This window comes from Schistocerca gregaria, chromosome 1 (genome assembly GCF_023897955.1).
Source record: "Schistocerca gregaria isolate iqSchGreg1 chromosome 1, iqSchGreg1.2, whole genome shotgun sequence".
Classification (NCBI taxonomy): Eukaryota; Metazoa; Arthropoda; class Insecta; order Orthoptera; family Acrididae; genus Schistocerca; species Schistocerca gregaria.
Window position 1 is genome coordinate 518,457,412 of NC_064920.1, and position 215,607 is coordinate 518,673,018.

At 43.0% G+C, this 215,607-nt stretch overlaps 1 protein-coding gene across 1 annotated transcript; it reads right to left on the reverse strand.

Moving 5' to 3' along the window:
* Window positions 1–82,571: 82,571 nt before the first annotated feature.
* On the reverse strand, window positions 82,572–214,894 carry LOC126354620 (putative fatty acyl-CoA reductase CG5065). The gene is made up of 9 exons (XM_050004384.1): window positions 214,704–214,894; window positions 180,001–180,251; window positions 174,251–174,499; window positions 144,627–144,775; window positions 138,792–138,904; window positions 117,578–117,770; window positions 101,468–101,695; window positions 98,370–98,633; window positions 82,572–84,754 (listed from the first exon to the last, which is right to left on the reverse strand). Exons 2-9 carry the CDS (start codon window positions 180,193–180,195, stop codon window positions 84,631–84,633), a joined length of 1,515 nt encoding a protein of 504 aa, XP_049860341.1. The 5' UTR covers window positions 180,196–180,251; window positions 214,704–214,894; the 3' UTR covers window positions 82,572–84,630.
* Between the last annotated feature and the right edge of the window lie 713 nt (window positions 214,895–215,607).

Consider the following 215,607-nt stretch of genomic DNA (forward strand, 5'->3'; position numbering starts at 1 on the left):
GAACGAATAGGACTACACCTGGGAACACATACGGTACCGTAGGCAATAGCCAACATTTTTCGATGAAGGCATTGACCGTTTTGTCTCACAGTGGGTGAAATGTATTAACATGTCCGTGACACTATCTCCCTGTTTTCGATAACATAAAAAAGCTTCCATTCTTTGCACTTTCTCGATGTCCTTCGCTAATCCTACCTGGTAAGGATCCTTTACCTTACGGTAATGCAGAGGACTGGTAAACATAGTGTAGGTAGTTTCTTTAGTGGATTTGTTCCATCTTCTAAGTATTCTGCCAATTAAACGCAGGTATTTAGTTGAACTGACAGCATTAGATTTGTATGATTTATCGTGTAACCGAAATCTGAAGAATTCCTTTTAGTGCTCGTGCGGATGACCTCACGTTTTTCATTATTTAGGGTCAATTGCCACTTTTCGCACCATGCATATATCGTGTCTAAGTTATTTTGCAATTGACTTTGATCTTCTGATGACGTTAAGAGACGGTAAATGACGGCACCATCTGTAAACAGTCTAAGAGGTTTCTGATATTGTCTTCTAAATCGTTTATATAGATTAGGAACAGCGGAGGACCTATAACGATTATTTGGGGAACGTCAAATGTTACTCTGTTTTATTCGATGACTTTCCGTCATTTACTATGTGACTTCCAGGCAGTAAATCACGAATCCATTCGGACAGATAAGACTATACGCAGTAGCCACGCTATTCGAGTGAAGTCTATTGTGAGGAACGTTGTCAAAAACATTCTGAAAATCTAGAAATACGGAGTCAATTTGAGCTTCCGTGTCGGTAGCACTCATTATTTCTGGCGAATAAAGCGCTAGTTGTGTTTCACAAGAACGATGTTTTCTGAATTCGTTCTATGCGTCAATAGACCATTTTCTCTGAGGTAATTCAAGAAGTTCGAAACACGCATTGTTCCAGAATCCTACTGCAAATCGACGTCATTGATATGAGTGACAACAGGTATACAACCTGGACCGAAGGTCTTACCTTTATTGATTGGGGATGCTTCATTACGCGGAGGATATTTCCTAAGCTACTCATTTATTGGTTCGAATTCTGGAATATTTACTTTCCGTCATTTACTATGTGACTTCCAGGCAGTAAATCACGAATCCATTCGGACAGATAAGACGATACGCAGTAGCCACGCTATTCGAGTGAAGTCTATTGTGAGGAACGTTGTCAAAAACATTCTGAAAATCTAGAAATACGGAGTCAATTTGAGCTTCCGTGTCGGTAGCACTCATTATTTCTGGCTAATAAAGCGCTAGTTGTGTTTCACAAGAACGATGTTTTCTGAATTTGTTCTATGCGTCAATAGACCATTTTCTCTGAGGTAATTCAAGAAGTTCGAAACACGCATTGTTCCAGAATCCTACTGCAAATCGACGTCATTGATATGAGTGACAACAGGTATACAACCTGGACCGAAGGTCTTACCTTTATTGGTTGGGGATGCTTCATTACGCGGAGGATATTTCCTAAGCTACTCATTTATTGGTTCGAATTCTGGAATATTTACTTTGTCTTTTTTGGCTAAGGAATTTCGGGAAAATGTGTCTAATTACTCCGCTCTAGCGACTCTGTCATCGGTGATATAACCGTTGGTATCGTCCAATGAGTATATTTAACGTTGCTCTTTATTTGATTTGATATTTAATGTGCCTTACCTCTTGTGTACTTAACACATGACCAGACTCTCTTTGAATTTTCTGCAGATTTCGAGACGTTTTCGTTGTGGAAGCTATCAAAAGAATTTTGCACTTAAGTCCGCATTAAGTTTCAAACTCTAGCAAAACATCGCCAATTTTGCTGATGAAGTCCTCTCGGGCTTCGATCCGGGTAGCTGCGTCGAAATTCCGCGACGTTTCGATGAATGTTATTCTCATCATCTTCGCCGGAAAGAATACATCCACACACATATCGCCAATCTTGCAAATTTTACGTTCTTTTGAATGTATCACGTTTTTCGTTGCTTCTGCAACAGCGTTCTGTTCTGCTATGTGTGTCAAAGAGGATTAGTATTAGCTTTCTTTAATTTATTAGGAATAAATCTCACAATTGCTGCTGATACTAATTCTCTCAACCCAAGCCACATCTGGTCTACACTTATATAGTTAGTTTGAAAGGAGTAGAGACTGACTCTTAAGAAGTCATCAAGCAAATTTTTATCTGCTTTATATTATTTTGGGTAGATTTGTATGTTACAGTACTCAGTCTCGCTACAACTGCTTTGTGGTCACTAATACCCCCGTCCGCCATGATGTTCCTATTTGCTTAAGATTATTTGTTGCTAAGAGATCAAATATTTTTTCGCAAACATTTCCCTTTCGATTGGGATTCTTAATTAATTGTTGAAAATGATTTTCGGTGAAACCACTTGTGCTTACTACGTTTTTGGACGATGTTTTAACCTTGCGACCGGCTTCAAACAAATTCAATAATGGTTCAAATGACCCTGAGCACTAAGGGACTTAACATCTGAGGTCATTAGTCCCCTAGAACTTAGAACTACTTAAACTATCTAAGGTAAGGGCATCACACATATCAATGCCCGAGGCAGGATTCGAACCTGCGACCGTAGCGGTCGCGCGGTTCCAGAACCGCTCGGCCAACATAGCGAGGATAGATTGAAGTCACCACAAACTGTAATTGTTGTATGAGTGGGCTATATTTGTTGTCTCACACTCGTCAGCAACTGAATTATCTGAGTCGCTGGAAGGGGAGGGGGGGGGGGGGAGGGAGGGAGGGAGGAGGGTTTGAGAGGTTGGTAAAAAATAACCAATTATTAATCTCTTTCAGTTTGTCAAATGTAAACTCTACCCACACTAACTCACAGGAAGTACAATCTGTCAAGTAAGCGCGTTGTCAGCATTACACGCAGTTGGTAAAAGATATCGCCTTAGTTCGTTCACAACCTCACAGAAGGAACTTTTATTCTTTATGCATTGTCCGTAAGGCATTAGTTTACTTTGAATTTTTGACTGACATACACACCAGGAGACATGAGTGTACCTTAAGCGTCGCGTTTAAGAAAAATATTTGATACTGGGCGCCAAACGCTCTTTCATCGACGAAAATGAAGATTGGATACTGCGGAAGGACAATGATGCGAAGCACCGCAGCAGGCTTTGCAGCGACTGGAGAAAGAAGGAAAGAGTGCAGGTAGTGGATTCGTCCTCACAGCCGCCTGACACTAACCCTATTGAAAATGTTTGGCGTTATATCAGAAAGAAGTTGCAACGAATGAGAGTTCTTCTCTTTGAAACACTTGGTAATGCGAATTCAGAGCATTAAGAGGTCTCTTTCACGTAAATACACGGAAATCTAGGTTGCAAGGATACCTCCTTGATGCCAACCTATTATCGACGCTGCAGGTGACTGGAGGTGTTATTAATCGTAACTGGATTTTTCTTTTGTTCATATGTGGTATATGTATATGTTTTAGTTTATTATAAAATACATTTTTCAAGCGATTAACCTGACCACGGCCTTACGTAACATATTGTATCCACTTCAATTTCGCTATACGATAAAATACTTCTAACAGCACCAAACACGGCACCAGCAACTGTATTCAATCTATCCTTTCTGAACGTTACTATACTTTCTAACACCCTAAAAATTATTCCATATTGTGTACGGACGTTTTATTGTTTTCACATAGCTTTTAATAGGTAAATTACAGATTCTTTCTGTCCACAAGCATATGTAATCGAAACCATGGACCATTGGACGTAATCACGAATTTTGCTCTATGAGTTCCTTTCGTGACAAATCTCGCAAATACACTACTGGCCATTGAAATTGCTACACCAAGAAAAAATGCAGATTGTAAACGGGTAGTCATTGGACAAATATAATATACTAGAACTGACATGTGATAACATTTTCAATCAATTTGGGTGCATAGGTCCAGAGAAATCAGTACCCAGAACAACCACCTCTGGCCGTAATAATGGCCTCGATACGCCTGGGCATTGAGTCAAACAGAGTTTGGATGGCGTGTACAGGTACAGCTGTCCATGCAGCTTCAACACGATACCACAGTTCATCAAGAGTAGTGACTGGCGTATTGTGACGAGCCAGTTGCTCGGCTACTATTGACCAGACGTTTTCAATTGGCGAGAGATCTGGAGAAAGTGCTGGCCAGAGCAGCAGTTGAACATTTTCTGTATCCAGAAAGGCCCGTACAGGAACTGCAACATGCGGTCGTGCATTATCCTACTGAAATGTGGGGTTTCGCAGGGATCGAATGAAGGGTAGAGCCACGGGTCGTAACACATCTGAAATGTAACGTCCACTGTTCAAAGTGACGTCAATGCGAACAAGAGGTGACCAAGACTTGTAACCAATGGCACCCCATACCATCACGCCGGGTGATACGCCAGTATGGCGATGATGAATACACGCTTCCAATGTGCGTTCACCGCGATGCCGCCAAACACGGATGCGACCATCATGATGCTGTAAACAGAACCTGGATTCATCCGAAAAAATGACGTTTTGCCATTCGTGCACCCTGGTTCGTCGTTGAGTACACCATCGCAGGAGCTCCTGTTTGTGATGCAGCATCAAGGGTAACCGCAGCCACGGTCTCCGAGCTGATAGTCCATGCTGCTGCAAACGTCGTCGAACTGTTCGTGCAGATGGTTGTTGTCTTGCAAACGTCCCCATCTGTTGAGTCAGGTATCGAGACGTGGCTGCACGATCCATTACAGCCATGCGGATAAGATGCCTGCCATCTCGACTGCTAGTGATACGAGGCCGTTGGGATCCAGCACGGCGTTCCGTATTACCCTCCAGAACCCACCGATTCCAAATTCTGCTAACAGTCATTCGATCTCGACCAACGCGAGCAGCAATCCGACCTTTATCGAAGTCAGAAACATGATGGTATGCATTTCTCCTCCTTACACGAGGCATCACAACAACGTTTGACCAGGCAACGCCGGTCAACTGCTGTTTGTGTATGAGGTTGTAAACTTTCCTCATGTCAGCACGTTGTAGATGTCGCCACTGGCGCCGACCTTGTGTGAATGCTCTGAAAAGCTAATCATTTGCATACCATAGCATCTTCTTCCTGTCGGTTAAATTTCGCGTCTGTAGCAGGTCATTTTCGTGGTATATCAATTTTAATGGCCGGTAGTGTATTATTATTATAAATTTTACGTACATGTAGTGGACATTATTAATCTGAGTACGTACTACACCTCCCTTGAAAATTTTACATTTACATCTACATAAATATTCTGCAAGCCATTGTATGGTGCCTGACGGAGGTTACGTTGTACGACTAAAGTAATTTCCTTTCCTGCTTCCCTGTTCTGCTCGCAAATGAAGCGATGGAAAATCGACCGTCTGTAAGCCTCAGTACGAGCTCTAATTTCTCGTATCTCGTTTCCACGGCCTTTACTTAAAATGAATGTTGGCGGAAGCAGAATTGTTCTGCAATCAACTATATATGTCGATTCTTTAAATTTTCTTGTAGTTTTATGCGAAAAGAAATTCGTTGTTCCTCTAGAGTCTCCCATTTGTGTTTACGAAGCACCCACATAATACTCGCGTAATGATCGAAACTGCTGTAACAAATCTAACAGAACGACCCTGAACTGCTTCAAAGTCTTCCTTTATTCTGAACTGGTGAGGATCCTAAACACTAGAGCTGTTCTCTATAATTCGTCACCCTAGAATTCTGTACATCGTCACCTTTATAGATGAGCAACACTTCCCTAACATTCTCCCGGTAAACGTTAGTGGAGTATTCGCCCTCCTTACATCGTCCTTAAGTACTCGTTCCATTTCAGGTCGCCCAGACGTTCAATGCAAGTGACTGCGTCAAGCTGCAATCAAATAATGCTGTATTCTGACATTACGGGATTGTTTTTCCCCCTGGTCTGCATTAATCTACATTTTGGGCAAACTGCCATAAATCACACCCAATAGAAATCCTGTATCATTCTACCGTTGCACAACGATGATATTCTCCTAGCGTCATGAGCAAACAGTTCTAGACTGCTGCTCACCCTATCCATTAAATCATTTATGTATATACAAAACAAAATCCGTCCTGCCAATTTCCGTGGGCCACTCCTGACGATATCCTTGTCTCCAATGGGCACTCGTTGTTTAGCCCAACGTACTGGATTCTATTACGAAAGAAGTCTTCGAGCCATTCACATATCCGGGAAAATATTCAGTAGGCTCAGACCTTCCGTAAATGTATGCAGTGGGTCACCGTGGCAAACGCTTTTCGGAAAACTAGGATTATGGAATCTGCCTGTTGCCCATAATCAAAGGTTCGCAAGATGTGAAAATAGGGCAAATTGTGTTTCGCACGAACGATTCTTCCTGGAACCGTGCTGATCTGCGGACAGAAGCTTTTCTGTCTCACGGAAATTTATTATATTCGAATTTAGAATATGTGCTAGAATTCTGCAGCAATTTGGTGTTAAGAGTATTTGTCTACAAACTGGCAGGTGCGTTATTTTGTCCTTCTTATAGGTAGGAATCACCTGCAACTTTTCCAGACGCTCGGGGTTTTAACCTGTGCGAGACACTCGCGGTAAATCAAAGCTAAGTAAGAGCAAATACCATAGCGTAGAGTAGTCTTTGTAAAACGGAAATGGGATTTACTCTGGGCCGGGCGACTTATTTGTTTAGAACTCTTTCAATGGTTTTTCTACACCATGGACGTCTATTACTATGTGCTCCATACGGGAGTCTGTGCGGCAGCCAACGACAGTTTGCTTGTACGGTCCTCCTTTGTGAATTATTACTAAACACGAAATATAAAACTTAAGATTGCCATTTGCTGCCTTCTGTTGCTATACTAGACCAGTACAACACGTATTAACCATTTACTAAAAGATAGTGGAATCGTCTTTTTCGTTTTTCTTCCAAAGCTTCGAGTTTATTCGCACCAGGAACGGCATTTAATTACAGTTCCGCAGTGTCGTTAGTTGACTACAGGTAGCAGTCGAACATAATAAACAAGTGCTCCAGCTCACATGGCCGGTGGCCACGTCGGCAGGCAGTCGCATCCAAGCACACACTACGTGCGGCTCACTGCCTAACACCGAGTCAGAAGCACACACACGGAAAGGCTAAAACTCAGGTTTCTGCTTGTCTCCGTGCACCAAGAGACAAGCATGTAATAGGAAAGTATGCTAGTATACTGACGTCAAGAGCTGCTCCTTAAAGACCACAAACCTTTTGTGTTACTGTCCTGCTGGTTGCAGTTGCGTTATCTCAGTCAAGGTTAAGTCATATCGGCCGCACAGTTACTGCTATTCGACACAACAATACGCGGTTAGACACGCTAGACTACAACGTCAAGAGCTGACAAGCTGGTTATCTACGAAATACGACGACAGGAAAGTGACATATTTCAGTTGCTTTAAGGAACGTTGAGAGGCACTCAGATAAGGAACACAACATGTTCTCCCAACGGAACACAATTGTACTGAAGTTGACGGTGGGATATTCGAACATTTATTGTGGTCTGTACACCCTTCGTACGTTTAAGCGCCGGACAAACTGGTTTAGGCATGCATATTCAGATATCAAGATATGTAAAGAAGCAGAATACTGCGCTGCGGCGGGCAACACCTATATAAGACAAGAAGTGTCTGGCACAGTTGTTACATCGCCTATTGCTGCTACAATGGCAGGTTATCACGATTTAAGTGGGTTTGAAGTCATCGCTCGAGCGATGAGACAGAGCGTCTCCGATCTAGCTATGAAGTGGGGATTTTCCCGCACGACCCTTTCACGAGTGTACCGTGAATATCAGGAATCCGTTAAAACATGAAATCTCCGACATCGCTGCGGCCGGAAAAAGATCCTGCAAGAACTGGACCAATGACGACTGAAGAGAATCGTCCAACGTGACAGAAGTGCAACCCTTCCGCAAATTGCTGCAGTTTCAATGCTGGGGCATCAACAAGTGTCACCGTGCGGACCATTCAACGAAATATCAGCGATATGGGCTTTCGAATCCGAAGGCCCACTTGTATACCCTTGATGACTGTACGACGCAAAGCTTTACGCCTCGCCTGGGACCATCAAAACCGACACTGAACTATTGATGAATGGAAACGTGTTGCCTGGTCGGACGAGTCTCGTTTCAAATTATATCGTGCCGATGGGCGTGTACGGGTATGGAGACAACCTCATGAATCCGTGGAACCTGCATGTCAGCAGGTAGAGACTATGTAATGGTGTGGGGCGTGTGCTGTTGGAGTAATATGGAGCCTCTGGTACGTGTAGATACGACTCTGCCAGGTGACACGTACGTAAGCATGCTGTCTGATCACCTGCATTCATTCATGTCGATTGTGCATTGCGACGGTCTTCCGCAATTCGAACAGGACAATGCAACACCCCATACGTCTAGAAGTACTACAGAGTGGCTCCAGGAACACTCTTCTTTGTTTTTACACTTACGCTGGCCACGATATTCCCCAGAATGAACATTATTTATCATATTTGGGATGCTTTGCAATGTGCTGTTCAGAAGAGATCTCCAAAACGTCGTACTGTTATAGATTTATGATATCCCTGCAGTATTCATGGTTTCAATTTCCTCCAGCAGTATTTCAGACATTAGTCGGGCGCATACCACGTCGTGTTGCGGCACCTCTGCGTGCCCGTGGGGGCCCTACACTGTATTAGCTAGGTGTACCAGTTACTTTGACTGTTCAGTGTAATATGACTTGTACGATAATGGTTACAGGTGGATGTGTTACAAATACGTATTTTTGAATTGCTAATTTGAAAAGCGCATGTTGTAATGTCCGCTAACTGTTGTGAAAGTGTATGTATATTGAATAAAACAGAAAATAAATGTACACTAAATGTGTTGTATTTCAGAAGCCATTCAGAACAGGACACATGTCAATGTAAAATTTTTGGTTACAAATGATTATTCTTTTCATGTTTCTGATTGTTGACCATACCTCATAGGACATACTATACAGAGAAGATTAGATCCTAATATCTTCATGTTCTTACACTGACACTCGCAGTATTACCTACGTAGACTTCTGCAGCTGTCTCATCAGTAGCCGAAAGCAATGTCACGTGTATACGTAATCAAATGAATTTTTCTCAGAGAAAGAAATGTAAGGAAGTCCACGATATTTTGTTCGGTATTTCACTTACTGGTTGCTAGACATGGAAGTCTTTACTCAGCTCGTGTTATTCTCGTTCTCCAGCACAAGCCAAAACGCACGCAAACTGAGTATAGTGTCATACATTAAATTACATCATCCCTTATATTTCACATGAACAACCAAGCTATACTACGGGAACATCTTACGTTAGCGTTATTGGCCGAAGTCCGTCAACTGGTCGACTGTCGATATTAGCCATCCGCTATTCGCTGCTATCTACTTCTCATTGTATCACAGTCTCCATCTAGGCTGCCCGTTGTTGATCCAGCATGTTTAGTATCATCCTCCTACTTTCCGTTATGTTGCCGTCTCGACCTGTTCCAGTCGCTTTGAATACAGCAGAGAACTTTCTTGGACTATCTAACCGTCCACTACCGTGGCTACAGGTACCGCGCAACTTAAAACATTCGTTTTCACTCGTAATTACATCTTCTCCTCGAATTTTTCCCGCGAAGCATTTGTTTGTTTTCTTGTCTTTCCTAGCAATTCGGAACACTCATCTTACCATTCGTCGCTGAGCAGCCCTCAGTTTTTGAATGGTTTCCACACTGAGGCCTACACCTGACTCCCATAAAATAAAAGTGGTGATTAACACTGACTGTAGAACATCTAGGAATGTGTGGTTGACCTGCAAAGGAGACCGCATATAGGACGCTAGTGCGATCTATTCTTGAGTACTGCTCGCGTGTTTGGGATCCGTACTACGCCAGGTTAAAGGAAGACATCGAATTAGTTCAGAGTCGGACTGCTAGATTTGTTACTGTTAGTTTCTAACAACCCGCGAGATGCTTCGGGAACTCAAATGGGAATCCCTGGACGGAAGGCGACGTACTTTTCGAGAAACACTGTTGAGAAAATTTTGAGAACCGGCATTTGAAGTTGCTGCAGGACGGTTCTGTTGCCTCCAACATACATTTCGCGTAAGGACTACGAGAATAAGATACGAGGCATATAGACATTCTTTTTTCCATCGTTCTGTTTGCGAGTGGAACAAGAAAGGAAATGACTGATAGTGGTACACGGTACCCTCCAGCACGCGCCGTATGGTGGACTGCGGAGTATCGGTGTAGATGTAGACTCTTCTGAGACACATCAGAAAGTTTATTCTTCAAAAATGGTTCAAATGGCTCTGAGCACTATGGGACTTAACATCTGAGGTCATCAGTCGTCTAGAACTTAGAACTACTTAAACCTAACTAACCTAAGGACATCACACACATCCATGCCCGGGTCAGGATTCCAACCTGCGACCGTATCAGCAGCGTGGTTCCGGACTGAAGTGCCTAGAACCGCTCGGTCACAGCGACCGGCAAACTTTATTCTGAAAATTCTATTTAGTTTATCAGTAGTGGGCGGGTTACGAGTTCGATATAATCATTGTCTTCAACTGCTCTAAATAGGAAAAGCTCATTCTCTATTACTATGAATGTAATGCAAATTTTTAACTACTTTTTTAAGCTTCTTTATTACACAGGGCGTTGGGTGTTGTAGAGGATCAAATTTTGAACGTTTTGATATCATGAATCTTCAGCCGGAAATGAGAAATAAAGCTTCTACAGCCACCACTGGGAGACTGTAGAGGATGAAATTTGAACGTTTTGATATCAGGAACCTTCAGACGGAAATGAGAAATGAATCTTCTACAAACACCACCTGGCTACTGAAAATTCACGCAAGCCACCAGGCGGGTTTCCCAATGAGCATTTGGGCTGGAATTCTTGGAGATCACACATTTTACCGGATCGTGTGAGTGGTTCATGGTATTTGAACTTTCTTGAGATTGCCTTGCCTGAGCTTTTAGGGGACGTTCCCTTGTACTAGTTTGTGGTTTCAGAACTATGGTACTCCAGCACACTTCGGTCGTCCGGCCACGGTGCATCTGACAGACAACTTCAGGCAGTGAGTAACTGGATGGATGCCCAACTATTGGATGCGCACTGTCCCGAACTCGCCCCTCTCGTTTTATTCCTCTGGGGTCTTGAAAGTTTCTTGTGTACTCGGCGACTATAGGAACAATTCCTGAGTTCACTAAGCGCAACGTGACACTGTCTGATGTCATCAGAAGGGAGCGCGGCATCTTAACTGTATCAGACAAAACATGGTCTGTCGTTGCACGCTATGTATAAAAGTAGATGGCCGTCGTATTGAACATCTACTCTACAGTAGTGAAACCACAGGTTCAGTCTATAGTATTTCACCCTCCTCTACTGTCAATGAACATTTCCCAAACTACAGTATCCTGGTATTTCATTTAGTCTACCGAATGCGTAGAAAGTTCACAGTGCTGTAGAAGCTTCATTTCAGATTTCCGGCTAATGTCTGCTTACAATAAAACATTGAAAATTTCTTTCCCTTCAATTTTCCACATTTTTAAAATGTCATTCTGTAACATTTGGTATTATTACTGATTTTCAGCACTGATATCTCCTTCTATTTCAGTTCTGAATTTCTCATATGATCATGACTTCTATAACAATCTTTCTGATTTCTATGATCTCCGGTACTTTCCACGACAATATACACGCTTCTAGAAGATTAGAGTTTTTTTTTTTTTTCTTCATCATCATCTTCTGACTAGTTTGATGCGGCAAACCACGAATTCCTCTTCTCTGCCAAAAAAATTCTATTTCCTGCAGTACTCCCCTTGTTACCACCCTTGTTTTTAATTTCAGGGAAGGTTTTTGACTTTCCTATATACTGAGTCAGTCCTTCCGACAGTCATTTCTTTATCGATTCCTTAACATTTTATCATGGTAGCCATTTCGTCTTAATGTCCCTGCACTTCCTATATGTTTCATTCATCAACGACTTCCATTTCTGTATCCCTGAATTTCCCTTGTCATTTTTGTACTTCCTTCTTTCATCGATCAACAGAAGTATTTCTTCTCTTACCCATTGTTTCATCACAGTTATCTCCTTTGTATCTATGTTTTCCTTCCCAACTTATACTATTACCTTTTTTAGAGTAGTTCATTCCTCTTCAACTGTATTGCCTATAGAGATATTCCTTAGAGCGATATCAATAGCCTTAGAGAACTTGAAGTGTATCTCATCATTCCTTGGTACTTCTGTGCCCCACTTCTTTGCCTACTGATTCTCTCTTAAATTTCAGCCTACTCCTTATCACTGCCGACCGAAGTGGCCAAGCGGTTCTAGGCGCTTCAGTCTGGCACCGCGCGAACGCTACGGTCGCAGGATCGAATCCTGCCTTGAGCTTGGATGTGTGTGATGTCCTTAGGTTAGTTAGGTTTAAGTAGTTCTAAGTTCTAGGGGACTGATGACCTCAGCAGTTAAGTCCCATAGTGCTCAGAGCCATTTGAACCATTTCTTCATCACTACCACATTGTGATCTGAGTCTATATCTGTTCACAGCATCACACACCCTGTCCTATCTTCCTGTTCATAACGAATCCTACTCCCGTTATGCTATTTTCTGCTGCTGTTGATATTACCCTATACTTACCTGAGCAGAAATAGTTCTCTTCTTTCCATTTCACTTCATTAACTATTAATATATCTAGACTGAGTCTTCCCTTTTCAGATTTTCTAGCTTTCCTACCGCGTTCACGCTTCTGACATTCCACGCTTCAACTCTTAGAACGTTATTCTTTCGTTGGTTATTAATTTTTTTTCTCATGGTCACCTCCCCTTTGGCAGGGCCCTCACGGAGATCAGAATGTGGGACTGTTTCGGAATCTTTTGCCAATGGAGAGATCTTTATGGCTTTTTGAGTTACAGGCCACATAGCCTGTGGATACAAAAATGGTTCAAATGGCTCTGAGCACTATGGGACTCAACTGCTGATCATTAGTCCCCTAGAACTTAGAACTACTTAAACCTAACTAACCTAAGGACATCATACACATCCATGCTTGAGGGAGGATTCGAACCTGCGATCGTAGCAGTCGCACGGTTCCGGACTGCGCGCCTAGAACCGCTAAACCACAGCGGCCGGTCTGTGGATACAGGTAATGTGTCTTTAATGTAGTGGTTTCCATTGCTTTCTGCGTCCTCATGCCGTTGATCATTGCTGATTCTTCCGCCTGTAGCGGCAGTTTCCCACCCCAAGGACAAGAGAGTGCCCTGAACCTCTGACTACTCCTCCGCCCACTTTGACAGGGCCGTTGGCAGAATGAGGGTGACTTTTTATGCCAGAAGTCTTCGGCCGCCCATGCTGATTATTGATCAACATTTAAGCACTGACGGGTTTTCTAACGCAGAACCGAGGACGTTTTGATAACAGTTTTTTGCATTTTGTTCGTTGCGGACGTGACATGACACCTGTATAAGATCGTTGTTTATCCCTTCACTCAGTTTATTACAGAGACCAGCCAGCCCTTTGACCTAACACTCTGAGCTACCGTGCCGGCTGTCTCTATACTGCGGAACTCCTAACTGTTAATGAAATTATAATGATTTACTACATACCTGCCGATAATATCCTGATTACAATTTCTAGAATACCCCAACTACAGAAAGAAACTCCAGTCACATCGTCGTCAGGACTCCCTCCTCGTCTTGCTGGCTAATTTTTTTTTAATCCTTACAGTTGACGTTTTCAACAGTTATCGTCACTGTCGAGACACAAATGCACCGAAAGAGCGCTGTGCATGGATATTTAAAACCTATGACCTGCTACTGCTATGAATATGTCCATCAACCAGCGCTGTATTACGAACAAGAAACCCATAAGTATAACGTATACAAAACATAATAACCATTATAGGTAAATGAATACTAATTGTGAGTGCTTACGCATCTTAAAAAATTGTAACATATGCAGCGCTGAGGATTGGTGGGCCCAGTCGCGTAATGCAGAACCCTTATTTGCTTAACAACTTTCCTACTTTCTACTGCCTTAGGCTCCTGCACTTCATACTGACAACAAGCCTGCAAATTGCACAGTATTGGCTGCAGAGCAGTGGTGCTCTGAGAAAAGGGGGGGGGGGGGGGGGGGAAGGAGGCAGATTCATGCCGACCACACACATGCGAACTGCATATCACTGGCTGTCGAGCAGGGGTGCGGGGAACCTCCCCTCGCCTCGCACTCCGTGGCCTTGGCAAGTGGCCGGATGTGCTGATGCTGATGTGATGATTCCTGGAATGGCGTTGAAAATAAGGAAGTGCTGATGCTGATATGAGATGCGCAAATGCCTCAGCTGTACTAGGACACAGCAGATAAAATAGTGTTGTGCTGAAATCAGCGTTTCGGGACAGAACATGCACCGCAACACAAGTAGCGTATCTTACAAAACTGAAGTGATATCAAATACCTTGAAACCAGAAGTGTTGTCGAGTTCTTCAAGTTTGTAAACTGGATCAAAGCTTGGTAGGTTACAAACTAAGTCTACGAATAACTGGTTGAACTTCTACTGTAACATCGCACACTATATGTTTCATAATAAGATTCGTCTTATAGAGCACGTGTACACCTAGCACAAAGCGTATAGAAAGAAAATGTACACTTCGTTGTATCTATATAATTTCTTGATTTTTGTTATTGCGTTCACTCTGCCAACGCTTGAAGATTTGTTTACGAAATGCCGCTCACTGGTATGTTACGAAATGCCGCTCACTGGTATGATCCACATGTATATTGCACATTACTTAACTGGCAAGTAGACGTAGCAAAAATACTTTCACTTGTTTTAAGATCTTAATATCAGCTTTTTTATTTTTCCCGCTGTAACATCTGAAGACGGCCGTTGTGAGCCGAAACCAGTTATGGTTGCATCACACGAAGTGGCTTTGTGGAAAGTAAATAAAACTTTGTAACCAATTTAACGCTAGTGAGCTGTTAATCCTGACAATGAAGAAAGTTACATATCTGTTAGATATTCCATTAATGCCCTTTACCCACATAAAAAGTCATTTGTTACTTAGTGTATCATCGCATACACAGCTCTTGACATACGAGGGCTCAATACGCTAAGTTACAACATAGCAGTTTACTGTCTTCTATGCTGCAGCAAAGCCTAGAAGAGAGTAAGGGGCAACAAAATGCACAACTGTTTTGTGAAGTGTTGTGGCTATTTTAAATGGACTCTTGACCTCTCTATTTACTAATTTTGTACTGTCTTACGCGACTCGGCTCTACACCATTGTCAAAGACTCCTCAAAGGTAATACTGAAAGTGTGCTAATGAAAAGCATTGGTAGAATTACATAAAAATTACATCGTGGAACGGAAGACGCAAGCATTCAGTGCTTGCTTCTTCCATTTTTACGACGTACGTTTTGACTAGTTATTTATGTGAACTGCAGTTTTGTGTGGGTGCTGGGCGATATCGTGTCGTACACCACGCTACCTCGCTTCTATAGCTTAGCCACATATTTCATAAACTTAAAAGATACGGACATATGGTGTGTAGCATTTTAAAATCATCCAGGCGATGTCAAATAGTCGAGAAAATTTCAGCAAAATGGAATTAGCAGCAACGTTATCTTGGTATATTTAAAAAACTAGCCAGGTCCGAGTAGGACTCGTGCACACGAGGGTTCCGTACAAACTTAATTGCGTGTACAGACATTTCATCCATTGCGGGATTCGCCTGTTATCGACATTGATACTGACGAAATATCGGTGTCAGGGATTCAAGGACTACGCAGAATATTTTCATTTCAAGTCTGAAGTCGGATAACATATGACAAAATAAATACTTTTTCGCGTTATATAAATACAAAATAACATTTTTGTGATGTTTTCCTTTAATTGTACTGTGTAACCTTTCTTATAGCCAAATTTCATGAATCTACGTCAAGGGGAAGTACGCTGTAGGTTTTGGTGGGTGATTTTGCGTGTATCGAAATATGGCATAAATGGCCGTTTCTTGTCGTTCCATTGGCTGAGAAGTTTTACTTTTTTACATCGGCTCGGAACTGTAGACCCTAGTATGTCATAAATTTGAGCTTGCTACGTCCACCCGTACTGGAAAGTCCGACAGACAGTCAGTCAGACAGACAGACAACAAAACGTGATCCTGTAAGGGTTCCTTAAAATACCGACTGAGGTCCAGAACCCTAGAAATGTCTTTTATATGAAAGTGTATCCCCATAACCAGCATCCAAAAGTTCCTTATTGATGGAATTTGATCATACAACTGTTAAGGATCTTGAGAATGGGATTACCAGCCGGCCGCTATGGCCGAGCGGTTCTAGGCGCTTCAGTCCGGAACCGCGCGACTGCTACGGTCGCACGTTCGAATCCTACCTCTGGCATCGATGTGTGTGATACCCTTAGGTTAGTTAGGTTTAAGTAGTTCTAAGTTATAGGGAACACTGATGACCCATAGCGCTTAGAGCTATTTGAACGATTTGTCATTACCACAGAAAGGCATTGTTTACTTGCTCAGCAGTGACCTGCTCGAGCCTAGCCGCGTCTGTTTCCCTGAAGACGGAAGTCGCAGCCATCCTCCTTCCAGACCACAGTGCTCCACTATCTCTTCCTGTAGCGCGCCTTTCACTGCGGGGAGTCCGATTTCACTAGCTACGAGCACGCGAGGTTAGCAGATCTTATATACAAGGTGGTCATAACTAAACTTCCGCTGGCTGAGAGAGCACCCCCAAGAAAAATGATCGATCGCAGGAAAACAAAACTTTGTGAAACATTTGTAAGGCCGTAAGGAAGAGAAATAACAAACAAACCAGTGGAACAAAAACATTTCATTTTTCGCATGAGAGGGTAACATTTCTTAATTGTCCGCCTGTTTAGCTGAGTGATAACGTGCTTGCCTAACATGTAGCGGGCCCGGGTTCGATTTCAGGCCGAGTTTGGGATTTTCTCCGCTCGTGGACTAGGTGTTGTGTTGTACTCATCACCACGGACACGCAAGTCGTCCAATGTGTCGTCGCCTGAAATAAGACTTCCAACTCGGCAGCCGAACTTCCCCGAACGGTGCCTCCCAGCCATCAATGCCACACGATCATTTCATTTCATTTTTGTTTGTTAACTCCCTATCATGTTTATTAAATTTTACAAATGTTGCTCAGTGTGACGGTCATCTACACCCACGACAACCTGGAACCGCACTACTGATTCCATTTTACAGTTGTTCGCAACACTTTTACGACGTTGGATCATGGAGTGTCCAGCTGTTGTGACGGTTCGTGTACTGCATGAAGAACACTGTGCGGCCAGCATTCTCAGCCATGAAAACAATAACATATTCAACAATCTGTGAGGCAATTGGCCGTCCACCTGTCCTAGGAGAAATTCCAAAATCGTCAGTTAGTTTGAATTTTCGAGTGACGTTCTACATCCCCGTTGCGTGAAGAGAATCTCTCCATATTCCTTTAATATGTCGATGCTCGAGAATAGCAACAGCACTGTTGCTGTTGTCTTCATACAACAGCTTAACGAGTAAAACCGTGCTCATTTTGTCCAGAACTCTTGTTCTTCGTCTGCAGCTGTAATGCACACCGATGCTTGTATTTCAATCTTACGTCGCTGCAACAGTATCGGTTCATCATGGCAAATCATGACACTACCACAACAAATAACGCAAATCCTGCAGCGCACAGTCTGAACATCATTCCTATGAAGTTTCGTATTCAACGGTAAATAATTTTCTGTCGACACTGGCTCAGATAGCGAAAGTTGAACTACACACTTCAAAACAAATTTTGTGTCATCCCGGTTCCCAGAACTCCTGAAGATAGACGTTGACTGTGGCTGTTGTTGCATCACAAAAAATGGTTCAAATGGCCCTGAGCAGTATGGGACTTAACATCTGAGGTCATCAGTCCCCTAGAACATAGAACTACTTAAACCTAATTAACCTAAGGACTTCACACACATCCATGCCTGAGGCAGGATTCGAACCTGCGACCGTAGCAGTTGCGCGGTTCCGGACTGAAGCGCCTACAACCGCTCGGCCACCGCGGCCGTAACTTTCTGTACGATACGTGAATGCCATCCTCCGACCGATGATGCAGTCTGTAACGTTCCCTGGCAGCACACACACTATTAATAAAATGAAATGACATTTAATTGTACTATGTACGCCGATATGAAGCAGTTCGTATGTACTGTAATTGATTAACAAAAAATGTTATTTAATTTTGTGTAAAGTATGTTGGTTATTATTGTAATATTTTCTGTAATAATATTCTCGATGTATTTACGATTGTAATATTTCTATACTCATAATGTAATTACGAAATATGCTAATATCTGCGATGAAAAAATGTAAAATATAGCCACAGATGAAAATAATGTTGTAAGATTACAAAGAGATATTCAAAATCAGCAGTAGTATAAAAAGCGCTGCATAATGTGTATTCTTTGTCGTCTTCCTCTAGAGCTGAGAGAGAGAGGAACCTGTGACGTAGCATTATATGAATGAGTAGACTTCGTTTGTCTGTATCTATCATTAGCCGCCATTAGAGGAGAAATTGGAAAGGTGTGTAATTTTTATTATTGTTATGGTCTAAATACATTATAATTTATCAAAATTGTGTATTACTAATGTAAATTAGCTTGCCCATGTCATCTATAATATTTCTTTAAATAATTTTCAGCACTTTTAGCGATTATCTTTGGTGTTGCTGGGCTGTGCCGCGACCGAACGATTTGCAGCGGCGGCACATTTAAAAAATTGTTCCGCTATAAAATTAACCAAACCCGTAAATCGGGAGCAGGTAAAATGAACAGTGAATTACGAAATATTTTTCTTTTACAGTGATCCTGAGGCTGACTGAATTTATTACTGGTTTTACATTCGTGCATTCATAGGCGGATAATTAACGTTGAAGTTGTTAATCTGTTGGTTCTTTCCATATCTAAAGCAAATAACTTAAACGTATAGTGACGTGTGTTTTGTCAATGATAATTAAACGTTCAGATCGGCTTGGCAATATTTAACCATTTTGTGCTAACAGAGACAGTCTTGTGTTCCATAGCTAATGCCGGGAAAGAATTCAGTAAATATTTTAAAAAATCCACTGCATCTAGAAAATGTGTGCCAAGGCGGAAATACGTAAAAAAATTAATTTAAATAAGTTTCAAATAAATGTTATTAATCAGTTAGTTTAAATTTATCAGCATGAGAGGGTTGCTAAGGTTCATATAATTTTAAATGTGCTTAATTCTGTCTAAATGAATTTTTATTACCACACGTAAATAAGGGGTTCTACAACAAAGTTCGTAAGCTATTTCTTCCTTCCCATTTTCTTTTTTTTTCATCAAAAGTCATATCGGCAGCATATAGGCGAGGCATTCGTCTTCATGGACGACAATTCGCGCCCCCATCGTGCACATCTTGTGAATATCTTCCTTCAGGATAACGACGTCGCTCGACTAGAATGGTCAACATGTTCACCAGACATGAACTCTTTCGAACATGCCTGGGATAAGTTGAAAAGGACTGTTTATGGACGACGTGACCCACAACCATTCTGAGGGATCTGCGCCGAATCGCCGTTGACGAGTGGGATAATCTCGACCAACGGTACCCTGATGAACTTGTGGATAGTATGCTACGAAGAATACAGGCACGCATCAATGCAAGAGGATGTGCTACTGGGTATTAGAGATAACGGTGTGTACAGTAATGTGGACCACCACCTCTGAAGGTCTCTCTATGTGGCGGTACAACATGCGATGTGTGGTTTTCATTTTCAATAAAAAGGGCGGAAATGATGTTTATGTTGATCGCTATTCAAATTTTCTGTACAGGATCCGGAACTCTCGGAACGGAGGTGACGCAAAACTTTTTTATGTGTGTATAACCACCCTTTATATTATCTAAACATCAGCGATAGACGAAGAGGCTGAAGAGTTTCTTTTGTCTTTAAAACACACTGTGCTTCAACTGATGCAGTAGGCCTACGTGCTCTTGTGAAAATATAGTGCCAAATTATTCTGAAACTGGTATCTTCACTAGGTAGTATTGACCATCCCGCTTTCCCCTCAATGGCATGTAGGCGGCAGCAATGATAATAATACAATGTAGGTTTACACAATGGTGCTTACTTTAGTTAAAAATTGTGGGCTGAGAGGGCGTGACCGATGATTTAACTATTTAGTGACGTCTTTTGAGGAGAGATAAATTGGCAGCTGCATCTATGAAGATGTAACCCTTGTCCTTGGTGAGAGGTAACGTCTGAAATTAGGTATTCTCGGCTTTGTGGCTGCTGTAATTAGTCTGATTTCGTGACTGTTTCTCAGAAGACACACAAACCTACGACTAGTCCTGCTGCACTTCTTTATATCCGTTCGATATGTCTTGCTGGTGCTATTGGGTACAGGTTGCACACGATTGAGCGGTATTCAAGGAGGATCGCATGCGTGCTCTGTAGGCAATCTCCTTTATAGATGGCATGTATTTGCCTAGTATTCAGCCAGTTAAATGCAATCTGGCATGTGTTTTTGTACGACTGAGCCTATCTCAGCGTTCCATTTCTTTTTTAATTTCTGTTTTGGTTATCAGTCTTCTGAGTTGTTTGCTGCGGCCCAGCACGAATTCCTCTCCTGTGCCAACCTCTTCATCTCAGAGTAGCACCTGCAATCTACGTCCTCGATTATTTATTGAATGTGTTCCTATCTCTGTCTTCTTCTACAGTTTTTGCCCTCTACAGCTCCTTCTAGTGCCATGGAAGTCATCCCCTGATATCTTAACATATGTCCTATCCTCCTGTCTCTTCTTCTTGTCAGTGTTTTCCACATATTCCTTTCCTTTCCGATTCTGCGTAGAACCTCCCCATTCCTTAAGTTAGCAATCCACCTGATTGTCAACATTCGTCTGTAGCACAACACCTGAAATGCTTCGGTTATCTTCTGTTTCGGTTTTTCCACAGTCCATGTTTCACTATCATACGATGCTGTGCCCCAAACGTACAAAGAAATTTCTTCCTCAAATTAAGGCGTATGTTTAATACTACTAGACTTCTCTTCGTCAGGAATGCCTTTTTTGCCAGTGCTAGTCTGCTTTTGATGTTAGCCATTCCACATCCCTACATATAGTTCACCCTGTATTTGTATGAGTTGACCAACTCTCAGTCATTAACATTGTAGACATGGGATACCGCGTTTTGTGAAATGTACAATTTTTTTTTCTGAACATTTGAAGCGAGTTTTTAATCTTTGTAAGACACAGAAATCTAATCAAGATCTGATTGAATATTTGTGTAGCTGTTTTTAGAGAGTACTTCATCAAAGATAACTGCATCGTCTGCGAAAAGTCTGAGGTTGCTACTAGTTTGTCTGCAAAATCATTAATATATAACATGAACAGCAAGGGTTCCAATACACTTACCTAGGGAACATGTGAAGTTATTTCTACATCTGTCTGTGGATCTCCATCCAAGATAACATGCTGTGTTAACACCACCAAGAAAGCCTCAATCCAGTCACCATTGCCGCTTAATAGCTCATATATTTGTACTTTGGATAATAACTGTATGTGTAGTACTGAGCTAAGAGCTTATCATAAGTCAAGACACTACGTCTACTTGACCGCCTTTATCCATAACTTTCAGTATAGGCTTCAGATAATCTATATTTTTGGAAACCATGATTATTGGCATGGAGGTCAATCCGTTCGTGGTACTTCGTTACATTTGATTTCAAGGTATGTTCTAAGATGAACGGAATTATTTCAGGTATACTGAATAGAAGAGTTGTGGTCCACTTCTGTTGCCCTTCTTGTAAATGTCTGTGAACAATGCGGCCAGCCGGTGTGGCCGTGCGGTTCTAGGCGCTTCAGTCTGGAACCGCTTGACCGCTACTGTCGCAGGTTCGAATACTGCCTCGGGCATGGATGTGTGATGTCCTTAGGTTAGTTAGGTTTAAGCAGTTCTAAGTGATGACCACAGATGTTAAGTCCCATAGTGCTCAGAGTCATTTTTTTGAACAGTTCCTTCTTCCAACTACTAGAGACATTCTTCTTCGTAGGATCTTCAGTATATTGTGGTTAAAAGAGGGGCTATGTCGCTCGCAGTTTCGGTGTAGAATCTAGAACATATTCCATAAGGCCACGAATATGTTTCAGTTTTAACGATTTCAGTTGTATCTCAATGCCACTGACGCTAAAAGCTATCTCATTCATCTTCGTAGTGGTGCAAGAATCAAACTGGGGGTATTATTGTGGAGTTTCCTTTGTAAAAGAACATTTGGAAACGGAGTTAAGCATTCCTACATTTGCTTTGTTACCCTCAATTTCAGTTCGTTTCGTCCATGAATACCTGGATACTAATCTTGATGACACTAACAGTCTTCACACACAACCAGAATTTTTTCGGGCTTTGAAACATTTTTCGATAATATTTTACAACGGTTGTCATTGAAGACTAAAAGCACTGCCCTCTTCGCTCGGAAACGCATTCAGCATGAATCAATACTTCCATGCTTCGTTTTACACCTATCATTCATACTAAAAGGTATCAGATAGAGTATATAATGGTAAGACAGAGATTTAGGAACCAGGTTTTAAAATGTAGGACACTTCCAGGGGCAGATGTGGACTCTGACCACAATATATTGGTTATGAACTGTAGATTAAAACTGAAGAAACTGCAAAAATGTGGGAATTTAAGGAGATGGGACCTGGATAAACTGAAAGAACCAGAGGTTGTACAGTGTTTCAGGGAGAGCATAAGGGAACAACTAACAGGAATGGGGGAAAGAAATACAGTAGAAGAAGAATGGGTAACTTTGAGGGATAAAATAGTGAAGGCAGCAGAGGATCAAATAGGTAAAAAAACGAGGGCTAGTAGAAACCCTTGGGTAACAGAGGAAATATTGAATTTAATTGATGAAAGGTGAAAATATAAAAATGCAGTAAATGAAGCAGGCAAAAAGGAATACAAACGTCTCAAAAATGAGATCGACAGGAAGTGCAAAATGGCTAAGCAGGGATGGCTAGAGGACAAATGTAAGGATGTAGAGGCTTATCTCACTAGCGGTAAGATAGATACAGCCTACAGGAAAATTAAAGAGTTTGGAGAAAAGAGAGCCACTTGTATGAATATCAAGAGCTCAGATGGAAACCCAGTTCTAAGCAAAGATGGGAAAGCAGAAAGGTGGAAGGAGTATATAGAGGGTCTATACAAGGGCGATGTACTTGAGGACAATATTATGGAAATGGAAGAGGATGTAGATGAAGATGAAATGGGAGATACGATACTGCGTGAAGAGTTTGACAGAGCACTGAAAGACCTGAGTCGAAACAAGGCCCCCGGAGTAGACAACATTCCATTGGAACTACTGACGGCCTTGGGAGAGCCAGTCCTGACAAAACTCTACCATCTGGTGAGCAAGACGTATGAAACAGGCCCAATACCCTCAGACTTCAAGAAGAATATAAAAATTCCAATCCCAAAAAAAGCAGGTGTTGTCAGATCTGATAATTAACGAACTATCAGTTTAATAAAGCACACCTGAATAATACTAACGCGAATTCTTTACAGACGAATGGAAAAACTAGTAGAAGCCGAACTCGGGGAAGATCAGTTCGGATTCCGTAGAAATACTGGAACACTTGAGGCAATACTGACCTTACGACTTATCTTAGAAGAAAGATTAAGGAAAGGCAAACCTACGTTTCTAGCATTTGTAGACTCAGAGAAAGCTTTTGACAATGTTGACTGGAATACTCTCTTTCAAATTCTAAAGGTGGCAGGGGTAAAATACAGGGAGCGAAAGGCTATTTACAATTTGTACAGAAACCAGATGGCAGTTATAAGAATCGAGGGACATGAAAAGGAAGCAGTAGTTGGGAAGGGAGTGAGACAGGATTGTAGCCTCTCCCCGATGTTATTCAATCTGTATGTTGAGCAAGCAGTAAAGGAAACAAAAGAAAAATTCGGAGTAGGTATTAAAATCCATGGAGAAGAAATAAAAACTTGAGGTTCGCCGATGACATTGTAATTCTGTCAGCGACAGCAAGGGACTTAGCAGAGCTGTTGAATGGAATGGACAGTGTCTTGAAAGGAGGACATAAGATGAACATCAACAAAAGCAAAACGAGGATAATGGAGTGTAGTCGAATTAAGTCGGGTGATGCTGAGGGAATTAGATTAGGAAATGAGACACTTAAAGTAGTAAAGGAGTTTTGCTATTTGGGGAACAAAATAACTAACGATGGTCGAAGTAGAGAGGATATAAAATGTAGACTGGGAACGGCAAGGAAAGCGTTTCGGAAGAAGAGAAATTTGTTAACATAGAGTATAGATTTAAGTGTCAGGAAGTCATTTCTGAAAGTATTTGTATGGAGTGTAGCCATGTATGGAAGTGAAATATGGACGATAAATAGTTTGGACAGGAAGAGAATAGAAGCTTTCGAAATGTGGTGCTACAGAAGAATGCTGAAGATTAGATGGGTAGATCACATAACTAATGAGGAAGTATTCAATAGGATTGGGGAGAAGAGACGTTTGTGGCACAACTTGACCAGAAGAAGGGATCGGTTGGTAGGACATGTTCTGAGGCATCAAGGGATCACCAATTTAGTATTGGAGGGCAGTGTGGAGGGTAAAAATCGTAGAGGGAGACCAAGAGATGAATACACTAAGCAGATTCAGAAGGATGTAGGTTGCAGTAGGTACTGGGAGATGAAGAAGCTTGCACAGGATGGAGTAGCATGGTGAGCTGCATCAAACCAGTCTCAGGACTGAAGACCACAGCAACAACATGCATAGTCTCTCCGTTTAAAAGTTTCTTTACATTGACTTTATACCACCGAGTGTCCCTTCCATCATGAAATGTTCTACTGGATGCATATCTGTCCAGTACATGGTCAATTACTGTATTAAACTTGATCTGTATTTACTGTGTATGCTCCTGATAGTTTCACGTTCCTCATGAGAAGTAACACTACTGCTTCTTTATACAGTTTACTGATTTTTGTCTTTCTACTAGTTTGTTGCATTTTGTACTTTGATAATCATTGTTGCTGCAACTCCCTCATGGTAACTTCCTCAAAAAGAGGGTGTTTATTTATTGCCATTAGATCCAACATTATTTTATCAAGATAAGGATTCCGAAGTATATGATCAAGACACTTTGTAGAGGAGGCATTTAGTAATATTTCACAAGGTGTCTTGTCAACCAAACCCCTAACTAAATTATAATTATACCAATTGATTTCTGGATGATTCAAGTCTCCTCCAATGTTTACAGTATGATTAGGAAACTTGTGAGCAACAATATGAGTTTTCTCTTAAGTTTTCTGTTACATAATTAGGTGAGTCCTGTGGTCGACGGAAGGGACCAGGTACAATTTTAGTCCATCTCTGACTTTCTTCCCAGATAACCTCACATGCATATTTTGTTGATAGAACCGTCTAGATCGATTTATTCACAAAATATTCACAATGGTGGCGGACTCATATATGAAATTTATTTCCTTTATTAATAAACCTCGGATGCAGCTTCAATTTCTATTTTGGTGAATAAGAGTTTTATGACTACTGCGATAAATACACCATCTTTGTTTACCATTCGCCTATTATTTCGATATACGCTTAAATTTTCCACAAAAATTCCACTGCTGTTAATTTCGGATTTTATCTAGCTGTCTTTGTCTAGTCTTATGTGAGCTTCATTGCTTTTTGCGAACTGACTTGAAATTTTGTTATGGCAGTGCAAGAAATACTTGTTGAATGCTGCACTACACTTCAAAGTGATAGAGATACATAATGATATTTTTCTTAGTCGCAAAGCCTCTGTAAGTAACAGTCGGAAAGTTCGACCAGTCGTTCACGTCATCTGCGGTATAAATCCGTTCCTTGGTCATGAGTGCGCTCCCTGCCGCCATTGGATAAGCAGCTGCAGCAGCAAGTCGTATACTCCTAGCTCACTCATTTGTTAGATGGTTTAATTCTTAATTTATTTGCGTGTTTTTGGTACTTGCATTGTTTAATTCATAAATTTCGGGCGTATTATACTACTTGAGAGTTGTAGCATCGCGGTTTATTACCTGAATAGTGTAAAATCGCGTAGTCGTCTGTCTTCTGTTTTGTTTTGAACGGCCAGTGTCGGTTGGTCAGTCAGTGTGCTCCCTGCCGCCGTTAGATAAGCAGCTGCAGCAGCAAGTCGTATACTCCTAGCTCACTCATTTGTTACATAGTTTAATTCTTAATTTCTTTGCGCGTTTTTGGTACTTGCATTGTTTAATTCATAAATTTTGGGTGTATTATAGTACTTGAGAGTTGTAGCATCGCGATTTTAGTACCTGAATAGTGTAAAATCGCGTAGTCTCCTTCCGCCGGCAAGCAGTGTGTCAGCAGTGCGCAAGTAGCAGCATTACTGCATTTACTAGGCACTCTTGTATTTTAATAACCGTTTAAATTTTGTGTCGAATTGTTTGTGCTCTCTGTAGATTAATTCAGACGTTCTTTGCACAACAGTTTTTAGCATGGATAGGGACTGCAACTGCTGTGTTCGGATGCAGGCTGAGTTGGCATCCCTTCGTTCCCAGCCTCAGGCAGTGTTGGCTTCGGTCACACAGCTCGAGGCTGTAGCCAATGGGCATCACTGTGGGGGTCCGGATGGTGGTTTGTCGGGGATGGCCAGCTCGTCCCACGCATCGACTGTGGCTACCCGGGATACTGCCCACATTGAGGCTGATCCCTCACCTGTGGTAGAGTGGGAGGGGCGAAAGACATTCCGGAGGGCTGAACAAAAGGCCTCTGCAGTTTGTCTGACGAACCGGTTTCAGGCTCTGTCTCTGGCTGATACTGATGATCGGCTGGAGATGTCTGCTTGTCCTGTTCCAGAGGTTGCCCCTCAGTCTGCAAGATCCGGGCAGTCGCAGAGGGTGGGCTTACTGGTAGTTGGAAGCTCCAATGTCAGGCGCGTAATGGGGCTCCTTAGGGATATGGCAGCAAGAGAGGGGAAGAAAACCAATGTGCACTCCGTGTGCATACCGGGGGGAGTCATTCCAGATGTGGAAAGGGTCCTTCCGGTTCCCATGAAGGGTACAGGGTGCACCCATCTGCAGGTGGTCGCTCATGTCGGCACCAATGATGTGTGTCGCTATGGATAGGAGGAAATCCTCTCTGGCTTCCGGCGGCTGTCTGATTTGGTGAAGACTGCCAGTTTCGCTAGCGGGATGAAAGCAAAGGTCACCATCTGCAGCATCGTCGACAGGACTGACTGCGGACCTTTGGTACAGAGCCGAGTGGAGGGTCTGAATCAGAGGCTGAGACGGTTCTGCGACCGTGTGGGCTGCAGATTCCTCGACTTGCGCCATAGGGTGTTGGGGTTTCGGGTTCCGCTGGATAGGTCAGGAGTCCACTACACGCAGCAAGCGGCTACACGGGTAACAGGGGCTGTGTGGCGTGGACTTGGCGGTTTTTTAGGTTAGATGGCCTCGGGCAAGTACAGAAAGGGCAACAGCCTCAAAGGGTGCGGGGCAAAGTCATGACATGCGGGGACCAAGCAGCAATCCGTATTGTAGTTGTAAACTGTCGAAGTTGCATTGGTAAAGTACCGGAACGTCAAGCGCTGATAGAAAGCACCGAAGCTGAAATCGTTATAGGTACAGAAAGCTGGCTGAAGCCAGAGATAAATTCAGCCGAAATTTTTACAAAGGCACAGACGGTGTTTAGAAAGGATAAATTGCATGCAACCGGTGGTGGCGTGTTTGTCACTGTTAGTAGTAGATTATTGTGTAGTGACGTAGAAGTGGATAGTTCCTGTGAAATATTATGGGTGGAGGTTACACTCAACAACCGAGCTAGGTTAATAATCGGCTCCTTTTACCGACCTCCCGACTCAGCAGCATTAGTGGCAGAACAGCTGCGAGAAAATTTGGAATACATTTCACATAAATTTTCTCAGCATATTATAGTCTTAGGTGGAGATTTCAATTTCCCAGATATAGACTGGGGTACTCAGATGTTTAGGACAGGTGGTAGGGACAGAGCATCGAGTGACATTATACTGAGTGTACTATCCGAAAATTACCTCAAGCAATTAAACAGAGAACCGACTCGTGGAGATAACATCTTGGACCTACTGACAACAAACAGATCCGAACTTTTCGACTCTGTAATTGCAGAACATGGAATCAGTGAACATAAGGCCGTTGCAGCATCCCTGAATATGGAAGTTAATAGGAATATAAAAAAGGGAGGAAGGTTTATCTGTTCAGCAAGAGTAATAGAAGGCAGGTTTCAGACTACCAAACAGATCAAAACGAAAATTTCTGTTCCGACACTGACAATGTAGAGTGTTTATGGAAAAAGTTTAAGGCAATTATAAAATGCGTTTTAGACAGGTACGTGCCGAGTAAAACTGTGAGGGACGGGAAAAACCCACCGTGGTACAACAACAAAGTTAGGAAACTACTGCGGAAGCAAAGAGAGCTTCATTCCAAGTTTAAACGCAGCCAAAACCTCTCAGACAAACAGAACCTAAACGGTGTCAAAGTTAGCGTAAGGAGGGCTATGCGTGAAGCGTTCAGTGAATTCGAAAGTAAAATTCTATGTACCGACTTGACAGAAAATCCTAGGAAGTTCTGGTCTTACGTTAAATCAGTAAGTGGCTCGAAACAGCATATCCAGACACTCCGGGATGATGATGGCTTTGAAACAGAGGATGACACGCTTAAAGCTGAAATACTAAACACCTTTTTCCAAAGCTGTTTCACAGAGGAAGACCGCACTGCAGTTCCTTCTCTAAATCCTCGCACAAACGAAAAAATGGCTGACATCGAAATAAGTGTCCAAGGAATAGAAAAGCAACTGGAATCACTCAACAGAGGAAAGTCCACTGGACCTGACGGGATACCAATTCGATTCTACACAGAGTACGCGAAAGAACTTGCCCGCCTTCTAACAGCCGTGTACCGCAAGTCTCTAGAGGAACGGTAGGTTCCAAATGATTGTAAAAGAGCACTGGTAGCCACAGTCTTCAAGAAGGGTCGTCGAGCAGATGCGCAAAACTATAGACCTATATCTCTGACGTCGATCTGTTGTAGAATTTTAGAACATGTTTTTTGCTCGAGTATCATGTCGTTTTTGGAAACCCAGAATCTACTCTCTAGGAATCAACATGGATTCCGGAAACAGCGATCGTGTGAGACCCAACTCGCTTTATTTGTTCGTGAGACCCAGAAATTATTAGATACAGGCTCCCAGGTAGATGCTATTTTCCTAGACTCCCGGAAGGCGTTCGATACAGTTCCGCACTGTCTCCTGATAAACAAAGTAAGAGCCTACGGAATATCAGACCAGCTGTGTGGCTGGATTGAAGAGTTTTTAGCAAACAGAACATAGCATGTTGTTCTCAATGGAGAGACGTCTACAGACGTTAAAGTAACCTCTGGCGTGCCACGGGGGAGTGTTATGGGACCATTTCTTTTCACAATATATATAAATGACCTAGTAGATCGTGTCGGAAGTTCCATGCGGCTTTTCGCGGATGATGCGGTAGTATACAGAGAAGTTGCAGCATTAGAAAATTGTAGCGAAATGCAGGAAGATCTGCAGCGGATAGGCACATGGTGTAGGGAGTGGCAACTGACACTTAACATAGACAAATGTAATGTATTGCGAATACATAGAAAGAAGGATCCGTAATTGTATGATTATATGATAGCGGAACAAACACTGGTAGCAGTTACTTCTGTTAAATATCTGGGTGTATGCGTGCGGAACGATTTGAAATGGAATGATCATATAAAATTAATTGTTGGTAAGGCGGGTACCAGGTTGAGCTTCATTGGGAGAGTCCTTAGAAAATGTCGTCCATCAACAAAGAAGGTGGCTTACAAAACACTCGTTCGACCTATACTTGAGTATTGCTCATCAGTGTGGGATCCGTACCAGATCGGGTTGACGGAGGAGATAGAGAAGATACAAAGAAGAGCGGCGCGTTTCGTCACAGGTTTATTTGGTAACCGTGATAGTGTTACGGAGATGTCTAGCAAACTTAAGTGGCAGACTCTGCAAGAGAGGCGCTCTGCATCTCGGTGTAGCTTGCTCGCCAGGATTCGAGAGGGTGCGTTTCTGGATGAGGTATCGAATATATTGCTTCCCCCAACTTATACCTCCCGAGGAGATCACGAATGTAAAATTAGAGAGATTAGAGCGCGCACGGAGGCTTTCAGACAGTCGTTCTTCACGCGAACCATACGCGACTGGAACAGAAAAGGGAGTTAATGACAGTGGCACGTAAAGTGCCCTCCACCACACACCGTTGGGTGGTTTGCGGAGTATGAATGTAGATGTAGATGTAGATGAAGTCATTCGAAAACTGCTGTGTGGATCTCCTCACCTATGCAAATACCTCTTTCCCCTACATGTTCTTTCAGCTTGCCAGGAAGATAGAAATCATATGGTGGAGGATCCGGCGTGGGCTCTGTCAAATTATTGGCACCATTTCACTATAGCTGGACGCGACATTGTGTTTCGTTGTACACCGTCAGAATTCCTCGGTGAGTCGTCTGTAATTTAATGCCATTTTCATGATGCACAGTGATGCACCTATTTTCCATACCGCAGCAGAGCTGTGTCTGCAGGAAACCCAGAATATCTAATCTCTTCTGACAAGTCGTAACTCCTGTTGCGCAATGGTTTTAGCATGGGACGAAGTGTGTAACTTTACTTCAGAAGTCGTTGTGTAGGAACGATTCGAACGCTGACACTTTGTTTGCGAATGCTTCAACAGTTCACCACTAGGATTTTAATACCCTCACCTGAGGTAACAAATTCCACTGCAGTGCCAACCCCTTCGTCTCAGAGTAACACTTCTAACCTACGCCCTCAATTATTTGCTGGGTGTATTCCAATCTCTGTCTTCCTCTACAACTCTCTAGTACTATGGAAATCGTTCCCTCATGTTTTAACAGATGTCGTATCATCCTGTCCCTTCTCCTTGTCAGTGTTTTCCGTATGTTCCTTTCCTCCCCGAATCTGCTTAGAACCATTCCTTACCTTACACTATGTGACCAAAATTATCCGGACACCCCCAAAAACATACGTTTCCCATATTAGGTGCAATGTGCTGCCACCTGCTGCCATGTGCGCCAAATCAGCGACCACAGTACTCATTAGATATCGCGAGAGAGCAGAACGGGACGCTCTGCCGAACTCATGGACTTCGAACGTAGTCAGGTCATTGGGTGTCCCTTCTGTCATACGTCTGTACACGAGATTTCCGCACTCCTAAACATCCACAGGTCCACTGTTTCCGATGTGATAGTGAAATGGAAGCGTGAAGGGACACGTACAGCACAAAAAAATACATGGCGACCTCGTCTGTTGACAGAGACCGCCGACAGTTGAATAGGGTCATAATGTGTAATAGGCAGACATCTATCAAGACTATTACACAGGAATTCCAATCAGCATCACGATCCACTGCAAGTACAATGATAGGCGGGAGGTGAGAAAAATTGGATTTCATGGTCGAGCAGCTGCTCATAAAACGCACATCACGCAGGTAAATGCCAAACGACGCCTTGCTTGGTGCAATGAAAATAAACATTGGACGATTTAACAGGGGAAAAACGTTGTGTGGAGTGACGAATCACGTGCACGATGTGGCAGTGCGATGGCACGGTGTGGGTATGGCGAATTCCCTGTGAATGTTATCTGCCAGCGAGTGTAGTGCCAACAACAAAATTCGGAGGCGGTGGCGTTATGGTGCGGTCGTGTTTTTCATGAAGAGGCTTGCACCTCTTGTTGTTTTACATGGCACTATCACAGCACAGGCCTACATTAATGTTTTAAGCACCTTCTTGGTTCCCACAAGAGCAATTCGGGGATGGCGATTGCATCTTTCAACACGATGGAGCATCTGTTCATAAGGCACGGCCTGTGGCGGAGTGGTTACACGACAATAACATCCCTGTAATGGACTGACCTACACAGAGCCCTGACCTGAATCCTGTAGAACACCTCTGGGGTGTTTTGGAACGCTGACTTAGTGCCAGGCCTCACCGACCGATATCGATACCTCCCCTCAGTGCAGAACTCCGTGAAGAATGGGCTGCCATTCCCCAAGAAACCCTCCACCACCTGATTGAACGTATGCCTGCGAGATGTGGAAGTTGTCATCAAAGCTATGGGTGGACCAACACCATATTGAATTCCAGCATTACCGATGGAGTGTCCCACGGACTTATAAGTCATTTTCAGCTAGGTGTCCGGATACTTTAATCACATAGTGTATCAGTCCATCTAATTTTCAACATTCGTCTGTAGGACCGCATCTCAATTGCTTCGATTCTCTCCTGTTCCGGTTTTCCCACAGTCCATGTTTCACTTATATACCATACTGTGCTACAAACGTACGTTGTCAGGAATTTCTTCCTCAAATTAAAATCCATGTTCGATATTAGTAGACTTCTGTTGGCCAGGAATGCCCTTTTTGCCAGTGCCAGTCTGCTTTTGATATTCTCCTTGCTCCGTCCGTCATTGGTTATTTTGCTGCCTAGATAGGAGAATTCCTTAATGTCATCTACTTCGTGACCATCAGTCCTGATATTAAGTTTCTCTCTGTTCTCATTTCTGTTACTTCTCATTACTATGAACGTGTCTTGATTTTTCTTTAGTTTTGGCTCCATTATCAATCGCGGCTTCAGCGTTGCATCTCTTGTGCTTTTACCTTTCCTATAGCCAAAATGATAGTCATCTAACATATCCTCAATTTTCTTCTCCATTCTTCTGCATATTATTCTTGTCAGAAACTTGAATGCATGAGCTGTTAAGCTGATTGTTTGATAATTATCGTACCTATCAAATCTTGCAGTCTTCGCAATTGTGTGGATGATATATTTCCGAAAGTCAGATGGTATGCCGTCATACTCATACATTCTGCACACGAATATGAATAGTAATTTTGTTGTCACTTCCCCGAACGATTTTAGAAATTCTTATGGAATTTTATCCACCGCTTCTGTCCTATTTGATCTTAAGTTCTCCGAAGCACCCTTAAATTCTGAGTTTAATACTGGATTGCCCATCTCTTCTAAACAGACTCCTGTTTCTCCTTCTGTCACATGAGATCCATCTTCTCCCCCATAGAAACCTTCGTCATACTCTTACCTCCTATCCGCTCTCTCTTCTGTATGTAACAGTGGACTTCCCATTCTGCTCTTAATGTTACAACCCTTGCTTTTAATTTCACGGAATGTTGTTTTGACTTTCTATAGGAAAGCATATAAGCTGAGATAGTCCTTCCGACAGTAATTTCTTTTTCGATTTCTTCACATTTTATCATGCAGCCATTTCGTCTTAGCATTCCTGCACTTCCTGTATATTTCATTAATCAGCGACTTGTATTTCTGTATTGCTCAATTTCCCTGTACATTTCTGTACTTCCTTCTTTCATCTATCAACTGAAGTATTTCTTTTCTTAATCATGGTTTCGTCGCAGTTAGATTCTTTGCACCTATGTTTTTCTTTCCAACTTCTGCGATTACCCTTTTTAGAGATGTCCATTCCTCTTCAACTGTACTGCAAATTGAGCTTTCCTTAGTCCTGTATTTATACCCTCAGAGAACTTGAAGAGTATCTCGTCATTCCTTAGTACTTCCGTAACTCACTTTTTTCTGACTAGTCTCTTAAACTTCAGCCTTCGCTTTATCACTACTATATTGTAATCTGATCTATAGCTGCTACTGGGTACGCCATACAGCCCCGTATCTGATTTCGGAATTTGTGTCTGATCGTGATATAATCTAACAGAATGCTGCCCATATCACCCGCCCTTTTGCAAGTATACCTCCTGCTCTTGTGATTCTTAGACAGAGTACTCGCCATTACTATTTGAAATTTGTTACAGAGAATTAGTCTTCCTCCTCTCTCATTTCCTGACTCAAGCCTACATTTTCCTGTAATCGTTTCTTCCACTTCTTCCGCTACAACTACATTCCAGTCCCTCCATGACTATAAGATTTTCATCTCCGTTTACATACGGTATTACCCTTTCAGTATCCTCATCTGTATCTCTTCATCTTCAACTCGCGACGTCGGCATATGTTTCTGAACTAACGTAGTGGGTTTTCTTTCGATTCTGATAACAAATCTGTCACTAAACTGTTCACAGTAACATGCTCCCTGCCCTACCTTCCTATTCATAAGGAACCTATTCCCGTTATACCATTTTCTGCTGCTGTTGATTTTACCCTATACTCATCTGACAATTCATCCTTATCTTGTTTCCATCTCCTACTTTATCTAGATTGAGCGGTTGCATTTCCCTTTTCAGATTTTCTAGATTCCCAAAGGCATTCAATCTTCTGACATTCCACACTCCGACTCGTAGAACGTTATTCTTTCCCCGGTTATTCATTCCATTTCTCATGGTCACCTCCCCCTTGGCAGTACCCTCCCGGAGATCCGAATGGAATCTGGAATCTGTTGCCGATGAAGAGATCATCAGGACACTTTTTCAGTGACAGGCCACATGTCCTGTGGATGCACATTATGTGTGTTTAAAGCAGTGGTTTCCCTTGCCTTCTGTATCCTCATGCCGTTATCATTGCTGTTTCTTTCGCCTTTAGGGGCAGTTTTCGACCCCAAGGACAGGGTAATGCCCTGAACCTCTGTCCGCTTCTCCGCCTTCTTTGGCAAGGTAGTTGGCAGAATGAGGGTGACTTCTTGAGCCCCAAGTCTTATCTAAAAATAATCATTTTGTGCACCCCAGACGCAGTCAACCGCCTGGGTAGAAGACATTGATGTATAGCGCACACCTCATCCATTTTGGGGGACTGTGCAGTTCTTAACTGTATGGCGCAAGTCGAGAAAGTCACAGACTAGCTTGTCACTCAAACTTCGCAGTGTCTCGTTCAAGCCTATCTTTCGTCTCAGAACAACAGAGGCAGGAGGTTATAATCTGTTCTGGGGACAATGGAGCAAATTGTGAGATTAGTTGCAATTCCATGATGAAGGCTGAAATTCTTAACCTTCTTTACTAGTGGCTGGAATGATCCAAGTGTGACCTCGTAGTCCAGACGGGAGGTATAATTTGTTCCGACATGCTACACAAACTGCAGTTGACTGCAAACTTTGTTTTCAGTGGCTGCCGAAATAACCCATAAGTGTTGAATGATGCCCACAGACACACACACACACACTGAATGTGCAACATGTTCTCTCCCATTTTTGCCCCCATTTCACTAGAGGAGATCCACAGTCGCTTCAAATCGCTTGACAGTAATCAGGGCGATTTACAACTCCTTACAAACTCCAACTGACTTATCACGTGCCAGAGAACACTGTGGCTGGTGCAATATTGTACAGAACAGTAAACAAATAACTTTAAACTAATCTTGTCGATTCTGTTATAAATTGTGTGTCTGATATGCTACAAGAGTTACCAGTAGCCATTTAGAAGTGAAGAGACCAACAGACAAATCGACATATCCATTACAATAGAAAAAAATGCTACGAAAGTTACTGTTTCTCTGAAACATTTTTGATGTTATGATCACTAACCTATTCCATAATAGCTTTAAATTACGTTTAGTGCATGCAAAACGATAGGAGCATTTGTGGCTAATCAATTTACTACGTATTGTTTTATATGGCTAATATACATGATCTCTCAGTAACTGTGCTCGACATAGCCACGAGACAACAATTTTACGTTAGTTGTAATGTATTGTATTGAAACATGTGTGAACTCAATAAGTACTTCGGCTTGTGTATCCACTGAGCTATAGAATGTAAATATGTAGTTGTATTCTATTGAATGGAAGCAGTAATTAATGTGTTAATGCATGTAATTTACGGATAAGAAACGCGTTTTTTTAAATGCATGTGTATAGTACATGTGGTAGATTGGTGGTAAATAACTAGTCATGGGATGCAGTTGTGAAAGAAGAAGAACACAAAGCTCAAATATTACCTGATTCCGTAAGAGACTCTGGAACAATATGGTTACGCTCAAATGTTTGTACTCGCAAAAACTTTACTTCTGCATAATTGTCAATTACTGCAAAAATTGTTATGTTTGACGCTTTAGCGTACAATGCGTTTACCGACAGTGTGCCAGCATCGCCTCCAGACAAGCGGCCTTTATTTTCGAGTGAGGAACGTAACCATATAAGCATATCAGATATACAGGGTGAATCCGTGATGTTACAATCTTTCAGGGATGGTGGAGAGGGGTGAATGTATCGATTTCGTTGAAGAGACCCTGGTCTGGAAATGACGGAGTCAAAAGCTATAAGCTAAAATCGTTCTGATACCTCTGACAACGTATTACATGAACCAGAACTCTTGTTGCTAAGGCTGCAGGGTAATCAATTTTGAAGGGTGGTAGTATGGATCAAAACAAGAAAAAATGTGTTTCGTAAATATGGGCTCTAAAATGCTTACCTGAAGAGCTATGAGCACTTGTTAATTTTTGCTACTGTGAAACACATCTCTTTCAGCAAACAAGTACCCATATTTCTTAAGGTACGCATTTTAGAGCCCATGTTCACTAGACATTTTGTTCTTATTGCAAGGATTTACGGGGTCAGTTACCTCCAGTACTGCTTCAGACCTTAGTAACGTCCGTGCCACGTCGTGTTGCGGCACTTCTGCGCGCTCGCGGGATCGCTACATCGTATTAGGCTGGTTTATCAGTTTCTTTGGCTCTTCAGTGTAGGATACCCTGCATGACTGATATTTTGAGTGGGTGGTATTGGAAGATGGACAGGGGAGGTGTAAGATGGACAGAGAGTGCGTATATGTGCAGATGGAAATGGCTGAGCAGAGAGAGAGGGAGGAGGAGATGGTTAGTGAGAGGGCAGAAGAGGAGATGCACAGTGAAAGGGAGGAGGAGGTGATCAGATAGAGTTGGGAACCGGAGGCAGGTTGAGAAGAAGGAAGAGATGGACAAAGAGAAAGGGGAGAGGAGGAGGTGGGCAGTTTGAGGTGAGAGGGTGAGGCAGAATGAGAGAGGGGGAGGAGGATATGGAGAAATAGAGGTGGGAGTGAGAGATGGTCAGAGAGAAAAGGAAAGGAGATCATGTACAGACAGAAAGGTGGAGCAAGAGATGGACAGGTAGAGATGAGACGATGAGATGGAAAGAATGGGGAGGTGGGGGAAATGGACAGGGAGAGAGAGCAGAAGGAGACAGATAGAAACTGGGGAAGAAAAGAATTGACGGTGAGAGAGGAGCAAGAAATGATCTGAGAGATAGAGGAGGAGGGAATGAACAGAGAGGAGGAGAGGACAACATGTACAGAGAGAGGGGGAGAAGGAAGAGGGGAGGAGGAGGAGATGGACAGAGAGTAGGGAGAGGGAGATTGACAGCAGAGGAGAAGGATATGGACAGAAAGGGGAGGACAAGAGGGGGGAGAAGGAGGAGATGGGCAGAACAAGGGGGAGGAGGACGAGACAGACAGAGAGTGAAGCAGGAGATGGTCAGAGAGAGTGGAGTAGGAGGTGATGGACAGAGAAAGGGAAGGAGGCGATGGACAGAGACAGGATGCAGACATGAGAGAGTCATGGGAGGAGCAAGGCGTGTAAAGAGTGAGTGGGAGGAGGAAGGGGTGGGGGAGATGGACAGGGGAAGGGGGAGGAGAAGGTGGATAGAAAGGCAGAAGGTGGATGTAGTTAGAGAGAGGGTCAGGTGGAAGATTTCCTTTAGAAAAGGAACGAGGAAGCGTCTGCAGTATATGTGCCATACACATAGACTGACAAAGCTGTGGTTAAAAACTAGTAAACATACAAATACATTTAAAAATGTTCATTTGTGCTGTATCTCGTCATGAAAGTATATACAATGCAGTGTACCTGACAATTAAGGAAATATGTCATGTAAATTAAATTTTCTTTGACTTTTATGGAGTCCGAAAAAACAGTTTATTTATTTCCGTGATTACTAGAATCACAGTTATTTGGATCTGTTTATGTGCTGTTTATTTAAGTAACGAAATAAAAATAAATGCACAAAGACGTTCTTTATCTGTGAACTAAATTTGGAGCAAATTAATGGTCCAGTGACATTAATGTGACCATCACCCATGTTCGAGGTCAACATCTGTAAGAAACCACAGCTAACCACTAGTAGTGGAGGCTATATAAATTTTGCCAGTGGGATGCGATAAACAGTACAGTCGTTGTCAAAATGCGCAACAGGAGCGATTTATCTGACGTCCAATAGCGTGTAATCGTTGGCTTTCCGTCCAGTGGTGGAGGCATTTGCTAATCGGCTAAGTCCGTAAACCGCTTGCCAGCCACTTTGACTGAAGTATACCATGCATTAGAAAACGTCGCTGTTTGAAACCAGCGCCGAGGCAACTGTGGTACACCACATACCATAGATGACAGGGGTGAACTACAGTTGCAGAGATGTGTACTGCTGAATAGTTGAGCAACTGACGCCCAAGATAATCAAGGTGCTACCAACAGTGTCTCATCGATGTTGCTATGGTACTCTGCAGGAGGCATCTGGTTCTTGCGCCCATGCTGAACTCTGTTCATCGGCGACGATGGCTGAAATGTAATGCCAATACCGCAACTGGACGTCCACTGTAGGGCGACAGATGGTACTTTCAGATGAATAACGTGTTATTCTCCATAGGACAGATGGCCGTTGGCGTGTACGGCGTAAAACGTCTGAAAGCAAACACCCTGCAATAATCGTAAGAAGGGTCCAAGACGGAGGAGAGAGCTTCACTGGGTCATCTCGTCATTCTGAAAACGCTGTGGATCAACGCAAGTATGCATCTATCTTTGGAGACCATATTCAGGCTTTTAACAGGTGGTCACATTAAAGTGAGTGGGGAGTGTACCTGTAATCATTTTTGTTCCGTTTTCACAAGTTTTTAAACTCTGGAATTTCTTAAATTACTAAGAGATATCTTGTGCGTGAGAGGGAACACTCAGTACGCCGTCAACCGCAATGTTCGATGTTTTCATTCACGTATATCTGTCCTTACAACGTACATGAATTGATGCGTATGAAACAGTACGTTAGCTCAACAGTACGCAGATGACGTCACAGTATGGAATGTGATGATTTGTGTCTAGATAGCTCTTCCAGAGGTCTAGCAGTTAAGTACTTAGTTATTAAGTACCAGAACAAATAATACATATAAACAATAAAACGATGTTTCCAGAATGAGATTTTCACTCTGCAGCGGAGTGTGCGCTGATATGAAACTTCCTGGCAGATTAAAACTGTGTGCCTGACCGAGACTCGAACTCGGGACCTTTGCCTTTCGCGGGCAAGTGCTCTACCAACTTTTTTTTTTAAATCTCATTTTGTTCGGTTGTATTGGTTTCATTTGCTCGGGGTGGACGTCGTAAGACATCCGGTTAACTTCGTTGTTGATCGATTAACTCAGTTTTTTTATTACAGAGGGAAGCTAACCCTGTGACCGAACACGCTGAGCTACCGTTCCGGCCCAATTGAGCTACCGAAGCACGACTCACGCCCTGTACTCACAGTTTTACTTCTGCCAGTACCTCGTCTCCTACCTTCCAAACTTTACAGAAGCTCTCCTGCGAACCTTGCAGAACTAGCACTCCTGAAAGAAAGGATATTGCGGAGACATGGCTTAGCCACAGCCGGGGGGATGTTTCCAGAAAGGCAAAGGTTCCGAGTTCGAGTCTCGGTCGGGCACACAGTTTTAATCTGCCAGGAAGTTTCATATCAGCGCACACTCCGCTGCCGAGTGAAAATCTCGTTCTGGAAACATCGCCCAGGCTGTGGCTAAGCCATGTCTCTTCATTATCCTTTCTTTCAGGAGTGCTAGTTCTGCAAGGTTCGCAGGAGAGCTTCTGTAAAGTTTGGAAGGTAGGAGACGGATACTGGCAGAAATAAAGTTGTGAGTACCGGGCGTGAGTCGTGCTTCGGTAGCTCAGATGGAAGAGCACTTGCCCACGAAAGGCAAAGGTCCCGAGTTCGCGTCTCGGTCGGGCACACAGTTTTAATCTGCCAGGAAGTTTCATTTGAAAATTAGTTCATTGTGTTACTTGACAACAGAGGTGCTGCAGGGGTGATTGTCGTGTAACTATTTTAAGTATTTTATTCCTCTGAGCCCTCTGAGATAGAAGTGTTACTTTGCTGTTTGTGTAGCCTTCTGAGACAGAACGAAGAAAATGGTAGGGGATCCATCCCAGAGAAGAGGTATGTCTTTCCCGATACCAGGAATGGCCAATACTCAGGGATACGACTGGAACCATCATTTGAAGAATGGATATACGGCTTAAAAATGGTTCAAATGGCTCTCAGCATTATGGGACTTAACATCTGTGACCATCAGTCCTCTAGAACTTAGAACTAATTAAACCTAAGGACATCACACACATCCATGCCCGAGGCAGGATTCGAACCTGCGACTGTAGCAGGGCTGAGCGCTTAGAACCGCTAGACCACCGCTGCCGGCATATACAGCTTATTCAGAATGATTTGCGACATGGAAAATACACTCCTGGAAATGGAAAAAAGAACACATTGACACCGGTGTGTCAGACCCACCATACTTGCTCCGGACACTGCGAGAGGGCTGTACAAGCAATGATCACACGCACGGCACAGCGGACACACCAGGAACCGTGGTGTTGGCCTTAGAATGGCGCTAGCTGCGCAGCATTTGTGCACCGCCGCCGTCAGTGTCAGCCAGTTTGCCGTGGCATACGGAGCTCCATCGCAGTCTTTAACACTGGTAGCATGCCGCGACAGCGTGGACGTGAACCGTATGTGCAGTTGACGGACTTTGAGCGAGGGCGTATAGTGGGCATGCGGGAGGCCGGATGGACGTACCGCCGAATTGCTCAACACGTGGGGCGTGAGGTCTCCACAGTACATCGATGTTGTCGCCAGTGGTCGGCGGAAGGTGCACGTGCCCGTCGACCTCGAACCGGACTGCAGCGACGCACGGATGCACGCCAAGACCGTAGGATCCTACGCAGTGCCGTAGGGGACCGCATCGTCACTTCCCAGCAAATTAGGGACACTGTTGCTCCTGGGGTATCGGCGAGGACCATTCGCAACCGTCTCCATGAAGCTGGGCTACGGTCCCGCACACCGTTAGGCCGTCTTCCGCTCACGCCCCAACATCGTGCAGCCCGCCTCCAGTGGTGTGGCGACAGGCGTGAATGGAGGGACGAATGGAGACGTGTCGTCTTCAGCGATGAGAGTCGCTTCTGCCTTGGTGCCAATGATGGTGGTATGCGTGTTTGGCGCCGTGCAGGTAAGAGCCACAATCAGGACTGCATACGACCGAGGCACACAGAGCCAACACCCGGCATCATGGTGTGGGGAGCGATCTCCTACACTGGCCGTACACCTCTGGTGATCGTCGAGGGGACACTGAATAGTGCACGGTACATCCAAACCGTCATCGAACCCATCGTTCTACCATTCCTAGACGGGCAAGGGAACTTGCTGTTCCAACAGGACAATGCACGTCCGCATGTATCCCGTGCCACCCAACGTGCTCTACAAGGTGTAAGTCAACTACCCTGGCCAGCAAGATCTCCGGATCTGTCCCCCATTGAGCATGTTTGGGACTGGATGAAGAGTTGTCTCACTCGGTCTGCACGTCCAGCACGAACGCTGGTCCAACTGAGGCGCCAGGTGGAAATGGCATGGAAGCCCTTCCACAGGACTACATCCAGCATCTCTACAATCGTCTCCATGGGAGAATAGCAGCCTGCATTGCTGCGAAAGGTGGATACACTGTACTAGTGCCGACATTGTGCATGCTCTGTTGCCTGTGTCTATGTACCTGTGGTTCTGTCAGTGTGATCATGTAATGTATCTGACCCCTAGGAATGTGTCAATAAAGTTTCCCCTTCGTGGGACAATGAATTCACGGTGTTCTTATTTCAATTTCCAGGAGTGTATTTAATGTATGTTCTTAGTTCTTCTCTGTGTTATTCAGTACACTATCAGGTTTACACACGTAAAACAGTTAGCAAATATTACAACCAAGACTAGCTGTAGCTACAAGAAAAGCTAGCCGCCGTTTGGGGCATCAACCTGATAAGGGTATCAGAGGTGCCCCTAGTACAAAATTCAAAAACTGTACGCAGAGCGCATCATAATTAATAGCTAAAGCAACGTTTATCCGTGCTCACCACATTTGGATTTATTTTTAAAGGTCTCACCAATAGCCCAAAGTACAGCAAACAATATATGAGAGAGGAAGAGAGGTGAGGAGGTCAGTTATGCTTTTGTGGAAAAATGTTCTCGAACTGGCTCTGATTACAATACGTGTTTTACAAAGTATCAACTGAAAAAATATGTGTTTTAACACATTAAAGGACTATCTCAAAAATGAGATCTACAGGAAGTGCAAAATGGCTAAGCAGTGATGGCTAGAAGACAAATGTAAGGATGTAGAGGCTTATCTCACGAGGGGTAAGATAGATACTGCCTACAGGAAAATTAAAGAGACCTTTGGAGAAAAGAGAGCCATTTGTATGAATATCAAGAGCTCAGATGGAAACCCAGTTCTAAGCAAAGAAGGGAAGGCAGAAAGGTGGAAGGAGTATATAGAGGGTCTATACAAGGGCGATGTACTTGAGGACAATATCATGGAAATGGAAGATTATGTAGATGAAGATGAAATGGGAGATGAGATACTGCGTGAAGAGTTTGACAGAGCACTGAAAGACCTGAGTCGAAACAAGGCCCCGTGTGTAGACAACATTCCTTTAGAACTACTGACAGCCTTGGGAGAGCCAGTCATGACAAAACTCTACCATCTGGTGAGCAAGATGTATGAGACAGGCGAAATACCCTCAGACTTCAAGAAAAATATAATAATTCCAATCCCAAAGAAAGCAGGTGTTGACAGATGTGAAAATTACCGAATTATCAGTCTAATAAGTCACAGCTGCAAAATACTAACGCGAATTCTTTACAGACGAATGGAAAAACAAGTAGAAGCGGACCTCGGGGAAGATCAGTTTGGATTCCGTAGAAATGTTGGAGCACTAGAGGCAATACTAACCTTACGACTTACCTTAGATGAAAGATTAAGAAAAGGCAAACCTACGTTTCTAGCATTTGTAGACTTAGAGAAAGCTTTTGACAATGTTGACTGAAATACTCTCTTTCAAATTCTGAAGGTGGCAGGGGTAAAATACAGGGAGCGAAAGGCTATTTACAATTTGTACAGAAACCAGATGGCAGTTATAAGAGTCGAGGGGCATGAAAGGAAAGCAGTGGTTGGGAAGGGAGTGAGACAGGGTTGTGGTCTATCCCCGATGTTATTCAATCTGTATATTGAGCAAGCAGTAAAGGAAACAAAAGAAAAAGTCGGAGTAGGTATTAAAATCCATGGAGAAAAAATAAAAACTTTGAGGTTCGCCGATGACACTGTAATTCTGTCAGAGACAGTAAAGGACTTGGAAGAGCAGTTGAACGGAATGGACAGTGTCTTGAAAGGAGGATATAAGATGAACATCAACAAAAGCAAAACGAGGATAATGGAATGTAGTCAAATTAAGTCGGATGATGCTGAGGGAATTAGATTAGGAAAAGAATTTCTTAAAGTAGTAAAGGAGTTTTGCTATTTGGGGAGCAAAATAACTGATGATGGTCGAAGTAGAGAGGATATAAAATGTAGACTGGCAATGGCAAGGAAAGCGTTTCGGAAGAAGAGAAATTTGTTAACATCGAGGATAGATTTAAGTCTGAGGAAGCCGTTTCTGAAATTATTTGTATGGAGTGTAGCTATGTATGGAAGTGAAACATGGACGATAAATAGTTTGGACAAGAAGAGAAGATTTCGAAATGTGGTGATACAGAAGAATGCTGAAGATTAGATGGATAGATCACATAACTAATGAGGAAGTATTGAATAGGATTGGGGAGAAGAGGAGTTTGTGGCACAACTTGAGTATAAGAAGGGCTCGGTTGGTAGGATATGTTCTGAGGCATCAAGGGATCACAAATTTAGCATTGGAGGGCAGTGTGGAGGGTAAAAATCGTAGAGGGAGACCAAGAGATGAATACACTAAGTAGGTTCAGAAGGATGTAGGTTTAGTAAGTACTGGGAGATGAAGAAGCTTGCACAGGATAGAGTAGCATGGAGAGGTGCATCAAACCAGTCTCAGGACTGAAGACCACAACAACAACAACAACAAAGGACATTATCATACATGTCACATTACAGCTGTTGTACTACCCACAAATCATGCTTGCTGTGCAGTCTAAATGTCAGTCCCTTTTCATCAGTATTTACGCCACTATTGGAGCTAGGAAGATCTAACCCTCACAGTGCTGATTCTCAGACAGCAAGTAAGATGTTTATCAAATTTGGTTGAATCCTGTACAGTGGTTTGGGAAGAGATGCTGGACATATACTCGCATCCATTTTTATGTATATAGTTGCATTTTCACCATCATTTATCTTACATATGCATTTGGCACATATATTGCACACATATCCTCCTCCGTCTTCTCTCTATTAGCCCCTTATTTTCCCTTCCCCCACCCATCTCACTGTCTAACTCCTTCTTCCCTCTCTCCTCCTACCCCTTCGTTTCCGTCTCTGTCTATCTCTTCCATCCCACTCATTCTGCCAATTTCCTCCTTCCCACTCTCTCAGGCCCTCCCCCTCTCATCTCTTTGTATACATCTCCTCTTGATTGTATGTGTCCATGTCTTCCTAACTCCATCAGTCCACCTCCTTCGCTTCCTCTCTCTGTCCATCTCTTCCTCCCTCTCTGTCTTCTCCCCCCACTCTCTTGGTCGTCCATCTCCTCCTCCCATCTAAGTCTGTCCATCTTCTTCTACCAAATACTTTGTTTGATGCAATTCTTGTAACGTAAAATTAAATAAAACTAATATACCGCTTACTTGAACATACACTTTCTCAACCATAGGTTTATCGCAATTACATATTTCTTCTATTTTATTTATTTTATTATGGAGATAACACTGTAAGGAGCCTGCTCTGCATAAAAGATCATGACAGATTTACCTTAAATATTTATCAGCTATCTGCCCTGTTTCGTAGAAAAATTCATGTTCTTACTGGACAAAACGAAATATCAGTGCTTAACGTTGTGTCAGTGTTACGGTTATCAGAACCAGGACAGCTGTAATTGTATGAGGATGAGTGAGAATACTGGCCATCGGTTTTTTAAAGGAGTCCTCTCGGAGTTCCTTTGTCAATATATAATACTTGTACCTAAGTCTGATGTCATGTTGGTGGAAAGGTTTATTAGTTTAAGATTTCGCTGCTTGATTCATGCGTGTATGTAGGCTCAAGTAAGATGCTCTTCAGGCTGCTTGATACAGAATGTCTTTCCGCTGTTAGGGGAACTGATGGCGTAGGTTACCGACACCATAGGTTAGCAACACAACTATTAATATAAGTTGCAGTCAAATGAAAACAAGACGGGTTATGCAACGAGGGTGGTGCGGATGTTGGTAATGAAGATAGGCGTGTCTATAGTGGTGACTTCTGTTGGGAACCAGGAAGGAATATTGAAAGCTTTCGTAGCTTTGCCATTAATCTGTAGTCGTTGTGGAGGTCGGGAAAAAGGAACAGCAAGGTGTAGCATGGCTTTTTACTGTAGGAATGGTAGGAAGTGAAATTCATGCCGGAGTGACTGCTGAGTGTGATGAACACGAGTGTATGATTTTGCTTGGAATAAACATTTCGAAGAAGTCTGGTGTCTCTGAAAGACATGAATCGCTCTGGACAGGTTCATTGTGTCATTAACCCTGATGTCAGAAATGATTGACAGTGGAAGACATTCAACTCGTGTCGGCTATCAGTCACGTATTTGAAGGCCTGGAAAATCTGTGTGCAGTGTATTTCCCAGACCATAACGGAGGAGCAGAAGTTTAACAGAATGTTGACATCACTGCAGCACCTTGAACAGTATCACAGTGAGGATATAACCTCCTGTCCTGTATTGTTGCGGCAAATGAAACATTGAGTCCTTTTGAGGCAGAAAGGAAGTGTCAGAGCCTGTGGATTCAGTTCTTTAATTAAATCCAAAACATTGCATTCCAGCTCCGCTAAAAACATGACCTTTCGATTTGATTGCAAGGACCCACTGCTCAATGACTTTCTGTTACACGGTGCCACAATCAACCCAGAGCATCGTGAAGGCAGTCGCATGGTCACCTCCTTCCCCAGACTTGACACCACTAGATTTCTTTCTCTGGGGTTTCATTAAAGAAAGTGTGTATGTTGCTCCCATAGCAAACAATGTAGCCAACCTGAAAAACTGCATCTAAGCTACCCTTGCACAAGTTACGCCCGAAATTGATTATTGGTGCAATTTTGGCAGTATCACAAATGGTAGTCAGGTAGAACGAAACTGACACTTGGCACTTTTATGTGAAACTTGAGCTTGTTCGCAAAAAATTACACATCTACCGATTCTGTATGTTATCTCAATGAATTTCCACAGTATTCCAAAGTTGTAAAGAAAGTCCTTTTTGACTCACCCTGTACAACGTGTACATTATACAACAAATTTAATGATTTTTATATGAATTATGTTCATGGTTGTAAAAATGACGATCGTTTTTAACTGTCTAAAGTGGCCTATATTGTTCTTCAGTTTTCAAGCTATCTCCATACGAAAATTTCATCAAAATCAGTTCGGCAGTGTAGTTGTGAAAATGAGACAGACGAAGTTACTTCCTCATTTATAATATTAGCGTGCATAAGAGTGTTTTAACAAGGGCTCTCCGTGCACGGTTTATCTAGGAACAAATAAGTAGTAATTTGTGTGGTTTCATTCTTAGAAACATAATTTGCATTGCGTTCGCTTTAGTTGTACTACTTCCACTGGCATCACATTTCGCTCAATGTAGATCTACTGAGTAATTTTACTTACATTATAACTCGGTTCACACTATATAGTAGACGGACCGTATTTATTCCTTTACTGTGGTAATAGTCATCATCTGGGCCGGCCGCGGTGGTCTCGCGGTTCTAGGTGCGCAGTCCGGAACCGTGCGTCTGCTACGGTCGCAGGTTCGAATCCTGCCTCGGGCATGGATGTGTGTGATGTCCTTAGGTTAGTTAGGTTTAAGTAGTTGTAAGTTCTAGGGGATTGATGACCACAGCAGTTGAGTCCCATAGTGCTCAGAGCCATCATCTGGAACAACCTTTTGAATGTGTGCCATGTGCTTGCCGTATTAATTAGTAATCCTGTTATAAACACCAAACTTTTTCTTTGTGCAACTATCATGCAATTGTCTTGGCTTTTCTACTGCGGACATGTCGTTTATAGGCAGGAAGTTCACAATTTCATCAGCAACTACATTCGTTTTGTGATGAGTGTACCAGTTCATTGGATATACAGCAGGATCTGTGGGTTTTTTTCTTTGATACTCCCGTCTTTTCTCCATCCACCACAATCAAGATACCAATGGGACATTACTCTCAAGCGTTTCTCCTTCTTTTTCCACATTATTTTAAGAACAATATTCATATATGAAATATATTTTTATATATTATATGACTTTGGATTGCTGGGGGACGTAATGGGATTATTTACTGGAAGATTACGTATGCTCCTAATTAGCACTGTTGCTTTTAAAATATACACTAACACACCGTACTGCATGAATACGTAAGGTAATGGACCGCATGGAAGGGAAGATGATAGAGAATTTCAGTAATGAGCATTGCCTAAAGAACACCAGTTCTTTGTACGAAGAACTTATATCTTTTGAACTCATTACAACAAATACTGGAAAGGTTTACTACAGGAAGGAAGGAAGGAAAGAAGGAAGATTAGAGTGTAGCGTCTCATCTACAGAGTCGGAGCACAAGCTCAGATTAGGGAAGGATGGGGAAGGAAATCGGACGTACCCTTTCGAAGGAACCTTCCCGTTATTTGCCTTAAGCGATTTAGGAAAAGCGCGGAAAACCTGAATCTTTATGGCAGGGTGGGGATTTGAACTCACGTCCTCCCAAATCCGAGTCCAGTATCCGAATCACTGTGCCACTTCGGTCGGTGTTTACTACATAATGTGGCACATCAACATGCACCAGGACTCACCTTAAGTATCTCACTACAGTGTAAGGTGTTGTCCCACAACTAGCTTACTAAGCATTAATTAATTTGTTGATTCATTCATTTGTTCATTCATTCAGATGCATTCCTTCAATATTAGTGTAAAGAAGAGCCTTCAGGGATATGATAAAGTCATACTATACATTAACAACCAGCGACAGTAAATTAACAACAAATTAGAATTACAGCAAACCGTCACGAAAACAGACGGGTTAAGGTTATCCCACCTTCTCGCAGCGTTGGAAGTAAGTTATAATTTCAAACGTTAGTAAAATATACGTAAAAACAATAGGACGTCTATATTTAGTCTAGAATATGCTGGAGAACTTTCCGAAGAAACTTCTTGCCAGCTGTTACCAAAGATTTTCGAGGAAAATATTTTTTTACTTCAACCTGTGAAAGTAAATCAGAAGCACTAACATATTTCTTCCGAAAAAAATATATGAGCACTATCAGAGTTTACAGATGCAAGTCATACATATTTTATCGTGAAAACGTATAAGTTATCGGAAATAAAATACCTTTAAAAAGTGTGAAACTGTTTCTGCTGAGTAATGAAAAATGTCGGCGGTGATGAATCTCTGCTACGTTGTACCTCGTAGAAACTTTCAGCGAGAAAGTAATAAAACTTAAAAATTAATTTGGGTAGTAACTAAGAAATCATTACTGTACCGTGTCACCTATGACAGACGTTACTGTACGACAGACTTCATCCGTGGTAGAGCGCTTGTAATTTGAGGTCGCCTCCACGATATCTGTTCCGACGGTTCGCCTTAATAGGACCGAGAATATTCCCTGCCTCCCGACTTTTTTTTTTTTGCACTTTTTACAGACCCTTCATCACTACAACCATCACCCAAAACTTCGATATACGCTGTACAAAATTAACCGTAGGTGCTTTCACGCATTATTTTCGTTGAAATACGGTTCGTATGTTTTTGTGAAATCCTAGTTTTATCTAAATGTACAACATGCCTAATGGCCTTACACAATAAGTACGTTGTACGCAAAAAAATCTGCTCTTGCTGGTTCATTCAAAATGTTTCGTGCATAATTCACTTTCTGAATGGAAAAGTAAAGCAGAAGACTAGAAACGGAGGTCTCTGAGCCACAATAATTAACTTTTTCACGCGTGTTTTTCTAGCCATCGGTTTCTCCCCTCTGTCGTAGCGAAGAGATTTTGTAGATTTCCATTCTCATTATTCCCCTTTCTTGGAGAATGAAAACACAAGCTCCCACCTGGAGATTCTGCCCATCATATAGCACATAATACGGCACACTGCAACTCCGCAATACCGCAAGTGTTCGTTGTCAGTTTACGATTTTCAGCAAAATTTATATTTTCCTGGTTTTTTCATTGTTGGCTAAATCAGAGAACTAACCTCGGGTGCGTTCGACACGAGTTTAGTTTGCTTTAGAACGTGTTGTCGCACATCACGCACACTGACGTGTGTAGCACCAAAGATAGGCTATTGTTCCTTCATTACACTTACTACAAAGCGCCAGTTTTTGCACTTTTCTACGGAAGAACAAATGTTTCAAATTGCTCTGAGCACTATGGGACTAAACTTCTGAGGTCATCAGTCCCGTAGAACTTAGAACTACTTAAACCTAACTAACCTGAGGACACCACTCACATCCATGGCCGAGGCAGGTTTCGAACCTGCGACCGTTCCACGGAAGAGATGTGGAAACTCGGTACCGCACGGGAACGTGCTACTCTCTTTCACTGCTAAAGCGCGTATGTGGCTACAAAGCTGTCAAGCGAACAAATCACAACGCTTCGTGCCTGAAGACGCCAAGCACTGGTTGTCAACTTGAGCTGCCTGTTTTGGTGACTGCCACTCACCCACAACGATAATTATCACAATTACTTCTAGAACACTTTACTGATGCATGTGTTTATGTAAATTAGGAGAAAGTCACAAGTCCGACAATTGTGAGGGCCGTTCTAAATAAGGTTTCTTGTGGCAACACGTGTGAAGCTAGTGAAATTCATAGCGGACTTTATGAAATTTATGGGTCAAACATAATGAGTGAACGTGGAGCAAGACTGATGTAGTACGTTGAAAAATGGGCGAACCAGTATCCAGGATAGAGAGAAAAGTGGTCGACCGATTATTGTGAATGCAGAACCTGTTCTTTAGGATAAAGAAAAGGTTAGAGAAAATTGCAGATTCATCATCTCGGAAGTTTGTGTACATTTTCCAAAGAGTTGAGCCGGTGGGTTTTTGGCGCCAGGCGATATCGATTCTTACTTCCATCTTTGATCGTTGTCCCTGTGCCTTGTTCTCTTTGCGTCTTTGTGGCAGGCTACTTATGGTGGCGCGGGTGCGCAAGTCGAGGAGAGTGGGTCTGCGCATGAGCCGAATCGGTCTGTGACGTGGCACGGTCGTATGCCGTGAGGACCAGTTGAGTTGGAGCAACGAAGAAGCATGGGCTGCTGCCGGAAATTATTAAAGTTGTATTGACACGACTGGCCAGTTGCGTCCAGGATTTGCTAGTACCTCGAGAGCTATGTGGATGGATGGTGTGTGAATTTCAAATGAAGAAGAATACATTAATCGCCTAGATTTCGTGGTGGGTTCCTCCTTCTATATATAGTGAATATTATCGTGTATTTAAGGGCTGTTGACTGTTGCAGTTGCTCGTGCTAGTGGCCGGCAAAACATTCACTGCAGTGGTGGCGAGGCGAGTTATGTTCTGTAACGGCCATGAAATTATGTTACTAAACTGGCTAGAAATAGCGCCTCGCATTTGTGAGTTTGGATTTGGTGCTTAGTGGCACGCTGAAGGTAGCCGGTTCACTTGAACGTCATGTCTTAATTTAGTTATAGATTTAGAACTTTCTGGTTTTACGAATTAGTGGTGGTTGTTGTTTCTTAATAATTTCTTGTGTGTATGGAAGGCAAGTGGCCATGACAAATATAGGTCACATTGTGCTTTATGGTCGAATAGAGGCCGCGTGTATTTTGGTCTGTGGCCATAGGCGCCGTGCTTATTGCATTAGCGACCTATTGAAGTGACATTAGTTTCCTATTGCAATTTCAAATACCTACCTGAAGGTTGATTGTCACGTTAGGTACTGCACATTTGATTTACGTGGTATTAGCCATTCAGCAAAGACAGATTATCTTGTAAGGTGGACCTCAAGTCATTGGGTGTGGACTCACACATCTTTTCACGTAGTATCTAGATATTTTTTTTCATCAAAGGAAACTAAGCTCGTTAATTCTGTACCTTGGTATATACTACAGTGTGTCTGCCGCTCATGTTTTCCTGTTTCCAGAAACGTGTATAGTAGTCAACGCGAACAAACCGCGCCCCGCGAGATTGTAACTGTGACGGAAATTTCAGGATTTGAACTCAGGGCCGTCCGGACCCCGTTAACGCGCGATTTGTCTATTCAATTCAACGAGACGCTTGTTTTAGGCAGAAGATTTCCTAATGCCCAAAGTTGAATTTATGTTCACCCTTTGGATCGTGTGTTTGTGAAATCGTAATAGATTAACGTTTGCTCGCGTCCATCACATGTTCATCAAATTGACGTTTTGCCTTAAGCTTCCATAAAGTCTAGAAAGTTCTGGACGTTGAGTGTAGTAGAATGCTAATTGTATACAGAACAATTAATAGTACCCTTCAGGTCAGATAGCATCAAATTATGAAACTTCCTGGCAGATTAAAACTGTGTGCCCAACTGAGACTCGAACCCGGGACCTTTGCCTTTCGCGAAAGGCAAAGGTCCCGAGTTCGAGTCTTGGTCGGGCACACAGTTTGAACCTGCAGGAAGTTTCATATCAGCGCACACTCCGCTGCAGAGTGAAAATCTCATTCTGGTAGCATCAAATTAATTTTACCTTTTCAGTAAGTATAAAACTGAGTGAGAAAGGCGGTAGCCGACATTTAAAACATTTGGTTAGCTATTTCACCTATTATTTTGGTTGATGTTATCGGCACATAAAGGGACCATTGTTACAAGTGTGACGGTTAATATTGTAAATGCTAATTTTGGATAGGGCCTTGATGTGCAAATGTTGTTAATTGATTATTACTGCTGATGAATTGATGTGTGTGTGTAGTCATTAAAGAAGTGTTGCAACTACAGACTGGTTGTGTTACTTGTATACAAGGTTAGAGTGTGCAACCGCCACACTTGAGTAATTGTATCCTTCTGTGCAAAGTAATTATCGACGATTTGAACTAGTGGAAATTTAATGCCAGATAGGTGCCAAGACTCTTTTCTGAAGAGCAAAAGGCTAAGCACTGCACTGTCTTTCCTTGTGTGTTACGAAAGAGAAGGCAGGCTTTCCTCTACCAGATTGACAGGAGAAGATGGGTGGAGGCGGTACGTGAACGCAGAAACAAAACGTAAGTCAATGTAGTAGCACTATGCTGGGTCGCCAGAAGAACCCACAATATTACAAACACATCCCAGCAGAAAACTTATGGCAACTGTTTTCTGGGACAGAGAAGGAATTTTGCTGGTACAGTTAATGGTGAGAAATGCCACTGAAACACGCTAACAAACTCGAGAAGGGCCATTCGAAACAAACATCATAGCATGTTGAGTTCGGGTGTGATTTTAGACAAACAGCGCCACGTACAGTAACCAGACTGTGAAAGTTACAAAGGGAGGTATTGGATCATAGTCCCTACAGCCGTGATACTGCTCCTAGCGATTATGTTTTCACGCAGATGAAGTGGCTAGATTCTAAGCCCTTTGGCGATGATGACGAGTCGAAAACCAGCATCTTATATTGGCTTCAAATGCAGGAGGCAGAACTCTACAATCCTGGAATTTCAAAACTTGCCAAATGCTACTAGAAGAGTCTTATTGTGACTGGAAACTATGAGGAAAAAAATTACATTGTGTACTTTCGCAGTGTTCTAAAACAAATTATTTACAGTAACGTCATTCACATAAAAGAAAGGTGAAAGCCCTCCTATTGGCAAAACCTTTAAATACGTGTAGTTCGTAAAATCACATGTTATAAACAATGCAGGCTGTTACTAAACAAAACTGACATGATCTCCTCACACACGTTGCTAATGATAGGGAGTAACTGGTTAAATATAAAATGCTATTACAACATTTAAGATACTTACGTCTCAGTGTAAAGAGAAATGTAATTTTACTTATTTCTTGAAGCGAGGCATTTTGTATTAGATTTAATGTTGCCACTTAGTCTCATAGTCACAAACTGAATACAAAACAATGTGTCTCTCTGAACAGGACGTGAAATATAGAATTTTTAATAATAGCGCTTCTGCGTGCTTTTTGTGATTTGTCAAACATACGTGTTCAAGGTGGCTGCTAATAGGTTTGGGAATAGAACTGTAGTTGTCTCAAAAGTTCATTTGTAAGCATTGATTTCTGATCTCACATTATTCATTTGAGGGTTCTCTACCATCGGCATAGTTTTTAGACTATAGATATGAAATCCACTAGTTTCAGCTCGTTTTGTATTATCACGTAATAGGGGAGAGAGTGTGGCAGATATGATACGCGAGTTGGGATGGAAGTCATTACAGCAAAGACGTTTTTCGTCGCGGCGAGACCTTTTTACGAAATTTCAGTCACCAACTTTCTCTGCCGAATGCGAAAATATTTTGTTGAGCCCAACCTACATAGGTAGGAATGATCATCAAAATAAAATAAGAGCTCGAACAGAAAGGTTTAGGTGTTCGTTTTTCCCGCGCGCTGTTCGGGAGTGGAATAGTAGAGAGATAGTATGATTGTGGTTCGATGAACCCTCTGCCAAGCACTTAAATGTGAATTGCAGAGTAGTCATGTAGATGTAGGAGAAATATCTGGTTGTGTTGGCCGACAGCTAAAGCCTTTGAAGAACAGCAGATATAAATTTCAGGGTGCCTTGCGTGTTTCGTTGCCTAGCGAAAATCTGCAAGATAAAGATGACTGACAGTATCCCATTAATTGTCTGTAGGTACGAGTGTCACTGCTTATCATTCAGCTTTAGCGTAGTGCAGAAAGGAGTGGCGTTCACCGTAAATAAAATCCTTGATCATTTATCTGGTGATGTGACTGTCCATACTGAAAAAAATTACCGTACTTGTCAATCAGTTGGCATGTTTAGCACCAATAGGAGACATCAAAAACTGGTCCAAGGAACACACTACCAATTTTAAGAAAGTCCTGCGTTTCGCATTATTGACAATATTACCTGCTCCCAATGATCGACCTGACAAAAACCTCTAACGCGTTTTCCTTTTCTTCCTTAACATACAACGAACGAATAGGCTTTTTTATTTTCTTCTTTATTTGATTAAAAATTCAAGTACAGAGTAAAATTTTTCTATGAGTTTGTTGTAGCGTCATACACACATACAATTAACAAAGATCATTACACAGATTTGTTTCAATCAGTTAAAATACATATGAGATAGAAATAATACATTTGTGGGCTGAAATCCCTCAAAATGTTTTGCACTGTATTAAAAGATCTGAGTTTATGTATCTCTTTTTCATAACCAAATTACTGCTGTTTTAAAATTACAAATGCATTTTACGATACTGTATACCACAACATATTGGGATGTTACATTACAAAAAGATGCTGCTATTGCATCTTCCCATGCTTAAGTTTGGAAAGTCATTTCGCTGGGCAGCCTGTAACCATGTCTAGAAGGTAGAATTGGTAGCAGATTTATTAAATGTGTAGGTAAATTTGACCAAAACTGTATTCACAACCAATGAGCATGTGTACTTCATAATGACAAAACTTTTCACAGTTGAAAGCACTCCGTGGTTGTTAGCCAGATTGTTTCAACCATGGTACTTCAGAATTTTCAAGTTTATTTGATTAATCTCGGATGTAGGTGGTTAATGAAGGTTGTTCTTAACAAATGTTTCAATTGTGGTGGTTTCTTCCAGATGCATTCCAAGAGTAAGTAGGCTAATAACAGCTAACAGTGTCAGATATGTGGCTTCCCAGACAATTTCAGTAGCAAGAAATTATGATTCATCAAAATTAAGTGGATCCTGATTACATTTACTTTGAAATATCAGTTTTGTTCTTGACCAATTAACTATTCCAGATGTTATGAGAACAATTAATAAACCAATTTGCATTTACATAATATTCAGCATTATAGTATTCAAAGTTTTCATATTTTTTTATCAAAGAAGAAATGTGTAAGTGTAGGACAGAAATACTCCATGTTGGTTGAGAGGAACTACTCCTTCTAGATGCTATTTCTGGCACTGGTAGGTTCCTAGTCTGAAATAACACGAGAGTTACTTAAACACAGTGTAAAAGTCAATAAAAATTGCTGTAGAAATTTCATTTTAATGATGTGAGTACTGAAATTCAGAATTACCTGCTGATGTTGTTTAACTTTTCCTTCAAATTTTGTGACAAGTTTCTTACTTGCTGCACTATGTACTGATTTAATTTTCAACTACATCTAATCATACTTAACAGTGACAAAGTTCAAGTAAACAAATTTACATTGAGAATGTAAAGTCAACTTATACAAAAAAGATAATCTAAGGAGCCTAAGACTTCATTAGTGGTATGTCATGATTTTATCAGTGGTACCTGTATTACATTTTATGATACATTTGTTCTTTTGTATTACTCCATGACTGTAATATTTTTAGGAGTGACAAACTATTACCCGTGTTACAGTGATACATCAGTGAGGAACCAACCAATTGTACAAAAAGTTTATTCTAGGTGTCACAAAACATGAATGGTTGCAGCACAGTGCAACAAGTAAGAAACTTGTCACAGAATTGGAGGTAAAGGTTAAAGAAAATCAACAGGTAATATTGAATTACAGAGTTCACATCGTCACCTAAGCTCACTTCATTCAGCGATGTTATCAACTACTGAACTTCTGACCCAGCTGAGCATAGGCCACAGCCCGAGGTGCTGCTTGTGGAGCAGATAGAGCTGTTAGAAGTATTTGGTAATGGTGTGTCTAAGCTTCCATTCCTGGAAACTGTTTGAATACCCTTTACTACCAGTCACCACCCAGCAAACATGGATTATTAAAGCAGCAGTTCAAATACATACCACCTTGATTCATCATACTAGCACTGGAGATATAAAAACGCGAAGTAACAAGACTTGAGTGATTTCAACCATTATGAACTAATAACAAATAATACCTTAATTTTAATACCTATCGGTAAGACAATTTGCGACAGAATTGGGGTAGTAACGTTTACAGCTTGCTGTCTGATATGTATCCAAGGTTTTTCTTATCACATTTTGATTAACAGTATGGAGAATTCAAGTGCCTGCTCAGTCTATGGGAATGTAAAACGTTTGCACCCATACCAAAGTAGACTGTTCAGAAGAGAATTTATCTGAAAAAGTCGGATCCTATTTATGTATACACGAAACTGAATCTGTAGAAAATTCCCCTCAAACACATAACATGACTGTGTGGTAAATTACACACTGCTCACAAAAATTGCAGAAAGACTTTTATAAATATGTTGATATAGCAACACCATTAACGTGTTTCACAATGATATCTCAAAGGCCAAACACTGTTATTAATACCTCTTCATTTTACAATGAATATGGACATTTCATGTTTAAAAACACGATGTTCATTGTCTTTGAAAATGATGGACATTTTATTACCTCTTTCAACACGAATGTCATACCACTGAAATTAGAAATGCAAAAAGTGGCAGTACATTGAAAACTGTATTATAGTTAACACAAAATTACCACAGCATACACTGAAATGTTCCAGGAATAACCTACCCAGATATTATGGAAACACCAAAAAACTATGATCATAATGATATCATTCTGTATGTGGAAGGTTCCAGAAAGTAACTTGGATTTGCAAGCCATGCACCAAAACACCTGAATATGATACTTGGAAGAGTATGGATGTCTTTCACCTCACTTTCTGAAGATGAACTGTACATGTGCCACTAATAATGAAAAACTATTATGAATGTGGTTGACAAATAAATAACTTATCGTATTTTTATAAGTGTTGTGTGTGTGTGTGTGATTTGCTTACGAAATGGTTTTTGTTTTTCAGAAATAATGGGTGAAAAGTTACTGGTATGGAGGCTGAAACTTGTGCCTGAACCTGCCGCATTGTGGGCTTCAGAGCCCATACCCAGACCTGGCCCCAGCCCATTGCAAGGTCTTGAACTTGTAGAAGAGCCTATACCTGGCCTATCACTGCCTGCAGAATTATGATCCAGCTCATCCAGAGGAGAGTGTAACTTTAATACACCTTTATCCATCAGAAACAGCTCCACATCCCTAGTTGACCAGATGTACTAAGTATGAAATGCCACAGAATTACCGTTTACAGTGATTTGATGTGCCCTTGAAGATAGGATTCTACATGCCCACATCAAGAATTCAGCGAGATATCAAGATCCAATGCTGTTTCTTAAACCTTGTCGATCTGTTTGGGAATCGGAGTTTTCCCCAGTTTTCTAAAATCCCTAATCCTGATATCGCACCATCATGTGGCAACTTTGCCCCCACAGACAATGATGGTGATATTCTACACTCACACATTATGAGGCATATAGGTGAGATATCAAAGCATATTCCACTTAGTGAGTGCTATAAAAAGTTAATTAAATACAAGATACAGACTCTATTTCCAGGGTTTGAAGAATAAGATTCAGGGAAGGAGCTTAGTAGGGTACTGTGATTGGACTTTCACTTGTATTTATAGACGAGTTGAGGGAAATAATCCACATATGGGTTAACTGTTTAATGGCACCATCGATTCAAATCACCTCCTTGTTCTCACCACCCCACACGGCAGGAAAGTGTAACAAACGGTAAACAGAATGAACAGATAAAAACCGGGAAGGCCACCAGTGGAGAAGGTCCCGGACCTTGGAGGGAGAGTAGGAATATTCCGTCTTGGACGCTTACACCGCAGAGGAAATGAAGTAGTCCCAAACCGATGGAATATTCTGAAGAAGTAGAAATAAGCTAGGGGAAATCGGATGAGAGGTACTGTGTCCTACCAGAGCAGGCCTTAAAAGTGAGTGTATAAGTGACATACATACCCAGCGAAAGGGTCAGTAGGCATAGAAGTTGAAAAGGGTGAACGAGCAGGCGCAGCACCTAGCAGTGTCGAGATGGTAGCAGCCACTACTGATAGTGTGATAAGGACTTCAACTACGGGAAGATGGTGACAGTCCAGCGGAAGCAATTGCAACTGTTAGATAACTAGCAATTATACATTTCAATGGAACATCAATGAAGAGACAAGGTCTCTTTCTCAAGTATTAGTTGTACTTTGTACCGGATTTCATTTGGTTTTAGGAACAAGCCGCTGCACAGTACTTGCCTCCTTGATAGTGGGAATCGCCTCAAGGGGCCTGTGATTCAGCAATTAGCAGAACAAGTTGTAGCAAAGACGGTTGTCTCCGACGATGGTTATAAAGTATGACAAGTATCCTGAGAAGACGTCTCTGGCCGAATCTGTAGGGGTTTATAGTAAGTGGCACAAAGAGCAAAGTGTAGAGGCTCTGACACCTCACTAGTCTTATGTTAATAGTCAGTTAAACTAGTTTAAGGGAGAAGTTGTACCTTACTACTTCGGCAGACGAGAGCTGCTACATTCCCTTCCTTTTCCCCCTTGTTACAAGGTATAGGTATTTATACCTGCACAGCCCACGCAGCCTTAAGCAGTGAAGGAGATTCTACTCCCTCTCATATGGGCTATAAGGGTTTGTTAAGGTAACCACAGACTTACAGTTTCGTTAGAGTTGCGACTGAGCCACAGAGGCCATAACAACGGGACCTGTGTTGGGAGGCGACAGATATGATATTAAAAAAGACAGAAATTGCATTAGAACTATTAACACAAGTTGATAATGTAATATTGTTTGAACATGGTATTTACAATGGAGCATGTCAATGCATACATGGGCATGCAAAGGCAAATAACCCATGAGTGAGATGTAAAATATCCGTCGATTGAAGTTACATTGTATTCCTGGATGTTAACAATTTATGTGGATATGCCATGCAGCAGTCTCTATGTACTGGAGGGTTTTGATGCCAATCCTATGAAGAAATTGGCAGCTTGAAGGATTTCTCATCTGTGGCAGCCAGTTCAAAGGTGGGGTACGTCCAGGAGGTAGACCTGACATATCCTCCTAGTCTGTATGATGCGCACAGTGGTTTACCTCTATGTCCAGAATATTGAGTTCCGCAAAAAAGTTCTCAGCCCAAGCCAGTGGTAACTTCGAAGGGAAGAACAAGACATGTAGTACACTATACAAACTTCCAGCAATACACAAAGCTGAGGATGAAACCAGGTAAAATCCATCACATTAAATTCGGTTAATATCTCCACTTGAAGAAATACATTGATTCAAACACTAAAAACAGGGCTGCCACAAAGTGTTCATTTGAAAAAGATTTGTATAAACTACTGAACAATGTTATTTTTTGGAAACTATGGCAAATCTTTGAAAGCACTATGACATTGTAAGGTGTCCAAATTTTAACAGACCTTACATGAACTTTATCCATAGCTACAGTATGATCAAGTATGAGATCCTCAGAAAGTAATAATTACATTATATCAACAAAAAGCAATCGCAGTTAATCTCATGTAGCCAAAAGCTAACAAAACAATATCTACCAATATATGGGCAATGGTATGAAACAAACAAGTTAAAGCGAAATGCATTTTGGAGACGAACTGAGCAGATGGTTAATGAGATCATAAAAACTCCCATTAGCAAGAGAACAGCGAGCTTCAGCACAGAAAGGGATAAGGCCAGAACAATACATTATTCCTTTTTGTTTAAATAAGGCTGGGGTAGGCCGCGACCCAGAAAGAAAAATAAAAAATGTTTATTCAGAAATAGCGCGACGGTGATTGGCTTAAGCCGTACTTGGAGACGCAGATGTGACATGGTGGGAACATCCCCATTATATAAAAGCATTTCGAGACCTAAAATTAAGGCTCGCTCCCTCTCTCTCTTTCTCTCTCCCTCTCTCTCTTTCTCTTTCTTTCTCTTTCTCTCTCTCTCTCTCTCTCTCTCTCTCTCTCTCTCTCTCATCTCACGGCGGACCACACAAGTGTGTGGAAATAGGCGAAGGTGTTGAGAGTTTTGCTTTCTGTGAAGTGAGGACGATACGCTTTATGTATCGTGGCGACAGACAGCAAACCGGTAGTTCAGTATTCCTGTGGGAATTTTTGTGGGCAAAAAATTTGTGTACATCACGCCAAGCCATAGCGAGTGTGCAATAGCCATTATTTCAAATTGAGAAAGATTCACATTCTACAGAACTCTGGAAAGTTGTGACTGAGTGAATTCAGTCAAGGCCAGAGTAGGGAATTAGCATTTCAGATCCAACAGGGAGAGAACGCCATTGCAGATGCCACTTGGTAAAGTACCATCGCACATTAGAACACAGTAAATGCTGAGTCTATATTTTGATCACTCCAACTTATGTACACTTCGACCATTGACTATCAAAAGCTAAGATACTAACCTATCCTCACATTGAGCACATGAGAGCTTTTTCATTGGTTCGAAAAATAAATTTATTCCTGCTCAACTCAGTGTATTGACCAGTTATGACAATGTAGATTTAAAAGAGCTAATGAGGATTTTAATATTCATTCTTTCCTGTAATAAAAAAAATCATTTGTGGAGATAACGATTATAATAATCGTCATTTCAATATGACCAAGAATTAAATATTTTGTTATTGATTATAAAAAGTAATTGAGCATGACTGTTGTTTATAACTTGAGCCCAGGAAGCAACAGTTGATAAATTATACGTAGAATAAAAAAGGGAACAGCTGTTTTGTGTTTCTAGAATAGACCTCCAGACTTTCACTTTTATTAATTCATTCATTCTAGGTACTTGACAACAGCATTTCTAATGATTTTTGTTACAATCCACATATGATATTAGCTACCTTACTGGGCCTGGGTCATATTTATTTAGAATGTCTGTTTGACACCCTGGGCTTGAGAAGACAGTTCAGAGGTTTTGTCCATCTACGTGGTAAGCTAAGTTTGCACACATTAGTATACTCACTGTGCAGATACAAAGGTCGACAATATTTATTTAGTCATTAAATAGAATGTCATCACCAAACCAAATTTTAAATGGGCCAATATTTTCCACAAAGAATTTGCTGCTCTGTAGATGGGAAAGTTCTCAGTACAGTTCACAAATACTGTTTATGTAGGTAGGTATGCATACAATAGATATGCCTAGATTTACCTGTACTGGGTTCATTAAGAGTTTGCCAAACTTCATTTCAGAGGCCCCAAATCACTTTATATGGATACCTAGAGCTTCATTCGTTGGGCGAAGGTTTGTGATCCACATGAAGTGTAAGGCGCAATCCTGACGAATTCGATATGTCTGGATATACTGCTCATAATTCTTATGGTAGAGAGCCTGCAAACAATAAGTGTATCGGTTTCATGAAAATCTAGGTTTAAATGGTTCAAATGGCTCTGAGCACTATGGGACTTAACTTCTGAGGTCATCAGTCCCCTAGAACTCAGAACTACTTAAACCTAACTAACCTAAGGACATTACACACATCCATGCCCGAGGCAGGATTCGAACCTGCGACCGTAGCGGTCGCGCTGTTCCAGACTGTAGTGCCTAGAACCGCTCGGCCACTCCGGCCGGCGAAAAACTAGGTGAATGGGTGACAGACTGAAGAGTTGGTTGGTCTTCATTCAAAAATGTACACACAAGGTAAAGACACAGTTGGAACCCTTCGACGGGCAAAAGATGTGCGTCATGTCATGAAGAATCGCATGGTACACCATTTCTTTGAGTATCTGTATAACTGTGATAGTGATGATGCCCCTCTGCCAGTTCCACATATGGTGCACCAAGTGAATTTTGAATCGAGAAAACATGTGATGCACACTGTGTCGCAACTGAGGATCAGTTTGTTACGTTATGACGATAAATGAGTCACTTGTGGGATTGGTACTGACACCCTGCCACACACACAGTGTATTTATTTACTGTGTGTGTGTGTGTGTGTGTGCGTAACAGCATGACCTTTTTATCATAGTTATATATACAGGGTGGTCATAAACAGTCTGAAAAACTTGTAAGGCTTCGCAGTGTAGGTTGTGCTGAGAGCTAATTGTTAAAAAATATCCAATACATTAATTACAACATTCCTACGTTAATCAGCATTGAAGCTAGCAAATCAGGCCATTCCCCACACACGTTTGAGTGGCACATCCGATACAATTAGCATTAGTTGTTTTCTAAGCATAGATTATAGCCCACGAAATTTATCAGCTTTTGGGTCTGGTTGAATCCGTACTGCTGTCCCACTTCTAATTTATGTGTCATTTTCTTGTTTAGTTTTAGGAAACAAAACTAAGAACACGTTTAGCAACAACACCGTCTCTGGGGGGGTCCTCTTGAATTTGTGCACACACCAGTTTTCTTGGCTAACAACATTGTAACAGCACTACCATTTAAGATGGGAAAACGTTAGCTTCGGTGCAATATTTCTTAGTGCAAAAGTTACAGCCAGGTGCAGGCCTGTTGACGGTAAGTTATGCTACCCGCAGTTGTGAAGTGGAATGGAGGCCACAGGGCTGTAGACCTACTGAAAAGAGTAAACCGAGCAGTGTGCATGACACAGGCAGAAGGGGCCCACTGGCTCAACTCAGGTGTTATGAGTACATTACTCGGAGTGGCGCCTTTGCATAACAGAGGCACATAGCCGCATATAAATAGGGGCCAGTTCACTAATAAGACATTCAAGTGTGACAAATCTTCTGGACAGCAGGGCATGTCACACCACCAGCTACAGCAGATGGGGCACCAGCGTTCCAGTCCAAGACAGATCGCTGGTTCGACCCTTTGAGGCCAATGCAGGATCCGCAGCCAGCCAGCCAGTGATGGGCCATGCCACAGCTCGCTGCTGCAGGCAGTTTTGTTGGCTCCCAACACACGCCGGAGGCATCTCAAGGCGAGGGCCACAGATTCGGAAGCCGGTTCACAGCCGCTTGATGTCGCCTCAATCTTAGCCATGCCAGCGAGGAAGCACACCACGGGCTGCCTTGCACCTCCCAGCAGGCGGTGCTGAGGGGGCAGGGACGGAGACCATTGAGTTGACTGCTGGTGCATCCTGACGTCATCACAACTCCGTGGCCGTACAAGGTCGACACACAGCAGGGTGTTGCACAGGTTGCTGAGGCAGCCATTCTGCGATGAGGCAGCCATTCTGCGCCATTTCGCATTCTGCGAAATGGTGTCCTCAGCATTGTGGGACCCGCTGAAGCAGACTGAGAGGACAGGGGCACTGTAGCTGGAAATAACAAATCACTTGGGAAACTGAGACGAGTTTTAATATGGCGCATTCTGACAGTTTCCATCTTCATCCAACATTTCCTCTACATTTGGTTGTAATTAACTCTGGAATGGCACAAATATTGAATATTTATGAGGAGTTATTTCTCATCACAACCTACCCTGAAACACCCTTACAATCTTTTCAGACTCTTTCTGACCACCCTGTATGTATTGTACTATGGTGCTACTGGTCACAAACTATCATATCATTAAATATTGCAATATTATCATTGGAACTGCATCAACAGAAAGAACATATATTGCAAACTAACATCGTTTTGTTAAACTATTTTTCGCCTGTTCATATAAATATATATTGGAGCGTCGAATGATTAGAGTGATTATTCAAAGAGATTTCGGGATTGCAGCCAGTCATCGTAAACTTCATTCCATGATATTTTGGTTGGACAACTGCCAGCCATCTTTAGGTGAGCTGAACGAGGACTGACGAAGGTGTTCTCCCCTCCATCTTATGTAGTGCGCTGATGGTACTGTTGCACACGTGTTGAAGTCACTGAGACAGAAGGACCACATTGCCCAGCGGCAGCGCCCTCGCTGGTGGAACTCCAAGACTCAGCTGCCGTCGGTATTGTCGCTGGCAGCAGCTATAGAAGTCTTCTGGCGTCTTCATCTCGAGCAAATTTCGGAGATGACGTGATTCCACGCGTTATTTAGTTTGTAACCACTGTCACGGTTCATTAGATTTTCCGCAATACGTATTTAAACTGATTCTTTGATAATGGAGTCCGAAAAGGTTGTTGCTGTGGCCAAAATCGAAGTTTTGTCATACTCCATTGAATGTCCGTTGGAAATACAATGTTCTGCATCTGCAGACTTACTGGGTTGAAGTAGACAAGTGCAATATTGATGTTCTGTACAACACTCTTCCACTGTACGCGTTGCCTGTCCTATATAGGCCATACCACATTGACGCGGTATTTTATAAATTTCCGCCTTCCGCAGTAACAAATCATCCATCGCCAATCCCAGCATATCCGAAATCTTAGAAGGTGGATGAAAAACCACTTTCACATGAAAATGATTAAGAATCCTTGCTATTTCGAAGCAGGTAATTCCAACGAAGAGAAGAAAAGCAAGGGACTTGGTTAGCGCGTTATCCTCTTTTTCCACATCCCGGTTCCTGGCTTTAATTGAGAAGGCCCTGTTAATTTTCCGGGTTGAGTATCCATTATCTCTGAACAGCGGCCTTAAATGTGCAAGTTCCTTAGGCAGATTCTCTCTGCATCCGACACAGTATGTGTCCTGTGCACAAGGGTTTTAAGCACACTCATGGTTTGGGATGGCTGATGGCAACTTGAGGAATGCAAGTACAAATCAGTGTGAGTGGGCTTACAATATATACAATGTCCCTCCGAGCCATCACCCTTCCATTTAACCAAAACATCCAGGAATGGAAGGAAACCATCTTCCTCTAGTTCCAAAGTAAATCGAATATTCTCATGGATTAAGACGATGAATAAACCTCATTAACTTTTCTTCTCCGTGGGACCACACTATGAAAGTATCATTGACGTATCTCCAAAAAAAACAGTTCGTTTACAAATCGCTGATTGCAGTGTTCATCCCTCAAAATCCTCCATAAAAAAGTTAGCCACCAGAGCGATTATTTCAGTTAAAGGTAGGAGTTCTACAGAAATGAAGACAGTTAAAATATTAAGGAATGTGGGGAGCCAGAAGTCGTATGTGTTTTACATTCTGTTGTGCAACTGAATGGTATGGTATCTTGACGCAAGTGTGTTAGCGGAGCGAAGGAGAACACTGTGTCACCGACCAGTAGAGGGAGTAACAAGAAGCAGCTCGCTGCATGCCAGGGTGTAAACACTGAGGTGGTAATTGGGTGTGTTATGTCAGGCTATCAACATCAGAATATTCCACCGACCTACTGGGGAGGAAGATCTAGAATCATCAGCGGCAGAAGGCTGTACTTAAGGACTGGCAAAATGCTAATCATCATGCACAGTGAGGCGTTGGAGTGACACAGAGCCTGCGTCATTCAGTGACGCTACCCGTGCAGAGTCATCACTGTCATTGCAGTCATCGTACGTTCACAGTCGTAAAGCAGGTCGCCGTCCTCCAGGGATTCCGGTCCACCATCACCAGACAGTCACCACCAGGGACGGTCACAGACAGGGCACTGACCTTTCACACTGCTGCCGCCGCTATGCCCCCAGCTGCGGTCACAACAGAGACCCACAGCGCAGGGTTCCAGCTACCTTGGTACGAGCCAGCAATGCTGTAGCACTGCTACTGAGCAGCGAATTGCAGTTACGCCATTGCAGCTACAGCGGCAGCAGCAACTGCACATGTGAGTGTCCACCGGCCACCTACTTCACCTTCAAGAATATTAAAAACCAAAGCATATCTCGCCCAGAGGGTCAACAACCAATGTATTGATAAATAAATGACGTTATTCTCTCATCAGGAGCCATCTGCGGACCCACTGCCCCTGCCAATCCCCCTCCTCACGCCCAGCAGAGCCCACGTTCAAATCTTGCGACCGGGGCAGTGTGGACTCCCGTATCTGTTCAGGAAGACTCCTTGTTGCGAATCTCAATCAGCGACGAGTACAAATTAAATGTATTAGGACTTATTCAGCAGGAGAGGCAATTACACGTACACTCCGGTACAGAAGCATTGCGACAGTATTTGTCGATGATACGAGACAGCGCCGATGAAGCGACGCCAGGTGACAAATAGCGTCACGTTACTAGCTGGACGCTGTAGCCGAATGCATAACAGGGATCAAAGTAGCTTTCTCACATCACATCTTGATGGAAATATACCAAGAATGTGGTCAGCCTCCAGGGAGGAGGTATAGAACATTCTAGAAGCTTTCGGTGATGCAGGAAGACCCTATAGGCAATCGAGATCTGCTGAGTATAACGACGCAAGCTCCGTGTCGTTCTACGGCAGAAGTGGGAACTTTTTAAGATTCGCTAGCCTCGGCGCCACAAGAACCAGGGAGACAGATTCCAGAGTAAGAGATTCAACTGACAGAAAGTAGTGCAAGGTAGTGCCAGTAGGGATTCTCAGTTATCAAACTATAAGGGCTCTTATGAATTCTACCCTGCAGTAGTAATCACTCCTCACCGAGTTCTGTATCCTGCACCTTAGCATTAGCTTGCCCCTTCTAGCTGTCGGAGTTGCAGAGGCTAGCCGTGCCTACTTCTACTCTTCGAGAAGATCGATTGAGCTAAGTCCCGTGAATTCAATTCGTGTCAATCTCACCCCGTCTAGCGACATGACAGGAGCAGAAGAAAATTTGGTACCAGGTATGGGGTTTAGCTAGGTGCTCGTCTAAAGGGACATAGACACTCAGGGTACAGGAATAGGTGCAAGGGAAAGGAGTAACGAAGAGTGAGCGGCTTTGACGGAGAGCAGTTACAGACGTGGGCCAGGAGGTCCACAGTTTGAGACGTGACAGCAGCAGCAGCCGTGGGCAGAGGCCCACTGCTCCTGAGGCAACAAGCGGCAGCAACCGTGGGTGAGAGGCTCACCATTCAGGACAGCAACAGCGGACGCGAGAAGGAGACTCGCAAAACACCAGCATGGCACCAGGACAGCCAGAGGTTCACGACAACACAGCACTCAGCATAATAAAATACGTGGTTAGTGTAAATAACTGCTCCCGCCGAAACAACCATCAAGAGTGATGCACTTCGTCTCGAGGCCACAAGTGGCCCATCGGGACCATCCGACCGCCGTCTCGTCCTCAGATGAGGATGCGGACAGGAGGGGCGCGTGGGTAGCACCCCGCTCTCCCGGTCGTTATGATGGTTTCCTTTGACCGGAGCAGCTACTATTCGGTCGTGTAGCTCCTCAATTGCTATGACGAGGCTGAGTGCACTCCGAAAAATGGCAACAGCACATGGCTGCTGGACGGTCACCCATCAACCTGCCGAAAACGCCCAACAGCGCTTAACTTCGGTGATCTGCGGGAAACGGTGTATCGACTGTGGCAAGGCCATTTCCATGAACAGGGATAGTGATCGATTATACTTGAGCTATAGTGAAGCAACTAAGTTAGTACTGCAGAAGTTTGATGGAGACCGAGAACAACTCTCAGAATGTTTAGATACTAGTGATAAAACCTATGATCTGGTAGAACCTAATTCTAAGAGACTATTCCTTAAGTATATTATAGAACAAATAACGCGATCAGCCCATGGTACGCTTATTGTAAGGGACAATACTGAAACCTGGTTGGAAGTGAAAGAGATCCTCACCGAAAACTATGCTAGCAAACGGAGGCTAGACTATTATACATGCAAAACATTTAATAGCCGCCAAAGTAAAGATGAGAGTGTGGTTTAATGGGGAGCCCGTGTAGACTCCATGCAATTCCATTTCAGGGTGGCAATGCGAAGAGTAATTACGGCCGCAGAGATTCCAGGCAGTTGTGCCTTAATCAGGAAATTGAGTAGAGCATTCTTTATACAAGGTTTATTTAGTGATAGGATAAAAACGTTAGTACTGGCGCAGGGAGAGAAAATAACGCTGTCTGAAGGAATAGATTTGGCGTCAGCTGAGGAAAGCGAAATTCAATCTGAGAAGGAAAAATACCGGCATACGAATCAGACAGGGAAGAAAGGATGTTACAACTGTGGAAAATTGGGACACGTAGCGGAAGAATGCCGGAGCCGCGTACAAGTATTTAAATTTAGTCAAACGAAAGATGATGAATCACTACCAACGAGAGCTAGGTTAACAGTAGAAAGAATAGATGCTAGCAAATTCCATGGGAACGGATCACGTGGAGAATGTCCACCGCCTGTACGGTGCTCGAAATGTAACCTGATCGGACATTTCCCTCCGTGCAATAGAGCGAAACCCGTAACTTGCTTCACATGCCATCGTACAGGGCATTACACCAGCGATTGTAACAAAATTGTTGGGCAAATATACAACAACAAACGAAGCCGGGAAACGAACCGCAAACGTAAAGGAGCAGTCCCATTACGTTGCGACAGGCATAGTACGTACAGTAGACTACATTGGAAATAATGACTACGTACAAATGATTTGCCGTGACAGAACAGAAAACAGAATAGGGCCATTAGTGTACAGCGTTGCTCACTTAAGTTTAATTAAAGAAGAAGCATTAAAACAGAAGAGAATAGTCATCAGAAAAGCCATGACGATAAGAAGTATCACTAATGAAGAAATCACAACCGAAGAACAAGTTAGCATAAGACTACAGACGGAAAAAGGTACGGAGTATTATCACAGTTTCCAAGTGGTAGGGACACAAATGGATTTGCCATTCGAAGGGTTGCTAGGAAGGGATTTCCTAGAGAAATACCGAGTAATGCTAGAAGACTACAAACGGAAAAAGGTACGGAGTATTACCACAGTTCCCAAGTGGTAGGGACATAAACGGATTTGCCATTCGAAGTGTTGTTAGGAAGGGATTTCTTAGAGCTTTCCTAGAGAAATACCGAATAGCGCTAGATTACGCACAGAGGCGCTTTAAACGACGAGGTGAATGGCTGGCGTTAAAGGAGGCCACCGAAGGGACAGTGTTATCAAAGCCAGCTCGTATAATAAACAGTGGGCGGACAAGCTACGCTGCAGTTACATCACAAGGCTAAAAGGGAACAGCTCCGTTAGCGACCAAGCAGGCCACCGACGCTGAAGGGCGCACGCCCGACGTAAACATAGCAAGGAACCGAGAGGGAATCTCACAACTAACGAGGGAATGTCACATGTTGAAAGTAAAATTAGATACGGAACGCGATAAGTACGGGATACAAAACGGCAAAATGCTAGAATAAAAAACGAAAACCGTTAATTGAAAACGAAAGTGTACTGCGTAGAGAATGAATTAGATGCTGCCAACAAGCAGATGGAAGAACTACAACGGAAGGTAAGTCATTAGTACACTCCTGGAAATGGAAAAAAGAACACATTGACACCGGTGTGTCAGACCCACCATACTTGCTCCGGACACTAGATGAAGCGTCGTCTCACGCGGTCTGCACGTCCAGCACGAACGCTGGTCCAACTGAGGCGCCAGGTGGAAATGGCATGGCAAGCCGTTCCACAGGACTACATCCAGCATCTCTACGATCGTCTCCATGGGAGAATAGCAGCCTGCATTGCTGCGAAAGGTGGATATACACTGTACTAGTGCCGACATTGTGCATGCTCTGTTGCCTGTGTCTATGTGCCTGTGGTTCTGTCAGTGTGATCATGTGATGTATCTGACCCCACGAATGTGTCAATAAAGTTTCCCCTTCGTGGGACAATGAATTCACGGTGTTCTTATTTCAATTTCCAGGAGTGTACAAACCAGTTGATGTTTTAGGATCAAAAGACAAAAGGGCAAGGAAAAAACGGAAGAACATAGGTTTACCCGAGAAAAATGGGTACTAACGGCCAGAAAAGGGCAACCGGTACCACATTCGAAATATGAGGAACGAGGCCAGCACGGGCTAACAGCTAATAAAATCACGCTCGGTGCCAAAGAAGAAAAAATCGTGAAAGTGCGAGTATCACAAATAAGTGGTAAGGAAGCAATAATTCCGAAACAGGAAGGACGGCGGGGCGTGATTATCCCCGAAGCCACAGTGATGGTCCACGAGCGAACTTGTATTACCAGTATGATAAACACTCGCGAAGAAGAGATAAACTTCGAGATGCCGGAAGTGTTTGCAGAGGAAATGCCACCTCCGAGTAGTTACAGAATTAGACAAGCATCTGCAATAACAAAAAACGTAACTAAGTCAAGGCTCAGCATGTTAAGGGAAAATATACGAACAACATATTTAAACAGTGAGGAAGAGTAGGCTCTCTAAATGATATGTGTTTCTTATAACGATGTATTTTACTTACTGGGAGATGTGTTAACTCATATGACAGTAGATACCATTAATAGCGGAAGCAAAAGGAATGGTGATATATCAAAGACCGTATAGAATACCGCAGGCACAGCAAGAAGCATTACAAAAAGAAATAAACGGAATGTTAACTGATGGATAATATCCCTTAGTACTAGTCCTTGGAATTTTCCAATACTAGTATTTTCAAAGAAGCCAGATGTCAATGGTCGGCAGAAATGGCTAATCGTAACAGATTATAGGAAATTGAACGACATTTCGTTAAATATGGTCTATCCCCTTCCCAGAATTGCCGAAATAAGGGACAGCTTGGGAATGTAAAGCGTTTTTCCACGCTAAATCTAGCGAAAGGATACTATCAAGTACTGATAGATGAGGAAGATCGAGAGAAAGTCGCCTTCAGCACGCCCACAGGCCGTTATGAATACAGTAAAATAACCATGGGACTAAAAACCGCGCCATCAACATTCCAGAGATTAAAGAATACGGTACTCAGTGGAGTACAACGCAACCGAGTTTTCATCTATCTTGATGATATAGTAGTGGTGGATGCATCGTTAGAAGAACATAATGCACACTTAGAAAAAGTGTTTGAGCAACTAAGACAAGGAAATTTGAAGTTGTAAGTCGACCAATATGAATTCCTAAGAAAGGAGGTAACTTTTCTGGGTCACGTCCTAACCGAATCTGGACTACAACAAGATCCTTCAAAGATAAAAGCCATAAAGAATTATCCGCAACCCAAAACAACAAAGCTATGGTTCAAATGGCTCTGAGCACTATGGGACTTAAAATCTATGGTCATCAGTCCCCTAGAACTTAGAACTACTTAAACCTAAGCAACCTAAGGACGTCACACACATCCATGCCCGAGGCAGGATTCGAACCTGCGACCGTAGCAGTCACGCGGCTCCGGACTGAGCGCCTAGAACCACTAGACCACCGCGGCCGGCAAAACACCAAAGCTGTTAAAATCTATCCTGGGACTCATTGAGTATTACAGACGTGTTATAAAGTGTTTTAGTAAAGTGGCAAAACCACTACCTGATTTATTAAAGAAGGGAATTCCATACGAGTGAGGATCAAGCCAAGAGGAGGAATTCCAGCAGTTAAAAGAAAAATTGATTCGGCAGCCGATTTAGAGTACCCGGATTTTGATAAAGAATTTATAATAACTATGAACGCCAGTAATCATGCTGTCAGAGCGTATCTAAGTCAAGGACAAATAGGGAAGGATATACCAATAGCTTTCATCTCACGAACGCTAAATAAAGCAGAACAGAATTACAGCACAGTAGAAAGAGAATTACTCGCAATTGTATGGGCTGTAAAGTATTTCAGGCCATATGTATTTGGTAGACAATTTAAAATCGTGAGTGACCATAAGCCTCTTGTATGGCTAGGCAGTATATCAGACCCATCACCAGATTAATGAAGTTCTGGTTAAAACTAGAAGAATATGATTACCAAATATTGTGCCATGAGGGAAAACACAATAAGTGGCAGACGCGTTATCACGAATTAGGAGTGTACGAGAAGGAAAGACAGAGAAGCACAGATTACGACCAGAGAGACGTTAGAGGACACCCAAGGCTTTGAAGAAACAGCGCAAGCTGCACCGCCACCGAGTGACACGGAGATCACTTTAAGCCATGAAGAAAAACTGGTGTATCTTAAAACAAATGCACGAGTCATCAATAGGGGGACATCAAGGAATGGGTCGAACATGTGCACGAGTGAAACAATACAGTAGTTGGCCTGGAATGAAGGCCGAGATTGAAAAATTCATACTTTCTTGCGAAAGTTGTCAGAAAAATAAAATTACACAAGCAAAGATTAAACAACCGTTGGAAATAACCCCGACGCCAGAGTTTATTTTCGAGAATTGTGCCATTGACATAGTAGAGCCGGTGACACAATCAAATTCAGGAAACCGATAAATTCTGACATTTCAAGATACCCTAACGAAGTTTGTCTTAGCAGAACCAATAGAACGGCAAGACACAGATACAGTGGCAAGCAAATTAGTGGAAAGTGTAATTTTGCATTTCGGTATACCAACATCCTTATTAAGCGGCATGAGAAGTAACTTTTTAAGTGAGACAATGAAAAGGGTATGCAAACTGTTAAAGTCTGAGAGAGTACAAACAACAAGCTGCCACCTTCAAACGAATTGGGCTCCAGAACGTACACATCGTACACTAACAGAAATGCTAAGAAATTTCATAGCTAAGAATCAGGCAGGTTGGGATACTTGGCTACCATTTGCGACATTCGCCGGCCGCGGTGGTCTAGCGGTTCCAGGCGCTCAGTCCGGAACCGCGCGACTGCTACGGTGGCAGGTTCGAATCCTGCCTCGGGTATGGATGTGTGTGATGTCCTTAGGTTAGTAAGGTTTACGTAGTTCTGAGTTCTAGGGGACTGATGACCACAGATGTTGAGTCCCATAGTGCTCAGAGCCATTTGAACCATTTTGCGACCTTCATATTCAACACGACACCACACAGTAGGACGGGAAGTACGGCCGGAGTGGCCGAGCGGTTCTAGGCGCTACAGTCTGGAACCGTGCGACCACTAGGTTGCAGGTTCGAATCCTGCCTCGGGCATGGATGTGTGTGATGTCCTTAGATTAGTTAGGTTTAAGTAGTTCTAAGTTCTTGTGGGCTAATGACCTCAGAAGTTAAGTCCCATAGTGCTCAGAGCCATTTGAACCATTTGTAGTGTATAATTACGATGACTATGCAACAGAAGTGCGGCAAAGGATGCTGTCATAGCATCAAGAGGCCAGGTTTAACACACAGCGACGCAAAGAACAAAGCAAAGAGCAGTACGATAAGACACAAAACTCAAAAGTATTCAGAAAGCACGATCAAGTACTCTTATTTGACGAAAGTGTAACACGAGGGTCAAGTAAACTCGATAGTCAATGGGGAGGAACATTCACTGTAGCAGATGTAAAAGGACCAAATGTGGTAATAAGAATGAAAGGGAAGAAGTGTGTAAAAGTACACGCCAACAGACTAAAAGAGTTCTTTTAATTACAGATGATGGCTGCACACATAATGTGGAGAGTGTTGATAATCGGAAGCATCGCAGTGGCCGGAGTAACTGGAGAAGAGATACTTACAAAGGAAGTTCGGGTGCAGAAATTCCATTCAACACCTGGTGTCTATTATGACAAGCAAGGGACTGTACACCTTTACAGCACGATATAGAGAATAGTGAGTTACTTCAACCTACAGGCATGGAACGCTAAATTTGAAAGCACGAATCACGCAGCCACCAGGGCAGTGGCAAATTGCATGACGAAATCACAAAAGGGGAAACTGAATACAGTACAATGTGAGCACGCGACCAAACCATAAGCTGGCATAGCGGGAAGATACAGGTGACAAGGAAGTTAATAGATCAATTAGCCCGACATGAATCGAACTGTACGAAAAGAGATATTTTGAACTTTATAGGTGAAACAAGTAAAGTGTTATTTGGCACATTAGACGAGGAAGACGCATCATTTTTCAAAACAAAGATAGATGTTCTAGAGGAACAACAGAAAGAATTGTTAAGGCTATCCAAAGAACAAGTTACCATAGTAAGGGCATCAATTATGGGGTTTAATCAAATCATAAATGCAATAACTAAAAACGAAGAGATTATCGAGAATGGAATACGTAAATTGAGCAAACATATGAAAGAGTTAGAGAATAGCACTGATATGAAAATACAGTTAGCGTTGATTTTGGTAACAATTACGGAACAGTTGTTGCAGTTGACAACCATGATCAGTGAATTAGAAAGGGAATACGATCTGTTTATATCGATAGTAGTAAACGCCCAGAAAGATTTGTTGGAACCACACTTGATAAGTCCCATTCAAGTAGTAAAATATTTAGGGCTAATTAAAAATGAATTAAGAGACAAAAAGTTTCCGATCGAACTCACTGAAGACCATGGGTATCAGTTATTACTCGTAATAGACCTAGATGTATTCCTAGCCGGCAATACCTAAAGTTATGTCTTAAATGTTCCACTAGTGAATAGCAATGAGTACTCTGTATATAAAATATGGTCTTTACCTGCAGTATATGATAATAGTAAGAGGTTATTTACGTATTTCACCCCGGAGAAAGAGTTTCTCATGATCGGCAAAGCAGGAGACCAACTAATACGTAAGACAATAACCGAAAAGCACCAGATATGTAAGCACAACTTTGTATTAATGTCGACTTACGACCATGAGAGGTGTGAAGCCAGACTGCTTCAACCCATTACCAAGATACTGAAATGAAACTTACGGGCAGATTAAAACTGAGTGCCGGACCCGAGACTCGAACTCGGGACCTTTGCCTTTCGCGGGCAAGTGATCTACCATCTGAGCTACCCAAGTACGACTCACACCCCGTCCTCACAGCTTTAGTTCTGTCAGTACTTCGTCTCCTGCCTTCCAAACTTCACAGACGCTCTCCTGCAAACCTTGCAGAGCTAGCACTCCTGGAAGAATGGATATTGTGGAGACATGGCTTAGCCACAGCCACAGCTAGCTCTTCAAGGTTCGCAGGAGAGCTTCTGTGAAGTTTGGAAGGTAGGAGACGAGGTACTGACAGAAGTCAAGCCGTGAGGACAGAACCTGAGTCGTGCTTGAGTAGCTCAGATGGCACAGAACTTGCTCACGAAAGGCAAAGGTCCCGAGTTCGAGTCTCGTTCCGGCACACGGTTTTAATCTGCTAGGAAGTTTCATATCAGTGCACACTCCGCTGCAGAGTGAAAAGCTCATTCAAGATAACGAAGGATTGCAATCAGAAATGTAACATATTGAACGAAAGTATCTGGACGCAGAACCCAAACGAAGGAGGTTCAACGATCCTATGTGATGACCCGCCATCCTCAGATCTTATAATCAAAGGAACTGGAAAGTTAAGTTTTAAGAGTAAATGTAAGGGCTATGGTGCACAGATAATGTTACAGTCAGAAAGAATAATTCGTACTAACACTAGTGAAAAGGATATAGTCCCACCTTTAAGTATAGATGTTGACTGTTGTATAGTAGACGAGGAGAAGCGGAAAGTACCAGACATACCAGTAATGTTACCATTAGAGCATATGGTACGTCACTTAGACGAGTTAAAAGTAGCCGGACATAAGATAGACGAGCTGCAGGATGAAATCGAGTATCAACAGCGAACCACCTTTCAAGGTTGGTCAATGAGTACGTATTCCCTGTAAGGTTATAAAGGATATGTAACACCAGTTACAATTATTATTGCCTGTTGTTTATGTATATACTGCAAGTACTGTCGAAAGTGCGGGCAACAGTTGTGCACACCGAGTGGAAGGTGTTGTGCAAATATTTGCATAGCGAACACTGTTAATAGTAGGAGCCCAAAACGGAAGGTTATAAGACATACGCACACATGCGCATCAGAACCTGAACTGGATGCAGAAGACGAATTAACCACTATTAATTTCAGAGACTCATCTAAAGCAAGGACAGAGAAGACACAGTCACCGACCTTGTTCATAATGTCAAGGGCTCCCACCCCCATTGTGGAACCCCCAAGTATGCGAACAGATAAAAGATAATGTTAATTGTAAAAAATAAAAAGAATTATGTAAATGGAAAGAGTATGAAGGAAATGGTGTGAAAAAAAAATTAATGGTAATTATTGCCTTATGTAGAAGAGATGAATGTTGTAAAATCGTATGGGTTCTACGTGTCATATCAAGGTTAATGTATTTCAATGGGTATATACACTTTAAATATGCATAAGGCTAATAAACAAAGAGTGGCGTTCCACTGGCACTAAAAGCAAGGCTTCAGAAATTTTATAACCTCTGAGGACAGAGCTCATAAAATTTTCCCTAGGGGAGGGAGGTGTTGCCAGTCTCAATCAGCGATGAGTACAAATTAAATGTATTAGGACTTATTCAGCGGGAGAGGCAGCTATTCGTACACTCTGGTACGGAAGCATTGCCACAGTATTTGTCGATGATACGGGCCAGCGCCAACGAAGCGGCGTCAGGCATCAAATATCGTTACATGACTAGCTGGACGCTGTAGCTGAAGGCATAACAGGGATCAAAGTAGCTTTCTCAGATCACATCATGATGGAAATATACCAAGAATGTGGTCAGCCTCCAGGGAGGAGGTACAGAACATTCTAGAAGCTTTCGGTGATGCATGAAGGTAGTATAAATAGGGGGTCAGGAAGACCCTATAGGGAATCGAGATCTGCTGAGGATAACGACGCAAGCTCCGTGTCGTTCTACGGCAGAAGTGGGAACTTTTTAAGATTCGCTAGCCTCGGCGCCACAAGAACCAGGGAGATAGATTCCAGAGTAAGAGATTCAACTGACAGAAAGTAGTGCAAGGTAGTGCCAGTAGGGATTCTCAGTTATCAAACTATGAGGGCTCTTACGAATTCTAAATGGTTGCGAAAACACACTTGACCTCTTAGCCACAAACAATCCAGAGCTGATAGAGAGCATCATGACTGATACAGGGATTAGTGATCACAAGGTCGTTGTAGCTAGGCTCAATACCATTTCTTCCAAATCCATCAGAAACAAACGCAAAATAATTTTATTTAAAAAAACGGATAAAGTGTCACTAGAAGCCTTCCTAAAAGACAATTTCCATTCCTTCCGAACTGACTATGCGAATGTAGACGATATGTGGCTCAAATTCAAAGATATAGTAGCAACAGCGATTGAGATATTCATACCTCATAAATTGGTAAGAGATGGAACGGATCCCACGTGGTACACAAAAAAGGTCCGAACGCTGTTGCATAGGCAACGGAAAAAGCATGCGAAGTTCAGAAGAACGCGAAATCCCGTAGATTGGCTAAAATTTACAGACGCGCGTAATTTGACACGGACTGAATGCGAGATGCCTTTAATAGGTTCCACAACGAAACACTGTCTCGAAATCTGGTAGAAAATCCGAAAAAAATTCTGGTCGTATGTAAAGTACACAAGCGGCAAGACGCAGTCAATACCTTCGCTGCGCAGTGTCGATGGTACTGTTACCGACGACTGTGCCGCTAAAGCGGAGTTATTGAACGCAGTTTTCCGAAATTCCTTCACCAAGGAAGACGAATGGAATATTCCAGAATTTGAAACACGAACAGCTGCTAGCATGAGTTTCTTAGAAGTAGGGTTAGCGAAGCAACTCAAATCGCTTGATACGGGCAAGTCTTCAGGTCCAGATTGTATACCGATTAGGTTCCTTTCAGATTACGCTGATACTATAGCTCCCTACTTAGCACTCATATACAACCGCTCGCTCATCGATAGATCTGTACCTACAAATTGGAAAATTGCGCAGGTCGCACCAGTGTTCAAGAAGGGTAGTAGGAGTAATCCATTTAACTACAGACCTACATCATTGACGTCGGTTTGCAGTAGGGTTTTGGAGCATATACTGTATTCAAACATTATGAATCACCTCGAAGGGAACGATCTATTGACACGTAATCAGCATGGCTTCAGAAAACATCGCTCTTGTGCAACGCAGCTAGCTCTTTATTCGCACGAAGTAATGGCCGCTATCGACAGGGGATCTCAAGTTGATTCCGTATTTCTAGATTTCCGTAAAGCTTTTGACACCGTTCCTCACAAGCGACTTCTAATCAAGCTGCGGAGCTATGGGGTATCGTCTCAGTTGTGCTACTGGATTCGTGATTTCCTGTCAGGAAGCTCGCAGTTCGTAGTAATAGACGGCAAATCATCGAGTAAAACTGCAGTGATATCAGGTGTTCCCCAGGAAAGCGTCCTGGGACCTCTGCTGTTCCTGATCTATATAAATGACCTGGGTGACAATCTGAGCAGTTCTCTTAGATTGTTCGCAGATGATGCTGTAATTTACCGTCTAGTAAGGTCATCTGAAGACCAGTATCAGTTGCAAAGCGATTTAGAAAAGATTGCTGTATGGTGTGTCAGGTGGCAGTTGACGCTAAATAACGAAAAGTGTGAGATGATCCACATAAGTTCCAAAAGAAATCCGTTGGAATTCGATTACTCGATAAATAGTACAATTCTCAAGGCTGTCAATTCAACTAAGTACCTGGGTGTTAAAATTACGAACAACTTCAGTTGGAAGGACCACATAGATAATATTGTCGAGAAGGCGAGCCAAAGGTTGCGTTTCATTGGCAGGACACTTAAAAGATGCAACAAGTCCACTAAAGAGACAGCTTACACTACACTCGTTCGTCCTCTGTTAGAATATTGCTGCGCGGTGTGGGATCCTTACCAGGTAGGATTGACGGAGGAGTTGGGAGTTGGGATGGAAGTCATTACAGCATAGACGTTTTTCGTCGCAGCGAGACCTTTTTACGAAATTTCAGTCACCAACTTTCTCTTCCGAATGCGAAAATATTTTGTTGAGCCCATCCTATATAGGTAGGAATGATCATCAAAATAAAATAAGAGAAATCAGAGCTCGAACAGAAAAGTTTAGGTGTTCGTTTTTCCCGCTCGCTGTTCGGGAGTGGAATAGTAGAGAGATAGTATGTTTGTGGCTCGATGAACCCTCTGCCAAGCACTTAAATGTGAATTGCAGAGTAGTCATGTAGATGTAGATGTACCCTGCAGCAGTAATCACTCCTCACTGAGTTCCATATAGTGCACCTTTGCATTAGCTTGCTCCTTCTAGCTGTCGGAGTTGCAGAAGCTGCCTGCACCTACTTCTACTCTTCGAGAAGACGGATTGTGGTAAGACCCCTGAATCCAATTCGTGTCAATCTCACTCCCTCTCAGGACACAACAAAAGGTTGTATTGACGAGTAAAGAAAATTCTTTGTGTATTTTGAGTGAAAGCAACTTATGCACGACATTTCTGGCGTGCGCGAAGTCATTCACATTGTGCTTCATTGACAGTAATGCGGTAAATGAAGCAATTGTGTACAGGTAAACACCGATGTGCTCTGTCAAAGATTAAGGGTCCACCCCTCCCCCAATGATTTATTCTAGTGACGCTAAAGCACTCAAAGAGTGTTTTTGCTGAGTCTGGCGAATGTGAAAAGGAGTGGAGTGTCAGAACATGGCTCTATAGTTTGAGTGCTTACTAGGACGAGATTTATTAGAAAGACACAATGTTGCTTGACTATGCACAAAAGAAATTAAAATTCAAAGAGAGTCCGTAGAGCTAAGGAAAGCCACTGTGTAAACAAAGTTATCTTAACTGGTGAAGGCAGTAAATATGACTATTGATATGGAGTGAGCCAGTAACTCATTAAACATTGGGCACATGAGAAATTCGGACAATTATATAAAGGTGTTAAGTGGCAGGGAAGCCAAACAGCCCACAACATGGCCACAATACCGCAAGTGTACATGGCCAACAAAATTGAAAGTTATGTAGCGGCACTACCGTCTGGGGTAGGAAAAGTCAGTTTTGGTTTACTATTTCTGATCGTGGAAGTTGCAGCCAGGTGCGGGCCTGTTTACAGTGAGTTACACTCACCAGCAATTGAGAAGTAAAATAGAGCCCACAGGGGCGTAGAACCACACACAGAGCAGTTGGCATGGTGCAAGCCACAGGCAGAAGGGGTCCACTGGCCAACCTAAGTGTTATGCGTACGTGTCGTGAAGTGGCGTGTTTAGCAAAACAGCGGCGCACAGCTGCATACAAATAGGTGTCAGTTCACTAACAAAGCATTCAAGTGTGACAGCTCTTCTGGATGGCGGAACGTGTCGCACCAACGGCTACACGCAGCACCAGATGGGGCGCCAATGTTCCAGTCCACGGTGGGTCACTGTTTTGACTCTCTAAGGCTGACGCAGGGTCCTTAGCCAGCCAGCGATGGGCCACTCCACCGCTTGCTACTGTGGGCAGTCGTCTTGACTCCCAACACACACCGGAGACATCCAGGGCGAGGGACGCAGGTTCAGCTGCCAGATATCAGGTGTACGTTGTCGCCGCATTCTTAGCCACGCTGGCAAGGGAGCAGGCCATGGGTCGCCTTGCTTGGGGCGGTGGTGAGGTGGGAGAGACGAAGGCCTCCGAGTCGGCTACCAGTGCATTCTGACGTCGGTGCAACTCCGCGGCCATACAAGGCCGACACACAGCGGGGTGATGCATGGGTCACTGAGGTAGACATTCCGCGCCAAGCTGTTTTGCAGACAGTGCAGTGGTGTCCTCAGCATTGTGGGACCCAGTGACACAATCCAAGGGGAATGTGGCACTATAGCTGGAAACAATAAATCACTTGGGAAGCTTGGACGAGTCTTAATACGGTGCCTTCTACCCCTTCCCGCTACTTTTGGTGTTGCTGTTACATTCGGTGGCAGAGGTTGCCACTACATTTGGAGTCAGAGTAGCTGACGTCGTCTGTACATACTAGCTAGTTCATAGGCGAAGTACTGATGCTAAGCTGTGTTCGCATCCGACTCTCTATCCATAATAATGTCGTATAAATGGAGATGATGTTTTAACTACTGAAGATGCCTTTGGCACAAATGTTTTATGAATCTCCATTGCATGATGTGATTTTAGGGTATATTACTTCTGATGAAGGTATATTTAGATACACCGAAACTTTGGTCAAGAATTTTAATAGATCTTTATCCTGCAACTTTTTTGGCTGTCAAGAATGAAATAATATATTACACAATCTGAGCACTTCTGTATTAATAAAAGGGAATGTGAAATATAATTCAGTTGAATATTAGGTAATAATACTGATTGTCTGCATGATTCAGGATCTTGTATGCAATGCAGAAGTGTGCTCAAAAGAAGGATACAAGGAAGTAAAACTGAAAATTAGGTTAAACTTTACGATGCATATCGTGCTTTGATGTGCGACGATCAGACAATTTACTTGATATAATCCGTGGAAATAGGCATGCCAGACAGACGAAAGAAAGGTACGACAGACGATACTTCACGGAATCACAAAGTCCAGTGAAAATAAGGGTGCCATAAAACATTGCTTGACATATTCTATATAACCCCGCTATGAACACAGATACTTCATGTTAAACTAAAAGATTGAGTGACCACTCATCAAGATGGTCGACGAAAACATTTCAGTAGGTCACACGCCATATCAAATGGCGACAGGGATCTGATTCGGGAACTCATTTCGAGGTTCCCAGAGCAGCTGACCCATTACAGCAAGAATGAAACTGCAAAAGAAGTCTGAACCCCGATATCAACCTCTGTAGAATGTATCCATTATTTAGCGAATAGTTTCCTGATAAATCAATAAGCAAGTCATACTATAAATGCGTTTCAAACAGATTATAATTTGCGTTTCGGATCACCTAGGTCAAGTACTTGCAGCCAGTATGATTTGTTGTTCAACAAAATGATCGCAGCTTCTGATGAAATAGAATTGCACAACATGGAACTTGAGAATCAGTTGCATCATGCAAGACCAAGGATGCAAAGCACTAAAAATGTTATGGAAATGGCTAAGGGGAACAACAGTATACAAGTAATATGTACTGATGTACAGCAAGTTTTACTTTATCCTGCACTGATGCACTGCACGGTATTCTAGGAGAGGCAGCTGTCATTGTATAATTTCACGGTTCATGACTTGGGTACTGGATACATTACAGCAAAGTTGTGGGATGAATACACTGCAAGGAGAGGTTCAGCCGATATAGTTTCCTGTCCCCTTAAATTTGTGACTTACAATTACAAATCACTTGAAGAAGGTATGGAACGCAAATTGAACGTATGGTCTGACCGCTGTGTTGGGCAGAGCAATAACGGAAGAGTTTTAGCACTTTATTTCTACCTGATCAGATGCAAGTACTTCACAAAATTAGGTCAAAAGTTTTTATGTTAAGTCTTAATTTCCCTTCCTTGTGTCCAGAATACTACATTGACTGAGCAAGTAAAGGAAGTGTTCAAAGTTATGGTTCCTTCAGAATTGTGGCTGAGGCCTTTTTCTATCATTCAAAACTGACCGTTCAGGAGGTGATGATGGAACACTTCAAGGACACAGGACCCATTGCGTTGGTTTTCAAAAACCACCAGCTTTCAAAATTACTGATGTACTCCGGTTGAAGCTGTATACTGACGTTCCTTGAGGCATAAGTGTGCGCCGTAGTCACAACGTGCTTCACCCACGGGAAAAAACATTATACTGTAAAACATGGCTGTGAACATCAGGTAGAAAATTTTCCGTTGCTTTATGGTTTTCAGTTGATCTACAGTGGGGCACCGAAACTTCATAAGTGCAAGAAAAGGGATTTATTTGGCATGATGAAATACATGAAGCGAAAATATAGGCGTTTTTGCGAAACCTGTAGTGTGACAAAGAATTTAATATACCAGATTTGTGTTTCAACTTGATAACAAAGTCATGTTCTATTACTTTTTAAAGCACAAAGTAATCAGTTTACAATATATATGATTTTGTGTTTTGTTTCTTATTTACAACTTGTGGATTATAGACAACCTTATCATTACAGCAGAGTACAGAGCGATCTGGAATAATGCTGTATATCCATTACTTTACAGCCTTTTTCCATTTTAATACTTACTTATTAAAAAAACTATGCTTAGCGCAATTTTAAAAAGTACAACCAAGTTTTTTCAACACACTATATGCACAAACAATACATACCTGCTGTTACATTATTATATTGCAATAATTCTCTTGAGTATTTATCGATTTTCTAAAAACTGCAAAATTTCCCATACAGCATTATTCGTGCACAGGCTTCAATTGTCATAATAAGCATGCCTGTAAAATGTTCTTCTGTAGACAAAGGATAACTGAACGTATTGCACACTGGGGATAATGTATTGATAACTGACAGTATCAGTTTAAAGTACCAGTACAAAATGTTGTGTACAAGTCTCAGCTAAAAAGGAGGGTTTTTATTCAGTCAGAATACAACGTGGGTCTGTGGGAAATTGAGCAAACTGCGTTCAGAACAGTACCTAAGATCCCTTATACTGGATAGGAAAAGTAAGAATGTGTGGTCCCATCAAATCTGGACCAGAAACGTAGTAGAAGTAAGATAAGCGACAAAAGCTGTTACAACAATACAAAATGACAGTAAATTCACTGGTGTTAAGCCAGAGAAAAAGTTACTTATGAGGGAGAGAGAAACAGAGCAGGGGCCATGGTCAAGCTCGTGGTTGATACACTTGTATGAATGGGTAAGGGGGAGAAGGAAAGCTGTCAGCAGTAGTTGTTGATGAGATGTGATAACCAGCTAAGAAGGGTCAGTACAGTCACTAAATAGCCTATTAGTTACAGTACCTTTTCACATAATAAAAGATTCGGTACTATATTCTAAAACAATCTGTATCCTTTTACAACAATTCTAACAGTTAGCTATCACAGAACATTGAAGCTAAATGCAGTCCCAAGTATTGTCACTGACACTAAAATGCCTTGCACACACAACACTCAACACAAACAAACTGTGTTTCTTGGCAGAGACTGTGCAACAGTATCACAACCTTTCTCACCATATGATAACCAAACTGCTATTTGTCACCTTCCAAATAAAATTTTACATTTTTTGGAATAGGAGCTGCCCATGGGGTTGCAACCAAGTAATAAAGAAATTCAAGAAAAATACCTGAAGTGTTATTTGTATGTAGCAGAGACCTAGTGGTTGAAACAGGCTCCCACTCCAAGGACAGAGATTGGTAAAGTGTGATAACGTGAAACAGCTTGATGCATGGTTTCAAACCACATTAAAAATTCAGTCTTTAGCATTAGTCTGAGAGACTTTGAGAGCTTCTGTGCGGTTTACAAACTAGCAGATTGTGAAACATCCGTACTGAGGCTTAAGACCGACTTTAACATGGCATGCAATGATGAAACATAAGGAACTAAGTTGTTTCATTCATCATGTGCACACATACACCTCATTATCTTTTTCGATGTCATAAACTGGCACTGTTTACTTCCCAGTCGAATACTCAGTTCCTTGTACCACTTTTTAGTGGCTGGAATATTACTATTGTTAGATCTGCTAATCACAGTCAGCTACACACAAGTTGCTATAAGCCAACTTCCTCCATAGTGTGAGAACTGTTGTGCACGTATGACACTGGCCTTCAATTAAAATGTTTGGGCAACAATAATTGCAAGCTTTCACATATTAAGGATGTAAAACAGGTTGTACTGGAGCCATTAAGAATACATTACAGTACAGATGGACAAAATACAAGCATTATTTTTGTCATGAGTACACTTCACAATTATCAAAGTCTCAGCTAACAGGCAATTTTCACCAAAACTTCATGGACATGTCGATGCTGGAAGCAACGGTGGGTATGAAAGCAGGTACCAGGCAGGAGACAGATGCTGGTGAGCTGACTGTCTAGTGGTGGTGGTTCATCTCACAGCCAGAGCAGGAATGTGATGACCAGCACCGAGCAAATGGCACCTACTACAATGTCTGTGCACAGCAATAGTGGCACTGATGCAATGCACAGTGCCACCAACCAGAAGGTCACCTCCAACCTAAAATATGATGATGATGATTATTAATAATAGTAGCAAGAACAATTAAACAAGAATGACAATACTACTACTACTACTACTACTACTACTACTACTACTAATTAAAATAATAATAATAATAATAATAATAAGAAAGTTAATTGGAAAAAGAAAACACTACATGGCAAGCACCCGTGTCATCTAACACAGCCACACATCGATCAAGATGCATCCAACACATGGCTAAGAAAAGGCAATATATACAGTGAGATGGAAGGATTCATGATTGCAATACAGGATCAAACAATAAACACCAGATATTACAGTAAGCATATTATTAAAGATCCCAATACCACTACAGATAAATGCAGACTTTGCAAACAACAAATAGAAACAGTAGATCACATCACAAGCGGATGTACAATACTAGCAAATACAGAATACCCCAGAAGACATGACAATTTAGCAAAAATAATACATCAATAACTTGCCATGCAACATAAACTAATAAAACAACACGTTTCCACATACAAGTATGCACCACAAAATGTACTGGAGAATGATGAATACAAACTATACTGGAACAGAACGATTATAACAGATAAAACAACACCACATAACAAACCTGACATCATACTCACCAATAAAAAGAAGAAATTAACACAACTAATCGAAATATCCCTAACCAATACAACAAATATACAGAAGAAGACAGGAGAAAAAATTGAAAAATACTTCCAAATGGCTGATGAAGTCAAGGACATGTGGCATCAGGATAAAGTTGACATTATACCAATTATACTATCAACTACAGGAGTCATACCACACAATATTCACCAGTACATCAACCCAATACAGCTATATACAAACTTATATATACAACTACAGAAATCTGTAATTATTGATACACGTTCAATTACCCGAAAGTTCCTAAATGCAATCTAACATATACCGTACAGTTAAAACGAAGTCACACTTGATCAAGGTCTGCGTCACTTTTATTTTTGAGCAGACATATCATCTGAGAAAAGAAAGAATAATAATAATAGCTGGAAGTCCTAATGTAAAAACTGTAACACTGTATGCTAAGAGGCTGAAAAGGTGTATAAATTTTGCTGGATTTAACAATAGTTTGGTTCCATCAACTGTTGTATGTTTAGCAGTCATGCTGAAACTAGAGCTGATGAATAATTGCTGGCAATAATGAGGGTAATCGTGATAACTAAGAAGTTTAAAATGTGATTCCAGCTGCTCTGTGCCCTTCTAGATCAACGTATGAGTTGGATAGTGGTTGGATCATCACCACTCCTGTCCAGTTATGAACTGGAGAAAGCTACACAGAGGTATAAAAGGCATTAAAAACTGGGTCCCTGTTCAGACCTCTGAGGATTAGAATGGTGTGAAAATAGAATACCAATCATTAATGATTATATAACACTCATGATATATGATTTCAAAATTGCAGCACAGCACATTAATATTCCAGAGGCAATGGCAAAAAAATTAGTTTATGGATATTCGTTAAAAAAGGGAAGTAATGAAAATTATTGTATAAACAAACATCAAATAAACATCATGTGTGGGGTTCTCAATAATCTCTGTAAATTTAAATATGTTTGTAAATGAAAACAATCAAATGGATATGATAAGGACGCATTACCTGCAAGATCCAGGAAAATTTCAATCTTGTTTCAAATGATCTGTCATATTCAACAAGCATATTTGACATGTCCTATATTCTTGTCAAAAGAGATCTACAGATGAATAAAGCTACTACTACTGCTACTACTACTATAATAAAAATTTTCTTTCTGATGCGTTTTTCTGTCCAGTTGGCAAGGAAGACAAGTAGTATTTACCAATTACTGTTTTATTATTTGCAACGTAATCAATAAAAAGTACCAATTGGCGTCTCACAAAACATTACCAATAAATTCCTGCTGACAAAACCGACATTGCCTTTAATTTCCTTAGTGCATCTAGATGGCGTCCACCCATGCAGCTAAAGGCTAGATCAGGGCCAGTGGCAGTCACAGCGTTGCTTATATACTGCTCAAAGGTTGACAGTGCATCCGTTTCATGTAGGCAATGAGATAATTCTTTGACATAACCAATGAGAGGCAAGAACAGAGGCAATGTATATTTAGCAGCGCAATTGAAACCATCGTCTTGTTTACTGCTGTTCGGTGCTTTAGCGAATGTAAAGAGAAATATTTTGTTATTATGACATCTAGTGTTATAAATGGGCTGATTTAAGTGATTTAGTTCTGCACACTGACGTCGTACGTTCGTGCATGTCTCATGGATTAATTGCAGAGACCCGAAAATATATAAAATCTGGTAGTGAAATGACTACACAATCCATCTGCGCAAGCACGCTGAGTAACTTGATCAACAACGTTTTTTTTTTTTTTTTATCAAATCATGAGAGAAGGTAGGTTGATCAATGTTTATTCATAACAGAGTCGAACGTTCAGTATATTCATAAAAATGATCTACCTGCCATCTCCCATGATTCAATTAAAAAACATTGATCCACTGACTCAGTGTGCTCGCACAGATCTAAGGCATAGCAATATGGAGGAGGGAAATATTTTACAGCTTTTTCGAATATATCATGGATTGCGACGCTGTCCTTGGTTTGCAGATAATAGCACAGTTTAAACAGCTGAAACAGGGAGTAATTATATTTATAATAATCATTTACAGCAATGTTTCACCCTTTCTTCTGAATGTATTGCTTGAGAACACGTCTGCCTGCTGCTCTCTCAGTGGCTACGTAATGTAAGCAGCTGACATAGTTTCTTTCGCTCCCATTATACCTCATGGGGAGTCCTGGCAACATGGCTCCACTAAACACGTAAGTAGGCCATTGGCCCTATTCTAGACTTTTACGGTCATTGCTATAAGAGTTGTTTCCTTTACTCGAAGAAGTTTTGGATCAACAGTTTGTCCAGAGTAACCAATAAGCATACAAAACATATTTTAGTCTTCTTAATACTATGTAAACACTGCCGAGAAACTGGTTTTTACAATAAATGCAGCATCGATCTCTCACAAGGCTTTCTCATACTTTAGTGTTAATATAAAATGTACTGTACGTCTTTAGTAATCATCTGTTCAAAACTAAATTGTGCATTTCATTCAGCAGCCGCAGTTTTGCAGAATTCCTGAATTGTCAGAAAGGGAACAGCAGACACGACTGGTTTTAGTTGCTCATTCCATAACAGCTGAGAATGGAGCTGCCCCCTAATAAACTATACCCAACTTAGCAGAAATTTCCGTTGGTGAGAACAAGCAAAAAGGAAGTAATTTTAGGGTAGTATGGAATTTCAGTTTATCCTCTTGAAGGAAAAGATAAGACAACAGGCTCTGTAGATAACGTACTGGTCCTAACCCGTGATGTGCTCCATTTGTAACCCTGATAACAGCCTCCTACATGTGAACTAGGCAAATGTTGAAATGTATTTTTGCATTTTAGATACGCCCAATGTTAATCTTGCACAAGTGTATTAATGCATGGATATAGCTTTAAAACTTTTAAAAATTAAATTGCAGCAATGGAAAGATTTATTAAAAATAATGTAAAATCATAATGAGTTTATAGTAATTTAGTAATTTTGCACTTATTATTAAAAATTAAATTAAATAAATTCACAATTATTATTATAATAAACAGAAAATATGACAGGACTATTTATTGTAGAAAAACTAGACAAGCCTTTACAGCCTGTAAATGGCCCACTTACTGCCTCTACTGCCGTCATAAACAAAGCTAGTGGTAGTTCAGGTTACGACGAATTTGTACTAAATTAGAAAATTATCTGTACCTCCATAATAGAACCAAATTTGTGTAGATAATGTGAAATATACACGAAGAAGTACAAAATGAATGACAGGTACTGGATTTACAGGAAACAATATCTGGTTCACACTATTTATTAATGGGAATGGCTGCTGTAATAAAGCTACACTGCCATATGGGAGGAATCATCGTTGAAGTAACTTACTCATTCAGTGTCCAACTGCTGCTCAAAACGTGAATGAAAGAATGTAGACTAGCTTGCATATACATATCAGGTGATGGGGAGACGTCAAGTACCAAGACCTAGTGTGCAATACGACATGACAGCTGCTGTATCCTACTTTGTGCATCACGCAGCCAGCAGTAGCCACCAATCCTTCAAAGCTATAGGTCATTCTACAGTCACTTGGCGACCTTCTCTGGGACCATACCAAATGCCAGTGCTGCGTCTGCTATGATCTCAGTTACCTGAGATGTCCACAAGATCTGACACAGTATCAGCGAATGCTTGGTATATGCTGCCACTAACAAAAATGTAACATTGAGGGCAATTGCAGTAGGAGACATTGCAGCGGCATGTTTTCTACACTCAGTGAGGACCCTAAGATCAACAAATATTGTCAAAAAGACTACAATGAAGGGCATTTGTACCCCTGGCGTACCTTCTCCTGCTGCAACCGCATCCATCTCCAGGAGAGAATCACTTACCCACTCCAAATCGTCCCGACATCCCATCATAGTAGCATTTGATTCAACTGGAGTGCAATTATTGCTGGAAGATGTCAAACTGCTGCACTGCTGTGTTTCACATAATTTTGTGTACAAGGTGGCATTGCTGAAGCTATCAGGTGTCATTATTTCATGAGTTACCTATTTTTTAAAAGCATTCCATCTAGAATACAGTCTAGAGGTAGTGTTTGCCACTCGTTATCAAGATCCTGTGGGACCTTTGTACAATCCAAGCCACTGCTTAAATTCTGAATAAAACTTCCAGAAATGGTTGTCAGAGACTTCTAGTCTAAGCAGTCATCCTCAATCTGCACAAAGCTTTGTTAAATGTTCAAATGTGTGTGAAATCTTATAGGACTTAACTGCTAAGGTCATCAGTCCCTAAGATTACACACTACTTAACCTAAATTATCCTAAGGACAAATACACACACCCATGCCCGAGGGAGGACTCGAACCTCCGCCGGGACCAGCCGCACAGAAAGCCTTGTCAAGGAGGCAAACAAGTGTATGGAGATACTGGGCACCGTCTTGTGCTTTGTTTGGGATGTTGTTGTTGTTATGGTCTTCAGTCCTGAGACTGGTTTGATGCAGCTCTCCATGCTACTCTATCCTGTGCAAGCTTCTTCATCTCCCAGTACTTACTGCAACCTACATCCTTCTGAATCTGCTTAGTGTATTCATCTCTTGGTCTCTCTCTACAATTTTTACCTTCTACGCTGCCCTCCAATGTTAAATTTGTGAGCCCTTGATGCCTCAGAACATGTCCTACTAACCGGTCCCATCTTCTAGTCACGTTGTCCCACAAACTCCTCTTCTCCACAATCCTATTCAATACCTCCTCATTAGTTATGTTATCTACCCATCTAATCTTGAGTATTCTTCTGTAGCACCACATTTCGAAAGCTTCTATTCTCTTCTTGTCCAAACTACTGTCCCTAAAAGGTGGAAGTATCAGCAATGATGAACAGCATGAGGTCGTAGAATGCATTGGAAACTACTGAGTTAAAGACCATGTTTATCCATAGGATATGTGGTCTGTAATAGAAAAAGTTGTCACCAAATCCTGTCCATCGGCAAAATATTCTGGGTTAATCCCCCAGTCAGCTCTCCAATAGGTAATGACAAAAAGACTGAATAGTCAAAAGAACGTTACACTGTCGCTGCTGCAGTGTGATGTGTTAGAAATTTAAATATGCAAGGGAAACTGCATGGCAGTGAAATATGGACTACGGAGAAACAGGAATGGTAGAGAACCAAAGCATTTCCGATGTGGTGCTACAGACGAATGTTAAAAATTAAGTGGACTGATAAGATGCGGAATGAGCTGGTTCTGTGCAGAATCATAGAGGAAAGGAATACATGGAAAACACTGACAAGGAGAAGAGACAGATTGATAAAACATCAAGGAATGACTGCCATGGTACTAGAGGGAGCTGTAGAGGGAAAAACTGTAGAGACAGACAGAGATTGAAAAAATCCAGCAAATAATTGAGGATGTATGTTGCAAGTGCTACTGTAAGCTGAAGAGGTTGGCGCTGGAGAGGAATTCGTGGCGGGCCGCATCAAACCAGTCACAACACAAAAGAAAAAGGAAATTGGAAAAAAGTGAAAAAGGAATTTCGAAGGCTCACTGTAGATAAAATGCAGCTCATGAAGGTGAGATGGAAATAAGATAGTGATTTGTGGGAACACGAATACCGGGCAATATTACAAACAGCAGAGAATAGTATAACTGACATAGGACTTAGTGAATGGGAATCTAGGGCAGAGCTACTATGAAAAATTCAATGACAGGGTTATTCTTTCCAGAACTGAAAGGAAACCAACAGCAACAACAATAAGTCAAATAACGTAACAATGTCTCCAGGAAAAGATGAATGGAAAGTTTATGAGGATATTTAACAGGTGATCCAGAATGTAAAGGGAGATGATAATCTGATAATTATGAACGATTAGAAAGTGGTCATATGGGAAGAAATAAAAGTGAATACACTGTTCAATACCACAAGAGAAGGAGGTATACTTCAAAAAGGCCCAGAACCTTGTGAAGACAAGAAAAAATTTACAGTGCTCTTGAACGAGTGCAGTACTTACAAGAAGTCAAATCAGGAACATAGTGTTATGAAACCAGCTTCTGTTTAGGAGAAAACGAAAACCAATGTGGAAGACTATCACCAACGAAGGATTGATCAACGTGTAGTGCTCGAAGTGGCTTGACAGCGAACCAGATTGCTGGGCCTTTTGCCATCCTAACCGAGAACTGAAAGATGACGCTCCCATTTTTTTTTACTACCATCTGTCTTTCCAATATCCCTCTTCCTCTCCCCCTCCACAATCACCAACATCCAACGACATAACAATGCAAATCTGCTATACACTAAACTAAAGTCATCTGACGTCATTTTCTGGGGACAGTCCTCAATTTTCATCCTTTGTCCTCAGCTCCTTTAAAATTGATTGAGGACAACAAAAGTATTCAATTTCTTATATTTTCCTCATTTTTTAAATTTCCCAAAATAACTGAAATAGGAAGAAAGTGCTGAACATTTTAATCTAGAACTCAACTGAAAATATTGTTGTTGTTGTTGTGATCTTCAGTCCTGAGACTGGTTTGATGCAGCTCTCCATGCTACTCTATCCTGTGCAAGCTTCTTCGTCTCCCAGTACTTACTGCAACCTACATCCTTCTGAATCTGCTTAGTGTATTCATCTCTTGGTCTCCCTCTACGATTTTTACCCTCCACGCTGCCCTCCAATGCTAAATTTGTGATCCCTTGATACCTAAAAATATTACTGCAATCGAATTCGCCATCAATTACTTATTTTATTCAGTTGCAAGAAAATCGTTTAATAAGGACGTAGAACTTATATCTGGTGTGAATTACATTTCGTTGAATTTAGAAATTATGCTACACCGGATAACCGTGGTGTTATTTAATTTCTCTTTTCAATGAAATATTTTTGGAATGACGAATTTTTGGAATGAGGAATTTTCGTCACAGTAGGTACATACTTATTAAGTAACTGTTCCATATGCTCCTGAAAACAGTTCGATTTTTCCTCTTTGTTATCTTTTCTTCTCATTTGCTCAATTTTTCACCCCGTTTGATTTGAAATTAATTTTTAACTCCCTTTGCAGCTGCTAAGATTTTGCCGCCCTCGGTGGCCACCAAGTCTTGCCTAACAGTAGAAACGGCCCCGCAGCGAACCAAGATCGTGTTACCGCAAGCCCCTGCATGAATGTCACCCGTCTGCCACAATTGCCCACCTTCATCCGTGATGGCTTGTTTCATTACGGTGGCTTGTGATGTCATTCCTATGGCAGAAAATATGCGTGTTATACAGCAAATGAAAATTTCTGTAACGTCGAATGACGCTGAAGCTTAATCTTCGGTGGATCACTGTCTTCAGTATGTTTCTATTTGTACAGATGCAAATCATTTTTATAATATGCTGACTGAACTGGGTTGACATGAGGACAGAACACCTTAACATACAGGAACTAAAATCACTGCAAGAACGTCCAGATCAAAATTAAAAAGGATGTGATTCATATTTCTATCAAAATAATACATTTTCTGAACAAGGTTAGAATTTGGATTTGGATTTTTCCGAGTGAAAATTTAACTTGAATTTTATCGATTTAGCTATATTAACTAATGAATATAAATTAGAATATTGCCACTTTGGTAAAACAAGTTACAGGTACTTGTATCGAGAACTTTTGAATGTATACATTGACTGTGACACTTTACTTGCTTTTGAAAGAAACTGCCTAATAGTAAGCTGAAAAGTGCACTCATATCAGGCTTTGGAACATCGGGTTTGTGGCAGACTGGGCCATGTAACCAATTATGTCACTACGAATAAGAGGTGCTTCTGTCTTCTGATTAACGTTAATAACGCTGAGGCTAATTTCTAAAAACAAAACGTAAACTTGAAGCACTTGAAGAAAGCTGGTAAACTTATAATTTATCAGACCGATACGGAAAGAAACGGATAATTTCAAGCAATTTTATACATAGTTTGATGGATATTAAGTTTCATTAGAAACAACTTCAGTTAGTGCAGATTTGGGGTATGTTTCACCAAGGGCCTCCTTCTGAAACAATCAGCTAGGAACAAACACTGCTGAAATCGATCTTTGATATACAGTGAGTGGAGAATTCACTTCGCTACGTTTACATGCGACACATTTTCTGGAAGACGAAAACCGAATTTCGGAAACCGTTTTTCACTGTCGTGTTTACATATTAAGGTCTGAAGCGGATTTGCAAGCCCATTTAAGTATGGTGTCTGGAAAGTAGCTGATGCACTTTCTGATTCAGTTATGACAATCGTTATGTCTCTTCACTTAAATATTGTAGGTAGACCGTTTCATAGTCACTCTAATATTTATGCTTCTCCTTCGCTGATAATAAGTCCATATTAACTTAAATTTGAGACGTAGCTTGACGAACCTATCACGTTTGAAAACCAGTTGCCTATACATGTGAGCGAAAATCGATTGTGGGATTGGAAAGGCGGCAACTAGATGCGGATTTCTACATTTTGAAATGTTTACATGACCAACCAGAAGCGGTATTGGGAAATCGGTTTACGAAATTCGGTTTTGGGAGCCCCATGTAAGTAGGGTGACTTTCTTACTGCTTTGAGCGCTACTGTCGCTCTAGTTTTGAGTCTATAACCGTTCTGGCGGCAATGAGAGTTATAACTGTGATAATTCACAGTCTAACGTACACAGTCGCAACATTCACTGCTGTGACAATTGTTACCAACTGACATTTGGTGTGGCACTATCGCCCCAAGCGGCGAGAAAGCAGCTGTAAAATTAAAGTTACTTTTTACTCATTTTTCTAGCTAATCAGCGAAATAGTTACTACATTTTTGCGTTCTAAGCGTTATTAAATTATCAAGAGATGAATGACCATGGAATACAAGTGAGAACGTCCGAAATTCCTTTATTCAGTGACATTAGCTACAAGTTAATAATGATGAAATACTTCAGAATGTATGTACAATTGCAGCGTACTCCTCTGAAAGCAAGGAAATATAAATACATATTTCATGTGTGAGAAGAATATATTTCTCTTGTTTTCTGTTATTTTGACAGGCACTGTCCTTGAATTGTAACGCCTTCGTTGGGACCCTAATGTTACGGTCAGTCTCACACTTCACTCCACTTTGTGATACATAAATATTTTTGTTAACGTTATTATTTTTGTTTACAAAGTCAATATGTTGAAGATTCTTGTCGTTTGTGGTTCAGTGCAGCAACAGTTGTGGAACTGGTTTCTTCTGTGTTTGGAAACATTTTTATTGCTTTTGTTATTTTATTATCACATCTGTGTGGTTTTTCTTTCATCTACAGTTGTGACAGAATATCTGCTACATTAAATCATGTAGGTATTACATTTCATATAAGATACCTATGTTCCACATTCACTGCTTTGGCTGGAAGCGTAGCGAAGGAAGCTTCACGTTTTTGAGTAAATGTACAACGCCTTTCTGCAAAAGGTCAGGTCTTTTGCTGTTTACTAGCAATTTTTTTGTTCTTAAAGAACACGACCTGCTCCAAGAAATATATGTAGGTTAGATGAAAATCGTAAATGAACTGTTCTGTAATGTGGCGGTTCATACTCCCTAAGGGCGTTAGCAAACCTAAAACAAAAGTGCTCTACCATCTGACCAACCGAAGCACAACCGAAGCACGACTCACGCCCGGTACTCACAGTTTTACTTCTGCCAGTACCTCGTCTCCTACCTTCCAAAATTTACAGAAGCTCTTCTGCGAAACTTGCAGAACTAGCACTCCTGAAAGAAATGATATAGCGGAGACATGGCTTAGCCACAGCCTGGGGGATGTTTCCAGAATGAGATTTTCACTCTGCAGCGGAGTGTGCGCCGATATGAAACTTCCTGCCAGATTAAAACTGTGTGCCCGACCGAGACTCGAACTCGGGACCTTTGCCTTTCGCGGGCAAGTGCTCTACCAACTGAGCTACCGAAGCACGACTAACGCCGGGTACTCACAGCTTTACTTCTGCCAGTATCTCGTCTCCTACCTTCCAAACTTTACAGAAGCTCTTCTGTGAACCTGTAAAGTTTGGAAGGTAGGAGACGAGGTACTGGCAGAAGTAAAGCTGTGAGTACCGGGCGTGAGTCGTGCTTCGGTAGCTCAGATGGTGGTTAGCTGCCCTCTGTAATAAAAAAACTGAGTGAATGGATCAGTAACGAACTTCAATGGGCGTCAGGTGACGTCCGCCACGAACAATTGAAACGAACAATACGAACAAAAAATAATATTACAAAAAAAAAAAAAGATGGTAGAGCACTTGCCTGCGAAAGGCAAAGGTCCCGAGTTCGAGTCTCGGTCGGGCACACAGTTTTTTAATCTGCCAGGAAGTTTCATATCGGCGCACACTCCGCTGCAGAGTGAAAATCTCATTCTGGAAACCTAAAACAAGTCAAACGTGGTGTCTGTTTGTTGTTGTTGATGCAATTTATTAAGATACAGAGACTCCCGTTTGTAAAAACCATTTTACACATCAATATAAACAATTACAATTCGCTTCCGCTTTCACAAGATCTCACCGAACTGAGCAGTAAACTTCCTGGCCGCTTGGCGCGGTGGATTTTCAGTGGGTAACGGTGGAGTGTCGCGACTAGTTCACACGACGACACTGGGTTCCAGGCAACTGCGCTACCGGCCACTGCGCATGCGCGCACTGCGGTTGCGCAACTCGTTGGTGAAACTAACACTTTCGGCGTGTTCCAACTTTGGCGACACTAGTTTCGTGAGTTTTCGAGGTTATGCGTGTTCGTAGAGTGTAGACAAACTGAAATATGAAGTGGGGAACGGAGAATAATGTTCGCTTTTTGGATATCTATGCTTTCCATACGTGTTTGTGGGATTACAGTGATGCTGATTTCAAAACTAAGCAACATATTGCTGCTCCTGAGACATTCATGTGCCTTCATAAAATAGATGGTTTGACAATATCTGCTATGCATGGCACAATTTATTGGGTTAGGAGTACATATACAACTGAATTAAGAAAAAGACAAGCAAGTATAATTCTAGGTGTGGCCTTGCTCTTGTCTACTAGATTGAAATCGCATTGTTCGATTTGCCCAACTCTTTGTTAAGCAATATTGTTGACAGGAGGGAAGGCTATATAAATTCAAGAAGCTGCATTCTCTTTTCAATATTCATCTATTTAAAACGTCGCTGCAGTGCTCCCAATTCACATATGTTAGAATTTTGAAATGTTGCCACTGTTCAGATCTATCTTCAAGAGTGTAGTTTGCAAACCATTGCCTTCGTAATGCGCCCTGCTCCGAATAATTATTTCTGTTAATGTTAATAATTATTATTGTTAATGTTAATAATTGTTGGTGTTAATGAAAAAACGTCATCACCAACTTAAACCACATCTTATAGCATGCCGAGTGTTCTTGATTGTAATGCAAACAATACGTAATTTCTGCTCTGGCGACAGTGCTTTAGCGCCTACCTTTATTCCTTATCGCATAATTAACTCTATTTAGAAGAAAGGTGAACAGTTCTGGTGACATTCTAAGATAATTAAAAGAATTTCTTGGATCTTCTATTATAAATTATTTCAGCAAGGATGCTGAGCAACCGAGATGACGTCTTTTCTTCAATCAGTCACGAATCGAAATAAGTTTCTTATCTTCTTCTTATGCAGCGATTTCACGCAACAAGCTTTAGCTCCATCACAACTCGTGGAACGTGCAGCTGCCAAAACTTTCATTTCAGGCACGACTCAGGAACCCACAAAACGACGAAACTGCAGTGTGTGATTAGATTAGATTAGATATTCGTTCCGTAGATCCGTGCTGAGGAGATCCTCGTGGATGTGGAACATGTCAATTTTTTTAAGCTGAAATAACAATACTAATAGTTTGAATATATACATCATTTGTTTCAATTAAAAAATTCGTCAATGGAGTAGAAGGAGTTGGCCACTAGTAACTCTTTCAGGCTCCTTTAAAACTGATCTTTATTTGTAACCAATTTTTTTTATTTTTGCTGGCAAATTATTGAAGATGAGTGTTCCTGAGTAGTGGACCCCTTTTTGAACTAGAGTAAGTGCTTTTAAGTCCTTGTGCAGATCATTTTTGTTCCTGTTATTTTATGTATGAACCGAGCTGTTTGTTGGAAAAAGAGATATTTGTTTAGGACAAATTTCATTAAGGAGTAAAAATACTGAGAGGCAGTAGTTAGTATACCCAGTTCTTTGAAGAGGTTTGTACAGGACGTCCGTGACTTTACACCACAAATAATACGTATTACACGCTTTTGGACTCTGACAACGTTTGTTTGACTTGAAGAGTTACCCCAAAATATTATACCATATGACATTATGGAATGAAAGAAGGCAAAGTATGCAAGCTTTTTCATTTTTATGTCGCCTATGTCTGCTAACACTCGAGTTGCAAATACAGATTTGTTAAGGCATTTCTGCAGTTCTGTGGTGTGCTCCTCCCGACTGAATTTATTATCAAGTTGTAATCCCAGGAATTTAAGACTTTCGACCTCTTCTATCCGCTCTTCTTCATACTTTATGCATATGCTGGGTGGAAACCTCATACAGGTTCTGAATTGCATATAGTGCGTCTTTTCCAAGTTTAATGTCAGTGAGTTGGCTTTAAACCATTTATAATATCTTTGAAAATATCATTAGCAGATCTTTCTAGAACTACACTCGACATACTATTTATTTCAATACTTGTGTCATCTGCAAACAAAACGAACTCTGTTTCTGGCAGTGTAACTGATGAGAGATCATTAATGTACACTAGAAAAAGCAATGGCCCTAAGATGGATCCTTATGAGACACCACACGTAATTTCTTCCCATTATGATGATGACTGATGACTTAATTCACTAGTCCCTTGCACTGATACTGGTTTCACTGTGTCTAAAGTCATATATGAAACCACTTGCGTGCAACTCATTCCACGGAACGACTGGCGCAACCCAATGCCGCCGTGTAAACTAGGCTTTATGCTAGACTGTGGTAGTACTGACTTAGTCGTCAGAGCTGGAATGCATGCAGATGGAGCGAGGTACCTGCGCATGCGCGCTCTCGCGGCCGGTATGGTGGCGGGGTCTTCCCGCAGCGCGTAGCGGCGCACGGCGAGCGCCGAGTCGCTGAAGAGTCGTTCCCAGTCGACGCCGGCGGAGTCGACGTCGACAGCAAATCGACGGAGGTCGGCCGGCGACATGCGCGCACGCAGCCTGTCGGCGGCGCCGGTGCGGAAGCGCCAGTCCCGGCACGAGAAGAAGCGCGCACGCCACATGGCGCGCCAGTACTTCCGCTGCGCCTGCAGCAGCCTGCGACAACACAACACGTAGCGTAAAGCGACCACTAGACTGTCTGTAATATTGGGTTTGTAATATGGTACAATATATTGGTGTTTGGCTTCAAACAGCGAAGTGATATTGTGCAAAGTTCACTTCAAATCTCGGAGGAGCAAACACGGCGGGTACGGACACAATCAGTTATACGGCCCTTGAGCAGTCTTTGCGCTCGTGCAGAGGAATGAAGAAGCTTAGATGGGTGAAAGAGTGGTATGAAACACGAAAATTTACCACGCGACTTGACAACAAGCGAGCCAAATGATAACGATACTGTCTGAGAATACGCTCATTTGATGTACTTTGCAAAAGATTACACTATTAGATGAGAAAAAGGACCCCCATTTGCGAGAAAATATTTTTTCATCTAAGCGCCTGTCAGTACTTTACATTATTTGGCTACAAGAAATTCATCTGAAGACAAATTAGGAAGTGCAATGTCACCGCAGTCAATAAGCATAATCGTGATGAAGACATGCACAGCTGTTGTAGAAGGCTTAAAATATTACTTAAAGGTAAGGAAAGGCATATGTACTTATTTAATGCTTAAATTGTGGTTCTATTTGAATCAGAAGGGAGATACTGCCCTTGTAGAAAGTTACGGCATCAAATATACCAGCCGCGCGAGATTAGCCGAGCGGTCTGAGGCACTGTAGTCATGGACTGTGCGGCTGGTCCCAGCGGAAGTTCGAGTCCTCCGTCAGGCATGGGTGTGTGTGTTTGTCCTTAGGATACTTTAGATTAAGTACTGTGTAATCTTAGGGACTGATGACCTTAGCAGTTAAGTCCCATAAGATTTCACACACATCTGAACATTTTGAACAAATATACCCGGTTCTAGGCGCAAAGGCCGGAACCGTGCGACTGCTACGGTCGCAGGTTCGAATCCTGCCTCGGGCATGGATGTGTGTGATGTCCTTAGGTTAGTTAGGTTTACGTAGTTTTCAGTTCTAGGGGACTAATGACCACAGCAGTTGAGTCCCATAGTGCTCAGAGCCATTTCAACCATTTGAACAAATATACCAAACTGTTGACTCCAGAAGCCCGTTAGTTGGAGTTCTGCTTTCCGCTGCATTTCCCATAACTAGGCAACAGTGAAGGTAAGTACTTTACAAATTATAGCTTATCTGTTTCCAGATGCATTTCCCCATATTTCAGGAACTGATCGTATTTCTCGGTTCCCTCTGACAGTTATCAGACATTTGATTTTAGATTCCATACGGTTGAGGTCCTTGGCCTTCCAATAAACATAAAATGAAGCGTGTTTCACAGATTACGAAGCAATTTAGAAGATTTTGTTTATACAACACAACAAATCGTGCAATACAAATGATATGGAATATGGGGCTGAGCTGATAAAGGTGTCTAAGTATTAGCCAGAGAATACACAGTACAGACAGTAGATCCGACACTGTATTTCAAAATATGCAGTACTGCACAACCTTCAATCCCATACATAGATGGTCAGTAATACTGTGCAATACGAAATATTGCGCAATATTACTGACAGTCTAGGGATCGCTTTAGGGATAGATGACATACAGATAGCAAATGGCTGTCATGGGGACCCGGGTTCGTTTACCGACCGGGTTGGGGATTTTGTCTGCCCGGGGACTGGGTTTTCGTGTTGCCCTTGTGGTGTCACCGGCAGACACCACACTTGCTAGGTGGTAGCCTTTAAATCGGCCGCGGTCCGGTAGTATACGTCGGACCCGAGCGCCGCCACATGGCAGGTCTAGAGAGACTTTCTAGCACTTGCCCAGTTGGACAGCCGACTTTACTAGGGATGGTTCACTGACTTCTACGCTCTCATTTGCCGAGACGATAGTTAGCATAGCCTTCAGCTACGTTGTTTGCTACGACCTAGCAAGGCGCCATTATCAGTTACTATTGATATTGTGAACTATGTACCGTCAAGAGCGACGTTCCTCATTAATGGATTAAAGTTAAGTATTCCACCAGCTACGCCCGTTTTTCTCAATTCTAATTCACTTGTCATGTTCCAGACCTTACGCCAGTCTGCTTGAGCTAAAACGCGTGCCTTGCGGCCTCCTCTGGGAACACGGTGTTGACTCTCCTGCCAACCACAACAGTCCTCATCATTTCATCACCCGTGATAGCGGCGAGAGTGGACTGGGTAAAGATTGGGAATTTGCATGGGCGCTGATAACCGCGCACTTGAGCGCCGCACAAACCAAACATCTTCGTCATGATCATCATCAGGGTGACTGTAATTAAACTTTCGCTACTTGAGCCAGCGTTAACGGAAAACTGTTTACTGTACGGCTACCTAACGTTATAGGACTTGAAACACTTATATCGATTAGGAGTAGGTTTATTTTAAGTAACTGTGTATCTGCAATTTATGGAGTGTGCATTCTGTGTTATTTGTCTCCTTGATGTATAGCAAGAAAATTAGAACTTTGTAATTAATATATGAAAAACCCAACAGACTATGTTGAAATTTACGATGTCATTTACAAAATTTTACATGACTGATCCCCAGCTAAGGGAAGTTAATCTTCTTGTTCGATTGAGATTTCTCGAAGGCGAGAATATTTCTTTGTGAGATCACATAAACGTTTCCATGTATACACTTTACCACAAGACTACGAGGCCCACCCATACATAAAAAAGATATTATCATCTAATCAGGTATTTCACAAAGCAAAAATACGTATTTGCGCTCCATATTTCCCCATACTCGAAGTTCACTGCCAGCCCGCTATGAGCGCTAGTGTCGTTCTGGCCTGTGGTGACATCTAGCGGATATTCTGGTAACCATGAGCGGTAGGAGTGGTGTAGCTTACCCCCTGTCGCAGCGCAGGGCGTTCAGAAGCAGCGCGGGCAGCAGGTGCGTGATGAGGAAGGTGAGGGCGGCGGTGGGCGGCCAGGCGCGGCAGTAGGTGGTGGGCGGCGCCGCCAGCCGCCGGCTGGGCGCCCTCCTGCAGGCGCGCTGCACCAGCGCCGCGTACTCGCCCCAGCGCAGCGGCCGCCGGTCGCCCGACGTCGCGTGGTACACCTGCACGCCTTCCTCCCTGCCGGCAAAACACCGCGGCCGAGGTCAGTGCCTCAGCACGTTTCCCCAAAAGCTGTGCTGCAGACACTTAACAGCACCAGGGCAGGTCCTGTCTGGCCCACAGCTCTGATAAACTCCTCGGCCCTATTCAGCAATACACTGAGCTGAAAAAAGTCGTGGGATAGTGATATGCACAGATGATAGTAGTATCACGTACACGAGGTATAAAAGGACAGTGCATTGGTACAGCTGTAATTTGTATTCAGGTGATTCACGTGAAAAGATTTCCGGCATGCCCGCACAACGGAAATTAACAGATTTTGAACGCAAAATGGTAATTGGAACTAGACAGGGGCGACATTCTGTTTCAGAAATCGTTACGTAATTCAATATTCTGAGGTCTACAGTATTGTGCCGAAAATACCAAATTGGAATGGAACCATTGCCACTCTGCACGGAAAACAGAATCGCTGACGGCCTTCTCTTAACGACCAAGAGCAGCGGCATTTGCATAGAGTTGACTGTGATAACAGACAAGCAACAGTGTGTGAGATAGTCACATATACGACGTCCGTATCAGTTAGGACAGTGCGCTGAAATCTGACGTTAATGGGCTACGGCAACAGACGAGCGACAAACGCTTTTCCTAACACCATGTTATCGCCTGAAGCAGCTCTCCCGGACACTTGACCATATCGGTTGGACCATAGATGACTGAAAAACCATGGTCTCCGTCAGATGTATCCCGATTTCAGTTGGTAAGAGCTCATGGCACGGTCTGACTGGCGCATACTCCACGAAGCCATCGACCCAAATTGTCAATAAGACACTGTGAAATCTTGTAGTGGCTCCATAATAGTGTGGGCTATCTTCACATGGAATGTACTGGGTCCTCTGGTTCAACTAACCGATTATTGACTCGAAATATATTCGGCTACTTGGAGTACATTTACAGTCGTTCATGGACTTTATGTTCCCGAACAACGATGGAATTTTTATGGGGCCCACAGTTGTTCGCGATCTCTTTGAATATTATTCTGGACATTATGAACAAATCATTTGGTCACCCAGCTCCATCAATATGAGTCCCATCGAATATTTATAGCACATAATCAAGAAGTCAGTTCGTACACAAAATCCTGCACAGGACACACTTTCGCAATTATCGACGGCTGTAGAGGCAGCAGGGCTCTAACTTTCTGCACGGGACTTGCAGCGACCTGTTGAGTCCATGCCATGTCGAGTTGCTGCACTATGGCGGTCACAAGGGGGTCCAGCACGATGCCAGGAGCTACCCCATGACTTGTCACCTCAGTGCACAGCGACAAACCAGAACATGACCACGCCGAGATTATATACTGCGTGGTGACGCTGTGGGCATGAGATGCAGAAAGCCTATCTCAGAAGGAGTAAAATTTGCTTTAAGCCAACAAGATGGTGCGCTTGAGTGTTGTCTTGCAGGGAGGGCAGACAGCTAGCTGGTATTCCCATGCTCTCATATGGCGTAAGATTCGGTGCGGAAGGTAACAGGCTTGCTTGACAACTTTAGTGGCAAGGCATTCAAGCTGGCTGATACGTAATCTTTCTCACGATATCTGCCTACCATTTTGTTAATGGTCATAGTTTTTGTAATATTAAGAGGTTAAGTGAACTATTCCAAGAATTTCGGATAGTTTGCACTGAAAAGTAGGGTTCACTGTGAATGCATTAGGTGCATGTCAGGTCATAGAATGCTGTGTCCGAAATGTGGCTAACATATTGAATCAGACTTTTAACCTGGAAGGACACCGTTATCTATCACCAATCTCAAGAAAATGGATTATATGTAAGGCACTGCTGCTCAGTCAAACACATCAGCGATAAAGCCAGAATAAAAGATTCTTAACATTTCTAATATCTCATATGCTTTAAGACATCAAGATGTTGGTAAATAATAGAGTACATAGAAAGGAGAGTATTCTGTCATATGCCTTGTATGCGAAACATCCATATCTAGCGCAATATTCATCGACTTCGACATCGACATCGACATCTACATCTACATCGATATTCTTCAAATCACACTTTAAGTGCCTGGCAGAGGATTCATCAAACTACCTTCACAATAATTCTCTGTTATGCCACTACCGAACTGCACGCGGAAGAAAAGAGCACTTTTATCTTTCTATGTGAGCTCCGATTTAACTTATTTTATTATGATGATTGTTTCTCCCTATATAGGTCGACGTCAATAAAAAATTTTCGAATTTAGAAGAGAATGTTGGCGATTGAAATTTCGTGAGAAGATTTTGCCGCAACGAGAAACGCATTTGTTTTAATGATGGCCACCCCAAATCCTGCCTCATGTCCGTGAGACTCTCCCAATTTCTCTCTAACACAAAACGCGCTGCACTTATTTGAAGTTTCTCGATGCACTCCGTTAACCCTATGTGATAAGGATCCCACACTATGTAGCAGTACTCCAAAACACGATGGACAAGTTTAGTGTGAGCAGTCTCTATAGTGCATCTGTTGCATCTAAGTGTTCTGTCAAAAAAGACAATCTTTGGTTTTCTTTCCCCACAACATTGTCTATCCAATTTACGTTGTTCTTAATTGCAAATCCTAGAATGTAGCTGAATTTACAGGCTTTAGATTTGAATGATTTATCGTACAACCGAAGTTTAATGGGTTCCTTTTAACATTCACGTGGATGACCTCGCACTTTTCACTACTTAAGTTCAATTGCCAACTATGACACCAAACAGATAAATTTTCTACACTCCTGGAAATGGAAAAAAGAACACATTGACACCGGTGTGTCAGACCCATCATACTTGCTCCGGACACTGCGAGAGGGCTGTACAAGCAATGATCACACGCACGGCACAGCGGACACACCAGGAACCGCGGTGTTGGCCGTCGAATGGCGCTAGCTGCGCAGCATTTGTGCACCGCCGCGTCAGTGTCAGCCAGTTTGCCGTGGCATACGGAGCTCCATCGCAGTCTTTAACACTGGTAGCATGCCGCGACAGCGTGGACGTGAACCGTATGTGCAGCTGACGGACTTTGAGCGAGAGCGTATAGTGGGCATGCGGGAGGCCGGGTGGACGTACCGCCGAATTGCTCAACACGTGGGGCGTGAGGTCTCCACAGTACATCGATGTTGTCGCCAGTGGTCGGCGGAAGGTGCACGTGCCCGTCGACCTGGGACCGGACCGCAGCGACGCACGGATGCACGCCAACACCGTAGGATCCTACGCAGTGCCGTAGGGGACCGCACCGCCACTTCCCAGCAAATTAGGGACACTGTTGCTCCTGGGGTATCGGCGAGGACCATTCGCAACCGTCTCCATGAAGCTGGGCTACGGCCCCGCACACCGTTAGGCCGTCTTCCGCTCACGCCCCAACATCATGCAGCCCGCCTCCAGTGGTGTCGCGACAGGCGTGAATGGGGGGACGAATGGAGACGTGTCGTCTTCAGCGATGAGAGTGTCTTTTGTCTTATTGCCAATGATGGCCGTATGCGTGTTTGGTGCCGTGAAGGTGAGCACCACAATCAGGACTGCATACGACCGAGGCACACAGGGCCAACACATGGCATCATGGTGTGGGGAGCAATCTCCTACATTGGCCGTACACCTCTGGTGATCGTCGAGGGGACACTGAATAGGGCACGGTACATCCAAACCGTCATCGAACCCATCGTTCTACCATTCCTAGACCGGCAAGGGAACTTGCTGTTCCAACAGGACAATGCACGTCCGCATGTATCCCGTGCCACCCAACGTGCTCTAGAAGGTGTAAGTCAACTACCCTGGCCAGCAAGATCTCCGGATCTGTCCCCCATTTAGCATGTTTGGGACTGGATGAAGAGTCGTCTCACGCGGTCTGCACGTCCAGCACGAACGCTGGTCCAACTGAGGCGCCAGGTGGGAATGGCATGGCAAGCCGTTCCACAGGACTACATCCAGCATCTCTACGATCGTCTCCATGGGAGAATAGCAGCCTGCATTGCTGCGAAAGGTGGATATACACTGTATTAGTGCCGACATTGTGCATGCTCTGTTGCCTGTGTCTATGTGCCTGTGGTTCTGTCAGTGTGATCATGTGATGTATCTGACCCCAGGAGTGTGTCAATAAAGTTTCCCCTTCCTGGGACAATAAATTCACGGTGTTCTTATTTCAATTTCCAGGAGTGTAAATCGATTTGCAATTTATTTTAATCTTCTGCTGACTTTACTAGACGATTAACGGCACTGTCATCTGCAAACCACCTAAGACGGTTGCTCAGATTGTCTCCTACATCATTTATATCGATAACGAACAGCAGATGGCCTCTAACACTACCTTGAGAACGCCAGAAATCACTTCTGTTTTACTCGATGACTTTCCCTCAATTACCACCTCTCTGTGGCAGGAAGTCACAAATCCAGTCGCGTAACAGATGGTATTCCATAAGCAAGCAATTTGATTGCAAGCCGCTTGTGAGTTGCGCTACCAAAAGCCTTCGGGGGATCTACAAATACAGAATCAATTTGAAATCGCTTGTCTACAGCACTCGGTACTTCGTGTGAGTAAAAACCTACTTGTGTATCACAAATGCGATGTTTTATAAATTCATGTTGACTATAAGTCAAGATACTGTTCTCTTCGAGGTAATTCATAATACGTTCCAAAATCCTGCTGCATGTGGACGTTAATCATACGGGATTGTAATTAAGTGGATTACTCCTATTGCCATTCATGAATAATGGTGTGATTTTTACAGCTTGCTAGTCTCTGGGTACTGATCTTTGGTCGAGCGAGCGGCTATGTGTGATTTTTATGTATGGAGTTATTGCAAAAGCATACTCTGAAAGGTACCTGACTGGTATACAGTCTGGACCGGAAGACTTGCTTTTATTAAGTGATTTAAGTTGCTTCACTACTCCGAGAATATCTGATTCTAAGTTACTCATGTTGACAGATGTTCTTGATTCGAATTCTGGAATGTTTACTTCGTATTCTTTTGTGAAGGAATTTCGGAAGTCTGTGTTTAGTAACGCCTCTTCGGCAGCACTGTGATCGATAGTGTTTCCCATTGCAACTGAATCAACTACATCAGTAGGGTGTAAACAGGTTATCAACAATTTTGACGAACCAAAAGTTGTGGTAAAAAGTATAATTCTTCACTCTGTATAGGAATAGGAAGTAGATGATGGCATATCATGTGCTGTGAACGGTTTTCGTATCTCTTAGATAACTGCGATACAGAAATAAAATCCTTTGTTCAGTTTCAGTCCATATGATTTATTACTAAAAACACACTGGAGTGCAGGATTCCGCCGAAATTTCAAGAGAAGTAGCAATTTATTTTCCCCATACTTCTTATCTCATTGCTTTTCTCCAAAAAAGTGTTATCAATAACAAGTTCTGGGTAATACGTAAGTTCAATTCTTGCCATGTTAAGATCTGCTTCTTTTATCAACATTCAGCCGATTTTATATATATTCATCTTTCTAACATTCTAATGCGGTTGATATTGTGACAGATTCCTGGAACCACGTATCATTGAATTGGTAAGTCAGGAAAGGACAGATCAGTAGTTTACAAAAATTCCTATTCTCCGTGTAAAAATAATTACTGCACTTAAATTGTTACAAGTCCACAGCAGTTATCGTTTCATCAGCTATCAACGGCCCTTAAAAATATTTTATTTTGTTGAAAATATCTGTAGTTCCTGGTCTACCGCATTAGATGAATCACAGTGCTAAATACTATCTTTTTGCGTGCTATCATTTGGCAAAACCTTGTTCCGATATCTCAAACCGTTTATCTGATATTAGAAATGTTACACATATTATGGCTTTTTTGCTGGCGCGCACGTTCAGGATGGAGTACTTTACATAGAATCCATTTTCTCGAGATTGGAATCAGACAGAAACATTCTTCCAGTTTTGAAGAATTGTTTAATAAGTTAGCTACATTTCAAATGAAGCAACTAATGAGCTAACATGCACCAACTACTAATTCATTGCGACCACTATTTTTCACTGCAAACTTTTCGAAATTGTGGCAGTAGTTTACCCAATCTGGAAGTACCACAAAAACTACAACCATTAACGAAATGATATGCAGTTCATCGTGAAACTGACAAATGTTTTCACCAAATAGTTTCACTGAAATCGTCTGAGAGCGATTGCAGATTGGCCAGCAGGCGCGTGACACTCTGTTTTGTCTCAAGGATTATCTGGCGTTTCCGCTCTGCAGGCTGTGACCTCAAACGCCCAACAGGACTCACGGCGTGGAGCTCAGGAAACGTGACAGCGAAAATAGAACCCGAGTTATCGCAGGAAACATGCACAGCTTAATTCAGGGGCCAGCTAGCAAACAGTTGTTTTCTAGTAGTCATACATTCCAACAGCAGCGGAAACCCTTGAAGATTGCACACTCTTTTGTCTCGCGAGGACGAGTCAGTGGTGAATGGTCAAGGCGTATCGTTAGACCGAGACCCAAAAGAGCAAGTGGATGAATGAAAGGAAGGAAGGTAGCTTAGCGTTTAACTTCCCATCCACAATGAGGTCATTAGAGGCGGTGCGAATAGAAATTCTAAAGCGTGTTGAGTAAAGGTGAAAAGGAAAATTTTAAGCGTTGTGTATGTGATTAAATGTTCAAATGAAGTAAATTTGTGAAGTAAAAATGAAGCAGTGAAAGGTAAACAAAATCTATGACTGAGAGCTTGGTTGTTTTCTGTTTGAGAGAATCTGATTATAGACACCCATTAAAATGAGTGAACCGTTTTGTTTAAACATAAAAATGCTAGTCTTTGACCAAACGATATTGTCAATAACAGTTGCAGTTGATACGGGATCACCCAGATAGGACCGTGGATCAAGAGAAACGTTTTGTTTGGTAGGATGAATCACACCCTTGTGGTACCAGGTCGATGGTCGTAACTAGATACGACCTCATCTCGGGTATGGCTGCTCGAAACATGCACCGCGCCTTGGAAACAGACTTTTGAGGGCGATTTTTATGCTGTGGAGGACATTCACCTAGGCTTCCTTGGAACCTATAACGGTATCTAAGGCAATATGTTAACTGCAGATTACTTGATCAATAGTGTGGATCATCTACATCATTTCAAGTTTTTATAAGTCCATCCTTTTGACTGGAGGCCTTGGGGACCACGGATATTCAATATCGTAAGAAAATAAAACGCCTATAGCCGTCCTTATGATATTTGTTGTGTAGATACCAGTTTCGGGGCTTCAATGCACCATCTTCAGGCCTTAGTTGATGCTGAAGGGGTTATCACGAACCATGTATATTGTGCATCAGTGGCCAACATCACTGATTTACGCAGGTGATCTGTAACTGTGATGTCAGCACTCCAGCTGATGGCTGGAGTGCTGACATCACAGTTACAAATAGCCTGCGTAAAACAGTTACGTCGGGCACTGATGCAGTACATATACATACATCAAAAAATGTTTTGCATCACATTGGTTCCCAGAGTTCCAGAACCTGTACAGAAAACTGGAATAGAGATCAACACAAACATTATTTCTGCCCTTTTCATTGCTTATGAAAACCGCACATTGCATGATGTACCACCATACAGCGAGATCTTCAGATGTGGTCATCCAGATTGCTGTACAAACCGGTACCTCTGATACCCAGTAGCACATCCTCTTCCATTGATGCATGCCTGTATTCGTCGTGGCGTACTATCCACATGTTCATCAAGGCACTGTTGGTCCAGACTGTCCCACTCCTCAACGCCCATTCAGCGTAGATCCCTCAGAGCGGTTGGTGGGTCACGTCGTCCAAAAACAGCCCTTTTCAATCTATCCCAGGCATGTTCGATGGGGTTCATGTCTACATCTACATCTACATTTACACTCAGCAAGCCACCCAACGGTGTGTGGCGAAGGACACTTTACGTGCCACTGTCATTACCTCCCTTTTCTGTTCCAGTCGCGTATGGTTCGCGGGAAGAACGACTGCCAGAAAGCCTCCCTGTGCGCTCGAATCTCTCTAATTTTACATTCGTGATCTCCTCGGGAGGTATAAGTAGGGGGAAGCAATATATTCGATACCTCATCCAGAAACGCACTCTCTCGAAACCTGGACAGCAGGCTACACCGCAATGCAGAGCGCCTCTCTTGCAGAGGCTGCCACTTGAGTTTGCTAAACATCTCCGTAACGTTATCACGCTTACCAAATAAGACTGTGACGAAACGCGCCGCTCTTCTTTCGATCTTCTCTATCTCCTCCGTCAACCCGACCTGGTACGGATCCCACACTGATCAGCAATACTCAAGTATAGGTCGAAGGAGTGTTTTGTAAGCCACCTCCTTTGTTGACGGACTACATTTTCTAAGGGCTCTCCCAATGAATCTCAACCTGGTACCCGCTTTACCAACAATTAATTTTATATGATCGTTCCACTTCAAATCGTTCTGCACGCATACTCCCAGATATTTTATAGAAGTAACTGCTACCAGAGTTTGTTCCGCTATCATATAATCATACAATAAAGGATCCTTCTTTCTATGTATTCGCAATACAGTACATTTGTCTATGTTAAGGGTCAGTTGCCACTCCCTGCACCAAGTGTCTATCCGCTGCAGATCTTCCTGCATTTCGCTGCAATTTTCTAATGCTGCAACTTCTCTGTATACTACAGCATCATCCGCGAAAAGCAGCATGGAACTTCCGACACTATCTACTAGGTCATTTATATATATATACATATATTGTGAAAAGCAATGGTCCCATAACAATCCCCTGTGGCAAGCCAGAGGTTACTTTAACGTCTGTAGACGTCTCTCCATTGAGAACAACATGCTATGTTCTGTTTGCTAAAAACTCTTCAATCCAGCCTCACAGCTGGTCTGATATTCCGTAGGCTCTTACTTTGTTTATCAGGCGACAGGGCGGAACTGTATCGAACACCTTCCGGAAGTCAAGGAAAATAGCATCTACCTGGGAGCCTGTATCTAATATTTTCTGGGTCTCATGACCAAATAAAGCGAGTTGGGTCCCACACTATCGCTGTTTCCGGAATCCATGTTGATTCCTACAGAGTAGATTCTGGGTTTCCAGAAACGATATGATACACGAGCAAAAAAACATGTTCTAAAATTCTACAACAGATCGACGTCAGAGCTATAGGTCTATAGTTTTGCGCATCTGCTCGACGACCCTTCTTGAAGACTGGGGCTACCTATGCTCTTTTCCAATCATTTGGAACCTTCCGTTCCTCTAGAGATTTGCCGTACACGGCTATTAGAAGGGGGGGGGGGGGGAAGTTCTTTCTCGTACTCTGTGTAGAATCGAATTGGTATCCCGTCAGGTCCTGTGGACTGGCCACTCTAGTCAAGCGATGTTGTTATCCTGAAGGAAGTTATCAGAAGATGAGCACGATGGGGGCCGCGAATTGTCGTCCATGGAGACGAATGCTTCGCCAATATGCTGCCGATATGGTTGCAATATAGATCGGTGGATGAGTCACGTATCGTAAAGTCGCTCCGGCGCGTTCCATGACCACCAGGGGCGTACGTCGGCCCCACATAATACCACCCCAAAACGTCAGGGAGCCCCCACCTTGCTGCACTCGCAGGAAAGTGTGTCTAAGGCGTTAAGCCTGCCCGGTTTGCCTCCAAACACGTTTCCGACGATTGTCTGGTTGCAGGCATATGCGACACTCGTCGGTGAAGAGAACATGATTCCAATTCTGAGCGGTCCATTCGGCATGTTCTTGGGCCCATCTGTACCGCGGTGCATGATTGCAAAGATGGACCTCGCCATGGACGTCGGGAATGAAGTTGCGCATCACGCAGCCTATTGGGCACAGTTTGAGTCGTAACACGACGTCCTGTGGCTGCACGGAAAGCATTATTCAACACGGTGGCGTTCTGTCAGGATTCCTCCGAGCCATAATCCGTAGGTAGCGGTCATCCACTGCAGTGGTAGCCCTTGGGCGGCCTGAGCGAGGCATGTCATCGACAGTTCCTGTCTTTCTGTATCTCCTCCATGTCCGAGCAACATCTCTTTGGTTCACTTGTAGATGCCTGGACACTTCCCTTGTAGAGAGCCCTTCCTGGCACAAAGTAACACTGTGGACACGATCGAACCGGGGTATTGACCGTCTAGGCATGTCGAACTACAGACAACATGATCCGCGTACCTCCTTCCTGGTGGAATGAATGGAACTGATCGGCGGTCGGATTCCCTCCGTCTAATAGGCGCTGCTCATGCACGGTTTTTTACATCTTTGGGTGGCTGTAGTTACATCTCTGAACTCAGTTACACAGAGCAAGATTTCAGATACGTACTGTCGTTTTTCCACAGCCACAAAGCTCGTTATATGCATGTACCAATGATGAACAGGAACTTGCATATCATTATATTAAAAAAAAACTACCACCTTAGGTTAGCCACTGTCTTATAGCTTCGACGACGCTGTCTGAGGTTTTCACAGGACTAAAGAGATGTTGCTGTAAGGTGCTAACTCGAGACCGTATAGTGTTAGTGGTAAGACACTTGAGCAAGGCTTGGCAATGGTCACAAAACTGTTTTGAGGACTAGCGTTATTGTGTTGCAAGCGATAGCTTGTCTTGTCTCTGGCCCGGCTCTGTAAATTTGGGCTTCAAGTCTAGTCTGTCATCTTGTAGCGTTCTGGATTAACGGTTGCTTTAGACTCCAGGACACCGAAAAGAGACATATCATGCATATCCTAGAAGACTAAGCACATCACTTTTCCTGCAGATGGCTGTATGTTGAATTTCTCCGTTAGAGAATTGCCATATCGCTATTGCTTGGGCTATGTTTTAGATTCCAGCTCACAGTGCTGATACCGCCTCTCATCTCTCGTGGCGTGGTATTATGAAAATTATCGCTTTGTCTCATTTTGTTCCAACAGGCCCTGAAAATTTTCTCTTTAATAGTTGTTTTTAACATGGTGTAAGCGTCACATACACTCTGCTTATCTTAACAAGTTTCTTGTGGTGGTCATTTTTGCAGCAGCATCAGAAGAGGCACCAATGTTAGCACTGAATAGGGGAACATGGAGGAATTTTATAAGGGGGCTATGCTCCAGACTGAACGCTGAAAGGCATAATCAGTCTTAAATGATGATGATGATGATGATGATAAAGGGTGTTCCAGAAATGTTGCGTCAAATTTCGTGGTGTTGCAGATGGTGTCCTGAGGAACAAATCGGGACAGTAATTTGTGGTTGGCTGCGAACTCTCAGTGCGTCAGCTCCGGTTGCGTCCGTCGGCGAGGACACAACAAACACTAACTGCAGGAAGACGTACACGATCAATTACGTGACCTTCATTCCAGATGCAATCTCAATAGAGCGGAGTTCGTGAGAATTCTGCTCCAGTACTAGAAGATATTCCTTACAGCACAAATTAGTCTGAACATCTTCACAGGAGCACTGCGTATTTCACATGTTTGTAACGGTTTAAGTTTTGTGGCTCGCACACTCAGGTCAATACAAAATAGCAGGCAGGCATTAGTATCGGAATGACCTTCATAGAACACTGCTATGAGTGTTGGTCATCTGGCACAACATTCAAATATAAATTATCCCAGGCTTCTGTATTCTGATATATTATCTTGCTGGTAGTAGGTCTGCATCCTTTCCAACTAAAAGCCTGAAGAGGGTCACAATAAGAACCTCAGCGTGGGCAAACAAACAGCATGCTCGGAATTGAGAATCAATTTGTGGTAAGGTTCTATGGGACCAAACTACTGAGATCATCGGTCCCTAGGATTACACACTAATCAAACTAACTTAAACTAACTTACGCTAAGGACAGCACACAAACTCATGCCCGAGTGAGGACTCAAAATTCCGACGGGGGGAGCCGCGCGGCTCGGAATTGAGAAATATCAGCCCGGAGGTATCATAGACTAATATGGATCCTCTCTTGTTCTAGATAAATAGTCTTCCACCATATATCCAAGAGTAAACAGTAGTTCTCTTTGCTGTTGATTAAAGAATTATGATAAACAGTAAAGCGGAAGCTACAAGTATTTATTCTATTAGAAACCTCTACTGGAATTAACATGTTACAGACATTAAACGTCTAAGCTCCGACAGTTTTGTGTTACGTGTAATATAATATTTTGAAGATCAAAACTCAAAACGTTGATTTACTTTATGTATCTTGATTGACTAATGTGTCTTTGTACCATATTCTGGGATAACTCGTGGTTGAGGAAAAAGCTCCGTTGCACAGAACAGTGTACTAAAGATGGTATGTCGTGTGCACTATACATCTACAGACAGCTCTGAAATTCACAGTAAGTGCCCTGCAGAGCCTTCTGGAGCCACCTTTAGTCTATTGTTGCACTTTTTGACTCTCGAACAGCGCGCGCGAAAAAACAAACAAATATTTCTGTGCGAGCTCTTGTTTTTTTCTTATTTTACTTAAATGATCCATTCTCCCTATTTAGTTTTTCGTCAACAAAGTACTTTCACATTTGAAGGAGAAAGCTGATGGTTGAAATTTGGAGAGAAGGTCTCACTGCAACAAAAATGCAACAAAAAAGTCTTTGTTTTAACGACTCACAACTTGCGCATATCTGTGACACTGTGCCCCGTATTTCCAGATAATACACAATGAGCTAGCCTTCTTTGGAATTTTTCGATGTCCTCCGTCAGTCCTATCTGGTAATGATATCATACCACACAGAAGTGCTTCAGAAGAGGTCGGAGAAGTGTAGTGTAGGCAGTCTTTTTTAGTAGATCTGTTGCATCTTCGATGTGTTCTACCAAAAAAACGCACTCTTAGGTTTGTCCTTGCCCACAAATTTTTCCGTGTGGTTGTTCGAATTTGGTCCGCAGCTCGTGGTCGTGCTGTAGCGTTCTCGCTTCCCACGCCCGGGTTCCCGGGCTCGATTCCCGACGGGGTCAGGGATTTTCTCTGCCTCGTGATGACTGGGTGTTGTGTGATGTCCTTAGGTTAGTTAGGTTTAAGTAGTTCTAAGTTGTAGGGGACTGATGACCATAGATGTTAAGTCCCATAGTGCTCAGAGCCATTTGAACCATTTGTTCGAATTTAAGCTGTTCCTAATTGTAATCACTTGGTATTTAGTTGAATTTGCTGCCTTGAAATTTCAGTGGTGTATCCTGTAACCGAAATGTAATGGATTCCTTTTGGTAATTATGTGGATTACGTCACACTTCTAATTTTTAGAGTTAAGCAAATTTTCGCACCATACAGATATCTTGTCTAAATCTAGAATCTCTTGCAGTCTCCTCTTTAATCAGTTAAGCACACTGGCAACAGCTTCACAGCTCATTTACTTCCTTATGAAGTTTGATGTCGATAATGATAGTTTGAAGACTACAATAACACTCATAAATACGAGGGGCGTGCATTAAGTAACGCAACCCCTTTTTTCGGAAATCAGGTTGGTTTTATTCAGGATTACGATACACTGTATTATTCCCCAGTCTTTTGGCTGCAAAGCCCTACTTTTCAACGTAATCTTCGTCCAGTGCTACGGCTTTACTCCAGCTTACTGGGAGGGCCCGTGTGCACGCACGGTACCACTCCAGTGGTCGGCGTCGGAACCAACGTCTTGCTGTATCAACAGCCTCTCCGTCATCTACGTACTGCTTCCCACGGAGCGCATCCTCCACTGGGCCACACAGTTGGAAGTCGGCAGGTGCGAGATCCCGTCTGTAGCGCGGATGGCGAAGAACAGTCCAATGAAGTTGTTGGACGTGAGGCCCATCAGTTATGCAAAACACCGTCTTTTCTCAGTACCCAAACATGTTTCGGCACCACTGTGCCATCATCAGTGGGTTTTCGTTTTTATTTGTTCTGCAATGTGACATTTTTGTTAAATGATCATAAAATTATGTGCATCTTTAGTTAAAACAACAGATCGTTTCTTTTTGTAAATACCTTTACATTTGGTGTGCATGAATTTTCTGTATCACTTGTGTGTCAGTAACTACAGGTAGCTTGTCATCTGCAACCAAACGATGTTGATGAGAAAGTTTCCTGCTGGGAGTTAACCTATCTTCTGCGATGTAATTTAGTTTGTCGCGATTTTTTCGCGCCTATATTCGCTTTTACTTACGTTTTCGTGTGGCAAGCACTTCCACTCTCCTCATCATGCTGTGTTGTGATGCGAACGTAACTATAACAAGTATTTTCCACAAATAACGTAGTAAAACACCTTTCACTTCAACAAAACGCAGTGTGATTGTGGTTTGTTGTGTGTCCCAGCCCAGTCAGTGTTCACTTGTTCACCAGAGAGTTCGGCGCCAACTTTGAAATAGTTTGCATTTTATCTTCGTGTGTTTGCGCGCGCGCGCTTGTGTGTGTGTGTGTGTGTGTGTGTGTGTGTGTGTGTGTGTGTGTGTGTTTTCTGTGAGCTTCTTAGCTGTGTGTGTTGTCTTTTATATGGTATTCCTGGGGCACCACACATCCAACAATTTTAACTGAAAACACGGCTAACCCAAGGAGCTGCAAACCAAAACGATGAATAGTCCAATGAAGTTTTGTGAGCCCCTCTGAGGTGCGCAGACTTGTGCGAGTACTTGTGTTGTCATGGAGAAGGAGAAGTTCGTTTGCATTTTTGTGGCGTCGAACACGATGACGTCGTTTCTTCAATTTCCTGAGGTTGGGCAGAACACACTTCAGAGTTGGTCGTTGGACCGTGAGGGGTACAAACAGTAACCCGTTCACAGTCCCACAAGACCGTCACCGTGACTTTACTGGCTGAGGGTATGGGTTTGCACTTTCTCTTCGAACGAAAGGAAGGTGGTGTGGCGCCACTGCATGGATTGCCGTTCTAAATGGAACCTATGGTTCGTCCCCTGAGAAAATAATTCTCGCGATCAGCCTCCGGACAGATGCTCCTTCGTTGCTGTTTATTGTCTTATGTTAGGCGATGACGAACCCAGCGGGCACAAACGTTTGAATGCCCCAAGTGGTGGACGACTGTGTGAGAGCTACCAAAGTGTTGTGCAGCGTGGTGTTTGACTGCGATCCGTCGACCAATTCGAAATGGCAGTGTCCACGAGTTCCAGCACTGTACGAGTGACAGCTGTTTGCGGCTGCGCGGCAAGCGGTAGATCGGACAGGTTTGGGCAATCTTCTTACTCCGCAAACATTCTGCAAGCGCCTATGAATATCGGTAATGCTCTCGTTTTCCGCCGAAAAACAGCTGTCTGCTGGGAACGCTTCTCCGTAACAGATGCCACTTCCAAGGCAACTTACAGCGTCGCCGCCTATCTGAACTTTATGAAACTACAAGGGCTGAAGCAGGAATATTCCAGGATGTCCCACAGCAAATTCTGCATGTTTTCAACCCAAAGTGCTGGAGGAAAAATATGTGTTGCATTCCGTATTGAACGCCCCTCATATTATGTTATAATGTTACAAGGACTAGTTATTTACACAATTCACCATTTGGCCTTAATGTGGCACAGAAGAAAGGTGTGAGGTATTTAGCTGATAAAATCTTTGACCATCCAACTAGAGACATAAAGAACTGAAATATTTTGGTGGTAAGTTCCTGTGGGACCAAACTGCTGAGGTCATCGGCCCCTAAGCTTACACACTACTTAATCTAACTTAAACTAACTTACGCTAATGACGACACAAACACCCATTCCCGAGGGAGGACTCGAACCTCAGACGCAGGGAACCGCGCGCACCGTGACAAGGAGCCTTAGACCGCACGGCTACCCTGCGTGGCCCTCAAACTGAAATCATTGTGTGTGTGGATGTGTGACAGAGAGAGAGAGAGCGAGAGAGAGAGAGAAAGAGAGAGAAAGAGAGAGAGAGACTCCATAATCTTGTTAATGGTCTGCATGTTGTAATATTTTCTGGTGAGTTGTTTCACATCAAACGATAGAGGGAACAAGAAAGCAATGAACTAAGTGAACGCGACTCACGCGTGCGCAGCGGCAGCGACGGCGAGGGCGGCGACGACGTCGCAGGGCACGAAGTCGACGAAGCGCCTGGGGTCGGCGGCGGCGACGCGGAACACGCCGTGGGCGGCGCCCACCAGGAAGGCGCCGGCGCTGCTGCCGTCGCCCACCGCGCCGCCGCTCCAGCCCGCCACCGGCTCGCGCGCGGCGCCACATACTGCACACACACCGCCACCCTCGTCACACCTCTTACACTTGCACTGTCTAGTAATAGGCTTACGTATATTGGAGGTGGGAGGGAGGAAGGGAAGGGAAGGGAAGGGAAGGGAAGGGAAGGGAAGGGAAGGGAAGGGAAGGGAAGGGAAGGGAAGGGAAGGGAAGCGACTATTGATGACAGTTGCTTCGGAAATTTATGCGAAATCAGCGGCTATGAGTGAAAATGTGTGAGCGACCACGACTCGAGCCCAGGATGCGTTAACCTCTGCGCCATCCAGACAGTATTTATGGCAAGTGCACCGACTATCTCGGCCCGCCCCTCAGTCGACCCGCACCCCCACCTACCCTCAGTCCCTGTCCATGTCGTACATGCTCGCTACTTGGAGATCCCGCAGGCCTTTCCCCCTCGCTTTTCCTCATCCCCTGTCCTTCCCTCTTCCCCCATCCCTTCCTTCTTCCCTTTCCACTCCCCTTCCCTTCGTCCCATCACCTTCCACCCTCAATCTACACTCCTGGAAATGGAAAAAAGAACACATTGACACCGGTGTGTCAGACCCACCATACTTGCTCCGGACACTGCGAGAGGGCTGTACATGCAATGATCACTCGCACGGCACAGCGGACACACCAGGAACCGCGGTGTTGGCCGTCGAATGGCGCTAGCTGCGCAGCATTTGTGCACCACCGCCATCAGTGTCAGCCAGTTTGCCGTGGCATACGGAGCTCCATCGGAGTCTTTAACACTGGTAGCATGCCGCGACAGCGTGGGCGTGAACCGTATGTGCAGTTGATGGACTGAGCGAGGGCGTATAGTGGGCAGGCGGGAGGCCGGGTGGACGTACCGCCGAATTGCTCAACACGTGGGGCGTGAGGTCTCCACAGTACATCGATGTTGTCGCCAGTCGTCGGCGGAAGGTGCACATGCCCGTCGACCTGGAACCGGACCGCAGCGACGCACGGGTGCACGCCAAGACCGTAGGATCCTACGCAGTGCCGTAGGGGACCGCACCGCCACTTCCCAGCAAATTAGGGACACTGTTGCTCCTGGGGTATCGGCGAGGACCATTCGCAACCGTCTACATGAAGCTGGGCTACGGTCCCGCACACCGTTAGGCCGTCTTCCGCTCACGCCCCAACATCGTGCAGCTCACCTCCAGTGGTGTCGCGACAGGCGTGAATGGAGGGACGAATGGAGACGTGTCGTCTTCAGCGATGAGAGTCGCTTCTGCCTTGGTGCCAATAATGGTCGTATGCGTGTTTGGCGCCGTGCAGGTGAGTGCCACAATCAGGACTGCATACGACCGAGGCACACAGGGCCAACACCCAGCATCATGGTGTGGGGAGCGATCTCCTACACTGGCCGTACACCTCTGGTGATCGTCGAGGAGACAGTGAATAGTGCACGGTAGATCCAAACCGTCATCGAACCCATCGTTCTACCATTCCTAGACCGGCAAGGGAACTTGATGTTCCAACAGGACAATGCACGTCCGCATGTATCCCGTGCCACCCAACGTGCTCTAGAAGGTGTAAGTCAACTACCCTGGCCAGCAAGATCTCCGGATCTGTCCCCCATTGAGGATGTTTGGGACTGGATGAAGCGTCGTCTCACGCGGTCTGCACGTCCAGCACGAACGCTGGTCCAACTGAGGCGCCAGGTGGAAATGGCGAGGCAAGCCGTTCCACAGGACTACATCCAGCATCTCTACGATCGTCTCCATGGGAGAATAGCAGCCTGCATTGCTGCGAAAGGTGGATATACACTGTACTAGTGCCGACATTGTGCATGCTCTGTTGCCTGTGTCTATGTGCCTGTGGTTCTGTCAGTGTGATCATGTGATGTATCTGACCCCACGAATGTGTCAATAAAGTTTCCCCTTCCTGGGACAATGAATTCACGGTGTTCTTATTTCAATTTCCAGGAGTGTATGTAACATGTACCTGAGCTGCAGTGTTCGGATAGTGTCGGTTATTTCGGACGTTTCCGAGGGAACAGACACCACGCGTTCATATAACTGATTCGTCTCGATGGGCAATGAACCCACCACTTCCAGTGCGGATGCAAAATTAGGAAAATTTGGAAATTTGGGGTTAGATCTTACGGGACCAAACTGCTGATGCGCTACTTAATCTAACTGCACTACTTAATCTAACAAACTAGCTTACGTTAAGGACATATAATATAATAAAATAATGGAATAGATGATAATAAAATGTTGAAATGATTTAATGTATTGAATTAATGACATTAATTTTTCGGCATGAATGACAAGCACAATAAGCTGAGCTATGCCTGGAAATAAGTTCGTGTTAGTTCATACTATTTTGCAGGGCGAAGTAGTTTCTTTCTCCGCTGCAGTTTTGTGCTTACCATTCTTTATAATGCTACGTTTGGTCGCCGTGTTCCCTTAAAGCTTATCGGAGCTTCGTAATTTTCCAAAGCACACAGGTGGACTTCAGTTCTTGTAATTATTGTACTATTTGAAATAACAACTCACACGACCTTTCTGTTAATAAAACAATACTGTATTTTTCTACACGGTGCACATATGAAATACATACTCCTCACTTATTCATAGCGACCCCAAATTGGAGGTCTACAATTACTCGCTAAAAATGGCGTGCTTCTCACTCGTTCACTAGCTGAGCGCTAATCCTTCCTTCCTCCTACTGGTACCAGAAAAAATCCTCTGTTTTTTTACGACTGAAAGTCAAAAATATATGACGGTAGGCATAGGCTCTATGATGGGCTATCTCTTCTTTCTCTTTGCCTTTAAAGAAGACGAAAACATAAAAGAAATGCAAAAGGTTTCTTTCTCTTTGCCTTTAAAGAAGACGAAAACATAAAAGAAATGCAAAAGGTTTATCACAGACAACACACACACACACACACACACACACATGCCCGACAAAGGAGTCGAACCTCCGACGGGGGGAGCAACGCGGACCGTGCAAGGCGCCTCACACCGGGCGGTTACCCCCCTCGCGGCAAAATTAGGTACGAATTCCTGTGGGAATCGGAAAGTAGCGAGAGTGCAGGATATGGACACAGACTGCGGACAGATACCGCAAGGTAAGACTGTGGTTCAGCCGGGAGGCGTGCCCACTTAGTCTGAGTAATTGCGATCGCGATGAACCCTGTGTCTGGGTGAGGCAGTGGTTAAAGCAACTGCATAGATAGCAGGAGGTACGGGTTCGAATCCCAGTCCGGATCGCATTTCCACTCGTCGCCGCTGATTCCGCATAAAAGTCCCGATGCAGCTGACATGAATAGTCCCTTCTTTTTCCTTCCTCCCGCCTCTAACCTCAATTTGCTGTATCACAGCTGCGAATACCGCATGGTACCGTTTCACATATGTCCGAAAGAACAGAGAATGCGCACTCATATAATAATAAATCTGTAAAACCATTGTGTATCTGTCTTTGAACACACTAATCTGCAGAATTACTAGCCACATTCTTATGGGGTATTCACTGATAATTTCATCCTTGCTATGGGCATCGTATAAGCTCTAGTTCATTAAAATCGGATCACGAAAAGAAAATATATATCTGTACAAAAATGTATCTATGTCATATATATGTTGCACGTCTTCTCCAAAAGCAATGACCGAATTCAAGCAAACATGGTACACATATCACTTACTGCCTGGAAAGAAACACTGTGGATCTAAGAATCACCTATCTACCGAAGAGGTAAAGGGGGGGAGGGCTGAAAAAGGAAAGTGGGCCGAGATGATAGAATACAAAAATTTTATTTATCTAGTATTTGAGAACCAGAGCACTTAGAGCCTTGCAACAAACTAACAAACTTTGTACATAATTTCAAAGTCCTACGAAATTTGTTCTAGCTGACACTTCCTACACAATGATGAAATGAAAGAAACGTTATCCCTTACTAAATTTTCGCTGTTCATTTTCGCAACAGTCTTGAAGTTTCAATTTACACTGATGTGACAGAAGTCACGGGATAAAGATATGCACACAAACGGATGACGGTAGCATCGCGTACACAAAATATAAAACGCAGTGGCGCAGATGTCATTTGCATTCAGGTGATTCGTGTGAAAATGTTTCCAACTTCATTACGGTTGCACGACGGGAATTAGCAGACTCTGAACGCGGGATGGTAATTGGAGCTACACACATGCGACATTTAATTTCGGAAATAGTTAGGATTTCAATATTCCACGATGCACAGTGTCAAGAGCGTGCCGAGAATATCGAATTCCAGGCAATACCTCTCACCCGAACAAAGCAGTGGCCGACGGTCTTCAATTACATCTACATCTACATCTACATTTATACTCCGCAAGCCACCCAACGGTGTGTGGCGGAGAGCACTTAACGTGCCACTGTCATTACCTCCCTTTTCTGTTCCAGTCTCGTATGGTTCGCGGGAAGAACGACTGTCTGAAAGCCTCCCTGTGCTCTCGAATCTCTCTAATTTTACATTCGTGATCTCCTGGGGAGGTATAAGTAGGGGGAAGCAATATATTCGGTACCTCATCCAGAAACGCACTCTCTCGAAACCTGGCGAGCAAGCTACACTGCGATGCAGAGCGCCTCTCTTGTAGAGTTTGCCACTTGAGTTTGTTAAACATCTCCGTAACGCTATCACGGTTACCAAATAACCCTGTGACGAAACGCGCCGCTCTTCTTTGGATCTTCTCTATCTCCTCCGTCAACCCGATCTGGTACTGATCCCACACTGATGAGCAATACTCAAGTATAGGTCGAACGAGTGTTTTGTAAGCCACCTCCTTTGTTGACGGACTACATTTTCTAAGGATTCTCCCAATGAATCTCAACCTGGCACTCGCCTTACCAACAATTAATTTTATATGATCATTCCACTTCAAATCGTTCCGCACGCATACTCCCAGATATTTTACAGAAGTAACTGCTCCCAGTGTTTGTTCCGCTATCATATAATCATACAATAAAGGATCCTTCTTTCTATGTATTCGCAATACATTACATTTGTCTATGTTAAGGGTCAGTTGCCACTCCCTGCACCAAGTGCCTATCCGCTGCAGATTTTCCTGCATTAACGACCGAGAACAGCGGCGTTTGCTTCGAGTGGTCAGTGCTTATACAACCTTCTATGTGTTTAACCCACAATTCCACACTATTTGTTGCATGAGTATAGCTACTACGTACGCTATCCAGTATTTGAGAGCGAGAGCAGTTAGTGACTTACAACAAACCTCACAGATAATTTCAAACCTTTACGAAACTTTTTCTCTCTGACAACCCCTCAAAACGTGAAAGGAATCAAATTTATCGCTTACTACATTTTCACTGTTCGTGAAATAAAACGTGCATCAAACAGGACTTCATTCGCAACACATTTAGCAGACTTGTCTGAATATAGTATGCCGCTGAATGAACCTAAAAAATTGTACGACACAGTACCAGAGATGAGGGAAGGCGGAGAGAGAAAGATAGAGGGGAGGAGGAAATGAGCAGAGGGAGAGTACTCTGTAGACAGAGAGAGAGAGAGAGAGAGAGAGAGAGAGAGAGAGAGAGAGAGATAGAGAATAACACGTGGACGAAGAGAAGGGCAGGGCAGGAAGAGATGGTTAGAGTGTCGAGGGGAGGGGGGGGGGGGTGAGATAGAGGAGATGGGCAATGGGCAGAAAGAGAAGAAAGGAAGAGTTGTACCAATAAAATTGTTGTAAATACACTCCAGCAGAGCAACACGTGGCATTCAGCTGGTTTAAAATGCGATACTTCATGAGAAAGTAAATTTTGTCTCTGGTCTGCCATTCCATACACTATATCTCGCTGGCTTCAATCTCTTAGAGGAATTCTGTCGATCGTAAAATCGACGAACTTTATGGTAAACGTACTTCCGTGGGGGTGAACCCCATATAGTGACTTCCAGCAACACGACCTTGGTTCACTGCCAGGCTACTATGAGCGCTGCAGGTCTATCAGTCCATCACCTCTATCTCTTGTTGGGTGGATAAAACCTTTCATATTTGTTTTTGTTTCGTGGTAAACAGAAGCTGGTTCCGTCGCATTTTGTTTTCGATTACGACTTCTTGGGCCAACTACACCATCATCGATTGGAAGTGGACTGCTATCATGTCAGCACTTAACCCTGGTGAATGCAAAATTCGCCTGCACCAAACATGGTTAATGTGAAACGAGGGAGTTAATCGTGGTTAAAGTTGACCAGGATAGAGATGCAATTGTCTTGAACTGACCATATTTAAAATAAAGACATTCCATGATGGCAGCTTTTGGTGTTTTAGATGGCATAGAAGATTAAGAAATGTTGTATCTTGGCCTTCTAAGTAAGGACCTTTGGAGACTTCTGACACAAAGGGAGCCGAAATCATGGTCATTATCTGAGCTCATCAGCATCCAAGAACACATGTAGACTGAGGTCACTGACATTTCCACATGTAAGAGGTCCCAAGTACCGAGGTCAAGTAGGAATGGTAATCACAGGAGAAAGAGGGGGGGGGGGGGCGGGAGGATGTGTATAAAAGAGCTGGCAGTTAGTCCAACAAGTTAAATCATTTCCAAATGGCACCACTTCTGTTTGAAATCATCTATAAAGTAACTTCTATTGGGTGCAAACGTGTAATGATGGTTTAACACAAGACATGCAATGTGAAGTGGTGCTAGAAATCGAGAAGGCTCGACGGATTACATAGGTAGTATCGCAGACAGAGTTGGACCATCTGGTTACCAGGCTGGAGTACATTGAAGGGTTGATGATAACAGGCAATGACCCATTCCCACCACCTATGCACATCATGAAGCATACAGCACCAGTCCACGAGATGCATGAGGATAGGGTCCTCCATATAATAACGAAAGCAAGTGGCTCTGCAAAATGTCTGTACCTACAATACGTGAGTGTTGTAAACATAAAGGAACGTACAGTGCACAGTGGATAGTCACAGACAGACTGAAGCAATGGCATCTGTAAGTGAAGAAACTCCTCAATGATGCAAACTACGTGAGTGAGCACAATGAATGGGATGAGCGGTGCACAGACAAGTGTATAAGTACATGTGTGCAGTCTAAGCCAAGAGACATTAGAACATTAATAGGATGAAAGGTGATACAGGCAGATTTTATGGTGTATAAAACACGAATGTTTATAAAGATATGAAAAGAACATGATTGGGATGTATAAAAAAGAGCAGTGAAAAAGAAGAAGTTGTGTGTGTGTGTGTGTGTGTGTGTGTGTGTGTGTGTGTATTATGCATAATGCATATGTACAAAAAATTGAAATAAACACTTTTTATAACACTGGAGGTATTTAAAAATACTTAATCTTTACAACATATAAAACAAAGATAAATTAAATTATACATATATCCAATCACATGTTATAAACAGAATGGTGGTTAGCAGCAAAGGGAAAAATGCATTAGAAATTAATGCATTTAAAGTAATACATATGTGTATACAGGATGCAGTAGTTGCATTTATCTTTTAACAGTCTTTAAACTTATCAAGTGTAGTGCCAGACAATTCCCTATTCGAAATGGCTGTAATGGGTCAAGGCTACAACACATCAAGAACAATCATTCAGCTACAAAATCAGGTAGCAAGATAATGTTTGCACACATTCTTAGGAAAATAATATGTGAATTTTGTACTACCTTGCTGCTATAAAGAAAAAAATGAAACATACACAGTGTTCAAAAAGTACACACACACACACACACACAGACACACACACACACGCACACACACACACTGTGCGAGTATGGTGGGGCTGTGATCCTGTCCCCACAGATGTCTGAGCTACGGTCGTAACATGACAGGCTGAATGCAACACAGTATGTACCACAATTCTCGTGATTCAAAGTTAACATGGTGCCCCATTGATGAGCATCATCTGCACCAGCCCAGAGACATGCTAAGTAGCCTTCAACAGTGACAGCTATTGTAGTCATACATTGCACACCCTTGACCCACCTTGCGGTGACACCTAACCCTGTATAGTGTGCTTACATTTTTGAGTGAAGGCTTATAAACTCCACCATCAGCAACGCATTCGCCCCATTCCTCAACAAACCGATAATTTTAGTACTAGCAGATAGTATGCCATATGTATTGGGACAGCACGTAGTCACCTCATATGGATCACACCCCTTTATACAGTAAATGGTTTTCACTTTGTCCATGTGAAGCAGCTTTGGAATATAAAATGAGTTGTGGACAGACACAACGAAAATAGTATGTGTGGAGTTTTGATAGGTCCAGTACACACATATCAACATAATATGGTTTCAGGAACTCTGTCACAACATTTGCTATCCCCAGTGTGACAAATTCTCCATGGGAGATAGTAGCGTGTTAAAAACAGGGCTTGGAAATTCATTCTTATGCTCCGTAACCATCATTCCAATGGGTGACCAATTCGATGTCGTGATGCTCTCCACAGTCTTGCCAAAAACTGAATTATTTATCAACTACTGGAATTATTTTTAAAAACACATGTTCGTATAAGATCAACATATTTTTTCAACAAGTTACTCTGGTCAAACCCAGTAACGTGGCGAATGTGATCTAGTTGCAGCCGTCTTAAGTTCAGATGTTACAAGAGATTTCTGTAATGCATAATATTCTGTTTTTATCCCCCAGTATTGTCATCAGCTCGGGGTACGAACAATTCTGCAGAACTTGGCACTCAGGAAGTAGTAGCATATCGCTGAACACGTCATATAAAATATCAGAATATGTCATATCTACCTCCAAGACATATCATACCGTACAATCATCTGCCATAGGTGAGAGATTTTGTCATAAACTGTGAATGTCTGCACGAGGTAGACATCGAAACCCTCCAGTAGGTAAAGATTATTGCATGGCATGCCCATGCAAATTGCTTAGCTGCAACCACAAGATGTAACCTGAATCAATAGATGGAAGATACTGATCTATTCGCAGATTATTTGCCTTGGCATTTCGGTGGAGACGCTGAAATGGTTCAAGTGGCTCTGAGCACTATGGGACTTAACGTCTGAGGTCATCAGTCCCCTAGAACTTAGAACTACTTAAACCTAACTAACCTATGGACAGCACACAGATCCATGCTCGAGGCAGGATTCGAAACTCCGACCGTAGCGGTCGCACGGTTCCAGACTGTAGCGGCTAGAACAGCTACTCCACTAAGGTGTATGCACTCCGTGAGCGGTTATCGCTGCTTGACTTCTACGTGGTATGCTCCATGGAAGTCTACAGAGGTCACCCTGTGGTATCCGTTCACATCCTTCAATGACAAGCAATGAGAGTACTTGGAAAATGCGTGGTGGAACAGCCTGTCCCACATATGCACGATGGTGTTTAGGTCGCGACTCACCACCGGCCATCCCATTACTTCAATGTCCAGGCTTCGCAAGACATACCTCCTAATGACTGCCACATGCGCCCTGGCACTAGAAGAAATTCAGGGACAAGTAATCTGCAAAATATTGTCGTGTCAGGTGGGGTACTCGAACAGGAACTCTGGGTCGTTCAGCCACAGATTCTCTGGGTCGTAAGGTCCTTTCTCGTAACCTGTTCATTACAGTCTGATCGGACATGGCGGCTCCAGTGGCCATCTGATATCGTCTTTCAATACTCTGGCCGCAGTGCAGAGATGGCAATAAATCAGTCTTCCCCTTTGGTGACCTTCTCCAATTCGCCTTGTGTACACACCCGTCTCCCTGCAACGTGGCCACAACCTATGAATGACACATGGAGTGGTTCTGGCATCTGCGGCAGCACAACCAGAAGCTTTATGGATCAAATAGACTGCCCTGCAACTTGCACTGCATTAATTTCTCACATTTAATGTTCTTGGTTGAATAAAACGTTCATAAACGACAACTGACACCTGTATACCTCAATAGAAAACACTGGAACACCGGTAATGGGCATTGATTTTAATTTTTGCCTACAGTCAAAGTGAAGATCCGAAGTCATGCAATAAGATGACGGTACGCCTATATCAGAATAGATTTAACATACAGGCTGTTGACACTAGAGATGGGGGATCCGCTCCTGAACTGATTCACAGAGTTGAATCTTTCAAAGGGGTGAACAATCAGTGATTCAGAAAAAAAACGGTAGCTCCAAACGTTTCCCACAGCAGAAAGAGAGAGAGAGAGAGAGAGAGAGAGAGAGAGAGAGAGAGAGAGACGGAGCATATCAGCGGGGCCTCTGCTGTTCAGAGCACACGAAGAACACTACACAACACAGCCAGCGCCGGCCTCTGCCATGCTTCTACCTTGGCTCCCTGCATTGTGCAGTGCCCCATTGGATTTTGTGTTTCACATATGCCCTGCCGTTTCTGTGCTTCCTCTGCCGCGTGCAGTGCCTTAAGAACTACATTTTATAGGTGAAGCTAAAATTATTACATGTCAGAGAATTGACAATTATCCACCCAGTATATGAATTAAAATCTGTACTTCAAATTAAAAGTGGGAGCGGGAATCGCAAATCGCAAATGCCAACCCCCCCCCCCCCCCCCCTCCTTGCGGTACATGTGCGAATCACGCGATCTGACTTAATATATAATAGCAATAATGTATTGTGTAATCGTATGTGTCTTGCATTGCAGCATTTTTCTCCAAGGTCGCAAAGTCTCATGGTATGTGACTCTTGGTGTGTGTGTGTGTGTGTGTGTGTGTGTGAGTGTGTGTGTGTGTGTGTGTGTGTGTGTGTGACGGCAGGGGGGAGGGGGAGATTTGTCTCCGTGCCACCCCTTGGAATAACTTTGGATGAACAGTTACGCCGCATCGACCAGCATTGAATGCAGCTGTTCCAGACGTGCTGTCTGAAGGAGGGGACGAGTATGACTATATTCTGAAGGTTTGTCGTGTGTCTGAAGGGAGGCTTATTCAACATTTGTGGAAGGAAACTGATCTTAAACGTAATCATAAAAATTACCCGAAGGTTGCATGTGCCAGCATGCAAAATATATATCCTTAGAAAATTGAATGATTCTTTTGGAAACAAAAACGTTTTAGCCGTATACCTAAATCAAAATTTTCCCCATGTTTGTGCCTTCATTCATTCACGTAGACGAGAGTCTTGTCAAATCGGATGAAATTTTTTAAAACACTCTCTGTGGCTTTTTCGTTTTTCCCTTAATAAGGAGCACGTAGGGAACCTTAGCTTTAATCTTCTTGTTGTTACATTCCCAAAATGTTTTTATCCCCTTTTATTATGCATCGGCTGTCTTTATGGTGACAATAAGTTTTGAATTTCAGACAGCCATCCGTTATTTATTTTTACATGAACTTATGAATGTATCTTCCGTTAGCTTATGATTCTTATGGCTAACCAGTTAACCTCTGATACCTTAAAGAATAGAAATTCCATATATGGAACAGTTTCATATTTCTGACTACTTTGCAAATGAGTTGATGTGTGAAATATTTTACGTCAAGCATGTAACCGAGTAAAGTTTAGAAAAAGCTTGAAGTTATGTCTAAGGTTTGTTGGAAGTCGCTAAATGCTCTTGGTCTCAAATATTTTATGTTTGTAGTCGATGTAATTTGTGAGCAGTGAGATCTGCTGCCTCAAGACTTGGTTTATAACTGTAATTCTTGCCTTAATGTGTTAAAGTCTTAACGCAAGCCTTATATACGAAACACTAAACATAAAATTTTTGTTGCATTCGAAGCTGGTAGATAAGCAACGTGTAAATGTTACTAGGCTCCGTGATAGTCTACACTACTGGCCATTACTGGGCACTAAAATTGCTACACCAAGAAGAAATGAAGATGATAAATGGGTATTCATTGGACAATTATATTATACTAGAACTGATATGTGATTACATTTTCACGCAATTTGGGTGCATAGATCCGGAGAAATCAGAACCCAGAACCACCATCTCCGGCCATAATAACGGCCTAGACACGCCTGGGCATTGAGTTAAACAGAGCTTGAATGGCATGTACAGTTACAGCTGCCCATGCAGATCCAACGCGATACCACAGTTCATCAAGAATAATGATCAAGAATAATGACTGGCGTATTGTGACGAGCCAGTTGCACGGCCACCATTAACCGGACGTTTTCAGTTGGTGAGAGATCTGGAGAATGTGCTCGCCAGGGCAGCAATCGAACATTGTCTGTATCCAGAAATGCCCGTACAGGACCTGCAACATGCGGTCGTGCATTATCCTGCTGAAATGTAGGGTTTCGCAGGGATCGAATGAAGGGTAGAGCCACGGGTCATAACACATCTGAAATATAACGTCCACTGTTCAGAGTGCCGTCAATGCGAACAAGAGGTGACCGAGACGTGTAACCAATGGCACCTCATACTATCTCGCTGGGTGAAACGCCAGTATGGCGATGACAATTACATGCTTCCAATGTGTGTTCACCGCGATGTCGTCAAACACGGATGCGACCATCATGATGCTGTAAACAGAACCTGGATTCATCCGAAAAAATGACGTTTTGCCATTCGTGCACCCAGGTTCGTCGCTGAGTAAACCATCGCAGGCCCTCCTGTCTGTGGTGCAGCGTCAAGGGTAACCGCTGCCACGGTCTCCGAGCTGATAGTCCATGCTGCTGCAAACGTCGTCGAACTGTTCGTGCAGATGGTTGTTGTCTTGCAAACGTCCCCATCTGTTGACTCAGGGATCCAGACGTGGCTGCACCATCCGTTACAGTCATGCCGATAAGATGCCTGTCATCTCGACTGCTAGTAATACGAGGCAATTGGAATCCAGCACGGCGTTCCAGATTACCCTCCTGAATCCACCGATTCCATATTCAGCTAACAGTCATTGGATCTCGACCAACGCGAGTAGCAATGTCGCGATACGATAAACCACAATCGCGATAGGCTACAATCCGACCTTTATTAAAGTCAGAAACGTGATGGTACGCATTTCTCCTCCTTACACGAGGCATCACGACAACGTTTCACCAGGCAACGCTGGTCAACTGCTGTTTGTGTATGAGAAATCGGTTGGAAACTTTCCTCATGTCAGCACGTTGTAGGTGTCGCCACGGGCGCCAACCTTGTGTGAAATGCTCTGAAAAGCTAATCATTTGCATATCACAGCATCTTCTTCCTGTCAGTTAAATCTGGCGTCTGTAGCACGTCATCTTCGCGGTGTAAAAATTTTAATGGCCAGTAGTGTATGTATCAACAGCGACTTTTCCTAATACAGTGTCCACTAACATTGATGTTTCCACCTGTCAAAAGCTTGACTGCTGCGAGAACTGCTGCAATAGTGTCAGTGAGATTCTGGAAAGTACCGATATGGAGGTGGAGCCTTACAGACTCCAGTGCTGCGGCCAACTGCTCCAGGTTCCACGGTTGAAGACCATGGCGGTAACACAATGAACGAGATAATGTCTTAGCTTCTCGATTAGGCTAAATGCGGGCAGTTGTATACTGCGAGCTGTGTGACACGTTGCACATTCCTGCCCGTAGGTGTCATCGGCCTGAGGAAAAACAAACTGCATGTAGGAGTTGACATGATCCATAAGAATAGATGCGTACATGTGTCGCTTTCCACAAGCACGAGATCACACAGGGGGTGCCACGGAAACGTTCACCTGACTATAAGAGTCTCCCCTTCGACCCGAACCCTTCCGACGAGTCTTCCAGGGTGTTTGCTTGCTGACATTTTACGCTGTAGACGTCAACGACCCTCTGTCCGATGAAGCATAAAACTTGAATTAACACTGTTCTACAAAAAAAAAAAAACCTTTTTTTCTATTTCTGGTAAAAAATATTGTGATCCTAGTTGTATTTAGAGTGCTGAATTGAAAACTGGTTTTAGTGTTTTTTCTGTCAGTGATAGTTTATGAGTAATCGCAATTTTATTTCTCTTTTCAGTTTCTGATATAGTGCAGCAAACGTGAGGTGAAATTCGACAAATAACTGCACATCATTATGATGTTATAAGTTCATTACATTAATGGAAGTTGAGATCTAACATATAACACAGTAACCTTTGTGTATACACTTTGAAGTATTTATTTGACATGAGAAATTACAGAAGATTCACAAACAAGGAGCCACTGCCTTGTAATGCACATCACTTTTTTCTCTTGTATTGTGAATTTTTCTTCTCTCGAATGATATTCCAGAAATAATATGCTAACATAGAAGGTACCACTTCCCTTTATAGCGCCTTTCTATGGTAGAAATGTCTTTATAGAATCTTTCCCCATGTTCATCCGATACGTCACTACAACTCTCTGTGAAGTAGTCCAGATGAGAGTCCATCGTATGTTCCTTCAAAGACATATTGCACCCCAAATCCTGATATGCTTTGATAGTTTTCCGACACCATCTTGAAACAGTCCCATGCGGTTGTTTCTTTATCAGTTAAACATGCTTCAAAATTTGCATCTTTCTGCAGCTGCCTGACTTTTTGGTCCACAAATACACCTTCCTTTATTTTTGCAGCAGAAAGACGGGGGAATTTCGTAGCTAAATATGCAAACCCATGGCCTTCACGAATTGTTTCATCAGGCCAAGTTCGATGTGAAGCGGTAGAAGTAGTATATATTCAGGAGCTACCAGACTTTCACGTTGTACATTCTTTTCGCCAACTTTCCATATTCGCCTAGGCCATTTCTTTTTCACGTAGTGAGAATTTCGGTCTCGACTATCCCTCTCGCAAAGAAAACAGGCATACTTTGTGTAGCCTTGTTGCATTCACAGTACCATAGCAATTACCTTGAAATCTGCACATATTTTCCATTTGTGTTCATTGTGTTTTAATGAATTTAGCATCCTTTGTACAAATTCGTAATTATCTTTTGTCAAACTGACATCAGCTACTGGAACAGAGAGTATTTTATTTCCGTTATGGAGAAAAACACCCTTTAGACTTGTTTTCGATGCATCTATGAAAAGTCTCCACTCCTGTGAAATATAAGTGAAGTTCAACACTTTCATCAGGCCAGCAACGTCATTGCAAAATGTCAGTGCTTGTCAGTTGAAAAATAAGAAATAAAGGCATATTCTCTGTGCCTGAACACGCTGATTTTAGTACTTTGGTGCAGTAAATTATACTCTTGTAATCTTGAACCAAGCAGCTGCGTCTTTTGTTTACTTAGTCCTAGATCGCGTACTAAATCATTTAAATCTGCCTGTGTTAACAAATGTGGCGATGACTCACTTGTGCAGTGATATAATGAATCATCGTCTGTGATTTCTTCAGTACTACTTATTTCACTGTCACTCGGAATTTGACCTCGAGCTCTTGAAGGTACTGGAAGGTTGTCGGAATGCTGCACTTGCATTCTCGCTGAAGGCAGATCTGGGTAAACAATGTGCCTCTTCGACTTTCTGTTTGTAAAACCCTGAATTTTTGTTAGACAGAAATAACAATCAGTAGGATAGTCCTTAGGCTCCCTCCACACCATGGGAACAGCAAACAACGCCACATTCTCTTTATCTTTCCTCCACTGAATTAGTTTGCAGTACCATGTAGCACAACAGAAATGTGGTGCCCATTCTTTATCTTGGTCTCCTACCTCTACTCCAAAGTAATGTTTGTATGCTTTCTTTACGACTGAAGAAATTTTCTTCCTATTTCTGGCAAAAGTGAGCTTCCCACAGATGTAGCAGAAGTTATCCGGCTTATATCGACATCTACGACGACGTGGCATTTCTGCAAATTTAAAAATACCAGTTTGGTAATACACCTGTATTAAATTAATAGTAGCGAATTAGAGGAACGCTGATGTCTAAAAACAAGCAGTCGTTTTACCTTCAGCACCAGGCTCACTCAGTTTACTCACAGGAACTAAAAAATTCAACCGTGCTCGGAAATACGACAGACAGTTACTTGTCAGCCAGAACACCCACTCGTTAAGACTGCCACAAATTGCGGCTAACACCACTGTTGTAAACTCGATGCACCTGCCCCTAGGAGGCGTGAAGATTTACTGCCGAGGCAGCGACCGGCTGTCGCAGTTCGAGTTAATGAGATGTTTCAGGTGGTCTTAATGACATAGGTGTGGAGGGGGATAACCTAATGATGCCTGATTCTTCCCACCTGCTGTTGCACAAGAAATTATCACGTTCTATCACTACTGGGTGCGGCAACATACCCGTATTTCTCTATAACGCCTCTGTGTTTGCCATGAATTGTGAATATATATATATATATATATATATATATATATATATATATATATATATATATATATATATTACATAAAAAGTATCCCTGACATCGATATTTTGTTTACATATTTGAATTTCCCATGGTAAAATGGTCTAGAAGCACATACTTTAATATCAGAAATAGAAACCATGACGAACAGTATTATCTAAACAGACCACCTGTCGCCACACAGTGGACGTCCAGTTGCAGCACTGTCGTTCAAATTCCAGTTATCGTTGCCGACGAATGAAGTCAGCATGCGTGCATGAACGAGGCGCCTGCTGTGGAGGCCCATAAGAAGCACGTTTGTAAGCGGTCGATGAGAAGACTGTGTATGTAGCTTCTTGGTTCGTTGTGAGATCAGTTGCTTAGCAGTGGCTCGTCTGTTCCCCCTTACACATCTCCGTAGCCATCCCCCACCACATCCCTGTCATCTACGGCTCGCGGTGCACCACAGTTACCTCAGTGCCATCTCGGCGTCATTTTGCCATGCACGGTATATTTTAACTACGGCAGCTCGCAAGCAATTACGGGTTTCGGAAATTCCCTGGCCTGAGATCCAAAAATCATGCCGGTTTGGGTGTCATATAAATGACTCCGTTTCCGCATAACAAAAACGATTGCAGTGTTTTCTGCTCTCTTCCTCCCTCCCCCCCCCCCTCCCATTCTACCCCTCCCCTCACTCCTCCGGACACATGCTTTATAAACCCTCCACTACCCTCCTACCGCAACCTACCGTCTGTGATTGGTTACTGCACACTGACTTCTAACGAAGACTGGCGGTCTTTTTAATGTAATTGGATCATATATTATATCTGTCGTCTACTAGTCACTGGTGTTTGGCTTCTCCAGCCCGGTTTATGATTTTCTTAGTTGCTCAAGTCATCCATTCATATCATACGTCCGCAAAATACCAGAGTCTCTTCTGTAGAACGAAACTAAATCGTTCCGTCAGTGAATACAATTCTTTGGACTATTTGACCACACAAATACCATTTTTATCTCGGGTCTGAGTATTTTTCGCAAAATCTATCGTTTTATTTTCGCGACAACATTGAAGGCATGGTTAATGATGTGCCTCAGTTGCTTATAGTGCTTCTGGGAGAACGATAGTTTTATTAGGGCGAGGTTTCTATTTGGTAAAGATTTCTTGTTATAGATACTCCACAAAGGAATTACACACATATAGATATTCCAAATTACTTTGTGTCCTTTATACAGTTTCTCTTCACGGGTTTCATAGATCACTGTCAATTTCTCTTACAGTTTCACTCGCGTACCCGAAGCGTTAAAGGTGCGTGATATGCCATATCTCATTAACAGGTTCCCACGTCTACGTGCTTCAAGTGCATGAACTGTATCCTCTCGGGAGGCATTAGAAAGCCAGTTTTGTCAGTGGAATCGCGATGCTACTCATGGTTACTTATGGCCAACTATTCGTTGACGTCTCAAAACGTGTGCTATCACCGTATTCCTAGAGTCCCATAAATAACTTTCCTCTCAATTCGGTCCTTGTTGCATTTTATCGACCTTATGGCAGAGCTTGCTTGAAACACAAACAGACAGACAGACACACACACACACACACACACACACACACACACACACACACCAGACGGGACATTATTTTCACTTGCTTAATAGTGTGTTGGTCATCCAAATCTGTGTGGCAGGGATTCGAAAAATCCTCGTTAGGTTTCCGGATTTATGCAGCACAAGATATCTGGTCACCGGTCATGTAAATTTCGTGAATTGCGGAAGTTGGCTTGTGGCACGGAGCTGGCGCCTGATAACGACCCATATTTATTCCGTTAGCTTCTGATCAGCTGAACCTGATGGTAAACACATCAACGTGATTTCACTATCAAGCTCCTCAAAGCAGTGTAACACGCACATGTCTCTAAGAGCCTTCGCGTGGATGACAGTGTATCTGGACCGGCCATCGACCTGATGTAACAAGAAACGTGATTTATCTGACCAGGCAACACATTTCCAATCCTACTCGGCCCAGTCTCTGTGATCCCTTTTAAATGTACGCAGGGCGTTCAATAAGTAAGGCAACAGTATCCTTTCTTGGCCAATTTCGGTCGAAAAAAGGAAAAAACAAAACAAAACGCAGAGACATTCGTCCAACAGCTGGGGTACTGAAAGGTATGGCCCCGCAGGGTTCCTCGCCGTCTAACAGAAGAAGATGAAGAGCAACGAAGGACCACCCGTGCCGAGTTGCCTGCGCGTCACGAGGCTGATCATGACACCCTTTCGTTGACAATCGGCACAGACGACGAAAAATGTATTCATCACTTCGAACCGGAGACAAAACGGCAATCCACGGAGTGACGCCACACCACTCCTTCTGCGGAGTAGCAGTTCAGAGCAGCATCCTATGCCGGTAAAGTCGTGGCAACGGTCTTCAATGACTCTGAAGGGGTTATTCAGTTTGATGTTCACCCTCAACACGAACATGTACTGTGCTACCATCAGGAAATTGAAGAAACGACAGTAGCCTGTTCGTCGCCATAAAAATGCAAATGAACTACTACTTCTTGAAAAAGCAAGAGCTAACACATGTTTGCACAGCTGGGACGATCTCACAAAATGTCATTGGAGTGTTCCGCCCCATCCACCCAACAGGCCGGGTCTCGTACCTTCCGACTTCCACATGTTTGGCCCAATGAAGGACGCACTCCTCGGGAGGCAGTATTTAGATGAAGGGAAAGTTATTGATGCAGCAAAACGTTGTCTTCGACGTCGACCAGTAGAGTGGTGTCATGCGGCCACAGAGACCCTCCCAGTAAGACGGCGTAAGGCCGTCGCACTGATTGAAGATTATGTTGACAAATAGGGTTTTCTGCCCAAAAGAATGGAAAATAATATGGTGTATTGGAATCCTGAATAAAACCAACCTGCTTTCACAAAAAAAATTTGGATTAATTATTGAACGCTCTCATAATTATGTCAGGCACATCGGTCGTCTGCTGCAGTTTCCTATGTTCAGCCATGTGAACTGAACTGTATGCTCAGAATCACTTGTGCGTCAAGTACCATTGTAAGCTGTCGCGAGATCCGCCATAGAGTATCAAATATTCTTCCTTAGAGAGTGGGCAAGCCGAGGTCATCCACTTTCTGTGACGAGGCCTGGGAGTGCCACAGCTTGTCACCTACTCGTGGTTTCGCCGTACTACTACTGCTTTTCACAGATGCTCGGGACAGCAGCACGCCAACACCTGATCAGCTTCGCCGTTTCCGAGATTCTCTTTCCCAGGCTCCGAGCCATAATCTGCCTTAGTGAAAGTCGCTCGCTTATATCACTGAATTTCTCCACTTGCCGCCTGTACCATTACTAAAATGGCTCACCATTAGTTTCTGCTCCACTTTCATTATACAAACGAAGTATTTGTACACCTCTATGTAATACAGAATTGAGCCGCGCGGGATTGGCCGAGTGGTCTAAGGCGCTGCAGTCATGGACTGTGTGGCTGGTCCCGAAGGAGGTTCGGGTCCTCCCTCGGGCATGGGTGTGTGTGTTTGTCCTTAGGATAATTTAGGTTAAGTAGTGTGTATGCTTAGGGACTGATGACCTTAGCAGTTAAGTCCCATAGGATTTCGCACACATTTGAACATTTGTTTGAATACAGAATTGACCACTAAATTTCGCTAGAGGTGGGCCCGCTAGTATGAAAGGAGACTGGGAGTACGGTGTTATCCGTAAAGAAGCGATAACAGCATTATGATTCCGTCGGCTCAGAGAGTTCGAAAGTGGACTAGTCATTGGATGTTACCTGAGTAACGCGTCTCGTCTCTTAGCGACATGTCAACCCTTTTAAAGCTCTCCGAGTGGTGTGTTTGTGTTGGTACTGATTTGAAAATACGAGGGAATAACCGCAGATAAACCAAGACCAGGCAGATCTCATGTATTGACAGACACGGACCGTCAAAAATTGTGGAGGTAGGTAGAAAAAAAATCGCATGAAATCCGCAAAAGGAATCACTCGTCTATTCCTTAGTTCTACTAGCGGTCAGCTAACATACTGATTGGGCGTAGGGAGTTAAAAAGAATGGCGAGCAGTGGACGAACACCTCCTCATACTCCATGTATTTTTGTAGTAATTGCTAAGCGACAATGATGGGACAACAGGGCAATAGATCACTTAATTATGCTATACCCTATGGAAATCCGATGGAGAGGTTTGGGTTTGATTAACGTCTGGAGAATGTTAGCTAGCAACATGAATAATACGAACATCGAACTATGGACGAAGCGGTGTTATGGACTGGGGGTGGTTTTCGTGTTAGGGTATAGTTCCCTTAGTATTCTTAAGAGAACGCTAAACGCAGAAGGTTATGAACATATTTTACGGCATTATGAACTGCATACAGCAGAGAAACACTTGATAGGTGATGATTCATTGAATCAGCATGACAATGCGCCCTGTTACACAGCAGAATCTACGACAATTATTTGTGGCCAACACCATTCCTAACTGCACTCTTCTGTATACAGTCTCAACCTGAATTCAGTGGAATACCTTTGGGATGAGTCAGAAACTCCGCTCCAGACCCAGAATACAACATCACTACCTTCTCTGGAGTCAGCTCTTTAGGAAGAATGGGCTGCAATTCCTCCAAGTAAATTCAAACAGCTCATTGCAAGTGTCCCCAGTAGAGGTAAAGTCATCATAAAGGAGAAGTGTAACACTTCCTGCATTAATTTCTACTAATAGGCGTCCAGAAACATTTCATTTGATACTGTGCTTTCCTTACAGCGTCTTGTGGTTGCAATGAGAGCAAGCAGCATTCAGCCTCGCATTGGGCAGCGGTCATAACGTATTGACTCTACATTGCATATAGTAAAGGCGGCCATCAAACGTGAAGTTGGACAGCCTATGCCAGACAGCGTTACTCACCTATGGAGGGCCGCACGATGACGAGCCTGAGTCCCGGCGGCCGGTGCTCGACCAGCAGGTTCTCGGCCAGCTGCTTGCTGAAGGTGTACGCGCTGGGATGGCCGCCGACCAGGCTGCAGCACGCCAAGGCAACACTCTCATACACTAACAGTTCTACTCGCAGGTGGAGACAGAAAAACTGTCATCCGAACTGTAATGGTGTGATCAACACTGTGACACTTATCGCATATGGCTTGTGAGCTATGCAAAGAATGTCACAAATATAATTACATTATGGTATTATTTTAACTATTTGGGTGACAGAATTTTAACAACCCAAATGTAACCGCAGAAATTATCCCAAATCATGAAATAATGTTACAAACTGCAAACGAGATAATTTTTTCTGCAAAACATTTGGGTTGCAACAGTTGCTAACGCTTAAGCACTTGTCTGCTCTCATGAGTAAGGAGGTGAGGCATAGAGCATACCTAATTATATTCACGTGCCATCAGGCAGGCATAACGAGAACTAAGTGAAGTGAGGGTAACGTACGAAGTCACTAACGTATTGCTACCTCGTGGCTAAAGTTACAACTAATGATGCTATGGACTTTCATAAACAGTATTTGTGAAATATGCAATGTACATTTTTTTGTAAACTGAAGGCGAATGGGAGAGAAAGGAAAGGAAGGGAAAAATATTATTGATGCCAGATGCATAGGGACTTTATGGTAGAATAAGCGGCGACGAGTGAAAATGTGTGCCGGATGGGAATTCGAACTTGGGACAGCTTGCTTACTAGGCACTTGCATTGACCACTGCGCCACCTCGACACAGTATTTCGTCGTAATTGCGAGGACTATCTCGGCACGCCTCCCGGCCGAGCCACACTCCCACCCAGCGGCACTTATCTGCAACTCCTGTTCGTGTCCTCCATGTCTGCTACTTTGGGATTCCCGCAAGAGGTAGGACGTAATTGTGCGTCCGCACTGAGGGTGATCAATTCATTGGCCATCGAGGCACGCATTTTCACTCGTCGCTGCTGATTCAGTATAAAGTCTCGAAACAGCTGACATCAATAACCCTTCCCCTCACTTTCCTTTGTCCACCTACACCTTCAATTTGCATAACTGAGGTCGTAAGAAGAAAAAATGTACAATAGCTTCCCAGATCTCTAGTGTTACGCTATCCACTAGAAATGATGTCAGTCATTTGGAATCGGGTCTCTCCATTCAAGCACATACCTACATCGGATCATACCCACAAGTGAATCATATTTCTGGCACTGCGGATTCTGTATGGTGTCTGTTTCTTTATTAACGTCCGAAAAAAAAGACACCACACATTCATAAAAAAGTATATTCTTTTATTAATTGTGTGAAAAAGACTTATTTAGACATATTGTTAAGTTATGTATTACTCGCTTTAAGGGGACATGGCTTTAGTATTAAAAAATATTTTTAGGGAAATCCTTGCGGATGTCGTGGCGGGGCTGTATTCCGTCATTTTTAGAAACTGTAGTCCCAGAACAGTGCAATATAGATTGTCTTAGTTCAGACCTGGTGACGAGAAGTGGTAATGTTTCCGTGTGGTCTTAATTGAGCTAATTAAAAATTAGGGCCTTCATTTCTATACCAAGAGCAGGTAAACAAGCACACTTATATTATCTAAGAAGATGTGAGGTCCGAGCTATTACGAAGTATATGCCAGATATTTTGTGGAGTCGTGGGCTCTGTAAAACTTCAACATACGTCATAATAGCTATTACTAAAAAGGAGAAAGCAGTATTATTCAGGGCCACAAAAGTGTAAACTGCGAAGAGCATTTTAATAGCCTTTTCGACGGAGGCTTGTACATTGCTCACCACACAAGTGGAAGACTTCAGTTTACTTCTGTATGTGCGTTTGTGGAATTCGCATTTCATAGAGGCAGCCCATATTTGAGTTGTGAAAACCATGCTATATCCTGATTTTCAAGTTACATAATAATTATTTGAGTTATTCTAAAAGCAAATTCTTTCCCAATGTTATTATTTGTGCGGATAGCAAATTATCCTTTTTTCCTATGGGAAAATGTGTTAAATTACGTTTTGCTGTGGTAGAAATCTGAATGTAAATAGTTGCCAATAAATGAAATAAGCTGGTAAGTAAATTATGAATCAGTTAAATTCCCTAATAAATATTGTGTGTTGCTGATGCTGAACTTAAGAAGATTACACTCCAACGTAACGTGAAACTTTTATTGTGTTTGTTAAAAGCACTGTGGTGGATTGTACAATATGAAAATTCGGCTTATTCACAGTTAGGCTCAAAGCATAGTTCAAACAGAAAGTGTTATTTCTTGTCAGAGGTAGAGAAGTGATCTAAATAACTTCAGCTATGGTATGAAACAAATATTCGTAACTGTACAGTTACAAAACCTGCCAGCACATTATGCTCAGCATCTTCTACGGGACGCAGAGTAGTCAATATAATATTTATATGGCCAGTATCTATAAGGTGTCTTACATTCGAAGTAATATGTGCGTGAGTGCATGTAGAAATGCTCGTTAGGCACTGATGCAAATAAAGTGTTCATATTAATTAACCTTTATTCATAATGGTCATCTCAAAGGCAGTCCGTAAGAAGTTAGACATGTTGCCTCTGTTTTCAATTGGCAATAGCTATTTATTTATGTGTAATTCGTAGTGGGGTAGTGTGCAAACTCAGTTAACATAGAGAGCGATCAGTAGTTTTACTGCTAAGCAGCAAATGCAAACAATCGTTTTTCATTTTTTCGAGTCCGATTGCCAACATGGTCATTAGAGCAATTGAGATTCCTAATCAGGATAACTGAAACGAATGGGGACATCGCCAATTGTGTATTGTGTGTATTTTGTATTAAAGTTGGCCCTAGAAACGTCGGAGAGACTTCGTCCCGCCATAGGCCTCAGTGGTTCACAACACCACAACAGGCCACATCAGCCCACCCACCCCACCGCCGCCCCATACCGAACCTAGGGTTAGTGTGTGGTTCGGCCCCAGTGGTCGTCGAGAATGTCGAAATAAACTTCCTTTTTCATGTTCACGGTAACCTAGATAAGAGGATCCTAGTATTGTTCAAAACACAGTTCCAAAGCATCACCTTCGGCCTCGATTGCATCGTCCATACACTGAGTAAATACCTCCTTACGCTGTAGGTGCACTCGTTGCATTGCGTCGAAAAAGAAAACAGAGAAGTCAGAACAGCCAGAGATGGGAGGCTGCAACTCAAGAAAGGAAGTATGTGATGCAGTGGCTTGGGACCCCGTGTTCATCACTCAAGTGCTCACAAAACAGTTGTGAGCTTCCTGAGGGGTACCAGACATGAGATTAGTGATAAAACGAAGTTCAAAATCGGGGAAGACGACATCGATGAAGTTAATGAGTTCTGCTACATTGGAGGCAAAAGAAAAGATGATGGACGAAGCAAGGAAGACATGAAAAGCAAACTGGTGGCCTAACATGGCGTCTTTTTGAGGAAGAAATTTGTGAGAATTTACGTTTGGAGCACAATATCTTATGCAAGTGAATCACAGATAGTGGGAGATGTGAAGAAGAGAATTATTGTTTGAGAAGTGATGATACAGATGGATGCTGAATATTAGGTGTGCTGTTAAGGAATGATGTTCACTGCAGCATCGCTGATTACACTAATAAGTGTAAAACGCTGACAAAGAAGGGAGAGAATCATGCAGCATGTCTTAAGACATCGGGGACTAACTTCCACGGCACTAGAGGGAGTTGTAGGAGGTAACAACTGGAGGGGAACACAGAGATTAGAAAATGTCTAACAACTGAGGGAACTGGGTCGAAGTAGCACTGTGGAATGAAGAGGTTGACATAGGAAACGAAGTTGTGGGGGTCCACACCAAACCAATCAGATGGCTGTTGATCGTAAGGTTGCGACAATGTATAGCTTCTTTCGTAATATTAGTACTGATTTAATTTTTATACGAAAACAAATATTATTAGTATGTGAACTAACACTATCTATATGTGGAATTTGTCTTCTGGTTTTAATATAATTGGTGAATTTATTTTAGTACTTAAGGATACCATTGTAGCTTTATGTAAGGCTACTACATTTTATTCTGAATTAATTTTTGGAAAAAGTAGTACACAAACGATAGTAATAAGGAGCACACTAGTTACTATTGACGTCACATAACGAGATTAGCTGCATGGAAATATAAGCAGCAAGCTCAGTTTAACTGTTATCTCTACTGTGAATGTGGAACCATAAGCGATTTTATTTATGATGAGCCATCAATACTGAAATATCATTGGTATGTAAATGTACGGTTTACAAGGTGATATTTTAATGCCTGATCCATTCATGTAGCAATGAAAATATCAATCTGTGATAAACACATTACAAATTTACGACTGGTGCTGCCCTTCCTCATGTCTTGGACAAATAATTAAATACCGAGTTATGTTCTAATGAGACGTCACACTGAAATAAAAATACGAGGTGTGACAATAAAGTAATGAGACTGATTTTTTTGCAAGATGTGGCAACCCTGCAGGCTTGCGTAGGCACAATATCATTGACCTTGGTCTATAAGCTGCTTCTAGTCCAAGCGGCACATCAATGCAACTGCTCAGTCGTGAGTTGTGCGGTAATAAGTTAACACGTGTTTGTGTCTCTCGTCATGGAAATGGAACCGCAATGGTATGCCATTTCTTTTTGCATTAAATTGGGTGAAAACACGACGATAATTTACGGTAAGCCTCAGAAGGCTTTTGGAGAGGTGGTTATGTCAAGAGCTCAAGTTTTTCATTGACATCAAATGTTTAGTGAAGGCAGAACGAACGTTGAAGATGAAGATCGCAGTGGACGACCACCAACCTCACAGACAGATGTTAACTTGGCCAGGGTGCGCGAACTCGTACAATCTGATCGAAAATTATGCGTGAAAATAAGAACTGAACATCAATCGAGAAACCGTTCGTCTAATAATAATTGAAGATCTTGGTATGAGAAATATTTGTGCAGAAATGATACCCAAAAATCTCACATCACAACAGCGAGAAACACGGAAAAAAGTGGAAGCCGATATGTTAGAGCAATCCAGAATTGTTGAGCCGTGATATCACTGGTGATGAAAGTTTTTTTTTTTTTTTTCAGTACGATCCGGAGACAAAACGCCAAAGTTCGCAATGGTGCTAAAAGCGATCACCCAGATCAAGAAAAACTCGCATGTCAAAGTCAAAAGCGAAATTCATGCTTGTGTGCTTCTTTGATTCAGAGGGAACTGTTCATAAAGAGTGAGTGCCTCCTGGACAAACAGTTAACCAATATTACTACAAAGAAATTTTAGAAAGACATCACAAAAGAATTCTTCCATGTCCTTGCCAACATTGCTGATAATTGGATTCTGCATCACGATACTGCACCATCCCATACTGCTCTTTCAGTACACCAATTTTTAACCTCAAAACAAATTTCAGTACTACGACAGCCACCTTACTCACCAGATATCGCTCGGTGCGAGTTCTTTCTATTTACAAGAGTCAAAACGGCAGTCAAGGGACACCATTTTCAAACAACACAAGCTGTGACGAGGGTCTTGGGGGATATTACAGAAGATGAGTTCCTGAAATGTTACCATCAATGTCAGAAGCGCTGCACAAATTGTGTGCAATCAGAAGGGAACTACTTTGAAGGAGACAACGCTAAACTTGACTAAAATGGTAAGAAATATTTTTTTTCACATTAGTCTCATTACTTTATTGTCGCTTCTCGTATAGTGATTATGTAATATTTGGTTCAGTTTTTTTTTTTTTGCAGCACAGGCTGGTTAACGAGTTAGAAGCGCCGCACGGTTACCTGGGCGTGGCGGCCTCCAGCTCTGCGTCCGTGAGGCCGTGGACGAGCTCCAGCACGCGCTCCGGAGGCAGGCTGGTGGGGTAGACGCGCTCCGCCACGGCGTCGCGCACCACACAGTTGCAGAAGGCCGTCGACATGTGCACCAACACCTGCAGAAAACAGCGCTGGCACTCAGCCACACTCCGCCACGACACGCTAGTTGCGAGCGGTCTGAAGGCAGCCCACTGTGATCAACGTCTTGTGATTGAGTGCAATAAACAGGATAAACGGATATTTCAGTCGAACTGTTCGACTTTCCAAGGAGCCCAGTGTTATTTCGCGTATTTGTGTCACTCTGTTCGCATTCGGGAATGCCAGGGTTGAAATAGCTGTCTAGCTGTCTGGCTATCTGGCTGCTCTTCTGCGAATTACTTGTATCGATCAAGGGATATATCTGAATGGTTCCTTTGCAAAGGACACGACCGATTTTCTAATCCGATATCGTGCTTCACCTCTAGTGACACTGACGGTATGGTAAAAAAAACCCTAATTTTTTGATCTTTCTTCTAATTGACAGCTTCTTGGTTCGTAGTTCATCTTCGTAAATCTATAAAGTGTGTAAGACAGGGATGTAGTGTTTCGCCTCTGCTGTCCAATTTACACATTGAAGAAGCAATGACAGAAATTAAAGAGAGGTTCAACAGTGGCGATACAATTCAAGGTAAAATGGTATCAATGATAAGATCTGCTGATGAGATAGCTATTCTAAGTGAAATTGGAGCAACATTACACGACCTGTTGAAAGGAATGAACAGTCTCTTGAGTCCAGAAAGTAAATCGAAGACAGTCGAAAGTAATAAGAAGGAGCAGAAAAGAAAATAGCGAGCAATTTAACATCGGAACTGGGGTGGAGCGGGAAGTAAACGACGTTAATGAATTTGATGGGACGATACAAAAAGCAGACTAGAACTGGCATAAAGGGCATTCCTGGTCAGGAGAAGTCTACTAGTATCAAACACAGGCCTTAATTTGACGAAGAAATTTCTGAGAATGTGCGTTGGGAACACAGCATTGTATTGTACTGACTCATGGACTGTGGAAAAACTGGAACAGAACAGAATAGAAGCATTTGGGACGTGGGCTCCACAAGAAAGTTGGAAATTTGCTGAACTGACAAGTTAAGGAATGAAGAGGTTCTCCTCAGAGTAGGCGAAGAAAGGAACATATGGAAACTCTAACAAGAAGAAAGGACAGGATAATAGGACATGTTAAGACTTCAGGGATAACTCCCATCGCACTAGAGGGTGCTGAAGAGTGTAAAAACTATAGAGGAAGAGACTGGAATATATTCAGCAAATAACTGAGGAGGTATGTTGAGATGAAAAGTTGATACAGGAGAGGACTTCATGTGGGCCGCATCAAACCATTCAGAAGACTGACGAGTCAGCTGTTAGCCCCCTATAGTACTGAACAAGTATTCCGGAACAAAAGCACTACCTTCCGAATGCATTCGATTTCACTGCACTGCCAATTGCAAAACCAATTTTTGTTAACACACTAAAACGTTATACGTTTCATGAACTGGACGCTGACCTCAAGGCTATGCGTACAACAGTAGTGTACAGAAATGAGATAATGTTTAACCTACGTAGACTTCATTAATTAAAACTTCCGGGCTGAATTGCCGTTGTCCACTCACCTCAGATGATGTTGCCCGCAGTAGGCAACGAAACGTCAGGAAGGAGAAGAAGTTTTATATATGGACCACGGCAATTCAGCCCGGAAGTTTTAATTAATGAAGACGCCGGCCGTGAAAGCTTACATGTTATGACTACGTAGACTTCACCCAATGAATCACTTTCAGGCTTGCTTTTGACGTCGCCTTAGCATTTTTTGCTATCCGACCCAGTGGTTAATTACCATTTGGTCGGGCCCTCATCACTACTCCAGTATATCCATGTGCGGCGTAGCGTAGCTAGAATTTAGCTCTTACCTTCACTTTAGATATTCTGCTGCGATAAACAACGCATGAAGCACGGATAAGTAGTTACAAACGTCAAGAAGCTAATTCTATAACAGATCGAAGGATAGACAGGCATGAAATGAGAAAATTACAGTAGAAGGGTTTCTATAAAATACATTTTTCAAGGGCTTAGATCAGCAGTATGTCTATCATAATCCTTTTCATTTATGAAAAGATACGTAACAAGTTTTTCACTTATAAATTTCTAGGCTCTCCATTATTTGAAGTTGGAACTCTCTTTCAGGAAATTTAAATACATTGCATCCGTTCAGCACTTACATAAAATATTTTCAACTTTTTCAATGTGTAAAGTTATTATCCACAATGGTGACATTAAATTTGATTCCGTGAAATGTCTGTGGCAACTGTAAGCAGGTTGTTAATGAGCATGCATTCCGCATTAATTTTAGAATTTCTCTTCTCATGTATACAAGAAGATTTTGACTGAGCTTAGGTCACTCAACTGTGCTGTTAGCGTCTTAACAAAACAGTCAGAAGATTTCTCTTGCTTCTATAGTAAATCACCCAGCCTACTGCAAGGAGAATGAACTATACGTAAAAGCAGGGTAACAAAAGCGTTTTGACGCTATGTGATCTGATATGCCCACATCCGCCGCTGATACCAGGGTTGGTTCAAATGGCTCTGAGCACTATGCGACTTAACTTCTGAGGTCATCAGTCACCTAGAACTTAGAACTAATTAAACCTATCTAACCTAAGGACATCACACACATCCATGCCCGAGGCAGGATTCGAACCTGCGACCGTAGCGGTCACGCGGTTCCAGACTGAAGCGCCTAGAACCGCACGGCCACACCGGCCGGCTGATACCAGGGCTCCACGCGATTAACACCTTCTCTGCATAGAAAATCCATATTCTGAATTTGATGTACTTGTTTTAAAAAAAACTATGTCTGAATTTTAGGTTTGTCATATCGTGAGAGGGATGAGCTCTCATTTAAAGAGGACGATGGTAAGCGTGGGTGTTATAAATGTAGTAATGGCTCTCATTTCATTCCTAACATTTGTTTATATCAATTCAGCTACCAAATCTTATAACTAGAGCTTATTTAGCCAGAACACTTTAACTTAGGTCACTATAGCTACTGTTTACAATGTTGAACCAAGGCGTTGTGTTGGTCACACAGTGTTAAGTGAGGTGTCTAAAAAAGCTACGTGACAATAAAATTAAAACTACTGTAAATGACTGACAACTGAATGACGTATTTACTCTTTGAAGCTCCGGTGTACATTTTTTTATTGTACATATTAAAGGTAATCATACAGAATGAATATTCTGTCTTATTTATTCCGATTCGCAGATTATACAGCAATCAATTACTGAATCGTATCTTCCGCCACCCATAAAGGAAACTTTGGGTTATCGAGAATTAATTTCACCCCATGGTCCAGCGTTAGCGTCTTCGGCTCGTAGTCAGAGCTTTCTGCACCACCAGTTCGATCCCAGCTTGTGTTCAACATATAAACAAAAATCTACAGTAATGGCGCCCATAGACTCTCGTCAAAGACCGGAAGAACATAGAGTGTTCAAGGTACTCTCTTGCACTTGGGGTGGAAAGCTGCCCCTAAAAGGTGGGAGACAGTAATGATCAACGAGATGAGGATGCTGAAGGCAGTGGGGACTGCACTGAAGACAATATGTGTCGTCAGGACTATTGCCTTGTTATTGAAAATACATCATGATGATCTGTCCAGTTGCCAAAGATTCCGGATTAGTCCCCCATTCTTATCTCCAGGAGGCGACTGTCAAGCAAGAGGAGACCGATGAGAAAAAGACTGTTAAGCAACGATAGGGTAGGGTTCTACTGCTGAAAGTATGGAACTTGCAAAGTTTGAACATGGTAGGAAATTTAGAAATTTTGAAAATGGAAATGCAAATGCCCAATCTAGATATAGTGGAGTCAGTGAAGTCAACTGGAAAGGAGGCACGGCTTTCTGGTCAAACAAATACGAGGTAATGGGATGATGGGAGGAGGACTCATGAAAAATCGAAGTGGAGCAGAGAGTGAGGTGCTGTGAACGGTTCAGTGATAGGATTGTTCTGATCAGAATTGACAGTAATGATAGCCAACAACGGTATTTCACTTATATATGTCGACATCACAAGCAGGAGATGAAGGGACAGATAAAGCATATGAGGTTATCCAAAAAATAATTCAGTGTGTAAAGGCAGGTGAAAATTTAATAATAATGGGGAATTAAAACACGGTAGTATGGGAAAGGATAGAACAAAGAGTTACATGAGAATACTGGCTTGGTACTATGAGTGAAAGAAGAGTAAGACCAAGGTCTGCAATAAATTTCAACTAGTTATAGCGAATACACTGTTTAAGAATCGCAAGAGGAGGAGGTACACTTAGAAAAGGCGCAGAGAGACGGTACAATTACAACAGGATTACATAATGGTCAGACAGAGATTCAGAAACGCGATACCAGTTTACAGTATGTACCTATAACGGATATGGACACGGATCAGAATGATGAAGACCAGTCAAGTTTACGAGAATCGTCCATAATGATGAAAGTGGAAAGAAGTTGAATGCTGAACTACTGAAAAATGATCTGTTGCGTTTGAAGTTACCTAAGATTGTAGATACTGCGATCATGAATTCCACAATACCAAGTTCAGTTTAAGAGGAATGGACATATACACCAAAGGAAATCACAGAAATTTGACAAATACAGATGCAAGAAAGGTAACTGGGAAGAAACCTTGGGTAACATAAGTATTTAAAAAAAAATGGCTCAAATGGCTCTCAGCACTATGGGACTTAACATCTGTGGTCATCAGTCCCCTAGAACTTAGAACTACTTAAACCTAACTAACCTAAGGACATCACACACATCCATGCCCGAGGCAGGATTCGAACCTGCAACCGTAGCAGTCTCGCGGTTCCGGATTGAGTGCCTAGAACCGCTAGACCACCGCGGCCGGCCCATAAGTATTTCAATTGATCGAGAAGAAAACAAGTAAAAATGTTCATGGAAAAGAGAGGATTACAGCATTAGAAGACAGGAATGAAACAGACTGGGACTGGAGGGATGCCAATGAGAAACGGCTCCAGGAAAAATGTGAAGAAACAAAAATAGAAACGTTGGTCTGAACGATGAACTCAGCATATAGGGACGTCAGAACAACCTTCGGTCAAATTAAAAGCAAACACGTTAATATTAAGGGTGCAGGAGGAATTCTGCTGTTAAGCAGAGGGGAGAGACCGGAGAGATGGGACAAAAGTTTTGTATCACCTCTTTATATTTTAATTAATGGTACAAAAAATAATTTTCTGGATAACGCGTATATATTCACTTCGAATGTGTCCACACCAACAATGAAAAAAAAATCATTTGTTTAGCGGCAACATCATCTCCTTCCGACGGGGGTTTCTCACAGGACACGAGAGCTACATTAACAGGTGATGGAGCATGTAGACTTGATGTCGTCCTGATATACAGTCTATATGACCATCAAGTCAGCTGTGGTCCAAATTGTCCCACTCTTCAGTAGCGATTCTGCGGAAGTAGTGGACAGGTCATGATCATTGCGGCTTGAAAAATAGCTAGTTTCAATCGAAGCCACATATGTTTGACTTGTTTAATGCCCAGGGAACAGGAAAGGCACTCTATTCTAGCACGCTGAAGGAACATGTTCATGAGAATAGTACAACGAGCACGCGAGTTACCCATCAAGATAAATTTTCACCAAAAGTTGGCGATTGGTCCCACTATTGGTTGCAGTATCTCGTCCCTCTACTGTAGAGCAGAGCGATTGCTGTCAGTAATCACGGAGGTGTACCTTGGCCCCATGTAATGCTACCCAGAACATCATTTCACCACCATCTTGTTGCATATTTCGGCCACGGTGCTGGAGGCGTTCGATATTACCAGATTGTCTCCAAACCCGTTGTCTGTGATATTAGGTACAAACATATCCGATCTTCGTCCATGAACTCCCGACGCGAAACCTGGAGGGTTTCTCGCCCATCTGCAACGGTGTCCCCGAATTTGTGTTGTTCGACATCGTGCTCTTCGTGGATATCGGGAACGGAGACTCGCACCATGAAATAGTCTCCCAATATTTTGATGCGGTACATGACCTCTTGAAACCTCTTCGAAGAATTCAGTCCTAGAGCACTCAGCCCACGATTTCTTTTAGATATCTATCATTCTTTGCACCAGTCTAACTTGGTGGCATGTGTGGTGTAAGTCCCCAACGTAACTTATCAATTGGAACAGATTCCAAGTCCGCACCAAATCATTTTGTCTTTGGTGCACACGTCGAGTAACTTCTATGGCTGATAGGCTTTCTGTACGTAACGTGATGATGGGAACCTGATCATTGGTCGCAATTGTCCTCCGTGGCTTGAATGTTAACTCACTGTCCCACAGAGCTTGTAATGCGTCCCTGCTGGTGCTTTACGTTCAACTGAGATGCTGCAATCCAGACAAGGCGATATTTTAGCCATAGGTAGCGCTCATGGTGAAGCAACATTTTTGTTGGGTCTAGTTCCTTACCGCTGCAGCTCGACCACTTGTGTTATGTTCATAAGACGAATGTCATTGCCCCTCCGTACTGCTAGGGCATGGGGAGGTGAGATACTGAGACGAAGCCCAGTCGAAGCGACCGAACGAACTGGTGGGCTAGCATCGTGGCCAGTGCTTCGGTGGTTAACACCATGTGTTCTGAGGTGGGCGGGGGTGGAGTGGGGGGGGGGGGGGGGGGGGGAGCTCCGCGCTGAGATAAGAACAAAAGGTGACACCATGTGCTTTTATTGTATATCAGTTATTTTCGACCCATCAGTATTTACGTCTTTTCTGGTCACTGCATTTGAGATGGCTTCAATAGTTGTTCCAATATCACTAAGCTGACGATTCTCCTTGTAGTGTCCTGCTGTCGGCAGGAAAGAACTAACAGTCAATTTGAACACATTTTATTATAATTAAAGAAGAACGCCTTCTTGGCATACACAATATGTTAAACACAAGCACAAAGAGAAAAACCCGACAATCTTGTGTTGGAAATCCAGATAAGGAAACAAGGCAATGGAAGAAAATACTGACGAAAATCTACTCCACAAAATACAACATGCTACTACAATGCTACGGCGAGTGAATACAATGCTAGGGCCGGTGTAAGTAGTGGCTGGAGCTGTTCCTAGCGGATGGTAAATACTGTCAGTCTGACAATCTAGAGATGCTTATAAAGCCAGGTCGGCGGAGTGCTGCATGAGTCATAGCAATTCTGATTGCTGGAACACTGTCACATGTTGTTGGCGAAGTAGTTGGAAAGTCTGTTACTGTTTCTGTCCGCTGGCGATGTTTCTCTCCGCCCTCCTGGGAGGGGGTCGGCAACCCAACTTGCATGTCGGTTTTGCGGGCCCTCTGACCATAAGGGGCCGCTACGACACTCCAAACTGACTTTTTTATCCTAAACTGCCATTCCGGAAGTTAACGGTGGAGTATTTCTATAAACACACAGAAGATTAGGGCATAGGATCCTAGCAGACATGTCCTCAATTGTACAGTGAGTAAATTAACACTTGAACACTTTTTGATACACATGCAGAAATTTGCTGAAACCTCGTCCATACAGACCTTCATTAAAATTTCACGAATTCTCATGAAAACTAAGAACTGTTAGCGGGAGGGAAGTTCCTGGCGAATATTCAAGTGTCAAATTGCCTGTGTTTTATCTCACGAGTGTGAGTATACCTCTTTCCAGCCCCCTCACGAAGGAAAAACTGATAATATCGGCAAATAATCAGTCTTCTGGAAGTCAACCTAGCGCATGGACCGTGTTTTACGTCAGAAGGTATGTACCGGGTAGTTTTTTTTTATTTATTCCAAACATGTCTTTTTCACATACCGTCAGCAAAGATGCTCATATCACTTTCTCACATTTTGATAATAAGATTTATTCGTTCCTTGATGTCTATGACCACACTATGACTTCAAAAGTACCCTGACACTTATAGTGGGCATTAAGATGCGGTGTGCCCATCCTAGGCTTTTATGATGGCTTGAGTTCTGCTGGAGGCACTTTCAATGAGTTGTTGATGTCTACAGGAACGGCAGCCCAGTCTTCCTCGAGAGCCGAAACTGGAGAAGGTATTGACGTTGGACGTTGTAGTTCGGGCCAAAAGCAGCGTTCTCTCTCGTCCTACCTGTTTTCTATTGTGTTCAAGTCCGGCCTCTGGTCAGGCAAGCACATTTCAGGAATGTTATTCTACTCAAACAGTTGCCTGACAAATGATGCTCTATGACAGGGTCCATTGTAATGCTGATACAACCATCGTTTCGAAATTGTTCCTCTACTCTACATTACACCTGGTACCGCAAAACTTTATATACATTCACACATAGCGTTTCTTTAAGCACAGTAAGAGGACCACACGCTGACGCCCGTATTAGATTATCAAATACTTTGACGATGAAATTTGATCAAATATTAGTGATATTCTTTCGACAAAGATCTTCGACATGGCGCAGAAAGGGGTATTAGACCGCAGTCAAACATTTCCCCATAGTTCCTTCATAATGGCCGTCATGTAGTAATAGAAGAACCGTAGGACATCAACCGAGAAACTGTTATTTTTAGTGCTGTCAGTTTCACTGTTTCCAGGCACTACATTGGGCAGTGAATTTTCCAATACGAGAGTGAAATGTGATTGCCTAACAGTTTCGCAGGGTCAGCATGGGTATGGCACATTTGGGATGGCCGGATGCCCTTCCTGTCGCCACCCCGTTTCAGGAATGATGATGAGGATGATGAAATGGTGAGGACAACACAAGGACAGACACAAACACCCAGTCCCCGGGCAGAGAATATCCGCAATCCGGGAATCGAACACGGGACCCCGTGATCCAGTGGCAGCGACGCTAGCCACAAGACCATGAGCTGTGGAGAAATGTGGTTAATCCAATACGAATATGAAATGTGATTAAAATAATATGCCACTTCCTGCTAGTGTTAACATATACTGAACAACAGAATTAGTGGTTTACTTTTTCGAAGCGTCATAATTCCCACCCATTGGGCTGCTTAACTTTCAAATTTCTCTCAAAGGTACGTGCAATCTACCTGTGTAACGTGCATCCTGTGACATCACACTCGGACTCGACGACGCAACAAACTGCAATGTCGACACACTTAAAAAGGCCTCAGCTCAAAAGTTCATGTGAAGTGATGTCGCATAGGCACCAAATTTCACCAAACTTCTACCAAACGTCACTGTAAGCGTGTCACGGAATGGGAATGTCGTCACAGCCCCTCTTACCGATATTTCACCCTTCTTCTGACGTTTCTGCAACGGCGGTCAGAACCACGACGTCCAGTGATGAAATCACGCGGTTTCTTATGAGTGGCCGAGGAAAACATTTCAGACATACCGACGCACAGAATCTAAACGAAAAGGCCTCAGCAGGTGGCATAAAGGGCGTAATGAAAGCACCCATTTGCTTGGGACGTTGATTCCCACATATTTCGGCCGCTTCAGCCCTTCTCGACGGACATCATGGGGCGCCAACCACACTGAACGCTGTGTAATGGAGTGCCAACGAATTGTTTGCTGTTATGTAGAGGTTGTAACCACTACGTAGCATTCAGAACCATTCCACGAAATTTGAAGATGATCCGAAGCAGTGAAGGGTTCTTACACTTTTTCAGTGGTCCTGATTCACTCTCTCTTATTCAATGACCACGGAGGGGTGCAACATTGACACATGCGTGAATAAAACGGCACACGGTACTCTACGACTCCCTGATTCGGCAAAACCCTCTCTGGCAACGCCACCTTTATTGATAATTATAAAAATCCATCTCTACATGCAGAACCTGTGACGTAGTCATAGGTGCTTGCCGATCGGCTACACCTTTGACACCATCCGAATTCGATGGCCTACTATCAGACGCAAGGGCAGCAATGTAGCCTGCAGGTGCCTGGTGCCGTCTGTATATGAACGATTTTAAAATTCTCAGTAAAGGTCGGCGAGTACCAGCGTGAGTTTCACCGAACTGGGGGTCTCAGAGGAACCCTTTGCCGTTTTAGCAGGATTGAAATCTCGAGTTGCCACGTATTGTTTATCGCTGCGAACAGAGATATCTATGGAGGTGAAGATCCATATTGAAATAGGGCATTGAACAGCATTCGCTGGTGTTCAGCGAAGAGTCTCACTGCTGTTTGTGGAGTTCAGATCATCAAAAGGTGTCCATAGACGAGCTGGTGAAAGGTCACTGGAAATAGCGATTCTTGAGACCCATACCTCTGGAACTGCTGCGGTGTAACAGGAGAGATTTAGTAGTTATGGTATAGCTGGAAAGCTGAATGCTCGCCAGTACGTAACAAGAACAGTAAATCTGTTGTCATGTTCTTCTTGACTGGAGAAAGAGGTGGAACATTCCGACAGGATAGTGCAAAACCCCGCACTGCAGTTGGCAAATAAAAGCTTGAGAAATGTGTGCCCAGCCTCTGGTTCGTCACCCATAAAGGGGGACTGGGATGCAATGTGAAGGCAATACTTTCATATCAGCCTCCAGCCAGCGGTCTTCATAAAATGACCCAGCGTGCGTTTCAGGCATGGCCAGAAACTAACCAAGATGACATTCGGAGGCTTTTTTCTGCATGTTATCGTAATGAATAAAAGTGTCAATATGCAAACGCCTTTTGAATAAGTTAACATCAAATGTTAGCAACGTGACGCGACTCTCTTTCCCACAGACATCAATGTCAAAATTTGGTTCCAGACAATCCTAGACGTTGACTCCTGTTCCATTGATGATTGTGTAAATGTGGCTTGAAGAACAAGTAATACTTTTGCCACTTCGTACCGTAAATTCACTTTGTATCTACCCTTATGCGACAGGTATCCCCGTCTCAGAAAATATGCTTTCGGATTGTCTGAAAATTTCTGTAATCGAGAATGCTACTTTAACATATATTTTAGCAGTAATGAAAAATAAAATAATTAGCAAAATTCTCCTTAAGAAACCAGTTTACGTAATGGATATTTCTTACACTAGGCTTTTTCTGTGTAATTTCATTCTTTCAGTAATCTTGACTTTTTGGTTCCATCTGCACACATACGTAAGGGGGCAAACCACTTTAGGACGCTCAAAAAAATCCGATTTTTTATTGCATTAATCGTTAGCTTTACCATCCGAGAATACGCTGTCAAAATTTCAAAGCGAAATTCGCATTCGTTTAGATTTTATGAGCATAGAACCGAGCGCACATCGGGTACTGGCTCGAGAGTGGATAGAGATAAATTACTGGAGAGATGTTTAGGTGGCCACACACAAAATGTGAATGAAAGTTTTAACTCCTTTATTTGGCGATTAGCTCCTAAACACTTGAACTCCAGACTAAAAGTCATGAATTGGCATCATATTTAGCAGCGGACTTATTCAATGAAGGAAATTCATCCCTTCTGATAGTCATGAACGAGGCAGGAATTGTAATGGGCACGCAAAGCTTCAATTGCGCTGAACAAATGGATAACCTGTCCGTGATCCGGCAAAATCGATGTAGTTCATTGGAATGGAAGGAAGGTCGAAAAGCTCGGAAAGCCTATGACGAAGAAGAAGGATTACTGTTTGGTGCTGGGATCGCAGATTAATCGGTAGGCATTTTACATTATTGTTCACCTCCCTGAATTTCTAGTTTCCGAGAATTTATTTTTCAAACGCTTTTATCGCGAAATGAGTTTTCACATTTGAGTGAAATCAAACTCAAAAAGTATAGAACAGATCATTATGAAAATTTATGGTAAGATTCTTTATAAAATTACGAATTATATGAACCAGCTTGTGAGGTGATATCATGACTTAAGGGTATTTTTCTTTGCATAATTAGAGAAAAAATAATGAAAATCGAAGTTGTTCCAACACCTGCAAAATTTTTAATTTTCATTATTTTCACTTGCTCAGAACTTCATATTGTTAGAAAATAAGTTATTAATTTAAAATAAAAACCTTTTTTATTTCAGATGAAAATCGGAATTGCTACACTGCACGCAATTGGAGAACTATCCAACAACCTTTAGTGGACATCACAGCGTAACTTTGTTACTTTTGGCTGAAATTATTTTTAAAAAGTCACAAAAACTGTTCGAAATGTGAATGAAATCATGTCAATAATTGATTAAATTCTGATTAATTCTTCCCACCCTAAAAAAGTCCCAAAAAATCAGTGTCAAACAGCCTCCTACTGTGGTTTCCAATCTTAAGAGGACTGAAAACGGTTGGGAAGCTCAGGCCGAGACCGAATTACTGAAGCTGTAAACTGGTGACGTTTTATCCTCTCATTCAGAAAAAGCCCATCTCAATTCCATTTCCAGCTTTACTATGTTAAAGAAATGGTCTCACTAGAAAGCCATTTCCTCCGTCCTAAATCTGAATGCAAGTGATTATTCTGCAACTGATAATTTTTTCATTGCAGCTGGATGACATCGCCTTAATACTTCGGCTGACAACCATTCAGTCATCTTCAGCCGAAAGTTTATCACTGGAGATTGACATCCTATTAGTTAGGTGTGATTGTTGAAATGTTCCTGTGTAAAGAATATTCCTTTAAGATTCGGGATTGCAACCAGATGTCAAAGCCTTCTTGCAATGAATTTCGGCTGACAACCGTTTAGCCACCTTCAGGCGAGTGTTTTGCACTGGAGATTGTTGGTTCATATCGCTGATTGCAAATCAAAAATTGCTTTGGAGACAAATGCACAAAGTCAGCCTCTACATGACCGACATGTGTAGAGTTTAGCACCCTCTTCGAGTATTGTTGCATCTATGCCGGCAATATTTCATCTAAATTAGGCGTAATCTTAAGGAAACATGGTCAAAGTGATCTGCCACCTACCGACAAAAACATGTGCTCATTTCGATTTGGCAAAGTACTATCTAGGATTGTAAAGGTCTGGGATGTACAGAATACTGTGTCAGTCTGGCAAGTTGTCAGTCATTACGGGCCATAAATTAAAAAGCCGTCATTGTGTGTATTTGTAGCAACACCAACTTTGGAAGTTATTTGGATGTAAAACAGCCCTTTGTACTGCACGTTATCGAACCACTCACACTATATTAACATTTCACGCCATTCGTCGATGCACTAGACTTTTCCAATCTACATTGTGCTATTTGGTCGTTTCAGCAAAATGGTCACAAAAACAGCAGGTCCTCGAGTATTTGGCAGCAGTGACAACATAAATAAACTTACAATATTACTATCGTGTCTCTCTGGCAACACAATTTTTCACACACTGTTCCACTTGATTTGCAGACTACCACACAGTGATGTCATCAAAACGCCTTCACCACCCTTTAAAGTAGATAACTAATTTCGGACAGATTCATCACTGAAGTGTTGCGTCCAAGGTCTAAGAACATCAAGTATGGCTACCTTTGTATGTGGTATATTTTTGAAGTGGATGGTATTATAAACCATCGATTTTCACCGTGAAATTATACTATATGGCATCAAATACTTAATAACTTCACCCTGCAAGCCAACATTCCTCTGTTTTGTTATGTCCACATACAACAGCATGTATTTGTACACACACTATTCAGCGGATGAAGTCTGTCTACATATTGTTAATATCAGATGTTTCTATTATTTCAGTAGTGTGCATGGGCTAATAGTAATATTTTCTTTAGGAGTCTAAATATATAAAGCTCTCTGGTCACAGCTGTACATTTCTGTATGCAAAGTGACGATGGAAGCCAGCTAGAACCAACTTTTGTACCAGAATTATACCGTATAACTGCAACAGCATTTTATGTAAGTGTTCCTTATTCTAGTATTTCATACAACTGCGTGTGGCCTTGGACATTCACTAAAACTTCTCAATGGCAATTGTGATATGCATTATGTTCCATATTTTTACAAAACTTCGGACATGCATTCACAATGTGTAGCTGTCCTATTTTGGCAAGAATGGGAATGGCCACTTAGGAATTGTTTTGTGTCCTTGTGTGAAAGGAAACAAGTAATCTTACGCAAATTGCAAATTACAGTTGAAAATACAAGCAGTCACGAAACACGAGCACATGCAAGAGGACATACGCTATCTGTCATTTCGTTTTATAGACTTCCTTTAGTAATTTGAATGAAAACACAGACTTAAACTGCAGGTATTATGGAGCAACGTAAGACATCATCTGCTGATGAACTACAGTGTGGTAATCACTCGCTACTTCATGCACATGTGATGCAGCGATGAAATGTTTGTCAGAGGAAAAGTCACACACACATATATTCGTATATTGTAAATGTGCGGTGTAACTATTATATGAGCATTCAAGTAATAATATAGCTTCCTCTGTTACTATTACATTACTGACAGAGGTATGGTTCAACCGAAATACTTTAACCACAATTGTTCCAACATATTTAAGTCAGTTCTTTAATTAAATAGTTGTTTATAGGGCTTGAATTGAAGGATAATATTTTTTTTCATAAAATACCAGGTGTTAAAGTATCTTACAAAAATTTCACTTCAGTCAGTTTTTAAAATGTTATCCATACTGTGTATGCTGCCATTTTAACACAACTTCTCCATTATTTGGAAACTGAAAATCGTCATTGCTCGTCTCACAGAAGTCAGAGGATAGAAATAGTTTCTTCTTTCCAAGTCCTACAAGTACTGCTAAACCATATGTGTGTCTGCATTTTTTTCTCCAATCACCACAAAATTTTGCATGGTGGTAGAGCTAAAAGTCTTCTGATAGACTCCAGGCACCCAATCTTAATATCAAGGATGTTCAAAGTATGCAAAGAATGGTTCCTTTCTTTAAACATACAATACATTTCCACATATGCTACCATGCTCTCTCTCTCTCTCTCTCTCTCTCTCTCTCTCTCTCTCTTTATAGGCTCATGTTTAAAATTTTTGCCTAATAAATTGCACTCTGCACTTCTTTTATGCTGTTTTCAGACTTTTGGACTTTCAGCATGTGACAGTTATTTGCAAGCAAATAAAAGTCAAAAGAACTCCAACAATTCACTCAGGGAAAGAAACGTACCAATTATGCACTTTATCCCACAAATGCTATTAACAAGAAAGGAAATTCTTAGCATCTAATACATGTAATGCGATATTCACGATCTTTTCCTCTAATCATTCCTGAAACTCCTTCTATGTGGCATGTCATACTGCACTTTAATAAGACACTAACAAATTTAGCATTCCTTTCCTATAGCAGATAGAAATACCCATGCCAGAGAACAAAGTTTTTCAATACTATTAAAAAATTAATAGTAAATGTAGAACAATGATGCAGGAAAGCAGAATATAAATGTACAGTAACATATGTTCCATAATAGTATTTTTCAGTTTATAAGTTGCCAAATGAAAGGGCTCTTCATGAAAACAAATTCAGTGAAGGTGATTTTGTCCATATTTCCAAATACTAGTTGGCCGAGATGTTCACAGGATCCAAGGTACAGTGGACAAATCCAAAAATATACATTTTTAAAGGATAGCAGAAGTAACATAGTATCTGCAAGTTTCTAGACTGAAGACTTACAGAGAAGCAGCATCATGATATGGCATGGGAATAAGGTACAGCTTTGATGTCAGATTTATACCATAAAACTTTGGATTATTTTAGCATGCATGATAGGCATTGCATCATACACGGCAGAGGCAATCTTCTAGAAAGTTCTCGCATGTGACAACTATGGAATTAGAATGTGTGATGTAGCTTGCATGGGCCAGGATACAGCTTATGCTACAAATGAGGATAAAGCAGAAAGCCACACTGGACATTGAATTTTAGCTGATAAACCTAAGCAAATATGTGGGAGACGACACTGGCAGAGAGCAGAAAGTAGCAGCACTCACCATTGATATAACGATTCATGCCAAACTTAAATTGGGCACTGGAATGAAGTTTGTCTCCTCAAGCTGAAAACAATAAGATTTCATGGGCTCTGCTGATCTCAGAAGTCATCTGGTGGAATTACTCTGTTTACAATTACCACACTGACAGGACTGATTTAGGGTATTTAGGGTTATTAACATGAAGAGCAACAGCTATAAGCTGAACAGTAGAAAATACCAAAAATGCACAAGAAAAAATAAAGTGAAGAGACAGAACCAGGTGCTGAAGCATGCAGTTATTGGGAAAATACTATATTTGAAACCATGTAAGCATGGAATGGGATTTATATATGAAGGGAGAAAAACAGCCATACACCAGTCAGAAAGTTTTAGCAGTGCCACCATCTGTCTTACATGCCAATAATTCCCACCCTTTGATTTAAATGGATGGGATTGGAACATAACACTGATTGGTTTGGGGACATACAACGGCTTGCTAAAGACCAAACTGTAAACTGCATGTAGTGGATGCCCAAGTTGTACAATTACTGTGCAGTGTGTACACTACAGAAGATTTAAATATGTAATAAAACAATTTGTATGATAAAGCAAGACACATGCAAACATTTGTATGCTTAAAACAGAAATAAGAGAGACAAGAGAGGAAATTAAATGTGGGCTAGATTGTTTCACAGGATCCTTGTTAGATTTTTCATAGATACAACATTTGTGACCAATTCTGAAATGTTATGCATATTCAACTAATAAAGATATTAATGATTACTACAATATTTTGAAAGTGCACTACTCCAGTGAATGCACACCAATTGTGAAATGATTTTGCAACACAGTTCATATTGTGCCATGGCTGGACAGTACTGTTTAATTTCCACTCTGCTTATTAGGTAGCACCAAGGCTGGAGATGCCAGCTTACTGCTACAGACAGTGTACAGAACAGGAAAGCAGCCATGGACAGTGTCATCAGTGTCAATAACCAAGCAAGGACAGTTTTTGTTGACAGCAGACCCGTTGAAACTTAAGGGCCAGTACCAGGGAACACAATGGGCAGATTTTGGCTGACAACACTCTGAGTGCAGACTGAATGCATTAAAGCTGTGAGTCCCGAGTGCTTGGTTGCTGAGTATAGAGGTCAAAAGTTAGCACCCGGGAAGATTGGATGGCTGCTGGCTGACAGCATAATGATAGCAGCACTGGATGCTCTGGGAGTGTACTGTCTGACATTTTGTTTCCATAGGATTCTGTTGGTGGAGTCTTGCTGCGAGCAGTGGAGCAACTGAAGATTTGAGCCAGGGCTTCAGGGAGCTGCTGGCTGACAACAATTGATAATGACATTGAGTGCACAAAGAACAAGTTGTTCAGTGTTGTCTTCATTCTGAGAAGAGTGTCCCAAGTCTGTTGGAGAATAGTACAATAGTGTGTGCCTGTGGAGCTGGGTGACTGATAACATTATAGAGGTCCAAAGGCATGGAAGACAAGTGAGTTGGTACAGTCTTGGAATCCTGGCTGTCCGTTCCTAACTGTTTCAACGCAGTACAGACAGCAACAGCATGTGTTTTGTGTGGTGTCTAGCTTCCTAAGGTCAAGTGCAAATTTGTTTATGTTTGCCAGTTGCACAGACAACGGTGCTCACAAGAAGTAAAGGAGACATTGTTGCTACAGAGCTTACATGGCAGCTATTCTTTATCAATTGACCATTTATTGATCTTGCTACAACCGACTTGCATACAGCTGGTTCTGTGTGGACAGCTAAACGTGATAGCTGTGCTATTAATGAAGGTTATGGCAAATATCAAACAGTGGTGTATGAAGGATAGGACTAGAAAATAACAGGCAACTAGCACACACTAGAGTACAATTTCAATGGATACTGGGATCTATGGTATAGTATTTATTCTGTGATTTTTATACCATTTGACCATTTGTTCATTTCATTATTTATTTTATCTAGCATATGTGGATCCACATCCATTGGTTTGGCCCCGAGAAATGTAACTATTTGGTATCACTTGTAGTGTCCTTCCACCCTCAAGATTTCGTTCTATTCATTGCATATTTTAACTGATATTGTGTGAATAATAGGCACTGACTAGTTTAACTTGGAATGAACAGTGAAGATCACTATAATATTTCTTTATTGACCAGATTTGGCTTATGTAAAAGGCATCTTCACAAGTTTTGGCCCCCTATGGCTGGTGCTCGTGGCTCCTTGGCTGCCTAATCTTACCAGGACTGACCTTAGTTGCTCATAAAAACTGTTCTAGATATCTGCACTGAATTAGCAAGCATTTTAGGCATTGTAGGCTTTAAGCTTTTAAACATGGCGATGCTTCAGCAGTGGTGTACATAGAAACTTGGCAGGATTGGTTCAAATGGCTCTGAGCACTATGGGACTTAACAGCTGTGGTCATCAGTCTCCTAGAACTTAGAACTACTTAAACCTAACTAACCTAAGGACATCACACACATCCATGCCCGAGGCAGGATTCGAACCTGTGACCGTAGCAGTCGCACGGTTCCGGACTGCGCACCTAGAACCGCGAGACCACCGTGGCCGGCGGCAGGATTGGAAAATATCTGCCAACGAGTTGCAAAATTAATGAACCTGTAATTCTGTAATTGATATGCTGTTAGTTTCTAATCCTATCATTTCTACACTTTTGTTTATTATTTGCCATAAGCTTTTCTCTAACGAAGGTTTTTGCTATATTCATCATATCAATGGTAGGCAATGGAAACCTCTTAACTCCACTTTATTAAATTTTACAAGAGAAGTGAAAACTGATTATATATATAGGCAGATTAAATAAGTCTATGTACTCTCAAATTTCTGTTTAATTGTGAAGTTACTGGATACTCAAATTAAAAGGTCTTCACAGAAAATGGAGTTACGTGGTTTCCAATGCCTATCATCCATTCATTATTTAAAAGATTTTCTGCTGAGGTTTTATCATTATTTTGCACATTTTAATTGTTAGTATTGCAATTGTTTTGGTCATTGTGCTGTTAATAAACTTATTATGATGAGTAATGTAAGTGACTTCACAACCCCTAGCTACTTCCACTCCACAGCCGATTGTGATATGCTATTATCAGCATATCACAATGATAAATTGATTGCCATTATGTATTCTTTCCCATTGTTGAAATCCCAAACACAATAATATATTTTACAGTGACTGTTCAGAATCAGACAGTTTGAAATTTAATGTTGGAGCAAGATTGACATCTTGTAGAGTTTCATGCTGACCTCTTAATATGCCTACACTTTAAGCAGTTTGGAAGCAAGGTATAAAACAAATATATAAAGTGAACATTGTATCAATTTACAGAGGAAACATGATGTGCTAACTCAGAAGAACTTTGAACTTCTTAACCTGATAGACTTGAAACAATGTAACGACACCACTCTAAACAAACAGTGGCTTATGATGAGTAGTGCAATCCTTTTGCTTAGGCATTGTTTAATAACAACAATGTTATCAGTATTCTCATTCACAACTGTGCTGCATTAACAATTCTATGCAACATTTTCCTATACCTTGAAGGAAGGTTTGTAAAAATTTATTGGTCTACTACAACAACACCACACCCATAGTGCACTTGCATTTCAGTTTCAGGGAATACAGTGCAAACTGGATGGAGTTGAAATCTATCTAATGAGAAACTACATTAACACTTAAAGCATAAGCTTCTAAATTAAAATCTTAACTGACTGGCTTATAAAATGCAGGACGGTTTATGAAAAAGTGGAGCCAAAGGAAAAAAAAAACGAATAATGTGCTTTAGGGTCTGTATACTACTTAAACTAATAATGGCATAATTTTGAAGATTCAAAGCACGTTCACATCAGTGTCAAACAGAAACTAATTTTGGTTTGAAGTGTCAGCAAACCTATGTTTAAGGACTGAATGATTCCAAAGATAAGATTGTGATCAATAAACCTGTGTAGAAGATACGTAATCACGAGTAATTGGTAAAATGATTACAGGTATTGGAGGTAGGTGTCCTATTTCCTTTAAGCTTCTGTCTCTAGAAATGGTCTGAATCCCCCTAAGTACTGACCACCATCCAGCTCATACAGAGAAGTTAAACAGCAGTTCAGATAGAAGTTCAATAACTTCACACATAAAGTGTGGGGACCATTTGTAGTGTATGCCAATTTTGCATGCCTTTTTGTACCTACGTCAAGTTGTGATGGTGACTCCACTGCCTCAAATACAACCCCCACAGAAAGACAAATACCATTTCCTGCACTATATCAGGTTTTCTGTTCATGCCATAACTATATTAAATCCTACGAAGGAGACAATAGAGCAATGAGGTTGCTCTCTCAGCTCTTGAAGACAAAGTCAGTGAGATCTATGATACCATGGTTTCCCTAATTGTCACGCAAGACATTTAATCAAAACATGATGAATGTGAAGTGTCATTAGTGGTCTGTCATTAGCCAATAATGACAAAGAAACCACAAATGGATCACTTATTTACCTGGAAAATTTCATGGCGCAGAGCAAAATGAATTGAATCTGAATTACAAGCTCCCACATCACATGCCCTTGTTTTGTCACAATTTAAATGGGTATGATACTTACTTCATTATTGAACTCTTGACTGATTTTCACGTAGGTAATGAGCAAGTTGGTGTTTTACCTGAGAGAAATCAGAAATATTCCAGTTTTGAGGAGGAAAACCAAGTGTATAACATTGTGCTTCCTAGGTTCATTAGGATTTATGCAGGCACCACTTTAGAAACTCATTATGGTGTGCAGCTAGTGAGAAGTGCATATCATCTTGACATAAAGTTTCAGTTAATGAAAAATGGGACCTTTCCTTTTTTTTTGGTCATCAGTCTACTGATTGGTTTGATGCGGCCCGCCACGAATTCCTTTCCTGTGCTAACCTCTTCATCTCAGAGTAACACTTGCAACCTATGTCCTCAATTATTTGCTTGACGTATTGCAATCTCTGTCTTCCTCTACAGTTTTTGCCCTCTACAGCTCCCTCTAGTACCATGGAAGTCATTCCCTCATGTCTTAGCAGATGTTCTCTCATCCTGTCTCTTCTCCTTATCAGTGTTTTCCACATATTCCTTTCCTCTCCGATTCGGCGTAGGACCTCCTCATGCCTTACCTTATCAGTCCACCTAATTTTCAACATTCGTATATAGCACCACATCTCAAATGCATTGATTCTCTTCTGTTCCGGTTTTCCCACAGTCCATGTTTCACTACCATACAATGCTGTACTCCAGACGTACATCCTCAGAAATTTCTTCCTCAAATTAAGGCCGGTATTTGATATTAGTAGACTTCTCTTGGCCAGAAATGCCTTTTTTGCCATAGCGAGTCTGCTTTTGATTTCCTCCTTGCTCCGTCCGTCATTGGTTATTTTACTGCCTAGGTAGCAGAATTCCTTAACTTCATTGACTTCGTGACCATCAATTCTGATGTTAAGTTTCTCGCTGTTCTCATTTCTACTATTTCTCATTACCTTCGTCTTTCTCCGATTTACTCTCAAACCATACTGTGTACTCATTAGACTCTTCATTCCGTTCAGCAGATCATTTGATTCTTCTTCACTTTCACTCAGGATAGCAATGTCATCAGCGAATCGTATCATTGATATCATTTCACCTTGTATTTTAATTCCACTCGTGAAGCTTTCTTTTATTTCCATCATTGCTTCCTCGATGTACAGTTTGAAGAGGAGGGGCGAAAGGCTACAGCCTTGTCTTACTCCCCTCTTAATACGAGCACTTCGTTCTTGATCGTTCACTCTTATTATTCCCTCTTGGTTGCTGTACATATTGTATATGACCCGTCTCTCCCTATAGCTTACCTCTACTTTTTTCAGAATCTAGAACAGCTTGCACCATTTTATATTGTCGAACGCTTTTTCCAGGTCGACAAATCCTATGAACGTGTCTTGATTTTTCTTTAGGCTTGCTTCCATTATTAGCCGTAACGTCAGAATTGCCTCTCTCGTGCCTTTACTTTTCCTAAAGCCAAACTGATCGTCACCTAGCGCATTCTCAATTTTCTTTTCCATTCTTCTGTATATTATTCTTGTAAGCTGCTTCGATGCATGAGCTGTTAAGCTGATTGTGCGATAATTCTCGCACTTGTCAGCTGTTGTCGTCTTCGGAATTGTGTGGATGATGCTTTTCCGAAAGTCAGATGGTATGTCGCCAGATTCATATATTCTACACACCAACTTGAATAGTCGTTTTGTTGCCACTTCCCCTAATGATTTTATAAATTCTGATGGAATGTTATCTATCCCTTCTGCCTTATTTGACTGTAAGTCCTCCAAAGCTCTTTTAAATTCCTATTCTAATACTGGATCCCCTATCTCTTCTAAATCGACTCCTGTTTCTTCTTCTATCACATCAGACAAATCTTACCCTTCATAGAGGCTTTCAATGTATTCTTTCCACCTATCTGCTCTCTCCTCTGCATTTAACAGTGGAATTCCCGTTTCACTCTTAATGTTACCTCCGTTGCTCTTAATGTCACCAAAGGTTGTTTTGACTCTCCTGTATGCTGAGTCTGTCCTTCCGACAATCGTATCTTCTTCAATGTCTTCACATTTTTGCTGCAGCCATTTCGTCTTAGCTTCCCTGCACTTCCTATTTATTTCATTCCTCAGCGACTTGTATTTCTGTATTCCTGATTTTCCCGGAACATGTTTGTACTTCCTCCTTTCATCAACCAACTGAAGTATTTTTTCTGTTACCCATGGTTTCATCGCAACTCCCTTCTTTGTACCTATGTTTTCATTCCCAACTTCTGTGATGGCCCTTTTTAGAGACGTCCATTCCTCTTCAACTGTGTTGCCTACTGCGCTATTCCTCATTGCTGTATCTATAGCGTGTGAGAGCTTCAAACGTATCTCGTCATTCCTTAGAACTTCCGTATCCCACTTCTTTGCGTATTGATTCTTCCTGACTAATGTCTTGAACTTCAGCCTACTCTTCATCACTACTATATTGTGATCTGAGTCTATATCTGCTCCTGGGTACGCCTTACAATCCAGTATCTGATTTCGGAATCTCTGTCTGACCATGACGTAATCTAATTGAAATCTTCCCGTATCTACCGGCCTTTTCCAAGTATACCTCCTCCTCTTGTGATTCTTGAACAGGGTATTCGCTATTACTAGCTGAAACTTGTTACAGAACTCAATTAGTCTTTCTCCTCTTTCATTCCTTGTCCCAAGCCCATATTCTCCTGTAACGTTTTCTTCTACTCCTTCCCTTACAACTGCATTCCAGTCGCCCATGACTATTAGATTTTCGTCCCCCTTTACATACTGCATTACCCTTTCAATATCCTCATACACTTTCTCTATCTGTTCATCTTCAGCTTGCGACGTCGGCATGTATACCTGAACTATCGTTGTTGTTGTTGGTCTGCTGTCGATTCTGATTAGAACAACCTGGTCACTGAACTGTTCACAGTAACACACCCTCTGCCCTACCTTCCTATTCATAACGAATCCTACACCTGTTATACCATTTTCTGCTGCTGTTGATATTACCCGATACTCATCTGACCAGAAATCCTTGTCTTCCTTCCACTTCACTTCACTGACCCCTACTGTATCTAGATTGAGCCTTTGCATTTCCCTTTTCAGATTTTCTAGTTTCCCTACCACGTTCAAGCTTCTGACATTCCACGCCCCGACTCGTAGAACATTATCCTTTCGTTGATTATTCAGTCTTTTTCTCGTGGTAACCTCCTCCTTGGCAGTCCCCTCCCGGAGATCCGAATGGGGGACTATTCCGGAATCTTTTGCCAATGGAGAGATCATCATGACACTTCTTCAACTACAGGCCACATGTCCTGTGGATACACGTTACGTGTCTTTAATGCAGTGGTTTCCATTGCCTTCTGCATCCTCATGTCGTTGATCATTGCTGATTCTTCCGCCTTTAGGGGCAATTTCCCACCGGTAGGACAAGAGAGTGCCCTGAACCTCTATCCGCTCCTCCGCCCTCTTTGACAAGACCGTTGGCAGGAATTAGGCTGACTTCTTATGCCGGAAGTCTTCGGCCGCCAATGCTGATTATTTATCAAAATTTAGGCAGTGGCGGCGATCGCACCCGGGACCGAAGACGTTTTTGATTATGAATCGAAGACGCTACCCCTAGACCACGGGTCTTGTATTTGGAGTGGATATTCCACAAAACAGCACCGCCAAATACTCGTATATCTGCATTCTCCAGTACACATTCAGGCAACGTCATAAGGAATGCACAATATGAGCACACACGGTGTGTTTGGCAGAAATTTAATATCTCTAACATGTGAATATGTGACGCTCTACATGGACGTGGAGATATGTACTCTTGTAATTGTATGCAAATAATTCCAGAATGTATGCCTGGAAAAATGCAATCTGGATTTTACCCACTGCTATACTGCACCTAGGGTATCATGAAATGCAGTGCTCAAAACTGCAAGTGTCAAACTTTTTAATTGATACTGATATCTTCTTTGAGTGCAGAATTCACTGTATTCTTACACAACCTAAGGGAAATAACATACAAATGAGTAAATTGTCCAATGACACCATGGATTTAAGTCAAACCCTGTACTTCTATGTCAACATTTTATATGGGTTTACCGTGCTACAATTTCTACATCGTTAATGTTTCCAGCAGCTTACACACGCTGAAATTGTAGATAGGATTTTTCGACTATGATACATGCTTCTTGTATAAGATATCTCTCTGAGATGGACTAGGCATATTCTAGTAGGCTGAGTGACGAGCACAACGACTTGCCACTGTGTTCAGAGCACGAAGTCTTATGACACTGTTCCCTCCTCAAGTTGACAACACTGATTAGGCACCCCCTTTATGAAATTTGATGAAGGCTTGATGAAGACTTACACGATATAGTCATTGGTAAATGATCATTAAAATATTTGAAAACACCTTGGCAAATTGGTCAATCATTTAGATGGGTGTCGTGTGGGAGCAGAGGGGTGGAGACTGCAACGCAACTGACAAAGTCAGTTAAACGGGCTGTCATCTTCCATGAAGAACCCGTGGCTCTTGATGTGGTAAAAGCTGTAGTACAGTTCATAGAACCTGTTTATGTTGACGTACTTGTATACCTACCAAAGCTCCGCATGTACAATTTTCACTGAGTTTATGAAAAGTCGTTTCAAAGACACAAAGTTGCTTCATACGAACACAGCCAGCTTCATTTGCTGAGGAAGGAGTAAGATCCCTATGAGATGCCGACCAGATGTGTTCAACACGTCCGGATATAAAACCGTTAACCTGTGCGGTATGAAGCCAGGCAACATTAAGTTTATCTGTTAGCTGATAGATCAGGCATCTCTCTCTCTCTCTCTCATATAATCAGCAGAAAAAATGTCCATTTCACGTGTTACATATCTGACCATAGCTGTCTTCCAGCAATTGTATGCAAGTGTCAGTTGAGAAATACAACCAACCAGTCGCAAGTAATTGTTTAACACTTGTATCTAGGTTTCGACACCTCTAAGGAGGTCTTCATGACAATGAAAATTCCAAAGCTGTAAAGGTATAATTTGAGAAGGCAACAGTCAAAGTTTAGAGCAGACACAGTCAAATAAAAGACTGAAAAAGTTCCAGACTTTGTTATGTACACCTTGCAAGGAACAAGATCATGTGGTGCTACAGAAATGTGCTGAAATATTGTGTTAAGGTGAAGTAGGATATAAAATAAAACGTAAATCTGTACGACGCGGAGGGGTATGCCAGTTGAGGGAGCGAGGGAGGGGAAGAAGTGTTTCGGATAGGAGGGGGCGGGGAGGAGAACACCGCACAAAGAAGGCAAGGTCATACAAACATTAGACCATAGAAAGAAGTTTCTGGGCTTCTTAAGTTGCGTCATGTGCCACCCCCGCAAAGTAACATCCAGCCCATCAAGGAAAAACCAGAATTTAGTGATTCTAAAGGACAATGCACCAGTTATTCTTTCGCGGGACAACTATTAGGGTAAAATTGACCTTTTACTTGTGCATTCGGCATACCGAAGATTATAGAACAATCCATCTGAACACATAAAACGAAAGACGCTTTCACTTCTGAAGAGTTCACTATCTGACGATGTTCTTTAAAAACTTAGACCTGGTGCTGCTGTCTCACCGAGTTTATACAGTTTGCGTAAGGTACACAAGCAAGGGGTTCCCGTTCGGTCTATTGTTAACAATCTTACAACTTGGACAAGTACGTAACATGTTTCCTCAGTCCCGATGTCGAAAACTGCGAACATCATGTATCAAATACTCTGGTTTCTATTCAGCATTTGGAGCTGTGTCTCTCGTTCGGTTTGATGTTGTGTCACTCTTCACCAGAGTTCCTCTTTAAGATTCTTTGCAGTTAATCGTTAAAAAACTGGACGAAGAAACAAACAAGCTTTGTCGACATGAGTTGACGTCGACGTATTTTTTATTTAATGACAAATACTTTGAACAACGTTACGGAGTGACTGTGAGGAGTCCATTATCCGCACAGTTGCCAGTTTGTTTATCGAAGATTTTGGGGACACGGCTCTGAAGAAGGCGTTTTTAAAACCAACTTGTTTTTGGGAATACGTCTACTATGCGTTTACGGTATGTACATGGGAGGGACGCTCTGCATCGTTACCTAGATCATTTTGACTATTTGCATCCCAATATTAGGTTCACGATGGAAGCTGAAAAGGATGGTAAACTTCCGATTTTAATGTCGTGGTCTACAGGAGGGATGATGGGACATTAGGACGCAGTGTTTATCGTAAGCCTACGCAAACGGACATATATGTTCATGCATCAAGTTATCATCTGTTGTACCAGCGCACAGAGGTTCTACGTACTTTGGTAAAAAGATGCTGTGCCATCTCAAAAGCAGATAGTTTGATACAGGAACTGGATAATCTAAAAACAGTGTTCAAGCAGACTGGTTACACCGATAATCAGATCCGTCGTGCTCTACAGATTGAACTTCCGCGGAAACCAGCGGAAGTTACAAGCAAATCGGTGGCGTTCCTACCTCTCGCGGGAAGCATATCTTCAAAAATAGAAAGAATTTTAGAGATATTTGATATTAGAAGTGTAGACCGTTCTCCGGCTAATACTAGAGCGCTGCTTGGCTCCTTGAAGGATGATTTGGGTTCAACAGAGCCCAGCGTCAACAAAATCCCCTGCCACTGCGGGATAAACCTATATTGGATAGATGATTCGTACGGTCTGGGATCGATACGTGGAGCACCATCGGCACACGCAGTTATTTCACCCAGAAAAAATTGCGGCTGCGGAACAGTGTTTTACTGAAGGACATAAAATGTTGTATGAAGCAAGTGGTTGCCCCTGTGTCGCGGTTTTCGGCCTGTTTAGTGAAGCCATTGCAATAAAGCTCTCTGACAATATTATAAACAGAGGTAAAGGGTTTCCTTTAAGTAAGAGTTGGATATGAGTTGGTACCCTGTCCTACTTCATATTTAAAAACAACGGTCTTTGTTTCGGTTATCAAAAGGTGCCAACAGTATTTGATACCAATTTACTGTTTCTGCGAGTTTTCACCACCGGTGCGCTGCCGTGCTTCGCACCAGATGGCAGTTTAGGTTCGCGCACGCGCGTTGTCCATACAGGCGCTGTGCAAAAGAAACGCCGCTGCGGTTTGATTTCAGTTCGGCGAGTTAGTGCGACGGCTTACTCGCCTGAAGATGACGGCCAGGTGGATCATGGAAATATTGTGTCAAAGAGACGTTATGTTCTGCCTGGAGACCCGATGTGAATACCATCTAGAAAGCGGTTTATAGATTACACTCATGTGTAAAGGTATATAAAACTAAAGAGGGAGTAAGATTGAGGGCAGCGTGAAACCAGTGCGAGAGTACCAAGGCTCGTAGCCCTTTACTAAGCCCAGTATACTTGCCTGGAGTTGAAGTTCTTATGAGACAGTGTTTCAGTGTCTAATAACAGGTCTGTGAAACCTTGAGAGTGTCGTTGCTAACGTGTTCCGTGGAGGGAATGTAGAAGATCGCTAACATCATTTATTAATACAGAGACCGGTTTCGGTAAATCTCTGTTGCCATCTTGGGATCTATGTCTACATCATTACGTAATATCCTCCACCAGTACAATAACCAGTGCTGTACGATGTATGTCCATGTTGGTATCGTGACCTCTATGGACATACACTACTGGCCAAAAAAATTGCTACACCAAGAAGAAATGCAGATGATAAATGGGTATTCATTGGACAAATAGATTATAGTAGAACTGACATGTGATTACATTTTCACTTAATTTGGGTGCATAGATCCTAAGAAATCAGTACCCAGAACAACCACCTCTGGCAGTAATAACGGCCTTGATACGCCTGGGCATTGAGTCAAACAGAGCTTGGATGACGTGTACACGTACAGCTACCCATGCAGCTTCAACACGATACCACAGTTCAAGAGTAGTGACTGGCGTATTGTGCCGAGCCAGTTGCTCGGCCACTATTGACCAGACGTTTTCAATTGGCGAGAGAACATTTTCTGTAGGCCCGTACAGGACGTGCAACATGCGGTCGTGCATTATCCTGCTGAAATATAGGATTTCGCAGGGATCGAATAAAGGATAGGGCCACGGGTCGTAACACATCTGAAATGTAACGTCAACTGTTCAAAGTGTCGTCAATGCGAACAAGAGATGACCGAGACGTGTAACCAATGGCACCCCATACCACCACGCCGGGTAATACGCCAGTATGGCGCTGACGAATACACGCTTCCAATGTGCGATCACCGCGATGTCGCCAATCACGGATGCTACCGTCATGATGCTGTAAACAGAACCTGGATTCATCCGAAAATATGACGTTTTGCCATTCGTGCACCCAGGTTCGACGTTGAGTACACCATCGCAGGCGCTCCTGTCTGTGATGCAGCATCGAGGGTAACCGCAGCCACGGTCTCCGAACTGATAGTACATGCTGCTGCAAACGTCGTCGAACTGTTCGTGCAGATGGTTGTTGTCTTGCAAACGTCCCCATCTGCTGAGTCAGGTATCGAGGCGTGGCTGCACGATCCGTTATAGCCATGCGGATAAGATGCCTGTCATCTGGACTGCTAGTGATACGAAGCCGTTGGGATTCAGCACGGCGTTCCGTATTACCCTCCTGAACCCACCGATTTCAAATTCTGCTAACAGTCATTTGATCTCGACCAACGCGAGCAGCAATGTCGCGATACGACAAATCACAACGCGATAGGCTACAATCCGACCTTTATCTAAGTCAGAAACACGATGGTACGCATTTCCCCTCCTTATACGAGGCATCACAACAACGTTTCACCAGACAACGCCGGTCAACTGCTGTTTGTGTATGAGAAATCGGTTGGAAAGTTTCCTCATGTCAGCACGTTCTAGGTGTCGCCTCCGGCGCCAACCTTCTGCGAATGCTCTGATAATATAATCATTTGCATATCACAGCAAATCTTCCAGTCGATTAAATTTCGCGTCTGTAGCACGTCATCTTCGTGGTGTAGTAATTTTAATGGCCAGCAGTGTACATTGTATAGCATCAGTTACTGTATAGATGGAGGAGATTATGTAATGATGTAAACACAGATCCGAAGATGGCGACAGAGTATTGTCGAAATCAGTTGTCTATATCAATGAATGATTTTTACCGATCTTGGCAACTGAGAATTTATTCAGTGTTCGTAAGGCTACAGATCGCCCCTTCGTTGAAGACGTCGGAAGTATATAGATGAAATGGGCCTCGTTTACCTGTAGGTTGGGCATCCGCTTGCAGAGGTCGAGCAGGTGCTGTGTGGAGTCGAGGTTGGCCGTTACGGTGCGGCGCAGGCCGGCGGCCAGGCTGGTGGAGGCTGCGCAGTGGAAGACGACGGACACCTCGTCCAGCAGCCGCGCCGCCGCCTCCTCAGGCAGCTGCAGCCCCAGCTGCGGCCGCGACACGTCCCCTGGCACCGCGAACACGCGCTGCCGCCACTCGTCACCCTCCAGCTGCGAGAACAGCTGCAACAGCACAGGACGTCTCCACTCACTCTCTCCTGCGTGGTTTTTGAGCTCGAGATACGCAATATTGGCAAATCATTGATGTTGACTTCGATCGTTGACGACTAAAAATCTATCTCAAAATATCAGCGCTTTCAACAACGATGTTAAACGATGAATTTACAACGTCTTGTTAGCAGGCGATATAAATTACTTTATTTATTTTAAAGAAAATGTTTCCCTGAGTCTACTGCGTTGTTAGCAGAGCTTTGGATGATTTTGAGTTCAGTTTCTCAGAAGATGAGGACATGACTCGATACGTAATTGAATTTTTTGTAGCTTTTATACCTTTGCATAGGTATTGTAGATGACTGATTCTATACTCCCAGTGTATCTCGGTTAAGATCGACAAGGCTGTCTTTCTGATAACTGAGCTTTGATGATAAGCCTTTCCTGTTCTACTTTGCAAGTTATTCTTTTCTTGTGCCATTTTGTTCTTTGGTTTTCCATAATGGATCAATGTGTTGCTTGACACCTCGAAAGCACCAACTGAAGAAAAAAAAAAGAGAGAAAGACGTTGCCACAATAACCAATTTTCCGGCTTTAGTCGGTTCAAAAATATCTCCTCTGCCTCTTTCGCCCCAGTCCCTTCCCAATGGCCACTTTTGAAGAGCTACAAATGTGTTGCACGGTGTTATATGAGACATATTGAGAAAAAGATTAGTTTAATTGACGAAACAGTTTACAGTGGGAACAAGCAGTTTAATTTTTTGTGTGTATTCAAGGTCTATATCTTCTTTTTAACACCGAAGCTGCAATTTTTCAAAGACGACAGTCTGGGTATTGAACATCGATTGTCACTGAAGAGCCATAGCTTAACTTTGCGCGGGACTCGTAGCACTAATGATCTGTGGGGCCCCTGTACAACAATATACACGGTTATTTTTAACGTGTGTCCGTTCCTTACAAAATACGACGGTAACAAAATTATATTTCACGAATATAAGCTCCAGGTATTTTTCTCTCATTCATAAAACTGAAACAAAATTTTCCACTAGGAGGAGGCCAGTCTTGTTAGATCTTTTACACATTAAATGAAACCCACCAAGTGACGAGGATATTTTTATTCAGGTTTCCACTAACTCACTACATCAAGTTTGAGGTATTTACCAACACTCGGATTATCGACAAGCAGAAATGTAAGTGGGCACTGACTGTTTTTACATGCTATCTCGCAACTGATGTATTATTACAACTCGTGTAATAAAGTAAAATGGGTCATATCGTAAACTTAGAAAGTTTCGATCTCCGAATGAATCGAAATTTCCCGCCACATTCCATAGAAGTAGGTCACAAAGTAGAAAGTTACTACACTCTTCATGACGAGTATGCTCTGGACATTTCCGTCTTCGAAGATAACAGCGATGTTCACAGGTCTGCACTGACTGGTGCTTCGTTTGGCGAACACTGGGAAACCCTATCAGATCTCGATTGGTTTTCTATATCACTCTTTCTTTTATCTAACCCACAGTCATTGTGATTACTTGAAAGCGGGCGAAACATAACAGCTGACTTCCCCACATCTTTATAGCAATGTGTGGCTTCACCTGCATGTGGTTAACCTGAAGAAACATGTTATCAAACATCATTGCTAAGCTGAGCACGTTTTGGCGAGGCGGGCCTACACGATATTAGCGTGATATGTCCTGGAGGTGATTGTTTTTTCCGAAGAGATTATCTTTTCCTAACACTCTTAGTTCAGTGTCTTGCTTTTCCGACTAATTTTTTGTTTCATTCTCCTAATTTTTCAAGTGCTCGATTTGGAAACGGTATAAAGATAAGGTTGTACTCTTTCGCCCTGCTGCATGCCAACCTTGTATAGGGTAGTAAAACGGGTAAAATTTTCTAAGTCCCAGAGCGAAGCAATCTCGCTGCATTACGGCAGTGTCGACCAGAGGTGAATGCAATGAAAACATTTCGCCACCGAGACTGGGTCAGGGCAAAGCAAAAAATTGGTATTTCTGGCGAGCCAGGCAGCAGACCTTAGCAGAATGTAGTGGGTCAGAGCAGCCAAACAGGGCCACGTCACCTTCGTTATGTAACGAAAGAAAGGCTAAGTGAATGCAACAAACGGTAGCACGAGCTTTACGAATCATTTCTACGCTATAACAAACTCGTTAAGCAAGCTCGACAGAAAGAAAACCGGTGATACCTCCGTAACAGCAAGCCCTATGCGGTCATGATGAATGACATCGGGTAAACTTTATCCACTACTTCAATCCATAGATATCCAAGTAGTTTAGCTCGTAAAGCATTCAGTCAGAGGGATCGATGACGTTCACACGCGATTCCCTGATTGCAACGAAGTGACGTCTGGCGAAAGTCTGTTGTAGATTTTCTGCACGCTACGGACAAAAGCAGCCGCTTCTGGGAGAGGGCTACTAGAAATGGGTCATTCGCGAACTAACGGGTCCGAAGGAACTGTTCATCAAGATGAATGGGATGAGCGAGGAACGAATTCTATGGAACGGTCTTTCATAGTTAACTTCGGTCGCCGCTTTCTACTTATATAGGAAACGGTCGGTCTCGTTCCCGCAACGGCACGTCGGCCGGTCTCGTTCCAGCCTCGGTCCCGTTCCCGTCTGCCCCGGTTTCGGTCTCACTCGGCCGGATTCGTCTTCTTCGAGTAGCCACTGGGTGCAGTTCCATTGCCGACTGCTCATAGTTCAGTATCAAGTTGTTGTTGTTCGTTTAGTTCGCTTCGCACATCCATTCTAGATCTGTTTCAAACCTTTCTTGAACTCTAATCTTATAGTTTTTTTCGTATTCTATTCAGCGTCCATGACCGGTAATTAAAATGTATTTTATAATCACGTAAATTACATAAAAATTACGTGGCGTGTAATACGTACATATTTTCAGGTAACAAAACGGCGTATCAGCTTACTTCACTATTTTGACAAACAGCTGAAGAAATACTTGTAAAAAGGTAAGATTTTTTGTTATTACACATGCAAAGGACGTCGGCACGGCACACACAAGTGGTCATTTTCCGTCTTTCTTTGATCCAAGGTAAAAGAGCATGTTCATTGTTGTGGAAGGCAGATCGACTTAGAACCGACTGAAGCTCGCGCTTTGTAATCGAGTGTATGGTGTCACATTTTGTAAAGAGAATATGATAACTCCTACAATATTATTTCAGTGGTACAGGGTGGCGCATGAAAAATCGGTCTCGATTACTAGACTGCTCATTGGCGTTTACCATTCGTCATCTAATGTTTCGTAGTTGCTTGCATCAGCTTGTTTGTTATTTCTTCGCTGCCTAATTATTACATGTTTATCTATTCTGCTCGTAGCGGTCAACAAATCGTGCGTAATTGGCAAGCAGTCTGTATTCGGGGCCCGTTTCTCGTGCGCCACCTCATATTATTTCACTGCGATCAGCCACATAACGCTACTGTTTGCTGAACAAGATATTTTTTGCAGAATCACGAAAATTACAAGTGCGTGAAAATTCTGTTATGAATAAAATCTCTGTACTCCATGGGGGAGGCAAGTGCCTCTCTTGGCGCCTTCCATCTTCAGTCACGTACGCTATTAATTTTCTGTTTTTCACAAGAACCATGTACTCCGTCTTCAGGCCACGAGTGACCTCCGGGACCATCCGACCGCCGTGTCATCCTCGGTGGAGGATGCGGATAGGAGGGGTGTGGGATCAGCACACCGCTCTTCCGGTCGTTATAATGGTATTCTTGATTTAAGCCGCTACTATTCGGTCGAGTAGCTCCTCAATTAGCATCACGAGGCTGAGTGCACCCCGAAAAATGACAACAGCGCATGGTGGCCTGGATGGTCACCCATCCAAGTGCCGACCACTCCCGACAGCGCTTAACTTCGGTCATCTCACGGGAACCGGTGTAGCCACTGCGGCAAGGCCGTTGCCACAAGAACCATGTACCAATCACAATGAATGGTGAACGAGTAAAAATGAACGATTCCCAAAAAATAGCGATCACTAGTGAACTAGTTCCCAAGGATGAACGACTTTGCCCATCTGTAATGGTTACCTCGTCATAATCACCAGTCGTAGAGTTCAGTGCCACCGTCTGCCTCTGTCGGAGATGGGAGGACGTTGAGGTCTTTCCATCCCAGCAGGATGGACACCAGCGTTCCCGACATTTAGGCGAGCTGAATATGGCCTACTTGGACGGCAGGTCAGTATCTTCGAACTTCACGGTTGCATGACCATCGTCATCGCGGTACGACGGAAGAAGGGGGTAAGCGGGAGGGGACAGAGCACCTCCCAAGTCGGCGTGTGTTAGTTCAGTACGCGCATCTGGGGGCTAGGCCACAGCAAGCGGCGAACCGCCAGTGCAGCGGCCGGCTGAAACGAAGTGCGCGGTGTCAGCTGCCGTGAGCGGGCTGAAGGCTGCTTACGACGCGATTCCTCTGCGGTCGTTGACTGACAATGCCCAACACGTGCAGAGACGCTATCTGTATTTTTATGGAAATAAAGAACTAATTCTGAATCTTCTACAACTGCGCGTACCGGCGAGCACAGGTCACTACCATCCACCCGAGAAGAACTGGCAACGAGCGAACTGGGAGAGTGCCTACTGACACAGAGAAAGCTCTACTTACGCCCTCCAAATAGTCGCCTCTTATAGTCCTTACTGTTCAATCTATACATCGAAGAAGCAATGACGGAAATAAAACAATGGTTGAAGAATGGGATGAATTTATCAATGACAAGATTCGCGGATGACTTTGATCCTCAGAGCAAGTTAGGAAAAATCGCTGGACCTGTTAAATGGAACGAACTATGTAATGAGCACACAGTACGCATTGGAAGTAAGCCTAAGAAAGACATAATGATAACAAATTGGAGAAATTAAAGTATACTATTGGGGGCCACGACATACAAGTTGTGAACTTGTACGCAGAATAACTCACGACGGACGAATCTGGGAGGACACAAAGCAGAACAGCACACAACAAAGGACATTCCCGGCCATGAGAAGTTTACTAGCATCAAAGACAGGCGTTAATTTGAGGAAGAGATTTCTGAGAATTTACATTTGGAGCATAGTATTGTATGCTAGTGAATCATGGACTGTCGGAAAGCCAGAACAGAAGGGAATGGAAGCTTCTGAGGCGTAGTGCTATAAAAGAAGAATGTTGAAAAATAAGTAGGCTGATTAGGTGAGGAATATGGAGGTTCTCTACAGTATCGGCAAAGAAGGGAACATATGAAGAACACTAACGAAAAGAAGGAACAGGACGATAGAGGGAGCTGCACAGGGTAAGAATTATACAAGAAAACCGACTTTGGAATACGTCCAACAGATAAATGAGGATATATGTTATTTGTGCTGTTCCGAGATGAATGCGTTGGCACGGGAAGGGAATTCGTGGTGAGGTGTATCAGAACAGTTAGATGATGATGGTGGTGGTGGTGGTGGTGGTGGCGACGACTGAGGAAGAGACCGCAGCTGACGGCTGCAGAAGAGGCGCCGACTTACCGGGGAGTCGAGGAGTCGCGCGACGCGCTGCTCGGCCGTCTCCTGTGCGCCGGGCCGCACCAGCAGGTGCGCGGCGGCGAGGCGGGGACACTCGCGGAGCAGCTTCTCGAGCAGCACGCCGCCCACGAAGCCGGTGGCGCCCGTCACCAGCACGCTGCGGCCCGAGAACCACGCGCCCACCTCCAGCTCCCCCATCTCGGCTTCAGCTGCCACTCGACGCTGCCCTCTCCCGGTCTCCACTCTGACGCTGCCTGGAACACAAGTACAGCAGTGGCTATCACCTAGTCACTGATAGAGCCTCTTGTTTAGACAACCATTTCCTTAACACAATGACACGTAGTGCCAATGGTGTCTGGTGGCAACGTCCTTTGCTCCCCACGATCGTTCAAAGAACTGGTAAGAACTAAAAGTAGTAGGTGAGATTTGCTATTTGAGCAGCGAAACAATGATGGCTGAAGTGATAGGGATATAAAATGCAGACTGCCACTAAAAATAATAGTATTTATGGGAAACAGGAATATCTTTGCGTGAAATATCATTCAAGGGTGCGTTCAATAAGCATGCAAACACTTTTTTTCTGAAAGCCAGTTGCTTTTATTCAGGATTCCAATACACTATATCATTCGCCCTCTCCTTTGGCTACAAATCCCTATTTCTCAACACAATCGCTATTCAGTGCGACGACCTTCTGCCACATTTCTGGGGAGGACTCTGTACCAGCAAGACACCACTCTACTTGCCGCTTCACTAACCTCCCACTCATCCACGTACTGCTTCACGCGGACTGCGTCCTTCACTGGGCCATACAGTTGGAAGTTGGCAGGTGCGAAATCCGGGATGTAGTGTGGATCAGGAAGAACGGTGCAATGAAGTTCTCTGAACTACTCTGGGGTATGCAGACATGTGTGAGGCCTTGCGTTACCATGGTGAAAGAGAAGGTCGTTTCCATTTTTGTGGCGACGAACACGCTGAGATAGTTCCTTCAGTTTCGTGATGGTAGCACAGTACACCTTAGAGTCGATCGTTGCACCATGAGGGGGGCATTAAACAGAATAACCTCCTTGTAGCCCTCTCAGAGGCCCAGAAGACCGTCGCCATTACTTTACCAGCTGAGGGTGTGGCTTTGAACAATTTATTGTCACGACCAGCACTGCAAAGCGCAAACAATTGCGCACCGATGATCCTTCGTTACTCTTTATAGTCATCTCTTAGGCAGAGAGAAGCCCTGCAGCCACACACATTGTACCCCATGGTGGACGAGTGCGTCAGCGCTACTACAGAGACGTCCAGTTGTGCATCGACATGTTTGATTGTGATCCGTATATTACCTTGAAAGAAAGTGTCTGCATATTCCGACACTGCAGGAGTCACGGCCATTGTGCGGCCGGCGGGAAAAGTGGATGTCGGAGAGGTTTGCGCGACATTGTTGCGACGATTACAGACGTCTCGCCCAACGACTCACCGCGTCCTTGTTCACTGCCAGATCTCCGTAGGCATTCTGCTACTGCATATGAATATCTATGATGCTCTGATTTTGCGCCGAAAGAAACTCAATGGCATCTCTCCTCTTGGAACGCACTGTAAAAGCATACATACCAGTGTAAACGGGCCGTATTGCACAAACGGGACTTCACTGAATGTCGCCGGATTCCAACGTTCTCTGCTGGTCGTGAGGAACACGATGATGGGGTGTGTCCACGGATGGCTCCTGACGACAGAATAACTACACTTATTGCTCAACTGCAATACATTGGTTGTCAGCCCTTTGGGCGAGGTATGCCTCCGCTCGTAATATTTTCGACGTCACCGAAGGGCGTCGACGGACGCTCACACGCGCTCCCGGTGCGGCGACTGTAGCTGCGCTGGCGGTAACTAGAATCTATCTGCGGCAGCGCTACGGCCTTGCCGGCTCGCACTGCAGCGGCTGGAACCACGTGTCGAGGGCCTCTGTCGTGGTGGCGGCGGCTGGAGGGGCGTGGCAGCGGGAAAGGTCAGTGTCCTGTCTCAGCGGCCATCCCCTACTGTGGCTGTCAGGCGTCAGCGGGCCAAGGTCCTCGGCTGCCTGTTGGCGGCGGCGGCGGATTCACTCTGTCACCTCCTAGGCGACGATCTGCATGACGCCGGTGACCATTACGATGACTGAGATGGCAGTGATGATTCCGGACTGCTGGCGGCGCTAGATAACACAGGCTCTGCGTCACTCCAACGCCTCACGACGGATGATGTTGACGAGCTGACTGCTGGTCCTTAAATACAGATTCTGTTGCTGCTGTCTGCTATTCTCCTTCCCAAGTAGGTCGATGGAATATTCCGATGTTGCTCGGCTGACGTAACTGACCCGATTAGCGCCCTCGATGTCGACAGCCTCGCTTGCGGCGAGCTGCTTCTTGTCTCGTCCTCTGTTGGATGGTGGCACAGCGTTCTCTTTCGGTTTGCTTAACTCAGCGCTCCATCGACCCAATTACATCATGGTATCATAGCACTGAACTGTGCAACAGAATGTAACACACATTCTCTTTCTAGCTCCCAATATTCCTTCACATTTTAACTAACTTCATTACTGTAAAACTCCTACTGTCATCATTATACCGCCGCGCGGAGTGGCCGCGTCGTCTGAGGCACCATGTCACGGATTGCGCGGCTTCTCTTGCCGGAGATTCGAGTCTTCCCTCCGGCAGGGGTGTGTGTGTGTTTTTCTTAGCATAAACTTAGATTAAGTAGTGAGTATGTCTAGGGACTCATGATCTCAGCAGTTTGGTCTCTTAGGAACACACACACACACACACACACACACACACACACACACACACACACACACACACACACGCTCGATGATGATGATGATGACGATGATGATGATGATGATGATGATGATCATCATCATCCTACCCTCTGTAGCATCTCTGTTACAGACGCCATTTAGAATGCTACATACAGCACCGCCACTTGTAGAAACTTCATGAAACAATACGTTCTGAAGAGGGAATATTCCACTATGTTCCACGTTTTTACAACCGAAACTGGCCGAGAAAAAAAAGTCTTGCATTACTTATCACATGCAGCTGTTTGGAAGACCATTCAGCTGAATGGTTGTCAGTCAGAACATCGTTGCAAGAAGTCTTCATTATCCGGCTGCCATCCATAAACTCCATCACAACAGTAAAATAGAAATGAAAGTTTCAAATGTGGTATAGAAGGCTGTTGAAGACTAGATTGGTGGATCGAGTAGCAAATAAGCAGGTGCTAAGTCGAACTGAGGAAAAATGTATGGCACAAGTTGACTAAAAGAAGGGTTAGGTTGATAGGAACATTCGGAGGCGTCGAGCAGTCGTCAGTTTGGCGATGGATGAATACACTACCGTTTGTGAAAAGAGAACGAATTACCCGAATGGTGCCACACTTGGTGGAATTCGCGACTAGTGTGCCAGCAGTACGTGATACGTTTTGCAGCGAGATGGGGTACACGTAGGCCGAGTAGAGCCCTCTCGTGTCGGTCCGACAGGGTCGGCTTTGCGGCTAGTGCAGTCGCTGCAGAGCTGTCGCACAAGGTGGAAACAATACAGTGAGTGCGTGTATGCTTCCTCGACGTCAAAGGGAGCCATAGCAGCATGTGAGCGACTTAGAACGGGGCAGAATGATTGGTCTCCGAGAAACGGGGTCGTCATACCGTGACATTTCTGCTCGCGTAGGGCATGCTGCTACGACAGTAATGCGTGTGTGGAAGTAGTGGATAGAGGAAGGTCGTACGCAGTGACGAGCGGGAACTGGGCCACAGAACATGAGCACATCACGGGAGGACCGTCATTTGTCCACGTGGCCATTGCGGACCGTACAGAGTCGTCCACAGTGTTGGCTCGTCTCTGGAGCACTGCAACAGGTGTGAACTTGTCTGCATCGACGGTTTTTCGCCGTCTGATGCAGGTTGGACTGGTTGCACGCATGCCATTACGTAGGCTTGCATTATCCAGAAACAACAAGCTCCTCCGACTGCAATGGACACTTGAACACCGTCACTGGGGTGCTGAGTGGCAACATGTAATCTTTTCAGAAGAATCCCAATTCAACGTGTTCTACAGTGATGGCCGCATGCGTGTCCGGCGGTACCGTGGTGAGCGCAACCTGGAGGGCTGCACTGTGGAGCGGCATAGCGGACAAACACCAGATGCGATGATTTCCTACGCCATTGGTTACAACAACCAATCTCGCCTAATACGTATTGCGGGCACTTTGAACAGCAACCGTTACCTAACGGAGATTGTGGAGCCGGATGTACTCCCCCTGCTTCAGGGTTCTCCACAGGTCACATTTCAACAGGACAATGCCCGGCCACATTTTGCGAAGAATGTACAGGCCTTCTTCGAAGAGCGACGGGTACCATTACTTCCGTGGCCTCCACGTTCGCCAAACATGTCGCTCATCGAACATGTCTGGGATATCGTTGGTCGGCACCTGATGCGTCACAGTCCTCGAGTAACTGGTGTCACGGATTTGTTGACTCAATGCCACGGCACATAGCAGCTCTAATTGCAGCGCATGGTGGCCACACGACGTACTGAATAGTAGGGCTCAAAGGACATGTACAGATTTGAGAAGGTTATCATTTGTTACTTGTCATGTACGTAGTCTGTGGTAGTGTACGTGGCAGTAGTTTTGCAGGGACGAGCAGACTAATAGGATTGGCTAGCATGGACAGCTGCATCAAACCAGTACCGGTTGCACCCGAAGATCACAATGGCAGACCCCAGGCTCAGCCTGAGGTGTGGGTCGTATCAGAGCAAGCTGTGACGTAACTAAACCGAAAGAGATCGCTTCAGAGCAATTTTCGAAATGAAGCTCATAACATACCATTTAAACTATATACTTAATTGTATAAAAATATACAGTTTATGTTTAAACGAAATTAAGATATTAAAAAAGAAATGAAACATTAAGGTATCCAATACAAATGCCTATATTCTTTTGAAGTATCAAACGCTTGAGATTAATGTCTATGCAAAACTTATCACTTCAATTGCAAAAACAACATTGTAGCAATGAGTAAAGAAACGCACACTAAGCGTACTGCCTTAAGGAAGTACAGTGGCTGTACTACAAAATCTTTGGTTGTGCTATATTAGACATACAACTTTGCTCCTGCCATTTCTTTTCATCGTGAAAAACTTACGAAACATTTAAGATTCAAAGTATTAACTATCACTGGCCACTAATTTCCCCCTTTTTCTGGCAGCATACGAAGCTGTAGCCCAAGAGATGGGCGTATTTTCAGGAGATTCACGAATCGATCCAATTTTGCACTTGTTCATATGACCGGAACTGCTGGTCAGCAGGTTATATGCCACCGATCGATAAAGGTGGTGGTCGTAGGGAACGATGTTTGGAGAATACAGCATGTGTGGTAAGACTCCCCATGACAACGACTCCCAGTAAGTTTTAGCTGGTTTTAAGATATGGGGGTCGAGCAATGTCACGCTGCAAAATAACCTTTTCGTGTCTACCGCTGCATTGTGACTGTTTCCCTTTCAGTGCGCGACTGAAATGCATCAGCTGCTTTCGTTAACTATCTCGTGTGATTGTTTCCGTCAGTTTCAGTGACTTCGAAAACATCTTCCACTGCCATACTGGTTTTCGACGTTAAAATCACCGTTACTGAAGCGCTGAAATCATTTTCTGCACATTCTTTCCCTAATAGCTGCCTCACCGTAGGTCTTACCCAGCATTTTACGAGCCTCAGCCGCAAATTTTTTTCTCATTTTAAAGCAGAAAATTAAAACTTCTGGCAAATGACGGAGAATTGGGTTCATAAGTTGACATATTCAACTGAGGATAGCTTTGTGATGCAATCAAAAACCCACTAATGTTGGTGATGTTATGTTTCAGAATGCCTACTATATGAACCATCATTTGCCGCTACTGCCATTTATTCCAATACGGCGGAAGCAGAGTTGTAGGCCTAATACATTATTTAATTAACTACATCTTCCGGAGATCATTTGAATCATTTTCTATCGAAATGCTCGAGAACAGACGAATGATATCATTACCGGTTTCCGTTTATCATTTATGCGATCCGAGACTGTGACATGTAATAAAAAATGCGAGATGTTTTTTTAGGCAAATGAAAGATAATAAAAAGAATGTTCAATGAGCGAAGTTGAACTACAATTAGAATCCAATACTTTCGCTAACCAGCCTTAAAATGAAAAGTTTAAATAATCTTATTGACTAATAATTGCTTTTCGCCTACTTTCCTACCTACGGGACTACTTCCAATATCTTCATAACTTAGGTGTCACAAAAGTATCTCTCTGAATACTGACAATGAAGCTAAGACTACGAGCTGTCTTCGTAATTGGAAGCTCCGAAGCTGGTTTCGGATCAATTTCAGTTCTCAAAAGACCCTTTTTGCACTGCTGTTTGGTATCATAAAGCACAGACATATTCTTAAGGCAACCTCAGCATTAGAAAAATAAACTTCTGGGTAGCAAATTCTGATTCTTGTAATCTGATGTATGGAAGAAACCACCTTTTCGCAAAATCTGCCCAAATCGTTTAATCTTCCAATAACTTTTCTTTTGTAGTTTTAATGGTTTTGTCAAAGTGTCACTTGCACCGTAAATCTGATGCGAAGGGACCAAGTGTTTGAGAGGTAAATGCTGAAAATTCGTATCAACTGTCCACTGAAAAATTCAGTCACCTAATTACGTCTGCTTCTTTTACTATCGTAAGTGGACCTGCACCTCTGTCTTTAAAAAAAAAAAAAAGAAAAGAAAACCATAACCTTGGCGTAAATGCGGATCTGATATTACTCGAACCCAATTTAATTTTACGCTACAGTGTTCTTCCTGTTCAAATTAAGAGTTACGAGCCTTAACTGTAAAGAAATTATGTCAAGTTGTAACATTTTTGGGCTGTTGCTAGCACAATTTACGAAAACTCACAATGGCGCAGTGACTAATTTTCATTTCACTCGCTCGCGCGCGAGATGTATGTGCAGTTGGAGCGAGGCGAAGGTAATCCATTAGGATGAGTTAATTTGAAACGGAAAAGAACTTTCTGATATTTATAGTTAAATGAAAATGATATTGTGAAGAACAAAACTGCGAAAGATGTAGAATGGTTTTGTCTATGAATATATACTCAAATAATGTCATGCCAGTGTAGAGATTAAAAGCAAAATTAATTTCTCTCATAAAAAATGAGACAGTCATCTAACCAACGGTCGACGTTAAAGCAAGGACTGAGTCAGCAGTAGTAGGAAACCTAGGCTAATACTGGCCTGTAGCTTACATTGCCATAAAATGGATGAGAGTGTAGGGTGGCAAAGTACCGGTACCAGTAAAAATTTAACTACGTCACATAATGAGGGCTACTTCCTGAGACTGTAACCAATCTGCTGTGTCATTCCAATATAATAAGGCAAAAGTAATTTATATTATAGTGCGGAATTTACAGTTCCAGCAAAATGTCAGCAAAAGTACATAACAACAGCGCTATACAGCATCCAACCATTAGTTTACGCCAGAAGTATAGTAGCTGAAAGTAAAGTATTTTTAATGGTGCAAAAATGATCTGATGATGACTAACTCTGTGGGGGTTAAATACATCTAAAAATAGCTACAATTACAGAATTTTACTCCTTCATGTCAGACACGTTAAATTTATTATTTCGTTATAAAAGAGCATTCCTCAGTGGTATTTTAATGTTCACGCGTGAGTTCTATTGTATGACCAAGACGCCAAAGGATTAGTTCTTACGTTAATATTGGGCACTGGGAAATCTTAATGAAAGATAACTGAAAATCTTTATTGAATGAGACACTCACTTTGGATAGTGACTCTGTAAAGTACCGATTTAAAATAATTTTGTCAATAGCAGTGAACATTAAACAGAAGCACTGTTTTACTTGATAACATGTTGGGGCATCGTCGAATTTTGTTTCAAATATTTTTATTAGGTCTCTTTGATGTCTGTCTGTTCTGTAAGAATGTTGAAATTTATTTCAAACTAATTTTCCAATGAGCTAGGTACTTTCAACTTTCAACACAGCTCAGAACTCGATGACAGTGAAAGAGTAACTCGCTTTCTTGTCTGGTGTGTGGCGGAGGGTACTTTGTGTACCGCTGCTATTTTCCCTTTTTCCTGTGCCAGCGGCGAATGTTTTGCGGTAGGAAACAATGCTGGTAATCCTCCGTATGAATTTGGTTCTCCCTGGTTTTTACTTACACGGTCTTTTCGTCAGATATACGTAGGAGGAAGCAATATAATTGTTGAACCGTATGAAGACAAGTCGAGAACTCGAATTTACCACATGTCTGTAGGAATCTCAATAGAATGTTTGGAATCAATTGAAAAATTTCACACAAGCAAGACTAAAAAGTAGAGAAATTATCAAAATAAAGAAATTAATGTAACACGTTTTTAAAGCGGACTAAATCGCAATAAAATTATTTCTCCTGGGCCCTTATAGAAGCCTAACGCCATGCAGATAGTCTTGAAAGTGTGTACTTGTCAATTTTAATAGGTATGACAATTCTTGCGAAATTTAAAACGAGGACGATGGAGCACATACAATAATTAACAGTAATTGTTAGAGACTTAGTTGAAGTATTCGCCGGCCGGAGTGGCCGTGCGGTTCTAGGCGCTACAGTCTAGAACCGAGCGACCGCTACGGTCGCAGGTTCGAATCCTACCTCGGGCATGGATGTGTGTGATGTCCTTAGGTTAGTTAGGTTTAATTAGTTCTAAGTTCTAGGCGACTGATAACCTCAGAAGTTAAGTCGCATAGTGCTCAGAGCCATTTGAACCATTTTTGAAGTATTCATGCATCAGTTATCTACTGCATGCACCCCATTTTTTAGTTTTAAATTTAATCAAGTATTGTCACAGCTATTAAAAATTCACAAGAACGGAACTATTGTATGGGGTTGGGATTCTGTATACTGCTAGGAGAAATTATTATATACCATTTACTCCGTTTTAAAAACGTTATAATAAATTCATTTAAAATATTATTTTTAAAATCTAATTGTAGATAGCTACAGCACAGATAATTAATGGAAGTGAGATTTAAAGTTCTGACAGAAAATACTGAAAGCACCCGTGTGCACTTGTAAAGAGACCTCGTTTAGAAGCAGTAACTACTTACGTTCCATTGCTGAGGTTGGTGTTCTCTACACTGTTCTTTCAACGTTTTGGGAAGACATGCCTTTGGAGAGTCTCGGTAGGTTTAGGAATGTCACTGTAAAAATTTCACAATGTACGTGTACACTTAATTGCAGAAGAGTAATTAAATAGTAAAGAAGTGAGAGTGAACAAGCTTTGGTTCCTATCTGCATATGGCTACTTTTCATAATCAGTGACCGATCTTGCAATTTAGTAGATGTTACCAGTTAAAGTGGAGCCATATTTGGTAGTGGTCCACATTTACGACAGAATATACTTTGCGATTACACAGCAAGTCGATGGTTATCGCGTGAGCCTGATACCTTTAGCGACTCGAAGCAACTGCAATTAATAAACATTAAATACAACTGCGAAGTGGATGTCATAATAAGGACGATAAACAGTTCATTCTCCGAATCGAGATGGGAAACATAAATATTACGATTTCAGAACTGTTGAGTGATCCTTTTGAGCGGCACCATCGACAGGCAAAGACGACGAGCTGGCGTGGGGGATGGGCAGCAGGTAGCCAACCGAAAGTTAATAGTCGCTATAGGGCCGATGCGCCCTGCACAAGCAGTGGTGAGTGTTGGAATTTCAAAAAAAGCAGCTGACTACGACAGAGTCAGGTGCACATGATTTGTAGTATCATTGATTTGAGGCTTAAAGGAATTTAGTGCTGTCAGTATTGTCTACATTTTAAAAGTTGGTTGGTTGTTGTGGGTTAAGGCACTGAACAACGACATCAATCAAATGGCTCTGAGCACTATGAGACTTAACTGCTGTGGTCATCAGTCCCCTAGAACTTAGCACTACTTCAACCTAACTAACCTAAGGACATCACCCAACACCCAGCCATCACGAGGCAGAGAAAATCCCTGACCCCGCCGGGAATCGAACCCGGGAATCCGGGCGCGGGAAGCGAGAACGCTACCACACGACCACGAGATGCGGGCCGACATCAATCACTCAGTTAATACGCAGATCTGGAATTCGTGATGGCTGACAGAAATTTGATATAAATATGAAAGTTGTCCATAAATGTTCGATGGGATACTTGTCTGGCGATCAGGGAGAGGGGGGTGGGGGGTGGTGGTAGAGGGGGGGGGGGGTGCATCTTATTCACTCGAAATGTTCACAATATTCTTCACCTATCGTGAACAGTTATAGTCCGCTGGCATGGCGCGTTGTCACCCACCGTTGTTTGGCTGCAAATGATCTTCAAGTCTCCGAAAATATACAACACTGTGTATCGACAAAAACTGCTCAATCTCTACTAATAACGACGTATCTCATCTTCTACTTGACGTATAGCGTTCTTTTAACCAAATTTTAATTCAGTGTGGATAGTCACATAAGAGAGAAATCCTCCTTACGTAATTATACGGACAGCGATGACACCACATAACCTGCAAAAATGGAAACGCCGTGTGGCTAGGGCCTCCCGTCGGGTAGACCGTCCACCTGGTGGAAGTCTTTCGAGTTGACGCCACTGCGGCGACTTGCGTGTCGATAGGGATGAAATGATGGTGTCAAGGACAACACGACACCCATACATATGAAGATAGTAGCTGTCCTCGAAAGAACAGATACCACTGACGACCGTGCAGCTTCTCTAGAATACACGATAATTAATTGAAACCCTCAGCTGCCGACAGGTGTTGTTGATATACCTCGATGGGGACAGCTGAAGATGTGTGAAGGGACTCGAACCCGGGATCTCCTGTTTACATGACAGACGCTCCATCCCTCTGACCCACCGATGACATGGATGAATAGCGCGACTGCAGGGACTTATCCCTTGCGCCCCTCTCATGAGACCGCCATTGCCAACTGCCCACAATCTACATACGCAATGTACCAAATAGATATTTGCCCATCCGCTCATTACTCGCGCACAGGTTTCCCGAACTCTTACGGGAATCGTCATCTCAGTGTGAGCAGCACAAAAGAACCGACAGAGTTATATGCATCTCAGTTATTAAATGTACCTATTGTAAATAAACTTATTGATGTGGAATTTTTTGGAGATGTTTCTCTTTATTAGCCACTTCTACTACCGACACATCTGTACGATTAGCGATCAAAAATAAAGTTGTTCTTTTTATTAAAAATAATTATATATTTATTAATTAACATTTCCATTTCTCAATTAACATGCAATTTAAATAAAGATAAAATAGTTGCTGCCAACTGGATTAGAACCAACAAGCCTACGATTATTAGACTTACACTTTGCACTCTAAGTGTTTCGCAATTAACATCTGTCGGAAATGTTCTAATTTTGAGAGGAAATTATTTAATTTTTTAGAGAATTGTGTCGTGTTGTTTTAGGAACTTGATTAGAAGCAGTGACCTTTTTGTGAGTACGGCGTCTGCCGTTAATGTTATCTTGGCTTCGAGCTTAATAACCGTTGCGGTATTTGAACACTGCTCCTGATGAGCCACTATAATATACGGGGTATAAGAGGTACAAGTGTAGGTATTTCCGTTGGTGACTGCGGACGGCGAACTGAAGAACATTACATCAATATTTACGTAATTTGCAGACTAGTAATTACAGCCAAGTAATTCGCTTTTAGGTTGGTTAGTTCCTTTGGAGACAGGTTTTCAAAGAGGCACGTAATTTCTTCGTTTTCCGGTCATGTCATCCTAACCCGTATCATTATACGGTCTTGCAATTTAATCTTCAGAATGCTGTGAATCGGGTGTGGATATTTTCGACCCACACCAGGAAATATTACGATACAGTCTATGTAAGGCTCTCGTCTTGCTTGAGTGCTGAGTAGAAGCTTTTCTGTGTGTGGCCGACAGCACTCTGTTGCCTGTGAACGAACTGCTATCTGGGCAACGCTACTCGGGACATGCATTGACTAGGCCTTATCAACTCGACACTGTTTTCTTCTTTGCTGAAGACCACGGGGTTCCTTGGCAGTTGTTTTCAAGTGCGAAGTTATCATTTTTTTCGTATTAAACCTATAAACTCTGCCCTCAATTGCAATATACGAAAAAGGATAAATAAGTCAAATTTCTATTGAATACAGAACAATATTTTTAGCTGCCAGCATGTCGAGCTGTCGAAAACACGAGTTTCGCTTGAATCTGAAGAACGCCATCTAGCAGTTGGAAGATGTCTTGAATTCCAGATACAAAATCAGTAGAAATGATTTCATAGGTACTCTAAACTATACTTAGTCCACAAATGAATGTCAAATTGTTCGTACGTGCAGTGTGGATTCAGCGAAGTAGTGGCTGCCCGATTAGTGTTGTTTCTTTTGAAGAAATGGACGAGGACATAATTGTACCGACGCAGAAGACCGTCGAATTAAGTTGTGACATCAATGAGATGGCGTACTACTGTTGTAGTTACTTTTTGAAGATCGAAGCCTGGAGTTTAGGCACCCACAACAACCAGGGTGTCTCTCAAGACGTCGCGTAACATGGCGTACGCTTTAATATTGGCGCTTGGCCTGAAGGCCAGACGGACGCAGCGTGCACTTAAAAAGGTGCTCATCATCCCTCAGAATAGTCACGGTTGGCCTCTACGTACGCCTGCCAACGTCTATATAGCTGCTGGAAGCACCGCTAAAACATGTTGGCAAGGAACTACCTTACGGCTTCTCGTCTGGCAGTAATGACTTCTTCGGCCGAGTGAAATTTGCGCCCACATAGGAACGCTTCCACACGAAGAAAGACAAAAATCGCGTGGTGGTGAGAGATCACGGTGTGTCCAAACGGACGCCTGTTGCCTTGCAAGTTCCTCTCTGACGAGGACAGGCTGCTGTTACGCACACAGCAGGCAATTCTCCCCTCGCCAAACTCATTACGCTTACGACGAATTGACGCGGGTAAACGGCCAGGATTTGTGGTCTGGGTTTCGTTTACCGTTGTACCGTCTGGGATTAATTCCATGTGAGGACTTCCATTTGAATCAAAAAATAGTTCCAGGAAGACCTTGTCTTTTGACTTGTCTTGTCGCTAGTTTTTCTGTCGTTTGAGCACTGGCGTCTACCAGGTCGCGGATTGTCGCTTCAGTTGCGTATCGCACAGGAAATATGATGTCACGTCTCCAGTTATTATCCAGTTGGGAAACATCCGATCATAGTCAGCACTGCTGATTAGGTTCAAATTGTTCAAATGGCTCTGAGCACTGTGGGATTTAACTTCTGAGGTCCTCTTAGAACTACTTAAACCTAACTAACCTAAGGACATCACACACATCCATGCCCGAGGGAGGATTCGAACCTAGGACCGTAGCGGTCGCGTGGCTCCAGACTTTAGCGCCTAGAACCTCTCGGCCACCCTGGCCGGCACTGATTAGGTACCCATGAATCGTTAGTCTTGCGTCAAGCTGTGTATGCAGCTTAACAAGTTAAATGTTCAGGTCATTAATGAAGGTTTCTGTAGCACGTAGCATGGTTGACCCCACTGCTGCTGTGAGATTGTCTTACCTTTCGGGAGTGCGTGGCACGCATCATCATTGCGACCTCTCCAATCTTGCGTTCAGTCTGAACCGTTTGTGGCCGATCAATGCGCACGTCATCCTCCAGTATCTCTCCCTTGCCACATAACATAACACCGACACAATGTGTCGTCACCGCAAACTTGCTAGACCATTTGCAAGGTTTGAGTAGCGGTTTCGCTAAATTTATGCCAGAACTATGTTCGTTATTCCATCTGTGGCATATTTTAATTCCTAAGCACGCAGTCAAATCATCGTTACAGCAGCGGTAGCAGAAGCAGCAGCGGCAGCAGTAGCCGCAACAACAACAACCAACTATCAACAACAAGTTGTGCTTCTAGTTCATGCATTGAAATCTCTCTTGCTGGGACGACAGTGAAGAGTTACCATACTACGACACCATCTATGTGTTGTAGTGGACCACACTTCAGAATGCACCCGGTCTCAGAATGTAATGACTGTATTACGTATCTCTCATCAACGTGAAGACACAACATGCTGAAAAAACTTCTATATGTAAAGAGGATGAGGCCAAAATGGACACATGTTTTGTTTAGTCTAAACCAGAACACTCTAGAACGATAATTCTGAATCGCGTTTGGAATGGTTTAAGCATTTATGTGAACAATTTTGTCATAGCGCGACTGAACACAGCACCTGGATACGCGACATAATTTAAAGACAAAGCTGTAGTTGAAACTACATATATATCGGCTAGAGTGAAGGTACGAAAGTATCTTCGTCGGCAGAGAAGTGATGATTTTCTCTTGCGAGAAACGCTTGAGAGTGCCACTTCGCGAATACTCTGAGCCCTGTCCTTTGGGAACAGTGTATGCAGGAGATGTAGTCTGTGTCGCCTGCTTTTGGGATGGAAGGGCAAACGCTCCAGAGTAAGTTAGAAGGCGAGCCGCGAGCCATGTCTGAATAACTAAGACACTGCCTGAAAATGATGTAAGAATCTTGTTTCAACTGCGTCTCTGGAACACAATTTCCATCTTCTTTGAAGTTTTATAACAGTGTATGCTTCATGCCGACTAGATGAAAAATTCTATAAATGGCTACAGGAATGACTCTACTTATTTTGTAAATTCTTTTTTGCATTAAATTCCAACGAATTTTAGGCTACGTCGTTCAAAGAATTGCAGAGCACAGTTAAACGTTTCGTTTATTACAGGGTGCTCCAAAATTCCGTTTAAAACTTGTAGGACTTGTAAATGGGAGTGAGTAAATAATATTCTGAATTGGATCTCATGTCCGGAAACGTATCGTTTAAAGGGCTACAGCCATTTGAAAACATGTTGGTAAGGTGATCACTGTTACAACTAATTTATGACGCGTGACCTAGAACATCTCTTGCTTTACAATTCCACCCATTAATAACCAAAGAAACTGCTCGTGTACTCCTTGACGGGTTATCTTCAACGTGATGCATTACGACCCCTTCCACTTCGAGTGCTTGTTGTTTCCTTGGAATACCAGTCATGCCTGCTGACGGTGAAGATACTCCTTTCTCGAAGTTCTTGTGTAATTGTGGCGAAAAAGGCATGCAATGGAGTCATACGGTGTGGATAACGGTCTCAGTAAAGGACACCAGGAGCTCTTCTACTATCGTGAACTTCACCATACGGAAGGATCACGTCGGTGTAGAATGAGATTTTCACTCTGCAGCGGAGCGTGCCCTGGTATGAAACTTCCTGGCTGATTAGAACTGTGTGCCAGACCGAGACTCGAACTCGGGACTTCTGCCTTTCGCGGGCAAGTGCTCTACCATCTGAGCTACCCAAGCACGACTCACGACTCATCCTCATAGTTTCACTTCTGCCAGTATCTCCTCTCCTACCTTGCAAACTTCACAGAAGATCTTCTGTGAACCTTACAGAACTAGCACTCCTGGAATAAAGGATATTGCGGAGACATGGCTTAGCCACAGCCTGGGGGATGTTTCCAGAATGAGATTTGCACTCTACAGCGGAGTGTGCGCTGATATGAAGCTTCCTGGCAGATTAAAACTGTGTGTCGGACCGAGACTCGAACTCGGGACCTTTGCCTTTCGCGAGCAAGTGCTCTACCATCTGAGCTATCCAAGCTGTGAGGACGAGCCGTGAGTCGTGCTTGGGTAGCTCAGATGGTAGAGCACTTGCCCGCGAAAGGCAAAGGCCCCGAGTTCGAGTCTCGGACCAGCACACAGTTTTAATCTGCCAAGAAGTTTCATGTCGGTGTATTTTGCAAATGTGTTCTCAAACATATTGCTCTAAACTCAGACACATGAATGAGGCTCGAACCAGGTGAGAGAGGTGCGACGGACGCCGAACGACATCAGCCGATCCGACGTAAGCACTTCCACCATGGCTACGCTGTTTCATACCTACCTAGGAAACATGTTTCCGAATGGCTGCAGGACGGAAACGGTACAATTCCGGACGTGGGATCCAATTCAAAATATCGTCTACTCAGTCCCTTCTACAAGTCCTAGAATTTTGTAACGGGAATTTCCGAACACTGTATGTATGAGTTAAAAGTAAATGAGTAGATTATTCTACAGGGCGACATGTGATTAGCTTGTGAAGTTTGAAAGGAGCAATAAATGTCACCTCAACGATGGGTGGCATCCCAACCTCAGCCACTGAGACTTACGACAGATCTTCACCTCTATAAATGGCACCGCCTCTGAATATTGCTACCGGCATCCTACTGACTGCCTCCCCATAATTCACCAATTTGCTGCACTGCGGATGAGTGCATCCATTTCTCTATGATGGTTGTTCGTCTGCCAAACTAAATAACCATTTTTCTATGAAAAGTTCTTCAATGGAAAGTCGGGCACGCTGTCTGATAGCATATTACTATTAGGTACGAGATGATCTAAAGCTAAGTACCACCTCCCAGAATAAATTGTCCTGACTCATAGCAACGAACGCTTGGCGTGAAAGTCTAATGGGACACAGTCAAGCAGCACAACACTAATGCTGTATTCAAATATTTTTCGTAGTCATCTGAATTATCTAAAATTTTCTACGTTCAGGGAAAGCTGCAGCTAATCACTCAAAACTGAAATTCTATGTAAGTCATCTTGTATCCTGGCAACGGCCTTGCCGCAGTGGATACACCGGTTCCCGTCAGATCACCGAAGTTAAGCGCTGTCGGTCATGGAAGGCACTTGGATGGGTGTCCATCCGGGCCGCCATGGTTGGTTGGTTGGTTTGTTTGGGGAAGGAGACCAGACAGCGTAGTCATCGGTCTCATCGGGTTAGGGAAGGACGGGGAAGGAAGTCGGCCGTGCCCTTTGAAAGGAACCATCCCGGAATTTGCCTGGAGCGATTTAGGGAAATCACGGAAAACCTAAATCAGGATGGCCGAACGCGGGATTGAACCGTCGTCCTCCCGAATGCGAGTCCAGGATCTAACCACTGCGCCACCCCACTCGGTCGGGTCGCCATGTGCTGTTGCCATTTTTCGGGGTGCACTCAGCCTCGTGATGCCAACTGAGGAGCTACTCGACCGAATAGTAGCGGCTCCGGTCAAAGAAAACCAATGTAACGTCCGGGAGAGCGGTGTGCTCACCACACGTCCCTCCTATCCGCATCCTCATTGAGGGTGACACGGTGGTCGGTTGGTCCCGATGGGCCACTTGTGGCCTGATGACGGAGTGCATCTAGTATCTTCCTGTCATGCAACGTCAACACTTACCAATACATTACAGAACTGAACTTCTCCCAAACAGGCCATCAAGGCCCAACGGTACCGACCGGCCTCCGGGTCATCCTCAGCCCACAGGAATCACTGAATGCGGATATGGAGGGGCATGGGGCCATATGTCAGTTTCCGAGATCGGAGCCGCTACTTCTCAATCAAGTAGCTCCTCACTTTGCCTCACAAGGGCTGAGTGTATCCCGCTTGCAAACTGCGCTAGAGACATTGAATGATCACCCATCCATGTGCTAGCCCAGCCCGACAGCGCTTAACGTAAGTGATCTGACGGGAACCGGTGTTACCACTGCAGCAAGGCCGTTGGCTAATACATTATAGCGTCATCAGAAAACAATTGCGGACTTTAGTGACCCTATCCGTCAGATCGTTTAAGTATATACAGTTACAGGAAAAAAAATTTGGTGGGTGTGTTTCTACATCTGAAAGTTGATGTCTAATAAAATTTTGCGTCAGTCGCTCGTAGCGCCACTATGGGCAAGAAAATCAGGTTTGCTTTAAATACACTCTATAGCGGTGGGGTTAGACTTCGTAGTTTATGTTAGACAATAATGCCTTTAAGGTGACGAGGGCGCCATTATCAACACCTCACTGAGTGTGAACGAGGTCGTGTAAAAGGACCGGCTGGATGTTCTTCTGCGATACTGCAGAATGACATGGCAGGAATGTGGCTACAGCACATGACTGCTGGCAGTGATGGTCACGAGAATGTACTGTCGCAGGAAGACCGGACCCCAGAGGCCCACGTGGCACTAACGAGAGAAAAAGACTATCGTGTTCGCCATATGGCCCTGGGCGATGATATTGCATATGCAGCAGCAATTTGAGCAGCAGTTGGCACTACTGTGACAACGAACTGTTACCAATCTGTTACTTGAAGGACAGCTACCTGCCAGACACTTCGTAGCGTGCATTCCCAAAGCACCACCATTTGCCGCTTCAGGGTGGCAAGCGAGAGGTCACTGGAGGGAGGTTGGAGGTCTGTTGTGCTTTTAGATGAAAGCTGGTTCTGCCTCTGTGCCAGCGATAGCCATGTGTGGGTTGGAAGGAGGTCTGTTGAGGCCTGCAATGAATTTGTCTTCATGCTAGATACACTTGGCCTACACCTGGAGTTATTGTCTGAGATGCGATTTTGTATGACAGTAGGAGCACTCTCATGGTTATCCCACGCAACCTGATTACGAATTTGTACGTCAGTCTGGTGGTTCGACCTGTCACTCACGAACTTCAGTCTACGGGGTATTCCCCAACACGATAACGCTGCGCACATACCGCTGTTGCAGCCCAACATGCTCTACAGAGTGTCGACACGTTGCCTTGGCCTGCTCGGTCACCAGATCTGTCTCCAATCGAGCAAATAAGCGACATCATCGGACGACAACTCCAGCGTCATCCAGGAACAGCATTAACCGTCCCTGTATTGCCCGACCACGAGCGACAGCCATGGAACTCCATACCACGACAGACATCCGGCACCTATGCAATACAATGCACTCACGTTTGCATTCAACATTCTGGCGGTTACAACGATTGTTGATGTTCACATTTGTTGTGATATATCTCTCTCTTACATGAACTTGTGATCTTGCAATGTAAATCACTTACCTATGTAACCTAGACTAAAGTACAATTCCCTAAATTTGATTACTATACAGTAATACGTTTTTGGTGTTGCATTGTAGACAATAAGATCGCTTCTATCACATTCCCCTGATGATGTCTCATTCTTGACCTTACCCTGTAGACTGACCGTACCTGGAAGGGGCCTGTGCGGCGGAGCTGGGAGGGGGGAGGAAGAGAGGCAACGTTTTGCTTGTTCACGTTCGTGACTTCAACAGTACAGATAAGTCTGGACGCCGGAAGTTGCTACTTGGAATTACCTGAAAGACACATTTAAGTTTTCTTTAACGAACTCCGTCACGTATGGTGCCTTCACCTGTTCCTGGGAAGCTGTACTGCTATATTTCTGTACATTTAACGGCTTCTTTCCGTGTTTACACTCCATATTTAGACTACCAAGCAAGATAGCACAGTTGTTAAGAGCTAGACCCATGATCGTGAGGAGCAGAGTTCAAATCATCGTCCAAAAGGCGTTTAATACTTTCCTCCCATTTGGACTAAATTTTTGAACATCTCTTCAAGAAAGATGGTGCTATCTACCAGAATTAAATTACAAAAAGTATTACACATTACTTGGAGTGTAGTTGAGCGGGACGGCGAGTGGAGCGGGGGAGCAGCGACACTACAGATCCAAAACTAGCGTATTCCATTTTGGGTTGGTAAAACTTCCCCATCACGGCTTTGTTTTGATAAAATTTTTACAAGCTGACAGTCATGTCCGATTTCACGTAACGCTGAGATATGATTGATTACAATAATTGCCCAATTAAGATGTTGGAGTAAGGAAGGACACAGCATAAAAGTCTATTAAAGCAATGTCGTTCGCAAAATGATGTGTTGGAGATGCATCATTCCTACATTTAGCTCGTCATTCATAACAATTGAATCATACTCCCCCATTAGAATATTGTACACTAACATATTGAAAATTACTTTCGAGTTTTCTATCCCATCAAAAGTAGACTTCATAGTCCTCAAGGAAACACGAAGTGGAAATTTAGAATCTCCGCCTGCCAATGGGTTGATGAAATATTCAATTCCTGAAAAGTTCTATGGTTAAATACAAATGGAGACAGAACAAGAGTTTTTGCGTCAGTCTAATGCAGGACGAACAAGAAGTTAAGCTAACTTGGGAATACCGTATGTTAAGTTGGACAGTAAACTGATAAAACTTTAGAGTGAAGCGTAGGAAATAATTGTGTCAATATTACTCATACGTCGTTGTATGTGTATACTTCACCCACGGAAACAGAGCCTCTGCATGAAAAGCGACGGTAGAAAAAGGAAGGATATTTCTGGCAATACGTAACGCGATGAAAGGAGTAATACAATACAGCTGTACTCAACAAACGTTATGAAAATATATGCTAGTTTACATGTAACGCCTGAAGAACAATCAGGTCCATATATTCCTGAACATGATCATACTAATGGTTGGTGGTGAACAAACCGGAAACTTACATATCATTAACTAATCGTTCTCCAGATTCAGCTAAAAGATTGTTCTCGAACAGAAACATTGTTCAGTACATCACGTCGTTTCACTACATTAAATTAGTGCCTACGTCAATTATTTAAAGGTGTAGTGGTTTATCAAACAAATTTTGTTGAGTAGCTTTAAATCACTTCGTTTTGTATATGTCCAAAAATGAGGGTGAGGAATGATCTGTAATGAAATATTTTATAAGAAAATTACTGATTATTTCACATAACCAGTTTCGACTCAATTTATCATCACAGGATTTTTTAGGGATATTGTTGTAGATAATGGAGCACCGTCGCCAAAGGTTGTTAAAAATGTTCACTCGTTGTCTCGAAGGCTGGGTGTCATGACTAGTACATGACTGGTACTTTCCGCCGCCACTTCAACGACTACAATCACCAAACAAATGATTGACAACATGACGACTTCATAACTACGTAGCCAGTTGCGTATAACTGGAAACGCTATTTGCGTAGTTTTATAATTAAATATGGTACTCCCTCCAATTGCTTAACGTTTCAAAATACACATTTTAAATGATTGGAGTGTTAATGCACAACTCATCGATTCATCTGCGCGTTCGCTAGTGCATTATGTCTGCAAGGTTTATATTCTTTGAGCACCACCCTGGCGTGACGTGAATCTTATTCCTTGAGCGCAGCCCGAGGAAAGTTCACAGCGAGGTCACGCAGAGATCGGGCCCGCCAGACACGTGCAGGTTCAGTATGCAAGGCACGGATCGTCCGTGACGAGTAGTACCAGGATCCATGGATAGCTGTTAGAAAAAAATAATTCAAGAGCGAGAAACTTCGGTAAGCACCGAAAATCATCTGCCCGCTTAATAATTTTCTTTTTAAGAAATAGCAATGAGTACGTATTACGTTACATTCAATTCAAACCCCAAATGATATAAAGTAACACGCTGAAGAAGTAATGTAACATAGGGCAGAAGAAAGTGACGCACAAATTTACTTGACAATTCCTATTAACCATTCTACTCGTTTTAGCCACTGCAAGACAAAAATCGTTAACACAAACGTCATGCAGAAGACAAAAGTTTGGTGTAATCGTAATGCTCGAATCATAAGTGAAATATATATAGGAAGTAAAGTTAAACAGGATAGTCGACGCAAGGAAGACATCAAAAGTAGATAGCCATATGCGAAGAGTTTTCTCGACGTATCGCCTCTACTGATACCCATTGCTGACATGAAACTGATGAAAAAATACTTCTAAGAGAACGTTTAGTGTACAGCAGTTTATCCGAGTGAAAGATGTACCCCAGAATACCAAATGAGAAGGAATAGGAATCACTTTAAATGCAGTGCTACAGAAAAATGAACAAGATTATACGAGAAGAAAAGATACTGGGAACGAAAAAAAGAGGGAACAGCACTGAGAAAACTATTATTTACTTGAAACTTTGTGTGACATGGGCTGCGTCATCTGGAAATAACAATGGGCAGAAAGAGCGATATAAAAGTGTAATGATAGACAGACTTTAACGCAGAACAGATTATGAAAATACAGGTCGTCATGTAGTAAAACGTGAACGAATGTGGATGATGACATGATAGCTCCACTTGGGAAGAAACGGTGGATGCCATCGAGACAGTCACAGACGTCTCTACCTTATCTTCTCTGATAGAGCAAAATTCAGTGACTATTCAACCTATAAAGCTCTATTGATGGTGGGAGACAATCCCGGTGTAAGGAAAATTGTAGCCTTATGTCCAGAATGACCAGTGTGGTTTGCGGAACACTCTTCCGGGGCCATCAATTTTGTCGCTTCATTGATTCCAGGGCAGAAATGGGGGTTAATGTCACTACACCCGGTACAAATAATTCTTTTAACAAAAACGACATCAGGATGTGAAGTCGAGAGAAAATACTTTAGTTTATTGCAAATATGACAAACAGCAACTGACTGCAAGTCACTGCAACTTTTATACCGTGGTCGGACTTTATGATCGACCCCTGTCTTCCCGGGCCAATGCTGTTTTTCATTCAGCTATTCAAGAACTTCTCTCAGCCCGCCTTCAGAGCTTCAGTTGTACCAGTAGGCCCCCACCTGTGTCCTACTGTTGAAATTTCAGAGAAGCTCATGTGTATACACTGTCGGATCGATATTATCCCGGTAATCATCAGTGGACATTAAAACAGAGTGCGCCCAAACGATCATTTTGTGACTGCTTGAAGTCTGCTAGGGACGCTTTAAATGAGATGTAAATTTCTGGAAGAATGGCAGCGCATTCTTCGAGAGCCGAAACTAGAGAATGTAATGATGTCTGCATGCCGGCGTGTGGAGCGAAGTCGATGTTCCAGATCGCCCCAAACGTTACTGTTGCTTTTCAGATCGAGACCCTGGGCAGGCAACACCATTTCAGGGATGTCATCGTCCATAAACCATTGCCTCACAGATGGTGCTTTATGACAGGATACTTTGTCACACTGTTACAGTCCTCGCCTCCGAACTGCTTTCTCCGCAACCTTGTAAAATGTGTTCTTATACTGCGTATTTTGTGTTTTCTTAAGCACAGTATGGGTCCTCACGGTAACCACGAAAAACATCCCCTTTTCGCAACATCACATTCTCCGAACTTCAATGCTGGCACTGCTCATTACGGCAGGCAATGTTCTCCAGGCATTCGTCAAACTCCGGTCCTTTTATCGGATTGTCGCAAGGTATAAGGGTATAGCGTGATACATCGCTCCAGATAACTCGATTCCAGTCATCCACTGTCCAGTGGCGCTCCTCCTTCCTACCACCACTTCAAGTGTCGCTTAGCACTGCCTGCAGAAATGTGTGGCTCACGAGGAGCTGCTCCACCACACCACTGTACCCCATTCTTACTCCATAGGCAATGTCATTGTGCCAGCTGATCTGCCGGTACTACTTTGGAACTCACGAGTGGTTCCAGATTTCATGGGACTTTTAACAACCATCCTCCCCTATACTGGACTGTTGCTGTCAGTCAGTACATGAGGTCTTCCTGATCTTGGTTTAGCTACGGCTATTCCTGCGCGTTTCTACTTCACCGTCACATCACCTACAGTTGACTCGAGTAGCTTTAGAGCGGTTGATATATTCCTGATGGTTTTGTTACTCAGAAGACATCCAAAGACTAGTCACTGAGCTCTCATGAGCGTCCCACTCTGCTGTTAGTGTTCTCTGCTGACGATACTCCCCATCTCCTTTTATAATGGTTCATCCACCTCTCGTCACATCTAGTAGTCAATATAGCAAAATGTTCAAATGTGTGTTAAATCTTATGGGACTTAACTGCCAAGGTCATCAGTCAAAAATGGTTCAAATGTCTCTGAGCACTTTGGGACTCAACTACTGTGGTCATCAGTCCCCTAGAACTTAGAATTACTTAAACCTAACTAACCTAAGGACATCACACACATCCGTGCCCGAAGCAGGATTCGAACCTGCGACCGTAGCAGTCGCACGGTTCCGGACTGCGCGCCTACAACCGCGAGACCACCGCGGCCGGCAGGTCATCAGTCCCTAAGCTTACACACTACTTAACCTAAATTATCCTAAGGACAAACACACCCATGCTCGAGGGAGTCAATATAGCATTCCATAGAGGTGTTCCGATACTTCTAACCAGCGTACGTAGTTTGCTGAACTACATTCATGTTCATAAATTAAGGATAATTGCAGAATGTGATGCGAGACAACGTGGCACTATACAAAACTTGCGCTAATAGCAAGGCTTAGATCTGTAAGTCCACGGTATTGGTGATAAGTTGAAAAAACCGTCCCGAAACACATGTGCTGCAAAACGCCACTGTTTCCGGTACATGTACCCTGACATCAATACGGGATATGACCACCAAACACACGTACACAGGTCCCACAAAGGGTTGGCATACTCTGGATCAGGTGGTCGAGCAGCTGCTGGGATATAGCCTCTCATTCTTGCGCCAGTGCCTGTCGGAGCTCCTAAAGTGTCATAGGGGGTTTGAAGACGTGGAGCGATACGTCGACCGAGAGAATCCCAGACATACTCGATCTGGTCTGGAGAACAGGCAGGCCACTCCATTCGCCCGATATCTTCCGTTTCAAGGTACTCCCCCATGATGGCAGCTCGGTGGGGCCGTGCGTTATCATCCACCAGGAGGAAGGTGGGATCCACTGCACCCTTGAAAAGGCGGACATACTGGTACAAGCTGACGTCCCGATACACCTGACCTGTTACAGTTCCTCTGTCAAAGACATGCAGGGGTGTACGTGCACTAATCACAATCCCATCACACACCATCAAAGCACGACCTCCATACAGGTCCCTTTAAAGGACATTAAGAGGTTGGTATCTGGTTTCGGTTCACGCCACATGAAAACCCGGCGAGAGTCACTGTTCAGATTATACCTGGACTTGTCAGCAAACATAACCTGGGACCACTGTTCCAATGACCAGGTACTGCATTATTGACACTAGGCTTTACGGGCTCTCCTGTGACCAGGGGTCAGTGGAATGCACCTTGCAGGTCTCCAGGCGAATAAGCCATGTCTGTTCAGTCATCTGCAGGCTGCGTGTCTGGAGACAACCGTTCCATTGGCTACGGTAAGGTCCCGAGGTGAGATATCGGCCTTCTTGTGGTGTTGCTCACTGTGGATGTCCCGTACTGTAGCGCCTAGACACGTTTCCTGTCTGCTGGAATCTTTGCCATAATCTTGAGATCACACTTCGTGGCACACGGAAGGCCCGTGCTACGACCTGCTATTTTTGACCAGCCTCCAGTCGCCCTAGTATTGTGCCCCTCATAACGTCCTCAATATGTGTTCTTTGAGCCCTTTTCAACACACAGTCACCATTAGCACATTTGAAAACGTCTGCACACTTACTCGCTGCACCGTACTCTACATGCACCAACGCACCTCTGCGTATGTGGACTGCTGCCAGCGCCACTGTGCGACGACTGCAGGACAAATGCACCACATTATCATACCCCGAGGTCATTTATACCCGCAAGCGTTCTTTCACCATGTATTAGCATTATCCTTAATTTATGAGCATGAGTGTAGTAGTACAGAACAGACATCGAGGACAGTGCCGTAGCCACAGCATAGGGGTTATTTTCAAGTCACACCTCTGCATACCAGATACAGCCAGAGCAATCGCTAAACACACTGTCTTTGGAGAATGTAGTTGTGATTAATACAAAACTATTCTGTCAGTTTCATTTCGGTACTGGCACGCGCCTGTGTTGACGTTTTTCTGGAATATGATTATAAGGACTAGCCCTGTTCCGGAAAAACATGTTAGCAACTATTACTTACTTTTACTCATTATCAGAGGAAAATTAATGTCACTGATAACGATAAGTGATTGTACTTGACAAACAAATACCGAAACACTTCAGTCATAAAATCATTGGATAAAATCGTAACAGTGATCTGGGTTTAGTTCTCATTGAAATACAGATAGAACTCAATTTAGGATCCGTAAGGATATAGCTGTCATCAACCCTACAGTCTGAACACCACACTGCTTTACTAGCCATCTTCCTGTTGATTTTCCCCGACGTGTGAATCGACTTAGCCAACCAGTTACAGTGGATTCTACACTCCTGGAAATGGAAAAAAGAACACATTGACACCGGTGTGTCAGACCCAACATACTTGCTCCGGACACTGCGAGAGGGCTGTACAAGCAATGATCACACGCACGGCACAGCGGACACACCAGGAACCGCGGTGTTGACCGTCGAATGGCGCTAGCTGCGCAGCATTTGTGCACCGCCGCCGTCAGTGTCAGCCAGTTTGCCGTGGCATACGGAGCTCCATCGCAGTCTTTAACACTGGTAGCATGCCGCGACAGCGTGGACGTGAACCGTATGTGCAGTTGACGGACTTTGAGCGAGGGCGTATAGTGGGCATGCGGGAGGCCGGGTGGACGTATCGCCGTATTGCTCAACACGTGGGGCGTGAAGTCTCCACAGTACATCGATGTTGTCGCCAGTGGTCGGCGGAAGGTGCACGTGCCCGTCGACCTGGGACCGGACCGCAGCGACGCACGGATGCACGCCAAGACCGTAGGATCCTACGCAGTGCCGTAGGGGATCGCACCGCCACTTCCCAGCAAATTAAGGACACTGTTGCTCCTGGGGTATCGGCGAGGACCATTCGCAACCGTCTCCATGAAGCTGGGCTACGGTCCCGCACACCGTTAGGCCGTCTTCCGCTCACGCCCCAACATCATGCAGCCCGCCTCCAGTGGTGTCGCGACAGGCGTGAATGGAGGGACGAATGGAGACGTGTCGTCTTCAGCGATGAGAGTCGCTTCTGCCTTGGTGCCAATGATGGCCGTATGCGTGTTTGGCGCCGTGCAGGTGAGCGCCACAATCAGGACTGCATACGACTGAGGCACACAGGGCCAACACCCGGCATCATGGTGTGGGGAGCGATCTCCTACACTGGCCGTACAGCTCTGGTCATCGTCGAGGGGACACTGAATAGTGAACGGTACATCCAAACCGTCATCGAACCCATCGTTCTACCATTCCTAGACCGGCAAGGGAACTTGCTGTTCCAACAGGACAATGCACGTCCGCATGTATCCCGTGCCACCCAACGTGCTCTAGAAGGTGTAAGTCAACTACCCTGGCCAGCAAGATCTCCGGATCTGTCCCCCATTGAGCATGTTTGGGACTGGATGAAGCGTCGTCTCACGCGGTCTGCACGTCCAGCACGAACGCTGGTCCAACTGAGGCGCCAGGTGGAAATGGTATGGCAAGCCGTTCCACAGGACTACATCCAGCATCTCTACGATCGTCTCCATGGGAGAATAGCAGGCTGCATTGCTGCGAAAGGTGGATATACACTGTACTAGTGCCGACATTGTGTATGCTCTGTTGTCTGTGACTATGTGCCTGTGGTTCTGTCAGTGTGATCATGTGAGGTATCTGACCCCAGGAATGTGTCAATAAAGTTTCCCCTTCCTGGGACAATGAATTCGCGGTGTTCTTATTTCAATTTCCAGGAGTGTATTAACACACATAGTAGTAGCCGGTATTTTTCACGTTAACGAACAGTCCCAGAGGGAACAGAAGTGAGAAGTGACAGACAAGAACTGAGGGGCCGACCACGGAGCCACACCCCTGAACATTCCATTTAGTCGGTGTCGGGAATCGGCCTCCGCATCCGCCGTGTAACGGCAGTCCCACGTCTTCTAGAGGCCCCATGCGTTTCCGTCAGGGTGTCACGGGGGAAGCGTACGATACGGATGGACTATGGTAACATAGCTGGCTGCGCCTCTGGCTATGCACTCACGACTCTCACCAGCGCGGCTGTTACGGAAGGACCGCACGCGACTGCGTTCAGTGGCTCGTTTTAAAATTTGGGCACCAATGATGGCATTTGTGTATTTCGACAAGGCTGGCAATAACAAATGCTCGCTTCATTTCTTACCCTGTAGTACTACAACGATTTTCTCGGAGCTTGATATGAACTATATATGCTGCGAAATGACTACAATTCTTCCTGCCAATAGTGATATCTCATCTATCGCCACGAAAAAAGTGATTCAAACACGGTGGTAGCTCTGCGAGCAAGAAAAGATTTTTATTTAATATCTTTATTAACTTATATTTTACACCCGACAGAAATGTGATTTCAACAACAGAAATGCGATTGAAGTACTAGTTTTAGTCTACAGTCCGAAGACTGGTTTGATGTGGCAACCCATGCTAATGTATCCTGTGCAAGACATTTCAACTCTACTTTATTATTCCAAACTACACACATTTGAGCGTGCTTACTGTAATCAAGCGTTGGTATCTCTACTATTTTCTGAGCCCCCATGTTTCGCCCCGACCCCAAAATGGCATTTCCTTGATGCCGCAAGATGTGTCCTTTCAGCCGACCCATTTCTTTAGTCAACTTGTAACAAATGTATTTTCTGCTCATTTCGATTCTGTGTCTCCGTTTTTTCTATCTACCCATCTACTCACACTTCTAGTCCGCCTGCTTAGCTGGGTGGTACCGTGCTCGTCTCCCATGCAAGCGGGCCCGGGTTCGATCCCCGGCTGGGTTGGAGAGTTTTTTCTCCGCTCGAGCACTGGGTGTTGTGTTGTCCTCGTCATCATTTCATCCTCATAACCGGAGCGCAAGTCGCCCAATGTGGCGTCGAATGTACTAAGACTTGCTGTTGGGGCCCGTACTTCGCCGAATACGGGCCTCCCGGCCAAAGATACTACACGCTTATTTCCATTTTTTACCATACTTCTATACCACCACATTTGAAAAGTTTCGACTGTCTCGTCTGAATTGTTTTTCGTCCACGTTCCACCACCGTACGAGACGGCACTACAGGTAAACACTTTCAGCAAATACTTCCTAACATTTAAATTTCTGTTCGACTTTAAATTTCTTTTTCAGAATCGCTTCTTGCTATTTTCAGTCTATGTTTTATATCGTCTCAGTTTCCGATATCGTCAGCTATTTTGCTGCTCAAATAGCATATCTCGTACACAACTTTTAGTATCTCATGTATGGTATCTCCCGCCATGGGCTGCGTTTTCTCGACGCTACCCATTCCCATCAACTGCCCTTCAGAGTACTAATGCCTCGTCTGAAACTCGACAACCTCTGATTCATTCAGTTTATCCAGGTCTCATCTCACATTCTTATATTACTGCAAATTCTTCAGTTTCATTCTGTAGTTCATAGCCAATCATTTATAACTACAGTCGACAATTGCCCCATAATCACAGTTTAAAATGAGACTTTGAAATATTTTCATTATATAATCAGTCTTATTTCCAGTGTCTTAAGGTCTTTTGCACGCTTTCAACCATCTTGCTCGATTCTTAAAACAACTGCACCAATTAATGATCTTAAATTCAACCCTTTTGCGAATTCCTGTCCATCATAAATGTTACTTTCCTAATAATGATCTGATCAATTTCTTTTATCTCGTCATATTTTATTTTGGTCTCTTCATGCGATAAGCTAGAAGGCATATAAACTTGTACTGCAGTACCGAAGCAGTTACCAGCCTCATCTACGTCTTACACAAAGTAGGTATAACGTGTTGGCGCTCAAAAATACACGAGTACGTTAGTAACAAAGAGATCTACATTCTTATTTGAAATTAAATGCAGGTTTTCTTTACTCAAAAAACAGCTGTTCCTGCACATACAAAAAATGTTTGACTTTTTTAAATCTCTTTTGGCGTACAGAATCACCAGTATACACTGAAGAAAGTTCATAAATTGGAAAACAACGTGGGTTAATGCGTTGGAGAACATCAGCACCATCAACATCGAAACTGTCGCATACAGGGTATTAGCGTAGAAGGAATTTGATGGAGGGGGAGCGGGAGCAGGAAGATATAGAGGCGATTGTCAAAGGTACAACTTAAATATTCTGCGGTAGTAGTTTGGGTGAATACTGTAAAACCGGATAAGTATGAAACTCGCTTTTCGTCAATGACATGTTCAGTGACTCGTTAGAGTATTGTAGAAGAAACGCGTCTCAAAATCAGTAGTGCCGTTAAACAGGGAAGACAGCAGTTTAGGGCTCAACGCATCCTCTGCGACGAGTCAACGAACTCAAATGGTTCAAATGGCTCTGAGCACTATGGGACTTAAAATCTATGGTCATCAGTCCCCTAGAACTACTTAAACCTAACTAACCTAAGGACAGCACACAACATCCAGTCATCACGAGGCAGAGAAAATCCCTGACCCCGTCGGGAATCGAACCCGGCAACCTGGGCGTGGGAAGCGAGAACGCTACCGCACGACCACGAGCTGCGGAGAGTCAACGAACTGAGTATAAGCTAAGACCAGACAAGTTTGCCCTGTCTCCTTCAAAGATCCCATCTCGGCGTTCTCTTTAACCGATTTAAGGAAACGACCGTCAGTCAGGACGTCCGTTGCTGGTCTGCGTGTCGACCAGTGACCCATCTTGCTTTGTGACGATCAGAAACGAATATCTGCTTATCGCACAGAACTTTGGAGACGATGCCTTGAGCCTCACGCAACGTGTTCTCTACGACTCGTTCTCATTAGCTCCACTACGGTCACTACCTTCAACAGTGAGCGCTAAATGACTCCTGTAAGCTCAACGGCGAGTCTTGCTCCGCGCATCCGTCGGTCGCTGAAGAAACCGATGGCAGTGTGCAACATAGTGTCGCTGAACAGCTGAACAAAGTTCGTATTTTAGCATTAGTACGATAGTGACCTTTACATAATCAAAATGAGCCTAAGTAACAACACTAGACAGCCAATGTCAATGAATCATTCTTCTATGACAAGAATTTGAAACTGATGCCAATGACTTTTTTCCGCTGGTGTATACTGCACCATCGTGTTGAGTAAAATGCTAAGTCTATCTGCGTTATTGGCTTGGTTGTATGGTTCTTATGATACTCGTAGGTCTGTTTTTCTAAGGGGTGAAATGGAGTATCGTGTCGTCATGAAATTATTTGTTTCGGGTGCCTTCTCGACTATAATACAACCAAAGTAAGTATAAATATAACGACTCTGTTACCTCATTCTCGAAGACTGCTGAATTAACCAGTGCGTTTTCATTATCTTCTCCGTTATTTTATAAGGATAATTTTATGTCTGAGTCAGTAGCTGAAAGTTACTGGGCCGTGATTACGCCAGGTCGCGGCGTTTCAGCCCGGCTGATTCGAACGAGAATTAGGGTACAACCTCGAAACAAGTAGCAAAGGAAAAATAAAAAGAAACCTAAGTGTGGAAGTTATTTCCAGAAAGGAAAGGAACGAAGAGACATACTTCTCTTGAAGGAGATCCGCTTAGGCCCTTCAAAATATTTACCATCAACGAAAGCATCGAGAAAGTGCATAATATGATATTATCCTATGGGAGGTTACATGTGTTCTTGAAACTAGTAAAAAAAAACAAAGATTAGAGATTATCGCTCTGCTCTGAATGTTGAGAAAAAGACTATAATCAACTTTTCTTTGATAATATATTTGAAGATGTGCCACGAAGAGTTTAGAAGCGTCACACCAGACAGCAACCGCCTTTTTTGGAACAGGAATTAACACTTTCTTCTTGAAGTGTGGAAGATTAGTAAGGCTGAAGTACTAAATACTTGAAGGGTCACGATGTATACCATGTGATCAAAAGTATCCGGACACCTAAGTGAAAATGAATTACAAGTTCATGACGCCCTCCATCGGTAATGCTGGAATTCAATGTGGCGTTGGCCCACTCTTAGCCTTGATGACAGCTTCCATCACGCAGGCATACGTTCAATCAGGTGCTGGAAGATTTCTTGGGGAATGGCAGCCCATTCTTCACGGAGTGCTGCACTGAGGAGAGGTATTGACGTCGGTCGGTGAGGCCTGGCACGAATGCGGCGTTCCAAAACATCCTAAGAGTGTTCTATAGGTTTCAGGTCAGGACTCTGTGCAGGCCAGTCCATTACAGGGATGCTATTGTCGCGTAAACACTCCTTCACAGTCCATGCATTATGAACAGATGCTCGATCGTGTTGAAAGATGCAGCCGCCACCCCCCGAATTGCTCTTAAACAGGGGGAAGCAAGAAGGTGCTTAAAACATCAGTGCAGGCCTGTTTTGTGATAGTTCCTCGCAAAACCACAAGGGGTACAAGCGCCTTCCATGAAAAGCACGACCACACCATAACACCACCGCCTCCGAATTTTACTGTTGGCACTACACACACTGGCAGATGACGTTCACCGGTCATTCGCCATAAACACACCCTCCTATCGGATTGCCACATTGTGTACCGTGATTCGTCACTCTATCCAACGTTTTTCCAGTGTTCAATTGTCCAATGTTTACGCTCCTAATACCAAGCGAGGCGTCGTTTGGCGTTTACCAGCGTGATGTGTGGCTTATGAGCAGCAGCTTGACCATGAAATCCAAGTTTTCTCACCTCCCACCTAACTGTCATAGTACTTGTAGTTGATCTTGATGCTGTTTGGAATTCCTGTGTGTTGGTCTGGATAGATGTTTGCCTATTACACATCACGACCCTCTTCAGCTGTCGGAGGTCTCTGTCAGTCAACAGACGAGGCCGGCCTGTACACTTTTGTGCTGTACGTGTTCGAAGTCTGTTGAGTTCCACGAAGCGCTCCATTCTGTTCTCTCACAATAATGACTACTGAGGTCGCTGATATGGAGTACCTAGCAATAACTGGCAGCACAAAGCACCTAATATGAAAAACGCATGTTTTGGGGGTGTCCGGATACTTTTGATCACTTAGTCAAGTTAGAGGCCCTACACCCGCATCAATTTCATGGCATCCAACACACGTCCAGAACGACTGCAGTTGACGATTACAGCGCCGCCCAGTTGCTGTGATTTATTTATCTGAAGTTCATTGTAGCATGGTCTACAAAATCCTTCTTGTTTTATGTAGAAAAAAATGGGGGTTTGCCTTGACTGTTTTAAAGGAGGAGAAATAAAGCCGAGAGGAAACGATGGGCAAAGAAGTGGCTAATACAAGGAAAAAAACTAAACCAACGTTCTGTTAACTTCAGCAACAGGGATCAGATGATTTTCGTAATCATCTAATATTGTGTAAATGATGCAGTTCGGAGCTAACATCGTCAAACCATTCTTAATGAAATAGAATGCAGTCACCAGAGAGGTTGCAAGCTGCGAGGTGAGGCTGCTCATATGATTTCTAGTGACTAGCAAACGTTAAGAGGATCTCAAATTAAGTGTTGTTGTATTCCCACAATAGTACACTAAATGATTCCTGAAACCTGAAATGTTATTTATATTTGACGGAGGAAATACACCCCATTAGAGCAAAATAAATAAAGCATAAGATGTTCATGGAAACGTTATGAATTTATTTATGTACGTATCATTAAAGTTGACCTGTAAGTGTAAGAAACTCAGTTCAGATTAGAAGAAGAAATACTAAACATTGTAGTGGCGCAGATCATCTAACAAATACAACAGATACGTAAGAAATAAAGCATTTAACATCTGTTAGACCTTTACAGCGTTCCGCAATTTGCCCCTCATAGCAGGAAGATTTGATATAGGCAGGACTGTTTTAATACTTATAACAAAGATGCAAGTATATTTTACGAATTAATTGTCGGCGAAGAAGAGAAATTTGTTAACATCGAGTATTGATTTAAGTGTTAGGAAGTAGTTTCTGAAACTATTTGTATGGAGTGTAGCCATGTATGGAAGTGAAACGTGGACGACAAATAGTTTAGATAAGAAGAGAATAGAAGCTTTCGAAATGTGCTGAAGATTAGATGGATAGATTACATAACTAATGAGGAGGTATTGAATAAAATTAGGGAGAAGAGGAGTTTGTGGCACAACTTGACTAGAAGAAGGGATCGGTTGGTAGGACATGTTCTGAGGCATCAAGGGCTCACCAATTTCGTACAGGAGGGCAGTGTGGAGGGTAAAAATAGTAGAGGGAGACCAAGAGATGAATACACTAAGCAGATTCAGAAGGATGTAGACTGCAGTAGGTACTGGGAGATGAAAAGCTTGCACAGGGTAGAGTAGCATGGAGAGCTGCATCAAACCAGTCTCAGAACTGAAGGCCACAACAACAACAACAACATGGCCATTTAATGCCGCTTCAAATGGCTCTATGCAATATGGGACTTAATATCTGAGGTCATCAGTCCTCTAGTCTTAGAACTACGGAAACCTAACTAACCTAAGAACATCACAGGGTTCGAACCTGCGACTGTAGCAGCAGTGATGTTCCGAACTGAAGCGCCTAGAATCGTTCGGTCACCGCGGCCAGCTTCAATGTCGGTATTTCGGTTTTCAGATTTCCGGTAAGTATCGAAAATACCATCTAAAACCAAACACAGATGGTCGACAGTCTTTTACTCTATGTGCCACACGAAACCATTGTGGGTTCGTTGAAAAAAAAATGAAAAAAGTGCTTCATTTCTTGCATCTATATTGTTACACTCCTCTCACGACGTATCCCACATACATCTGTTCTCTTAATTTCTCCAGCAACTGTCAAAGTTTCGTCCAGCTCGCACCCTGCCATTAATATTAGAACAGCATTTGATTCTGCCCTCAGAGTGACAAAAGACGCCCTTTTGTCGGGAGGTCGGTACGACAGTGCTACACACAACACAATTTGTTGGATGGAATGGTGGGGGGTCGGCTGTCCGATGGCCCTACTCGCCCGACAGGGAATGTTCGTCGGTCGATTGGTCAAAACGCCTATAAACGTCCGGTTGGTCGGTCGGTCGGTGAGTGCGTGTGCATGGCTCTTAAAGCTATAAGGCCGGCTGGATGAAGGCTTACCTGGCAGTGGGCAACGGACCCAGCTAGATGGTGAGGCCGGTGACAGGCGGAGTGGAATTCCGGCGCGTCGGGCGGCCCGCTACCTGACGTCTGTTGCCTGGCAGCCGAACGGCGACTGTGTTCTGGAGCGCCGCGGCATGCGGCATTCCAGCGCACCCCGCTGCCGCCACCTGCCGTGCTGTGGTGCTGTGCGTGGCGCTGCCGTCTGGCTTTCTCGCGGCCTTGAGCCGTGGCCCGCCGCCACGTCCCACCGACCAACTTTCCAGGTGGCCGAAGAGCGAGCGCGCTTTCTCCGCCCGCTCCGACAAACATTCACATTCGACGCTCCAAGGAAAGAGCAGTTTCGATGCTCTCTTCGTTGAGTCGTGTTGCAGCTCGCATTGCCTATGCAGGGTGAATCCGAACTGCCCCTACAATATTTCCTAGTTTTCTCATAGATAGTTTTGGTACATGCCATCCGTGGTCTTCGATGGTTCGTTATACAGTAATAGCATTTTATTTGATTTGATACCTCCAATTATTTTCGTATTAGTATTGCACTGAAAATATCTGCACAACACTGAGAATATCAACTGTTTGGAATCAAAACTAGTCCATCCGCTCTCGGTACCTACTGCTGGCAACATTAACGGCCACTTCACTCGTTCAGTAACCATCTATTCTAGGATAATCAGCTCCCCAGTATTTTCCGGGATCTCCCGTGTTACAGTAATATTTCTTTAATCCTAACGGCTCCCTGTATACTGTGCAAGCAGTAAAGTCAACAAAAGAAAAATTCGGAGTAGGTATTAAAATCCATGGAGAAGAAATAAAAGTTCTGAGGTTCGCCGATGACATTGTAATTCTGTCAGAGACACCAAAGGACTTGGAAGAGCTGTTGAACGGAATGGACAGTGTCTTGAAA

Excerpts from the sequence above, each read along its gene's own strand:
- LOC126354620 (XM_050004384.1), bottom strand. The coding sequence starts at position 180,195 with ATGGGGGAGCTGGAGGTGGGCGCGTGGTTCTCGGGCCGCAGCGTGCTG. Across the intron at positions 117,771-138,791 it reads CATCGTGCGGCCCTCCATAG|TATGTGGCGCCGCGCGCGAG; the intron begins GTGAGTAACGCT and ends GTGTGTGTGCAG. Across the intron at positions 98,634-101,467 it reads GCCCTGCGCTGCGACAGGGG|GCTGCTGCAGGCGCAGCGGA; the intron begins GTAAGCTACACC and ends GTGTTGTCGCAG.